The sequence below is a fragment of the Myzus persicae genome, unplaced genomic scaffold (genome assembly GCF_001856785.1).
Source record: "Myzus persicae strain clone G006 unplaced genomic scaffold, MPER_G0061.0, whole genome shotgun sequence".
Classification (NCBI taxonomy): domain Eukaryota; kingdom Metazoa; phylum Arthropoda; class Insecta; order Hemiptera; family Aphididae; genus Myzus; species Myzus persicae.
Genome location: NW_019104222.1, coordinates 278,213 through 525,378, shown reverse-complemented (window position 1 = coordinate 525,378; position 247,166 = coordinate 278,213). Strand labels below are relative to the sequence as shown.

Genomic DNA, 247,166 nt, shown 5'->3' with positions numbered 1-247,166 from the left:
AAGTACATGTAACCAAGAATTTAGTTCAAAATAAAAAAGTGAAATTCAAAAAACCAAAAATTTAAGATTATTATCTTTTTTATCCTTAAAATTTAAGGAGACACAATAGACTACGATAAGGTGAATAGGTACCTATGTGCAAAGTGTTAGGCCACTGGTCACCTTTGTAACGTTCTCACGACCGGTCCCTGGGGCTGACGAGTGGGCGCTTTTCCTCGGACGCGTGCGACCCCGAAACGGTTGCGGGAGCGAAGGTTGACTTTGATGAGCGGCGTTTATATAGTGATCGATGTCTTGCTCGTTGACGACGGACTGCTGAGCAAGTGAAGCGAGATTTGTTGATGCGGAATCAGCGGTGATCGGACAAGAGACCCGGCCGATGTTGGATTACCGTGAGACGAAGAAGTGAGAGTCAGAGTGACTGAGGAGGTCCTCATCTCTCGATAATTTGGTTAGCACCCCCCTTCCAATGACCGCGAAATCGTGAGTCGCCAGACCCTGAAACGGTCATGTTTCCGCTGGTCCGACGACGATGACTTCCTTGTTCCCAGCCCATATCTCTGCCGCTCACCACGAGCTAAAGTCTCCGCCCCTGTCGTCGTCGTCCCTCGTTCCATGTGACCGTAACTGCAGCTGGCGGTGGTCGGAGAATGTATACACCCTCGTGTTATTTCTCGTATCTTCCCCTCCTTTACACCATTCTGTCCGACCGAGAGGGGTTGAACTATTTGGAGCTGTGGACGGTTTCTCGTCGGCAGCAACACAAGACGTGGAAAATTTGCTCCGACGGGGTTGAACTCATTCTCCGGTTGTTACTAACCATCATAATCTCTTTTCCATATGATAGGTTCTATGTTTCTGTTACACATTTTTTATTGATCGTCGGTTAATTATAATCATCAGACTAAACGAAAAAATAGTTTAAACGAAACAATAGTCACTTTACATAGTGTTCTGAGGTCAAGGTATATAGATGGGTGACCACCCGTGTCGTGACGAATACTCACCGTGAAAAAACATGTGTTCTTCAACCAATCGTACCCCCCACCCCCTATCAGGCTAATGGTCATGGTTGCCAATGCTAAAGATCAATAACAAAAAAAGTAATGCAAATCGTCACCGTCTTATACACTGTTGAAATGGTGTGCGTATGTGTAGATTAAATTATTATGTAGGCAGTGTTTGCGGGATAATCACCCGTCATGTGGAATGTCTGGTCACACTAATATTTAAGTACGCATGCGTATGAATGCACAATATTGTACGATCTTTCATGACATATTGTATTTAATTATTATACTTTACAAAAGACGCAAATAAACATGAATAATAATTTCTGATAGTATAATGTATTGCACCGATAAAGTAGCAACTGATGCGACCACCGCACAATTATGTGACTATTTTCTAGACTTTTTTAGATGTGGAGTTAGTCTCGTGTAAAGCTGGGCCGATAGCACTTTTTCCCGATATCCGATATTCCGATTTATTTTGCCGATACAAAACCGATAGCCGGTCTGATATTTTATTTCCATGAACCGATATAAAAATACTTAAAAACCCGATATATATTTCAAAAACCGATACCCGATATATAAATCGATATTATTGAATCCTTAATGGTACTTTGTATGAGCTGACACGACAGTTTCATTTTTGTACTTTTTACATTGGATATTTTACTCTGGAATAGATCACTCCTTAATTATTCTTTGCCATTATAGTTTAGTCAGTACTACAGTTTATTAATTATAATTTAACAAATACATCGAAACTAAGTGACCTTATTTTGTTATCATCATAAATTCATAAAATATAATTGCCGCAATAATAATATCGTTGTTGACGATTATCTTTGATTACCTATTGATTGGATACAATTATTTAATTATTAAGAATGTGATAGTGTTTTTTATATTAGCGTAAACACTTAGTACACATTTAGTTTATACTTATAAAGTTATAAGATATCCTCATAGCTCATAGGTGAATTTCTACTTGTAATAATATGTTAAGCGGGTTTTTTCATTAAGATATATTTTATTTCGTGCAAATCAATTATTTCATTCATTTTTGTTAGAAATTTACGAATTTGTAATTGAATTAATTCATGAAATAAATTTGTATAAGAAAACTAAAACCACAAAAACTTCTGATTAAACATTAAACATTGTTATAAGATGATTTAACCTTATTTAGTTCCAGAAGAACGTTAGTAAAGTATAATAAACATAATCGTCCTCTGATATTTTATTGTGTACTTAATTAGCTATACATAAATATTTGTCGACAGTTACAAATTAATTGAATGATTTTCGGTTATTTTAAACACATTAGGTCATTGTTGTCGATAAAAATATAATTACTTATAAATAAATGATAAGTTAAAATTTCTCAACTTATTGTTACTTATGTGCTATGGCCAATCCGACATAATTATTTGTAAAAAATAATGAGTCGAGACAGATTTAATACTAATAAAAAAACCTAGAAAACGCGATGAACAATATTATATACTGATCTCTTCAGAAGCGAGGCTCGTGCAAATATTTTATTACGGTATTAATATATTTATGACAGTTTGTTCTCATTCGTCTCACATAAACGGGTTATATCTTGGTATTAGTAGCTATGTATATTTATGATATTCGCACATGTAAGTACGTATATTATTTTGTTTTTCTTCAGAGTTTGCTATGATAAATAATATAATATATTGATTGATAAATAATAATTACACCAGCTTTATTTGAATATTGAAAATTTATATAGTTGTACACATATTTTTCAACTGTGGAGTTTTTGATAGGCATTGATGACGTATCACAGTTCACAATAATAATGTCATCTAAGCACGTTTAATAATTAGCATAATTACTGTTATGTATGATATGATTGGGCATATTATTTAGTTATATGATTTTGACTATTACAGTGAAATCTATGATTAATGATTTTTTTTTTTATACGTTTGAGTATTAATAGTATTATACTAGGTACCTAGAATATTATTAAAAATACTACAGCTGTGATTATTTCAATCCTTGCAGATAGGGCTAATATCGACTTTTAGGTCGACAGTACCTTCCTGATCAGTTACTATAACAGGTATCGTTGTTTTTAATTAAGCTATTATTTTTTTAGTAAATTTATGTTTGAACAATTTTAAACATTAAAAGGTAAAGTACAGCATTCTTTACATGATTTATCGTATGGTTGTACCTATGTCTAACAGGTATTGGGACAAAATATCCAAGGAAAAAATATCCTGTACTAAAATATCCAAGTCAAAATATCCAAGGTTAAAATATCCAACGGATAAAATATCCTGTACTAAAATATCCAAGTCAAAATATCCAAGGTTAAAATATCCAACGGATAAAATATCCAGGGATAAAACGAGTAGAAAATTATATAAGTGAAATAACAAGTCGTTATGAATACAATCTAAAACGCACATCCCTTTAACTCTTCTATTAACCTGCTACCAATAACGCATCACCAATCTTCGTTTACATATGTAAACTACCTATTATAGTTTGTACATACATTGTTTATTTACTTCCACTAAAATATCATTCATCGTTTGCTCTTCGACAAATAAATATATTAAATACATTTAAAGTGTCGCATTTCTTAAAACTTTTTTTTTTAATTTTTAGTAAGCAACTTGAACTTTTGGGTACTCCACCATAGTTTATCCACCAGTCATATTTGTTGAAGATGTTCGAGATAATCTGACGTAATAGAAAAATGGTAACTATCTTACAAAAAAAGATAGAACGACAATTATTATAGCGTTACTACGGCTGTCACGACTTTATCGAATGGTTCCTCAGGATCAGATCAGATACGATGACAATATTTTATCAACCATCATACTCGATCCTGTAAATTGTAATGCTACTACATTGTTATTACGAGCTCGTGGTATTATAGAACCCATTATGCAGCGTGTTGGACGATCGTTATGTAAATCATTACGAGCAGTGTGTGATAAAACGGAAAAATAACAACGTAAAACGGTCGACCGGGCGGGGTGACGCGATTTCTCCTCTTCGTCGATCATCTGCGCCATGTGTCCACGTGATCGACCGTGTCGCATACCAACGGCACTATTATGATATACTATCGACATTATTGACCACCGCTGCAGTCGTCCGGCGCTTTTCGATTGACCGTCGGAAAACTCGCTCCGCATAACCGTGGAGGCGGACTTACGTTGAGTACTCCGCAGTGTTTGCAGCCCAAGACATCGTCACTGCGCGGATATAGGTCCTCGGACTGTGGCAGGCGCTTAATCGTCGTCAATCTCCACCACGGTCGCCGCCGATGGATCAAGTCTCCGGTTAATTGTGGTTGCAGTATTTGCCGTTTCACCTAGTAGCCGTACCGGTCAACAACATGGACGGTCGGTTCATTCTTGTTACCGGGGTCGTGGTCTTCGGGCTGTGCGTCCCCTGTCCAGCGTCCACCACCGTCAGCATCCCTAACGAGTCTTCTATCGGAACCTCCACTGTGCATTCCATCGAAGATTTAATGGAATTGGCCACCGAAAACTCGGAGTTGTCCAACAACACTATCGATCTCGTTCCCAACAATTTCACGGATATCGTCATCAACAATAATTTCACAGGTGTCGTTATCGATAACTCCACAACATTTATCATCGGAAACTTTACAAAATTTTTCATCGACAACTCAACGAAATTAATCTTTGACAACTCTACCGGTCCCAAACTCACCGGACCGAATGTATGCACGTATATGAAAAAGTAAGTGACACATCATTCGCAAACCCGATTTCATTGGAATTTATTTGAAAAAATCGAAATCTCTAGTCATACATATATAGGTGGAAAACATCAAAGTAATTGATCCATCAAAGTAAAATACATAAAATCTTTATAAGAATATAGGTAATCGGATTTAAAAAAGTATCCTGTATCGTTTATAAAACCTCTGTTTTTCGTTAAATCTCTTATTAAGTAATTTAATAAATGGCTTATTATTTTGATCATTGTAGCTTATTATAACTTTTCATTGTCCAAGGAAAGCAAAAAAATCGCTTAATCACCTAGTCACCAACAGTACGCCAACCCTCTCATTCCCAAAAAATATTGAACTTGGTTTCGACGGCCCCACACACAAAACATCAGTGCATTGAGTACATTTTGCTTTTGTTCCAAATTTATTGAACAATTAGCGTATACAATATACATTTTACGAATTGTTTGATTTTTAATGTACAACAACTTTCGTTAATTAGTTACAATTTGGACACCATATTATATTTTACAATAAAATTTTAGATTCTAGATTTCATTAATTAAAATAATTGGAGGTTAAATAATTTAAAATTTATAATTTTTAGTTACGAATCAAAAAAAAAAATCACTAAGTATGAAATCCATTCGTTCAAAACTCCATATTTCTGTTTCAATAATTGGAAATTTGTATGTTATTTTGTAACTGAAACTGCAGTTCCAATTCATACCGAAATCGTAAGTCTTATGTTTTATATTTTTGAACAAACCAAAATAGTTTTAAATCTAAGGAACGTAAATTAGGAATAAACTAACTTAACGTATACTTATAAAATTGATTATGCGATTGGTAAGTACATAGTATAACGAAAAAGAATTTAACTCTTAGTCTTAGAAATCACATTTAAAAAAAAATAACTCGTTATGTAGGTAATTTTTTAAACGTATTTTACGGTATATTATACATGATAGCTATAATGATATCAAATCATGATTGATATGGCCGACAAAACATATAACGTCATAATAATGTAGTTTAATCTGTTTGAGCAAATTATAGAATAATGTCAGCATACGAGTTACTTAATTTAAGAACGTTAACCATGTATTGTTATCACTTATCATACTGACATTAATGGAAATTGCATTTAACACTTTTTAGTACATTATTATTGTTAAGAATAATAAACTAACCAGTATGCAAGTGATTTTAACTTCATTATCATGAATTCACTTTCAAATCATAGACTCAAATAAATATAATGTAGTGATATATTTGGTTTTGGACGTAACTTAAAAAATCAATGGTACGACAAATCAAGTAGAATAATAAAATATTATTACTAGGTAGTTGATATAATTACACAGTTTAAGTACAAAAATAAATGACCAGTGAAAGTGTTTAGTATTGTTATGACATTGTATAATACAGTTTTGAGTACATTTAAGTAACCATATTTTTTTAGGTTTATACAATAATTGTATGAAAACTCTACACTGAAAATTAAAAAAAATAATTGTTCACATTAAATTTCCAATCAAATGAAATTACATTTTTATAGCATACCCACGACCCCAAATTATGATCTAATTAATCCATTGTTTAGTCAGAAAACAACATTCAAATCATCAATACATGCTGCAATGGTTACGAAAAAACACCAAATGGGACAAAATGCCGTCCTGTCTGTAAAGACCCTTGTGTGTGGGGCAAATGTATTTCACCTAATGTGTGCAGCTGTGACGAATATTACGACGGACCTACCTGCCGCATAAGGATAGGTGCATTGGAAGTTTAACAATCAAACATTTTAATTAAATTTAGTTTAAAGAAAAAACAGTTTTTTTTATATAATTCACTTTTATACGTTTTAAGGTTGTCCATTGGGAAAGTTTGGATTTGATTGTTCGCAAACGTGTCAATGTCAAAATAATGCAACTTGCAATTATTTAAATGGTAGGTATAAAATGTATTATAATTCAATGCAACCAACACAATTACCTTTTTTGTTTTTCAGAGTTCAAAATGTCATTAAATATTCATGACATAATTTTTTTATTTAAAGTAATGTTAAATAAACGCTAGGATAAGAAAAAAAATCCTCAATTACGTTTAAATAATATATAGGTAATGCATAAAAAAAATAAATAAAAAAACAGGAGAACTTGTTCAAATAGGTGTGTACGGTACTTCTGTGTCATTGAGTAGGTAACTGTCACGATGTTGATAGTACATTTCTCCATTTCGGTGCCCGATAAAATTTTGATAAGTTATTGTATACGTAAAATCGATTCTGGTCAAAGGAAAACGGAGATTCAAATAAAAAAGACACAAAATATTTTTAAAAGTATAAAATGTATATAATATCACTTCATCACTTTATACACTATAGTAGGGATCAACCCTTTTGGGAAAGCTTGGTCACATTAAGCGAGTAGAAGTTATCATGGTCGATTTGCAAGGTTAGGTTATATTCTTACAATGTTGCACTTAATTTATAATAACGAGTGAAAAAAATATATTTATAATCAAAAGAAGATTTTTTTGTAAGGTACCAATAAAACTATAGTAAAATTTGAAATAGTTTTTTTAATGTGATGAATCAATATTTGGTCTGATTGAAGTTATAGAGTTTTAATCCGAATTTAATCGTCGATTACCCATAGCCGTAGGTGAATACCAACAGGCTATACTTTTTAATACTTTATCAAACAATAAAAAAAATTAATACGAAATATGATAATAATACATAATATTATTATTATTTCTACAATACAACTATTAACTATTTGTTTATTATATTTTAGATTCTGAGTGAAGCGATGAATGAATTGCTTTTACAATGAGGTAAAAATGCTTTAATTGTCAGCAACAGCATATTTTGTGATATGAAAATGAATCTAGTTGATATTTTGGGGGGGTCAAAAGTAAAAAATTCTCAATAGTTTTCAAAACTGTCAGGAAAAACAAACAAAAAATGAAGGAAAAATTTATATTTTTATGCAAAATCAGTTTCCAAAAAACTCTATTTCGTTTTTTAGTGCAACTAAAAAAATTACCGTAGGTATATGACATTTTCACTGAATGTTATAGACTGTTTATATGTTTTTATGCATAATACAATATTCGAAATATTGCCACTCTATTTAGCTTATATGGGCATAAGAAAATGTCAAGTTTCATTGGTTTTTTTAAAATTATTGTATATAAAAAATTGTTTGATAATTCCTGTTTAATGCTGTTTTTAGTTAGTTTTTAAACTTATTACTAAGAAAAGTACAGGGAAATGGGAATTATCTTATTTTTACTATATCAAACTTGATCAAAATCTTTTCTAGAAATAAACACTGCAATGTTGAAGATTGAAACATGTTCTCTACTCTAAAAAGTGATATCTCAGAAAAAAACACATCCCTACTTATTGTAAAATCAATACATTCACCTCACACTGCTCCGAACCTAAATCCCAATACTAATATTACTATAATTTTTATAACATTTTACCGTCGGAACACATTTCTTAGGTAATTGTTCTTGTCAGCAAGGATATTGGGGCGAATATTGTGAAGATCTATGTCCATCTGGATATTATGGTCATAAATGCCAAAATGTATGTAAATGTCAAACTGGTGCAAAATGTGATCCATTAAATGGTATTATATGATCTACTTATGTACTATTGATAAATCATTTTTTTTAAAAATAATTATCTCATTATATATTTGATTAAATAAAATGAGTAATATTACCTATAGGTACTTATATACAGATATTTTTCAGGTGCTTGTAACTGCTCACCAGGATACACAGGAACAAATTGTGAATTAAAATGTCCCCCAGGATTTTATGGTTATAATTGCCAAAATCAATGCAAATATCAGAATGGTACAACATGCGATATCGTTAATGGTACAATGTCTTCTATTGGAATCTAAATTGATAAATTATATGTTGTATTTGAAATACTTTATTCAAACTAACAAATGGAATAGTATATCTAACTAATTTTATAAATATTAATATATTATGCTAATATTTTTCAGTTAATTGTACTTGTCTACCAGGATATGAAGAACACAATGCTCAATTGATTGAATGTGATTGTCAAAATGGTACATTATGCAGTTCACTAAATGGTATAAATAATTTAAATTCGAATTCAAAATTAATAATATTGTAACTTAGAGGCATTGGTGGAATTTAGTACAATATTAATTGTTCGAAAGGTTCTAATTTTTAAATTACGAATATTTAACTACTATATTATTAAATAGTATAATATATTGGCACTTTATTTTTCACCTGAAAGTGTTTGGCTACTTATATTTTGAAAATGTTTTGTAGAATTTTTTGATAATAGTATTAAGAAAATCAAAATAATCGTAGGTATAATATTTTCTAGAAACTTGCTCTTGCCAACCAGGACATGAAGGAAACAATTGCAAATTTACTTGTCCCCCGGGCTATTATGGTAAAACTTGTCAGAATCCGTGTAAATGTCAAAACGATGCAAAATGTGACGCAGTGAATGGTACAATATTAATCATTAGAACAATTTTTTTTTAAAATACTTAACTCAATATAAATTATAAACAGGAAGAAAACTACTGAATTACAGTAATTAATGTCACTAAGTTATTTTCCAGGACATTGTTATTGTACTCCAGGATTTACTGGAGAATATTGCTCGTTGACTTGTCCACCGGGACTCTATGGCTATCAATGTCAATACGAATGCAAATGTCAAAACGGTGCCCTATGCGATCCAATTATTGGTACGGTGTATTATATTATTAAAGTGCGAATACTCAAATATTATGCTTAACGTGAAATGTAAAATTATTTGAATTGAGGTTAACTATTACCTATTATTATTACAATATAAATCTTAACATGCAGACATAAAAGTTTTAAATACAATTAATACAAAATCAAATTTTTCCGGTATTTTGATACGTTATCATACAATATTCACTCACATTTACACGATAGCGTATTGTTATTTATTTATTTGTTTAAAGGATCTTGTGCATGTCCACCGGGTCTGTCGGGAAAGAACTGTCTTATTGGGAATAAGTCCAGAATCGACGGGGAAAATAATATGACGGTGTGTGATTGTAATTGGCTCAAATTTGACTACTGCGAACCATTAACCAGCATATGCAAATGCAAACAACCTGTCGACGGTTGTAGTGATATATTATGCATTAATCTAATACGTATTATAGTTTGTGATTCCATGGTGTGACAGGTTGAATACTGTGGTGTGCGGAAATATGGGGGTTTTACTTTATAGTGAATAAAACTGGTGTAGCGGCCTACTCTTAAAATAATAGTAGTATAGCCATAGTAGGCATTTTGGAAAAATAATATTAATGTGTGACGAGATAAAATCCAAGTACAGAGTACGTTCGGAACGAAATAATTTAATTTTAAATGTTGTCATTATGGGACGGAAAAAACATTAACACTTGTACGATATATAGATACATCAATACATTATTATACTTTATGGATCTAGACGTAGGTATGAAATATTTTTTTTTTACATAACCTACTGAATAAGGGATAAAAAAATAAACTATATTAAAATGAGAACGTCTTGGGTGTTTGGGATGGTTATAAAAGTCAATAGATATTAGATACCATAATATAGAATAAAGATTAAAATAATATTCAACGATTAAAATTAAACATAATAGTGTAAATATTTTTCATTTATTGACAACCATACTGTTATGTTTTTACGAAATAGGTGTTTGTGTCTGTGAACCCGGTTCGACCGGAAAAGATTGCGAGAAAGTTTGTCCACCCGGTACATACGGTGTAGATTGCAAATCAACTTGTAGATGTCAAAACGAATCAAAATGTCGTGGGGCCGACGGAATTTGTTTGTGTGAGCCCGGATTTTCCGGACCTACGTGCTCAGAAGGTGAGCTAAATATTTTTATTATTAATTTGCACTAAGAGACATATTCACAGAGGACTTATTAATTAAATATATCACTAAGTTAGGTACTTAGGTACCTTATTACAGTTCACATACTTGTGGTCTCATAATGTGACATCATAATATTCTTAATACGCCATCTATACGAACAAAAACGTAGAGACTTTACTTGCAGGGAGTTTTTTTTAGATTAATAGATAGCGTACTCGTTTAGGTAAAATAAACATATTTTAATCCAAATTGTATTAAACATTATAATATTACAATTTATACTTAAATATACGCAATTCATTATAATATTTAAAATACATAATATATCCTCCTGTCTATAATCTGTATTTTGGTAATTTAATTGGCTATTATTGCAATAATACAGCATAATATTGTTTAAAACGATTTGCATAAACAAAAAAACATACTTAGAACATTGATTTGTTAAGTTATAATTTAAAATGTTGTATTGGAAAATTAGAGAGCCTGAGGAAAGTTAGTACAAGCTAAATTACACTGATGATGGATAGATGCACAGGGAAAGATTAATTTTATTGAGAAATACGACAGGTGTGGATTTATAGGTAAGGTATGATGAATGAAGAAGTGAATAAAATTGGTAATACATACTTTACACCTATAATATTATATTATGTTATGATATAATCTCTGCTATTTTCGTTTTATTACAAAAACAATTTAATACATATTTAATGAATAAAAAGTGAGGCAATGGTCTTTTGAACATGATTTAATAGCCCATGATTGGTCTATTACATTTAAGCCATTTAATGATTTAATTTATTTTGTAACTCGATACTTATATTATATTCTAAATTAGTTAATCTGTTTACAGTAACATAGTCAGATGTTGAGAAACATTTATGAATATATTTTTAAATTCTAAACAGCGCATTACAGTATATTTATTAAATTTTACAATGATGAATGATGTGCATTTTTTTTAAATTAAAAAATTTGTTGTCTGTTTTTATCTTTTGAAGCAGTACATATTTACAACATTCAGAGGTTTATGGTAGTAAATTGGATTTAATTGGTACTTTCTCCCTTTTTTAAATTTATTCTTGTACTTAAAAATTCCGTTTTATAATTTTTAAATTTATCAAAAATTAAAGGTGCATAATATTTAATAAGTACAATAATTACAATTTGTTTTAGAACAAAGATAAACATCATGAGTACTCTTGAGCCTTCATTGATTACTATTTTCCATGCCAATTAAATCTGTTGAATGCATAATATTCTTTAATCTTACAGCAACTAAGATTGAAATTAGGTTGTTGATGATCTATAAAGGTTAACTACAACACGAATCTTTCAAAATGTTGTTATATAATATAACAGTATTTTTCATTATGAAATTCATGAGATCATTGAGCAAGCATACAAATATTAAAGAAGTCATATTAAAAATTATCATCACATTGACTATTTTATGGTTAAAATAATTGTTCGTATTATTTTCATAAAGTTATAAGAATAACAAATAACTAAAAAGTATATTGCCACGCGAGTATAAATACAATCAAGCATAACAGTTTTAATATTGATTTAAAAATAACAATTCTAAAATTAAATTAAATTAAATAAATCACGAAAGAAGAAAATTGAACCTTTTATATTTTTTAACAATATGACTTACTTTTGATTAAATATTCTTATTTCTTAGGATTTAATATTTTAAAGCTGTCTTTTTAATATTTATAAAAGTACCTAGGTACACCTACTCATTTATTAATTATTTATATAATAGTAGGTACAAATACAATATTTATTTCTCAAAACAAAAACTGAAATATACTTTACTTTATTTTGTATTAGAATATTCATAATAGATGGATTATTAATTAATATTTATTGGTATGTATGTATGTATGTATGTATGTATGTATACACTATTGTATGTTTAAAGTTTAAAGTTTTTATTTGTTATTAAAATACAAGATTACGACTTATTAAACTAGATTGGAGTTGGTTGCATTTCTTGCGTTCATATATTTAGTTAGGTACACACACTTTATACCCTATGGTACAGAAATATTTTTTTGAACGAAACTATTATAGGATTAAAAATAAAAACATATGGTTTTTATAGTTTTATTTTTTTGTTTGAATTCATACATTAAGTTTATAAAGTAATATTGTTGTAACTTGGCATATGTCAAAACCGAGCTTACTGCTTTCACTCGAGTCACAGGAAAAAAAAGTTTAAGAGAATAGAAAATCAGAGGAAAAATACAGTACAACTTTGATAATGAATTTGGTTGACATTTCATCCTGATTTTTGGTTCAAACTTTTTTTTTCTAATGTAGGTATAGTTTTAATTATTAAATTATGGCACTTTCGCTTTCGTTTGTATTATTCATTTTAAATATTTAATTACAGCTACAGATAATATTATTTTAATAGCTAGTCTCAAGTCTAAATACTTTGTGTATTACACAAATTAAATTAAAATTAATTGTAGTATGGTTTTTAGTTTTTATCGTACAAATAAACAAGAACATCACCATAACTTAACGATGTAATACTCACAATCGCATCAGAATGAAATATTAGCAAGATATCTTTCGTAGTTGATTTGACATTAAACGCATATTATATGGGATTCCATGGGAAACATTATCAAAGTGTAGTGTGGGTAGAAAAAAAATCTTAATTGGTGCTTACGTCCGGGCTCATAAAAAATATTTCCGACATAAATCACGAGAGTGGGGCTTACATATTATTATTTTCATCGCGCTCGGCAAAAATAATAACCACACAAATCATTTTCGCAGTATAATAATACATATACTTACTAGAATATCGCGGTCGATGGCTCGTCATTAAAACAGTTTTATTTTTGTAATAACTTTCGCGTCCTACTTGAGCAAATTACTAACATTTTCCAGAAAAAAAATAATAGCGAGCAGAGGGCACAACATTTTAAAATTTACCAGCTACTAGCTCACACAATTCGGGTGTACTTACACGGTACTAGTGGCGGTGACTTGGTATTTAATAATAAATAATAATATGATGAGTATATAAATTATTGTATTTTTTTATTATTTCATTGACTTATGCGTTGTGAAAAAAAATTGTCAACCCGATACGTCAAGGAGAACGTGCTGACTAGTATTGCGGGGAAAATTAAGGTTAACCATTTATGCCAGGTAATGTCCGGTAAATGGTCGTCACCGGTTTAGCAGGCAACCGGAAGTTTGCATTGTATAATATTAATAATTCCGGCTTAGACCAAACACTCATACAATTTGTTTCCAGACTGTGTGACAATCGACCGAGTGAAACGCACGTACACCGGTCGAAATTCGGTGGCAATTGCAATATTTTTCTGGATTTTTTTTTACTCCCGAAAATTTATCACAGAACATTAGCTCAATTTCTGATTTTCAATATCGCGGCAAACTTTTCACATTCGTTGTTTCCCCTTTTTTTTCTCCCTCGCCGAAGCGAAAAATAAACAATATGCTATTTCGGTCGATCGCAAAACAAAATCGCCTTATTGGATAATATTATAGGCACTTCGTATAGTTTGCACCAATAACTAGGCTATTATTTCTATCAAGTTAAGTAGGTTTTGTACAAACTTTTTAACTCATTCTAATTAAATTCGTAATTTAATACTAGGCAAATAGTTTATTCTGATTTTTTATTCTGAATATTCATTTACATTATGATTAAGACTCTTAGCAATTATTCTAACTGTTTGTCCGAAAAAGTAAAGATAATTTTAAAAACTTAAATTATGTAAACAATGTTGTAGATTTTTGGAGAGCATAATATTTTAAAACATTATAAAGGATGTGTGTGTGAAATGCGAATACTGATCTAATATTTTAATAACTGCTGTTTTTATGAGATTGTAGAAATTTTAGGAAATCAATATAAGAGAGTGTGGTCCATCTTAAAAAGTGTATTCGTTAAGACACATGGAATTATGCCCAAATTTTCAAGCAAAATAAAATATGTTCTCCTAGAATTTAAATACGTCTTGTATAAACATTCAAGAAAACGTTTTTCATGATTTTATTGTAAAACCATTAGTATAGTTTAAAAAAATTTTTTTTCCTTCGCTTTTTTACAAAAATGCATGGTGTGCACACTGTATAGCCGAGTATATCTATTTCTGTGGTTTTGAGTTTAATTTGTCGATTTATTTATTTCCATTGTAGCTTGTCCCAAAAATTATTATGGAGAAATGTGTTTGCGTAAGTGTATGTGCGATGCAACCACGGAAATTTGTAATCATATTAAAGGATGTGTAGCATGCAACAGCAGTTTTTCAAGTAAATATGAAAATTTACATATACCTATAACTGTATAAAGGAATGCGATAAAAATATATAGGAACGATAGGTATCATAACCTCAGGTGATTTTTATTCTATTTCATATATGTTATGTCTTTATCGATACTAGGGGAGAGTACAGACGAACAATAATTGTTGATATAATAGTACCTATGATTCTTTTGAATTACGTTATTTCTATGACATATATTTAAACACCAAATATTAAAAAATTAGCACAAAAAAATTTACAAAAAAAAAAAATAGTTGTAAAATATTATCTGCAATATAAATTTTTTTTTTCAATTATTTGATATAGGTTTAAGCATTAAAAAAAATCAAGAATAAAAGCTAAGAATTCAATCAACTCTGTCGACCAATGTCTATGATAGTTAAATATCGATGAATCTGAGTATAGGAACACTCAACAATTAAAAATACTGTTGAAAATTACTTTTATGTATCCAATTTAATATTATATTAAACTATATCATACTTATTCGATATTATATTATTAAGTACGTGTATAATGTAGTATGTGTGCAGCAGGTACATATTATACATACTTACACTTTAGCCACAATAACAATTTATTAATTATTGTTTAACAAATTATTTTTTTCCAAAATAATATATTCACTGTAATAATACCTATTACATTATTGTAAATGATATTATTTGAAATTTAAATTAACAGATGACAGTGAATGCTTCAATGCTCTTCAGTTAGAGCCAATAAATGATGAAGAGGTTTGGATTTTTGACATTTTGGTTATTTTGAGCTTTTTGATAATATCAACAATATGCATGGCGGTGCTGATGTGCTGCTATTACTACTGTAACCAACGTAAAATTAAAAGTAAGTTTTATATTAATGGCAGTTGTAAGTGTTTGTTGAAAAAAAGGACATTTAATCGAAAATCGTAGTACGACAACAGAATATCCGGAATGTTTGGCAATATAGTTATTACAACTTATCACTGCGATAGTGTCCTTTTACCAAAATCGATAATAATGAATTGCATAATGTTTAATATGTATGTTCTTTAAATTTCATAAGCCTGGTTAGTTTTAAGTTTTTAACGTACAATTTTTTTCCAATTTCCGTTTGTTATAAGACGTTAAAAATAAATCAATTAGTAATTGAAATTACATTTACATGACTTCAAAATAGAGGTTCTCGAATTGTGGCAAGCGTACCAACGGTAGTATATATATTTTTGATCAATTATGCTCAACAGATAAGGCGTTTGTAATTTACACATTGAAAATATCTATAATATTTTACAGATTTATAAATGTGAATACTGCTGGTATGAGACGTTAGTGATAACTGATAAGTGATAATTAATACGCTCACAATGTGGCACGCGGGAAAACATTTGAGAATCTCTAATCTATAACAATTTATTATAAACATTGTTATGTGTAGAATGTAATCTAGGGCAAGTAAACAATTTTGAACTTCGAAAGTCTACCGGCATAGAATCAAACCCTAACATTGAAGTGATTTGCACTACCAGCAATTGTGGAATGAACATTGGAAAGGATAAGTTCGATTCGAAAAAAACAATGACCAGCTATACGAACGAAACGTTTTACAACAATAATTATTCACGTGACAACAGTGTCGATGATTCCACCGGTGAAAACTTGTACTTGGAAATTGACGAAAGTACTTTCAACCGTGCAGGTACATAAATGATGTATATTAAGTGTGTACGTTTTGACAAATATTTGCTTTCCAAAGTAGTTAATCATTGTGTTTATTAAGGACCTGTTAATTTATTTAAGAGCTAATAATTAATGTCGAGAACGAAACTTAAAAAGAAAATGAAATTCAAACAATGTCTATTTTCGATTACCGACATAATAATATTATGTTTATTTTAAAGGTTTAAATTAAAGTAGGCGTTATAGCGGTAGGGCGATAGGGGAGGCTTAATAAACAATATCCATAGTCACTCAATGTGACGATTTTTGTGAACTTTTGTTGTTTGTGCCTATATTAATATTCATATCCAATTAATAAACATTTGGAAAGTGGTTAATCCGTCACATGGACAATTTGCTTGTGTATAATAATTCTGCTTGGAAAAACTTCGACGGTAAAACATTATATTGACGATTATACCATGTTTTTTTTTACAGAAGATTTGTACGATCATCTTGATTTCCTACGTCCAACGGTATCGTGGAAGCCACATTATCAAAGAACATTGGTGTTTCAAGATCAAGTAGTAGGCAATAGTTCGAAAAAAGAAGACACAACTTGATGCATTTTATTATTTTATATAATAACGTTTGTTTTATTGTTACATTTATATTTATATTATTATTATTATTAATTATTATAGACACCATAAGACTATTTTAAATACTATTAATATACACTGAAACAAATACGTAAACATTATAAACAATAACAAATAATATATTTTTCATATTATATTTAAATAAAATATTATTACGTAAAATTAGTATGGTTAATGGGTATATATATATACATATATATATGATATTAAAATGTAACCATAATTTTATATATTAAATTTTCGAGTCCTCAAAAATAATTCAAAACGATGGTATTTATTTTTAATGAATGATGGGCGCAAGCCGCAATGACGGAAATTATTGAATAATGAATGGAACATCATTGTTAAATAATTTCCGGTTCTAATAGTTCCGAAACCCATTTGTTGCCTCGTGTCAGTGCGAGATTACATTTTTACGTGCAATGATAAATATTATTTTAATTTATAATACAGTTTGTATGGTTTATTCGTGGTTTTTATTCACTCGTGTTCATAGTATATTATCTGGTTCCTTGTTCATTCTAATAAATCTTTTCGGTTTCTTTTTCTTGGTCACTTCTGGTTTTTTCTCATCGTTCGTCTCCTCATTGGGGTTGTTGACTTCGGACCCACCAACGACCGGTTGGGGTGTTTCTTGAAGTTTTTCGTCTTCGGTAGTTACGGGCTTACCAGCTTCAGGCTTATTAATTTTATTAACATCAATTTTCTTCTCTTCAGCGGCTACAGGTTTGGTGTCTAAGGCATCAGTTTTCTTTTCTTCAGCGGCTGGTTTGATTTCTAAGGCAGCCGTTTTCTTTTCTTCGGCGGTGGGTGTGATTTCACCGACGGCTGTTTTCTTCTCTTCGGCAGCTGGTTTGGTTTCTGAGATATCCGTTTTATTTTCTTCGGCGGCGGGTTTCAGGTCATCGGTGGTGGGTTCGATTTGTTCCACGGCAGGTGTTGTATTTTCTCGAACTACTGCAGTTGCGGCAGGTGGTGCGTTTTTGTCGGTGGCGATCGCAGCTGTTGGTTCGGGTTTTTCACCAGTGTCCACGGCAGGAGTTTGGTTTTTGGTTTCCTCGACTACCACGGGTTGGTTTACTTGGGGAGCGTCCGTTTTGAGAGGAGTCATATTTTCTTGATTGGTCTCTTCGGTTTTTACATCGCCCACCGACTGTTTTTCTTCACCTGGCTTTATCTCGACGTTGTTTTCTGGTTTGTTCTCTCCGGTCTTAACCTGCCCATCGCCGATCTTGTAAAACCTAAGATCGCTCTTAGCTGCTTTTGGTGTTATCCAGCTAGATATCACGCTCTCGTATTTTTCCTTCCATATGATCTTCTGTCTGAGTATCTCTTCTTCAAAATGCAAGACTTCCAATAATGTTGGGTTCCGGTTTTCGACGGTGTTACCGAAATATTTTTCACTGAAGCTCTGTAATATTTCGAGATCAGCTAGGCTATTTAAAGCTCGGATTCCTGCATGTAACATCGTACTCAATAACCCAACATTAGTATCTGCATATCTAATTCATACATTACATAAATGATCACTTGTTTTTTAAATGTAACATTAAACTTACTCTTGAATTAACGTTTCCCAGTTGTTTCTCAAGTAATTGAATGGGAATTGCCCCGCCGTTGGATTATCTAAAATTGATTGCCAAATGTCATTCAAGTCGTCGAATTTCACTTCTTCCGCTTCCAATATCCTGTAACGTTTCAAAATATAGAATTTATATAATTTTATCTGTTCGTTGTTATACTGTATTCGAATGTACTTTTGTAAAAATTGTGGATTTCGCGAACATGAAAAGCTTTTAGCTATGGATTTTCTGTCTGGAGTCCATTTAGAACTTGCGTATTTGCTCAACATAAATCTATGATCGTACTTGGTGGCATATTGCATGGCAGTACAGTAAACGGGTTTACGATCGTTCGGTGCGATACTGTAAAGGAAATTAACAATAAGTTAGTACGGTACCTACATATGAATCATTTAATAACACAAAAGTTTCTTAAAGAAAATTAAGTTATCAGTTAATTTATTTATACATATATTATATATTATATAATATGTGTATGTGTCGAGGGTGTGCTATGTATGTATAATGCTTTACACGTCATGTAAACTTTTAAATTACAACACATCCGAACTAAGATAATCATATAAACTTAGCATTAATAACTCAGATTTCAAGTGATTCGCGCATGGACGTGTGTGTGTATGTGTGACTGGGTTTTAATTCATCAAAAACTACTTTTGATAGTCTGTACTTTGTAGAAACTTTATTGGTTATTCTCGTTATCTATAACTTATTTAATAAACTTGAATCATTTTAAAATCGAGTTTAATTCTTAAGGGGTGCCTTTTTTAATCGTTATATAGGTAATTTTAGTTAGGATATATAGTAAGTAATTACATGATTTAAAGTTTAATACAAATAATATATATTGACAATATATGGATATTAGACTGGTATAAAAAATGCAATTATGGACTCTAATGGATATCTATTATGTTACAGAGATAATACAAATAAAAGTATAAATTATTGAGGATAAACACTAATCATTATACATTTATACATCATATAGGTAGTTAAAAAAAATAAATTTTAAATGAACTTCTCATTTTATGTTATTACTAAGCACCAATAAAAATTAAAAGAGTTATTTGTATTATTTGAGTTTTTTTTTGTTAATTAATTTTATTTAAAACGTTTTAAAAATGAGTAATATGCTCTTTATTCTACCTTCAACATTATTTTATATGTATTACTCTGTTTTTTTGAACATTTTTAAAGTGTAGACTTTTCAGTTAATTAATTTTTATTTATGTAACATTTTGTTAAATTTGAAAAAATTAAAATTTATGATACACAATTTTTTTATATTTGAAGCCGTAATAATCAACTCCCAAGGTACTTTTGTGAAATTAAAAACGAGGTTACTTTTTAATTTATCATATTAAGTAAAACTGCATTTAAAACATATTTTTCAAATATTAATAATAATTAAATAGTGTTTATCAAGTGTTTGTAATTTCTTCCAATGTAGAATTCCAATGTAGAATTGATCTTCTTTTATGATTTGTTATACTTTTATTTTAGTTATTTATATAATCATGTTATTTTATTGGTATGTTGTAGCTTAGAATTAATATAAAAAATAAAAATGATATGAATCACAAATAGGTATTATTTTGCTGATCTATAAGCTGTCGATTACTCACAGACGGTTGAGCGTCGATGGGGAAATTGGAGAAAACAAGATGCAAAAGGCACTCTGTCGGTAGTGAATGAGTGATCATTGGTCTATTATATTCGACAGCTAAGTTAAAGTGTTCCATAAAAGTTGTGTGTTTAATGGTACAGAACTGCTGGAATATTTCATGAAAAATTCGGGGAAATCTCGGAAAAGCTGTTTGTACAGAGTTTAGGAAAATATGGAAAAATTGGACAGTGTAAAAATAAAAATTTTCCGGAGAAAAACTACTTTTTAGAAAATTAAAATAAAACAGAATTTTTGAAAAATTCATAAATTGTATTTACGCTTAAAATAGTATAACAAAGTATGAGTAAAATTATATGTATATAGGTACCTACAAGTATGAAATAAACCCGGTTAAAAATATAGATAAAGAAACCTGTCATTGTCATTTCACATTTGGAGTGCATATGGTATTGACTATTAATACATGTATTTCAAAATTTGTTCTAAATATAACGTTATACCTATATATTAAATGTAAGAGAGTGTATTTCCCAGTAACCTTTAATGTATTATGATTATCAAGTATGATTATTTTTTAGATTGCTTCCATTTTACATAAATTTGAATTCTTTAGGATTAAACATTTTTTATTTTTTTATAAACATTTTTTTCGTCGAAACCACGTTTTTTTGTAATTTTTAATGAAACTAAATTGTCATCATTTTTTGGAAGAAACAGAATAAACCCTGGTTTTATTTGCAAACCATTTTATTTTTTGGAAATTATGATCCCTTAATATATTATTTAAAATTTAAATAAATATTCAATTTCAGACAATTAAAAATAATAAGTATTAATTAATTTTAAAGTAAATATGTTTTTTTACTGGATACAGTTTATCGTTGCAATCCATGTTTCAGACCAAGTTTTCTTAAGGTTTTGGTTATCACGGTTACATACTCGTATTAGTGCTATTAACAAAACAAATTTATGATTCATAGATATTTTCTCTGTAGTGGTAAAATATTGATATGATTTTTACTGATAGATAATTCGGAATTTATTATTCTTATATAATTCGTTCAATCGATGATGGTAATAAGTGCTATTGAGCAGGAATTCATTTGCAAAATTAAAAAAAAATTGATTGCACGTGAAAATTTAAATATTTATATGATATATAAATTTAATTTGATTTCTTATAATAAATATAACTACAGTGTATGTATTAATATCTACAGACAAAATTGAAAAATCGTATTGGACGATAAATAGCCGTATGCTATAGCCATTTGTTTATAATATGTACCTCTTATCATAGTTTAATCTCCCTTTCTCTCTCGAAAAAAATGTAATTTGGGCACGTCGAGTCAAAATAATTTTCCATCCTTGCTATTGATTAATGATAATAATAATTAATATTTAATTACGAATTAATTTCACTTGTAGTCTGCTTCCAATCATTAAACTGTTCTCTAGCCCACAAGACACATTTTTTCAATTCAACACGTCCAGCAAAATTTAACGTATCCATTTTGCCTAATATTAGGTCCGGTGAATCAATTGTACTTTCATGAAACATATCATATGCTTTCTGAACCACCATTTCCATATAAACCTTCAATTATAAATATTACATTCCAATTAATATGCAAATTAAAATAGCTTACAAAAATAGTATTTCATTCGAGATAATATGACTAAAATACAAATTTAATTTATTTTCATTTACTGGTTAGCACGTGGTAAAAAAAATGTTTGTTATTTATACTTAAATGAGATTTTTTCTTTGTAGGTAAATATTGACTCTTTGAAAATAATTTGTAATGTATTATAATATGGTTTATTAATTTATATAGAATTATACATATGCATATATATTTATATTTTTTTTTTAAGCTTCGACAACTAAGGCTATTAGCTGTAGAGGTTGCGGTACTGTGGAGTTACGGAACACGTGTGTGATATATATATTTATATCGGGCACAAAGAATAAATCACATTAATAAAATAATAAAAAAAGGAATTCAAGTTTCCGAATAACATAGGTACAGAGTTATAAGTGATGACTAAATTAATCTGAGATTTTAATAAGAAAAAACCAATACACATTTAGTTTGAATATTGTATTAAATGACAATATTAATGATTAATAAATGGATTAAATAAAATTGTATATGATAAATTAAGAATTTGACGCTCTATCTTGATATTTATTATATGTTATTTTACCATCATAACGTCTGGTTTCAGTCCGTCAAAACATATGTTAAGGGGCGGATAATTTATTTTTAAAATGAAGTATTTTAGTATTCTAGATTTATTTTTTTATGTATAAAGCTCCAGGTATTGTTGATGATTCAAATGTTCGTAAAATAGATAATTGGGTTTCTTGTAACTTTTGAGAGTGAAAAATAAGTAATTCATGATCGCTAAGGTAAAACGCATTGATTTTTTGCAATATATTCAACCCCAAAAAACAGTGTCAATTGTTTTCCCGTGTGGAGTGGTGTTGGAAGTAAACTTCAACACAAATTTGTCTTATCAATCTTCAGCCAATGTCTGAGCTTCAGAATTGTTAACATTTTTGTTGAAATCGCCGCTGATAGTCATAGGTAAGTGGTGATAGAAATTTTCTCCAAGAAACACTGAACCTGCTGAAGTATAACACGGAAGAAGTGCAAAATGTATGCACTTTATGAACTCGTTGATTTGGCGAGATATAAACCACAAGCACGGACCGTCCATTCTGCATCATTGGGCGGCCTTGTTGACACGTTCGTACAATATGAGTGTAGAAAGGGACGGGATAAATATGGCTGAGCAGTAGTTGCATTTCGAGAGAACAAGGTTTCCATCTTTGAAAATATTCGAGTACCTACCTACGTACGACATGGTATGTACCTACGAGATCATACTGGGCATGCGTGCCAAACCGACTGTTGCTAACCAAGCAGTCATACCAATTCCCTCAAGCCTGTGAGCTTGTAATTTTATATTTCCGTTCCCTTCGTTTATTATGACTATTACAGACATCTCATCGTTGTACGAATATAATATCATCGCATACGTACCGAAAGCGAATCGTAATGTTTAGTGTTATGCAACATCATCTCTATTTTGTTGAATGCATTAAAAATGGCGTGCCAGTATCCGGGGTAGGGACCTGCTTTTTGAATAACCCTTTCCAGGAATCCTAGGGCGTCGCTGAATCCGATAACACCTGAAAAGGCTCCTTCGAAAATGTCACCGACCAACTGGGCCACGGTATACTCGTCAAACGATTTTCCATTACTTATCTCGTAAGATATTCTATCCAAGAGAACATCTTCGTATGCCACCCTGTAGTAACCTGAAATGCAAACATTAATTAAATTCGAATACGTTCATATTTTTGAAGATAATAACTGACTGGGTTTATAATGTATCAGTTTTTGCGATTATTGCGGAACGGAGTTTCCCTTTTGAATCGGTGTTATTGTGGCCCCAGAAACTTTTTAATGATTTTGAATCTTATAATTAACCTTATCAATTACTTATCTTAATATTATCGTTCTGTCGTTGTAATTGTTTTCAACTAATTGTTCTTAATTTTTTTTTTTATTAAACAATAATAAATTACAATCTCACAATTGAGTTTTTATTACCTACTAAATACACTCATATACAATTTTTATCTAGCTATTTAAATCATTGAGATATAGGAGTTCTTGGATATATATTTTATTGCATTGTGCTGTTATAGTTAATTATACTTACATATTATACCTAACTTCCCTAACCTAATCTAACCTAAACATCCAGCTTAATTCAACTGATTATGGCCCTTATTTTTCTTCTATCACTGACCTAACCTGTTTGGTGTTGGTTGGCCAATATCCACGTGCCATTCGATGCCGAAATATATCCCGGCACTCTGGTTTCTGGATTGTTTTCCAGCCATACTGTTGTGCTGTATGCAGCGCCACAAGTCAAAGTTATTGGAATCACCCAATCGTTGGTAGGTTTAGGTTCATCGTAATCGAATCGAAACTTGGTTTATAAAAATAAAACATTGATATTATAGTTAAAAATATACAAATACTGAAATACAATAATAAGTATACTATCATGTTCATATTATAGGTAAAAAGGTACGAAACAAAAACAAACTCAATTTATTACTTGTTTCACAACCAAATCGTCGCCGTCGATTTGTAATTTTATCAAAGGATAGTTTTTGTTTTTTATCCACGTATTTACAATCTGCAAGACAGCAGAGCTTTCTGGTAATTTCACAGATTTGTTTCTGGCATTATCGTCCAACAATGTCCAAAAACTTATTGTATCTTTATATTTGTAAATTCTAAAAAAGTATGTACGTACACAATATAATATAAACATAAAATAATATTATAGTTATTTAAATTTTACTAGTTAAATGTGCTTAATATTGTTCGATGTACGTATTATTATTAGGTAACTATAAAAGTAGTTGAATGATATACAAAAAACTTTAAGAAAGGTTATGTTATACTAAAAAAAAAATATTGGATATCCCTCGAATCAAGACTCCGGTCACTCATGTCTAAAAATTAAATCATGCTTAAAAGGAACCAGAGATTTTACCAACACTTCTATATCCAGAAATGAAAATTCCTTGCTTTAGTCCTTAATAACAGTTATAGGCACTATAACTTTAACAGTCCTAAATTAATTTCTTCCTAAATAACATATTTGTTCAGCCTTGATTATAAGTCATAAGATATCACTTATTCAGTTGTTTATTATTAATTAATTATTATCATTTATTATCTTAATATTATTAATATCTATTTCTACCATTCATATATTTAGTTTTGTAATATATTATGTACTCTAATACTTAATATCATAATATTTTTATGTTATTATTTATTTATCTGTATATTTATATATTATTTATTTATATCGTTCACTTAAAATAATATTATTTCTTAGATTATGTTTTATTATTCTTATGGTTAATATTTTAATTGATTATGTATAATTCTTTATTAAGTCATATTACGTGAAATCTCAATAAAAAAAAAATATATATTTATATGTACAACCATAGTAGATTCTCGATAATTCCAAGTCAGAAGGATTTATAAAAAACTTCAAGTGATCGAGTGCTCATATTGCTAAGATTCTTAGCTTAAAGAGGTTAAAAATATGAGATATATTTGTTAGATTCTTAGACTCAAATGAAAATTCAAATTATTGAGTGTTATGAAAAACAATTATGAAAAGTACTATAGGATTATTTTATTTTTTATTCTCTTAAGTTACCAACTAGAATCACTTTCTCACCAGAAAAGATATTGAAGTAGAAAATATAAGCATTTCTACCACACTAAAGGGCGCGACAGATATAAAACTTGAAAAATAAACGAAACTGTAAAATAAATACTTTCATCGCTCTGCTTAAAATCTAAAACCAATAATGTTCCAAATACTAAACATTTTGCATGAAATTAAATTAATTTTATTCTAAAATAAATATTGGTTTTTGACAAAAAAGTAAAAACATAATATAATCGTTATGTAGTATCACCACATTTCTATCACTGAATATGTTTGAAAATTCATTTTTTTAAAATTATTTATGGATAATATTATTATAAGTTTTAGGACATTTAAAAGTGCTATTTTTATATTGATTTTTTTTTACTGCTTATAATATTATTGTGGTTTATCTAACTGTAATTTTTATCACTAACTAATAAACGCAGTTCAATATGTATTAAAATATTACGTTGTTATGATATTTTTAACATAATCATTGTTTTAAAAATTGATTAAAATTAAAATTATTGATCATAATATATTTTATTAACTTAACTTACTCTGTGTGTACAAATTCTCTAAGGGTTTGTTTAAAAATGTCTTCGGTAAATGTATTGTTCAACATTCGCAATATTGATGTACCTAGAAATACATTGTTGAATATTATGATATTTTCAAAACATTCGGCTATAATTGCATAATATACCTTTCACAGAATGTATGTATTTATATATTTCTGTATGGTGTTCATAGTTAGCCAGTGGCTCTGAATTTGTCCAACTATCGTAAAACATGACAGGTTGAATCGTGTCCATTGGAAATCTAGCTCCAAAATTCCAGGCAGGTTTGATCTTAACATCATGATGACAGTACATTAAATACAATAAATTACGTTGTTGCATATTCTATAACTGTTTAGCCTTACGTGATCGATGTTTACTATTTTAAGATAATTCACAATAGCTTCGTTCAACCATTTGTCCTCATTACTTCCTCGGTCAAGCCCTCGCAATGGCATAAGCCATTGTCGGATGACGTGCGCGACCATCAACTCTACAGATTTTTGGTACTCGATGATCGATGATGTATGTGTGGTACCTAAAATTGAATCTCTAAAAATATACAACAATACACAATATGCAATTATTTAGTCATTTAATACGATTATAGCATGATCAATTTTAATTCAACAAACTTAATCATGATTAAGCCTGGGCTTTCGGCTGTAGTCATGACCGCACTAGGGACGATGACTATATCAAGTTTGTTGGTCGGAAAATTGGTCGCTAAATAAGACGTCATGAAATCCAACGTTTTCGGCACTACATCTGTGATCATTTCAATTGAATCAGTAGAATCGGGGCTCCATACTGTCAGTTCTAATGGACTGTCGGTTGGTATAGGATTGGACTTGAAGTTTGACATAAACAATCCTAAAGAGTCTGGTCTGATAAGTCCGGTTTTCTCGAAATGATCTACGAATAGATTGTCATTGCTGTAACACGATTTATACAATTTGTTTTATCTATTTTTTTTTAAACAGATTTAGACAGTTTTTGTTATATATTTTTCTACTATTTCTACTTAAAAAAAACACCTACTGAATATATGTTTTAGTCTATTAATTTATGAACATTAAATAACATCAAAACTTTTATTTTAACTTTTACCTAGATATAGGTATATAATGGAATATTTATATCATCATACCCACTCAAAATAAATATTAATACCTAGGTACGCATTAGTTTGATTTTATTTAGGACAGTTAAAAAATATATTTTAACTATGAGTAAGAATATATAGATATCTAATAATATCTTATTTAGTTAAGCTGCGGTTAAAATTATTTTATTGCAATTTACACTACTCTGACTTTGTGGAAATTAAACTATAGTGAGAATAATAATTAATGATCAAATTTATTGAAAAACACTCTTTGTTTATAAATAATGTTGATAAATCATTGTATACAATATTTGGATTGCACTTACTATGGTTCCGTTGCTCTAACTTTTGTGTTAAAAATAACTCTAGTTTCCTTGCTTCTGACCACGCTCATTTCAAAAATGGCTTTGTGCTTAGGATTATCCACGCAGGGCATCAAATGTCTTGCCTTGCGAGGAGCTAACTTCGTGGCCACATACCATTGGTCCTTGACGACTTCTTTGTTGTCGAAAACGACCTTGAAAAATCCGCCGTTGGGATTCTGACCTATGGTGCCCGTGAAGTTCACGAACAAACTGTAGTAATGTCCAGATTTGAGAGGTTCGCCGACGGTCACCGTCAGTGTCTCCTGGCTTTCGTCTACCTCAGCGTTGAGCTCGTACTTGGAATCATCCTGAAACGTCGTAGTAGTCAACGGTCAAAAATCTATCTTACATATTATTTACATTCAAATCGATTCGCAGTGGACTTACTTTGAGTACTAATTCGGTTGGCGTGTCCATGCTCAGTCTGCGTTTTAACATCGTGTCGCCGTCGATTTTCAAAAGTCCGATGTGCAAGCTAATGACGGATGTATCGGTTTTGGGCCGGAAAATGACTTCCACCCGGCCGCTGTAATCGACGTCGTGTTTGGAGACCTTCCCATCGGCGGCATACAGCTTCGGGTCCAGAAAAACCTTGTAACTTTCCGGCTCGACGGCCAAAAATGGTATTTGACTGTCCGGGACGCCCGAGTCAGCCTTCTTTACGAACGAATCACGATATATGTACTAAATAATGACAATATTAACCCTATCAATGTACGTGTTTTGTTTTGTGTACGCCACATGGGACTTTACAACTTATCATCATTATTCTTACGTGTTTTATTTTAAAATCAAGAACTGTATTATTATTATTTTTTGTCATTTATGATCTTCCGAAAGTTTCTGAGCGTAAATAAAAAATATATTATTCAACAAAACGTACAAATTAATAGATTTCTCGAGTTGTTACTATAAATAGTTTTTTTTTATAAGGATTAAGATGAGAGTTCTAGATATCAAATCATTTACCATACGAATTAAAATATAAAATAATGGTTTTCATATCTAATGTTCAATAAAACATTACTATTATTCGGTAGGTATTATAATTATACTGACATTACTAATTTATGGGTTTTTAAAACTATTTATAATATTAGTAACTCATTTAAAAATCCATTCAGTTATTGCATAAAATATAAAATTAAAATTAAATTATAAATTAAAAATTATAAAATATTAAAATGTTCCATAAATTTAACAATTGCTATTTAATTTGTCACATCTCAAATCATAAATTATTTATTATGTGAGTATTAATAAACGATTAATAGTACGAAAGACGACTTGTATAATTTTGTAATTTATTAAGATTTTTCTTCATTGATTTATAGTTTAATAGTGATAGTTAGTAAGTAAATTATTAACTAAGTACTCGTCAAGTATGTACTGAAACGGATTATAAATAAGATAAAAATATAAAATTGATGATTAAGACATCTACAGAAGAATATATCAAATGCACAATTACCGATTAGTAAGTGTACTTTATAATTATTTATTATACTGACAGGTGTTCAATTGATGTCTTAATGAATGTACAAAATGAAAAATATGAACGATTAGTATGCCCAAGGAATAATGTTATGTTTTGTAGAACAGCTTCTAACTTTTACTCATCAAATTCGATTTAATATTAATACTATTAGATAAAATCAGTGCCCATCAGATTTGTTGAGGGAGTACTCAGTAAAATGTTATCGATTTCATTGAAAAAGTTTAAGGTGCTAAAAAAACCTGGGTAAAATATGTACTTACGTTATTCCTTGTAAGTTGTATTAAGTTCCAGACTAATGTCATTGATTCGATAAGGGAAGAGTGTTAATGAATAATGATAACAGATACATTTTTATTTTCATTATTTCAAAAAATATAAGTACCCGTAAATAAGTATATTTACTCAAATATATTTTTATATTTGTATACAATAAAGACATGAATCGATCATTACAAAGACAAAAACAATTTTTTTCGTAAACACATTCAGACTTGAAAGTATGCGGCATAATATAATATAGAATACGCACTACAATATAAGAACACCTCTAATTATCATTTTGATAAGTTTTATTATTATTTATTTGTTTATTTAATATGTTGAAAATAACATTGGTGTTTTAACTGCATTTTATAACGATCATATCAATGTCGTTTAAATATCGTATTTAAGTTTTGTTTTCAATCGACTAACGTTTTTCAAATTATTAGGTACATTAAGTAGGTCATAGATGTATAGATGTATGTGTAGAAAAATATGTTGTAAAATGTATTCTACTGAGGTAGGTAGGTAGCATAAAAAAAAGAAACTGTTCAGTCTAATATCACAAAAAAATATGTGACTGTATAATTATGTACTTGCACACAAACTGTTGAATAATGTAGGTTAGGTAAATTTTAGTAAACAATATAAATATACAGGAAAAGTATCAATTATTAATTAATAGGGTTAATTGAGTCAATTTACTTGTAAATTTTAATTTTCATTAACAAAGTAAGCTATAACTAATTTCCAATTTGTTATTAAATCATTTAATGTAGGAGTTTTTACAGCTTAGAAATGAAAGTGTAGGTAAAAATATAAATTAACATTATTCAATTATTGTAATTTTACAGCTTTTTAATACGTTTATATTCTGATACAGAAAAAAATGATTTGTGACCATTATAATAATGGCTTGATTATAATTTCCTAATATTTATAACAATATGATAATAGACTTTCATACCGACATATACCATCTACCCAACTACTACCTATTAAATAATCTTTGAATTGTTATTAATATACTAAAGTTTGATCTTGGAAATGCATGGAAATTTTCTTTAATATTACATTTGTTTAATTCTCTTTTCCATCATCCTTACCTTTAATATAGTTAACCTAAGTTTATATTAAATTTATTAAATTTAATGTAATAACGTTCAGGAATTATAACCAAATACCATAATGGTTTGCTATAAAAAATAAATATTATCTATGTATTGAAAAATGTTTTTTTAATATTTGTATTTTTAAGAAAGTTATTAACTTTAATAATAGTTTCAAACAAATACAAAACTAGATACCTACTAATAACTTTTTCTAAAATGAAAATATTGAAAGAAGCTCCTAACAAATCAGATAATATTATTCTTTTTAATTTTTATGATGGGTTATGATAATTCAATTTTGATAATGTCATTTTAATGTGTGAATTACAGATAGGTTTTTACTTTGTTCTACGTGTAGGTTTAAGAAAAGGATGAAATATCATACCGGTACACTCTCTTCGGAATATCATATTATTAATTGTATCCAAACTAAGATCCATCAAACACACCTTTGATATTATAATAAAAAAAAAGAGTACACTAACTATAACCTGCAGACTGCAGTGCCCGTATCCATTAAGTGCATATATATGCGGGATGAGGAAAATAATAATGATATTTATAAAAAAAAAAACTATGACTCATATAGGACTGTTTACTGTTTGTTTTTAGCACATCAACTAATTAATTATTTTCGAAGTTAAACGGATTTTAGTAGCAACGATAGTTTTAGCATAAAAATGACAAAGTAATTAATATTATATACGATGGAAAAAAGAAAGGTGAAAGTCGAAATCCTTACTACAATTTACCTTTTTATGTGTAAATATAGACGGAGATCGGCTTGAACAATTTTCCCTCGGTAATTTCCCAGCCTCCAACCTAAAATCGTTCCACGTTTGACAAGTATGATTTTATAACATTTTATTGAAACGGTTTGTTAGTATTTTAAAATTATTTACGAATTTGATTCTGTTTTGTCTTATTCGCTTATCCACTCTCGTGTCTTGTCGATATAGACGGAACACACCTCAGACTAGAACATTGACGAGTGGGGGGGGGGGAGGTCATGCCGATCATACTATTCGTTTAACGAATAAACCCGTCGTACTTATATAGGCGCCTAGTCGAATGTGAGCGGTTTTTGAGTAGTTTCGATTCGTTTCCGATTTACCTGTCTCAGTTGCCGTTCGGCCGTGTACCGTCCGAGAAACGCCGAAAACGCGGTCAACAGGAAGACGATGATGACCAGCAACACGAGCTTGGTCCGGTTGAGGAACACTCCGCCCTCGCGGTCATACTCGATCTCATTGAACGTGGTCACGCCGTCGGGTATGTTGTGGCCCCGGTGCCGGGCCTGTAGCGTGGACATCCTGAGCGTTTCGCTGTTCCGCCGTCACCGGAAACAATAATATTATGTATTTATGAACACGACGATATTACTATTCACGGCGATAATCACTCCTGTGTTCATCGAACATAATCCAAAATATTTTGCTGCCGTCGTCGTCGTCGTCGTCGTCGTTTTGTTTAAAAATCAGATAAAATAATATAAATATATTATGTATATATATGTTGTAATCATCCGGCACGACGACAGAAAAGAAAAATATTTTTAAAACACAATACCTACTATTATATATAATATAGGCACGGGGGTCGTACTTACGCGTTGTTGGGATCGTGTCTGCGAGACGCCATGTACGGTATATGTATTGTTGTTGACGTTGCCTATTATTATTATTATTTTCCCTTTTTTTTTTCGTATAGGTATATTATTGTTATTTTTTTTTTTTTTTACAAGTCTGATGACTAAACACCGGCGGTCTGTGCTCGCGTGCGTTCGCGAGAGGTGGGGGGCAGCTTTTTGGGTTATCTCCACACACGACCGCCGCCGACCCTATATTGTGCGAAACACATTTGTTAAACACCGGCTGTATTTAAACAGCGCAATACCTATATAACCATACGATATTATACGGAAAATATTATTATAATAGTAATAGTATATATATGTATGTACATATAGTGTAGGCCGCATGCATACCCACATTTTTTCGCATGTACATATTATACCTTTTAACAGTTGGATTCGTAATTATAATTATTATCACTTGCCGACTAAAGCTCGGTGGCTTACGTCTTTCGTCTTATTGTTACGCTCCACATTATCACAATACTTTAGTATACCGAATGACTCACCAACGATGCTCACCTCCCCTCCATTTTTGTCCTTTCATTATGATAATAACATGCATTAATCATACAAATTATTCAGGAAATCAGAACTTGTAAGTATACTCAACGATTATATTTTCAAAATATATAGGATTTTTTTATACCATTTGAACAGTGTCTTATTGTGAATGCTAGGTGTATAGGAATTATTTTTTCCAAACCAGAATATAGTAGTAGAATCGCTTTTTTTACTGTTAACTGTAAAGCAGGTAATTGTTATGAAAAAATGTTGATATATTTAAATCAATATTTGAACGAGTACACTGTGGGTTATCATATTTTATGCACAGAGGATAATATATTATAGTCGACGATAATAGTTTTGAATGATACCATATATGATGATTTATAACTTACAATAATTAATTTTATAATGGTATTCTATAATTTGTAAAAACCGTACGAGTATATTAAATACACTAGATTAATCAAAATTGCATCAATTGTAAATTGTACGTATAAAATATATTTTTATAAAACTATTATTCGGGAAAAATGATTTGTTGTACCTATATTTAAAGCTTAATAATTCAAATACTACCTATTCGTTGAAATTTTGATTCAAATGAATTGACATTTTTTAGTATAAACACAGAACACTATTATTAAATGGAATAAAACATGTACTTTCGAAATTTATTTGAAACTATGATCTTAGTATAGTGAAAGTGTCTAAATTCAAATTTCGAATAAAAACAAAATCAAGATTAAAATCAAGATTTCGGGCGAATGGTTGAGCATGATTAGTGAATAACAACTTGTAGGTATATCGTTGGTATACATATTGTCAACTGAGCGAGTATTTCATATCATTACAATACAGTGGAAATATCACTCTCATGTTATTATAATATATGTGTAATAGAACATAATCGGTATTTGAGCGTATTGTAATTACACACTGCCTTCTGAAAGAAACTCAATTTTATTATATAAACTAATTTAACGAGTGGCGTGTGCAGTGTTTCCTTTGTAACCACACATGGATACGATAGCGTGTAAATGGTAATTAAAGGTAATAGCCCGGAAAAACGTTTCACTGCAGTTATTGTCCACGACTGCAATAAATGCACTCTGCAGACACTGTCTAGTTCGTTTGATAATCGATTATGTTAATCATTCGAGAGTTTTCTCAGTTTTTCGTCAGGATCATGGTGTCTAATAATAATAATTTAACTGTCTGCCTAACATTTATCTGTTATTTTATTTAGGCACTGACTTGGACTGAATTCACTCAAACATACTTTATAATAATTAATGTAAAATATATATTTTGGACTGACTGATGTAGATTATAAATCCAGGATAGTATACTGAATATTTTATAATGTACATTCAATGAGCAACGTTCAACTGTTCTTATGTTGTTTAAAGTTGCTCTGTTATGTGTTCCATTTATACTTAAATAAACATAAAAGAGACAATACCTAATAAGATATGTGATAAACTTATGTAGGTACTATATTTTATAATTGATGTATATTTTGTGTATATTAATGTATACCTGTAGTAATAATATCTTATTTTTTAACAAAATATATCTGAAAAGGCAGTGTTATTGCCTGCATTACCTTTCATATCACATGGGTATACTATATATATGCATATATACATATTTTTTTTTTAATTCAATAAATTACATTATATTACTTTGAATTTTTGGTTTTGTACTCGGTAGTCACGAGGTTATCCTATAAAATAGCTACTCGGTCTCTCCATAGGTTGCTCATGTTGGTAGTTAGATTTTATGCGATTGCAGAATAGAAGTGAAGTTAAACGTTTGTCGACGTCGTTCCAGTCGGTCTGCATTTACAGTCACAGATAATATACTATCAAAATAAACACCCAATTACACGTTAATGTATATAAGGTGAAGTATAATAATGTCACGTACATTTATTTGAATATCGAATTAATAAATAGAAATTGACATACAAATCTATTTTTTTTTTTTTACCAAATTGTTTATTTTCATTCTCATTTAATAAGTTATACTTACGTTGGCACTAATATTACATTGCTTGGCGTACACGTAGTTAAGTTGTAATCCATTATCCAGACAGTTGTTAAATCAGAATTAACCAGTATCGTTAAGTCAACACCTACCCAAGGAGGTTTTGCATTGTGAATCGATTGTTGTTTTGAATTTTAATTGTCCGTAACAGTGCAGCGAGCGAGTGTCCGCACGGGCTGATGTATTACGTCATTGTATAAGCTTTTGGAAATTCTCACTTACAGCTGCCCACCGCCGTGTCCACATACCTTACATGCGGTCCCAGATTGAATGTATAGATGACTAAGTTGAACGTCAATCGATTTTCACTGGACGTGACTGACTTGCTAGACACTCAAATACGGCTCTCATATATACACTCTTGGGTTTCGACATTCGTAAAGAGCACAAGACTGGACCGTATCGACTATCAATCCCGTTCAATCACAGATTTCTAGATTTTCAAACTTCACACCTTTTAAACGACATTTCCAAAGCCCCTTATCACAAATCCTTATTACCTTCTCTGACTTTTGAGGTTCAACCCACCTACGGACGCGACTTTAAAAATTGCATCGACTCAGTTTCCGTGGACCGAAATTCACTTTTAGCCCACTCGGGGGGTCTGGGGGTCTCCCCCATCAACGCTCGGAGAGCTAGTTAAGCATAATAAAACCATTAAATCATAATTTCAAATATTTATTTGGAAGTCCGTTTTTAAAAATGTAGAAACCGGTTTACAAAATCGAAACCGAAACCTAAATTTGTAAATACCGGTATTGCTAAGTTGTAACCGGAATCGTGAAATTTCAGAACCGGTATACAAAATTGAAACCGAAACCGAAATTATTTCAATCGGTTTCAAGCCCTGAAAAAAATCACAGGGCTTGTCTGGGCACTCCCGGCCTTGTGCTCACGTCTGTTATTGTTGTATGCAATTCAATAAATAGTAATTACTAATGAAACCAAATGCAAATAAACCCCGATCCAGTGGTGATAAAGTGATGTAAAATGTATTGTGGTTACCTTATAGGTAGAAGGTATCTAACTAGATAAAATTATAGTTTCTTCAAAACTAATGGAAATTGATTTTATTGTTTACGTAACGATGTACAAGTATCTATATCGTTTTTAAAAATATTTGAATAAAGCATAGGAACTAGGAAGTGCTTCTTATGTTTTAAATTTTTACTTTGGTCATAAATGATAAATTAGTACATAATGCAGAGCAGGCTTACGTAACATACCTGCGGGCTGCCGGCACACTAAACACCCAGAAATGTATATTATGTGTTATGAATGTGTAATACTTAATATGTAATGATTTTTAAGATAATTATTATACAATTTATATCATGGTTTATTATATTGCCTATCCATACATTTGGAAAAGTAGTTTTTTGTAAAATTAAATGAGTTTAAAATTCATTATGAAATTTATATTTAAATTTAAAATATTAAAAAAATAAATCTCACTCGAATACATTTTTAATTATTTAAAGTGCTTCTTAGATTTTGTTTTAAAAATAATAATAATGGTATGAAACCATCATAAAACATGATCTGTAATTTTACTTTTGGTTGCCTTTACATGAGATAAAGCATTACAGAGCACCATGGAAAAGAGAAAGCCCTTAAAATGATTAAAACAAAGGTCTACGTGTACCTACATTGTAAAATCGTTGTACAAAAAAGTTTGGGTGCACACTGCACAGTAAACTGAGTATTCGTATATACTCAATTTCATTGTATAATCTCGTGATGTTATGTTTAATAATTAATATTGAACTATATTAAAAAAAAACAATAAATACACTTAAAGCATAAAATGTATTACAACTCGTCTTGTTTGAAAATATGAACATTATATTAAATTTCAAGTGATTGAAAACATAAAAATACGTGTTGATCCATCACTGTCAACGTTCTACATATTTTCAACGTATACAATCAATGATTTAATTGCATTATTATACTGGGTATAATAGTGAGTTTCGTTTTAATTTTTTTCGATATACAAAAAATAAACGGTTTCTTCTCAATTCTTATTAATATTTATTGCAAAATATTTGTTAAAAATATTCAACCGTCCAAATAATATTAAAACAGTTGAATAAAATGTTCCATAATATACATTCAGTTGTTCAAGCATCAAGCAACATGCTAATAGGCGTTGATAATTTCTTGTAATAATATATTTTATGCATTACAAAACTATTATAAAAACTGTCATGCGCAAAAGTAGTTAAGTTAATGAACAAAATTAATTTGACTTAATATACAGTCACAATGGTAAGTAATAAGTTAATAGTTAAGGAATAGTATATTTAACTCTTTTAGTTTAATTAATGTTATTTGGTTAAAAATTCCAGCCCGGGTATTTCATGCCCATACACGAGTCAAAAAGTTAAAAATTAGTTAATTTTCTTATTGAAAGTCTTATTTAACTTAACTTTTTTAAACTTAATTTTCATTAACTTAGCCGATTTTTATTGATATAAACTTAAAAAACAACGAGTTACTTTATTTTGATCAAATCCGTGTTACGTTCTAAATTTATAAATAACTAGCTGTCCCGTCACGGCGTTGCCCGTGTATTATATAGCTATTTAAAAAACCTACCTTTTACCCTCTTAGAGGTCAAATTTTGAAAAGTCCTTTCAAAAAAAAAAAAATAATAATATTTATAAATGATTCTAATGATTCTATACACATATTATTATTAAAAAAATGATTCTATAGTTATAATTATAATTTGTTTAGTTAACACGTTTATCGCATATCGATAAATAAAGTATTATTATTTTCGATAACGCAATTTGTATGATTGAGCTATTCGGTGTTTACCATACAACTCTTGACTTAATAAAAATATTATGTTAGTCGTATTAAAATGTCGGCAAGTATTCCTACGTCATAAATTTAGCGGTTGCAGCCATTGCTATACATACGATCGTCAGTAGACAAATTAACTATCGTAGTTTCGTGTCGAAACAAAGATCTATTACATCAATATTATACCTTTTCTAGCTGATCCTAGACTCCATATAAGGCTCGCTTGTGATAATGTGAGCTGTATATTATCAGGCAGGCTATTAATCTGCACTCTGCAGTGATTTGGGGACCCCGCTAGGTGCACACTCTATATGAATAATATGTTTAATTTTAATTTTATTGACTATTTTGAATGTATGCATGCCGATGAGCGGCCGTATCTCAGCCGACAGCCACATTTTAACGATTAATTATGTCATATAGAGAACTTTATAAGCTAAAGCTTGCTGTAGCTTTTTCAATTCTAAAAAAAACATTCCGGAACTCAAAAAATAAATCATCAGAAAAATTTTTATAAAAAAAATTTAAAAAAAAAAGGTTTTTCAAAATTGTTTTTCGTAAAGACCTTCTCACGGCAATTAGGAACAATTAAAAAAAAATTTGAGCCAAATCGACCCAAGCCGTTCTCAATCGATGAATTGTTATACATTTTTGGCTCCATTTTTATGTATATAGATTAAACAATAAATATATTACAATTATTATTGACGATGCATATTGTATAGTGTATACACATTTAATTTTTATTATTTCAAGTCATATATAACTGGCTATCAGAGTATTTGAAAAAAATATAATAATTTAACATAAGTTAACGATTAAATGTTAATAAGAACAACAAGTTGTAAGTTTCCGTAAAACTTTTAAGTTTTAACTTAACTAAGTTAGTTCACATAGATATGAGTATATTATGTATGTGATCATATGAGTATACACGGTACATAAACATGATTTTACCTTGGCGTATTATTTTTCATTTTAACTGGAAAAAGCAAAATTATTGAAATGGATACTTTTAATCAAAGCGCACTTTGGTCATGTGTTCCGCTTTTTTCACATATTATTGTGCGACAATAACATTTTTATTGGGAGACTGAATGGAAAACGTTGACCAAAAAAAAGATGAGAAGATAGGGTGAATCCTACAGCGGAATTCCATGGAATATCACAAGGAACAAGAATTTAAAACAGCGAAGACGGCAGAGATAGGCAGCGAAAGTCCTATATTGTAAAAGCTGGGATTGAATATATTGCTGTGTGTACAGTATTTATATTTATCGATCGGATAATTGAAGGATTTTCAAAACACAGTAAGCATGTTTTATGTACATTTTTTGTTTTAAGAAAGTCACTGAAAGTAGTTTTGAAAAAAGGACATCTGAAAAATTGGATGCCGTGTGGTCGTATGAGTAAACGCCATGCGTAGAATATAAATGTGATGATTTTCACGTTCAAGTTTTAGATAATATAAATATGTTTAATTTAAAATTTATATGTAGGTACATCATTATAAAGTTTAACTTATGAAAGCTTAACGTCTCGCACATAAAAATGTCTTCTAGAAACAAATCGTAATTGGTCCGGACGGAATTAATAATGTATGATGGGATAATACAGTATGATATCCACTGTTTTATTTTATAAAATTGTTCGTACCTTTAATTCGTGTGCTTTAATGCCATTATAACGTTTGCGAAATACACTTAGATTTAATTATAATAGACAGTATAAGGACATTACGGCATCGCGGTGAATATTTGTCGCAGGTACTTTTTACAGGACGCTCATCCGTGAAACGCACGCCATAACGATATATTATCATTATTGCGTTATCATTATTGTAATGTGGTCGGTGATCGGTTTACTTTGAACTGCCGTGTTGTCTTGGCCGCCGTCGTCGGGACGTGGGTAGGCAATACAAGCGACTCACACTCGATCACGTGTCACACGTTAACGCCAAAGCACACAATAACGATCAGTCACGCGACAATAATAACATTATGTCGTTATGACAATATGTCTTTAAAGCCGACGTAAATTTACTAATAAAATAGAGAATGCACAACCACTCGGTCGTGATGATTTTATGACGTTGTGTAATATTATATGGTACCATACGCGTTATCGGTGCCGACGCCGTAATAACATAATAATAGGTAGGTGGTTGTTGTAATATTATTATGAAAAGCTCGATAACGATACGTTTTGAATATGCGTCGAACAACTTTAAAGTGTATTATACGCCATTGACAATAATAATACGATTATGTCGTTACGCACACACACGCGCGATGTACTATTATTATTCAAAAGTTACGACTACGCATCGAAGAATCCGTACTCAGGGAGGGTGAGGGGGGTACAATAATAATAATATGGGAACGGAGAGCACGTGCAGTGTCGGGCGCGTGTGAAATAAAAAGGATAAAGGACCGTGGCGCGATGTGTGTCAGACGTGAAAGTTTTTGGAAAGCTCGGCTATGACGTTATATCGTTGGACGAACTCATTGGTTGATTGCAGCACTGGCTGATCCTCTGAACAGTAAACACATTCGTTGGGTAAATGTATGTACCTATACCGCATCGGAAATGATGCGGCGTTTTTGAAGATATTATTTATTTTTGTCTCGCAAAGTTTGAACTCATCACAAAACCAAAAACAAGAGAAGGCAAACTATTGTTTTCAATATAATATAATGTTGACACGTCTATGAAAATCGAATTTCTAGTTTCAAAAACAAATAGTTTGAAGTATCTTAAGTTTTTACGAGCAAAATAATTATTGGACTCTCAGGTATTGCGGGATACTACCATACTAGTATTATTATAGATTACTTCAACTACCACGAAGAAGTGCAATATAACTAATATATTATCTTAAAAAAAAAGAGTTTCTGTATTTTCTTTTATTTCAAGTAACGAACATGACGGTTATGTGCCATACGTTACAATTTAATTATTTTTTCTTGAAACTGGTCTTGTTAAGGAATGTTAAAATGTTACGAGTGTCATATTTTTTGTTGATAAATACTTAATTTTTATCTATTGTATCAACTTAAAGGGAATATTGAGATTTTATTTAAAATGGTTTAATTATCCAACAAATATATTTGCTCAATATATTATTATAAGCTTAGCAAATTGCAGTATCTCCATTGTTTCGAACTGATGATTAAATAACAATATTGAGTTACCAACACCATCAAAAACCCATATAATATTCATAAATTATTGCAATACCTACAGTATACCTTCAATTATAAGTTCATTATGTTACCAACTATAAAACAGTACTTATTATCAATGTGATATCATGAACTATCATTGAGATACTGCTCTAAGCCTTTTTTATTGGTCTTAAATTCATGGGCAACTGATCCATCAGTATATTATTATATAAATTACCTACATTTTTAGAGAGGTCATAGGTACATGTTTTTATGTTAAAATGTATAATTCAGATTTATTTGGGATACCTATAATAGTCATACACATCTTAATTGTTGGGTCCTAAGGTCCAACCTCATTTGACGGGAAATTGAAATTGATTGATGTAAATTTCAAACTTTTGACATTTAGTGAATATGTGTTTCGTGGTCAGAAGGACACGACATGCATCATATATTTTTGTTCCCATATTATAGTAATCTATAATATTTTGGTGGATACTACATTTTAAAAGCCACCTCTAATGGTTTTCTAGTAGTTAATAGTTAATAGTGTTAATACTGTATTTTACCTTCGTAAGATTAAAATTGAAATCGTTTAATAATTAAAACATGAAATACCCATTTTTTGTTTTCTCCATTTCTTCATAAGAATGTGTTCACTACACCCCTCACATAAAAACTTTTAATATGTACCTGCTACTTAAAGATATATTTTTTAATTTGATTTTACACCAAAAGTCTCAAGAAAAATTATTATGAATTGGAATATGAAATTAAAAGCCTGGGTATGTGATGTAATTAAAAATGAAAAACGTATTTACCTGAAAAAAAAAATTCCCAATATTAAATTGTTTTCAAAAATACTGTCTCGCAGTGAATTCAAATTATGTCAAAAATATAATATTTTCATAAACATCACCCCTAATTTTTTTTCTCGATATAATGCGTATTAATGAGTATTTTCTGCAGTTAAAAGAACCACCCTCCGCATTATTATGTTTTTATTGTTGGAAAATGGTATTATTTCTATCGACCACGCTGTCTTTTGTTCGATAGTGGCCGCTGTAGTAGTCGAATAATAATAATAATAAACGCTCTACAACGACTACGTCCGGCACACGGGTTTCGATAATATCACAACAATAGACGGTTATTCACGCAATATAATGCATTGGCTGTGGTGGCGTTATCTTCAGCCGACGGATTAAATTTATGCGGCCCAATGCGTGACGATAGTCATAATAATAATCATAATAATCATAATATTATTGCCTTATATACGATCCGAACGACCGCTGTGATAACTTTCGATGGATCTTAGCGTTGTTTTCGCATAAAGTACACCCCTACGACATCTCGCCGCGATGGTTTGGTCATCGGCCAAGTCCGCGGCGAACGCCAACGTCTCTGATTATTAGAATAATAATATATAATATACAGGCTGGAAAAACTTCGAGCAACCCCATTATGCCGTGGGCGAAATCGAGCACGTGATTAATATGGTGAGCACCAAAATCTGTCCGAGTGATATATTGAGAAAATACGTTCGTGGAGGTATATAGTACCCATATATTATAATGGTACATATATTTTAATACTGCAGTGAGTTGTGCTAAACGTGATCACTGACTCATAGAATAGACCGTTAATTGGAATCAAAAGGGATAAACACAAATCAAATAATATTATGTTACGAACGTAGTACCGCTGTACGTATGTACCTGTACCGGATAATTAAATGACTTTTTTTAGACATTTTATCGATTATATCACTTTTCAAACCGATTACGTTCGGAAACCAACTGGTTAATAGAAACGAAATGAAATACACCAATGTTATCACACTAAACGACACTCACTATGTAATAAAATAATATAGAAGTTGAATTTTTCAATACCAGATAGAAGTAGACATGCATTACAGCATTTATTAAGTCTGCTAGAAAATTCAACGGCAGGAGGAATATGCCATCAGCACGCAATAGAGTCTAAGATAATAATATTCTTCTCTGCGGATCGAAATCCAAAATATTATGAAAGACGAAAATCCTGGTACCTATATGTATAAATTAAAATCATCATGATAAAATAACAAGATTTTATGGGGGTTTAATAAAACGCATTATTATTATACTCATTACCCAGCCGACTATGTATTTAGTTTGCCGTTTTCATTGGTTGTATCATGATTAATATATAATAATATATTACACATATATATATACATATATAAATCATTTTATATTTAACGAGTATTTAGAATAGTTCACTTTATGATGGTCAGAGATAAAAAAAATTGTCCTTAGATTTTAATATGTTTTCATTGGCAGCTGATATTGCAAGCTGTCCCCTGTCTGCCATTATTTGAAATATTAATGTATTATATAATATACACGTAATAACTCCAAAGGTGGTGATTATATGACTGGACTGGAAAAGACTTGCGGAAGGAAGTATGAGGAATGTTGAGCATGCCGGTATGGATGAAAACGCATTGGCGGAAAGTGGCGATGGTTATAGAAGGCATGATGAATATAACAAAAACCAATATAGCTGGTAACTCATTTGAGAGACATTCCAACGTTTATTTCTCCGTCTGGGTCATTATTACACACGACAAATGGTCAAGTTGTCCATTAAATTGTAATCATATTGTTTATTTTGTAAAAGTTTCTAGAAAAAAAATAACAATATTCGTTTATCCTTCGTTAATGTTTCCATGGTGGTAGATTTAAAGTGTTATTATTTTCTTGGAATATTTGAATAGGCTTGAACGCAATAGCCAAACTCAGTTTAAGTAATATTTTCGTAATACACAATTTGCGTAAGCCAAATTTCTTAACAGTTTTACAGTTAATACGTATTGTATTAATGTTTATGGTTTGGTGACATTTTCGGAGAAATACATTTTTATATTTTTTAAACGTCGTATTTACATACATTTAACATATTATACCATCATAAAACGCCGTAATTACATTTTATGGAAATATTTCAAGTATAACATTTAAATTTTTTACCACAGCAATTCGTCATGAAAAGTTTTACGCTCCTATATGTAGGCATAGTCGAATTATTGTTTGATTCGTATATATTATTATTATTTTGATCACAAAATGTCAATATAAAGTTGGAAAAAGTTATTTTATAAGAATTTAAACTTCAAAGTTATAACAGTGATTAATGATAAGTGATAATCACATTGTCGATTGGTTATGAAGTTTAGGTTAACAGTTATAAGTTTATTACGTACAAAGTTATGCATTTATAGAAAATTTGCGGAATGATTTTATACTTTAAAAATGTAAAAGTGTGTATGAAAAAAAAGTAATAATATTTCAGAAAATTGGTAAGATTCGGACTTCACGTCTTACAGTATTATATTTCGATTGATCAAAAAAATTTCGTAGAGGCTTAAACAATAAATTGTTTCTACATAGTTTTAAGCTGAATACAAGGAACATATACAGTAAAATCGTGCAAGGATCATATTGATATGACTAGGTAGTTAGAACAGAGCTCATTTCAGCCATGAATTTACTGAGTTTTGTATTGAATTTCATATTATTAATAAAAGACGTAAGTGGAATAGTACTTTGAATACGTTTTTAGAGATAAATAAAAAAAAAATGTATTTTATTACAAGTTGTTTAAGACTAGTGAAATATTCTAGTACTTATATAAATATTAGTTGACGAATATCTGCAATTCTATTCGAATTGGGGACGCTACAGAACTCAAATAAAAACTATTAAACTTCTAAATCAATCGTTATCCGTTTTATAAATTGAAATATGTCAAATCGAACTCTCACAGTTTTGTAGTATTTGACATGGTACAATCGCACGATCATGTGAAGGTGCACTAGAAAGGATTCACCGAAATTCACATTTTGTAGAGGTACACTCATACAAATATTTTGAGATTTAACATAGAAATTGAACATTCTTTTTCCGTTTATAAATGGTAGCCAATGACTCGAGTTATAAGCATCGAATTGTAGCGTTACCTATGTATTAAATAAAATGTATGTTTGTAGGCTTGTAGCTTATGTACATGTGAAGTCAGATTATACAACTAATATTCATAATATTAGTGTATGGTTCAATCACAAAATACAAATGTATATTTTTGAATTAGCATCAGGATCTTACCAGAAGCACATCGTGAGCAATTTGTATTCTCAATAGTGATGGTCATTGGAAATCCAAACGAATAATTATTGTATGGAAATATCACCAAATCCATTCCGAAAATATTTACTTTACTCGGAAGGTACTATAATAAATTCATAAACAAGCTATTATTATAGCGACCCTTTGTCATTATAACGTGTTATGACATAATCTTGTCTATTGTAACTGACAACCGTAATATAGATAAGTAATATTATAATATAGAGTCCGACTTATTTTTGTTACATTTGTCTTGAATGTTATGAATAAATAGGTAATGAAAACGATTTGGTTTTTATTAATAACTTAAACTAATTGTTGCAATTTCAACCACGAACATTTGTAATAATATTAATTATCGAACATTAAACATCGATATTTGAATAGTTGCTTTAGGATTATTCCAAGAAAAATATCATAATGACCATTTTTAACATGTTTGTATTTGCAGCAATATTATTTGTGCACACTACCCGTCACCATAATGCAGATTATGCCGTACTGCACGTACTGTGTTGCTCTCGAGTATAATTTCAACGAGTGTGTTACGCATTGTCCTAGCCAACAGATGTTACCCAATGGTAGAATAAAGTACAGATATTGTTATTTAACTGATGGGGAGTATCAACAATAAATTGTTATTCGTGATCGTTATTACAACCGAGCCTAGAAGTCCTATTTAAAATGAATTACGTTGAAAAAACATTGACTTTAATAGTGTCCATTACCTACTATTTATTAGCATTGTTATTTAAATTGGCTGCAGCATAAAGTTATAGCATTTATATCAGTAAAAAATATTACCACAGCGTCATAGTGACTCTTTCGCATAACTTATCATTCCAGCGAGTTGTTATGAATTATTCCTAAAATGATTATCACGAATTATAGACACACATAAAATATTTAATCTTTTGCACATAGGATTCCTTGCTACAATCGTACAGGCGGCGAGGTTTGTAGTTTCCTGAACTATTTCACTCGAGGGCTATATCGAATCGTTATAACGGTTTGCGGGACGAAACGCATAACATATACCTAATCACTTTTACAGTTTTTAATTGCATAGGAAATATAAACACAACGAACGTATAAACATTATAAATAAGTGCAAGTTTTTGGCATGCAGTTGTGTAGAGAAGTGAATATAAGTGTAAAGAGTATAATAATTTAAATAAAGTGTATTGCTTTTTTTCCCGCGAACTCGAAAAAAAATGTAGTGTTGTTCAGTATAATATTTAATGTACAACTATAGCATTGTGTACTTCATGAAAAATAAACATGATAATATCATGCATAATTTATTTTATTGACTATTCGCTGCAGTTAGACCTCAGAAGACATCATAATAAGTACTAAATAGATAGATAGTATAAGTATTATTTTTTTTTTTTTGGTACAGTTATGTTCATGTGCAAAAACTAGTACCTACCTAAGCGTTCTGTTGGTATTTCTTCGTTGAATAAAGATGACACCACGTTCTGTTCTTTGCCGTAAAATTATCTTCTTCAACAGTACCGAAACGGAGAATAACCATTTGCTAGGGTCGAAATAAATATACAAAATTACACAATATATTATATATTTTTATTTTGTTATTTATGTATTATGTGTCTATATAATGTATTTAGATTTTTTTTATATTCATTAAGTTCCTTCTATATGCATTTATTGTTGCAAACAGTCATAAACAGATATTATTCTAATAACGTTATTATTATAATACATCACAGTCTATTGTAACCCACCCCCCTCGCAGAAAAAAAAATAACACGGGTATATTTAATATTTTTCAATTCGACTTTGCCTACACACGCATTACATTTATAATATTATTAACGTACATGTTTTCGAATATTTCGTTTTATGTATTTATCTATTTCATAATATTAAGCACACGAGCAAGAACAACACGAGTGTTAGTCACGCGACTTCTATATATTTAAAACAATGTTATATATTATACTATAGTTCTATCAAACTATAGTTTCACTTAATATAGATATTTAACTTCATGGCATTACACTTTAAATCTAAACGTTAACATTATTCAATCCGTAGAATCTACGATTTTCGTTCGAATAACAGTTGATAATTTATAACTTCTAATTAATATCCTTCGACATGATATAATTATTTCTTAAAATTTAGGAAAACAAACGAAATTAAAGCCATTGAGCAATAATGTTCTAATTTTTAAATTTCGGTTGATTTTCTGCACCTGCAGTTAACAAGACTACGTATAATGCTAATTTTGGTTCCCCCGTTAATTCGATCGCAGCTGATTAACATAAAACTCTAAATTCACAATATTTGCAAGTTGCAACATCTGGATAATGGTTGCGCTTACATGATTTCTGAATTTTCATTCACTTGAAGCTTTCAGTTAGACGTATAAATAATTATTATCGTGGGCATGAAATATTTGACCGATATACTTATTTGAGTAGGACAAAGATTTTTGGTTTTTAATATGAATATTTTAATTTCGCTAGGCAAATTTCGGTTCATTGAGCGATAAGAGTTGAACAATGCTAATCAATAAACGCCTCCGCAGTTCAATGTACAAAAGGTTGAATCAATTCTTCTAGACTGATCATTTGGATCATATTAAAATTAATGGTTAGAGATTCAGTTGTTGAGAATATTGAGTAAAATTTTTGTTTTACCATTCGACAATATTAAAAAAGTAGAAAATTGTTTAACTTTTATCAGCTTAATAAAATAACATTAATATTAAACATCTTCATGAATCTTATTTGTTGAACCATTAGTAAATGTCATAAGAATAATTTTAATAACAATAACAATTCACAGAGAATACATTTAACCCGGTTTAGGTGCATACAAATTATCCGTGTAACAAAATGTTGAAGATTGTTGTTGATATTCTTAACTATAACATTAACATAAAATATATCGATTATTTTCCGTTACACAAATTTTGGCAGTTTTTCCATACACATAAAATTGTTCAAACGAAACAACACGTATAGGCATACAAACACTCATAACTTTAAATCTGACCTTTCAAAAAGAGCAAAACGATGAGTTATACGACTAAAATGTAAGTACGATAGGCTACGGAATATATAAATATTATGTTTAAGGCACTCTACGCATGACCCTATCTAAATATATATATATATATATAAATATACATATAATATATATTTCTGCATTTAAACTCAAATAACAACGCAGTAGAACTATAAATAAATAAAAAAAAAAACATTCATATAAACACTTACAAAATATTATGGTTAATAAATGGCATTTTTCGTAATCAATAATAATCATAATAGTAGATACTCGATAATATTATCCACTGTAATAATAATTCAACGTGTATAATAATAATATACATTATAATCATAGTCACTATAATATATATGTATAAATGTAATATTATACTCGTTAAGACAATTAATTAATAATAATAATTATACAAATACATTTTGTTTTTATATATATAATAATAATAATAATAATAATAATAATACAATATTACGGTGTCTGTGAATTATCATTATTATTATTGCGTAGTAAATTACTCTGTTACTGGGCATCATTGAAATAATCGTTATCAGTATTATAACAAAACTTAATGTACAACAAAATTTAAACGTACAAAAACGTTTTTTTTTTTTTTCCTTTTTTTGTTATTTTTTGGCTAACTTAATATTATTATTACTATTATCATGTATTCGTGTAAAACTGCTGCAACTGAAACTGCAACTACAAAAATGACGTCATCGGAGCTGGAATTTGATTTTTTCGTTGTTTTTAGGTGCCCTCGCGTTGCGTCAGACTGTACGATGTATATCTGAAACAATAGCCGTATGCAACAATGTACCGTGGTCAAATAATGAATGCAGAATATTATCGCTAAAAGTAATTATGATTATCTAGTATCTACATAGTGTGTAATATTTAAAATACGTGCGAAACACAAACGCGTTAAAATCGACAAGAATATTACAGCAATTTTTAGCAACTTTCCTCTTGCTCGTACACAATAACAAACTGAACGGTAAAATATTAAATTTTATAATCTCGTCGTTTTGTTATAATGTAAAACAAAAACAATGATATCGAAACGGAACCATAATTATTGACTACAGCAGTCCAATATGTAAAATCGTCTACTCGTAAATAAATTGTGGTGGTACAAAGAGGGTGATATAGGAAGTACGCACACATATATATATATAATATATACTATAAGAATTCTTACCAAACAAATAAAAATCATAATATATTAAGTGAAAGTTAATCAAATGTACACAATACACAATTATTAATTTTAATTTAAAAAAATAATATAATTATACTTTTGTAGTTCTTATTTCAGTGTCTAAACTCTCAACTCTTAAATATCCAATGTTTTTTTAATTTACTTTTTTTATAGTGAATTTGTGTACTTTTGATTTAATATGAAAATAACCATAAGATAACGACAATTCTGTAGGTACGTGAATTTTGTCTCTTCAATCCTATCCCATCCTATAGCCTTCTATAGTTACTTCATCTGAAAGTGTGTCCACAGACTTACATCACTAATTTTATATACTTCTTGTGATTCAGTTTCTCTCAATGATTCTTATTTGGATCTCCAAAACGCACTAACTTCTGCTCCTGAAGGTCTTACGTTATTAAAACCAGTAACAATTGCTCCAAACTTCCTTGCAGGCCACACATCTATTGTGTTATACTCCAAGCTCATGTATTACTAGTTAGGGAACGTATTTATATGTAATAAAAATACAAAAATATGTACATATATATGGAAGTATAATTTATAAAATATGTGCTAAAAAGTAAAAACATCCAAATATGTGGGAAAAAAATTAATTTAATTTAATTTAAAAAAAAATACAATTAAAATTAAAATTATTGAAATTATTAAAATTATTAAATTATTAAAATGATTTGTTGCATTGAATTATCACAATTTCTTTTAAATTTTCGAATGTTAAGTGTCGCCTATTAGGTCTCAAAATATTTTTAAAACGTTTAAATGATTGTTCCACATCAACCGATGTAATTGGAGCATATTTGAAGCGCATAATATCAGAAGGCGATAATTCCAAATTTTAGAAGTGTGTCTGCCACTCATTATTTCATTGATTGTTTTACAATCAATATAGCCTGGATTTTTTTCTGTAACTGCATGAATTTTCTTTTTTACAACATCTCATCTCCTATTGCTCCACTTACGAGTTTTAATTTTTCAATCACTGATTCAACAATTTGCATACTATCATTTAAGGACATATTTTTTGTTTCTAATTTTGTAATTGTATGTGCAATAAAACTAAAATTCACTGAGATGAAAATTAAAAAAATGTTTAATGTTTCATTTTGCATAATATTTTGGGCTTTTTCAATAGCGATAGAAGTTTCTGGATCTAATTTTGAAATAATTTCTTGTATTTTCGAAAAGTTTTCACAATAATATTGAGCAGCTAGCAACCATGTGCCCCACCTGGTAATTATGGGCTCGGGTGGTAGAGAAAGATGAGGGTATAATTCTTTAAAAATTGTGGTACGACTAGGAGCTTTCAAAAAAAATTTTTTACATTAGCTATGAGAGAATCGACGATAGGGTATTCTGCTCTGATTATCTCTGCCACACGATGAAAACCATGCGCTAAACATGTAAGATGTATTAGTTTAGGATAAAAAATATTTAATGCTTTTTCTGCCTTCACTATATAAGGTGCTGCATCACTAACGAACAAAAGTACATTTTCGTGTTTTACTCCACTTGGCCAAAGTCAACTCATAGAGTCATTAAACAGTTTTGCTATGGTCTGATGATTAGATTTTTCAAGTTTTTCACAGTTAAGTAGTATTGAATTAGTAGGCTCATCGCATAATTTGCCTATAACTACATTCCCAATGTACCTCCCCTCTAAGTCTGTCGTTTCATCGATGGACACCCAAAAGGGCACATCTCGAATCTCACCTCGAATTGAAGAAAGTTTTTCAAGATAAATATCTCGAATATAGTTTTTTTCGCAATGTGCTTTCATCTGGAATATTTTGACCGGTATATTTTTCCAAAAACATTTTAAATCAGGATTTTGTAATTTAAATAATGGTATATCTGAACGAATTAGTGCAAGACAAAGGTCAGTATAAAAAACGGACTTACTATTACTAGATATAGCTGGTATTGACGAGTAAAAGCTTTGTTAAAATTTTTCTTTATGTTGTTTGCTTTCTTTATGTTTTCGTGTTGCAATGCGTTATGTAACTAAAGACCACTGAGCTGTTGATACTGGTTTTTCACATGCGACACACAAAAGAACTTGACCATCGCTTTTAAATGTCTCGTTTGGAAATTTATTAACGTACTGTCAAACTTTGGACGGAATAGTTTTACTAATTTTTGGCATTTTTGAAATTTGTGTTGGTACGTACGATTACGATTACAGCCAAACACTAACTATAAAAATCTACTGCTATCGCCTGTCAACCTGTCTGCTATCGATTTTCAATAGTATATAAATCTATACTATATTAAGATATTTATTATATCCATATGAAAATTATGAGGTAACGACTATAAAAAACTACTAAATATTTGCTCCACGTGGATCGTCACAGTTCATAATGGCTGTTTGTAATGGCTTGAAAACGTATGAACGATGAAATGATAAAATATGTTTAAAAATATTTACAAATTACTGAAATATGTAAAAATATGTAATTATACCAAAATATGTAAAAGTATGTAAAATAAAAGTAGCATCATTTTAATAGAAATGATTTAAATCATGAACATTTCTTATCGATTCTTAAATATCTTGTTTTAATAAAAATATGCATTTACATATAAATCGGTTCCCTATTTATAGTCAATATATTCACGACCGATGATAACCATTCTTAAGAACCCTTATTAGTTGTTTTCGCACGTGGTTCTATTTTACCATCGGAAACATTGGACAGGTTACCCCTATTTTCTTCCAGAACTTCTGATTCAATCTGAATTTATCACATTCAATTTAACCTTTTCCCTCCTTTTTCGTCTTTAATTGCAGAATGTAATCAGTCATTAGCTCCTTCAATCACGGTAATAATCTTATAATTTCTGACTTTCAAATGGAGTATAGATATGACTCATAGACCATAGTTATTGCTGGCAATACCTTCCACTTTCAGTGTTCTTAATTTATCATAGAAATATGTAATTGTTTCTCTATTGTATCTTCATATAGGTTTCAAAATGTAATAAATTTGTGCTTTATACTCATATACATGATATGTTTGTAATTTATTATTTATATTCACACTAATCTATTATGGTTAAAAAGTAATAATTATTTGCGAAGTAATATTTAATTTGGAAAAAAAAGTTATGTAAATATCTTTTTTACTGTAGATCACATATTGGACTGCTCCCAATAGTTCAGGTATTAAAATGCTAAGGGTGATACCTACATCAACAATTTAATGTTTCAATTATGGATTTATGGATACTGAATTGGCAAAAATAATCATCAAAACTATGTCAACATTTAAATGAAATTTAAAAAAAATTTTAATTTCCTAAAACAAAGATAATATCATTACTATACAACGTGTGAATAGTACCGTTTCACACATGTGAAGTATGTCTTGTTCAACTTACCATCAAATCTAAAACAATATTATTTTGATTTTATAAATAGTTGCATGAATTTGAAATGTTTACCACTCTTGCAGTTGTTTTAGATTTACACTAATTATATTAAAATTTGATTTTTTTATATTATATTGTAAGCTGTATACAATATTCTATTTATTAATTCATATGTATCAGATTCAAGTTCAGATATATACTGAGTTATCATATAACACCTGCATACATTTGGAAATCTGGCTCCCGGAAATGATTATCATATTTATATAATTTTTTTTTTTATCGATCTAAAGCTCGGCCTAAAACTATGGCCATTACCTGTTTGTAAGGGAAAACAGTTGATTTGAAACACTTATTTGTATGTGCAGCAAAGATGTGTTGCTACAAAACAGGGGTGGTCACCCATCTCAGTGCTATCAACAACGGACGGTACTTACACTCAGAGCGTTGCCGCAGATTGAGCGTGCGACCGCACCTCACCAAGCGTCTTATAAATTATCTAAGACTTAAAATATAAAATGGCTGAAAACCAGAAATATTATGTGGGGAGGATCAGTGTCTCCAATGACGTTTAAAAGTTTAAGTGTGTCCCAAAATGATTTGCGAAAAGTTGCTGATAGCTTCGGCTATGTGTAGGAAACAATTAGGAAATAAAAAATGGAGGCTGGACATCCACATGACGTCTGTGTTAATCATTATTAGTTTAAATTAAATATTTTATACATTAACATATTTTGTTACATTTTAATGATCCAATTGACATTATATACTTATATAACAATGTTATTAATGAACTGCTTTTGAAATCCAATCTTATATTATTAGACCACGTACCTTTCCGAGTAAAAGGCGTCCTCCAATCGGATTTTTCTTTTCATTCATAAAAAACTCGTTTTCTTTATGAGCTAATAAAAAAAAATACAAAAAATATTGTACAGAAAATGTCATAATTTCTGCAGACAATGGAAAAATATAGAATTTATACAAGTAAAATTAATTAAATAAATATTTACACGAATAAATCGAAAAATGTTACCTAGTTAAAAGGTATTATTAATATTGAACTGGCAATACAATGATATAGTCAAACGCATTATAAAGGAACATTATTAATATTTCTAACCAAACGTGATTAAATCCAAGTCTATACAATGTTGCAATATATGCTGTTTAATTGTGTCGTATATGGGCTGTATTAAACTGATTTCAGGGCAAAGCAAATTCAATAGATTTCCGTATATTATTATACTAGGTACCTATAGACTTTCTACTGCTATGTGTGTTTAGGTGTGGGTCGCATATAACCTACCTACGTTATTTATTTTTATATTTCGTATTTTTATAACGTTTTGTCCGTCCGGCTCTATACATAATATAATAATATTACAATGTAAATATAGTGAAAAAATGACGTATTAGCCCGACGGGGCTACTTCAATTTCGTTTTGGCCGTTTTTATAAAAACGTAATATCGTATAATATGGCTGATCGTTGCAGGCGTAATGCATGTGATGAGAAAATTAGATGGGACCGTTCATCATATACCTACGCCGATTGAGCGGTATAATATTTTTGACCAGTCTGTCCACGTGAGCTGTGTACCTCGTTATGGAACTTAAACTTTTTGAAATAAAATCATTTGAGTATATTTTGTGCTGACAAACGATATAAATTTAAAAAATAATATGCGTTATAGAGTAAGTATTGCGGTTGAAGGCACGTCGAATCTCCCATGCGCCCATAATGTGCTCTAAAGTGCTAACACATAATAATGCTTCCCCATTAATCTACATACTGGATAAATATTATATAATATACAGGATGGTTTCCCAACCATGCTCACCCCATTTTGTCATTGTACAATAATGCGTTTATTCAAATTATTTTGATTTTGCGAATTTTTTTAGATTTGAAGTCAACTTAATCACAGCATTTTTATTACATCATATACGAAGTGGCCTGTGATGATCCAAATTTATTCCATATACATACCTCCCTTTTTACATTATTTTTATTTTGATGCCTCTAAATATAAATTATAAAGGGTAGTTTCTGAGTTATTAAACTTTAAGTTATGGATAATACTTCTTAATAATGGTTTCACATAAAATAAATGTAATATTATGTTGTCTTGTACTTATCTATAAAACTCGAACAATTTTCATAAATTACAAAATTATAATATATTTATGTTAAAATTACTATAATTTTTAAACGGTTATAGTATCTAGATCATCCATCAATAATTTAAATCTATGGATAATTAACCGCCACTGTACTTTAAGACGTAAAGTTTAATAACTCAAAAACTAATAGTTTGGTGTTCGATTTGAATGCATCATACATCAAAAGTTAGAAACCAAAAATAGGGTCTTAATTGAAAAAAAGAAATTTGTATCACCACAGAATACTTCTCGAATGACATAAGATTTCAAACTATTTAGGTATTTGAAAATATAGTCTCTGGGTAACGGTACTTAAAAATTCCAAAAATCAGTATTTGAATCGATGCAATATTAAATTAAACAATGGGGGAGGGATGTTCATGCTTGGCGATTCACGAAACTATATGTATATAATGCTTTATATTTTGTGCGATAAGTGTATTGTTATAATTCGGATAAAATGTGAAAGTTCGATTAAAATGACATATATCATACAGCCCGAAGGCTTGTGTAGGCATGTGATTGTGTGTAAGTGAGATTTAAAAAAACATTGCAATCCAGAAAAACGCTAGGTATCGTTTTATAATAATTTTAATTGTAGGTACTTTATTTCAATAACGGCCTATCTTCAGTTTCTTCCTTATGCTAGGTGACCTGTAATATTATTAAACTTTTTAAACATTCTGATCAATTGGTTATTGCATGAGTAAAAGGGAATAAGTCGATTTAGCTGTTTTTTGATTTTGTTTATAGCTTGCAGAAAACAAATCATCATGTGAAACGTAGTTTTCATCATTAAAATATTTTTTCTTATCTTAAATCATATGTGAAAAACAAAATAAAACATTAAATACAGAATTCAACGTTTTCGTTTACTGAAAATTATTGGTTTTGACTTATCTCCTTTTGTCCACGCAAATTTTGTCCAATTCATAAGTTTGTTTCTATTATAATATTATAAACACCAGTGTGGTGGACTAATATTGTGTCTGTATAATTTATTTTTTTATATTGATTTATTTTAAATATAACGAAAATAATTTTTTTATTTATTTTTGTCAAATCACACTTATCAGCTATCGGTTTTAACACAACATTAAACAAATTCGGATACTATCATAAGGTACGTGTAATAGATTTTAACTATGGATTTTTTTTAAACTAAATTATTGAAATGTAACTTGACTACCCACAAAAAAATAATATTATTAAAACGAGTAGGTACTATCATTTAACATATAAAAATATTACCATGAGAAAAACTAGCTTGATATCAAAATTGTTCAGAATGTCATAATATTTTAACTTGTTAAAGAATTTTATTTAATATCAAATAATTTATAAAGTGCTAATAAAAACCATTCCTTAAAATTGGCTCACCGTGAAATTTGAATAAAAAATATATTTAAAAGCTATATAAAATATGCACCACAATATACATTTTAAGAATGAGCAAAAATACTACCCGTCCTATTTCTTTACTCATGTTATATTATTTTGAAGTTTGCAAAGTATACAAGTTTGTACTTATATGATCCTATATATTTTATGGGTTTTTATACAGAAACAATATCGTCCTAAGCAACTGTACATGTGTATTATAAATTATAATATTATATTATCATTTTCTTTAAATGTAGTCATAACACAATAATACGGCAATAACAATTCATAGATAATCATAATAATATTATGATGCGTATTTCATTAGTATTACTCGTATAAAGGTTGCTTTCCGACAAACACCTGCAATAATTATGATTGACATCCAGTGGCGTATAATAAGTCTCATGCGTGATTTCCCCACCCTGGGTCGTATTTCTTTCAATACATATATTTAAAATTGCATTATTGTTGAATTTTCGTCAGATAGAATACAGATTTAATAGATTACCTATTACTGTTGAAAAAAAATAAAATGAATAAAATTAAAAAAATTTGATTAATGCCATGTCGTAAGAGAAGCCGTGGGTTTCAGGAGCTACTTTGTTTATCACCCCTCCCCACCACCATCCCCATCACTTGGCTGAGCTTCAGATACGCCACTGTTGAAGGTCGGCACGTTGTATAAAGACATATTTAATTTAACGATACACATTATAATAATATTGTTGTTATGAGTTATGACTTTCATACTTACGTTTGGTATTCGCTGAATTTTTTGTCTATCGGTATCCGGTCGTCGTAAAGCGTGGGCGCTTGTAGGATGATGCCCGCCGTGCCAGCGAACACGGCCAGTGTGAATATCCACAAGAATAGTCTGTCCAAGACCATCGCGACGTACTTCCAATCTTCTTTCACCTGCACAAAGAACGCAGAGGATAATCGTACGGAAATAATATTGTTGTCTACATATACTCGGCAAATCAGAGTTTAGATTGATTGTTTGATTGATTGATTGTACCTATAAGGCGCAAAGTTTTCGTTCGAGGTCGGCCAAGTAAGCCGGAAAAGAGTTGCGTCATAGTCGTATACGTGATAATACAGTAAGTTTTATAGGTCGTATAATAATATATTATAATGCGTTGCAGGATTACCGCCGTCGAACGTTCAGAAACACGCTAGTCGACTTTGAAGTTGGTCCGGGAGAGCTAAGGTGAGTGGAGCGCGATATTTTGTTTTCGGTCTCATTCCCAACAATATAAACTTATCATACATGGGTATTGTGGGTACGACTATATAGTGTAACAACGCGTTTTGACTGGGGTACTCTTCAGAGCAATACACAACATGTTATGTTTGATAATCCAATTTTTAAATTCGAGTGAAAATTAGTAAAAAAAAAACTGTTAGAATGACCGGTATTTTATTAAAACCTATTCCCATGTCTGATCATATCAATGTCCTATTTAAAGTTTCCTAATCATTGGAACCTCAATAAGCAAATTTAAAAAAAAATGAAAATATTTTATAGTTTAAATTTGGTTTGATTTTTACAATATGTTTTATTTTGTATGAATAAATAATAAGTAGTCGAAATAATACTTTGATTTTCAATTTTGATTATGGTTTCTGATAGGAAATTGGATCTAGTTTGTGCATTAGAGAGGTCAAACTTAAAAATCAATTTTAAAAGACATAACTTTAGTAATACTATATATTTTTTTTTACTAATAGAAGGGAATGAATGAATAAAAAATTGTCAATGTCTGTAGTTGAATTTGAAACGCTCTTTGAATAACGGCCGGGTTAATGTGCTAACCCACGAATGTGCAATGGAAGAGAGATTTGAGTACAAGCTATTTTCTGTTGCAAAAATAGAACTGCGAGCTATAATTTGAAAGTCGAAAAAGTCTGAAGTCTGAGAGTAGTAAATGCGTTATTATTGGGCACACAAATATAAGAAAACAGTTTTGAAAAGATTGAACACCTACAACCTCTATTATTTCATACAGCAAACATTTATATGATCACTCGTCTCGATTCGCTAGCGTGGGTAATATATTATTTATTATTGTAATACACTTGAAAAACGATTCTGTATTATAACGGGAATATAAAATGTATATATTTGCATGCAATAAGTGCCCATTATTTTCAAAATTACAATGCAAAATCATTATATTTGTATCGATTTTGTTAAGACCACATAATACGATCGAATGATTATACGTCTTCTTCGACGTTTTTTGGTCGTTTTGCCTTATGCACAGTCAAACGCTCGATGTAATTGAAAAACTACCTCTTCAAAATACCGTCTAGACAAGATTTTTCACGAATGAATGCGCTACTAAGACCCTTTGGAGCTTTCATCCAACTCAAAAAAAGAAAACCATATAAAAAAAACATCTTTGCTTTTCTAGAAATCATGTAAAACAACGCGAATTGTCGTATAGATTGTCTGCGAACGGGGAACAGTTTAAATTATATTTTACGACACATCTTTAATATACAATATGATGATTGGGGTTGTGGTTTATCAATGTTTATAAATACATACTTTGGTCGCGTCGTCCGTTATTTTCGTGTGTTCCGCGATGAATCGGATGCAGAAACACGACTTGTGCATGGCCGGAGGACAGGACGAATGTAGAAATCCGGGGCTCCTGAGCAGGATCGAGCTCTTGCTGCAGTCAGTTGTCATTTCGGTGACTGATATCTCGTCGGAAATCAGACTCTGCGCTACCCCGTGTATCTGACAGCTACCCCCTTCGCCGTCACTGGAGTTTATCAATAAAATAATGAAAGAAATATTTTTATTACAAATTTATTTGGTTAATTAAGAACAGAATAAGATATTAATGCAATGTATTAAGATAACGACTTATAATAGGAGCAACTAAAACCAACAAAATAAATTGTTTTACGGTTCTACTTATGAGATACGTCATAAAGGTATTAAAAAGTATTCTAGTTTCAAAATAGCTACAAAGAGAATCGTCGACGGTGAATTAAGAGTCAACAGACATTTCGTATAGAAAATACACATAATAAAAGTTTCTCGGGCTTTTATTTTTCAAAAAGCAATAAAGTTCCACGCTTTAACGTACCGGTAATCAAAATTATATAATATGAAACATCCCCATATTTATGTAATTTTGTTTATATTATTAAATAACACCAAAGTATAATAAAAATATTTTGCTTTTAAATAATTTAAATAGCTTATTTAGCTATATATATTAATATAGTTATATCGAACGCAGCCATTATTATTATCATCATAATGTATTGTTATAATTAAATTATCAGGTATAGATGAGCGTAAAGCACTCAAAGTATGAATATTGTTTGTGAATAATTTAAGATGAATTGCAAACAAAAATGTAATTTTGCTGTTGATAAGTAGAAAGAAAAACAAATGCGGTTAATTATTTTGGAGAGTGGTGCAATTTCTATTCCAAAAACTCGTAGTTATGACTTATAGGAACAGTTCTAAAAAAATTCAAACATTCGTAAAATACTTCGGACACACAAAACAAGATACGGAATAACTCAAATACTCGAATGGCTATCTCCTCAGGGATATTACTCCCTCATATAAGTGATAAAACAATATTATATTTCGCTTCATCGTGCTTCAGAATTATGTGGGATGTTTAAGTTTTGATGTGAAAATGTTTTTGGTAATATTAAAAATTAATAGAGATTGAAATATTAGAGCACATTATCTATACATATATACAAACATATATGTTACATCCCAGACGTGGAATTGCCAAATTCATGAGACGGGAACTTTTGGCCCATTTCACGAAACGAGCTATCGACCTGCACAATTTATGAACTGGTGATATCCAGAACTGGACTACGACAAATGACTCCCAATTTATAAGCTGTTAAAGTTCTAGTCTTCTAGAACACTTGTGATAAGGGCCTAATAAATTACACCTAACTCTAACTGTTATGTATTATTTAGTATTTCATATAAAATGGCTTAATGTAGTACAAGTTTTATTTTCTGCATATGAAATTATTGTCAGCTTAAATTTACCGTATGCTCATCTTATACCAGTACAATTAATGCTTTATAAATAACACAATTATTTTTTTTGAACTTTGATTATAAGTAATATTACTAGAGGTCCAATGTCTGTACTATTCTTGGTTGTTGTGTATTTATGAAATTTTTTAGAAGAAATAGATAAAAAAATTCTCATTCAGATCAATTAAATATCATTCTGGAGTATAAGACAAAAACAATTATTCAAAAAATTGGAGATAAATAGTAGGTACTATCTGAGACTATTAGCAGTTTAGCACTTGACATATTAGTTTTTAGTTTTAACTTCCCAGACAGTAGATAATTGTAAATATAGATAATATTGCTTTTTTGTGTATAAACATATTAAAGAAATGCATTTTTAAAAATTGGATACTTCGCAGAAACAATATGCAAAGCCTTAAATAAATCTCTTGTCTTTCATTTTAAATAATATACAATTTTATGTTAAATCGTACTCATTTTGTATTAAAACGATTTTTTGACATTAAGTTTCGATGTACAAAATGCGTGCGTTGACATCGTTTTAACTATATCTACGCTTTTTTTTTTAATGATATTAAATATTATGTTGTACGTTTTTCATCATGTCGTGTTTGTTCACTCGATGTGCAATAGTAAGGAATTTCTTTATGAAGAAACACCGAAACCCATATTTTACGAAATAATTAAATGTGCATATTTAACGAAATGTTCAAAATATATAGGGAATGTTTCACGCATCAAGTTGGACGTTTACGTATAGGGGTGCAACGTAGATAGTATATATTATTATATATTATTGTACAGCACTTCTGACCTGGATAAGTCTTCTTTGGAAGTTTCTCTGGTGCCTTTCGACACGCTGCTGTCGTCTGTTTGTCGACGACCTTTATCTCTTCCGGGCTCTGTGCTGTCGTAGCCGCAGCCGGCCTGGAAGAAACACGGGTGTATGTCTCTGCCCTTCAGCATTATCGAACCGGCGTTGAATCTATTCACAACACATTTCGTAATCGCAAAATCATTAAACAGTGTTTAAGACGCGTGTCGAGAACAACGTGTTAAGAAATTAGTTTTATTTTCATCTACTTATGTGTGATAATATAATACTTATTGAAACATTTATTGTAACATCCATTTAACCAGAATATTGTTTTATATGAGTATGACCGATTTAGTAAATTGTATTTTAGATTTAAAAAATAATAACTTATCATATTAACATAAAAATATTGAAATATTCTTCTGTTGACGTTGAATTATGAACATTGTGTTTAGGTGATTTGACAATTTAATATAACTGTTTTTTTAAATTATTTTTACCATTCGATTGTTTTATAAGATACCTACAGATACTGACCACGTTTTATAAAAAAAATATAATATTTTGCCCAAAGAGTGAACGTTGATAAAAGATAATTTAGAAATGTTGTTCTACACAATAATATTACCCTTATGTCAATAATAATATAATATATACTCGGCGTCGGATGGTAATATATTGTAATTACTGATTAATCTAACTATTAGTTGTTGTACAAAAATTTATCATTTTTATAAAATTATGATCACGAAATCTTAGATTTAATAGGTTATAGTTTTATGAATATATATTAAATGCATATATTTTCTACAATAAAAAAACTAAAATGCAATTAATTTGAGTGCATTAGCGATGAACAATATATTATGTGAAGACTGTACAGTAGGTTTCTAGATATTATAGACTTTGTTAAAATTAAAAAATATTTTATTTAATTTTAAATAAAATGTTTGAAATAGTAAATGATAGTAATAATAAAATCATCGTGTAGGTATAACTATAAGATTTATGTTATTGTAGTGAATGGAACCAAATCTGAATGATTAAAAATGATCAATCAAATAATTATAATTTATAATTCACAATGTTTATTTTTTCTAAACACATTATTATTATTATTATTATTATTATTTAATGATACCTTATCTTTACTGAAATACATATGAATAAAATATGCTATAAAAACAACCATAAAAATAAATTTAATGTGTGCACTATAATATGTAGTGTGTACTATCGTCATGTATGTTTAGATGATTATCAAACATTTTAAGACACTTGTAATAAAATAATATTACAATGCGAGTAAACTGCAAACATATGACATTACACTTTGTAAGACCTGTGTTATTATTAATAAGTACAAATACAAATGTATTTTTAATTTGATTGTACATTTTGAGGAAATAATAAATTCTTCATGATTTTCAAAACTTGAAAGAGTAAGAATGAAAATAAACTATGATACAAATTTTGTTTTAATTTATCCTGTCGACAGTAAATATTTTACTACAATTAGAAGTATTTAAGCTGTCCTTAGCTTCAGTATAAGATTTACTTCGGGCTACCAATAGACTATGGTTGATATTTTGAAAAAAAAAATATAAAACAGTGTACTAATATCAATCACTTTCTTTAGATTGTTTAAACTCTATTCAGCTAATAAACTCCAATAAAGCACAAAACAACAAACAATTTATAATTTAGTATACTTTATTATCTCGATAGTTAAATATAATTATCGTCTAAATTATGCCCACCATAAAACAACAACTATATTTATTGACAGCTGTACAATGGTTAACTGTAAAATTTTTTGTTTGAAAAAAATGTACTATCTTAAATATTGCTAAATATGAGTTTAAATAAAAGTGATTTTTTGTAATACCATTATTAAAGCTGGTTGACTTTATAAAAATATGTAATTAATTCAAAACATGCTATTGGTCTTGTAGGTTATCCCTTATTTATTGTAGTAACATAATTTTTGGGAAATGAACTCTTATATTAATTTAAAAGTGAAAATAAATTAATTGTTAGTCATGAACAATTTTTTTTAAATATAAAATAGCAGACTTAATATTATATAAGTATTCATATTGTGCCTATTTACTTGTTTGGTTCAAACTGGTACTGAGGTCTCCGCATGACTAAAAGTCTTGGCAGTATATGGATGAACACTCTTTTCACCCAAGGTGCCATTTTGTGCGTCTGAGGTGATCGGAAATGAACGTTCAATACGACTACTGTAACACATATGCTGGAAAAAAAAACGTTCTTAAATATTTATTTACACTTAAACAATATTATTTTTCAACAGAACAGAAATTCAAAGGAAATATCTCTCATGAAAATATTTTGTTTTTGAACTGATAAAAAAATCATACAAAAGCTCTCCAAAATCAAATCAAAGCGTAACAAAAGTCTGTTTTATATTATATATTATAGAACATTGGACATTTGTAAGAAATATATTCTGTATTTAATAATAATAAGATTTGATTGTTGATGCTTAAAAGTTCGAAGAATGAACTTTGATTTATAAAAATTGAATAACTTTTGGTTAATTTAAAATTTTTTTTTTTTGTTGAAATAATTAGATATTTATAGATAAAGATATTGATTTTCTGTTGCCATAATATGTGCCGATACGAAGTATTGTTTATTGATTAACACCAATTGAAACGTTGATATTTAAATGTATAAAACATCGTGTTATTTTTAGTGTTTTTATTATTTACATTAAATTAGACAATATCGAAACAACGGGTTGTAATTAGTGCAAATTTAGACTGCATAATGCATATGTATATTTGTTATATATGTATACATAGATAAAAATATAGTTTACCTAAATTATATAAATATAATCACCTACATAAGCGTAAAAAGGAAGCATACTTTTGAATGGTTTATTAGTGTACTACTATTTATGTGTGTATTCCATGATAATTTCCACGTTATGATTTCAAATAATAATTTATTAAGTGGTAAATTAAATATTTCAAGGGGTCTTAGAGACAAATATACATATTATACAATAATATTTTAATGGGATTACAAATTTACGGTTCAATCATCAAATGTATTACCTATACTTCACATGGGTCCATAACAGAGAAGTTTAGTGTTTATTTTATTGTTTTACTTTATAATATTATCATTCAATCCATTTTTTTTTCTATTTATGTAAACATGAGTTTTAATAATGTACTAGATACTCATACAACGAGTACATTTAATAAATTTAAAATTCAATCAATATAATATTATATAAAACTATTTAAAATACATTTATTATTTCCAATAGTTCTTCACTTTGTCAAAGGTTTTCAAATATATATTTTGTTCACGCTCTATATTCCGTTATATGTATCTACAAGGTTTGTACAATTATCATGAATAAAACCATAATTCTTTAACTACTCCATAATATAACGACGGTTTAATTTCAATGATGCATATAAAAAGGTCCAAGCACAATCACATAATTGTAACTTAAAAAAAAAAAATCGAGTTTGGCTATTTATATTCATACATAGGTAATATATAATATACACAGAACAAAAATAAACTTAGCAATAGATAGTATGATTAAATGAATATTGAGGTTAAGAATACGAGTAATGATTGTTATTATACATAAAGTATAACAAATAAAACACTTCGCTTGGTCAGTACACACATAATAACACAATATTATAATATATATATATATATATATACTATTATGTATTATTCTACGAAAAATTAAAAAATTGATTGATTTAAGTAAAATTTGTAATGCCCATAATTTACAATCATTCATGTTTTATAATGATAATACGAACCTAACAGATAAATATTCCGGAACCTCAAACTAAAATTAATTAATTAACCAATAATTTACATAAAAATCAATTCACAAATCAAACGCGATCAAATTAGTTATGTTTCATTCCTAAAGTTTTATTATTTTCTTTCAATGATAATTTATCAATAACCATTTTTTTGAAAATAAACAGTGTACTTAATATTTTTATTATTATTTTTTGGGTGTTTTTTGAAATAAATGTAAAATGTCTACAGTCTACTATTATAGTGATGTTGAGTACATTTACGTACAATAACTATATAAAAATTAATTTCAGACACAAAACACAAACTGATTTTATTAATTAAATGTACACACATTATGTAAGGTGTTTTTGAAAATGTTACTTTGATGTTCATTTAAGCTATTACTTAGTTGATCAAGTGCTTCTACACATGTTGTGTGCATTATAACAAAACTATTTGTTACAGCGTGTTGTTACTGTATGTACAGTAACATAAAATAGGTACATACGCAAACATGTAAGCTTCAGAAGGCGCATTAAGTATATTGTGCTTATTTTTGATACATATTGAATTGAATAAGATACTGTTAAATATAATTACAAATCATATTCAAAACGAAGGGTATATATTATAGTTTATAAATCATAATACACAGTGTACACTGTACACCTATTGTGCACACCTATTCAGTACATTTTCGAACGACAAACCGTGAAGACCTAAAAGGGTATGCTAAAATAAAATATAAACCAGACACAACAACTAAAAGGGATTTCATAGGTATCTGAGTATAACTTCCTGAAACAAATGATGTGTCTACTAGAGTGTGTTTAATATTTATATCCATTGATTTTTATGTGTATTTGACCTTAAATAGCTTTTACTTTATATTTTTTGAAGTAAATCAAAAATATTAAAATTGGTTACGTATGTTTATAAATTGGGTTATATTCACTTTAGTACCTAACCACATAATATTAAATATATAACTTAAAAATGAAAATAAAAATATTTATTTAAAATGTTCAGTTATCGTCGTAGTTTTTCTCGAGTTTAGGTTGATTATATAAAATAAATAAACAAGTAGGTATAAAGTTATTTTAATTATTATGAACTGTAAATTTACATTTAACTTATAACAATTAATAAATAATAATATAAGTAAGTAAGTACTTTATTAAATATGATTTAAACTCAGTGTTCTAAAATTTTAAATATGGCCAAAATAAAATCTTATCTAAAAATCACCTACATAATAGTAAAAGTTATTTTACCATCTTCTAGTATAAAAGTCACTACCAATTAGAAATAAAAAATATTTTTATAAATATCTTCCTGTAAATTTAGATAAAATTATTGAGAAAATAAAAAAAGGTTGACGAACAATTAATATCTGATGATAAATTATTCAAGATTATAATAAACTAACTAAGGTAGTAAGGTCCATTATTATAATTTATAACCAATACTTGTTTTTGACAAATCTTATCCGAAGACAATTTATTGAAGTACTATTATTCAAAAAAATAGAAAAATATATTCATCAATAATTTTGTTAAGTCGATAACCAATTGAAATAATGTTTTTTAAGTTTCCGTGGACTTATTTACACTTTTTTATCCTTAATACCTTCACTAGGAAAATTAATAGCGTATTTGAGTATTACGTAAATTACATTTTGATTAAAATAAATATCCACACATCAGCTCAATGTCAATGGGAACTATATAAGTAATGAATTCGATTAAGTTCCAGTTGACTTCATTTCTCCAAGTAATTGTAGAATAAATTTCAAAACCATTAATCTGGAATTAGTTATTTGATAAACTGTAGGTAAACATTATTTAAATATATGCGTGTTTAATAAACATAAATATAACTAAAAATAACAATTCAAATTTTTTCTACTGAATTAAGTCATCAAATTTTGGTAAGAATTAAAACCATACAAGTAAATTGATGTACGAATTGCTTGTATATAGACTATTTTCTAATAGACTAAAGGTAAATCTTATTGTGATTGCAAAAAATTAAAACTATTTGCATTCAAGTCTTAAGAGTCTGTCCAAAAATGAATTGTAATACATACATTTACAGTCGATAATTTTGGAGATGACATTAGAATCTATAAAAGATCTTTTAACAGAAGATAATGTGGTCTGCAATACTTTCCTTCAGTTAATATTAGCTGAACCATTTGTGAACAAATTTTAAATTGGCCCGAAGATGACAATTGATGTGTATTAGACACGAAGCACCAACTAATATGTTTTCAAAATGTTTATAGTATTTTATATTAAAAAAGACTACATTATAAGACGAAAAGTCAGCAGTATTGAAAAATCGGGACTATTTCAACCATTTTTTTTTCACGACATTCAGCCAATATAATAATATATTGACAATGAATGGTCGGAAAGGTCCCATGAAAGATTGAAATACATATTATGCAAAAATAAGTGTTGAAACAAAATAAGTGTTTATATGTGCCAAAAAAAAAGTCAAATGAAATATATTGTATTGAAAATTGTCGTTAAAGTTGGTTTTGTTGCAATGAATAAAATTTTATATCTTTCTTTGTCTAAACTGAAAAATACTCTTTTCCACGGATGTTGTTAATAAAATACAATGATAAGAAATCTGTAATACAATTTGTGCCATAAAATCGTATTTTTACACCTAGACAGAAGTTATTGAATTGAAAATTGTGAGCGGTGAAATATTTTTTTAAAAGTATTATATGACAAAATTGATTTTTATACAGATAGACAAATGTCGTCTGATAAATAAATACATTTAAATATCTAATAGTAAATTTCGAATAAAGTATTTTAAATTTAATAGTTCATAATTTCTGAACATTTTATTTACATTACAAATTAAATTCCGATTAGTTGATCGCTTGTTGAAATTATATTAGTCCAAGACCAACAGTCGAGTGTTTTTTTATATATTTCATCAAGTTAAAAAAATAATGATAATATTGTTTTAATTAATATATGGTATAGTGCTGATTTTTAATTCGTTGAAAATACGTTCCACATTTTCCTAAAATAATAAAATAAGCAGCACGCACAGTTTAAAATTGTTCTGTAATTTGTATTAAACTTTTAAAGTGTCGTCATCACAATATTGACAATTTACTTGAATACAAAAACACTCCGGGATATTCAACTAAACAATAATGTAGTTGTAGGTTCGTTTATTACGTTAATATGTTAAAAATGTTTATTGTTCACTTTAGCCTACAGATATTTTCTGGAATAATTTCCCAGCCACTTTAAAATAGATTTATTTTTTGCAACATATTATTGACCGGTCATTAGGTACAGACGTCTGGGTAAAGAATATTTTTTATTTCCTACCATTTTGGAATAGTTTATTATTTAGGAAACGACCAGAAGACAACCACTATTCGAAATGAAACCTTTTTAAATATTACAAAACTGAAACTTCACCTGGAGACTTGTTTGATTTATTTATTTTTAAATCACTGTCAAAACCTTGGTCTGAAACCAATATTTTGAGGTTAAGGGTTTTTTTGGTTCTTATAGAGATTCTGTTTAGTTTAAATGAATGCTGATCTAGTGTAAAACTGTTGGAATGCCGTATAATATAATATTAAAATGTTCTTATTTATATATGAATATATTGTTTTGAAGAAATTTAAAACTCCAGTGTGTTATGACTTATGATTAACTGAATTCGCGTAGCTTGACTTGATTAACGGACGAAAAATATTTCTATTGAATATTCGAGCAAAAAGAATTGGTACGATAAAGCCAAAAAAATAGTTTTTGTAACTGGTCGACGTTTCAAAGTTTTCGTGACGAGCTAAAAAGTAATAATAAATAAAGAAAAATAATAATGTCTGATTATGTTATATATATTGTATACGTGACCTTTACTTCAATCTGAAATGAAATACGTGAGAGCATTATCGTGTCTCTTCACATTTATGTCCACTAAATGGAAGGATTCCGAATACGTTTTCAGTGCCCCCTTTTTTCAGCCATACATAGTATAGCTAGACTACCGTTTGGCCGATATCACGAATACGAGTCTCCGTCACCGATAAAGAGAGAATATTTTTATTATTAATGGTTATGGGTCCAAATGTAAGAAATATTGTCCTTAAAGCTGAACAATATTTCAATATTGTATTACTGTCTAATATAATCCTATATAATGCAGCTCAACTTAGCACGACTTAAGAAAAAATAATAATATACAACGAAAACAATATAATTTGTCATTTTGAATAAGTTCATTGTATATAAACTACATGAGTAAAATTCCCTATCAGACAAAAATATTATTTAATGCTTGTCACTTATATAATTAAAAGTCGTATTAATTTATACAAAATAATTTACTAATATTTTCTAAATTTTATATTAAATTCAAAATGTTAAATTATAAAACAATTAATATTGTATTAAAATTAAATGAAAAAAAAAACTGAAAGAACAGTGAAATAATAAATAATAGTAAGTCCCTACCTGCTATTACTAGAACTTTAATTATTCAGCACCGTTTTAGTTAATGCTTACGTTATCACTTTACACGATACACAAATTGGACAGTTTGTTTTAATTAAAATTACTATTTAAAAACTATGTAGCTCTGACTCGAGAGTTTACTACCATTCATTTAATTTATTAGAAAAACTTTTGTTTTTGTTTTTTTTCCTAACAATAATATAAGCTATAAATTAAACTGATCAAAAGGATACAAAAAATAATAATAATCCATGTGTTTATATAATCCTTTTCGCCGAATGAAATGTTATTTTATAGAAAAATAAAAAATAAATAAAATCTAATATAAACCATGAACAACGGTTTTCCAAATAAACGTATTCACAAAAAGCTTCAAATGAAACCAAAATAATAAGCCATTTATTATCACATTAAAAACAAAAAAAAAGTTCAAACTCGTTCATATATTTTTTCGATTTATATTCTATTTACTTTCGATTTTAAGTATTTCATCAGGTAGATTCGTTGCAACAAATTTATCGAAATATTTTGAATTCATAAAAAAAGCATGCAATATATTAATCGAAAGTAGAATTTTTTAATATGACAATATCACCAATGACTTTAATCGTTCCGCATTGCAGGTGTTATTTTATATTTTTTATTACTTATTAGATATAGCTTTCGGTATCGGGTTGCTGTTTAGTGTTTCTATCAATCACGAACATTTCAAAACTTCGAAAATATCATGGAAGCATTAAATGTTTCAATGTTTGTCATTATGACGTGTGACGCCTACTCATAATGTTAAATTATTATTGTCATTAAGTATAACGAAGCTATTGCGATTTGCGTGTTAAACTATAATGAACGAAATTAGTTTGTGTGTGTGTGTGTGTGTGTGTGTGTGTGTGTGTGTGTGTGTGAGTGTGTTCAATTGTATGTTATTAATCGTGAATGTGTTAAATGTTTACAAAACTTAATTTTCAAACCGTTTTGTGTTGAAGGATCTATTAGAATTTTTTGAAAAATAATAGTGCAAAATACAGTACCTACTCAGAGGACCGGATTAATTAATTAATTAAGCATTAACCGATATTATGGTTTGTTTTACTATAAATTAACGCTACAATTGATTGAATGCATTTGCTCACTATATTGCACACGGATTCATCAGTTAAATCATGTGGTTTAATTGATCATCGTTTTCATAAATCGATTAACCGTCGTCATTGTAGCGTTCATAATCCAAAGGTACAAATAGATGATTTTAATCGGAACTACTGCAGTATTGTATACAGGAACAGGAGTGTTATAATTGTGGTTTTAATATGATAATAAATATCATAAATATTATTATAAAATGTACAAAAATTTGTAACAATTATGAAGACAATAAATATTATTCGTCTGTGAATCAGGATTAACATTGAAAGACCACAGCGTTATATAGTCAATAGATATTAGAACCAACAGCATCAACAGTTAAGATAGTAAAAATTGAGATCGAGTGTGGTTAGGTTAGGTACAGCGACCACTGTGACTTAAGAAGGCTGTGTAATTGTATCTCAATTTGGGCACTTAAACCATGCATTGTACGAGATGTATGTGCAAATCGAAGAATGTAGATGGATGTAATAGCTAGGATGAGCTTGCATAACTGGGTACGTTGACAGGTTGTAAGGGAAAGTTGCAACCATCGAAGACAGTAGAGTTAGGGCTGCCGGTATTTCGGTGCTTTGAAATTACTGTGACATACCGTATAACTACTCTGAAAAATCGTTTTCTCCTAACTAAATTAAATTATTATTATTTTAATGTGCCATACATGATTTTGATCACATGCAATGATCAATAATCAGATATTTGTTATTAATAGTTTTTGACAGTTATGTTATTATTTGTATTATATTTGTTTTACTTATTTACGAATTTGTTGTACATATCTCATAATTATATGGGCATTTTCGTATGAAAGTAAAATACATTTATCGATTTCATTTTTACTGTACCTATTTATTATTTCGTTATTTTGGTATACTATAATGTATTTTGTTGGTATTGAATTCAACACTATAATACCTGGAGTTATTTTCAATACCGTCAACTCTAGAAAACATTAGAAGAAGAGCATTTATAAAGAAAATTCATTATACTTCGCTGTGTATTTGTTATAGGTTTTTCGGGTACGTAATGGTGATTTGCGGTTACCGTTTCTCACTAGTCGATCGTTAAAAAGTGGCATTTTTTTATTAAGTGAAAAAAACTACTGACACTGCGCTAGTTGTGAAATCACTAGGTATATTGCATGCATCTTGAGTCCTCAATTTAAAATGCGGAAAAAAATTAGGTTAGGTTAGGTTAGATGTTCACTGTCACACCGTCAGAAGTGTAACAAAGAGCTTCCGAAAGAATCGATACGGTTTCGATTTGTTGCCACGTATATAAATGCGCGCACAGCATTATTGAATGACCGTTGAGGTACGAACGAAATGATATAATCGACAAAACTATTCAGATGGAATTTCCGTTTCCCGACGATTCCGAGGAAATGATATCGACGCAAAAGGCGACGAGGGTGGAGGTGATGAAAAACAAATGATTAACTCGTTTACATTTTTTTTTAGTGCTCTCAAAAGTAAAGACATCGTTTTCAAAATCGAGAGGACTGGAAAGAAATCTGTTCGATGAGATTTTTTTTTGTCGTTTCTACTTTCGTATAATATACCTAATATATATATATATGGGAAATAATCCGATTCAGTGGAGTCTTTGTATTAAAAATAAATCGAATCCAAACAAAGGTGTGGAGATAAAATAAAGGGGAAAACGACGAACAAAACATTCAACAAAGTGTCAGGAAAATGGTGACGCCTTAGCCAGGTCGGCTGTAGAATGATTAATAAACCAGTATATTTGTGACTAGGGCTTCGGAAATGTCCGAAATAAAATTTGTTAAACGTCTATCGATTTGTAAGTTTGGTTATTAAAATCATTTACACTCTCTCTATTATAACTATGAATAAGTATGACATCTGCAGCACGTGCATACCCTTCAAATCTTTCTTTTCTGTAATGCTTATTGTATGCGTACAGAAACTTATTAATAATAATAACTATAAGCCGCAGTATTATTAGCCGACCATAATGTGATATCATACTTGACCAATATACTATTATGAAATTGATGATTTTCTGCAACCACAGTACATTTGTAGCAATAAGATTTCGATGAAATAACGCGATTGAAAAACGGAAACATTTTAAGCGGATTTCATAGAATACATTTTTTGAGCTCGATTCTATAATGTTTTATTGATACAAAATTATGTAGTGTGTTAAGTGCGGCACGTGCATGCAACAAAATCTCCAAGCTAATATTTAATACAATATTTTGTGTATTTAGTATTTACTGTATAACATTTTAATATGGTAAATACGAATGCATACTTGAATTATTTTTATCTTGATTAACAAAATGTAAGTACAAATTTCAATCCCTATCCATTATTACCATGAGTGCTGCGAAAAGAACCAACAGTGTCTATAAGACAATCACGTAATTGATATAATTGATATTATGTATATTATATATATAAATATATGTTATTCATAAACGCTTCAGAAAAATTCCTAATATTAAATTATACTTCAACCATTAAAACGTTAAGTATCTATGTATACTGTATAATGTATATTGTATACATGTATCGGGAAATGTGGGTCGAGCAGGAACGATAATAGTTTGTTTGAGCCGATTGATCTGTTATTCGACTTAAATATAAGAAATTACCAGCGTTATTATTTTTTTCTGATATTTCAAATTTTAACCGATTTTACACCTACTCGTGAATTATTTGAAGATTAAAATATTTTAAAAACCTTATCGTACAAATACAAATAATACACTTTCCTTTAACTTTGATGGTATTTAATATGTTAATTTGTTTTTATAGTAAAGTTATAACGCAAAATGGGTTCTGTAATCTGCTGAACACATTTTTTCTATGTTACCCATTTAAGGAGTGTTCCATAGGACGTGGTTGATACAAATATTTTTTGTTGTATATTATTAAGTAGATGGTTTTTTTTATATGTAGGTACCTGTGTTCTATGTAATATGTAATATGTATATTGTATATATTTGCAATACATTTAATTTCGAAACAACAGTTTCTAAACTATTAAGCTTTATGTTCTAATAGGATACTAATCCTAGTACTAATAGTAATTATGATGATAATTTACACACAAATAAACTATATTGATTTTGATTTTGGTATTTGGTCTATGATAATTTGATACTACTTTACTAAGTAATAATAATATAGCCAGTAGCATTTTATAATGTGAAAGTACAAATGTACGATTATAATAACTAAACAGTGTACTTTATAAACTCGAGTACTTGCGACTTACGTGGTTATATTTTATATTTGACTAACAATCAGAATCAAAGATTAATAACCTTAGTACGTACATACAATTTAATAACTCAGTAATTGCTAGTCTGAATTTCGAATTGTTCAAAAAATAATCTGCTTAATTTAGTTTAAAGAAAAAAGGGTGGTTTTTCTTTGACGAAAAGAAGTTTGTGTCACCATAGGGTACTTGTTAAATGTTATAAACAGCATCTGAAACTATGGTCTTTATTTGTGTACCAAATAGTTTTAAAAAACAGAATTTGAATAACTCCTTTATTAAATAATAAAAGGGGTGTGGCATGATGGTGAATCGCAGGGTATATATTTTACAATTTATTATTACAAACTTCGCATTTGTATAACGCTCATCGTGTATCCATAATAGTTATTCGTGTTATTTGTAATTTGTATCTTAACAAAAATGCGTCCCAATGTTCGTATTGTACTATCGTGATTCGGAAATAATGAAACGCATTTCATCTCAACAATGTACTCGGGCCCGATTGTGGATAAGGAATGAACATTTTCAATATTTAATGTATACCATAGCTATCTCATAATATTAATACAATGTGTTGGATTATTCTCGGGAAAAATGTGTTTCCCACTCAATCAAAAAAAAAAAAACCAATGGATCATTTTCTGCAATCGTACTCATTGGTTTATCAAAAATCTTTCGTTTCGATGGACATTACAAACGCCGTACAACAACACAACGTTTTTATCCGATTTCAAGAAGATATGATTATAGTATAGTTTATACGTAGTAATACAATATACTTCTATATGTAATCAATGATATGACATTGTGTGAACCATGTGAACAATTGTTCGATCACGGGTAATAATATATAAAATTTTCTTTTTAGTACTTATTTAATCGAACCAAACAATCCATACATATTTTGTATTATACATTTTAGTGTTATTGTGTTTGTATAGAAGGTTACTGACAGAAAGATTTAGCGGAGAAAAGCCACCCACTGGCGACACTCCTGATGTGGGATTTAGGTGTGTAGTCATAATATAGAGGTGTCATATCATTAGCCTTCACCAAAAACATGACATCAAATAAAAGTGTTATAATTATATTTTGACATAATTCACATGATCGTCACATGTTAGTGTTATATAAATATATTTAACAAACGGTTTTAGGCTCTAGATGTTTGTCCACCCATAGTGGTACACTGGTACGGTTCTTAAGGCTGCGAACCTTGGTCATAATTCGTTACCGAAATATGCTTCAACTTTTGGTTCAATTGTAGTCCTTCGTGTATCGTGTACCCTCTCAACTCTCGTGAATACGAATTTTGTGATATTTATAAATCAATTGTTCTCTTTCCTTAAACAGAATTGTTTTGAATAAAAAAATCTTTTACTCTTTCCGTCAATTCCTCCCATCTACCGGTTCTCTATCATCTGGCTACCACTAATTAATGTAGTTCTACATTGGATTCACAAACAGGTTTAACATATTGTGCAACTTACCATAGACCTTGTATTTATATTCACACCTAATTTTTGTCGTAAATAATCTCTATAATTTTAATAGGTAGGTATAGGTGGTAAAGCTGTTGGTAATAATATTATTTTTTACACTTAATCAAAACAACTAAAAACTTTATTATATTCGACATAGTATGCAAATGACATACCACATACAAATAGTGATTCACAAAGTATGCACACCCACATTTTTATCTTTGATAATAATATATTTCTTGAAAATGTGTAAAAAAATCGAAATTTAAAATATGTATTGTTGAGGGAAAACAATGGGAGGTGAGCATGCTTATTGGCTCACCCTGTATATACGCACGCAGTCAATTACTTATCGGATATTCGAAACCAATTAAATTGCGGCGTGGAAGTGTTAACAAAATATAGTAGGGTGGGATTAATTAAGCGTCCGCCACAACGTATGTGTGTATGATATTTAAGCAGTGTGCAGCAAACAGCGGCTGCTATATTATACCTACACGGGGCCACGGTACTACAGAATATTTGAAGTACGGGACTTGACATTATTTCACGTAAAATTTTCGAAAGCCCTCGACCACGGCGCACGGCTTAAAATATACGCGTTTAATACCATGGCTATAATATTATATGTATATGCGTGTACGTACAACACGAACACGTACGCCAAAGTTAATATCAAAACTATGAATAAATTGCATTAGTAGCGCACTCGCGATGCGAACGGTTATGAAGAGGAAAACGTATAAGAAATATTATACCGGCATATAATAATGTAATACGATGGCAACGCCATGTACACACGCGGGGTAGTTTAACGCGATCGTAGGAAATTAGTTTTCTTATTTCTAGGGGAAACCGACCGTTTGTTACGCGTGCTCGATTCGAATTCTGAGTCTCTAACCCGATTTGTGTAGGTATACCTACCTACGTATACCACGTGGCGATTCGACCGTACTGCTGGTGCAGCTTTGATACTGCTGCAGTTATAATAGTAGGTAGGCACTACTACTCGCCCCGATATTAAATTACTATTGTCTGTCGCGTTCAATTTGTTGCGTTTGTATTGTAAGCGAGAACAATATGTTTCGATTTGACGATTGGGACGGCTACAATGAAAGTAATAATATTAGTGAAGTCTATGTCGGTAACGTTGTTTTTATTTGGCACCTCCCACCTATTTCACGATTTCCAGCCAAATGACAAATCCTGTACAGTAGTATGCATATGATGAAAAACAGAGTTGCAAACTCGGGTACATAAATAAAAAAACATTCATAGATACGTTAATACTAAAAGATATGATGGATATGTATAACAAAATATGATATTATACTCAGCTATAATAGTATGGTAAATATTAAATAAGGTTCACTCGAATGGTATGATATAACCTCTCAGATTGAATAAAATCGTTCAATCGAATTGCCTGACCAGTGATACATAAATATTATAACATTGATTGATATAATACAGACTGCAGAAAGTTTAGGTTTACTCGCAATATCACTGAAAAAAATACATAACCTATATTATATGAATACTACTATATGTTAGTAATTTCGACGAATTCTATCAACATAATATGGATGTTAAACGCATATAAGAATAATTATGAACAAATTGGACTTTTGTTTTTTTTTTCAATAGTAGTAAGAATAACTAATGTTGGTTTTTGTATTCAATATTCAAGTCAACATAGCTTAAAAGAGTTAATTAAAAAAGTCAAAATAATATTGTTGTATCTTGGAAATACTAATATAATGTTTGGCAAAAAGTATAAGTGTTTATGGACTTACGGTTATTTATTTAAAAATTATAACATAAAACAAATCATTCAAACATTGATGATGTTGCGTTACACCGTTGTATATTATTATACTACTGTTTTCCCACTGTTTTTTTTTTTTTTTTTTGAAGTATTTCCAATTATTAATATATAATAAATATTATATTAGGAATTTCATTGTTTTCTTTTGATCACATTTTTTACTAGAAACCCCCCTCAACGTTGATAATTGAAGCATTGCTGTGCTGCAAAAAGTTGAAAGGACTTATTGCAAAATATGAAGTGTGCTGATATTGATTGAAGTATATTTTATTTATCATATTTTATAAAAAAAAAAAACAGTAGCTGGTGTATTAATACTTTTTACGTATTATTCGTATTTAGACTGAATATATAATTACTAATGAGTCTATATTGATTGCAGTTTGTAATATTATAAGCAAATAGGTAGTGAAAATAGTTTAAAAAAAAAAAACCTATTGTTTACAATTTCAAAAGAAAAAAATCTAAAAATAGTAACACAACATTATATAGTTTGTCTTTTCTTTTTGTATTGATTGAAATGTCGATGATGGCTGATAAACATTTATTTTACGATGCATATTAATAATATTATAATATAACTTCTCCATTGGTGTTTTTTGCACTACCAAATGTTAATAATATACAATTTTAAAATGACAAAATATGTTAAGAAATAGTTTAAAATCATTCATAATACTTCTCAAATCGTATTAACTTATGTAACGTTATAAAATTTAAAATAATAATTTATACTTCCGGGTTATATGAAATTATAAAATAATACGTCATGACGTACCATGTAACATTAAAAAATTTTTTAACTTAGAAATTGTTAAAGCACGTGCAATTGTAATTGATGTGCTTAATTTTGCATAAGTTATGAAACAGTGACAAACAGCATGCCATATATTTTATAATTTTTTTCAGAAAATGGTTAAAAAACAATATTTGTATAGAAATTGTTATTATTATTTTTATACTGACTATTGTTTATTTCAATCTATTTCTGTCTCTGTATGGCTACAAAATCAGTTTATTTTATGAATTCAAGATATTTTCCTTCATAGCTAAGCAGTTCTGTAATCCTGATTCCAATCAAAATGTTCATAATATCTCGTTAAATTTAATAATGATAACCTTACCTTATTGAAACCAGTATCATAGCGAATATCAAATATTTTCCCAGTAATGGAACTACTAATGACGTCGGAGGTATAATTTCGACAACCAGCAAGAAAAAAACGTGAAGACTAATCAAAATTGATATAGACAACGTCACCTGAAACGAAAAAATACAGTTATTACTGAAAAGGACTTTTATATAAAGTAACTATAATATTTTTATTAACTACATCATATATTGTATTTTCATTTACTTTAAAAAAATCAGTAATTCTAGAGAATCTTTACAATATATTTAAAGACAAATCTGCAGTGTTATTTGTCAAAATAATATTATCATCTAGACAAAGTTTCAAATTATATCAAAAACAAATATTACTATACATATATATATTAATACATAATATTATTTTAAAAACTTATATTAATAGCATACACAATGGGCGTCCCTAGACATTTTTCTAGAAGGAAATGTAATTTGAAATAGACAATGGACATCTAGATAATATATTTGCGCAAAAAGTAAACAGATTGAAAATTCCAGGTGGAGGAAGTGCCCAGTGTTGCGCTCGCCTGGGGATGCCCATGACGTACACGGTTAAATAATTACGCATGTTAATGAATTCAAGAATTTTTTAATAATTCACTTATCGTTAGCGATATTATCGGTAAAAAAATATTAGAGATTCCCGTTATTTTAACTGAGTTATACTTTCATGCAAAAATATTTACAATTAAATTGAAACAATGTCTAGCAATGCAAAATGTACTAGACAAATGTAATATCTAAACGAACATCTATGTATATTGTATATCACTGTTAAGCGACAGAGTGAGTGTGTATGTGTGTGGATGTACAATATATACCAATAGAATAAGCGATTGTCATATTGTGTACATGGGAATCGTCACAAAAAATATAATTGGTTAAACTGCAGGTATATATTTTTTCTAAATCTATCTCTGTTACATAGATGTTTTTTTATCTGGTTTTTCACAGATTTCGATATAATAATATTATATCGTATTACCGTCCCGTGTTTGTTTTTCTTTTAAACAACGCCAAAATAGATAAACGTGTATCATGGTAGTGAGCTTAACTTGCAGACACGTGATTGTCTCGATGCCAACAATACTCCGAGATTTCCATCGGACGCCTTTCAATACGTATTAAAATACTATCCATTTGCTGCGCGCTTACCTAATCTATGATAATTTAAAAGCGAGGACAAAAAAATCCGTCAACTCTTGAGGAATTTATTATATTTAAGTCCAGGGAGTCAAAATGTCTTGCACGAAATACGAACATTTTTTTAAACGCTTTTTGTCACGAAACTTGAAACGAATAAAAATATATAAAACACTTATTACAGTTGACAGCGACTGTGAACACATTTATTTCAGACTTGTAAATAGTGAGACTCAGTTATTGTTTACAGATTCAATGCAGATGAATATTTGTTTTTTCCAAATTCTATTTCAGGTCAAGGTTATGCTTTCATAGATTATAATATAGGGCTTGCATAATATTATATTATAAACTAGAAAATCTTAATATTTTTTTTATCAAATCGTTGAACATAGAAAAAGTTTAATCCATTTTCAGGCATTAAAATAATACAAGACTCGAAATACATTTTTTGACTATCTGCAGGGCATAGTATTATTGCAGCTCAAGTCTTATGGGCTTTATACGCATTAGTACAATGAATACGATGCACATGTCCAACTTGAATATCATTACTATAATGAAATTACTTTCGTTTGCTCGTAATTCGTATATATACCTAATATATTGAATAATGTATTATTTTGCGACTTGAGTGTTTGGTTCGAAAACGTACGTCGTTTGGTCTGTGTAGTAATGAATTACAGTATGTCCCCAAGTCCTGTATTATCCTAAGTATCTCTCCGAGAATGGGGAGTATCAATGATCGATAGAAATTTAAATGAAGTTTATTTAACAGTACTTATGAACAAGACAATATTTATATAAAAATTCAAATTTAATAACATACATTTTCTCATAGAAAAGTTTTCAAAAACTCGTGTTTGTAATAATTGATAAGGAGAAGGAGATAATATTATTATGATCTTGAAATACTATAGTTTACAAAATATTACGAAATTCGAGGACGCATATGTTGTCCAGCAGGAGCGATTTCGAAATTGAATTAACCAGAGCGGTAATTAAAACAAACCCCAAATAAATGAAATCCAGATGATCATTGTACCACATCTCAACTGTACTCGAAAATACATGTAAGTAGGTACTTACATGATATTAGAGTGGTCGTTTGAATTTGTATGCAACGACCACTAGCAAACTGACTGAATAAAAATCACTTTCAAATTTCAGTTTGCCACCTCCTATATACAATCTTAACTGACTGAACTCCAATCTGGTTAGTTGTTCAACTTGTGACGACAACGGGTTTCAGGATGTGTTTAATTTTTGCATCAATAATTTATAAAGACCGAAATGTATACGAAATATTTTTTTAATAATAAAATGTAATTTTGCAAAACGCTATTACAGTATTTATATTTTATTATTATACAGTGAAACCTGACTTAACGGACACCTGTCTATAACGGACACCTCTCTTAAAGGTCAAAATGACCAGGTCCCTGCAAAAAGATAGGCATTCTAATGTATTTCGACCTGTCTATTACGGACTCCTTCTTTTACGGACACGGATACTAATATTTAATCCAACAATTTCATAACGGACAAAAAAACATATATACATTCTACTAAACAGCGTCGATAAGGAACGCAATTGGGTCATTCAGTGAAAACATGGATTACGACCAATTAGTAATTACATTATCGCCGATTACGATAACGCTATAATTGTCTATTGAATTTCTACAGTCCAAGATATCCAGATATAAATTGCAATACGTATAAAATATGATAACCATGAGTATCAAACGTTTTTATTCAGTTTCTATCGGTTCGCACTGTTCGCAGTCAGAGTTGTACATCTTTTCCTTAGCAATGCCACCTCCCGTGCCGCGTAAAGCTTTAAATTAAAAACAAAAGGATTTTCATATATGAGCGAATTAATTATCCATCACGAGTTGGAAATGCCCAAATCGAAGTTCAAAAAACAAATATCAATAGAATCATTTTTTTAAAAATAGTTAATAAATGTATACAAATATAATAGTATGTACATATAATACATTTATAATGTGTTATTGTGTGTATATAATATAAAATTAATAATTGTAATTGTAATAAATAATTAAAATTCAATTCATAATGTAGAATGTATGTGTATAAATGTATAATACATATATTTTTACTTATATTAATAAATAAATTATTATGATATATGTATAATATTAATAAAGATTATACCTAATATGTACATATTATAAAATATGAAACAATACGTAAAATGTACTTTAACATTTTAATTTTTAAAACATTGAAACATGTCTACAACGGACACCTGTCTATAACGGACAATTATTTTGGTCCTATGACTGTCCGTTATATACAGGTTTCACTGTAGTTTAAAATGCATAAATATGTTATCCCAGATGCGTGTTACATTTGTTCTACATTATCACGGAGTCCCAACATATATACGAAATATCTATTTTTAATTATATTACAAAATTAATAATTATTTTACTCAGGCCAATCAAAAGCAGGGGTAGTATCGTTTAATCGTTTTCTCCGTGTATTGCTACCAATGTAATTGGTAAAGTTAGATGCATTATGTAAACATTGAATTTCAATTTGCTTTAAACTGTATTTGGTAGAACCAAGTATCTTATCTAACTTTTAACATAAGAATCCCCCCTCCCCACGGTTGGCATTAACATGCCACTAATTCATCGTACCATCGACAACTTTTTATAGTTATTCCACCACTTAACAATTATAGTTATATTACTTTATTCAGATAAACGTCTTTTCTCATCCTATTAAATACCTATCGATAAAAAATATAATATTATTACGTATTTCAAATGGAAAAATGTACTGTACTTAGTTCGTATATGTGTTACTTTAAAGAAATTCTTATTTTAAAGAACATAAAGACAACTAGACCATACATAATGACTAATGACCATCCTAATGTTTATACAGTATTAATACAATATGATGACACGGGGTCCAAGTATAATTAAAACTTTAAGCAAACATTATTATTGTCGTAGTGATCTTCACGTGTTCAGACATACATTATTCATTACGAACGCAAGTCATAATAATAAGACCGAAATAATAATAACAATAATAATAATAATATCTAGACAACTGCCACCACGAATAGAAGAATGTAATCGCTTTTATATTGGAAAATTAATTTCGTTGCAGCTCGGTGATCTTTTCCAAGAGCCGGACGCATTATAAACTGTACTCACGTCGTCCGCTGCAATACACACAAACACACACACAGCAGAACTAACAAGTGGTTCGTCTTCAAAAATCTCAATCTTTCCTTTCAAATATATTATTACTGCTATATTTTAATATTATATTGTTAATTTCGTTACATTCTATGGTGATAAATCGTTCGATTATTTTTACTCAGAATATAGTGCGTGTTGATGTCAACTCATATATTTTTTTTCTGCCATCGTTCGATATTAAAAAAAAAACACAGTATTAATTGCAACGAAAATCATTGCTGACCAGATCTTTGTCGAAGTAAGCCAATTTCATTTTATTTCATTGTTTTTAAATGATTATAGTAATCACATTTTACGGGAAACTAAATTGACACTTTACACAGTATTTTACCTCGCATAATTGCAAAGCTTTTAATTTAATATTCATCTGGTATGTTGCTTAATAAGGTATATTTACTTTGGTAAATTGTTTTTTTTCACGATATATTTCGGCAAATATTTTAATTGTGGTCAATGAAACTTTAGTTGAAACTGAATAACTATTGACCAAATATTAGATCACTCTTTTATGTATAACGGTTATTGTATGATGTAATATTTACTTGTCCATTAAATTACTTTTAAAATTAGTAGAAATATACATCACCCAATAATCGTACCGTAATTATTCAAAAACTTATGGATGATAACAAATAATGAAGTATTTGATTTATAAAACCAAATGCAAGCACACAACGATAATATAAAAGTGATCCGAGTGACACGGTGTATAGGTTCAAGTTGATAGATTTGAACTTCCCGAAAAACCGATCACTTAGTAGTTTAATAACATTGTGAATGTTTACTACTAACCAACGATTGTTCATCTGCAGGTCCAATTTGGAAACAATTGAAACTTCCAGTACGAGAATGGCGGTGACCCTCACATTCATTGAAAATGAGATCACGCTTTTCCTTATCGGTGCCTCTCGTGGTCCGTTAGCAATTTCATTAGGAGAAATGACTTTTTCTCGGTTTGTCACGACTCATAGCTGACGATATATTATACCTTATTCGACTTCGTAGTTCTTGAATTGTTTTCGGAAGTCGTTTCCGTGTTTACTGTTCCATCGTATCTATACCGGTATACTTATAATATGCGTGTATGGTGTATCATGTTTCAAATAATTCGTCCGTCTACATTTTTTAACTGTACGTTTTGATGAAATGACGTTATAACACTACTTACGATTGCGTTTAAGTGCGTATTATACAATATTATTATGCTCACTTTTACTGCTATATGTTTGTCGTTATTGCGGACTTTGGTGTAAATTTAATATAAAATATTCTTCATCATAGTCACTATGCCATTACTCGGTTTGTATATTCTTTGAAAGATCTTTTGAGCTGGAAATTACCACGTTTTAATGACTTTCTTAATAGTACATCGTGCGTGACTTGAATTTAGTTCCATTTATCATATAGTATGTCAACCTTTGAACTTCATCAGAGATAATAATTGTTGAAAGTTTGACTTGTTCACAAACAAAGAGCTTGATCCGATTTTTATACATGGTGTCTTACAATAGAATATTTATGTTTTCATAAATTAAAGCTTGTGGCATGTATTGTTATGTGTTGGATATAGTTTTGGGCTTTAAATAAGTGTTTAAAATATTTCAATTAAACAATAATTATGAATACATTATACATATCATCATGTAACTGCGGGTATATGATGTTTTACTTTCAAAATTATAAAATATAATGTCTACACTCTACAGAGTATTACAGAAATGTATAACAACGAAGAGAAACGTTCCAATAATTTCTCTGTTACAAAAGCTAGAATCCAAAATTGCCGAATGAAAAGTGCTGAGTAGAGGTTGATCTGTGAATAAACCGAAGAAATAATATCTTATACAAATATCATTTTTTTTTAAACGTAATAATGCTTACTTTGTAAGATATGTATTGTATTGAATATACACATATATAATATATATATAGCATGGATATATATATATATATATATATAAATATTATACGATTTATATTTTTCATATAAAAAAATCAGCGACCATTCAATAGTTTTGTTTGAAGTACGTAACGAGTGGACTCTTTTATCTTTAAACTTTATCGAATGCCAAGTTGGTCGTATTTATTAAGACTGTACAGCAATAATAGCAATAAGTCAAACCTCTTGTGAGTTTTAGAGATAAGTAACTGAATATCCATCGATTTTTTTATAGCCTACCAACTTAACTTTCGAATAGATTTTGAAGAGCCGTTACATAAAGTTTAGTTAGAAATGAAAAGAACTCATCTATACATTTTATTATTTAATACTGCAAATATATTTTATTAATCTCCTCCACCACCCAAAAAAAAAAAAAATAATAACAAATAGGTATTAGGTAAAAATGTTTCAAAATCAATTACTTATTAAATTTTTCTAAATACACTGATTCTCACTTTATTTTGTTAAATTTAACATCGTAAAAAAATTAAAAGTTCTCTTTAGTCCATAACTCGAGTAACATTACCAAAATGTTATTTTATAATAATCATGTAGAAGGGGTGAAAAGGGACACTGGTTTTTTGTATTGGTTACATCGTATTTTTGTTATGCAAAGGCTAGCGTAAGATCTTTTACTTCTAACTATTTATATTGATGATTATTCCGACTATCAAAATATCTATGTCATGATGCAAGTTGGAATTATTTTACCACGAACTGCATTATCTGACAGTCAGATGATATATGCAGTGATATATTTGAAACATGCAAACTTTAAAGTAAAAAAACCTCAATTATTGTATTTTATATTATTTTTAATATTTGCATTACACTAATTTGTGCATGATGATACAGATATTGACAATTAGTTTTATACAGAAAGAACATTATGATATGTTCACATTCTTTTTTAACTTTATAGATACTCATTGAAATCAATTGATGCTTCATAGAGTTCACATCGAATCTCTAATAATACTTTTGGTAAATCTACTGCTCTAATAGTACAAATAAAGAGGCTAAACAATTTTCAGTGAGTTTTGAATGAATGATGAATGAACTATGTGAAGTTATATTATTATAACAAGACGACAGTCAGGTTAGAATTCAGACCATATTAAGGTAGTGTTTGTACATATAAGGCTTGTAGGTAGTACCTCCCAAGAACAATAAAAATCCAATTCTAATGAGATTATTAAAAGAAGATTTGTCTCATTAATATTTGTACTTATACACAGGTGTAGGGTAATATTCTCATTTCTTGAAAAAATAGAAACTGACTTATCGATGGGTTTGAATGTCTAAAAAATACATCTCTGCAATATCGTGTGTACAGTCCTAACCAAGTTTCGTATAAAATCTATCTCACTCGGGGATAAGAGGACAGGTCGTTTTTAAATTCCAGAAATATCCGGTCGAATGTCTCCGGAAACGACTACATATCCCGTAGTGGCCGCCAATGGCGTTGGTCGGCCAACAAAGAATCACGTCGACGGCAGCGGTGACGACGTCTGAGACGGTATAATATTATATAGAATCACCATTCCCCTTCAACCCTTATACAGACACACGTCTACGATTACCGGTGAAGAGCGGAAAGCGCGTGTTTATAGTTTGTATTAGTAATTTATCATCGTTGTGAAATGACGGAGACAGGGTCCATTTTCTTTTCCATCAATCAAAACAAAAAAAAAATAGTAATAATAACAATAATATGAAAAAAATACTAACATATCCTACACGGTTAGCACACAGTTCTAATTGTTTTGATTCGCATTACTTGATGGATATAATAATTAGTAAATAGTAGGTAATAAAAGCATATGTGATTTGTATGTGTCACTTATAAACGGCGCAAATGGAGTTCAGTATAAGCAGGCCTATAATATTATATTTCTAGAATTCTTTAACTACCTACCTAGATGATATTTATGTATTTTTTTATTACGCTTTTGTAAAAAAATTCTTTAATATAAAAAAATATTTTCTTACTTATATTATTACGGTACTTTATCGATAGAAATATGTCGGATGTTCTACACCGTTTTAAATGACAACTCACATTTTTAGTTACCTACATATTTTTTTAAAGGATACCTATTTAAAACAAAATGTCTATTTATGTAATTTAAAAATATAATTAGTGGCTTTGTAGGTATTTGAAACTGTAAAATACATTATTTTATTTTATACACACAATGTAAGTTACTTTACCGACATTTTTTAAAAGTAATTTTATATTAGTTTAATAATATTTTATTGTTAGTAATTTATACGGGTTTTAAGTTACTTTTTTTTAGTAAAATTACTAACTACTGGTTTTTTAATAAATACATTTTAAGAACTAATTGATAATAAATGTAATTAATATTTCATATATATATATTATATAAGTATGGTTTTCCGGCATTATATTAAGTAACAATAATACACTTTTGTAATAATAAATACAAATTAATTTTTTTTTAAAGTGAAATTTTAATAAAAGACTTTATTAGGTAGTAAAAAAAAATATTGATTGTTATTAGATAGTCAATAAATTTCAGGCAACATGGTCATTAAGCCCTGGTGTATTATTGAATAAAAAAAGTAATGGGCAAGTCACTTTAATTGCAATTAAGTTACTTTAAAAATTAAGTAACGTAACTTGAGCAAATAAAAAAGTAACCTCAGAATAATAATTTAATTATACCTACAATTTTGACTTGAAATTAGTAGTATCTATTTAATTACCAAAAAAAATAAATTTACCAACACTGAATTAATTTCATTTTACAGTCTAGTAGGTTACGTCTAGTGGGAATATCAATAACCTTATACAAGTTACGTATTGTTTTAGTGTACCCACCTATTTGTGTTTCGATATCTATTACATTGATCCTATTATTATTATTACTATCACATACCCTTGTTGTTATATTATTATACGATTGTTGAAATACTTCCCAGCGTAGGAATTCGTCGACGTCGTGGTTGGAGGAGAATGAAACGTTGTCATTTTAAACACGCGTCCGTCTCATCGAGGCGGGATGGGGCGCCGTGGCCGTTCAAACAGTTGCCATTAGTCATTTTTGACGAGCTCGTTATTTTTCTTTCTTTAACCCGTCGTCGGTGCGGTATTATATTATGGTCGCGGAAGAGAACACACCGTGTGCCCCAACCACCTCTCCGCTGCCCATCTACCACGCAGCACTCACCCCGCGGTCCCGTAACAATAATCACCCGGTAGCTGATATAGCGTGTCAACAGAAGCGAAAAAGAACGAATTTTTCATCCGCTCGCGGGCGCCTCCCGTAATATCGTTTTTATTCTTATTCATATAATATTATTTAGGTGTAGGTACATTTTTTTTACTTTTTACGTAGCCGCTTTAGTGCACACGTGCGATATACCTACTGCGGCGTACGTCTTTTGATGTTAACCTCCGCCGCCACCGCTGCCACAATGTCTACACGCAGTCGTGGCTGGTGCAGGGTCACGAACTCACGACCATTTTATTATGTATATGTGTGTTAGTGTGGTCTTTATTTTTCAACTTGAAAATTTTGTTCGCAGTACCCACTTATAGGTGCCTTTTGTGAGCTCCAAAAGCAATTTAATATTTTTTTTTTTTTAAGACTATATACCTATGCTCATGCCGATTCCAGCCATCCACCACAGTATAATAATACTTTCTCTGTTCCATATTACGTGATACATCTGACTAATTCACTCAATTTGTCTATAGCTCATGAGTTATTTTGTTTCGATATTCTCGATAGATGTTTGGAAGTATATGTCTGAGTTAATAATAAGTTAATGTAAGTTACTTCAGACTTAACAAAATAGCCTCGACATAATAGTTATACACGACATATAGATATAAACATTGAAATAATAAAAAAATAATCACTTTTAAAAAGTGTTTATACGCCTTCATGCTGTTCCAAAGATATTTTATATTATATGCCGATTTATAAATTGTAATATAATATGGTAAATTTTCTCAATCATTGTGTTAAATTATTTATGAAACACTACGTGCGTTAAGTGTGATGGTAGATTGGGGTAGGTTTGGGTATTCCGAAAGATTTGCGTTTGTCTAACAATATTGAATAACTGTATTAGAAGAGTATAGAACAGTATACAACACGTCGTTGTATTATAATATGCTGTTACACTTTCAAATTATTTCTGAATTATTATTCTTAAATAAATACAAATGTATTCTCTGTAGTTATTGTGGTTGATCAGTGTATTAATTGATTTTATGGATGTAATAATTTCTAAAAAAAGAGTAGTTAAATCATTAACTGAATTCGTGAAATTATAAACAATTTTCATAGTACCATTAAATTTAATGAATTTGTTTGTGGTTTTCCGGACTATAAATTTCACCCCAGCTTGATAAACCATAATTCATATTGAGATACATATATATTTTATTTTATTAATTTTACAAGACGTATTCTAGTTGTATTTTAATTTTAGATATCTATCTACTGGTACCATATAGCTACTATACCATATAAGCGAATTAAATTAAAAATATAAATAATTGTATGTAATACAATGATGTAATATAAGATAGCATTATGTATAAGTTTATAACTTTCTAATATTCACCTCTGTGAAACATTTTTAACTTGATAGTAATTTAAACTGCACACTTTATTATATGTACACAACGGAATAGAAATGGAAAAACAATGACAAAGTAACAATATCAGAAACTCAAGAGAGTTCAAAGCCAACCGTCATTTTTTATTGAGAAACTATTAAATGGTAAATTAATATGAGCACTTAATACGATAACCAAATTTAACATCTGTGAATACAGAGTAGATATCAAATTTCTCGATCCAGCTCTTATGTCTTATCTAGTGTAACGTCTTACGTCAGTGGCCACTTTGATTGAATTACTTGTTGTATGTGTGACACAGTTACGGTTTCTACTTTCTTCTCAGTATGCGTCTGCTGGTGGGTTGTCAAGTTGCCACTTATCACTGAACGACTTGTCGCATAAGTCGGATCGGATGGGTACGGTTTCTCTCCTGTATGCGCCTGTCGGTGGGTTTGAAAGATGCCATTTTCATTAAACGACTTGTCACATATGTATGCGACATTTGTGATACGTATTTGAGTGTAAAAGGCATATGACAACCCATCGATGGGTGCACATGCTGGAGACAAACTGTATGTATGCGACAGTAGACACACAATAAGTGGCAGTTTTTACACCATTTTCACTGAGCGACTTGTCGCATAATATATGGCATGGGTAAGATTTGTCCACAGTTTGTGTCTGTCGGTGGGTTGTACAATTGCTTCGTTCACTGAGATACATGGTACATATGTTGCACCGGTGCGTCTGCTGGTGGTTCGTCGATTCCTCTTTCACTTAGAGATTTTCCTTAAGCGTCACATGGGTACTGACTTTTACTCAAGCGCTCCTTCGCGTAAAATCGCGTAATTACTTGACTATTCTGTTTATGGTCGATTAAAATGTATTGTTTTCTCCAGATTTTCAAGCCAGTATATTTTGTAATACACTTTTAAGACATTATAAAATCAAGATTGAATAATATATCAGATAAATGAATGAGATATTATGACCGTGGCTAAGGTATCTAGATAACTATAATCACTTTTAAATAATATATTATTATGTTTAATGGTAGCTCATCAATAAACATTATAAAATTAAGTCGCTTTTTTGTTCGAGATAAACCCCGAAACGGCTTGACCGATATGGCTGTTTTTTTTTTTTGTGTCCTATTAGGACAGGGTTTGTATGGAAGAAAACTACAACACGACAGTCTGTATGACAAAGATACGATGATAGTGGCACCATGATCTATCCAGCAAAAATTATACTAAATAATAATATTTTTTTGTTTATATTAAGGTTGCTAATGGTTACAAAATGAAATAGTTATAATGATTGAACATAAGTTTGGACCTGTACTTTATGTGTGGTCAAAACCATATTATAACTTGGTAAAAATGATATACTTGACGTTATCCCAGGAATATACATATGCACATAATAAACACCGTGGCACTCAACTTGTTAATAAAACATTTTTAATTACGTAGAGGTCTTATCCTTCCTACCTACCGGAAAATATCCTACTCGTATAATCCACGAGCGTGTCCCATTGAAAACAATGGGCGGGATGGCTATAATTTAATATTATCCAAAGTGTCTTGACTGAATCATAGACTGATCAATGTAAAGTCCAAAAAATGATAGCTTGAGGTTGCAATTTCCGTGGTACCTTCGTACCACCTTTTAAGTGTGCACTAAGAAAGTATTCAAGATGTAAAATCCATAACAATTATATTATACGATTCAAACAAATTTTAAAGAATACCTATGCTAGTAGATTATATTAAAAAATCAAACTTCGATAATATTTTGTCTACTGTAATATACCTATTAATGAATTATGTTTATCTATGCAAATTTGTATTGTCTTTATAATTTGTCAAATTTCAGAAATTTTGTTTAAACATTTTACATAACTTCTGTATTTGAACATACTATCCTTCGCCAAACATAAGGTACGTTTATTGGAGGCTTGTCAACTATCAAGTATCTTGTAATCTGCATCTAATTTTATTGTGGAGTACTATACATAGTATGATTATTTTATCTCCGTTTGCTTCAAATAAAATGCAAGTAGTTTAAATTTACATCAGAGTTTAGGTACATTAAGTATTCGAATCGTTGCGAACTGGACCATCTCATTAATATAATCTTATTAAATATCTGAAAGGTAGTAATTTAATATTTTTATTTTTTTAGAATATTTATAGATCCAATATTTACCTATTGTCAAGATAATTTAATTCTTATATTTAATATGCCTTGATAAGAAAAACAAATTAATAGTGAATACTGATAGTTAATTTATCATGAGTATTTTTCTAAAAATATAGTAAAACCAAAAATCCCACCTCGATCTCACTGCAGTAATAAGTAATAATATTAGTTTGTTCAAGTTATAGGGTCAGGGTGAAAGTGCGGATCCTTTAATACAACGAAAATAATCCATGCATGTTATAGAGATTCATTACTTAGTGTATTTTCTAATATCTTTAAACTGCTCAAAAATGATCTTCCGAATTGTATTAAATTATTTTTGATTAAGAAAATCGATTTTAACTACTCTCTGTTTGGATAATTTAAAACTAGGAACACTTCATTTAGTTGTTTAACTTTTTAATCGGCTTACAGAAAAAGCTACGGATTATACCAGTTCTCAACTGTGTATAATATAACACGCTCTGATTTGTTATTCTTTAAACCCAGGTTATCGTTGTATCAACAGTAATAAGTCATCAATAGTGAATATTGGTGTCAAAAATCCACAATAAATAAATAATAAAAACACAAACAATTATTTTTATTTTACGTTAAGCAGATATTTTTATGTCACACAACTCTCCCTGATCAGTTCACAAAAAAATAATTAAAAAGGAGTGTCTCAAGAATTATAATGTAGACTCAACTCGGTTACATTCGTTGTATAAGGTTCAAATATACATTGTATTTGGTTGTGTTGACACTATAATTTAAAACTGATCTCAAACCTCTGTCTCTCGACCTCCCGATGAGCAGTCGCGCCGCCCGAGCATTACTTTAGTAGCTTAGTACAAATTATTATTCTCTCACAAACGCGTAAAAGACAACGAGTACAAGAAAATTAAACTCAACACCGTACCTATTTTGTATTATTACGACGTTGCACACAATAAAAAAAAAAAAAATACAATTTACGGCTGTAATTATTACTTTACGAGAGAAAAAAAAGATTAATAAGTACCCATTCAAAATGGGTCTCTTAAAATAGAGCACATCTACGCAACTTAATGTTTGGTCTTTTTGAAGTATTTAAAAATAAAAAAAAAGTAATGAAAATGTTTGTTTCAAATATTAATGATTTGTCTGAACGAATTTACCTAAACTGAATATTATATTCCAATAATATATGATGAGATGGTAGAAATAATCTAAAAATATGATTAAAAAAACATAATACTTAAAATTATTACTTTGTTCGACCATAATTTCGTTAATTATTTATTTTTATTTTTATTCACATGTCTTAGCTTCAGTGGACTGGAAATGCTAGAAATAATACGTCAACCCATTTTCCGACGTAACATACACACAATATTATAATGTAGTATACGCATGCACAGCTGATTCGGCGTTCAGTTATCGTGGCATGTCTAAGGTCTAGACATTATCATAAATCACACGTCCGATCGATTTCCGCATACAGTACGACCGTCCTAGTCATTATTCTTGCCCACAAACAACAGCTTACTTGGCTGAGTTTAATATGCTCATAACATTTGTACGACGCAAATTAACTGCGAGAGTTATGGTATCTCACGCGAAACGAATAAAATAGGTAATAAATCCGTTAGTCAAAATCTATAATTTACTTAAATTTGTGTTATTGACTTTTGCACTAACTCAATTCGTACGCTTTGCCGATTAAAATGTCAACTGAATGTATGTATGATATTATTCAACTTTTAGAATAAACTTTTCAAATTGTACTACATTTATCATAAGAAAGTAGTAATAATTTAAAACTTACACATTGTAACTTTAAATTTTTTGGCAGTGGCTGAATTCAACCCATCGAAGAAAAGATATGCATTTTTGATAACATTCATAAATTATTAACCTCTATAGCATATAGATTTATTATCATTTACATTCATACTACATAATATCAATCAGCAGGAATAAAATAAAAGTTTAATATATTATTTTAATACGTTTGAGTAGAATCATCCAAGTTATAGCTGTATGATAAATAATATAATATATTACGTTTATTGATCGTAAAACAAATGTGTACATTTATTATTTTGAAACCATAATATTATTATACTATGTACTTTAAAGTATATAATGTCGGTATAATATATTATTAAGCGTGTGAAGGAAAAGTAAATGTTAAAATAGTTTTAAAAATTCAAAATGTATAAGTTTAACACGGATCAATAAACATTATAATATAACGATATAATATTTATGCATGATTATAAAAAAGTTATATTCTGAAGAATAGTAAGTGCTTGAAAGTATATAGTTTAGACGTTATGCACAAAAAAATGCACGGTCGGAAAAAGTACTATGTCCAGAATATTATTTCAAAAGCAAGGGCACTTAAGACGTGTCACTATACAATACGTAGGTGGGTATATGAGAGACTCGTGCGTTAATATCTGTGTGATCGTGTACATAAAAAAAAATTCTGGAAGAGCTCATATTGCTGGAAAACTCACCCCTATGGCGTACAACGACCCTGACCCATATAAGGTATCATATTATAAAAGTACAAAAATATAACTGTTTAGATCTTTTTACTGTGGATTCAAATATACTTAACGCATGTGAGCCACGTATTTTTCATAAAAACCGATAGAAACAGTCTTCAAAGTTGGCTTTTGCTATTGGAAATTATTGTTAACTGTGAAGTTGTGATTCATTGTCAAACAGCCACAATAACAACAAAAAAAAAAAACAGTAAAAAATATCTCGTATTTAGACGGATAAATTATTAATTCCAAACGATTCGACTCGACGCATTCCATTCGATACAATATTTGTATGGTTGATCAATAATGTTCGTCCCGTGGCCGATTGTATGTTAATTGACTGAACAGTAATATTATGCATGACGGCGATAAATAATTGTCGACACATTAGGCGTAATCAATACAAACAGAGTTAAATTCAAAATGAGTTTGAAATAGATGATGACATATCTATCGAAATTGTAACATTTATCTTATAAATTGCATATATAACCGAGGACAAACCATTTAAATACATTCTGATTCACGTTATTCTAATGTAGTGTTTATTTGATTTAAAAAAAACGCGACCAACGGTTATGCATCACTAATTTATTGACATAAGTGATGATTACATTTTTTAAATTTAAAAACTCGTGAACACTTTGGATTAACGACAGAAAACAATTATAGTACAATAATTAAATTACAACAGAAATGTTGTATTATAATTCGTGTGGTCATCAGGCAACATTTGATGACACCAATAAATTTAATCCGAATAAGGTGGGTTCAAAATTATATACTATTTATTTTTATTTATAAATTTAAAAATCAATTATTGGTTCTTAAATTTTCGTTAAATTTCGATTCCTGTTTTGGTCTACAATGGGTGTGTACTGTGTAAGGGTAAAATGGAAACTTGGACATTTTCCGATGGCACGTTATGTGACTATACAATCCCAACTTGTCTAAAAAGTCGTTTTAATAAACATAGGCCGAATACGTAACTACTTTACCCAAGTGATTTCGCTTTTCGGGTCACGTTTCCTATCACAACTTTTAGGGCCGAAGAGAAATTATCCACGTCGTGTCCCGATCGATTATGTGATCGATGTGAAAACACTGAGAGAACCATCACAACGGCGTTTCGAAACCACTAATTTCGTGACGTGTAATTAAAATATGAATTATATTAACGATCGTAATACAAAGCCGATTAAATCGTAGACGAAAATGCTAATTGACATAACTCCTTACCTCAAATGAATAGTAATAATAATATTATTATTATTATTATGCACCCCTATTACCATAGCTCACAGCAAACGCCGAAAACAGACATTAAAGCAGAAACATTGGGGTGTAAAATAATTAACATTATTACTTAAGAATTTCTTATATTTGGTACATTTGATATATTGTCAAAAAAAATGTATATGTATTTTTATTTCACACAATGGTTATCATTGGCGCCTCTAACTCGTTCACTCGTTAAAAATACTTATCTATCTAAAACATTTTTTTTTAAATATAATTATTTTTTGTCTACCATAACTCTCTCCACTGTTCCATACAAATGAGTTATATGTTACGACATTTTTCGATTAGCTACGATAAGCATTTCAAAGAATAATAATTTGTCTCAGGATCGAGTATAATATTAGCTAAGTTCATAAATATATGAGTGGTATGTGGTTGTGGTACAAGTACTTAGATACAACGATTATAAAAACAATTTCTTACTTTTTCACCGCTGTCGGATGGCAAGTAGAACGTCAAAACGGTGAGGAACGAGATGCCCATGCATGGTATGATGATGTTTACCGTGTAGAAAAGCGTTTTCCTTCTCATGGTGATGTTAAACGTTATGTCCAAGTATGGTTCGTCACAACACGGGTAGATCTTTTCGTTCCTATAAAAAGATAATTGGCATTATGCGGCGGTAGTGTTTACAGTACAATGCACATTTAATCGTGTTTGTTTTATATCGCGTTTCGATTATAATATACGATGCCCGGTTTGGAGTGCCACGTCATAATCCAATTAAGAGAACACAAAACGGTTTGTGGATTAGAAGAGCACGGGGGCGACTCAATATTGTTAACGAATAATTATAATATAAGTTATTATTCTGAAAATGATTTTTGGGGACTGAAATACGCTCTTGGATTATATGGAGGAAATGTGAACAATCTTACACTGTATTATGTCAAATCAAAAAATGTACTAAAATAGTTATATTTAATATTTGTTCACAAACGTCGTATTATGAATGAAGTTGGAAAATCGAGATTTTACTCTCATAAAAACAACGTTAAGTGTTCCTATTCGAGAGCAATGAACAATCTTTAGATCTTACCATGATTAAACTTGTGAATAATAACACTTATATGTATATATGTGTGTCCACTACACATGTGTGAGGTTAAGTGGGGTAGGACTCAAGGGGCCTCAGCTTTCCTTCCAATATATATTTTTGAAATCACAAAAATGTAAATGGCATTCACTTGACATTTTTTTTTCTAAAAGAACGCAAGAACGCTTACAAAACTAGAAAAAATAACATATAGTTCCGCTTAAATTATTACCTATTAGTTTTTCAGATTTTAAAACTTTTTTTTTCATGTATATTGTATACTTCAATCAGAGAATAAGTAGAAAGGCTCAAAACTAAAGAACTTATTATAATGGATTGAACTTTTTCTTTCATATCGCACCATAATGAAGTTAATTTTCCATTCTATAGGTACATTCAAAAAATATTTATATTATATGTATAGGCGAGGAAAGGTCTTTTAAATTTATACTTCTCACTTTTCATGAAAATTTTTCCTTTAAGAATCAAGTAAAATTAGAACGACATATTATATAACACATGAAAATCAAAATTGTACAAATATGAAATAATAGGTGCATATTTAATATGTATCACATTGTTTCATTTTACGACATTGTTCTACAATGTTTTTATGCAAGCTAAAATAAAATACATAGATTATTAACTTAAGTTCAAAGTACTAAGAATAACCCTAAAAAACATTTTCTAGTCTCAAAAACTTCCTCAGCGGAAACTACCCACTAACTCCTCATCAATTGCACAAATATAAATGAGTGTTTAGTTTTACACTTTCGGCGCTAACAAACAACGTATCGTTGTTTCAGTATACGTTGTGATGCGTGGCTATTGTAACTGGTAGAATATGGTAGAAGTTGATAATATTATGGTACTTTTTGCTTATTTATAGTTTTTTTCACTGATATTTGAAGATGTATCATCAAGTGGAGACAAATTTTACTTTAGTTGTGCTTATTTTTTACAGCGTTACTCTTAGTCCTACTATTTGCGAAGAAGACATTTAAGTACTTATCAAAACATAAAAATTGAAATTAATTAACCCGAGAATTTTAAAAAATGTAATATTTTTAACGTCACGACACAACATCGACAATATGACACACGAAACAACATCCACAGTATAATATATACGTTAGAATAAAATTAACTGTTCTATTATTTTCACTTCAAACGTCGCACGCGTTGGTGAGTTGTGGACAGAACAACAAATTAATTAATAATTATATTATACAAACGTCCCTCCAAAGCAAAAATATTCGCATACGTGACACTACAGAGAGAAATACAGCGGCGATTCCGAGGTAATTCTTTTAATATAGTATTATATTATAATATTAGATTATATTAATACAGCTCTGTAGTTTTCTGGGAATCATTATTAGTGTATATTAACGATTGTGGAAAACCCAATAATTGGTCGTGTTTGGTAAACATCTGATCCGACGATTGTTATTATAATATAATGATATAACATACGAAAAACAAACTATATCAAAATATGATAGTAAAATATTATGTATTTTAATACGGTACGTGCTGGATTTTGTCCACGGGTAGTTTTTTTAACCCATTATCGGTATATGTTTTTATTTCAGTCGATTACACTCTGTGGAACTATATATTATATATAGAATAAATATATATAGTTATATGCGGAATAAAACCGTCGGCAAGAACACCATTGGTAGGTAGGTGGTACTAGTCAGTAAAAATATGTGTTAGGGTAATTTTATTGTCCAAAATAGGGTCAATAATAAAAAAAAATTAAAATATTAAGAGTTACGTATTTTGATTGCACGCCTAATCATTGTATGATATTCAGTGCTGAGTCCAGATAACTACATTTGTATTATCTATATAAAGATAAAGAAAAACTACGAATATTTTATCTTGATAAAGTAAGATTTTATTTTTATCTAGATAAACATAATTAAGCAATAATATTACCTATGCACAAATAATAAATTGTTTATGAAATTTATGGTGTACCCAATAGCCATATGATTCTACCATTTTACTACCAACTTAAAATGTGATCGAAGTATCTACAAATTTTGTCAGACATGTTTCAGTGTTTTGTAGTAACAGATAAAATTATAAAATTATAACAATCCATGAACAAAAATATTATATAACTCGACGAACATTCGACTAGTGTCATTACACGATATTCGATTTCTGATAGGTGAGGCCATGAAGGGACCTTATGCAGTACCATTGTTTATGTAAAAAAGAGACATACGAAAATAAATAATAATTTACCTACTCCGTATACTCGTGTGTATTTGGCGTTTAATATTTAGAAGTATAACCTACTTAGATAGTAATATTGAAATAAACACAGATACTTCTATGGACATATCGTAATATATTATAATACATACATTATATTATTTAACAAAGACTCAATAACCGATGACAATGTGAATACATTTAAAATACCTATATCAAATAATCTTGTTAAAAGTTAAAACCGAAAAATTTTGATTAGAATAATTTATTTAACCATTTAGATAAGATATGTCCTTATCTTAGATCAATTCTTAAGATCATTTGAAACAGTTTATTAGTATTTATCTAGATAAGATAAAGATAATAAGGTTACTATCTAGATAATCCCAGCATTAACAATATTATTATATTATATTTTCATGGCGTTTACTATGAACAATTTTTAAGTATTTAATTTCGGACAAATTTAAGTTTTCTAGGTTTCATGCATCCATTTAGGAGCAGTGCATAAATCCTAAGAGCCCCTTCCTAAGATACGCATCGGTAGGTTTCGAGCAACGTTCAAAAAGCATTTGAACATTCGATTATTATATATTTAACATGAAACTTAACACGCTGTTCATCGTGATCTGAATTGTAGGAAAATATGGAAACGAGAAACCCACAACAGCCGAAACGGTTATGAAAGTTGACCTGCTGTTCAGAATATTGAGTGCGACAAGTGAGTGAGACATTCGTGTAAGTGTGTAGAAGGTTATCGTCACGTTTGACACAAAAATGAAAATGGCATTTCCAATAACTCGATTGATGTTATCATAGAGTAGATGTCGTCCAAACTTATTATCATCGTGCCGTTATCACAATCAAAACAAAACAAAATATAGATACCAATGGTCATTTAAAAATTCAATTCAAGTATTTGCAACCGTTTAAACGTTTTACAAGTCCGATGCAAGTGGAAATAGTATATTATTGTGTTAACTAAATATACATTTTAATTGACATCTTGACTACGACACATTGTTATAAAGGTAGGTAAGAAAAAGGATAAGCGGCGTTTTAATTTTTAACAAATTAAAATATAAATAATATCGCAGTAGTCTTGAACGGTTATATTATTATGACCACCGAAATGAACAGAATACGAATCACGTAAAATAATGTAATGAAAATTTAATGGAGAATGCTTTTCTCCTTATCTGCGAAAATATCTTCAACGTCGAAATATTACTAAAAGCAAAGAAAGTTTTCATTCGAACCAAAAAAATGAGTTTGAGGGCCAAAATCTAAGCTAACTACGATTCTTGACTTTATAAAGCACATCGTAATGTAAATAAAAAAAAACTTTCCGCCCCATTAAAATATATTCGTTTATTTTTCAGAGTAACGACAAAATAAAAATAAGTAATCGCGAATCTCTGAGCGTGAACAATTTGTTGTTTTTTTAACGTTGTTTATTGTATAAGTAAAAAATAATGATAATATGTTATATTTTACATAATATTTTTATTACGAATGTCAAAATGGATTTTGTAACAATATGCTGCTGACACGTATTCTTATATATCATATGTTACGAATTTCTAACAGTACTGTCGATTTATGAGAGCTCTTTGCGGAATCGTCTTAAAAACAAAAGTGATATTAAATAAAAGAAAAAAAAATAGAATCGTATTAGGGTTTTTTTTTTAACGAGAAACTCGTCTTTATCGCATACGATCGTCGGCCGTTTAATAAAGCTATAGTACGTCGTATAGAGTTTGTGTTTGTGACTCGTAGAAAGTGGCCAAGGTATACATAGTGTACTCTTTATATAATATATATGGATCGCGTAATGTTGAATAATTTATGAGTGCCTTTACAAAAATCGTGCGTCCCGATCTAGGACACACTCGCAAGAGACATACATGTCCGTTGTAGACATATGTGAGTAATTTATTTTTTTCACAATTTATGCATTTGTTTACACATTTTCAATTATTTTTAATATGTTACCTGACCGCAGGTACTTCCAGTATATCCCATTCGACCGACATGTAAAACTCTGAGAGATCCACTCCGACGTCGACAATGTTCGAACCGACCTTTTCGTCCATGTGTCTCAAGTCTACCTGCAAAACGACTCTTATGCATTTTTCATTGGTTCCATTATGATAAAAAAAGGTAATAATAAAAAAAAAAATTTACATTAACTCGGACCGACACACGGCCGGTTGCACTATTATGATAATGTGGGGCGACATAAAAGAAAGCTACGGACCTACAGTTTCTGAATGACCTCTTGTAAGCGCACTAGCTCACTATTTTGAAAAGTATTTTGTTATTTTTTTAATTTGAGCAGTGAGATTAAGATTTTCAATAAAATGTGATTATTTTTTAATCATTCCACTAAAGGAATTTTACTAAGGTTGCATTTACTTTTCTGAGGATTGGATTACGCGTTTAAATTGTAGAATTAATTACAATCATTTCAAACACTGTTTAAAGTGCCAAAATGTGTAGTGCAATATTCGCTGATCCCATTGTTTAAAAAAAAATGTTTCTTATAAAAAAAAAATGTAGTAGAAAGTTGCAAAAGGGAAGTTTAAAAAGTTTGTCGTTGAATTAGAACTTGGTGTTTTAATATTCTCTTACTTTTGTAATATTTTATATTAAACCTAAATTTTTTATAACATGTTTTCACGTTTAAAATATTAGTATAAAACATAAAATAAAATCAATAAATCCAAGGGTTTTTCGTATTTGAATTAATTAAGACTATTCCAAAATTTAAAATAAAATCGTTTTTTTCTTTGAAAAGTAAACAAAATAAAATGATAAATAAGAATGGGATGACTTTTATTGAAGCTTTGATATTATTCTACTAATTAATAATTATAAGTGAATACGAAAATCATATGTTTGGAAATATGGATGAGTCAACCGATTGTTTTAAATTTTTTTCACGAAGTTTTCAAATAAGTCGCGTACAACCATTGTGAAATATTAATACAATTATTTTACAGCATGTACCAAAGCTGCCATCTGAAAACGTTTAACGATTTTCTGACAGTGTCATTATGACCGACTGCGTAGTGTTAAAATAATAACTTCCTTTGTCAAGAGAATAAAAAAAACTAGAATACAATGTGAATGAAAACTGTTGTAATAAAATTGATTAGAAAATCACACACTAAGTAACATAATTTTATTATTATATTATATTGATAATACAATGAGTTAATATCAATAACCAATGTGTGTCGATTCGTGGTGTTCTAGCGTTTTGGGAAAATTAAAGTTATGACTGATAACAATAATATATTAAAATAATATCATGTTTCTCGAATAATTTATAGAAATACATTATTTGTGTACACTTACATTTTAATAGTCATCTACTATTTGATTAGAGAAATGTCATTTTACATGGAAACATGACGTCAATATTATGGATTGCGATTTACTGTGAGTTTCAAGCACATTGTCTAGCCGGGATCAGTTATAACTTATAAAGAGAGACATGTTATGATTTTTTGAAGAAAAAAATGAATACCGACGACAGTAAACTAAGTATCCATAAACAGTAATTCAGTATGGTGTTCAGTAATAGTGTATACAGGCAATACATATACAGGAGGGGGTTGGGGGTTGATTTCTCGAAAATTTCAAGGTATACATTTTTTCGATGTGGTCATGTAAAATTAATTTGAGCTATATTTAGAAACGTTCGTGTGACTCATAAATCATAATATGCCCCCTTCGACCTTTTTTCTGTATTCATGGCTACAACTATCAGTATATTTGATTCGTAAAATATATTGGACATAATTAATAACAAAATACGTAAAACACTTCAAATTAACACTTTTTTACTCGCCATAATAATTATACTACCTGGTATACATATTATATATATTTTTACTAATTACAATATGGCGGTAATCAAAATTGGGAGATATTATAAAATGAATTTTCAGTTTATAGCCGAAAAAAAATTGTATTCATAACTATATTATTAATATCAAGAATGAATTTGTATTCTTTTAAATTTGTTTTATTTGTTTGGGCAATAAATTGATTTTTTTTCAATAGAAAAAATTAGTTTCGTTCCGTAGCTTTCTTTGATAATAAGTACAGAGAAAATAAAAAAAATTGTACATAATATATTGGAGGTTATATTGTGTACAATTTTTAAAATCTTTTATAATTCAAAACCGAAAATCTACTGAAGCATAAAGACTATTAAATAGAGCTAAAAACATAAAGTAAAAATAAATACTAAATAATCAACTAAATACTAATACGAACAAACCATGTTGCTAAAAAAAGCAGTGTACTAAAAGGCAATAATATTTAGCTCTACGGTATCATAAATAGGCGTTAACAAATAATAACCGATTGAAAAAATATTAACTGACCAAACATAAATATTTTTCAGCATATTTAAACGTTGTTTATACAATATTAATGGTTCATGAATATTTTTATATTTATCTGCTTGTATTAATATTATAATACCATAGGTATAATAAGAATAGTAAGATATTTTTTTTAAATACGCTGTTAATTTTTATTGATTAAAAATTATGTAATATAGTGAATGATAATTACGTTTCGGCTAATTACATTTTGTTTCTTAGGTTCTATGCAAATGACCTCGACTCCCTGTCTATTGTACATTTCTAAATTAATTCCAATTATTCATATGAGTAGGATCATACATTAAATTACGTAAGTAAAACTATTATGTACCAACCAATTTTGTGGTTTTAACAATGTGAGCTTGTGGTATTGACAATGAATATTAGGCGAATGTGTGAATATCTCCAGATACATGTTAAACTTGAGAACTTAATCCCTCATCACATTTCCTACCCCGATTATCAGATAGGGCCCCAATGGCGTTTCGTAGTTTTTGGGACGAAAACTAAAATTTCTGACAGTTCTGGATGTTAAGAAATACATTTTATCTAATGATAAATAATCCAATTGGAGAGTGAATGAATCGTCGTAATTTATGTCAAAATTAAGGGTCACGAGGGTACTAACGAGAACGAAATATTTCAAAAACTTTCCCGACCGCAGTTGGAACGGACCCACCAAAAGCGAACACTACCTAATCATTATGTTCCATTTATCAGAATCTTACGCATTATACCAACACTTAAGTAGTATTTCAGAAATGGCAGTGTAATATTTTTGGAAACAATAAAATCCGTACTGCATTACATACTTATATATTATACAGGCACATATTATTAATGTTATTAACACCAATACAAAGTGCGTTCGTAATAGGTACATTTTAAATGCTTTTTTTGTCAAAGTTTTATTTATACGTTGGAGTGTCGGACAACCCTTGTTATCTGTTGGGGCAATTCTGTTTAGTGTGCGGTATTCTAATATAGTCAGCTTTATTTTACGATAAAGGTACGAGAATAGCATAATTTATTTTTTTATTTTTTGAAAGTATACTTTATACCTACTTGACATTCTAATGTTGAAGATTACGGGGGCATAGTACTTTGGGTCTGAAAATGGCGTTAGTGATCGTAAGACGAGAAAACGTCGGCGATAAAATAAAATAAAACATGGATATTATATTATTATACCGGAGGGTTATAAAAAATCTTTACATTTTAAAATGTCTCGTAAATCTTGGAAAATGTTTATTTTGATGGATAATAATATATTTTTCAAAATCAATATTTAGTGGATATCAATCCTGATTTTCTCCATGAGTAAATATTTACAACAAATAATTCGTTGTATTTAAATTTCCTATGTCTATAGTTACTATACGTTGTGGATAATAACTACTATGTACCTATCGTTTATAATAATTTATTTAGTTAGTTACTGGTTCTCAATAAATCATGTTTGAAATTATAAATCAAAAACGATGCATTTAAAAACATATACTAGGTACATATTTCTAATAGTATTCGTTTAATTTTTTTAGAGAAGTGTATTTTCGTGTGATGTGAATAAAACAGTATTATAAGACATTAAAATTATAAAAGCACATAAAAATAAAAAAATATGAAGGCACCCACAGGCTACAAGAATCAGAACATTCTTATTAGTAAAATTTACTATCATGATAATAGTTTTTTATCTATACAAATTGGAACATTGCTTTTAGAAGTAAATTGAAATAAACTGTTGTAGTTATTGAATTAAATAAATTTAGATCTTACGTGTATTTTATGGAAGCAAAATAAGAAAATGCAACGTCTTTTGTTTTGTTGTCTGCGTAAATACAACACACGACGTTTTTGGTAGTGTTCATTCAAAAGTATCGTATTTGGAATTGAAAAAAATACTTATAACATTTTAAATGGAGTGAGTCGAAATAGTTTTATACACAAATTGCTTTGTTTCGCCAAGATGCTTCAGCCTTATCCTATTGCGGGTGGAGAATGAATATCGAAGAGTTTCACGAGTCTAAATTATTGTACAGCCACGGGCTGGTTCTTGCAAACTTTATATCCACAGGCTTACCGTGTTAATAGCATTGGGAATAAGAGGCATGCTATAATACCTAGTACATAACACCATAGAGCACAATGGTGAAATATTATGTCCACGCATCGCGCTGTGTTTTGTTTTTGGAAAAAAACCCACTGCCTTAATATCGAATTTTTTCCGCAAATTGTTGGCATGACAGTTCTGTTCGAATATAAATAATAATAGTCGGCATAGGTGAAAATATTCAAGACCCTAACCCCCAACTATTTAATTTTGGCATAATGCCTTCTAAACTCACTGAAAAGATACATTTTTAAAACCGTCATAGAAGTATATACACTAAATATTTGCGAAATCATTAATTAAAATTTAAATTGTTAACGAGGTGGAAGTGACCGTCAATGGGATGCCTGCGCCTTGCTCTATTTCGCCTGGGTTGTAATATTTTACTATATAAATACATATTATGTAATATATAACATATAATTATAGGTGACAATTTGTTTATGACACCCTCACCAACCCCGAATATTTTTTTGTGTACTTGCCTGATAGATACACGGCGTCGTATTTTGTATTAATTATATGATCATACTTTATCAGCCTTCGTGTTCGCCACACAGTGACCTCGAATCATCAAATTTCGACAACCTTCCATGTATGAAGAAATCGTTCGAGTCGTTAGTCATCATATTATTGTGGTGTGAACAACGACCACCGAGACAGATGTGCGACCGTAGATTTGACCAGTCGGGTGTGTTGGCCATTCGGTGCCTGTTATTGTTGAGTTACGCATCATATAATATTATATGATCAGTGATTGAGTATATAATATAATATTATCGTCGTCGTCGGATATCATAGCACTGCGTCGCCCTCGTGATGCATGGCCTTTGTGTTTCGATTACCGGGACCACGGTATAGGACGCGGTTATGCGTGCACTCGCGAACAGTGCGCCACCCAAAGTCCTTATACTACAACTATAGACAAACAATGAGTAGTGAGTTGAAATTTGCCAAAAATCGAGGAAACTTTTTTGTTGATTCGTTGACTCCGTAAGCACGGTAGAATGGTGCCGTATACATAAGTATACAATTTATTGTCAATACCGAATTGACAGGTTAGGAACGCTTATGTGTTCAGTCTAAAGCTCAACTCCACAATAATTATTGTAAATATGTACACCTGTGGTCCAAGACAGCTTACATCACTGCGAGATGTTTTACCGCCGCTCGTAGTGCTGTTGTTATAGTTGTGCACAGTTGTGCTTGTCTAGTAGTAAAGTCATATTAAGGTCTATGGTGCCGCCGGTCGCCCTAAAGTGCTGCGCGCTTCAGCGAGCGAATCACATATAATTCAGAACGGCGCCTATTCCCCATCAGATGATACTGGGCGACTTTTTTCCATAAACCAGACGAGATACGTCTCAGGCGCGAATCTGAATTTTCAAATTATTATTATCATATGAATTATTCAAACGCTTACCAACATAATTTTTTTATCAGATAGGTACAATGATTTGACATACATTCTTCCATAATTTTTGAGTATACATCACGGTTCCTATGAGAATGCTTGATTCTCAATTTAACGACCACCCTGTAAGCTCTCGGCTAATATCATTTAATATCACATCCGGCCCTTTTAATCCGTTATTTGTCCACTTGGTCGTCGTTGTCGTGTTTTTTTCAGCGAATCCTTTATAATATTATTGCTCACTGCCGGAGCCACACATATGTGGTAAAACTAAGTACGGGACTTTGCCAAAACCAATAACAATATTATGTCGTTTTGGACGGATGAGAGAAGAGGCACAATATAGTGCGTACGTGCGCCTTTGTTCGTTGACACGTTTTCGAGCGCTTAAGGCAAATTTGGTGGAAGTTCACTTTTCAAGACGAAGTTTTTTGGACATCAGCTACATTCGATTTTTTTTCTCTCTATGCCGTGGACAATTCTATTAAACAGTCGTTCGACTTTTATGGACTTTGGAGGTTCTTTTAAATAAATAAAAAAAAAATTTACTTTTTATCTGACACAATTTACAATATAACGGTCATAAATGTGTTAAAGTCGTTCTGGATTTTTTTTATAAACGTGTGAGAACAAGTTCAAAATAGGTCGGGAACGTATATAGACGTAATTTATTCTTAACGATCGAGTTAAATTTATTTTATCGGGTTAACGGGATACACGCATTATCAAAAGCCAGGGTTTAAAATGAAATAAAATATTTTTTTTTTTAAATAAACTTTGTGTGTGTGTATAGGGTCGTATACATTACATTATCATAGAATAATATTATAGCTGTCAGCCTACGGATGAATATTAAAAATAAGCCCGCGGGGTCCACGAGTTACCCTCAGTGTTGTTTATAATATTATGTATTATACTCGATATACCCATCCGTTAAGTTTAATCGGTATTGCCGAAGAAAATATATTGTCAGTAACATGACCGTTATAAGTATGGGTTTTTATATTATTATTATTACTGTTATTCTTATTATAATGGGCGTAGTATAAAATAATGGATCGTATAACTTTTTCCTATGGTGTCACACAATCATCAAGACATATCACAACAGCGAAACAAAACGAACCCACCCAAAATGATTATCACACAAGCCCCGCGTGTACCTGGTTCATCGAGTACAATTAATATTGCCGTAAGTTTGTCTAAAATTTCTAAGGAAACATAATAATATATAATATTACGCTACAATGTAATATTATGTAATATATACGTGCACACAACTATATAATTTTTGTTACTAAGTACCTTTAACTACCGAATATACCATTACGGTGCGTGAAGCAAACTCTCTACCAGTCAAACGCAATCACTTCCCCAAGGTCAAACAATTATAATTGGATTTTTCCACATAGACGTAGCAATTTATTTATTATATTATGGTCCCGCGCGGGACGGAAACAAAAATGTCGGTCGACGGATTTCTCGTCACTTTGAATAATTAACATTAGAATCGTCCACCAGCGAGTGGTAATCAAAACAAAAAAAAAAATAAATAAAATAGAGTTGGGTACTATTCCACCAATTATCATACGTTAATGTGGACGGCCGGCCGGGGTGATAATATTAATATTAAAATGCTGTTATATAGTTCATTACGATTGCGATGAGCGACACGACTACGGCGACGATGACCTTGTAAGACGCGTATCACGGCAATGCACACGAAAAATAATAATTTCTGTATTACGATATTATCGTGTTACTGCAGAGCCGCCGCCACAAACGGCATAATAATATAATATAATATAATATATATTATTAAAACGTTATAATAATAATATGATGTTATTAAATCGATGAACCAGGAAGAAATTTTTTTTTGCCGGCCAAGCGGTACACTATCATTGTCACCTTGAACCCGTCATACGTCCAACTTCCTAGTTTCAGTACGCAAGTTTGGACGTCATAGGGGAAGAACTCGACGTCGATGGAGCACGAGGACTTATAGACGGCGGGTGGCTGCCATAATACAAGCCCCGTACAGTAAACGGTGGCCTTTGTCATAAGGGTCACCTCGTAGTTACCGTCCGCACTGGAACAACACAACATACCACGTCTACTAGGCTACTGACAATACAATAATTGTACGCGGTCCTTGTGCGCTGCGCACGTGCCGGGCGAAATGCTCGAGAATAATGATAATTGCAATAACAATAATAACACATCGTAATAATATTATGTGTTGTACACTAATTGACATGGTTTATAACGATACTAATAATTATTGCATATTTTTTTTTTATTTACGTTTAACTTTAGTGGTCCCTCCACAAAGGCATCGGTGACGACGCGGTCGTAGCTCACCGTGACCTACATGTATTGTTAACGATGTTATGTTTTCGTCGGTTAGTGAGCCATAAATTATCGTTTTTATTTTTTATCTCCATTATAACATTAGGAGTAAATCATAATGGTTGTATAGTTTTCACGACAAAGTATGCGAAAAACCACCTTTATAGACAATCTAATATAGACTTTTGAGAAACTTATTTTCATTTAAAAAAAAATATATATAAATCGTCATAAGATAGATAATTTAAACTTAAACTAAGCTACCTATGTTTTTTTAAGCATCCTGATTATTTGCATACCAAATCTTATTGGAAAGTAAAATATGTAATATTATGTAAACGAAATAACATACTTTATAAAAACAGTTGTTTAATAGAAATTATTTAATGAACACCAAACTTTATTTGTTTAATGTTGTTATAACGGTATTGATTTATTCGTCTTTTTGAATTTGTTTTATCCTTTTCTAACAAATATTACTCTGATTAGAAAAATGTGCAAGAAGACGAAAAACCTTTTTTTTTATGCAATAATCTATTATTTATATATTTTTAATATTCAGTTGTGAATTATTGTGTATTTTAATTCTAATTGTAAACATTGAATAAAGACCAATTATGTACAGTTACTTTATTAACATATTGATTGAGAATATTTTAATTTATAATCAAAATGTAACGGTTGTATAACCAGAATCACTTTTTTTTGAATTTATAAATATATAAAGAGGGAATAGGCGGTAGCGAAGTTTAAATCGTATTATTTTATTACACTATTTAATCATTTAAGAATTGGATCTGAGAATAAATAAAATAATCGTTGAATATGCAAAGCGTATTGGCTCGATACAAATGTTTAGGCTTTAAACAGGATTAGGACGATTCCGTAAAGATTTTATTTTTCCCGTTTAATTACAATCGTGTATTTTTATTTCGAGAGGAATGCCAATTTTCGGAGAGATAATCATAAAGCACAATTATACTAACTGGCTGGTATTCTCGAGCATTTTGCACGGACAGTAACATTAATATATTTTATACACACATATTTACATATTATATTTATTTTATATTCGCGCGCAGCCGGGAAGCGCACACTTATTCGATCGACATAATATACACTAAATATTACGAGGAAATCATATTGTACAAAAATAATAATAATAATGTTTTTTAATTAAAAATATTCAAGCTATTATATTTAGTGCTATGGACGTGTGCCTACAAGCACGTATTTCGGTGCCACGTGTTATTACTTATTACTTATTATCAAACATTCGATAGGCGTAATGTTTTCAAGTAAAGTAGATATTATACATGATACAGTGTACAAGAAAGTTATTTTTATGAAGAAGAAATATAATAGTAAATTATTGTAGGTATAACGAACAATACTAAGGAATAGATAACATAATAATAGAAATACGTGTATAGTAGGTATATAGCTTATATAATATATAGTTTTTTTAAGCGTTTTTAATATATACAGCGCTGATAGATCAGGAGTCAGGACTTTGAGTCCTCGAAGGTCATGTTTTATTATTACAACAGTAAATTTATTATGCATGAACAAAAAAAAAAAATAATAATAATAATAATAGTAAAGTGTTTTGGTTGCAAGTCGGTTTGTTCGTGTGTACGAGTGCAACAACAGCAACAACAACAACATCAAAAACAACATTCAATTACAACATCAACAGCAACCATAAAGGTACAGTGAACATAATGTTATTTAAGTTATATTTCTTTTTCGTGTGTGGGAGACAAAAAAAAAAGAGAGTGAATTTAATAACGGAACAACTAAATCGATCCGTCGCGTCGTAGACAGATATTAGTCATCGCAGTGTTGACGATGCATATTTTTATTTAATAGTATGGCGTAATCAGAGCAGAAAAATATGACTTAAGGTATCATTATTTAATTTTTTTTTTTGTCTGGTTGCACGTTGTAAAATTGAAACGAACCAACTGCCACTGTATTCTTATGGCCACATGGTCGTGTGTGTTTGATGGGCGGGGGGGGAGTAGGGGATGGGGGGTACCTTGAATCCGTCGTACGTCCAGCTACCGAATTTCAACACGCACGTCTGCTCGTCGAACGGGAAAAATTCCACGTCGATCTCGCACGACGATTTGAATATGGCCGGCGGTTTCCATTCTACCAGCCCTACGTGGTATATGGTCGCCTTGGTGGCCAGCGTCACGTCGAAATTGCCATCGGCGCTGCGGATAATACACAAGAATACACACAAATTGCAACATAACCGTCGTCAGCTGGACTATATAATTATACACCTATAGTATATAGTATACCTAAACATAAACCCATATGACGTGCAGTACCGTAGTATACACGACTTGCGTGTGCGAGATGATGAAAAAAAATCATCACCATCATCATCATCATCATTTACCCGGTGATGACGTATATTTTCTAATTGAGAGTAAATTACGATATAAATATTTTTATTAATACGATGCATAATGTGTATTATACCACAGCCAGTTGAACATATGTTGGTAACACTGTGCATTTTGTTTTTTGTTTGATCGTTCTAGATCAATTAGTCATCATTTGATAACAAATCATAAATTATGTAGGGATACTTACATGTAATTTTTGCTTTTACTTTTTTGATGAAAAACATAATGTGTGACTCAAAGAGTCAATAGTTTTTAATTAAACTGGCAATAATACAGTACATAAATATGATTTGAAATAAAATTGTTAGCTTTCTTTTTAAGTTTTGAAATAAAATACAATAATTGAATAGGCTGAAAACGATTGCAATCAACTTTATTTCGATTTATATCGGTCTAATCTAAAACTTTTTTTTCGTAAAATGTACAATACAATATAATGATACCTATACAATAATATTGAAGAATTTAACTTTATGAACTTATTTAACGAAAAAATAAGTTGGTAATTAATAAGTCATCGGATATCGTATCAAACTCATAATATTATGAATAAGACAATAGTTTATTCGGGAATCATCTGTATTATTCTTAGTTTTATATTCTAAGCAAACAGAAAGATGTATCTATTGGTTATTATTAATAAAGTTTAAATGAAAACTTTCATGTGGAGAACACTTATAAAGTTGAACAAGCAATATTAATATTATAGATCCGTTTCGAAATAACATAAACATTGGCTCCAAAGTCCAGATGAAGTGTATAAGTGACTTAAATTATCAAAATTAAAAATATAAAAGACTTTGAACAGGCGTGGATGATAATACGGTAGAATTATATTATTTTAAACTAAAATAGGAATTCACAAACAAAATAAAATGAAATACCTATCATTGCACTTATGGAATATAAAATTGAATATACAAATATTGAACACCTATTTAAAAATGATTTTTGACCATTAGCTCGTAGACACTTGTCTACTAATGACCTGTCGAGCTATAAAATAATAGTCACATATCATAATATATAGTTGAATACATTACTTTACCATCATGTACACAATTAAGTCATGGCTAACAAACCATATCGAACATCGATAATGTCACATAATTATATCCTATAATTATATATGTTACATATAGTTTATATAACAGTCGTACAATTAAAATATTATTTTAATATTTCAACCTTATGTACAACGTGTACACTAAAATAATAAATTACTTTATATTATTACCGTGAACCGAATTAATGACTTATTAACTATTAACGAATTAAAAAGAAAAAAATGTCCACCGACAACATAATATTGTTTAGTTATTTTATAATAATATCGCCATTCATGCATACATGTATTGTATACAATCCACCGCCACCACCACCAGGTTGTAAATCGCGTACTAAGCAGAAACAATAAATGGACGAAACTGTAATGGATCAATACAGTAATAATATAATATACTCGCATTATTATTATGATTGGTGGTCAAGTGGACAATGATAACTGCCACATAGCGATGATTACCCAGGTATTTCCTGACAACTAATGCGAATCGGTATTATTACCCGGTTTTCGTCAAAGCGAGTCGCTATTACCATTATTGTGACTCGCATAAATTAATGTTTACCTTTCCCTGAGTACTCGTTAGGACGTTTCGTGTTTCAAATCATTCCGAATAAATTACATAATAATATAATATGTGATATCAACGCAAAATATGTATCACGCAGTTAATTTGGGTGGTACGAATAAACTTAAAATTTTTGTTAAAGCCGTAACATAATTCTTTGTTTGTTTGAAGTATACTGTGTTTCAGTAATTATTTTTGGACACTATGTAAATAGTATACAGATGAGACTGCAATCTTCTACTATTAAAATAATAAATAAAATGATTCAGCTACACATAAAAATTACTCTGAAAAATATCACTGGAAATGTATATAAAAAAAAATAGCAAAGTTTTTGTTTTAAACTGTAAATAATTTTAAAATATCTAATATGACCAGGTTAATTTTTGTAACAAAGCAGCTATTATAATAAATATAATTATTACGTATAATCAGATTATTCGAGTCCACACCAGTATCATTTTGAATTGTCTATAGTTATAATATATTGACGAAATATATTTTTTAAGTTTAAAGTACAAACTGCTCGAGGCTGAAGACTTACAAACGTAATGGACTAAAAACGATCAGTTAAGAAACAGTTTTTTTGATAACATAGGGTTAGTTGGACCACCGAATATTTTATACAATATATTTTTATGGTTGCCATAACTACCATTGATGTAAGTCTCTATTTAGTCTTAAGAACTGTAATCATATCGTTTTAAATAGGTCATACAAGTACCGATACTTATGGTTATTGCTTAATAAACTAAATTATTTTAGATATTTTTTAAATATTTAGTATCCATTGGTACGTACGTACTACAGTTGAAGAAAATGACAAATAGTTTACTTATTCAACGTTAATTCGAGGTTCGATGTTCTCGTACCACATTTTTTTTAAATTCAAATTTATTGTTTAACATACTATTATTTCAATGTATCAAACAAAAGGAACGTATATTTTTAACTGCAATACACTTTATATAAAAGTAATTCAACGTGGTAATCATGAAAAATATTATAAGTTATGACTCAATCATTACAAATAGTTGACACGGCACTCTGGGTATGCAATATTGATGCGTGTACGCGTATATTTCAATAGTTACGTACCTCGGTAACTTTTATTGGAAAATAAACATCAACATTAATTTTAAATAAAAATATGAGAAGTACAATAATTATAATTTTATTTTTATTCGTTTAGGCTTACTTGATTTTAGTTCATTAAAAATAATCAAATAAATTATTGACACAACAATACACGCTTATAATATAATATGCACATTAATTTATAATACTATTTTAGAGTACACCCATTTTTTTTATAATACAAGTCTACTTATGTTGTGAGATACTGAAATGTTTGTATCAGAAATAATAAATCTCATAAACGCATTAATTTTTTAAAAAAATAATGCAATGAATTGTTTTGTAGGTTACTACCTATTTAGAGTACTGGGTTTTTACATTATTCCAATTTATATTGATACAGAAACGTTTTGTTCAATAAAAATAAATAAAGATGTTGAGACGTTTATACTATTATTATATTACATATGGTTATTCTACGTGAAATTAAATGATTTTGTGCTTTGGTTGCAACACCATAGTAGTTTTCAGTCTGCCTATTATCATTAAAAGTAATTACATCGCCATTATGATTTCAAAAGATAATTACAGCGCTACTGTTAAGAAAAGTATGTCGGGATAGCCTCCAATAGTCACACGTTTATATACATACACGGGTACCTACAACAGAACAAAACCATAAGACAGGGCATTTTTCGTTCAAGTAAAGCTATTGAAATAACCACATATTATTTCGAAACTGGAATTCACTGGATGCTCATTTCATTTAAGAATACCGGGTTTCCATAATTCATGGTTAACCACTACAATAAAACCATTTTACCTACTTTCATTGTGGAAACGGTTAAAAGTTTCATAGAATTTGATTTTTATGAGTCGAAGTCGTCAAGACTCATACACCAGTTGCATATAATAATCTATACTTAAATGGAGCCAAAAATGTATAACAATTCATCAATTGAGAACGGCTTGGCCGATTTGGCTCCAATTTTTTTTTAATTGTTCATAATTGTCAGGAGAAGATTTTTACGAAAAAAAATGTTGGGAACAATTTTTTTGATGATTTATTTTTTGAGTTCCGGAATGTTTTTTCGAATTGAAAAAGCTACAGCAAGCCTTAGTTTATAAAATTGTCCATATGACATAATTAATCGTTAAAATGGGGCCCTTTTCCAACACCAAAAAAATTGATCAACATGGAGAAATATGTCGTGTAATGAATATTAGGTATTAATATTATGTTTCGCTATATAAAGTAAAGTTTAAATTTTATAAAGTGATAATTTTCGTATCGTTTTTACTCCGTTCGATTTTATTTATAGACGTAAATACCCTCTCTTTACATAAAACTCAATGGTAGATAGTAGAGATAATATTTAAGTTTTATCTATATGAAATATTATTATTTGATTATTATTTATGATTATTCATTTTAAATTTTCCGTTGTTGGCTTTACCAGAAAAACTGCGTGTGTACAATTTTATTTTATTTTACTAATTAGCAATCATTTATATAATACCTGAATTTCTTATAACATGAATGTTTAATTAATCTAATCATTATTAGAAAAAGTAAATGCCAATATTGTTTACATTTTTTGTTGTCATAGTAAAAAAACAAATTAAAAATGATCCATCAATGACTAATATTGCTGACATAAAAATAAAAAATAAAAAATAATATTATTATAATTAAAATTTTAACGTGGGCTTACTACATGGGCTTATGACAATCTTATTACGCTCACAAATTCCAACAACAGTGATGGCCGAATGGGTTAAGGTGTCATTTAAGAGCCATTTAAGCAAATTATAAACAATTTAATGCAATAGTCAAAATCAAAGGCCACGTTTAACTCAAAGTGGGATTGAGGGCAACCTAACCGATGCCAAACAAACCACATCCATTTTTACACATTTACTTTATGGGCGGCGAGGACCAGGAAAAAAATGAATATTTGGTTATTGTGTTATTTTTATAGGCCGTCATCGTTCACAGTAACCATTTCTCTTTCAATCATATGCCTGGAAATATACAACATCCCCACACAATCACAATAATTTTGGATTTTTAAGTAGTTTTACAAAAATATTCATTCGAAATAATTTATATGGCAAAACAGCGTTTACCGCAGGTAGATTGCCTAACTAATAATATACTGCTCGTTTTATCACAATCAAGTCTATTTTTTATAGGTGTGGTATTTTTAACGGGCAAAGAAGTGCACGGGATCAGCTGGTACAGTATATAAATGTGTGATGCATCCATAAATTATTTCGAGTATAAACAATCGTCATTTTATTATTACTATACAGGTATTCCCCTCAGTATTATCCATCGACTTAACATAAAATGTATTGTTATAAGTGTTTCAACTTAAGTCTAAATATAATTGTTAATCATCAAGGTGTTTTGTTTTGTATAACAACTTTAAAATGTAAAAAAAAATGTGCTTTTGTAAAAGTTATTATTAAATAATTATTTAATTCACTTACTTACCATACAAATTTAATACGTTATCTATACATAATTAGTACAACATCTTAAGTGCTGAAAGAATAATACAATTACAATATTACATGTTAATTTGATGAAGAAACAATCCAGCGATAGTACTTCACAAATACTACCTATATCTGTTAATTTGAAAAGATGAACATACAATTAATTATTCAGAAATAATTATTTTTACACGGGTACCAAAAAGATTAGTTATTCAACCACAGATTATGCAATTAAATATTCAATCCTCAACATAGAGTATATTTTTTTTTCCTTTTACATGAAATATGAATATAGTTTTAATTAATTTACGACTTACGTGGTATATTAATCTTATTTTATCAACCATTTACGTTAAACAATATTTGACAATTAATATAAAAAGTTTATAAAATAAGTTTAATAATTTAATTTAAAAATTCTGAGATCAAATACTTAGTATATTGTTATTAACGATAGCATTTTGACGAAGCGTGATTTCCTCACAAACTGATCAAAACTTTAAATCTAATATCGTGTTATTATCAATTATATTGTAGTTGGGCATAAACTTCAAGTTTCACAGTAGGTAGCAATATGACAGATTTTTCCCAATATTCTACCTAAAGCTAAATGTATAAATAAAAGAGATTCATTACAAAAATATCTTATGTAATAACAACAATATAGAAAAAAATATCTTCATTAGTTTTGAAATTAATCTATAGCTTTTTAGATATTTATAACTTTAAAATTATTATTACATGTATATGTTAAAGTGTATTTGTACTTATTAATGATGAATTTTAATATTAAAAGTTAGTTAAAACATTTTTTATAAAATACAAGATACATTTTCCATTTATTGTGGTACTATAATTCTATAATTAAAATAAAATTGAGTATTTACATTTTTTTCCAATTTGCTTATAAATGACCAAATTTTCAACAAAAAACTCACAGTTATTTTTTTTAATTACTATATATTTTAGATTATTTTATGGTTAAGGTACGATTAACTACGCCTTTTCGTTGTATAAATTTGTATCTGTTTTACAATATATTTAAAAACTTTACGGCAGCCTCGGGACCAATTATTCCGTTGTTGGATTTCTGGTTACGTAAATAAATTGAACTTATTGTACATTTTTTAAATTTATAACTTTCAAACAATTTGCTACTGTTGACAAAAAACAACACATAATGCATGACAGATGCATGAAAAAATACGATTTTGATTATTATTATGTATCAAATGTTTTTAATGAAAAAAAAACCGAGAAAAGATGAAGACTCATCGTGTTTATGTGAGAGGTAGAAAATTAATATTTTTCTGCAAAACTTCGGGAAACTGCATCGGAGAACACCAAATAATATCTTATAATTTATTTCAAATTATTATTATAATAATTATAATACTATAATTCTCGTAGCTTAATTGTATGTTTCATTAGTCAAGCGCTGAATAATTCTCTCAGGCGTTTTTTATTTGTGTCAATTAGTTACTAAAATACATTTTGGTATTAATGTATTATGTAATCTTTGTTGTTTATGATCACTTTTAAAATAAAAATGTACGAATATTTATCTTTCCATTTCTATATTATCACACGTTATCAAAAATCTAATTACCTACTATTAATATTATTATTATTTCTCTCATTATATAAGTACGTTATAGGATCATGCCAGATGAATACTGTCAACCGATGGTCGATTATATTTTCTGTCGATACACAATTTTTTTAGATTTTATGCTATTACGCATATGATGCATGAATGCTTGAAGCAATAAACCCACACGAGAGTTGTCACTAACTAAAAAAAATACTAAACTGAGAAAATATTTCACCTGGTGACCGACGACGGCTTGAACAGTACACCACACAACCATATCAATAACTGTTTTGGATAACAAAGCCAATACATTTTTTTTCAGTATTTATAAAAACGAGAGACTTGTTATTGTTTTTTTCTATACGAATAATACGATTTATAATGAAACTTGTGGGAAAACATTAAAGAAGTCACGTTTTTCTCAAAAGTGCTTTTCTTATAATTGAATAATTAAATAAATATTCAAATTGTTTGTTATATTAAAATTATATTCGTTTTTAACTTATTATACAACTATCGAGAAAACAGACGCACGTCGTAATAATATGTAATATTCATAATGGATGTATCATTTCCCGGCCATGTTTGGCTGGGAAATATCAAATAATATATTATTCGTCATTTCGAGCCGGCAGCATTGTAAAACCTTATGATACCTAATGCTATTGTGACATTAATATTATATAAAATTCTATTTTGAATATTTTTACATATTTTAGGGTTTAACCATGTATGATTCGAGCATATTTCTCATATTTTAATAGTTTTTGGCAGAAAAATTGACATAAATTATTGCTGACAGAAGTCGTATATACTACGAACCATTTGACTCTCGCGCCAACTATGTATATTATTATAGTCATAAGCCATTATATTTTGGAAAGGTGAACGCGTAGTCGTTTCATATATTTTATGAGCAATGTAAACACCCAAATATCTATATTGTGAATTTGTTGCATATTTATAACTGTGTTAATGAATTTTATGTCTATTGCGCGTTATATGAATATAAAAAAGTGTTATTATATCATTGCATGTTAATACGTCTTGTCTAGGACGATTTTCCATCATATTATTGAGTTTTCCACTTTAAGACCATATTTCGGTCGAGTTTGTATTGGTTTTATTTGTTTCATCGATTTTCATGAATCACAGATTTTTTCATAAACAGTGGGCAATCGACTTGGAGCGATGCAAGTGGTACCAAATCGAATGAATATAAGTCACGATGCGATGTGGCGTGAAAAACGTAAACCAGTATCATTGCTGCAGTATGCTGCAGTAAGCCATGCGTGTTTATAGTACACTCAGGCTCACTTTTGGTGACAGCACAACATCGTTTTAAATAATATTCATGTTCAGTACCCAATCATGTATTTGTAGGTCGTCTACCACAGCAAATGATGTCTTAAGCCGACCGGAAAAATGAACCGATGACGACGACGGTGGTCGTCAGAGCCCTTAGTAGTTTCTGTGATGCTATGCGGTTGTAATTATAATAATATACTAGGTAGTATGCTCTTGACGTCTGTTGGGCTTAAAATAAAAATGTTGTTAAAGCACTTAGGTCTATGTCGCTTTGGAGTGTAGTACCTATATTTGCCCCTCTGCAGCAGAGTAGTCCATTCCCATCACCGTTAGGGCTGTGGACATTTGCCTCAAAAGTCAAAAGATACTATTTAGTATTTACAGTAGAAATGTGCTTAGTCAGTGGGTTACGTTAAAGCTTAAGAATAATTCAAAGAAGTTGATAGATTTTAAAGTATTGAAGTCCTTAAATTAAAAGAATGATAATATAGAACAAATAAAAATATTTAATAGTTAATGGATACATCATATTATATCATAAATATATATAAGTATAAATAATTTATTATTTCAAATTATATAATACTCAGACGTCATGTTAAATTTAATTTTAAAAATGAAGGAATTATTATATTTTTTACTAAAATCAGTAGTTTTAACGTATTCAATAGTTTTCTCAGACAAATGCATCATCTTATATATTTTAGAGTTAGGTGTAAAATTCATTGGTGCTCAAATACAATAAAATAGTGTTTGGTTTATTTTTTAAATGATCACCAGTATCTTTATCGATTGTAGTTTTGCATTTCCGATACAATCATATCAACAATAAAATAGTATTTTATATTTTAATTTACCGATAACCTGCCACGTCACTTCAGTTTTTACTGTACATCGAGAATATATAGGCTATGATTTATGGTGAGAACGGGTTATGATAAACAGTTTCAGGCTCAAATAGGTTGTGCCACTGATGTGAATATTATTTTCATCTTCGGCTACAGTAAGCATACTGGTCTATATTTACACAGTTTATCGCTAAGTCAAACATTGAAACCAAACGAACAAACAACAACTATCGGCAATAACGTTTGGTTTGAATTGTTCAGGGATTAAACAAATTGTGTAAAAATAATAATGATGTTTTAGAACCGATATTTTATTTAAAGACAGTATGGCTAGACCTATGGCGCAATAGATGAGCGAATAGTTTGATTTCACGGAAATCCTATGTGCAAGTGAATTAAATAAGTATTTGAAAAACTATTAACAATACAAAATTATATTTAAATATCATAATCCAATAATTTCTTTAATTGTTCAAAAGAAAAAAAATCTTTCAGACATATTAGGTATATAGGTACTATTACTGTTCTAATACTGTAAACACATTACACATAAATAGCTTCAAATTTTATATTTGTTTTCTAGTAAAACATAAAAATTAGACTTTATATAAAACAATACTGATGCAAAATTAAATTCAAATATTTATTGCATGGACTTTTTAAGGAAGTTTTTAAGGGTGACACTTTATTGTTTTTAAAGAACACTCAACAAAGTCATTCATCTACTGTTGCATTTATTAAAAAAAAAAAATAACAAAAAAGTAATACATACATATACATTTAGGTCTGAAACGATAAAGTAGTCTATACTTAAGGCCATTACTCTTGATCGTTTTTCAACAAATAATTTTCAGATTTTTCGGTCCGAAAAATATAGTTTCTAGAATCCTATATTACATTTATACGTAATATACCGATTACAACTTATCTATATGAAAAATATCAAGATAGAATGTGTTACGCAATAGCCTATTAAAAAAATATATTATAATAATATAATAATTATACGTATTTATGTTCTAGTATATTATCTACACATACCTGCGTGCAATTTTTTTAAGAAATTTAATTTTAAATCAAAAATACAAAGTCTTATGTTCTATTAAATTTAAAAAATAAAACATTAAGAACTCTTAAAAAATAATAAATACATAACAATTAAAATAATAAAACGAAAACTAACAATAACCATTATGTTCCAGAAATTTAATAAAACTATAGTATTTTTGGAAAAATATTTTTTCACTGTAAAAATTGATTGTAAAAGTTTTAAAATAAAATGTACACTGTTGATTGGGATAAATAAATTAGTTTAAAAAAAAGGAAATCTTTGAACAGAACTTTAACAAAGGTTCTATGCGCGTATTTTTGACAGAATCGTCATAAATATCATATTGTTAAATCCAAACACGTTTTACTTGTTTTTTCAAACTTTTCACACAAAATAGTTTTAACACAATGAATTTCACTTTGAGGCCATGCTTAGAATACTTTCGAAAGTTTAGTATAGTAAATCACACATTTAATAACAATATAATACAACACGGTTTTTAACCCAAAAATTCGAAACGATTGAGCAATATATTTTATTATAATACCTACATTGCAAAATTGATAATATAAATCAAAAATTAAAAATGTAATCACGTATTTATAGTGTATATGTCATGTAATAACTTATAATATACCGATTTATAGTTATATATTTTAATCTGCTAGATTATAACTGTAATATGTACTTTAATAGTGATATTTTTAACGTTCCAATTTTGGAAATAGGTTATAATAATATATCGTTAAAATAAAAATAATATAATTGTAGTTTTATATTTATTGGGATGATTATATTAATATAACCTAGGTGGTTAATATCATGTTTTACTCACGTATTCAAGCAGGTATTGGAATAAAGCAACATTTTAATTTGTGTTGATATAAAATATTGATAATAATAAAGTTTTCTTTTATGTATCAGTTACAAACTAAACAGATCATTATTAATTATTATACGTATAATTAATTTCATTTAATTGAATATTTATTATTTTTTCAAATAATGTATACTTTCGTATTACTAATACCTTAATGAATAACATATTTTTTTTTTTTTTCGATTCTAATTAAAGACTTTTTCGACAAATAAAGATTATATTATATGTGAATTTAAGTTTGTTTAGCGTCCATTTACTACTAAAGTATTCCAGCATAACATAAAATATGAAATTTAACCATCCAGGCAACAGAGATTGATATCTACGAAATAACATAGAAGTGGAAAATATAATTTGTTATGTATGAGGGTTGTTCAATAAAGTCAAACAAGATCTTGGTCCGTATTGTTTGTCAAAGTTCACTTACTGACTTCATTTATTTCATATGATTCTTTTTATTTGTAAATATTCTCTATATTATGATATACATACACAAAAATAAAATCATTTATAAGAAATATTAAATAACTATACTAAAAGTAAAGTAAAAGCTAATATTTAGCTAAGTCGTTAATATAGTTAAATGGATAATAAATGTATGCCAGTAGAATGTACCTAACGTTTTTGGATCCTAATAAGTGTTTTTTAGTAGAAATTAATTTCAATAACAAAAAAATGAAAACTACAAAAGTAAAATTTTAATTAAAATGTTAGCACATAAAGAATCTTCTAATTATTTTTGTATTAATATAAAAGAAATAAAAACTTTACCCGAAACTAACTATTTTTAGTTAAAATTTAATGATATATTAAAAATAAAATCTTCATAAATTAATGTCTTGAAAAATATTTAAATTTCATTTTCGGTTTAATATTATATATTATTTATAAACGAACTTACGAAACGATTTGTTTTTTCCTTCTGAATACTAAGTGCTAGATTATTTTTGTACAAATAATAAAATTGGTGTAAAAAACCATTAAAACTCATTAATCACCATGAAATAAAACTAAATCTTGCAAAATATATTTTACATTACTAATGATTTTTGTCAGTATATCTGTGTATAATTGTATAAATACAACAATAAAAGTAAAAATCATAACAATATGCAATTCGAATGCATTTATATGATATAATATTTAATATTAGTTCAATAGTGAACATTGAAGACGTGTTTGCTTACCCTGCATTTGGAAACTGATGCACTTCCGTCTTCAGTACAATATTTAATTGAATTTCAATATCATTTATAAAAAAAGTATTTTTCCTATGTTACGTTTAATGTCTGATAGATAATAAGATTACTATAGTTGCTGTACCTTTAATAGTGAATCGTGTGTATATGCCAAAAAAAAAAACACGTCGACTGCAAAGATGCTGTTATGTATTTTCTCTCTCTCAATATACATAAATATTAATCCCTCACTATATAAAATAATTTAACACATTGAGTGTTTCAGTCTTGACGCTCGTCGATTTGCCGTAATTGACGTGAATCTGATAATACGAGTATGTATACGTTTGGTGCATTGAGTTTATATCACGTAAAGTCGTAATAAGATAGAAAAATCGTCTGCTCGGTGGATACTTGCCATTCGAGAATGGGTAATTGCCATGGAAAAGTTTCAAGTATTGTTAATAAAGAAAACGTAGCATTATCCCCTATCGAACGTATTTCAGAAATCTGATGAAAACTGAAGCCATTTGATTTTTATCGTACACCTTACAGTCTTATTGTTATGAGCGTATCAGCTCACACGCCGCTGCAGTGAACAGTACGAAAGTCATATTATGATAAAAACAAAAGTAATAGTAATAGCTATCTTATAGGTACCAATAACAATAACGGTAGACACGAGATTTAACTTGAAAAATAACGAGAACTTATTTTGTAATTGGATTTATGTATAAAATGAGATGTATATAATGTTTTATTTTACTGCGTTTTATAATATTATTCATAAAAACCATTGTGAAATTTAACAGCTGAAAAAATATTTCAAAATATTTACTGCGCACACCGCAGGGAAACAAATAATTTGACTTATTATAGACGTTATTAATCAATGATATTTATTGATGTCGGTGTTTTTTTTAGAGTACCTAAAATTGCAGTCCCTCTTGTAGTTGGATATTATTAATGTGTTCATCATTTATTCGTAAGTTTTATAAGTGCAAACAATGTTCAGAGCGTTATGTATAATCCTCGAAATATTTGAGAGCTACCTATATCGGCTCTGATAATCAGCAAATGCAATTAGTTTTGTTTTATGTGCATACAACGTTAAAAAGAGAGGAAAAAGTTAATTACAACGTTTAACGAAACAAACCTAACCGCCGCAGGACATTATACAGCGTGATTATTTCTATTTCGAATCCATATACAATGGTAATCATGCATACGTACCAGTACTGCAACTAAGTTAGTTTAGATTACCGTTACTGATAACAATTCTACATACTAGTATATGTTATAATAATATGCACGTTTCAGTTGGTTCTCCCGCCGTTTATAATAACATTAATTACAGGCTGGATAGATGCGGTAGTGGGTTTTACATCGATGAAAACAAAAATGGCAATGTTCCGTTGCCCTTGCATTAACAACCGAGGACAAGTCGGGGCCTAAGTGCAGCCGGTAAATCTTTGGGGAAACATCGCTGTGTGTTTTCCCATAGCATAATTGTTTTAAAAGCTGTCTCGGCAGTAATTGGTTTAAATCCTTGGTGAAATGGCATCATTTATGCAGTTTGGAGATTTACGCTAAAACGACGAAGAAACGGATACGCAAACAAACAGCAATCGGGAACTCTTACCTAATTAAGAAATATATCACATTGTCAGAAGTTTTTGTTTGGCATTATCATCGTTGTGCACTTTGCGCTAAACCATTGTGTTGGGGTGAATCGGAATCGTTTAAAAAAATAAAATAAAAACGTTGCATTAACTCTACCAAGTTCTACATTGTAATTTATCTCGTAGTACATAATATACACCCAATACATTAAAAAAAAAACACACAATAAAATCAAATTCATTGACAAAAATCATCTGTCAAATAAAGTTAATAGAATTATAGTTCACAATTTTAGACATATCATTTTTTTTAGACTTGATTTAATCAATTTAAGTATAATAAATATTTGATTTACCGTATGTTAACTGTAGCTTAGTATTGACATTATTATATAAGTGTTTTAATATTTCATTACACCGCATAAAATAAAACCGAGAAAATCCAATTAATAAAAAAAATAACGTTTTCATTTGTAGTAATTTATAGGTAACACTTTGATAGTTTCAAGAACCGTATCTAGCGTATCTAGCGCTGTACAAAAGATACACATATTTTTATATATTGTATTATTATTGGATCACGACGGTATATTGTCGAGTCATCTAGTATTCTTGTGATATACCGAGTATTATAATGATAGGGAAAACAATATCACTCGAAAAAATGGTACTATTATAATGCGTAGAAGAAACGCGAAACACTATAATACAATATTATTTTGATACTATAATATCACGAGGATGGCAATAGTAGCGGGGCGGCGGAACAATAGTGAGCGCGAAAATGAATTGACGTATAAAGTATGAATATTGTCTCGTTGTTTGCGAAAATTCTAAATTTTCCACCAAAAACATACACGCACGTGTGCGTTGATGTCTTGGTCGGATTTCGGTGGCACAGTGGAGCGTAAATTCTCCCCCCGCCATGTCTGTCGAGTTGTAGGAGCGCGAGGGCGTCTGTATAAAATAATATATAATTTTTCCAAATCAGGCCGTGCAGCGGCGATGAAAGTTCGCCAACTTTTCATGTTGACTTTTATTCGGGTTTATTCGCCATTCCGACCGCGTCCGCCGCCGTCGCCTGCACCGCCACCACCACCGCCGGTGTCTAATGACTTGCGCCCGCCCCTCCCCGCCGCCCAACTTGTACGACAGACTTTCTCAGATTATTTGTCTTCGCCAACCGTGATGTATAATATTATGGTACGTTTTCTCGTCCAACCCTCCGCTGAAGTAAGTATACGCTCCGCGATCGTCGTTATCGCTCCCCCCCCCCCCCCCCGTCAGCATATGCCAGTTCCGCTTTATACGGTATCATGTGTTCTCATGCCGAATGCATAGCCGACGCTGCGTTTAGGTCCGCGGGGCCGGAGGATTGATGATGATTCGTTGAGGGCGTTCCAAAAAAAAAAAAATCGACTCGTCCCGTCGGCCGAATTCGTTCATTAGGTATTCGTTCGACAGTTTGTTTCGTGTTTGTTTGTTTGTTTATTTTTTCTTTCAAATCGGACGTCTTGTGCACGAAGAAATAAAACAGGATTAGCCGTCGTCGTCGAAGTCATATTGCGCATTCGTTTTGTGTGTGTATATTTTATATTTATATATATTATTATATTGTAAAGCAGGAATGGTATTAAAAAAAAAACAAGAAAAAAATAAATCGTTTCAACACAAATTCGTCAAGTGCGGGACAAATTGCTTAACGAGATTCCGCGTGTTTATTAAATAGTAATAATAATAATAAAAATAAAAAAACTATGCTTTAAAGCGTAGCCTACATAATCCACTGTGTTTTTTTTTTATTAATTTCTATCGTCTCACTCGAAATTAAAGTTTAATGAGTTTCAAAACAAATATTTAAAAACACTAAAAAAAAAACACACTGACAATTAAAAAATATACAACCGCGTCATATTATTTTCAGTTATGAAGGCTTAATACTTTTGAAAAATGATAAATTGTACACATTGTCATATAAAATAAAATAGTACTTCAAGTATATTAATAATAATGTCTTTGAAAGTTTAAATAAAGTGTACTGAATACAATTGAGTTTGGAAAGTTTTGTTTGCATATCAAAATATTAAACTGTTTGAATATTATGTAACGATATACATAATAACAAACAGTTAGTTTGTAAATAGCGTCTTATGATACGTTTTTGAAAATAAATTAGGTGCGACTTTTATCAATATTTCCAAATTTAAATGAATTTTTCCTATAAATAATTCTAAATCACTATTTTTGTTAAAATTTAATAATTTAAACATAAATTAAATATAGATACATTTATTTTCATGTAAGTCCACTTTTCTGATAGAATTATTCCAGCTGATCAGTAACTGCAATATCCCTATCTAATTGCTGAATTATGTTTCTACTATAAATAATGATGAATTATCGTTATACCTATCAATATTTTATAATCTAAAAATCGTCATTCAATTCTTTACAAATAAATAAAGGTTAATAATCGTAATAAATAATACAAAAGTGCATCATAATAATATTGTGTCTCTTTTTTTATAGATATTAGTCAGTTTTTTAATTTCACTGCCTAATGATATAACGTTTGCAGAGTATAGACAATTTTATTTTATTGCATCATTTTACTATTAATTTTATTCATTCCTTCTGATATTTCATACTCTATTTTTAGTTCGTTCTTGCTAATGTATGTATTGTCAATGCTCGTTAATCACTTCCTAGTAAAATGTTCCACATTTATACTCAACGTACGAAAAACACAATTTATGATATTGATACACCACACTAGCAATAACGATGATATCCTCTAGAATATTGTCCAATGTGATTCAGGGGGCTCCACTGATTCTTCCAGTTAACGTGCAAATGATCTCTTGATCATGACTGCACTTTTCTCATTATGCTTTGTATTTCCCTTGTGAGCTGTATCATCTGTGTTATAAGCTCTCGTGATTTGATTATTCTTTCCTCATTTGATGAAACGTTATATTTGAAACGTCAGATTGGGCCGACTATGTAGAAGAAAAAAAACATGGTGCACTGCATGGGTTATGCCAAGCCTTAATAAATTTAATTTTTTTGTTAGGTTAGGTTAACAAAAATTTAAGTTTTAGTTTCAGTTTTAGATTCAGTTCAAATTCCAAATTTAGGCATTTGGATGTAAGTACACACATGTATCTAGCGGAAGTTAGAATAAGTCAATCTTAGTATTTTTATTTTGGATTGTTTTTTAAAAAGAAGCATTTTAATTAATCAAAAATTGAAAAATAACATATTGTTTGATGTAATGTTACTTGGTTTTTAACTTTAAAAGTGTGATCATGTGAGTTATTTTAATATAAATATTAAAATAAAGTTGTGTGGTGTTTACATTCAAACTGAAGGTTATATTAAAGTCAGTATATTGAGTTACAAAACATTGATCGGTGATAAATAAAAACCTGTCGTACTAAAAACTGATAATTTCGCTTTTACTTTATTAAACTTAATTTTTTTGTAGTGTTAAATTAGGTTGTAAATGTGTTTAAAATGATTCTGAATATTCGAAGAAAAATTTGTATACTGTATTTACTTAGGCGCTTAGTACAATAAATTCTAAAAAAAATTAAAAGCCAAAACGTGCTTCAAACAGCAGACACTATCCAAATGTGAAAATGACAATTTTAAATTTATAAATGTAAGTAAGTATGTTGTAATAGACTATATTTTGAAATCAAATCAGATATTTGGAAGGTAGTTTATTTATAAACTCACAATTCAACGGAGATCACAATCTAATATAACATATATATTATACATTTATAAAATATGTGAATTTATTCGTCGATATAATTTTGAAATGAGTTACGAAAGTTTACTAAAATGAACTATTATACTACGAGTTTATAAAAATACGTTTACAATTTTTATTTTTACTTTTTTCTATAACGAGTTTACGTATACAATGTACATATACGTTTATAAATGTATATACATTTGAGTAACGCAATGATATGCCCCGAAGTGCAGAACATTATATCGAACAAAGGATATCCGGGTGCGTTTGTGGTGTACCAAAAGATAAATGCGTGTTCTTTTTTCAATTGAAATCACAATATAAATTTAAATAATGTAAATAAAGTAATTTGAAAAAAATAACATTTACAGATCGTTATAAACAATGAGGGTATTAGAATTAACACAGCCAGGCATAGGAGAAGGCAATTATTAAATATTATAGTTTAGCTTATAGTAATAGTAAAACTAATAAAAGTATATATTTTAATTTGAAAATAATACTTTAAACAGTTCAAAGTATACAAAAATAATAATAATGGACATGATAACAAGAGTGATAACACATACCTATATTGTTAAATAGATCACATCGAAACACAATATTGGACCATAAAAAGATTAGTAGTATCATCTACGCACTTTTTTTTACAGAATCAGGCCATTTTAAGTTTATTTTAACGTTATCTAAGGTGTTGTTAAACAGTATTATGTAGGTGACCGTATAATGGATATTCTAGATTTTAATTCAGTGATAAATGTTGTATACCCTGAAAATCTATTCTGAGTAGTGACAGTCTGTATATGTAAAGATAACCTAACCTATAAGAAAAGAACTACTAATACGAGTGATCAAAATTTTGATTTATATCAAATCACGTTTTTTTTTTAAATGCAACAAACAAATTTTTAACTGAAATAAATTATTTCAGAACTAAATAGAATTTTTTTTATGTTTGAAGATAATTTCAAATACTTTTAAAAAGTATTTTTTATTCTGATTACTACTCAAATACTTTATTATAAAAAGTATTTTGATGGATTTTTAAATACTTTATATTAAAAGTATTTGAGTCATTACTTAAATACTTTTTGAAAGTATTTTTTGCAGCACTGGTTTCGCACTATATTGTAGTTTTTCACTATAATAATAATAATAAATACTAACTGATCCAAATGTGCTTTACCTCTATAAAATATATAATGCATATTGTATTGATGAAAATCGAACTTTAACAATACACTTTAATACGGTAACAAAACTTTAAGTTTAGAAACTTTTCAGACCGTAATAATTTCGTGTCTAGGTGTTTACTCACAGTGTTATTATTCGTAGTATATGCATTTTGCCTGTCACGCACACTCGATAAGATTTTCAAAAACTGTTTGAGAAGTTTTGAGAAGCGATAAAGGTAAAGCATATAAAGGGTTTACGTTGTCAAAAAAAAAAAAAAATAAAAAAATGTCAAACTTTATACTTTGTATAATGCTTTGTAATACTCGATGACCAACGCAATGCCTACAACCCCTCGAGGTTTTCTACTCGGAGTATAAATACATTTTTCGGGGAAGACAAGGAAATAGAGGTCGTGTACTCGTGTAAAACAACCTGCAGTATAATAATATATAAGGACGAAAAAGTAATATATATAGTACATTTTTTTTCCGATTTTTGACAGATGGATAGAAAATGATAAATCGGGCCTATCAGGTTTTTTCGAGCGAGATGAGAGGAGGAAAAAACATATAAAATAAAATATAAAACTGTCCATGGGGCTTCGCGGTCGATAAATCATCCATGCGCTTCCGGAAGGGCAAAGGTTATGAGGAAAACACAAATTATTGATAAATTACTACCCGACTAACTCTACTCCACCCCACACACTAAACCCTAACAAACGCACACACGCACAAAAAGGATCAAGTGTGTGAGTACGCACGATATAGCTGCATAAGCTGCGGAATGTGTGTCTGCTTTCTTCGTTATTCTCAGTCGTATCACCTAGTCGCATTCTGCACATCGACGATTGTGATTCTTCTATATTTTTGTTGTTGATGAGTTCATATTATGGGTAATTATAATGATATAATATATGACATAATTATAATGTGTGTGATTATTATTTAAAATATGAAAATAATTACGGTCACTTACTTATTGTATTAATATTATCAAAAAGGTTTACAAAATTATAATATAGAAGAGCTGCTCATATTTAGTACGTACTCAAATATTGTGTATATGAATCTCGGTAAAAAAGCCCCCAAAAAATTAAAAGTAACTGTAAACACATCTATAGGTACTCTACTAATAATTAGTAGTTAGTAATAACCGTGTGGAGTGTACTATGAACAAAATACAATAAATTTAATGAAAATAATGTCATAAATTATTATCATGTGTAATTTTTGTATAAATGTAGTATATATATAACTAATATATTATACTTATACCCCTGATGTTTTTTGACTTATAACTTATAACACTGTGTATTGTATATGTTGGTGAGTTCATATTTACAAGTATTTTTAATTTGTTTTTTTTATTGCAAGTTGTTTTATATATATAATTGATGGTTAAGTATAAACGATATTCAGACATAAAATTATTTATATTTCAAATTTTTCATTGAATCAAGGTAAAAAGAAATGTTTCATATTAATTGAGTATCAGCATATAAAATTGTCTATATTGGCTTTAATAATTTATGAATTATTAATTACTAATTAGGAGGATTACTAATTAAAATGTCGATTACTACATGGAGTAATATAATAATATATATTAATTTCATCAAATGCATAAAATCAGTTTAAATAAATCAATGCAGATTTTAGCCATTTTAATTTCCAATTAGTTTTATATAAAATATATTTCCATTATTTAAATACCACGATAATGTTGAATAAGAACCAATAACATTATTAATAAATATTAAATGAAGAGGAATACACTCCGGAATTATATATGAGACTAACCTGGGATTAAATGAAAACTTCAGACTAGGTATACTTAAGGAATCTTTAGCAGGTAGGTAAATTTCAAATTTTGCTCGATAATTAATAAAAACAAGTTATGAAATTTTAAATTTTAAATTTCTTCAATAAAATTGTATTCAAAACAAACTTAACTAAAAAAATAATGATGTAATATATAGATAACATATAAAATTTGTTTTTTAATATTTTTTAAAACCATTTAACTCTAATTTTTTAAACACTTCAATATCGAATGAACCCACCTACGATGTGATGCGTACACATTATAAACAATTAAATTGCGTTTGAATCGAAAAATAATACGTGTTTCTAATCACCCGTTCAACTATATAATACAGGTTCTACGCGCAAGGGACGGAAAAATTACGACAAGTGTGTTTTGGATATTTCAATACATAAAAAAATTCGATTACTGGTAGGAAGTAATATACCATGTACATGCTCTTTTTTCATTAGTTCGGAGAGCGCACAGACACAAAAATAATAGTAATAATAATATTACATACACACTATATACATGACTGTACCTATATAGCGGCCTATACCTATACTCTATAGTTTACCTGACTCGTTTATTAGGAATCGATTGCATCGGTAGTGTAGATTGTATTACGGCAAAGCGACACATTTTCTAGTCCGGAATAATGTGGCGAACGATAGGCATTCACGCACGTTTGCCTATATATTGTTATTATTATTATTATTATTATTATTATTATTATTATTATTTAACGACCTCCGGTGAACGCGACAGAGCCTGCAGCACTGCAGACGCAGTGGCTAAGTGATTGATCGCGTACAACGGACATGATACTTTGGCATTTCGACAGAGTTTCTAGCTTTTCACACAACATCCGACAGCCCGTATATTATAATATTATAGCGCGTACGAGTGCTCGGTAATATAATACGATCCTATAATACGGCGGTTTTTATCTTTGAAGAATATTTATCGTCCGAACAAAACCTGATATGTATTGGCTAATTATTCCCTTGTTGACAAGCTGTATTGGGTGTTAAAAATATTATAATCAAACGTACACAGTGCGTCAGTGCAAACATACGAGTATCTATTAGATAAATTTTTAATTGTTATCTGCTGAAAAAGCCTAAATCACTTAACGGTTGAAACATGCAGATTCCACCGAAAATGTGCTATAATAATTAATACACTAGTAACTATTCCGTGGTACTAATCGTGTTTAAATATAAAAACATTCGTTTGAACTGTCAAATAGTTTATAAACAATAAGTAAAATACACGTTTGTGTGATTGAACGGCAATAATTAGTTTTAAACTTACGAATGAATTATTAAAAAGACGATATTATTAAAAATAACAAAATAATTTTTGCAATAAACATCCATATACCAACAACATAACAGTAAGCTATTAGCTATTACACACGAATTATTATATTATGAACCATTTGAAAACCTATAGTCGATGTATAATGAACACGTTGATAGACAATTCATATTTTTTTCTACGAAACCGTCTTTAATTAATCACTGCAATAGAAGTAATTTTTTTGATCACTGATATAGGCTATACCAAAAAAAAAATACATTTAAATAAGTGTATGTTATATTTTATTTTTAAATTTTGGTATTTAAAAAGTAGGTAGAAATTAAAAACTGCACGAATTATCATTAACATTTTCGAAAAGTTTTCATTAAATCTACAAGTAAAACAGCAGCTGCTATTTAGTTCATTTATATTTAAATTTGTAACCAACAAGATATTACAAAACAAATAACATAGTAAGAGAATCAAAATGTATTTAGATAAAAATATAAACTTTAATAAGGTTAAAAATACCGTAGTAAATTGATGAAATCATAAAGTTTAAGAATTAAAAGTTAATGAAAAAGCTATTTCTCATCTGTATAAATATAATTTAATACAACTAATTGAATTACTTTTTATATTTTAATTTCAATAAATATATCGTAATTTAAATGAAAAGAAAATGTCAACTTATCAAAATTAAAAAAAAGTGTTTTTATCTGAAATCCAATCGAACTGACATTCATTAATAATAATTATCCACTATACTTATTACGAGAATCATTTCGTCCGTCGGCGGATGAAAATGTTTAAAAGTTTCGGTCAGTAGGTAGGTACATGAATTATAATGGCATTATATTATAATACTTTACACTTTACACTCTTGTATAACCTATAATATTAGTACCCAATTTAGAGTTAAACTCTTCGTTGCCAATCGCCATAGTTTCCGGGGCTTAATTCAAATAATAATAAAAAAAAAATATTAGTAGCAGATACGATGGACGTAGCTACACGTAATAATTACCAAATGCATCAACTGAAAACGGTTTCGTAGTATTTGCTAGGATTTTTCGTAATACGTCAAAAACAATGCATGTGCAATCACGCTGGTCACACTGGTAAATCCTCGAAAACTTTACGCCGCCTTGTGCAGCTTGTCCGAGTTTTTCAGAGTCATAGTTTTCACGTTATTTCATTCGAAAATGTTTACTGAACTTTACAAACACACACGATAATATTGTGGAGTTTTAACCGTGCGGACGGTCGATAAGGGTCTCTCTCCCCACCGTGCGCGCAAATCCTTTTATAACACGTGTGGTGGGACCGGGCGGTGTAGATTTGAAAAGAAGAGATTAGTGACACAAAAATCGGGATGAATGTGACCACCGCATACCGTGGTATTCGCGGTTCAGAAAATATGCATATCGATAACGGGACCAGATGCGTAATAATCGAGTTACCGAAAACAGATCGGCGCACATAATAAAACTACAACACTGATCTTCATCATAAAAAAAATTGTGATTCGATATCAGTATATCACCTTCGACATCTCAGGAAATTCGATGCATTTTTGAATTGTTACTTTTTTACAATGTCTTAAACTATTATTTCTTAACCTGTGCTAACACCACGCGCCTACCAAGAGTACGTTGTACATTTTCATTCTTTCTAAAAAACCAATTGGACGTGTAATATATCATAATATCTTTTAGCCGGTGCAACATCACGCTTTTTTCTTTTTTTTTCAACCAGGTACATCGTACACGCCTATAAGTTTCTGTTTTAATTATTTTCTGAATCCCTCGCAGTTAATGTTCGCGAATTCGACGTCTCTGCGGTTTCCTAACGAACGATAGCGGTTTATGCGACTAACAGTATGTTTTGTTCTAAAAATTAAGAGAAAAAAAATTTGCTTTGCATTTTCAAATTGAATGTACTATTATAATATTATGTCTTGGGGCACGATGAAAAAATCACCCTGTACGTTTTCTTATGTTATCCGCATTGGAGTGTACGGAGAGAAAAATGTCAATTTATATAATATCTGACGTGCGAGTGCATTTTTGAGAGTCACTCGAACGTCCGTTTAATCGAAGCACGCACGTTTTATCACCCCCACCTGCCCGCCGCATCCCTCCCCCCCCCCATCTATTTAATATAATAAAAACGCGCTCGTCGTTTTAATAATGGTGCGATTTTATCGTATATGTTCACACACTACACCTTCGACTACCTAGATGATATTATACGTATAGGTATATTTGTGAACGGTTCGCATTGAAGGACGCGAGAGATAAGAACTGGCGTAACAATTGCACCGGCTAATGATAAATCAATGCAAAAGGGTCTCGAGAACAGTCAAAATCGATACGTTTTTATATATATAGTGCGTTTGTATATTTCTATTACATATTATACAGGGTTGGATGTATTGGCCGCACCATTAACCGTACGTTTTTACCGAGTTTTTAGAAACTTTTATTTAACGTTTACTGTTTTTTGTTCGATTTAATAATAGACCATCATCGTTCTTGTCTGTCACATTATTTATGTCAGCGTATTATAAATATCATCTACACCCCGATTATTAAGCTTTAAATTTGTTAATTCAAGTGTTTATTATTTTTTTTTAACATCACCATTAATTTGTGTGTTGTGCATGTGGGTGTTTGTGCAATTTTCACTAATATTATAATTTCGTAAACCCGTCGATTGAACGAGCCGAGATATTTTAACTTTCGGATAATGCGCATTATTGTAGTCGGAAACTCGCAACGGCGCCTGTAGTTGTATAGCATAGTGAGTATTAACGACGTGCACATAAGGCATTTTTACACCACCGTCGACGGGGTTTCCGGTCGGTTTCACCGTTAACTACGCGCGAACATTGCGAATAATTAAGACGGATGTCCGGCCGTGAATATGCTGCTATAAGTAAAAGTTTCATCAGTCGCTATCCACCACCATTCCATGCCCGAAACCCATCCCGATTGCCGCCGTCGACTAATCAATGCGTAACGGGCGTCCGGAAACCGTGGCGCGTGCGACACATCCTGTACAGTCTCAAAATATTACGCTATGTAAACGAAAATATCTTACCACAACACTCCTTCGCCCCCCAAGACGTTACAATATTGTTACGATTCTTAAACGTGAAGAGCCATGAAGTGTAATATAATTGGATAACAGTAAGTAGAATGCTGTCAAGGAGGTCTGGGTAGGCAGAACTTCTTTCTATAGATTTATTATTATAATAATATGTGTACAGACATTTCTATTAACCAGTTGCACTGGACGCTTATGCACATTTAAAAACATACTTAATTCTACGTATTTTTAACGTCATATTGTGCCAAATCGATATGATTGTTGATACACGCAGGCAGTACGATTTTTATTGTTTTAAATAATTTAAGTGTTAATAAAACCCAATACTTATAGTTAGGAATCTACTTCTCATAAGATTTTAGTTGCAGTTTTGTTTATAAGTTTCCCAACCATAAAATGTCACTACAGTAGAACAAAAGCTTATTGGCACTACTATGAATGAAGTTCTAGGGTGGATTTAACCCCCCACCGAAAAAATTTCCCAACCTCAATTAAAATGTTAACTGCTGAATATTAATTATATGCACTCGTTGTCGTGTAAATATAAGCGCTGACACTCCAATTGACCCAATTGTATTCTACTGATACAAAATACTATAATTATACGTAGGTAGATCGTATATATATAATATATATAACTAATTATATTATTTGTACCGAAAAATGACGAACGCCCTTCTTTTGTTTCGAATCATGTGACAAAAACACTGCGTGAAGCAATCGGTGTCCTCTTCATTACCCGCGAATGCATTGAATTGCGAGCCATTGAAATTGACAACGAGGTCACTGATGATAATTACTTCAATTTAAAAAAATCATTTTTGGTTTGAATATAAAAATATTAAAGGTACTAAAATATATACTGGTGATTTGACTCAGACTTATTACAAGTTTGATGCATAACGAATTTCTTGGTTTGAAATTTCAGTAATTACCCTTTTGGGTCAAAAAAATCTAATAATATTTAATGCAGAGATTTATTCTTTCTAATATGACAACAGATATATTTTTATTAATTTGAATACAATTATATGTAATACGTCGTATACAATCATACTCTTGTTGGAGATATTTGTTTGTCTTATATTTTTAAAAAGAGAGAATGTAATGCAATATAATTAATTGAATCAATCAAAGTAGGCAAAAAAATAATATTGGTATTTTTTGGAATATTTACAGTACATAATATTTTATGGACTTAATTATTGTCAATAGTTTACAATATAAATGTGAAAGTAAGTGTTGAGCCACATGATAAATCATTGAATTTTAAAGGCGATTCGTTTAAAATACAACTAATTTCCAATAAACAGGAAGAACTAAAATTTTGTCTTTCTCGTAATCGTACAAATAAAACGGTTTTGAATAATTAAAAATGTTTACAAGTCAATAGGTTTGTTGATGTTTGACGGCCAAAATTCCTTCTACTCGACCCTTTTTGACTATTTTCAGTGCCACGTAAAAATCTTAAGAATTATAAAGTTGTTTTTCATGAATTTGATTTTTGTGATTCATTAAAATCAACTTAATAACAATGGTTAAACAAAAAATAATAATTGTGCACCAAGTAAAAAACACTTGAGAGAACATTACATATTATGAATGCCACTGAAGAACACTCATTTCTATACCTACTTCTACCACATCGTTTTTTTTTTTGATTATGTTCATTGTTCATAGCACAAACCTGAAACCACTAACATTTTTTTTCACAATTTATTATTGTATTTGTATGATTATGACAATCACTAGGAAATAAAAACAATTGTCATCAAGTGCACTTTAATATGCCAATTCAAGAGACACACTAAACGGCAGACACATTTCGTCGACGGCTTGAGTGACGTTTTGTTTTGTCGAAATAGTTTTATTCGAATATCTATCTGTACTACCTCACCGTGTGCAATGATTGATGTGCATAAAATCCAAGTAGTTTCTTTTCTTCAGGTGGTGTTAGGAGAAAAAAATAACCGGAAGTGTTTGGCTTTTTACCAATGTGTTTCTTTTCCCAAAGTCTAGGTTCTTAGAGAGAAAAAACTTATCAGAAATAATATTTTCTTTTGAGACACATTTCCATGACATAATACACACGCATGAGAACGTTTATGCGATCGGATTTCCCTGTTTTTCCTCCCTTGTGATTGTTTAACGCCACCATAAAAATTCAGTACATAACAACACTTCGGTAAACTTTACGAGACCTCATTTTTTTTTTTTTTTCATACATATATTGTACATATATCTGATCACACATCCGCACACGTCTGTTAGGAGCAAAACTCTGAGGCCGTTTCGTTTCTGCTGCGAATTAATAGCTTCCATTCTTCCTGTTTCTCTGTAGGGTAACTGACGCGCACACTGTTGGCCAATTAATTATGTATGCGGTGAAACTAAAACGCGCGAAGAGGCGTTCGAAAATAGGAAACGGCGGGACAGGGAAAAGGAGGAGTTAAATATCTCATATATGAGAAAATAATAACGGAAAAAAGGACTTTATTAAAATTAAGCTGGTCATTATGCAGTTAAACCAAGTTTAATTATATGCAGATGTAACGCTTATATTTAAATAAATAAAATATAAATGTGTCTTTATTTTTAAATGATACGCATAAATACATTAAAATATAATATATGCAACACTTTGAACACATATTATATTGATATAATATTATGTCATTAAGTCATTATGTAGGTACTCGTTTATTATACTTACTTAACATTATTATACTATTTTCTATTTGTTTACATAACATTTTTTAAACAGTACATTTCATCAACTACATCGTTAATTCTAATGCCTTATTTGATTGTTGCAGACTTAGACTAAATATGTATTGGTTTAGGTTTATTTTACTAATAATTGATTCGAAAGCTAATAATTATTATCATCAACTATAATAATATAAACTCTTGAGAAACTTATAGTAGGTATTGAAGACAACAAAATGAAAAATAATAACTGATCGATACGGTTAATTATTTTTGCAGTAACTGTATAATATTATAAAGGAAAAGAAAACTTAAACAACGATGGATATACCAAGTTTTCCAATATTGGAACTCTACTTAAAACTGTAGCTTGTTATTTTTTAATATATTTTTTGAAATTCGGTAAACCAGTTTTTTTATCTGATGGAGATCATCTAATAGTGTTGAAAAGGGATTTTAATTAAATCATCAAAAATATCTAACAAAAATAAAATATTATTCCATAGTTCAAATTTAAACAATTGAATGATTAATTGATGTTTTGTTATAATTATTACCGATCACCGTCTATACAATTATTTCTATAACATAAACCCTATTGTTTCCATATTTATAAAAATATTTTATAAGTAAACAAATCTTTGACTTGGGTTTTATCCAAATTTATTATTGTTGAAAGAAGAAAAACGAGCATATCTATAAATAAAAAGTTCTAGCCGTTTAATAAATGCTCAATCTAAAAACGATGGTTACTTTTGTTAAAGGAACACAGTTTATACAAAACATAAAAATAGTATTTTTATTGTACAGTCGACCCCAAGTGCCTTAAGAGTTTTAGTAAAACACATATTTTCTACTGATAAGTTGTTATCACAATAAATAATTGCGTAAAACTGATACACTTACATGTACAATATATGAATCATCATATAATCAACTAAGAAACTAAAAAATATACATATTTATAATTAAATGTCAATTAATTCTTGATTTTCAATATAAACAATTAAATCCCGTAACCATCAATTAATGTTTGAGATGCGTGACATAATATTATGATCAATAATTTAATATTTCTTATTTTTTATTGTGAATAAGTAATTCAGTTTCTTTAGTGTTTCAAATATGTACGAATTATGTCTCTATACTCAATATTTCGATTCAAATTCAATATTTGCTATAGTGTTTATGGTTTTTTTTTATGTATACAACAATAAATACTTCTTACATAACTACTATTACGAATGTATCACTCCCCAGTCGAAATATTATTTGGTAAAATTGAATGAATAATAGTGCTCCAAACTTCCACCAGAAAATCTGTACCACAATATTTTCGATATAAGCTGTATCAGGTTATAACGTCTTAGCTTTTGTTTCATAAGCATCGGTTCTCCGAGGACCAATTTCGCAACATGCTCGACAGGGAAAAAAATATATTTGATAAAATCAACCCTTATATAAGTACGCCAGGGACTAATTTCAGCGGCATCGACCGTTTCATATTTTTATATTTCATACCATCCCGGGAAAGCGTTTTTTTACGCGGACGCGACACAGTCACGTAGTCCTCATAGTGTAGAGAACACGGCCCTTACATCCGGGGGGTCATTTTATTATATCCATTATTATTATTATTATTATCATCATTCTGGAATGAGGAGCTAACCGGAGCGAGTAGGGTTGGGTATTGAATTGGTGTTTTTATTTTTATTTTGTCCCAACTTATTTCATTACAAAACTGTCTGTTTGGTTAATGGACGTCACATCCGCAAAGATAATAATAATAATAAAGTGACATAAGATATTTGCGGCAAAAGTGGAGCAATTTATTTTCGTGGCGGCCGAAACAAAACGGAAACTCCGTGGCCAGAAAAACTGCAGCCACGGGACAAGCCGATAGAATTGAATTTTTATCCACCACAATATTTTGTTTATGCTTGCCACCGCCGAAGCGAACTTAATTAATAACAATAAACGACGTGAAACTTTTACTACGATTCTTTCAAACGATATTGTTTTTTTTTTCAACATTATTATTATTATTATTAATAATATGATAAATGTAAAATATTAGGGTTCAATAGATTCATCAGAGGTTAAGTTGTTTCTGTATTTTATGTTATGCTATGATAATATTATCTTATTTTTCGAGTGACGATTTTCAAACTAGTGGTCGGGAGTCATGACACTACTTTATTTATAGCAATTAACATAACGTTAGTACAATAATGAGTAAGTTGTTCAAGCAGTATAACTATGAAATATTATAGCCCACTAAATAATTAGTAATTACGTTTAACGTAGGTAACGTAACTACCTACTTGATGATAGTAAAAATATGTTCTGAGATTAAAATAAACTCCTAAATAATTATAATAAAATTTGAATTTGTGATATTATTTATCGGGCTATGTCTGCAAATGCAAGATAATAAAACACACTTTTTTTAACCTACCGGTTATTTAATTACTTGGCACAGATTATCAAATATTTGATACCAATACGAGGATAACTTACAATTATAATAATTATAAATTGGGTATATCGTTTTGGATTTCACCTGCTTTTAGTAGGTATGATTTCATAGTTAATAACAACACGTTTGGAAACAGTTCAGTCTGTTGCTTCGATAGTCTTAGGCTGGTAAAGAGGTTTTATTGGAAACTCAGGTACGTATCGACTTAAAATCTGTGAAGAAACGAGTTAGATAATTCAAAATGATTGTAAAATCAAATATATTTTACTTAAGTACAGAAACTGACAAGGTTTAATGTTGTCTGTACATTGGAAATTTGAACTCAAATTCTCTGCTTTTTACGTAATGAAATATTACTTAATGAAGTCTCAGTTGTTTATCTTTTGTGTGTTTAACCAGCTATCCGTATTATTAATATTATTATGTAGATAAGGATTTAATAAATATTCTTTTTACCGAATCAGTTTTCCTGTTTGGTGTTTATTTATCATAAAGAAGATTGAGTGAAAACATCTTAAAACTTATTAAGTGTGTAAATAATCCGTCCGCTATATCTGCATAATAGTTTAAACTTCTCTTGTGCTGTAAAGTTTTTGTGGAAACCATAAATCATAATATTTAAATTTCCGTCTTGCCAAAACGTTACGCAATAATTTGTCAACAGCTTCATCGGATTGCCCTAAGTACCTCATATTTTTACCTAGTGTAATTATACTTTAACGGAGTGATCCGTGCGAATAAAATGATTTCGAATCCAAAGCGAAGAAAAGTAAAAGCCGTTGTATCTGAAATATCACGTTACGAGCTATAATAGGCTTAAGTAATTTTTTCTCGAGATTTAAATCACGTCGGATGAAAAATGCCTCTCGTTGAATAAACGCGAAATAATATCAACGTCGGAAAAATTACGTGACTTCCTACATGCGGTTATAAAACGGGAGTTTACTCGTTCCGAATACGGACATAAATTATTTTAAGATCGGATCGTACACAAAAGAATATACGCCGTATAGCGTAATCACGTCCCGTGTATAATAGGAATATCTTATGAATTAAGTATTATATTATAATATAAAAGTGGGCTTTAGTAACCGGCTCGATCATAACACCCGCGATCCCTACGATATTATTATTATTATTACTTTGTTCGAATAATGGTCGGCCGGTATCATTGTATTATTACTATACGACGACATCCAACTTCACTATGTGGCGAGACCGATGATTCGAGTACAATAACGACAATAATAATAATTATAAACATTTTGACACGGTTTGATAATATATTATATTCATAAGTAGGTACGCGCTCACACTACGGGGTTATGAACGCGACGACTTTTAGACTTTTGGTCGACATCTATCAAAATCCAAACAATAATGTTGCGCCGGTAAATATAACGTAATAATAGTAATAATAATAATAATAATATTAATATAATAAAATATAACCTGTGCCTGCGTTAAATTGGCCTAGGACCAAACGGCGCCATCCCTTGACTCATGAAAAGATACTTTATAATGATATATAATACACGAAAGTGTGCATTTATGTATATATATATTTATTTATTTATGCACAAGAGGTACTATGTAACGTAGTATTATACATATGATACACGTAGGTATATAATATGTAGAGGTATACGCATGTATATACGAAAAAGCGGAATTAATATTTACGACCGTACATCCACCGGGGCCAAACCATGTGTAGGCGGTTTTTCGTTATCATCTCGACTTCAACGCGTAGATACTACTTAAAATATAGTATACAGGATGATTCACCGAGAATTCGCAATCTGATTTTCAAAATTTTTAAATATATTTGACTTAAAGATCATATTACATCATATTTTTTCGAGATGTGTTGTAGATGCCGGCTACTTGAGGAGTGTCCCTCGAAGATACAGACATCTGTTTTTCAATCGATAACCTCCTTTTTTACGGTCTATTATATAGTGGATCATTTTATTGGACATTTTAACGTATACAAATTACAATTCAAACGAGTAGTTTTTGAATTATTTAATTTTGTTTGTGTACCAAAGATAATAAGTGATGGTCCTGTGTGAACCCATGAGGGGCCATCATGGTGGTTTGAACATTATTATAGCAATTGACATAATAGTTATAAATATTTTTCATCACTGTTAACATTTGTGTTTTTGGAAATGGTCCAAGTATAAAAAATACTAGATCCAATATTACAACTGTTTTATATTTTTGTAAAACCATTTTTAAGGACTACCATCCTTAATATAAAAATTGGAATATCTGACAAACTACTAGTTCGCATTATTAATTAAGGTGATACATGAACATTTTCAAAAAAGTATAGGTATATCCATTAGTGTACCGGATTAATTAGGAGTATTCATTTGAAAACAAGGGTTTTTTCTACACTGGACAGTAGAACACCAGTTGAGTAGTACAACAAATCTCAATAATTTGAAAATATTATGTTCTAATACGTATATATTTTAAAGTTTTAAAATTCAAATTTTAATCTATTCATTGTTGTATTAAAAATTTGAGGTGAGCATTCTTGTAAATCACCCTGTATGGTACTATAGTGTAAGTAAATATATATATATATATATATATATACCCACACTGTTTTCCCGAATTTTCCTGTGCACTACTCGGCACGCACTATTTGCTGCGCGTCGACGTTATACCACGGTATAAAAGTCCGAAATAAAATACGTGCCGTTGTTTCGAACGGGGGTGGTGGTTGTTGATATCGTAAGATATATATCATTATGTTACTTGTATTAGAATTTATAACAATCCTCGGATCCTCCGTTGTGTCATAACTGAAATATTATGTGCGTATCGTAAATCTTTTCCGGGACCGGCATTTTTGAAACAATAAATTTTCTATAATTCTATCGAAAAATATGTTTTCATTTAGTTTTGTTTTAGAAAATGCTCGGCTCACAAAATCGTGTAGAGTTAATGTATAGTAATGGTCAGTAATATCGATGACGACAAATCATTATCATAATATCAGCTATGCCAAATATTTTTTTTTCTTCTTTGAAGCATTGTCATATTTATTTAATACCTATGACCGAATATTTTTTCGAGAAAAACCTTATTCACATGCCCAATGTCGTATTGTGATCGATAAAAACATTTTGAAATTTTGGAAACTGTACAAAATGGCTTTTTATAGGAATAACAATAACAATTGTCTATTGGAAACATCTAACGTTGCGTGTTCACTACAATAACGTTTTTATCCTAACAATTGTTATTTCTTGGTACGGTCTATTTGAGTGGTCAGTTCGTTTGGTAAATTGTATTGCGTGCGACTTTTCACTGGGTAGTCTTAAAAGTAAAACAAAGTAAGCGTAAACAATAAACTTCATACAAATAAGTGCCTCGACCCTTGAACAATAAATTGAGAAGAATAATATCAGGAGGTTAAATCTAACGAAACATCCACGTTTAAGATTATAACTTATCAGGCTGGTGTTGTGATTAGCAGTCGTAATTTTATTTTTCAGCCTCGACATAGACAGCCATTATTTTTTTTATATTTAACATGCATTAGTTAGCTATTTTTTTATTATACATGTATAAGTGACGTAGGTAGGTATATCGTGGTTTATGCAATAATTTGTCAAGATTTGAGTTCTTAAGGAAGTTGATCAGCTGTTATCTGTGGTGCTCGGGTTCCCGATGGAATACGCACTTCTTATCTCTCTTCCTAGTATGTACAAATTACAACTTTCGGTTGTACAGCGTTTTAACTCAACTAGGTAGGAAAAGGGGTCTCTTCATACTAATTATATTATATAGCGCAATAAATAAAAATACCTATCTCATAGAATGGACTTAAAATTACCCGTCATCAAAATTCTTAATATAATATATTATATAATATTTAAATTTGGTTTTCCTCACATAGTTTCAAAAATTTGCATGATGAAATTAATGGCGGGAAATTTCAGAGAACAGTGATGGGTACTTATCTACGTATAATGTACAAACGAGTAAACAACTATGTATTAAGTGTACGACGATATTGTAGCTTTTAAGATAATAAACCATACGCCTAATGCGTATTGTTTGAATTGATTGCTGCACACAAAACACTATCAAAGCCTTCCATCAAATACATCGAACAATGCGTTTATATACTTAGTAATGATAATAAACAATAATAATAATATATATATATAGCACGTAGTCAGTTATGTTAATGTAAACGTTTCCTAAGAGCGTCTGTGTAAAAGCGTTTATGGAAATCTCAAATCACTAAACAATATTATCTTATAACGTACGCATGATTTTCCTCAACATTTACTTTCACTTACGGGTAGTGGCTGTGCCTATGCATCATATCAAATACTGGCGTTCATCGTAACCGTTTGTATCTTACGGAACCGCTATCATGAACATACTAGAAGTCTAGACATTTTTTATTTCTTTGTCATTTAGACATTTAGCGCAGTGCTCTGCAGTGTGCAGTGTCAGTACCGGTAGTAAATGGCGGATTGTATTTTGATAATAGTAGTTATTTGTGTAAATGTGGGTCAATGGCTTATCGGGTATTAAACCAATACCCATGGGAAATTAATTATTGAAATTTGTCAATGATCCCGAAATCCCGCGTGACTGTGTGTAGCCGCAAAGGTCGTCTACCAACGTCAATTATTGGTTTTAATATTGTAAATAATAAAATAATATTGGTCTAATATAGAAACCGAAAGCGTTGGTCAATTGATCTTTTTTGTACAGTCATTTTTAATTATAATAATAGGTTATTTTACTATAAAATAAATATTTAATACGCGTATACACAATGGCGGATCCAGTGCTTGGTTTGGTTTTTTAGATTATTCTATCATTTACTAGGTAGTTTCTAACTAATTTTTAAATGTATATTGCATGATTATTTTGGATAGTATATAGAATTTATGAAATATTATTAAGATCTACGTTATAAAAATCTGACTTGTATTCCTTTCAAATATAACATGTAAAAACGTGTAATACATGGTTATTACTTATTGGAGGTGGAAATAAAACAAAAGCGACTTCAAAAGAATATTATTCGAGGATCCAACATTTACAGAGCATAACACTTTAGTATTTATATCGTACACGAGTCTATCAATATTTCATTCGACTATATTTGAAGCTATAAAAAAATTAGTTTTCAAACCTATTGAATTTTATCGTCTATTATTCTATACAGTATTTTAATATGTACTAGACACGAACTTGATACACGAAATTTAGTAATATATACATTTAATAAAATAAATAGGTATACAATTATTCATCGTTTCGTTTTTTGTAAATACGATACCTATTATTATTATCGTTGGTTGAGTTTAAATATCCAAACTAGGTACATTAAATAAAATAATACTCTAAAAAATAATATTTCATTATACATATTATATATACATCTTTACTATATATTATTAAATAGTTTCGATCTGCACCGTGCCTTGGTGGTTGTTGTTGGTGGTGGTGGTGGTGGTGTTGGCAGATTCGTACGCTCAATTACGTATAATTATTACACTTTAATACAATACCTACTTATTATATGTCATATTTTTTAATGTGGTATCTACCTATGGTTATTCAATTGCACCTGTAGCAATATTGTACAGAATTGGTATAATAATAAACTGTATGAAAATAACATTAAAATGTATTCTAATGTTTTCATGGAACTCATTCCATTTGTCGTCCACGGAGAGAAATGCGCACACACACGCATTGTGATCATTAGAGTTAGGATGTTGATGACCTAAAAAACACACAAAAATGCCCTAAAAAAAACTGCAAAAAACCCTAAAAAAAGTGCAAAAATGCTCTGAAAATTTCAAAAAATGACCTTAAAAATTATCTAAAATACTAATTAAGTAAGTGAAAAAACTTATTTATAAATAATAATTTGTATTAGAGATATGGGTATAATAATGGGTGTAATAGTAATTTAAAATATGAATTATAAATATATTAAGCATTTAAATAATTCAATATATAACACTCAAAGAGTAAATCTTATCGGAACGCGATAAATGTAATCACAACAAAAACCCCACAATAATAATATTAAAATTATTTTTTACTAATAGTCCAAATCCAAAGTTAGATTTTAAATAAATTAAATTTGTTTCCAAACTTGGGTGTAACATTTGCCCTAAAATCTATAATTTGTAAAAAATGCTGTAAAAGATGAAAAAATGACTTAAAAAACAAAAAAAATGCATTTATAGTTGAAAATGCAAAAAATGCAAAAAATTGCAAAATAAAATTAGAATATTCTGCATCAAGGGAGCATGAAACAAATTTTTAGCTAGGATAGCATTGTATAGAATAAAAGGAAAAAAAATGCAAAAGTCATCAACATCCTAACTCTAGTGATCATCGACAGTGACGGTTGGGTTGGCGAGACCAACAAAACTCCACAAAAAAAAAAAACACAAACACACACTTAAGGGAACATATTTTTTTTCGTTCTTGTATTACACACAAGTCGTAACATATACACCATGTGCAATATAAATATTTATTTCATTTTATTATAAATCATAATATGCTTATTATATTATATACGCACTACGTGGATTGGCAATTTATTGATAACCATAACCATTGTAACCGTATCAGTACCTAGTAGTAGTAGTAGTAGTAGTAGTAGTAGTAGTAGTAGTAGTAGTAGTAGTAGTAGCAATATATATAATATATAATGTACTCATGTAATATTATTAGCAGGAAGTACACAATATATATAAATTATTTTATTGTAGTGTTAGTAAACATAATATTACACATAGTGACATAATTAATTGGAAAATATATTTATTACGCGCAGCAAACAGAGGGCTAGACGGTAGCAATTGGTCGAGTGGGCGTGAGTATTACGCGTACTGCATATTATACGCCATGTGCATTATGTGTGTGGTGTGTGTGGTGTGTGTGGTGTGTGTGTGTGTGTGTGTGTGTGTGTGTGTGTGTGTGTGTGTGTGGGAGCATAAAAAGAAAGGTTCACATAATATTAATAATAGTAATAATAATTTATTATATTATTATTATTATTATTATTATTGTTAAGTTTGAACAGTGAGGAGACAAATTTTTTGGGGTGAACGCGCGCCAATTCGAAATACTGTAAACACGCTCACTTGTTATAGAGCACGATATCCGGCCGCCAAATGTGATCGGAAGGCACGTGGAGCATTTGCACGCCGCCATACTCCTTCGGGTCCCATTGCAATTTGTAATCATTCCAAGCCTGTAACACAACCAAACATGCGAATCGTATATAATCGTAATAAATCAAGAATGAATTATATTGTACTCGACATCATTACAATTGAAGTCCAGGTTTGTATGCACAAAAAAAAACTTATAATCTATACATATAAAATCCAAATACCACTTAGTTACTGATCGCTCTAACTCAAAAACCGCGCAAAGTACAAACTTGAAATTTGGAATAGAAGTTGTTCTCATATTTTCACCGTACAATAAGAAAGGATTTTCAAAATTGTTGCGTTTCAGTGGAGTAATTAACAATTATAATTATTCATGGCCAATAAGTGTGCTGCGCTGCACGGGCTCATGGCGGCCCGCTGGTTTCCAACTACCTGCAACCTATCCTGTTTGTACAATAAGAATTGTTCCGAGAAGTTTATCGATAAAAATAATCTCATGCATCGCGAGTACACTAATATATACTTATGCCGGATTGCATGAACAATCGCTAAACATTTAACGAATCAATAGTTAGCTAATGATCCCTTAAACATGGTTTAGCGGCCCGTGATTGGTCCATTACATTTTTTTGGGCCGTTAAATTAATAACTTTTTCATGCAACCCGGCATTAATAAACCAATATAATATTATACTCCTATTATATTATAATGATCACCGAACGATAAAACGCACACCGATAACATAAACCAATACACATACAAATTCTATTTATGAGTTATCTCTCTATTATTGCCTTGCCACTGTGTCTATACAATATACATTCTTATGTGCACGCGAACAAATATTAATTTCATTTGCTGGCCGTACTACCAGCAGTTCGGACACGCGTGACACATTCCAACATCATAAATATTTACAATTATAATTGTATATATTATTTTATTATAATTGTTGTTGTAATATACGGTGCCCATAAACATGGAGCTCATCTGCTCATCGACGTTTGCGGTGTCATGGTACCTCACAGTGCTCTGCCTGTGGAGGGAGACGGTTCATGTTTTTTATTCGCTGTCCTATCACATGCATAACACTAAATGGTACGGGTATATTTCAGAAGCAGCGTGAATTTCACAAGGTGTGGCATACATGGTATGAAGGGACATGTGAGGATGATATTAGGTAATATTTCTGTAAATATTACCACACGGCATCATACTGTACAGTTGAAACCGTTACCAGTTGTTACAGACGTATTTTACGACATTTGCTCGTAATTGAGGCTCATATATGCTTATATTTTGGCTACATATTAAAAAATGATATCATTTATACTTAAAGAGACTTCGCTTCCACAGTGTTTTACACCTAAAAGTAGTTTTTCCGGGCAAAGCCGAGTAATTCAGCTAGTAATATTATACAACTAAGCATCAAAATATTTTTGAAATATACACTTCCCATAATATTATGCTCTTAAAACGTTAAAGAAATAATCAAAAATATTCTCTTATGTATTATGCATTTAATATATGAAAATTGAATTTTTTTTAAATTGTATCCATATCATGTATTCATGTAATAATATATAAAGCATCGATACCCTTTTGGAGATTTCAAAAATACTGAAAGGCCCGAATTATTATTTACAATAAATACATACAGTTTTTTTTATTATTAAACGATATCTTGTGTTGGTAAACAAACTGATGTTTTCAAATAAAAACCACCTTTAACTTTGTAAAAGGTTAAGGACATGATTCAGATGCAATATGTGATGTTAATCTTAAAATGTTAGTTAAATAATATTAATGTATAGAATAAAAATCATCTGCTTAACAATTCACAGTAAAATGTGGTTAAAGTTTGAAAATATTTTTCCGAATACATTTTCAAATACGTATCTGAATTTTAAAAAATATATAATTTATTGTATAACCTAAGAAAACGTGCTTGGTGAATTTTCATGTATACAATTTGTGTGTCGGTGTATATAATACATTATCAGAAAGTGTTTGCTCCTAAAAATCTATTGTGTTATTAAAAGTCGGTTTGTTCCTATATTATGTACATGTACCTCGTATTTACATAATATACGAGTAGTACCTATAAGTAGATGGATTCGTTCTCTGCGCCAATCGAAATGAGACTATGACGAGCGCAGCTTCGGTAAACGAATTAATTTTCGGATTATTATGATTCTACCGCGGGGCTTATCCTAATTATTGCTGTAGTTATCACGATTATGTATAAACGATCTGGCAAACGGATTAAACACTATACAGGTAATTGAATTACATTCTACTGCTGCCCTTAATAATATCATAACAAGGACATGCTTATGTCACTAAATGGAATATTAGTTTCGACCATGCACGTGTGTATTGATATGCTTATGATGATCTCATTGAATAATAATTAATACTCTCTATTTTAAACGTAAATTAATGTTGACATAAATTATATACACTAATTTTACACGAAGTCACAGTGGGTAATATTATAAACTCTGTACAACACTCGTATTTCCTGATAATAATGCACAAAATCCCACTAAACGACGGACGACACAATATTAAATTTACATTGATATCAAATAAAAATTTCAAAAACACTTGCACGCAATTTTAAACAATGTTATTGCGTTGTTACGTTATTATTATTTTGTTTTCATTATTATGTAGATACAGCCATAAAAATATATATGTATATTGTTGTATTCATAATCGAAAACTGATAATCTAGTTATAAAACTATTTACTACAATATATTTTATACTAAGCTGTTTTGCGTTAATCTATAAATTTATTTTTATAAAATAAATATTATACATAATATATTAATATCGTACCAAAAAAATCCATTTATTGGAAGAAGTTAACAAATATAATTATAATTATTGTTGTTGGACCAATATCTTCGTAGAAACAATTGACAGGAATGAATATAACGTTGCTATTATGAAGTACAAGATTACAAATTAATTTTATGTATTTAAAATAGTGTACAGAGATATTATAAAATGTATTCGTAGGTACTTCATTAAAACACTTAGTTTAGATTAATTGTATGCCATCTATTATTGGGTAAGCACATGATATAACTAAATAACAAAACGTGTCATAATACCGGTAATTAAAAACTTCATTAAAAAAAAGTTTAATTTACGTTTAGAACTAAAATGTATAATATTGTGTGAGTTTATGATATATTGTATTCCCATATTATGATATGTTTCATAAAACAGTACATTATTTTTAAGTATAATTAATATATGATGATGTGCGTTGTCTCGAATATAAGACTATATTATATTTATAAAGGATATGCATAGTTTTTATGTGAGAAATTTTAAAATTGGAGGAAAAAAACAAATGTCTTAATGGTTGGAAAAAAGAACAAGTATAAAAAGTTGTAAAACACATACGAGACTGGTCTCTACTCTCAAGTAATGATGGAGTAAGTGTCATACTTACTCCCTTTGGTTTAATGAACTCCGTTCTGAATGATGTTGTTAGGAAATATAAGACGTATGCTGTAATTGGGTGACTACAACATTAATTATAATCTTATTTGCGTTATAGTGGTATCAAAATAATAAAAAATAATAATTTTTTATCAGTTATGATGGCAAAAAAGATTACATAAATAGTATGTGGATGTAATACTACGTACAGAGTAATATATTAATACATTTGTAATTCAATTGCATTATTCTACTAATGGTAAATGTATACTAAGCCATATTATTAATGTCTTAAATTCCAGAAAGATTAGTATTATACCGTCAAAGTGTGGAATAATTTTAATAGCATACCATTTGTTTATATCTTCAGCTTAGAGATTATATAGGAATATATTATAACATCATTGTACACGATGTTTTAAAACGATTGAATTTTGAAAAATGTGTTAATCAACTTATTACTGTTGCATTATTGTTTATAATATTCCCAAATAAAATGCATAATCTGTTAAAAATATTTAAGACACATTCTTATGGCTGTTATAATTGCCTAAAACGTTTAGTGGTTAAATCATAGACATGAAATCTGACCCATGATTTCAAAAAATGGTAACATAATGATTAATGATATATTATATTAAATATTACGAAATTAGGTTGATATTATGTGGACTACAACAAAACGTCAGAACAAAAATATTATGTCATCCCAGCACTACGCGCCCATGGACATGTACCTGAATTGCCTATACAACACGCCGTCTTACAATTTTTGTTTAAATAAATGTAACCATGATATAGACATAATGCAGCAATGAAAAATATTCTTCTTTTTACGATAAATATAATGACACTGGATAGTAAACAATATTTTTATATTTGTTTCATAGTAAATATTTGATTACAACTGACAGTCCGCGTAAGTTGATGAAAGGAAAATACAAAAACCTTCTTTTATACTACACAATCATAGAAATACTATGTGTTATATTATATAATTAATATCAGATGACTACACAATTGATGGAGCACGAACTACTCAGATTCCTTACGATACAGATGAAAATAATATTGTAAATTATGATAATGTAACAACGGCAACAGCCCCCGCCACAGATACTGCAGAAATCGAGATGACGTATTGTACAACACGCGTATGGCGTCTTCGGGCTGCAGACTTCCAATAATAATAAAAAAAAAATTATAATTTATTAACTTCAATGAAATATTGATGAACGAACTACTACGATGATGTCACATTATTAGATGATATAAAAACCAAACAATAACCGTTTTCGTCTAGTCGGCGACTCGATAGCTTCGCATAATTATCGCGGCCTCGTCGATGGCGATCTATTATCTATGACCGTGATTTCAAGCTTACAACGCGCCATGACATCGCCACAACAATAAATTCGGCAGCGATAGGGTGCGTGTGATGGTGCGGACTCGGCGTGTGAATTGTTGGACACCACACACGCACCAGCCGCGGTCGTATTTGAGATCGTTCGATAGCGTTACAGCAATCGTTGTATCATAGTATACATGCGGAGGGGGTGCAGAGGGTCATAGGGAAATGGTGGTGGAGACCAAAGATGGACTTTGTGGTTTTCGTGGCACCGTGACTCGTAAACGACTAATTAGTCGACACACTCGTGTACATCCGACGGCCGACAAGACACCTCTCGACTTCTTTACACTTCCGAGGATTTCGAAAAATGATAATATCAGTAATGATCGACGAGGAAATGCCACGAACCCGAATAATGGCGTTGACGGTTTACCGCATAATAATAATACATATAGCACACGACTATACGTACTGCACGCTGCACGCGACAGCGATTTCGTCGTTTATAAAATGCGACCACCCGTTAATATAACGATAAAAAATTCGACGTAATCCACGAGACAGAATTTTCTTTTTGAACTCCACCATCTGATGTTTTGGTTTTTTTTTTACTCTTGTTTGATATTTTTTAAATGCACAAAAACAAGCAAAATTTATCTGCGTTCTATGGTCCGATACTTAAAATATCATCAGAAGCAGAACCTGGTAACTTTGCAAATTGCATTCTGTTACGTCCCTAACGCACCAATAAAATTATTAATTGGTAAAATTAATAAAAAAAAAAAAAATGAAATAACATAATAATATTTTTTAATAAAACAATGTGTTAATTAGTGTTTAACTTTACTTTGAAAAAATGTATTACAAAGGTCATTTTATTTTAACAGCATTTTTTATTTAAAATAACAGACAACATAGAATGTTTTTCACGATATCAGTGATTTTTTAAATTTTTAATTGCAGGTTTATTTTATTTTTAAGTTTTGTATTGTTTTATAGGTGAATAATTGAAATAAAGTTGTTACATATTAATATGATAATAGGTATAAATATATGGTTAGCACCTTACGCGACGTGTGTCGTGTTTTTCTCACTCTTTCCATACAGTATTTCATTGTTTCATAATAAACCCAAAATTGATGACAAGGAAAATGTTTTAATCAAGTTTGTTTCAATATATATTTAAAATGGCTGTAAGTAAAACAATGTCTTAAACAAGTACCACTCAATTTTATCCAAACAATTTATTAACCGGTGACATTTTAATCGAGTTTAAGTGAGTACACAGTATCGCCACTTTCTTTAGACGGATCAAATGTTAAAATTAAAAAGAAGAGGGACCCAATCATCTCAAACGTTTTAGTACACACTAAAATAACCGGTACAATGACTATCCATTAATTTTTGAATTTTTATCTTGAAATATATATAAAATAGAAATAACATCTGAAAAAGATTGTTTATTTAAGGGGTTTTTTCGTTATTATACCAAACGAATATCGAAAATCAGTTTAAACTTAACTACATTCTTGTCATATTATCAGCATGTTATTATGTCAAGTATGAAAGACTTAGTATTTTCGTATTCAGTGGCTGAATACAGATAAGACAATTTAGGGTAATATGACCCTAAACTGCTATATAATTTCAATACCCAATCCTCTCAAGTTCGTTTTAACTATTAACTTCCAGGACATGTCCATAAATTCAATAGGACCAATAAATCATAAATGCACTGTGATTTCTCTTGTCCTTAAAAGTGAGCAATTCAAAACACTGAAAAATAACTGTTATCAAGTTTTCCGGTCACAGTAACCATGAAATAGATGCCTTCATACAGACAATGGTTGATGTCAGTAATTACATTAATCGATGACACAGAAAATACATTATAAAAATGAAAATGAAATAACATTTATAATCCAGAGTCAAAACGTAGAGTTGTGGAGTTGAAAATTAGGGACTGGTACTGGCGAGTTGATCCAGACGCTATCATATTTGTTTTTTTTCCGGAGGAGTCTCGTAATACTTGAGCACATTAAAAAAAATATTATTAGAACCATTTGGAAAATAATAAAAAAAAACTTAATAATTTATTTATATTATGCGTAGAGCGTCTTGGGTAATTAAACTACTGCAAACGGTGAAATATATTTTTTTGGTATTTTAGTATTTTAATTTTAAATAATTCATCCTCGCAGACTTAACAAATTGATATTTTTGAATAGTCTGCAATACTGTTTGCTATCCTGTTATTAGACATTTAAGTCCGTAGCATATTATGGTGTTATAATATTAATATAATATATACGCACACGGAGGCAAACAAAAAATACGATTCAAAGTCGTTTTTAAAATGTTTCATAAAAAAAAAAATCAAATGGGAACAAAACGATCGTAACATCCAAATTGATTGCCAACCGTGACTGAACGATATCGAACGTAGGTATAATGATGATAATACGACGTGAATAGTTTTTCTCTTTTTCCGCCCGTCGTCTGATTCCACCTATACGGAACCCGAAATAAATTCAACTATTGCCACGTGCACGTAGGTATGTCTAACAAGCAAGCAAACAAACATGCATGCCATATAAATTGTGGTCGGATTGTGGGTGGGGTTGGGTGATGGGGTTTGACGCGAGGACGGAAACCCTCGGCCGCAAACGCGGTAACAATTTTTTACACGAGCACAAACAACATTACATCGTCGTTGCCGGGACCGTCGGTAAATATTAAGTGGTCGAATCTATCATTCGGGCAACGGCGAGAATCCGATGACAGTGATGTACGATTGGCGAGGCCAATGTATGTGTATAATGTTATGGATCAATTTTTGTGCGAGTATGAACTCGCATGTAGCTATAATACGGCTTCACGCGTGTCCCGCCCACCCGCCCGACAGCCCACAACAACAATAATGATATGCGGCCGCCTCTCCTTTCAATAATAATACAATGTTCTCTTCTTCGACGGACGTCGATAATATTAATACGTTTCTATTCGGTTATTGTGAACCGTGCAACGACCGTATTATGATGTTACCGAAACATTTCACATCGTTGACTCCGGATGAGTAATGTCATCATTGTTTAACCGAAAACGAAACATTATCCCTATTTATTATAATTAAGTGAAAAACGTCTGCATAATATCATTGGTTGGTGAATAATTTGACCACGTCGAAGTATAGGCAAACTTCCGGCTACTAAAAAAAATATGTTTAAGCTGAGTATTATAATTTTATTACTGTAGTATTGTTTAATATTATGATGATAAATTATAGATTAACACAGAGGTTGATAACCGAATATTGAGTTGTTTTATTTAAAGAATTGTTCTCGTGAACCCTTTTAAGTTTATTGCATGCTCGTTGGCCGTTGCTCACATAATGTATTATACAATTAAAACTTTTCCTTTATTTGTGATTGTGAGTCACAAATATTCTTCACTTAAAAAATTGTACATCACGATTCACAAATCTGTTTCAATTTATCACGTATGTAAAGATTTCAAGACATCTGGCTGATTGTTCAGTACGATCTATTATATACTACGTTAGACAAACAATAATACACTTATTTGATTCAAAACCTACGTTAAGCTAAATACGTTTTAGAAACAAGTTGTTTAATACCTATGTACAAAAAGAATTTCGATAAAAATCATTTAATAACATTATTGTTTTGATATAGTATTAAATTTAGACAATTTTTTTTTAACAATGCAAATATTTTCAAAATTATAACACAATAATACCTCATATCTTAATAATAGATTTCGTGCGCGTATAATAAATTATTTGAAGTTTCCTTTTAACGTATTATATTAATTATCCAGAATTTTTTACAGATGCATATTTATTACGTTTAGTATTTTAAAGTTTCTTTTAAATGTTGGTTTACGTAATTAAAAATCCTATTAGTTGAGAGAACAGAAGTTGTGAAGGAGGCGCAACATTTATAAACACAAATGACTTTACCCGTATTGTTTTATTTGATTGCGAAATAATTATCAATGATCAATACATGTTGGTAATGAATATTCATGTAATACGCAAATACCATATATTAAACTATTGTAATGGTTTGAATTTCAAGGATAGTTTTGATAGTTTTAGTGTAAAGAAGTACCGTGGAAATCGCAGTTTAAACTACAGTGTGATAATATTCCATATAAGTTGGTTTTGGAAATCGAAGGGGACGAGCTGAACTGTGATAAAGTTAAGGCAAGCAACGCTAATGGCAAACTTATGGGTGACCCATATTCGATATTCGATGGTATTGGTAAGAGATCACATTTTAGAGTAGCAAGAACTTTTCAGAAAACTTCTTAGCTCACAGCAACATAATTTTAATATTAAAATGTCACATAGCTTTTTATTTATGACAAACTCAATTACTTATTGAATTATAGAATGTTTCAATTGTTATTTTAATTTCGATTTATCTGAACGGTCCGAACGGATTCATTTAGTATAGAAAACACTGTGCTCGGTGTTATTTCCACAAAAATTGTTTCAGTATGAATCGTATTTAATGTTTTTTAATATAAATCGAACTGGCCCCAATAAAAAAAAAATCTTAGGAATCAAAAGAATATTATTTCGCTATTGTGATCATAATAAAATAAGATGATGGAAATAAATATGATAATTATTTATGAAAAAACGAAAATTGAATATTTCTTCTGTGTGTTTTCTAAGAAAAAAAATGTTTAAATGTGAGACGGTCTTTCCGATTCAGACAGTAAAGGATTATCAACTTACTATTTCCGTGCACCTACACGTAGTTCGTCAAACCTTAACATGCATAGTGTTAAAGTCATAACTGTAATACATTATTTAACATGTAAACATACGTGCGGTGCTTGAGTGTGCACATCTGTTCTGAGTGGGCCTTACACTTGTCATAATACACTTTCACCATTTAGTATTCATGGCTCATGCAGTTACATTTTTGGAAGTCGCCTCAGAATAATACTCTGAGTATTAAATATTATCACGTTCGTTATTGACTATTCACCAGATTCAAACCCTACATAATATAATGGTATTTTTGTTCAATAATAAATTGCGACCAGTCTTATCTTTCGGCTATAATTAACGATAAATTTCAGTTCATTAATTTCTCCATGGACATGATATTTAAGTTCGGTACCTAAATGATACGCTGTGGAACAATATCGTCTTCGTGTAATGAAAATATTTTACCCGATCTATTATATTTTAATAACGATACAAAGGTATCATAATATAGACCATTATAATTTTATAATGACGTGATATTGATAATATGTTTTCAAATTATTTTAGGAGATAATTAGTTCAGCACCCCAATTTCGTTTAATATGTTCATATATTTTGTTGTGCGTATATGCGATTTTCATTACAAACGATATTGTATTACACCAAATCAAAATGTTAAAAAAGAAAACGTATACAGTTGGTCGGTTTAAATGTTATTACCTACTGTTGTTTGTCTGCAATTTTATGTAATATCAATGATATTATAATATATTGTGAAATGTTATACCTATTTGATAAGTTATTGTATTTTCTATGAATGTCGAAATGTTCTTTGTGTTTGGTTCACACAAATAAATATTAATATTATTATTTTTGAAAAAAAATATTCAAGTATGTAATCGTACAATAATACGCACTAGATTTGAAGTTTAATACCTATTTTAAAATGACAATAGGATTTTTTAAAAACTGCTTACACATCACAAATCGATATTGCAACATCAATAATACCAAAATATATTACGTACATCACAACTTGATTTGTATTCTATGTTATTGTGTTATGCATACAATAATACACGTCATGATAGTTTCGAATAAATTATGAGGTTTTCATCAAAATCCAAAAATGTTTGATTCAAGATGATTCGATGATTTTTATTCGTTAATGCGAGCAGTTTTTTTTCTTTTTGCTTGAATTCTTTTGAAAACGTTAAAAATAAAAATACAAAAACATAATACCCACCCTTTAATACATACATATATATATATATATATATGTGTAATGTGTGTGTGTATAAGAATATATCCATATATAAATAATAATATATACGTATATATTATATACAATGGGGTGTATTGATTGCCGACACAGTGAAGTAAAGGATGGACGGCAGAGGGCTCGATAGCCCTATATAGGAATATCACAGCATGCTCCAATACAATGACATGAGCACTTAAGGGACAAAAAAAAATTCTCATCAAGTAGTGATTTATTTGCAGATATAAAATGGCCGTATAATACTTCGATTTTCCCGACAAGTTATAGATAATAGTCATGGAAATACAAACATTACCTGCTCTACCCACAAATTGGTGGTCATAATCTGATTTTTCAAGTTCTGAAACAAATGAAACGAATAATTATTATAAATACAATTTAGTAAAAATAATTGCATATTATGTTTATAATATGTATAATATAAAATATTTTGATACGTTTAAAATGTAAATAAATAGACAAAAATATAGTAAACTACAAGACGTCCTCAACACCGCATATATAGAACAACACACAAATACATAACAGACATTCCATTCGTATTTACGATCAACCGCTCTGTTTTGACGCTTCCCAAGCTTTTATACTACTAGAAACGCCCCCAAACCTTGTTCTAAAATACACACACATATCATATGCACTAAACGTTTCGTACGACCGATGCACACTATTAATGTAAAGTGGATCCCTACTGTTTCCATACAAAGATTCATATACCTAATCAAACACAAAAGCAACACAGTGTTTTATCGTCAAAACATCATATTACATATCGTCCACACTACCATTCCTGGAATCGGTTGTGAAACATGACATTTTCCCGTTTGAATAAATATCGGCTGTGTGTTCATATTCCCATTCACCGGGTTATTTAGACATTTGGCAATGATCGTTGGACTGTCTATTTGGGATGATTAACCTTATTAGTTATTTTCTTATTAAACTATCCATCACTATCCACACTTGATTCCAGACTATAAAGTCTACGTATTCTCTAGCTTAATAATGTAATTTAAGTATTGCATTTATTGCTTATCTTAAGTATAACAACATAGTTATTTTGTTATATTATTGTTCAGACTATATTTAATTTGTATTTATTATTTGGTTAGTATTATATAATTATTATTTAGCATATGCAATATGCATATTAAATTAATTTAACTTAGTATCCTAAATAATTTAGAAAAACAAGTCACAGCAATTAATACTATTATAATTTTACTACAAACTCTGCATACAAATCAATTAAATTGCTCATAATATTACTGTAGTTGAATACCGAGAATCGAACCCGACCCCATTAAGATATATCTCTGCAATCACGATAATATGGCACACAACATTAGTATAAGCGCATTAAGAAAATATTGTATACAATATTACACATCTTATAAAATAACAGTAGTAGAATAATAATAAGCACGCACGCCAACCATAAAGAATCGAAACTACTAGACATTTTAAATGACCTCAAACATAAGTGGATACCCATAGTCAATGTACCTTAGCGTTTGGTTGTATATATATTATACATACCATTCCATCGTAATTTGTCATCGATACGATTGAGTGTAACCAGCATTGACACTCCACGACATTCAAACAAAAGGATCACAACGAATAAATACACGTTAACCCTTCATTAATAATTTGTGACAGTCCATCAAACCGCCGAATCGAAGCAGTTTTAAATTATTCCATTATCATATATATCTATAATCCTTATACACCACTAATTACTGCTACTATAGTGTCTACTATCAACCTACCATCATATTTCCCGGCTAACCATTTTTCAATTTCATTACTGTGTCTTTTTTTACTACAACAACGTATCAATCATTTATTATGTATATATGTGTAAACTTAATGTTAGGTTAATTTTTAAAGACTAGCATAAAATACACGTGTTATCTTATCAATTACATACTATTATCTTTATAGGACTGTACCTTAAAATACATAGATATTATTTCAAGAGTAGGATTATATGTATTATTTTACACGTTGTACTCAATGCGTACTTTCGCATAAGACATCAAACATGACGTCACAAACACAATAACAGAACACAGACTGGTATAATTAGAGGCAGTTTATTATTTTTTTTTTTAAGTCACTTAATGTAATACCTAACCTAACCTAAATATTTAACTGATTTCTATTACGATATTCAATATTCATATCTATTTTTACGATATTTAAATTTAAGATGTAAGTATTTCAGTTTGGTCTCGTGGATTTTAAAATAATTGAGAGTTTCGCGTCTTATATATAACATAATATTATATACGTGCGCTAAATATATTTTTCATTATTTCAAGTTATCAAATTAATTCTAATAATAACTATGAACCTATGAATATATAACTGTACATACTAATATATATCTAGGAAATAATACGCATACTATTTTTGACTGAAATATGATTTAAATAATTAGTTGCGAAATGATTTTGCAATTTGAAAACCATGATAATTCTTATTCGTATTAATGAAAATATATTGTTTTGATACATCGATATGTATTACATAACCGAGTAGCGAAAAAAATACAACATATATAAATAAAACTAAACTACATAGGTAATACAATTTGGTTGATTAAACACTAAATAGGTAGCCATAACTCATAATATTGAAATATAATACTGTTTGATTTTTAGAAAAAGGTAAAATGTTCAAAGAACCGAACAAAGAGGAATAACCATGAATGAGTAGTCATCGTTCATATTTATGAAATCACATAAAAATTATATCATTTATATTAAACACGGTATTTATAGGGTTCAAATTTTAGAAAATTAAGTACTAGCTAGATGACTCTTTTTTTTACAAAAATGCACCACGCATGCCATGGCCACTCTGGAGATACTTTTTAAGTATTTATACGAAAAGCGTATTATAATATCGCAACTACCGTGATTGGTTGTGTCTTACAAACCATAACTACACATTTGACCAGGTATTCAATATATTATATTCAACTTTTTAAAAAACTGAATAACATAATATAATTAATTTAATAAAGTATTAGTATGAAAAAATGTGATCAACCAACCATTTATGTATATTCTTTGGTTAGTGAATTGTCAAACTGTATGCTAAATGCTAATGTAACATATTGAATATTGATAATGTTGCATTAAGTACCTACAAGCGTTCGGTAATAAGCAATAGATATACCATGAATATTATGATATACTGCATGCCTAATCGGATCATGCTTTTGTCGGAAATACATTTAAATTTTAAACCACAGAGGAGGATATACGACTCGAATAAATAGAGCAATTATTATGGCCACGTTGTGAATAAACGAGGACAAGTTATTTGGAAATTGAATAATCAAACACCTTTAATGCGATTGTGTGGGGTGTTGATATTCTGATAGTTAATAGGATTGATTTAATTGCTGTGCAGTATGCCTAATGACAATACAATAGTATTCAGTAAGTAGCTGCAGTGCAATATCGTTATTATCTATGTCTCCCAGCCTTCGGGGTAAGTCAAAATCTGCCTCAGCAGTGACGATAGCTATAATTAACTGTAATCGAAGTGTGTATCTAACTATCAGCGAGATAACACAATGGTCGTGTGCCAAAAAAAAAAAAATATCAATAAAAAAAAATCGAACCTACTTCCGATACTGCACCCCGACGATTTTCAGTTGGACACGAAAGGTATTGTTCAGTGCCAAACATTTAGAGACCTGCCACAAAGAAACGTTGAATTCTACACATAAATCGAAATATCAATACGTCGTATCGATTTCATAATGTTTTAACGTAACTTTATGGGTTAATTCAATATGCATCACCGATTCATTTCATCGACATTACATGGCACTCAATCCAGATCATATATTGGGCTTTGATCAAGGCGATCAACCTGAGAAAATAGCATTATTTCGATTTTAAATATTAATATCATGGGATATGTTATAGTAGGATGAAAGTGAGGCCAAAATGAGATCAACATGTAAAAATAGTGACACATTAAATCAGGTTTTTTTTTTAAACTTGTTCAAAATTGGATCATTCAATTGAGTTTTGACTATAGTATTTGCACTAAAATAACATTAGTTACCACGAGATGAAATAAAGGTACCTATTCAAAAAATAAGAAACTTTTCTGACCACAAATAAACTAGTATATCAACTAGAAGTATTAATATTGGTATATATTAACTCTATCAGTGTTGTGTGTACAGTGAATAAAATAGTGTAATCTGCTACTTAAAAAATAGTTCTTCCGTGTAATGGACTACAAAAAATATTGACAGTTAAAATTTTCAACACATTATATGAAATTAATTATAAAATATATTTTGTCGTTCGAAAATAATGTCATATATTATTCTTAAAATTCTCCAAATGTAAGTGCTCGATTGAAGATTTTTGATATCGTTACGTTACACCAAATATTGGTTTTTTCAAGCATAACAATATGAATTTCGCACGAGCGTCTTTTAGCATATGGAAAATCGTTCGTCGCTTATAAAACTCCTTTTGATGGAAACTCGAAATCACCGACATTATTTTATTTTTATTTGCACTAAACCACATTTTTTGCTCGTTGCCACAAGATTTTATGTGGCAGTAATACTGGACGGAGGTGAATGTTACATTACGAAGCCAAAGGTCCTAGTCGTTTGACGGGGTTTACATGAGAAAAAATACATCCATTAAGTTCTGCGTTTTTATCGCTTTCTGTTTCGAAAACCGAGTTCTTTAAATATAGCCGGACAGTAGACACACACACAATCCTAGACAAATTTTAAAAACGCTACATATATTTACTTCAAATGGTACTCCTAAAACAATATGGTTGAAAGTTTATAAATAAAATAAATATTAAATACACATTTCACGAATCCCGTAGTTTTATAATTATTCGTGGTTTTAGTATCCTGTAAGTAGATGTAAAGCTATACATCAAAATTATTATATTTTTGAAAAGGCGTTGAACGAAAAAATGTTATAAAATATATATTAGTTGTTGTAACATAAAAATAAAGAGCTATTTTAGTTAACATAATATATTCTGTATAATACTTATAGTTATAAGTATAGTAATACATAATTACTCGTAATACTGATTGACATCGTACTTATTTTTTTATTTATAATAAAAATTTATATTATCTTATATATTAATTAGCGTTTAGGTACTCATAGTTACTATAAGAAATGATTTCTATTACTTATAAATATTTTTTTTAAATAATAGTATTTATTTTTCGAGCTGTTTGTATTATTTATTATTTTTAAGGAGTAAATGTCAATGGATCATCGACTCGTGTAACCGCGGTTTCATAATAGAACGATATTTGTACAAATCGGTTTTTTTCAATTCGAATAATACTCGGGGTTTTGTAAACTATCGTCGATTTATTCCCAGCTTTCTTGAAAGGTTTACGCTCCTCCCTCTCACCCCCCGACACCCCACACACATCCGTATTACTATTGATAAACTTAAGTTGCTGAGCTTAGTTCGGGAATCCCAGTAGTTTATGTACCGGGGAAAAGTACTGACTATGTTTCACAAAAAATAATGGGACGTTTTACAAATGTTTCGATTTCTGTGTACCTATACTGAATATATAGGTATTTAACATGGCATAAGATTATTGTGCCGGTAGTCCAGCAGTGATCAGTTCTATTTTTATAATACTCAAAAACCTATTAAGCTACTCGTGCATTAAGTCATCATTTTATAATTTATTATATTATGATAAGTAATGAGATTGAAGTTGATTGCTTTTTTATATATACGTATTATATACATAAAAGGTATATAAATAATAAAAAAAATAATACAATTATTATAAAATGCTCATTTTAAAATTTGATTGCTTATTAGATGAAGTTTCACTAAAATTAATTCAGATTCTTGTATTAAAAATTCAAAACGTACATCTGCAATGAAAATAACAATTATTGTGGTATTTGAGGTTTCTAACTTCAAACATAATTATTATTTATTCCTTCCAAGGATTAAATTCTGAAAAAATTCAGCGTAATGGTTTTTTTATGTATTAAATCATTGTTAACTTTAAAAATAATGTAGTATTCTAAAGGTGGAAAACGATACTTTTAGGAAATGCGATCGAAGTTGTGATATCTATCTTAAGTTGTATAGTATTTAGGGCTGGAATTTGTATGAAATGTCATTTTTTTCTAGTGTTTTAAAACGGATCTTCGTAAATAGAAAATGTGTTTTGGGAAAATATTTTAATGATATTCATATTTTGCATACATTTGTTGACAAATTCGATTTTTTAAATGCATTTTTCGAAATTCATTTTTGAAGCGAAAGTTAATATTGTAATAAAAAATATACTATACTATGACAAGCAAATTGGAGGAGGTGCATTGTTGTTCATTGTGTCAAACGTGTAATAGGTAAGCAATACCACTCGGTACACAACAGTTTTCATATAATTAAAGAGACGATAACAAAAAATAATACTTTTTTTAGTGACTTAATTATTTCAAAGTCTCTTTTTAAATAAAATCTCCAATTGCAAGCACGTTTCCGTTATGAGATAGTTTACACTGGAGGAAATACATTTTTAAACGCATTTTTTGATAGCATAGTAATATTACTAGCTTTAAGGGATTTTCAATTTTTTTTTTAGGACATCAAAATCCAAGCTCTAATAACAATCAATTATGGGGGGAGGGAGCGTTAGTAATTATGTCAATTTTTTTAAAAATTAATTATCCCAAGGCAACATATACTATAAGGAGTCGCGATAGGGTTGTTACGGTTGTTGGAAACTCGTGTATGAGGTGCTAGGTTTTGGCACTAGGAAACAAGGTGGTCACCCATCTGGTAGCTTGTAGCAGTGGACGGTTGTTTACTCTAAGTCACATTGGTGTGTTGTACTTATTGCAACAACCACGCCACACCAAGCCACAATTATGTATATTTTAAAATGTGTTCAAAGGTTTTTTTTTTGTTCAATTGTTTTTTCAAGCCCTTCCGGAAATAAACAATACCCAAATGTCATGGTTTGGATTCTGGCAAACATTAACGTCAACAAAATATTTAATTATAAATATATTGTGTTGAATATACGAGCAAGGTTCAAATAATTGCTATACATATTTGACTTGTGTAACAAATATAGTCGTGTACAACAAACGATTAAACTAAGCCTAACACTAGGTAAAAATAAATACTTTTTTATCAATATTTAAACAAATATTGTAATATCAATATATTAAAAAATAAAAATCCATTTTTAACTATCGGTTTCAATAAAATCGCTTTTAATAATTCATTTCCGGATAATAATATTACCGTCGTTCGTCGATCGATTTATACAATATGATTTTTATAAGCCATATAGTTTTGACCCTTATGTTTAACACTTATAAATATATATTAAATTTGATTCTCATATATCTCATATTGTACACAGCTATAATACTTGTTTAAAAATTGTAATTTAATTAAATTTGTTATACCTTGACGTTTTCAACGTTAAAATAACACGTGCGTATACACTGTTCACATAACACACATAAACGACTTGTGCATAATAATATTATAACAACTTAATCACGTAAAGGGACGTTCCTGCTATTATATATAGCGACGTTAATTAACCACTCTCCATATCACCTATGATGCGCATTTCTACGATGTTGTGTGTCGTTTAGACGTTTATAGTTATCCTAATATTATGGTACCAACCAATTGTTTCTAGAAATTTAATTTAAGCATGCACCACGTGGATACGTATCACACATGTCCCTCTCTCGTTAAATAAATAATCATCGCAGTCGAGAAAACTTTTTCTGAAGTATCATATGTGCTGCGGTTATGTGTAGGTACCTAATAATAAGTGTAGGTAATGGCTATTTTTCTCCCGCACAACCGTCGTATGAAAGCATTGCCAAAAATAACTTTATGTATTAAGCGTCGAGATATAATAATTTCAATGTTAAAATCACAATAAAGATAAATAAAACTACCTATAAATGCATATAATATGTATTACGGTACCCTACTGCATGCCCAGTGACATAACTCAAGATATATCCTTTTTCAACGTTTAGTTCACATAAAGTCCACATGCGGCCACATGTTGGCTCATTTTTCTATGGGCGCAAATATCAATATTAATAAACAATTAATTGAAAAAAAAGCGATATCATTTTCCTTTTGTTTCACAACTTTACGTTAGTGAGGGATATACATTTTGTTACTATTCTGTCTTATCTTCTGATGATCTTTAATTGAATAAGTATTTTATAGTATGGCAAGTAATGAATACAATTAAAAAATGTGTATAAAATGTTTTTTTTTCGACACGTATTTATGTGCGGCCCTCGTAATAAACTATTCAATATATTATATTGCCCAGTTAATATTATGGGTTTGGTTTGCCTAATATACATAATAAAAGAATAAAAATAACAAGACTTAATCCATTTTTTTTCTCGTTAAAAGCCTCTATCATTAAATCCGTAAACTGACAATTATTAAAATAATCATTTAAATAAAATGGTCGAGTATTTTGTATTTAGAATTAAAGCTGCGTTGGAAAGTTCAAATTACTCCTAACCCTTTAATTTGAGATAAGAGAGTCGCTTATCAAACAATATAATGAAAAATAAATAACATGAAGAGTTGCAGGAAAAGGAATAATACCTGTTATTAATGTTAGGTTTTTTTAATTTTTTGAAACACGAAAGCACAAAAATAAATAAATATTAAAGTATTGACGATTTAGATTTCGAAATAAATTTGATGTCATAATATAGTATGTATTATTATAAATTTTATTAATTAATCATAAAAAATTATCCCTGTTCAATGAAGACGTTATAACGATAAGGGAAATCGGGAATTGACTTGACTTGTATAACAGTGTAGGTAAGTAATTACCATAGGTATATATGTTTAAATAGATGCCAGTTTGCCAACTTGGCACAGTATACCTCGTGCATCGCCGTTATTGTGATAATGCTATAAGCCCATAATTAATCATAATAATTTTAAAATATAAAAATTAGGGCAGATAATTATAATTCTTATAAGTTATAAAATTATTCCCATAAAATAAGAACTGAAAAATTATACATTCTAATATTTTTGAAAACTTTGTCATAATAATATTAAGACTAATATTTGTATTTAAACATGTTCACATTTTTTGTTGGTCTTAAAGCTCATTCATACTTATGAGCTTCTTAACATTGTTTTTAAACAAATCAATAAGTCTTAGTGCTCTAAAAATATTATTGTTTTGTGTTTGAAACATTTGGCATTTGGACATTTTTGCTTGAATTTGTTCTTCCATCTTACACACACGGTTGACACAAACTATCAGCTTACCCACTATCAACAATTATTTTTAATTTTTCAATTTGCCGAACTATAAAAAGAGCACTTTAGTATGATGTATTTAAAACAATCTAAAATATGCTCTAAAGGCTTAAAATCCTAAAATATGAAAAATATAACTGTATGTACAAAATAATTTTGGTAATGAGCATTTTATTTTGAATAACTGGCTATTTTTTGGAAAAAAAGTATAAATTCTCAAGAATATAAATTTAATCATCAATATTATTGATTGAATTTAGTAGTTAGTATTCAATTAAAACACGCAAGAGATATATTAAAATCAAAGTGGATTCCAATCCTAACTCAAATAATAGGTAGGTAATCTTTTGAGATGGATTCATCTTAAAAGATTCAGTGATAATTAATAATTATTATTTATTTATAATAATCCGCATCATTTACAATTCGCCTTAGAGCAAATATATATTTTGTGTACCTATTGGTACCATGGTATATTTTGGTTATTGTTATTTATATTGTCGTTCCTTGTACATGTTTTTTTCATGTGACTTAGTTATTTCATTTGATGTAGACGAAGTCATTGGTCAATATAAATCTTTAGTTCCGTGTTAAAGACTGAAGATTGTATGATATTATTAAATATTAACTCAGTATAAAATATAAATACATCTTAATGTTGTGAAATATTTTTATTTATTATAAACACCCAAACCGTTCTTTAAAATAAATCTCCTATATTATAGTTTAAATCTCACTGTCCGCATCATAGTCGCAAAGATAACGCACACCACTGCCCTCCCGCCCACCTTAAATTACTCTATCGCAATATTGTTATTATAATTATTATTGTCTAGTCCTTTTCTTAATTATATAATTGTTATTTATGCGTCTATCGGCGATTGCACTTTTGCGGTTTCGGGTTTCTGTCACAGAACACGGCACCGGTAATTTACCAGTCTGTCACAGAACACGAGACCCGCTGAAATGATCGTCGATAAACCGCATATAAAAGGCCGCACGACCGCCGACCAGCTACCATTCTTTTACCTGATCTGTAGCAAGACCCACCCGGGCAGACTTGTGCATTTCAGGTAGAAGCCTCAACACCCAAAACCTATCGGACGGTATTTATATTGGCCAATAGTGCAATAGTCAGTTTATCCGGCATTGCACTGATCGATATCTCTGTCGGAGTTCATGGGGCAATAGTCGGGTATTCTGGCATTGCACCGACTGTCATACCGTTCGGTAGGTTTCATCTCCCAGTAGTGAGCACTTTTTCTATCGTACCCCTATCATAGTGAAACACAGTGTCATTTTTTTTCTGATTAAAATAAATAATTCGTCAGCGAGACACAATAAAACTCTTTGTTTCTTTTTTTGCGAAGCTCATATTATTAATACAATAATTCTAATTCACTACACTCGCATCAATTCAATATATTTGTGTGTGTTAAGTCAATGTATGCATGTGAGAGTCTTGTCATTTTGTTTTTAACAAAAAGGTTTACGACCATATTTAATTATTTTTTAAAGGTATTTTTTTTGCTTGGTACGAAACAATATGGTTCTTTTTTTTACGAATTTCGTACATTATCTGTCTTTGGAACCAGTTACCTAACCATCATCAATAATGTAGGTATTATGTATAAGAAAAATTAAATCCACCATCACATTGTAACCATAAATATTTTTGGTAGCATTATTTAGGCGCATACTACCAAAACGAAAAAAACACCGTCGTACGTTGTAGTCGAACTCAAAATCGAATTCCGACCAGTATATCATATTATACGAACACGAACGGGTAGTCGGGGACGGAGGAGGATTTTGGCAGGCTAAGCCTCAGCAGAATATGTTAACAACCTAGAAATGAAGAAGCATCATCCGTGGTTATATATAGGTATTGCATTATACATTTCAAGTCCACCCCATTCCTACATATAATATTGTGCGATAAAATGTATCCGCCCACACGTATGTGGATAAAGACACCACTTTCCCAATTTATATCATGAGATAATCAACGCGCCTGAGTGTCTGATGGTGGCATAATATCATTTATATACGCACCTATATTAATATTATGTGTATCATCATCTGATGCACGCTAACCATCACATTTTATTATTGCATCGATGACTGCATACGTATTGTTATATTATAACATTATATGAGCGTGGGTACTCAAGAGGGCGGTGCCACCCAGTCGTAATTTTTAATAAAAAATAAAATAAAATAAACGATTTAGCGGGGTAAAGAATCCTGAAGGTTGAAAACGACATATTTTTATACTCGAGATAGATGACGATATTATCCGTGCATCATTTTTTTTTTATCTTCGTATTTAATAACTGTAAAAAGTTATTGATTTTAGTTTTTTTTAAGCTTTATTTTAAATTTTCATACGAATGATAAAATGTTTGGTGCACGACAGTGGGCAAAATGTAAAAGCTACCGGAAAATCGCACAGAAATGTAGTCACGTTTCAAGAGTGGAAATTTGTTTCATACACGATAATATTTATATATAATATATATTTTAACGGTCAACGTGTACAATCTTTGCATATCAAATATATTATCCTAGTATATTTGGATAATGTGCAATATAATTCTTTTATAGTTTTATAAATTTCTCACAAGATTTAATATATTTGAAATGAGGTTTGTAAAATTACTGATTTATAGCAGATATGTGCATTTAAAAAATATATATATTCATGTAGCTAATAGGTATTTAAGGGAATAACTATTTCATAATAGCAACCGATTATAATAATTCTCACATACCAACCTATATTATTTTGATCTAGATTCTGCCAAATTTAAAATATACAAATTATTTGTTTTGTTACTGTAGTTTTGGTTACATATGTACCGAGATATGACCTATATAATAATTATCTATATTAAAATCGTGTACAAAAATTGTTCACAGGACATGTCATCGGTCCACCTGCCGATAACCCTGTGCACCGGCTTATAATCATAACTGATTAGGTACCACGATCTTTAATAGTAAGTGCATAACAATTAAGAGCTGTTTAACATTATAAACGAATTTCAAAGACTACGGTCGACTTTGTATTTCAAAATAACATGGAAGTAATCCCTTGTCGTAACAGATAATATTTTGCTATAAAATCATTATTTCATTTTCATTTTTAATAATTACATTTCAATACAATAAATCGTTTTTTAATTGGTTTGCAGTTATATTTAAATAGAACTCGAAATAAATTTCGCAATTTCTTGAACTTTAACATTCCCCGTTAGATCTTGGCCTTAGTATACAATTCCAGAGCCATAGGTAGGTGCTACATTGCTCACTTACAGCATTAGAAACTTTATATATTACCAGGAAATTCTAAGAAATTCACTTTTTTACTTTATCCATAACATTATTAATACATTCATTAAACCTAAATAATATTGGTATTAGAATGTTTTGGACATACTGATAAAAAAAAAAAAAAATGGGTACAAAGGTATCTTTGTATTAAAACTCCTATTTAACTGTTTATTTGATTTAGTTCCAGTTATCTGTTTAAACTAACTGTCTCCAATCCATTTTCATAGAGAGAATTTGAATCATCATATATTTTACAATGTGATTCAATAAGCAGCACATTTAACATATTTCTCTCTAACTATGAATATAAATTATTTTTGGAATTTTCGGAATTTTCAAATACACAGAAAAATGTTTATTTTTTCAAGTTCTTAGATTATTTCTTGTCACCATTTGAGAAATACCATGTATATAATATGGTACTACCTTTTAGCAAAAATGCTGTGTAATTCTGGTTGCAATAATTCTCAGCCACGTGCAAATAAATAATATAACCTACAGATAAATATTTGTTTTATAATAATACTATAATGATTTATTGATTTTGTTATACTATATTATATTTATCAATATTCAATATTTTTTTAAATATTTATTTCATATTTATTTGCAACAAGGCTAATAAATGTTTAACATCATGACGTGCTTAACCACTGAACTATTTGTTTGTAATTTAATAATAGCAAAACTTGTTCAACACTTGAGTTTAAAAATTCTAAACTCATTTTAGTCATTTATTACACATTTACACTGTAAGGACGAAATTTAATTTGATTTATTTCACGATAATATCGAAAAACTATCTATATTGTGTAATAAAATTTCATTTTCACAAAATTGATACATTTTATGAAGAGGTTGTCCACTTCATGAAAAGAGCGATTTCACTAAGTGGATACGACATATTATATATTATAATATATTTCGAATAGGTATATCAAGTACCAACGCTCATTCATATTCCGTCATAATAGTATACGGTTTACTATTGTGCGTTTCCACATGTTATGGCGTATAGGTACATATTCGTATGCTATTATATCAATATATTGTGTAGTATTAAACTGCACAATAGTTCGTCGTCACGACACTACCCACCATCACCCTTACCACCCACCCTACCAAAGTAACTAGTATTATAAGCAGGGCTTGCAAACGTTATAATAACGTTATGATTATAACGTTATATTTGATAAAAAAACGATTGAAATTTGTAAACGTAATTATAACGGAAAACGATAAACGTAAATAAATAAATAAATAACACAAAACAAAACGTAACGTTTAACAAAATATATGATGTATCATTAAACAAAACATAACGCAAAACGGTATATATTGTATTCCATTAAACGAAATAATTAATTCCCAATTATTTAATAATACTTAGTAGTATTCAATTATTTATTCAATCCAAGAATTAATTTTATTCCGTATCCGGCCTATCCGGGAGATCCCGTATTAGATATTATTTTAAAACTTAATAAGAAGTTATTAATAGAATAATTTAATTACCAATAGCTAATAATAGTGATGCTCTGATAATATTGTACTGTACTATCTGTACTACGGTCGAAATTTATACCACTCAGTTATTCAACTATTGTGTTCGGTGTTCAGTTTGCTCAGATTTATTCACTCGTCAGTGTTTGTCTAATTGTTGTCAAATGTTTAATATTTATATTTTTACTATTATACTTATAGTTTTAACGTGCATACGTTTTCTTTATATTAGTTTAACGGATTTAATTAAATAAATAAAATTAAACAATACCTACTTAAAACTCAGAACAGGGAAATTATGTCCCTTAAAAAATGTCATAGTCGTATACTTTTAAATTTTAAATAACGATAAACGCAAAAATTGTATAACGTTTTAATTTTGAATAACGATAAACACAAAAGTTGAATAACGTTTAACTTTTGAATGACGATAAACTCAAAATTTGTATAACGTTTTGATTGTAAATAACGTAAAACAAAATTTATTTTTCAAATGCAAGCCCTGATTATAAGCGATGACACGTTTCGGTTCCGATTGGACCAACTTATGGAGTTGTGGACTCAGTGTTCATTTCCCCAATTTTTTTCTGAATATATATATTTTATTCGTGTTTTTAAGCTTATTAATAATTTCAATACTGTACGATAGTAAAGTTATGAATTGTTTACACAATGATTTATAAGATATGTGCATAGTAGGTACCTATGGTTAATAATTTCGTAACAAAACCTTAAAAAATCTTTCACAATTTTCTGAAAACCACGATATATCAATAATTTCGGGACTGCGTTCATGGTCAGATTAGTTTAAACGCACATTTTATTGTTAATCTACCAAATTTTTGTAGGTACCAGTAAAATGTAAAATATCTCTAATACAGATTACGCACATGCATTGTTCGTACCGAAATCTCAGACGGGTGTTCATTCCAATCGCGTCATACTTAATATTATAGTATACCATGACCATGATAATATTTTGTGAAATAAGTCCTTGCGATTACATTATTATTGTTATGAACATGATTGCGACAAAAGGTAAATTAAAAATAATCAAATCGTATAATGGTCTCGCGTGCGTTATAACTCTCGGAGGAGGAGGCAAAAAAAAATCATCGCGACAATACTGCTCGCCGCGTGACACCACGGGCCGTTGATCACAAATTTCCACTGTAAATAACCAACAGGGAATATATAATAATATTATTATTATTATCGTTGCACGTTCCATTGCACCCAACGGCTCAATATATTACTATGACCCTAAACGTAAAAACAAAAAATATAGGAACCCCGTAAAATACAACATATTACACGCTATTTTAACGCATCACGCGCATGAATTGTTAAATTCGTTTCAATGGATTTACGTTTTTTAATAATAATAATAATAATATAGCATTATAATTTTATCGGGACACATGCTTATAATGTTCGTTTAAAAGGGCTAACCCAATGTTCGGTTTTGTTGTGGTGCAGATAATGAGACTGTGCTATATATAGTGACGATATAGCGTGCACTGGGCGATTCTATTATAACAGTTAACACACACATTGTCTCGAAAGTCGAAATTATTATGAAAGTTTTTGAGTATAATTTGAAGTCATTATGAAATAACAATATTTTTGAATACAAATTAATAAATTATAACTCTTTACTATTTTTCTTTTTATTCTTTTTTTAAGTTCTCTACTTCTTTAATGAAAACAAACATTTTAAATTCTAATCGGAGTGATTAATATATTTAATTTACAACGATGATTATTCTTTTGTGCATCATCACTTTTTTGAGAAGTAAAAATATTCTTGTATTTTCAACATCCATATTATTTCTCGTAGAAAAGTTTATCTAGTTGGTCTTTGTGGAGTCAAAAGTAAAACAAATCCAAGTAGGTACAATTATTCTTAACAAATCAGAAAAAAATTGGGAAATAACAAATATTTTCACTCAATACCTATTTTATTTGGTTTTAATTTATTATTGTAAACCAAGATTTCCAATAAAACGGTTTTGGTCTTTTTGTTATTATTCAAAAAATATTTATTGTAGGAACTTGAAAAATATATTTGTTACACACGTTATCATTTTCTATTATTTTCTTTTATGAATTGTTGTGTAATCTACATGTCAGCTATTTATAGGCATTTGACACTTTCCTTTTTTTCTTTAAATAAATATGTATGCCTTGCAAAAAAAAACTAAAATGTAATATAAGATTTTTATAAGTATAGTTCTTACTAAAATCCAAAAAATCAAAAAATATATTATAATTTATTATACATAGGTAACTATTATTTATATTTTAATATCCTTACTCGATGACATTTTCAAAATATTTAGATACATTTTAAACTATTGCCTATTTGGTATCAATATCATACACCTAACTCCTGCCGTATTACTTATAAAAATATTATAAATTACTATGACAGCGATATATAAATTTAAAAAAAAATATACCTAGTTATGTTGGCTGACAGACCGTTTTTCCTGTGAAATGATATATCGTTGAATTAAATTAATACATGTAATACATACCTAACAGTGACCTACCCAATGACGAAGAACAGTATAGCAGAACAGTTACCTACTTGCCCGATAAATTTCAAATTACGAAGTAAAATGTTTTTGAAAGAATGTTTATTGTTTATGCATAATAATATAATTTCGGACAATCAGTTGATGAGTTTTATGTAGGTATTTATAGTTTAGCTCTGTGTAATCTCATATTTTTATTTGATATTTCATTATTTTATTTATGCTGGAGTTAAATTATTATTTTCCCTAACCATAACATTTTCAAAATATTAAAAAGAGAAAAAGCTGTATTGACTGGGCCAAATTCAGTGAAACAACCTTTGTAATAATACCGCGTTTATATTATACAGCATATTATTAAATAATTGGTAAGCCTGTAACCCTAGTTCAGGATGTAATGTAAATATTTTAGTGGCATTTTTCAAATGATGGAACAGTATATTATTATGATTAGTCCATTTTACCATGATATATTTATTCCACATTAAAATTATTGGATTATAAAAAAACTGCAACAAAATGTCAAAATACTCATACTACATCATTAACTATTAATACTGACTTCCCAATTAATTAGCATAATGTTTATTTATAATATATATATTAAAATAGGTATATTACATATTTTTTTTTATATATATTTTTTATACCATCTTCCCTGGTAATTCCTTGATATAACGCGATGTGTTTATGTGAATTACAATATTTAAAAATTATACACCGACATAATAATTATAAACTGGATGATGAAAATTGTACGGACAGATGCTGCACACTACAATGACATTAATACCTATGATTTTAACAAGTCGTAATAATAATAATAAACCAGAAAAATGTACCTTTAAATTTGGTGTAGCTGAATTGCCTACTCAAGACGCCTTTGACAAACATATAGTGTTTGGTAAGCATTTTATGTTAACGATCGATGGTTAAAGATAAATTTAAATTATATAAAGAGCTACATAATGGGAATTATAGTAATATTATGTAAGCAACAATACCTAAATACAATTTCATTTATCCATGATAAATTTTGGAAATAATTAACTAGTATTGTTAAATATATCCATTAAGGTAAATTATTTTATAAATAAAATAATATTACATAGTGCAGCTACGTCGTGGTTTTATAGTGTTATAGACAGTTCAACTTTTTATATTAATCATTTTTGAAAATTTTCAACAGAATGTTTCAAACTAATAGGATGTATTATGTTTTAATTGTTTTATCAGAGTAAAACTTTTGAATCAGCATTGCATAATATCAACATATACAATAATCATTTTTCATATGTATGCAATTTATACATTTAAGAATTAGTTAAAATTAAAAAATTGAAATAATACATATTTCACATACCATCAAAAATACAGTATATAACAATAATAATATAATATAATATTTTATAATAAATTATGAAAATATATTTATTTTAATTAATGGGTAAATTATTTTACATTTTTTCGATAGGGACCTATTCAAAATGGATGTTTATATACAAAATCTAGTTTTATAATAAATTAACATTTTTCTAAGATTATTTTATAGTATTTTGTTTATACTGATTTAGAATTCATTTGGTCACTTACTATGATGACATGTGTATATATTATCAGCTTAAAAATTGTCAACGTAAGTTAACATTTAAAACCCATTAGATATAATATATTATCTTATCAAGCATGTTTTGTAGAATTATTTGCATTAATAAGGTGAAATAGGTAATTTGAAATATGCACTAAATCTGTACAAGTCATTTATAGATTAAAAATAATCTATATAAGTGACATGAAGTTGAACTAAATAACCACGGAAATGAATACATAAATGTCTAATAATAGTGAATACGAAAAAGATAAGTTAACACCATACTTGACAATGACGTACAACGCCAAAGTGATTTAAAAAATACAGATAATAATATATCATTTTTATCTATGTCTAATAACCCAACGGACAAAATAGAATAAAATATTTTTTAATTAAATAAAAGAATATTGTACACAAAATAAATTTCAATAAAAAACAAAAAAATATTTGATTAAATTTCTGAAGAAAAGCTGTGATGACAAAAAAAAAATGTTGAAAGAAATCTATAAATAAATATAAGAAACTCCATTTAATTATTTTTCAAATCTATGACATTGGCTATTGAACGGTTTTCGTAAATTTTTTTAATCAAATCCAAAAAAGAAGTTTTAAATGTTATAACAGAATATTATAAATATTAAATAGTAAAATAAATTACGTTCATTAATATTTAAAAAAAATATAATCTACTAAATAATTTCCAGTACTTAGGGAGGTTCTCTTTGAAAAAAACATGTTTGTAACACCCTGGAACACTTAACGAAAAAATGTCAAGAACTTGAAAATATGATCTTTTAATATATTTAAAAATTTCCAAATATCAGAGTTTGAATCAATTAGTTATTAAAAGAAAAATAGAGGTGAGTATGCTCTGTGAATCACGCTGAATAACGGTTGGCATTCACTTTGGTTGCCACGGCGGATCATGATTCATAATGCGAAAGTAGAAGTTAGAAAAATAGAATTCGTCACTTAGCTATCAACAGTCCAATTTATAAAAAATATACACATATACACACACTGTCCTCAAGGCAATACGTAAGAAGTGTTTAATTTTCTAAGCTTAATACATTACAGTTATATGATAATTAAATAATAATATTGCCTCTTCAACATTCTACTTCACAATAATATCTCACAAAGTAATTGATCTCTGTTGAAAGTGAAAAAGGACAAAAATAAACAATTAATTTAATTAATTAATGATTCAGTGCATGATATTAAATAGCCCTCCAAAAATTAAATCAAATAAAAATTGTTATCAATAAAAGTATAACAAAATCGATTATCATTTTAAATAATGTACCATGTAACTGTGTAATATTATATCAGGTGAAATGTTGAATTGAAAACGTGAATTTCAAAAACATAACTTAATAAAATATCACTATTTCAAACATCGCGTGCGTTAGGAAGATAACTTATAACACTATATCATCAATTCAACTCATTCGATTCTTGAATGAATATGTATATAAATTATTCAAATAAAACGCGTGTATAGTTCAATGATATATAGAGTTTAAAAATGCAATTGTGTATAAGAACATTTAAAATTCAAGTAAAAGATAAATAAACTGACTCTATTAGTCACAATGGTAAATTATATTAATACATAATTAAGTATAATCATACTCTCTTCGATAATGGATAATACTGTAATGTACTGAGATTTTACTAAGATATTACTCAGAAAAAGTCCAATAGCGCATTCATGAGAATCTATTACCACATAGTTTGTATGCGAACATGTTTTGGTTAATGGTAACTCATAAGTCATAATATAAATCATAATATTAACTATGATGTGACTGTATTAAAAGTTGTGTACCAAATTGAATCACCTCAATAATCAATGTCAAGTTCTTAATGTCTTAAACCGTAGCAAATGTTTTAAAACGATTTTATTATTTTATAAATTTACAGCACGTCAACCTACTAATATTTTGAATAAATTCCAAATACATATTATTGAAAAGCATAAAAAACTTCGATGCGTATACGGATTTGACGTGATAATATTAAACAATTTATGTAAAAAAAATGATGTTGAATAATATTATACAGTATTATTATGCCATTTTTTGCTGAACATTGGATGACTAGATAAATTATATGAATACGTATATTGTAATAACTGCAGTAAACAAAGTATTATTATGCATCGCATACTGCGCGTAGTATCCCACGAGGATTTACGAGGATTTAAGTACTATAGCGTGTTAATGCAGATACCATTATAATATTACTCTATAATTATAAACTACCTAGAAAAATATTGGAAGGTTACTCTCTGTCTGTACACTTTAAATTTAAAAACATGCAAAACATGGAAAACGATACAAAATAATTACGAAGACTCGTCGTTTGCCTAACATATGCAAATCGATAAACCGATCAATCAATTGATCAGGTATCGTCCCTTAATGATATGCATTTTTTACCTCAACGCATTATAAAGGGTTTTTTATCTGTTCGAAACATTTAATTAAATTAACTTTGTTGTATTTAAAAAAAAAACAATGAATATCACTAAAATATTGTATGTGCAAATGATGCCGAATAAGCATCGTGCTTATCACCATAATAATATTATAATAATGTACTTGCACTTGATCGATCCATTTCCACATTATTCTTTTTTAATGTTTTCGAAGAATGAACGAATGAAACCGTTATCGAAATTCCGTAATATCTAAACTCGTTAAGTGTCCCAAGTCCGGCTTGTAAAAAACGTCGACTACATTAAGTTGACAGAATAAAATATACAAACGATATATTATTATAAGTTGTAAACAAATAGCGACGCGTATTTATATTAAACGAACAAGGTTCGGTGCTTTTTTAAAAGGATATGTATTACACTGAATCGAATGAATTGAATATTTAAACTTCTCGTTATTCGTTGTTAGTTCAGCAACTACAACAATAAATGGGGGATGTTCCGGTGGGATAAAATAATAGCGAACAAAGAGAAAGAGAATTAGTGCTTGGGGTACAGTTTTATTTTATCTTTTTAAAAGGAATAATGTCCGAGTAAACGCTAAGACACGTGCCACCGTCCATTTTTCCACGCACGGAATGACGGCCTGGAGATCGACAGAAAGGGTTGTCGTTCCTTTATGCGTAAATACGCACGTGGGTTCTTAAAAAATATCCAAAAGGTATCTAAATACTATATTATTAATATATTATATTGGATCAAGTAAAAGGTCTAAAATAAACATTTTCAAATTACTTTATACTATAGTGAGTAATTCCAGGTGAGTTACGTAACACGTGTCTTATACAGGATGACATTAAAAGTCACATCTAGCATAATGCCTTATCAAATTTGGTATTTGGTGTGTTGGTAGACTATGATCGTTGACTTTCGAGAGATTTGCCCTATTTAATTGTATAATTAATAATAGATACCTGTATGGTATAATATTTTTAATTTTATGGATGAAACAGACTAATACAGACTATATACATTATACATTAAATATTATTTATACATTATATGAAATTGCTATGACAAATTTAATAAGCTTAACAAGAAATTAGAGGTTTTTTTGGAAATCCTATGCGTTCATTTTAATTTCAATTTAGGCTGAAATGTTTTGACCCTCAAAATTAATTATCTCCATAACGAATAAACTGCTTTTAACACGAATGAATCACATATATCGCTTTAGGGTTGGCCAAGCGTAATGTTTCAGATGAAAATGAATTTCAGATGAATGGCTATTTTTAATATGAATTTTAATAATACAATTATATGCTCAATGAAAATAATTTTTTTCAATAATTCTTTTGCAATCAACCAACGGGTTTGATATAATAATTGTAATTATAATATTGTATAAAATAATTTCCAAAATACAATGTAGGTTCAAATAAATATAATTGTTATAGTTATAATGTATTATTATTATTTGTTTTTAATCTAATATCACTTTATATATGTATAAATAAGTCGATAATTTTATTGTTGTAAAATAATTGATTTAATACATACCTAGCTATTACATATTAGGCACATGTTGTATTATACGAGATTTTAATTCGTTTTAGATTTGTACTTTTCAATTTATATTTTCTTAATCATACAACCTCGATTTTATGTTTTTTTTTAACTTGGAAAAATTTTCATATTATAATATAAGCTTATTTGTATTATTGTTTATTTAATTCATAAGTATTATAAATCATTAAATTTTGAAAATAACGAAGAAAACTTACATACTAATATTGTACATAAATCGAACACGATTGCTTATTATTGATTTGAAATGCATAATGATATTAATGCACCATGTCATTGTCCTGTGATATTCTGAACGAAGTGGGTCTTTGTTCCGGTTTGATTTTTACTGTCTTTTCTCCTTAGACTAATACATATATTTTAATTTATTTTGTATGTATAGTTTATGTGATACAATATGTAATTTCAATAATTTAAAATATATATATATATATATTATATATATATAATCAATAGTAATATTGTGACGAAATAAAAAATATAATTTATCCTCCAAAGATTTCGTTATGTATTTCTTTTGGTTTTTTTTAATAAAATATTCGTTTAAATTTCGGTCGTCAAACCAAATCACTTAGATATTACAGTGACACGTGTGCATTGATTTACGATTAAGCATGAGCAATCCGGTGCCGTCCGTATGGAAAAAAATCTGTCAGAGCAATCTCGGCTAACAAAGATAGGGTTTTATTTCACCAAGTACATAATGGACAAAACTATTGAAGCGCGAGTATTATTTTCTTGAACATTACGGCATCATTATTAAAATTTAACGCAGAAATAAGATATTAAAGCGTATAATAACAAACATACGGTTAATTCGTCAGTATAGAAGCATTAATCATAATGTTATATATTTTATAACAATACGAAATAAATTATAATACCTATTCGGACCATATCAAATGTATTTTGTTTAGTACTCGTAGAATTATTAGTATGAGTTATTAATAATGTATTAGTCTGTTTAAACTTGAAAACTATGAATTATTATAACTTTGAGAATTCCACGGTTGGACCTATAACTAAAACATAGCTTGTTTGAACTATACACATAAATCAAGTGTATGTTTTAATACTATTGTTATAATGTTCTCGTTGTTTGGATTCTGAGCGAAGAAATTATTTCTGTTCTACAATATCATATAAGGATACAATATATCCGGAAAATACTTCTGTAGTGAAAACCTACTTTCTTTATTTTTAATGAAACGTGAATAATTTCAGTAGAACTTTGGACGTTATAATATACATTGAATGTCACAGACTACAAGATATTTTTAAAAATAAAGACTTTCGGATAAATTCAATATTTTAACCGTATTAATTTTGGAAAAATAATAAGTACCCATAGGTACTATCCTCGAAATGATAATGTCCTGGGTGTATGGATGATTAATTGCGACTGACTTTTGATTCCAATAGCATTTGAAATGTATAGTGTTCGGTTTAATAAATGGCCTTAGAAGCTAATAACAAACTCCACGAACCTAGAACATTGAGTAAATAATATAAGTGTAGCTATACAACAGACTTAAAATAATAATTGTTCAAATCAAAGTTATAATAATTAATTTTGTAAAATGAATAATTCTCATTGGTGTAGTTACAAACTATAAAATAGTATTTAATTGAGCGTACGTAGTCGGATGAGTTTAATAATAGTTAGTGCTCAAATACACTTTCTATTATTGGATGTGCTGTTTGTAATTGCAGACTAAAAATTATATAATTCACCCACCCAATAAAATAAATCATTTGATTTCAAATAAAATCCTTATATTATTATAAATAATCGTATGTGAATCGTGAATGTTTTGTATACGTATAATAACTAATGTTGTATATTTTCATTTTATATTTCTCATACAAACTTCTTATAAAATAAATTCTTTAATATTATACATATAGTCATAGAATATTTACCTTTATGAGTATATTTAAGACTGTGTACTTGTATTGCCGCTGTAGGCATTTACCCATTTTCATATCAATATATATAACATATAATATAGGAAATATAAAATTCAAATAAATCTCAAGAATAAATGTGCATTTTTTATCTGATATTAAAAAAAAATTGTATTTTTACTTCAGCATAAATGTTGAGTGTATAAACGTTTTCCTACATTTATTGATTTTTCCATTTTTGTTATTTATTGTTAGAGTTATTTCCACAACTGACAATTGTATACTTCTACTTTTTATGAGTAGTTATTAGTGATAAGAAATTATATCGTACCTAGTCTTAACACAAGTCGCAACTGTTTATACTTGATAAATACTCGTATGTAGGGTCTTATAATATAGGTATTTTAATTTAAGTTTTATTTTACTATTATTGTTGTTCACTACCACTTAACTTTTTTAATGTTTTAAATATATGTCCTTATTTTAATTCCATTGCAGTACCTATCTATTAAAGTACTATTTGGTATACTATTTGAACTACTATAAAACACTAACTATCAATAGTATTAGATATTCAAATTCCAATAGGTATTTTTAAACGAGTAGATACACTAAATTAATTTTAAGCTGTATTTTTTTTTTTTTTTTTTATAGAATCCAGATTTATGATTTTTAAAGATTTTTTTCCATTACCTTAAACTTTCAAGCAACTAACAGCTCGTATCCGGAAGTGGAAAAGTGCTGTGTGCCACAATACCATTGTCAGGTTTATTCAGCTGTGAATAGAATAGTTTATGATGAATAGATGAAACAAAAGCATGTTCAGGTAATTTGTCTTGCATATTTTACACAAACAAATTCTGATAGAGATAAGATGTAATCATTTTGAATTGTTGAAATGATGAAAAGAAACTAATGAACTTCCTGTTTATAAATTAGTGATCACGATTTCAACTTTGACATCATCTAAATAGGTTTTACATTAATGTTTAATTATAAGCTTTAAATTCTATTGTATTAGTTTGTTATTTACAATAAATGTGAAAGAAAATCGTCAATAATTTAAAACTAAAAGAGTTGAACACAACTACCATTGTTGAATATTCAAGATACTGATATAAATACTATTATACAGGTATTGTACATGAACAAATAGTACAAATTATTTTTTCTAATTTTAAAAGTTGTGTGACATTGTTTTAAAAAATGTTGACTGTAAGGCACACGAGAACATCGAGCTAAATATTTTCACTTACATTAAAAAGTATACAAAAAGGCTGTATTACATCCTTTAAAATATATTTCTTTATAAGTGGTATATTAATTACTGATATTCAAATGAAATAATATAACTAGCTATTTTAGTGTAAAAAATATTTTTAATTACTTTTTATCACTGAATATGATTTTTTTGTTTATAATTTTGAATATTTTAATGAGAAAAAAATACTATAGAAATTATAGTTGCTGATTAAAATTTTATAATATTAATATCATGATACAAAAGTTATTATTATTTTCTTATTACAGTTAATGGAAACATTTTAATTATATTCTTATCAATACTGAAATTCCCCAGTATTTTCTATTGGGCTCATCGTAAATCAATATATAATTACATATCACATTTTTTAAAGCTATACAATCCTCAGTATATTTTAAACATTTAAAAAACAGAAACCACAATAATTATTCAGGAAAAAACATTTGAAACACATTACATAGGAATAAATATAATATTTATTTGGATACTCAGCTACATCAATATAGAAGAAAATTAAAATGCATATCAAAAAGCCAACCAAACGATAGACTCCATAAATGGCGTTATAACTCCTTCCATCAACAAAATGTTTAGAGTTTTCCCTAGAAACCTAACCATGGAACATATAATATACAATTATTATGAGTTTATTTATGCCTACACTATTTACAGCATAGGTAGTTAAAGTTAAAGTGTTGAATATACAATTATGTGTGCACCCAATTTTCACGATAAATTAATCCTCTGATATTAATCTTCTCGACATTTTGGAGATTAAAGTGGGTTACGTTGAACGTAAAAATACATAAATAGTTATTGAGAAGATTAATCTGATATGATTTTATTTAAAAAACATATATTTAACCTGCAGTTGAAGTATGAAAAAAATACAATTTCGATATATTTTTTTTGAAAATAAAATAAAAAATAAACGATTACCGTCCAAATCAGACAGTTTTTAATAGGTATATAAACTAATAAAATTCAAAGATTTTATAGGTACCCGGTATTAATATATACTGCCTCTAACTTGGTTGATTTCAGTGTATAGAATTACGTCGTGTGATGAAGTATAATAATTTATAATACCATTTTTGTTATAAATAAAAGACGATTGCAGTCGAAATTATTCTACTACACCTTAATCCGAAGTAAACGATTTCGGGATTAATTATAATGTATTAAGGAGAATCGATACGTTTTTGAGATTGTACCACCATAACGTGAGCCGGCTGAATTAATGGCACATAAGGCATTTGGGCATACACAATATATGAGCGCTAACGAATAACCAATAAAACATTAACGCAATTTCCATTGCTCTACGGGGAAATCGATCTGTTGGGAAAATTAACATCATTACCAAAAACTTCAAGAAGCAGAATCTTAAGTAAGTGTTTGGAAAATAAAACGAATTTGCTGAACTGCTAGGTAACCTTGTAGTTTTTTTTTTCTTCCAAAGAATGATTTAATATATTTTCGAACCGAGGTTGTGTCCGGAGTGGAAAAGAATACGGTGTGAAAGTCTGAAGTTCTTAAGAAATTTATAAACTTATTATTATAGGTACAACCTGGGTTTATCATTTCAACCCACAAACAAAACAAGTACGCAGTAACCGCAGAACTTTTTACCGAGACAAAAAGTTCATCGCCAGAAATCGACGTTTAAAACTTCTGTTGATTGTGTTCCTCGATTTACGAGGTATGGAATATCAAGTATACGTCAGGTCATCCCGAAATTGCGATAAACGTAGCTGAGAACCATGCATTTGTTATTAAAAATCTCACGACATAATATATTCTGGGTGCTTGTGATCGGCAATTGAAAAGTTTTTAAGTTGAATCTTGTAGAATGATAAAGGCGGAACGCATGTCGAAACTAAAAAAAAAAATACTGAAATATATAGCACGATTTTTTACTCTTTGCTTGTCGTAATAGTTTTATGTTTAGCAGTTGCAAACATAATTCTTATGTAGACAATTAAATCCGTATAATGATTTTATACAACAATCATAGTATTATACAAGACCTTAAAAATCAAATTTTACATCTGCAAATTCCAAAAACTCTAATAACGTTGGGGCGAATAGCTCGTACATAGAATAAAGTATGAAAATACTCAATTAATTAATTACTTTTAGGACACGTTTAAAATTTTATAATTTAGTTTTTTACTATAGAATAATCAACTTTTTTAAGTTTACGCAATTGTATACAAGGTTGTTCACTTCAAATCATGCTCACAACCAGTTAACACTTACATGATGCATTTAATACGTTTATTTAAAGTAATAATTTTGATTTTTAGAATTTTTTAATTTTTAAATATTAAAAATGTTACACCTATATTAAGTAAACACCTATTTAGATTTATATACCGCTTAAGTGAGCGAATTTTGGGTTTGCAAATTTGTTATTTTTTAAAATGACAAAATGTTTTTTACAATTCTACGCATACCTATTTAAATATCTAGGCTAAATTGCATTATCCCCCAATTGCAACCAAAATATACGATTTATTTAAGACGAATTAGGTACACTTTCCTCATTGCACGTTGACCCTCACAACCAAACAGAGTCAATTCGATTTTAAAATTGTATACGCCAAAAATCTCCACTTCTGAGGATCTTTGTTGTTATCATTTTATAATAAAAGTATCAAATACTATAGACTGTTGGGCTTAGTAAATAAAAATTAATTATTCGTGCATTTATCACAGAAGCAAAAACAAAGTTCTAATTTGAGTCTTAGTTTTAGTTTTTAGTCCCTAATTTATACAGATTATAATACAATAGTATTCGCTTTTTACGACATATGATGATATGAGCAGAAAATCTTACTCTGCCTGTGTACCGGTTTTACAGTACATCAATTTATCACGATTTCCGTTGTTAAGGTTTCCCATATAGTGCATTGCTAAATTCATATAAATACTGTTTGCTGATGTGCATAAAACAATAGATTTATTACAACTAACCTGCAACTGCAGTGTCAAATTGCTTTATAATTTATGTGAATAACATTATTTATTTGATTATAATATCATCCTCGGTTAGTGTTTTATTATATTACATTCATTCGCACACAGTACTCTAGGATAATGCATATTATGATAGTAACTGGTAATCGTATAGGTATACACTAAAAATATCGAAAATTTAACTTCTTCGCGCTATAGGATTTAATTACTGTGCTCTTGGATCAGAATCGAAGTGATTTTTTTTTCGTTTAGGGTTTTTTTTTTTTTTTAATCGGGTAGAAGTTTAAGTGAGTGTCATGGTCACAAGGAAAAAAACGAATTTATCGTAGTCGTAACGAATAAAAAAAAAACTCCCTGGAACTCGTACTATTTATCGGCAATAATCGCGAACCACAAAAGAAAATACGAGTCGTGTAAAATAATCAATGTCCCGGAAAGTCGTAAAACCCCGTTTATAACCTCACGTAACAAAGTTTGGAACTGTTGTGTTCAAATGCGCGTGTATTGAGATCACATATATACTACAGGGCACTGTCAAGGGCTTTCTTGAGGGAGGCGACGAAGCCCCCCTGGCTCTTTTTTTACAAGTTAAGTTTTGTTTTATTCGTTCAAATTCAGTTGATATCTAAACTGAACGGGTAGGGTTGAATACTGTAACTTGATAATATATTATTGCATTATAAGAATATACGTACCACTGGCCACTATTGTTTTTATAAAATGTTATTTTTTCATTTGATGTACGTACAATATTTTTTAAATGTAAAAACACGCCATCCCTCTGATATTCTCAATATTGAAATCCAGAAAAAACTCAGTTACAGAATTCAAAATGTCCCACAATACCCTACTGCAGTCTCTAGTAGTTGGATCGCTCATCGTCCAACTTAATTCACTAACGCACACACATTTGTGTGTGTTGTTTAAATAATTATCAAAGACGAACATTGATGTTAATGGAATAAATAGTAAGTCTAAACTCTGAGTAGGTACATAGAAGTTACACATGTGTTTCACTGACTCTAACTTAATGAGTTACTTTTAGATTTTGAGAGGCGCGATGCATTTTTTATTTTACAAAAATGTTTTATTTTACATTTCGTCACCTTTTAGAGCAGTAAAATACTTGAATCTTCAACTTTGAAGTTTGTTTTTGAGATTTAACAAAATGAAGTAAGATTCCCAGTGTCTTTCCCATTTTACCTAGACTAAAACTGACTCCACGCTGCATCGTGATGACTCATAACGTGAACCTCGACTTCCAGAAAAAAATTACTTTTTTGATTTATGGTAGATTTTAAATTTGGTGATTCCAATGTTTGAGCTGATGTAGTTAAATAGGAAGGGGTAATTATTAGCTATCATAACAAATGAGTAAGATTTGATTATACTCTCGGGTACATGAAACAATAATATGATAATATTTTGGTATATGTACTGCTAACTAACCACTAAATTCAACCAATCACAGAGATGGTTCTTGTTTGTAAAATAAAATAAAAAAATACTTTCATTTATAATATTTATACCCATACTCGCCAGTTGTTCAAATCTTGTTGAAATAAAGATTTATATATATTTTAAACAGAAATATTTGAAAATTTAATATTAGAGAGTCAAATTTTAAGTCCAAAGTAAGTGCACAGGTTGCGTTTTATGGTAATCCTTATCGCTTCCAGTTCTATTGTTAATATGCTGATGATAAAATGATGATGCATAACACAAAAATCGAATCATGCGGAAATGTCTAAGAAAAAAGGTCAAAATGAACAATATTGTGATGCCAAACTAAGTATGGTCGAAGGTATGGTATGGTTAACACGTTTTTGCGTCTAATTAATTCGTATAGGTACTACAAGTATATTCTAGGTTTAAAGCTTCAATAAATAACAATCAAATGCAATAACTAATTTTATTTCTCGTGAGAAAATGTCAGTTTTCAATTTTTAATTAAGCCAAGTAAATTGTTTTCAATATATAATTTGAAGAAAAAAAATGAATGATCATTTATTTCAGCCATGTAAATTTATATAATATTTCAATTAAATATGATTACCATGCAATGCCAAATATTATTATTGTAATTCTAGCTAATGTTAGATTATAATATTTAAACCAAATCGGAATACGATTAGAGTATTGTTATTCAAATGAACACATTTGAATGTGTTGATGATCGCATTAATATAGCTATATTCTAAATATTGATTTTCAACATTAATTAAATATATATATTATTATCATGGTACAGTTACCATATTGAGATATTATATAGTGTACAAGCTTCGAGCCGTTATAAACAAGACTTTGCGTCTAATGTTAAGTTTACGATAAAATTTTAAACCATCATAAATCTAAAAATAAATATTAATCGTAATAACGTAGTGAAATTAATACATTCTGTTGTATTTAAAAACTTTTAAGATTTTACACGATTTTTCATGAATATTTTTACACTAATAAATATTTATAATTTCTTTAGATTATTAAAAAAGTTTTGTTAGAATTTTAAATTATAACTTTTATCGCAAATAATGCGACTTTGATAATAATATGTATTTTTATCATAATTAAGCATTTCAGTGTTTTACTAAATGTTGAAAAAATAATTTTTCATTTATGTAAAAACATATAACGCTAAATCGTATTACACCCTATGATATTCAAGATCGATATTTGAAATTTCGAACACATGAATTCCTTAAAAAACGTATTATTAATTGAATTTTCTATGACGATTTATGCATAATATAGTGGAGTTATAATTACTCTAATTTATATCTAAACATTTAATAGTAATATTTATAAAAAAAACCGACGTTCGAAATTCGATATTTTACTTCAACATTAATACAAACGTAATATGTTAATATTATTTAATGTATTCTGTTTCGTTACAAAAACAATTAAAGTTAGTTTTACCAACAAATAAATAAGTAAGAAAGGTCAAATTTTAGAATCACGTACTTGTCCTGTACCTATTTTTTCCTAGTATATTTATAGAATTATCTCATGCTTATTATGCAATATTACCTATTACTGTATTCTCCAAAATATTTCCCTCTCTAAACAAGCTATTGGTATCGTAATTTAAACAATTAACTGCATTTATGTTGTTATGTATAGTATTAATATCCAAGTAAACTTCTAAGAAATAATTCTATGAGTTCTAGGCTGACAGTGGTTTACGATCAACAATATAATATTTTCTAATACCGCCTATATTCACATTTAACCGTTACAAGCATATCATTTTGACTTTAGTAAATTCAATAAGCTTATTGTAATAACCATATAAATTTACTCACCTAAAGTTCCCTAGCATTATATATTACATACTAATTGGTATGTACTTATATTATGTAAATGGAGGTACAACATATAATTGAGTTTATAAAATTCTAATATTAGACAAGAAGAATATTTAAGAGGTACTGAATTACTAATTTATTTTTATACTACCTTATTTTTCAAATAATGACTTATAAGAAAGATAATTAAGTACCTAACAATTTTCTTAATAATGTACTTCATAAACTGCAGAAAACAATTGTAATGTAAATGTTAACAATGAAATTATAGGTTCCAATTAAAAAATAAAATATATATCGTTATATAGGTTAGATACCATTGTATAAGTATATATTATCACGAACTAAAATAAAAATACCGATGGCAATAACTTTTTCGAGACAAATTAAAATAAAACTTAAATATATTATCTTATTTTTTAAATATTTAAATGTTAACTACTTTAAGAGTCGATGAATTATTTTTTTTTTAAATATAACAGTTGTACAGTCTATGGAGTAATTGTTTTACAATGTTTGAATTTATAGAAATACTAGAATGTATATAAAATTAATTAAGTTAATTAAATAAAACAAAATTTATAATATTTCGGACAGGGGGTTTGTGGGAAGTTGCCATCCACCGATGGAACTTCTTAACACGTAAATGTGAATTATTTAAATGGAAAATATTGACTTATTTAATAATGATATTATTGGACAAAACTTTGATTATTTCCAGTTTTAAGAATGTATACAAATTAATACCCAATCGTAATATAATCGTAATCAGATACATTTCTTCTTGTATTAAAGATCTACAATAAAATAGTTTTTACGTTTTATTTGCAAAGAATAATAAATTACTTTTTACACAAGTTGGATTATTGAGTACCTACTCATCATTTCAAACCCAGAGGGGAACGGTGTATGCATTGGTTTTACAATGATGTATTTTTCAATTGTATTATATTATCTATCATCGAAGAATGATCTTTGAAACAAATAGACGACTTGTTTCAGTCTTATAATTCAGAATAACTGTAGGGATTTGTAACGATTGTACAACACATGCGTATTTAGATTGATATTTTCTGGACATTACCTATATAATATTATTTTAAAATTTAAATATTGAAGCACTTTTTGAGGTATTTACGTGGAAGCACTTCAAATATTACAATATTATAACTACTGTTTTTTTAGTATATATTTTTTGATAACATTTTTATAAATATCGGCTATGAACGACAGTAAATGAAATGTAAAAAGACCCAACCTAAGTTCTTACTGAAATTCACGTAGGTACATAGAAATTCAAATACATTTATACATAATTGAAGTTCAAATATCAATTTAACATTTTTCGTGTGATGTAATCGTAGGATCTTGGAGCTTATCGTCATTATGTTTATTATTAATTTGTAGACTCATTGAGGTTTTAAAAAATATTTATACTGATTTTTTAAGGCACTAATATCATGAATCTATGTACACCAAGCTATGATACGTTACGTTGGTATTATAAGTTGAAAATTATATTATGCTACGTTTTCGACAAAAAATAAGTTCAAAAAAATATTCATAATAATTTGAATTAATAACAGTTTATAACACGAACATTGAATTCAAATTTAAATATTAAGCACCTGTCACGTTACAGTAACTATGACAAGGTATATTTAAATTCTACTAAGTACTATACAGCAAAGCTAGTTCCTCGGTTGTAATAAAATGTACTACATTGTATACCTATAATACATAATACTCACATTTAAATTATACAGTTGTGTGATAAAACAATTTTTTTTTTTATTGAAATTTTGTAATTTACAATTAATCTCGACAATTAAGTGTACATACTATTGGTAATTATATAAGAAAAAGCAATTTATTTACATGATGATAGGCTAATAGACAGATAGTTGAATTGTTTTTCGTATGCATTGATTATTGAATTACATTTTGAACTTATCTATTACAGTGGCCCACTCAATAAAGCCTTACGCTGGACTCTTATTGTACAGCAGATCGGTTACATACTTTCCCCCTCTTCGTTTGTTAAATTGTCACTCAAACAATATAATATTTCATAATTCTCTGTGCTCGACGAATGATTGTGATAGGTAAAGGATGGGCCAATGGATGTAGGTACTAACAATAGAAGATGTTTAAAGTTTTCAATTTCCATATACTATATACTATATAGTTCCTGCCGCATATTAAAAGAGGTTTTCATTACTTTGAACCATAAAATATGTCGGGTAGTGCGTTTTACGAGCTCTTCTTTTACGAAAAAAAAAAATGTTACCACCTACCATAAAAAAGAAACAGAAAAAAAATCTATACAGCCCCCTTTTCCTACGTACTTCGTGTCCGATAAAAACCCACTGGAGAATACGCAACTATCCTTTTATTTCCTCCCCCCTAACACCAAATCCTGATCAAATTTGTCTATTTCTTTAGTTTCCAGCATCAACCACACTCGTGGTCCATTATTTATTGATCGTTTGAAAAGCTCCATAGACTTGCAGCATTTCCATTATCACTGAAAGCAATCGCCTGTCGAATTCTTCAAAAGGAGTATCGCACAACATAAGACAAGTAGAGTTTCTCTCATTATGCTCTGAATCGCATAAGCCAATATAACACCACAACCATATCAATGTCTAACAGTTCATTGTCGTAACTGAATCAAATGTGAACAAAATAAACGATCAACATGTGTAGCAATCATATCAAAGTTAAGTAATTCATAATTTTAATAACAATGTTTAATTATTATGATAAAATAAGTACACACATATATTTTTTAAGAAAGTGAAAATAATTCTATATTTTGACAAATATTTAATATTTTTTCATACCGTGGAATTTTATAAATTCGTTTTTTATGTCTCAAAAATTCATATTTTACAATATTTCGTCCGAAATTATTAATTTACTAGACGTCCTGTACTAACACTATATATATTATTATATTACATTTCATGCATAATAACTTACTTAATATAGGTACCAATAAATTGTACGTTATTTCTATTTTTAAATATTTTCATCATTATGAATCATATATTCTTTACATAAATTAAATATCGATACTGATAATAATGACATGAACTAGGCTAGGTACATACATATTAAATACACATTAAATGGTCTTAACTACTCGTTCATAATATTTAATAACCAATCATACAGACATATATTCATCTAGGATATTCTATTTTAAAAATATTATAAATTATTTATATTATTTAATTTGCAGTGATAGTAACAAAATTACGTTCTACTTTTTTAAACACAAATGTATAGTTAGCATGTTCTGATACTCATAATTGCTATAATAATGTATAAGTAACTACTTTTAAGTAAATATTTAAATTACAATTTTTGTATTTTTGTTTTGTCTTTACTTTTTACAAAATATATAAATTTAAGTGTCACATGTAGATGATTTATAGGTTGTTTTTGGTTGTATGCAAACCTTGTAGTTTTTTTTTACAAAAGTTTGGTAAAAAAAATGATTAAGTAATACTTTTTTTTATAGACCATTTTCTATTATTTATTTAATCTTTTTTCCTGCATAATAAATTTAATTTTGAGTTGAAAGATGCCAATAGATATTAAAGTTTGTGTATAATAAAAGGGAAATTTTAATTAATGAAAATAATAATGTTATTAATTACCTTAATAAAGTTGCTTAATTTACTAAAAAAAAAAAATAATAACGATAGTGAGTTTGTCAATCAATATTCACACTGACTTCGCTATAGTAAGAAAGCTGAATTTTCAAACATATAACATTATTTTAGTTACGTACCACATCGATGAGCTGCGACAGTTTTAGCTTTATAGACACACGGAGAACATCACTGGTGTTCACCACTGGTCTGACAAGCTTGTTATAACTCGACAAAAGATCGTCGTACAGCCGTTTTGCATCCGGATTCGCAGACACCATTAACCGGATGATCACAAGTCCGAGAAATGCAAATTTCGGCCACATATCTGTAAAGAAAAATACAATCACATATTTGGTTTACACCGACCGGAAGTTTATAACTTTTCTAGTATGTTATTCGTTGATCGCAGCATGCGAACATTTATTGGACACCATGTGGTGTATATATTATGCGGAAATATTGAATGCAGGTATTGAATAATTAATTACATGTTTCAATTCACAAACAATTTATATAAATTTATGTAAATTACAAACTTCAAACCATATAATTTATATTTTATACCAACACCGATATAGTGTCGCATAATATTATTTAACATTGTGTGGTTTAAATTAAATGTATTTATTTTATGTACATGACAACGTTAGAATATCGAAAAAATTTAATATAATTCGGTTATAAGGGAAAACTCTGGGGAAAACTCAATAAAATTGTGCATTTCATACATTTTTATCGTAGGTTTAAATTGAAAAATAGCGTTGTTTATACAAAAAATATTTATATATATATACGTATAGGTAGTTATACATAAATTGTGATTGTTAAACATCAAATTAAATTATAGTTATTGTTGAAAAATATGTTAATCTATAGAAACTCACACAGGTTTTTTGTTTCGATGTAACATTTTCAGCAACAAAAAAATTACAATACAATTTTAAAAATACAATGTAGGCACTTATCTCAACAACGTTTTACGGTATTTTATTTATTAGAGTAATAAATATTTTTAATTTTATAGTTTATAGTCTATGTAAAAAAAAAGTAAAACGTTTTTATATACATTTTTCTTTTAATTCTAACAGAAAAAAAAATTAATTTTGGTTCACCCAAAATATTTAATTTTAAACAATAAATTACATTGATTTCATAATTAATCAGCAACAATGACAAAATATTTTGAATCTATAGGTAATAGACAAAATTAATACGATGAAATGAATTACTTTATAATCAATTAGGTAGTGGTAATTCCTAGATTCTTGTAGATTTTTGTTGGTTAGGTATTATAAATGTATATCGTACTCTGTAGTATTATGAAAATTAATTAAATCTATTTCAATAATAAATGCATTAAATTAATTGTTATAGTATAATAACACAAAAAAATGATATAGTGAATATATTATAATACAGATAATAATAAATTATAATTTATTTTAAGTAGATTGAATAATTGATTATATTTATTTTTTCAGTATAAACAGTTTTTATCGATTAGACCGAATAATCCACAAATATTAAGATTTTTATAAGGTAGAGATCAAAAAGACTGTAGAGTATATTTTTTGATTTTTCAATAGTTTCACTTTGTGTAATAAAAACCTTAGCCATCGAATTTGTGTAACGTTTTTTATTTTATTTTATTTTATTTGTTGTACTTCATTTGAATTAAGCAATCTATACAAGTTATGTATAAAAAGATTAAGTATTAGAAATTATTATTTCTGCTAGAAGACATGGTGGAGAAGCAGCCGAGGGGGGGGGGGTACTAGGCATTGGATTGGTAAGATTCTTAGCTAGGATATTAGGATGGTCAAGAAGATGGTTGTGATAATAACGAGTGCAGGATTTGATAGCGGTATAATGGTGTTCATTTTTAGGTCTGAGTGAGAGTTTGATTTGACACATATAAAGGAGCTTTTGTTATTAAACGAAACATTTTATTTTGGGTTATTTGAATTTTGCTTATATATGATTTTTTTGCAAAACTCATACTTGAATGCAATCCGTACATTCAAATGGGCTTAAGGAGGGTTTTGTATAAGTTTAGTTTAGTGCGAAGAGTACGTTTTGATTTTGCGTTAAAGACAAATTTAAGGGCACGAAGACGAGATTTAAGTTTAATTTTGATGGTATGAGTATGATGGACCTATTTTAGTTTTTTGTCGAAATATATTCCGAGATATTTTGTGTAACATTCAAATTAAGGAAAATGTATGCACAACACTTAAAATATTATGTTATACAAGACTCATTGTTATGCAGGGTTATTCTCCTAACATGCTCGCCTTTTTTTCTTCAACAATGTCATTCATAATCTGATTTTTGGAATTAAATTGAAGGCAATAATATTTTAATTTTTTTTTGTTTTTTTTTGCCTACTACAAGAAGTGTTCTTTGGAGACATAAACTTATATTTTTCGAATGAGCACACTTCCCTTTCAATTTAAATTTACTTAGCAGATAATTTTTCTGAAATTGTTAACGTTTCAAAATCAAAATTTGAACTAATAGATTTTGACTTATCCAACTTTTTGCACTAAGAATAGTAGATCTACGACAATGGAAGATATTAGATGATAGTGATTAAAATATTTAAGTATATTAATCTATTAAAATTTTAATTTGTAAAAGTATGGTCAAAGTATAATAAACACTCGGTACAATAAAACAACTATTTTTAAGGACTATTATTCTTAGCATAAACATTTTAATAACTGCACAACTAGTCGTTAAGATTTTGAATTAGAAACCTACATCAACATTTTTATAATAGTAAAAAAGGGGTATTTTCATATGAAAAACAGAAATTTGTATCACCACAGGACACTAGGTACTCAAGTAGGTAGTAGGTACAGAAAATCTCAAGTATTTTTAAACCTGATATACCTTAGGTAGGTCTCTGAACTAAATCTCCGCAGCTATATAATTAAGTTGAAATCAATTTTATTCCATATTATGAACATGTTTCTGTATTTGTGTAGAACAGTACCATTAAATTACATATATTAATTTATTTTCTCTCATATTGATAAAATAGCAAAATTTCAGAACAATAATTGACAATATTGCTTTGTGTTTACAATATAAACAATCTTTAAATAACGCTGTGACGCTACATAACAATATGTAGGTACACGTAGAATAACAGAAAACTCTATAAACCAAGGCGGAATTAGTTGCGAGTTTTTTTTTTTTTTAATAATCCAGCAGTTTAAAGTTTTTAAAATGAAACATAAAAAAGTGAAATATTAGAGGACAGCGAGAGAGACAAGCTTTTTGGTTGCATGATGGGCTTTGTCGTTGGGAACAAAAGCTGCGCCGTACTCCTGAAAGCCTATTGTCTCTGTGGCTTCGAACATTTGTTAAAACCTTTTCGTTGACAAAAATGTCCCAGTTTCATCGTCTCCGTAATTAACTTTACTGGAATGCCCCTAGCTCACCGTTATGTAGTATCATTATTTTCTTCTCAGAAACATATAGCGATAGATTGCGACATCTGATGTCGTTTGAATGTTCGTGTTAGTTGGTTATTACTTAGTATCCAAAGTGAAAACTGAAAATTGTCTCGAGACACGATGTGATTTGAATACTTCACCAAAGGGCAAATTTCACAAGAGCTGTTTAAAAATGTATCTCACTGCATTACACTTACACACCTAGGTAAAGAACATTTATTTGAAAAAAGGTGTAACTGTACGAGTGCAATAATATGATAAGACTGGTAAAAACCACAGATAAAATTTAAATTAGTATATTTGGACAATGTTCATTGTTTATGGCGGTTATGTACTAAAATATGCATGACATTTGTTGTTCGTTATTATGAGTATAGTTAATCAAAAAAAGTGTAACATCATGTCATATTATTTTATTTTCAGTACGTAAATTAAAGACATAAACTGAATTACAACTATATACGTAGTATGTGCTTATAGGTATAAATATATAAACCGAAACCATAAATTACGAAATTATTATTGTCATAGGCACACAGTTCGTTATAACAATCGATCATGACTGTATTAGTCTATTTAGTTATAAACTTAAGTTTATACATGCACGTCTTGCGCGTCCATTATAATGACATGAAGCACTTATAATTTTTGTTTACATTTAATATAATTGTATTAACTGTATGTATTTATGGTAAACATAAATTATGCAAACCAAGTAAAATTTAATTGATAAGAAATAGAAAAAGTGTAAAACCTAATTTAGCTTTGACGGGTATAAACTAACTTGCAGAAGTTATCCAAAAGCATAATTCGTTAAGGTTAACTAGGAAAAAAACAGGTCAAGTCATTATATGTTGTACATGTTTACTAAAATTATATAATTAACTTAATATTTTAACTTGCAAAATTTGATATTTTAAAACATTCAAACTGGGTTCCGTTTTCGGACTTATTTTGTAATTTAGTTGTACTTCGTATAACAGGGTTTTAAGGCAAATATATAATATACAAGTTGTTGGCGCATTTTTCGTCGCATTCGTTTTTATATTACCTAGCTATATTCATTAATAATAATGATATAAGTTACCTAATAGATAGATAACTTTTGGCTAAATTTCTAAAAGACACAAAAACTAATGAACTCACGAAGACCTAATTTAAATTTGGTTTTTTTTTTCACAAATTGGTGAAAACTTTCTAGCTCATACATTGTATAACATATTATAATTAACTAAAAAATATCAATCAATCTGTACAAATATTGTCATTTGTATTACATTTAATACACCAAGACATGTTGTTTTTGAATTTAAAATATCGATATTGACTTTCAGAAATTTTTGGTTTGCGTAAGAGTTTTCACTAATTTTCCTTAAAGAAGAAGATAATTTCTTCTTATTATACCTCAAATATTCAACTGTATTATATTTCTAAATTCAAAAAGGTGGTGGCTATGAAACTTTTAGAGTTACAAAACAGCCATGAAGTGATTTCTAAAGAAATATATACATTCTACCTAAACCTTAACCCATACTCCACTCATTTTCTATATGGTACAAAATAAAGCCAAATAATTTGAAATCTTTACCAATTATTTGGTCCACTGAGTTAAGTACTTAGTTCAGAAAAATAAATTATACAAATATTCGTACGAAGATTTGAACATGTATTTTGCTTTCTTTTTGCTGAGTAATGTCGATGTCATACAAATTCACTAATACAATCTTTTAAATAGATATCCATTTTTTTAATAATATTGTTTCTTTACATTTTTCAAGAAAATTGGAGCTTCTGATAAAAGAAAAATAGATTCAATACCATTTAAATTCTATATTATATCCTTTCATATTTTTCTGTAATTTTTGTAGACTGTAAAGTACCTATAAATAAATACAAGTTAACGAGCTCGGCGAAAAACCTTCGTTTTTCATAAAACATTTTTTTGATGACCACATATTATAATAAAAATTATTATTGACGAGCAGTTCTGAAATCCTATATTCAAATTTAAAAAAAAAATTAAATCGGAAAAAATAATTTATTTAAATCTACAAAAGTAATAACAATAACTCATGAATGTGGTTTTACATTTCAGTTCTACTTTGTATTTATATCGATTACACTTTCTTGCATGTAAAATATTTGAAAAAAAAAACAAAACGTGTAAAAAATACAGTAATAAAGTTTGGAACAAAAGTTTTTAAAAAACATAAATAACCAATATGAAAACATATATCTCAATCAATCAAGGTTGTGAATATCCATATAAACATTTCGCATTTTGCACCACAAAAGTTTGCAAAAATGGAAAAATTCAAAGTATAAAATGAAAACAATAGTCAAAAACTAAAGTCAGATAAATTTTACAAAATATGTGTATAAATTAATATATTACGTAGACATGAAACCAAATTTCAAATACATTAGATGATAAGTATAGACACAAATGTAATAGATCTATTTAATTTTCCTCGAAACGAAAAGTTGAGCAAGTTGAATAGGTAGTCTATATATATATATTTACCATATTATTTTAAAGGTGTAATGCGATGTGTATTTGAGGTCCTATTCCGCTTAAAAGCAAATGTATGTAAAACGTAGTTTGTTTCTAAACACAAACATTAAATTTTTAATACCTATTAGTTGTTTACTGGAACTTCGGAAATCGTAAATGATTATTTCTCTTAAAATATGTTACACGAATTTTACTACGAACTAAAGCGTGCTCCAAGTAACGTCGTATTGTATTGGAACAAATACCGTGTACCTATATTATGTAATACCAATATTCAATACAGAGTGTATATAATTTTATTTTGTCACAAATTATTTATACAGAGAACAAAAACGTACAATTGATTTATTCGTCTTGTGTTCTATTAGTTTAATGTACACCTATAATTATTGTGTATTTTTTTCACGGTATTTATAATCGATAATAATAATTATAATATCATTGTTGGACTTTTTGCTGTCGTTAATATTATGCATTTTCGAGTGTACAACGGCTCTCACGCTCGATGCACCTACGACCTCTTTGCAGCCAATCGATACGAATACAGCTAGTTTAGGTTTTGCGTGGTTATCCGGTATGCACCTGGATATATAACGTCTCATTTAATGTAGTATGGTGATTAATTTAAAAAGTCTCGTTGAAAGAGCGCTTCTCTCCGTCGCTTTAATCCGAATCCGACGCTCGCCGAAAATAATGTATAAATAAACCTAGGATTTAAAACGGCGTCTTCCCTAAACGGTTACGCGTCGAGACAATGGCCAAGACCATAAATATTGGCTGGCTGTATATTACACACAATATGTTGCCTATGTATGTATATATATATAATATATATATATCTATAAACATGGATAGGTGCGCCTGCTCGCCGACTTCACGCGAGAAAACGACGACCGGGACCAGGAGCCGAAGGGGAAACTATCGTGGAAAACCCGCACCGGGGCGTACGGAAAGCGTCGTGTGTGGGTTGGGGAGGGGGGGGGGGTGGACGGCGATGGGGTTCAGATTTTCGTCCCGTTATGCGACTTACTTCCGACGTGCCAACGATATAGCGGTGCCGACCCAGACGGTTTCTTTTATATCCTTACAACGCGAGGATATATGCGATGATGTTATTATTATTATTTTTATATACGGCGCGTATAGTGGATGCAACCGACGTCAATTGTTCAAGATTGGTAAATGTTTTTCGAACAAACGACCCGGCGAAGTGACACGATATTATATTATTATTATTATTATTATATGAGTACAGATGGAGTAGCAACCTCGCAAGTCGCAGATATAGGGTGAAGCCAAATTCCCCTGACAGATTATCGCCGCGCGGAATAATACCTACTCGTTTAAACATTTTTTCGCGGTGCTAAGACATTAATCAAGATTCCCCCAAAGCTTATAATATGGTCTTATTTTTTTCGATGAAGTTATGAGTGCCCTGTAACTATTCCGAGAAGGTGGTACGAAGTAGGCATATTTTATGTATCGTTATTCGTTTTAAATAATGCAATTTATAAATTAATATAATAATATAATGACGTGAGACTATTTATTACTTAGAGGACGCACACCTGCCATTTTGTATGTCGTCTAGTGCTTACAAACGTATACCACAGGTAACAAATTTGCGCTCAAAGTGACTAATTTTGTCATGTAAAATTTAATATTAGAGGGAATTGACCTATTATCAAAAAAATATAAGAATACCATCCAAGGTATTTCGTGAGTTTTATTAGTGGGTATTTTAAACTTCAAAGTAATTATAACCATGAAAAATATTAAAATGTGTAAAAGCTTATAACTCACTATTTTTAATAGTGTATTTATTTATCAATTAAAAATTATAATATGCCATAGATAGTATTCTTGTATTTAATTTTTATACTAGTCAATTCACTTTAATAATATATCGAACACCACATAATTGGCTCTACCGAACACAAATGTTCTATGTTCTATACGTTTATAAGACGCAAACCACATATTAAGTATGAAAACAAATGATAACATTTTCATTCTTAACAGACCATAATATTATATAAAAAAAGAGAAAATCGGCAAATATGTAATATATACTCTCCGATTCATTAGAATATTCTTATGACAGATAACTATTATTACAGTAATTTTTCATCATTATAATTGCAGGTAATTTACATGCATCGCAATTAATTGAATTTATATTATTATACCATAATTATAGTGAACAAGTCGTAAACATTGTTATATTTTGTGATTAAACCCGCGTTAAACGCAATTAGTCATAATATCATATGCACGCAACGATATAATGTTATTGTTTTATTAGTGTTCAATTGTACGAAATATTACGGAGAATAAGTATATTTTAATAGAATGAAATGCAGTTGTAGTAGTCAAAACAGCTGAGATTGATATATGTCGAAAACTGTTGAAAATTACAAATAACAACATTAATTTGCTATAATTTATCAGAAACTGGACATGTAATTCGAATTCTATCACACACGTGTATGTATGATTTAAGCTAAGATATATAGTTACCTATCATCATGTTTATTTAATACACAAAATAATAAATAATATCATATATATTTAAGTGTACCTAGGAATGTGATATTATTTTAAATTATTGCTAAAATCTTTCACAATAGAAAAAAAAATGTAACGATTAATGCAACAATGACAATTTAATGGTATTACATTTTAGTATTGTAATGATATTATTTATATTTATTACTCCCAACGTGCAGGTCTGGTAGTCAACACATTTATGTGATATTACCGTTTCTAGAAACATTTTATTGAAAACGATGAAACTGAAGGTCGGGGTGCATTAACTTTATAAGTCATATTGCCGAAAGAGTACACAGATGACAGAGAACTAGTCTCTAAATATTGTCGCCTACTGCAGCGTGACAACTATGATATTATTATTCATAACACAATGATTATAGGTTATCCGATGGCCGAAATTCATAATCAATAAAAAAAAATAACAAAATACTCGTCAAACGATTGACAGGTTTACAGAGAGACCCGACTGAGTCCGTGGGTGACTAAATCGAAATAGAATAATCGACACCAAAAAAGCAATAAGGCAATAAAGCGCCGTGTATTATGAAAATATTTATTTTGATTTTAGTGAAATTATAGAAAATGCAAACGCTTAATTTCAACGTCACACACACACGGTATACCCTCAACCCACCGACTCATCAGAAATTCTCTGGATCATTTAGTGTATTTACTCCTGCACTTGGCAGCCGGTGCCGTTATTAAGTCGACTGATATTATAACAGTATAGTAGGGACGGATTTAAATCGATTTCTGTCGGAATTATTAAATACGAATTGTCGTCGAAGTGATTTTGAGTCAGGCCGATTAGAAAATATATGGGTTCACTCAGACGCTCAAGTCGAGAGAAATAAGGCGAAAATCCCTGTCCCATATCCGTATACATCACAGTAAAATATAATATGAATGAGCACCGGCGGACGGTGGTCGCAATAAGATAAACGTTTAAGTACTATATCGACTTCCGTGTTCGGAGTTCGACTCGCGTCACACTATATCATACCTATATACCTACTCGTAATATATTGTACGTAGTGCAAACATCGTCTCACAATATCCGCTACGGCTATCGGACCTGACCCACCCTCCGACGACGACCTCCCTCCCACCCCTTCGGAGGAGGGTGAGTCCCGTACAGACGTATATGCGGTACCGATAGCCGGTATCAATTTCTCATACGTTGGCATCTGTCCACTATAATATTCTCTGTATATTAACTTTTGTGCGCCCCCCGAATACTTATATAGTTACCTATTTGTATTATATATATATATACGAGTACACAGAGTCCCTTCAATTAGTGTACACAGCGCCCTTATCGGATTACGACCGATCGCTGCAGCCGCCGCCGCCGCAGTCGTCGTCGTCTCCTCGTCGTGCGAAGAGGGTATAAGGAGGGGTTGGAAGTGGACCAACGTACTTTGTCCGCGCCGGTTGAAATTAATGAGCCGGGAAAATTGAAAACGGTCAATCGAGCAGAACGCGTGGCGGACATCTTATAATCCCCACGGCCTATATATATATATATATATATTTGTTATTAAGCGATCGAACCCGATAAAATATTACTATACCGTAGGTAGGTAGCGCGTATCTATATTATGCGTCGGTAGTAGGTACTGCGATTTATTATTTCGATATTATTTTATAGGTGAGGGGTGCTTGTAGATTTTTCTACTATTATGTTTTTTTGTACATTGTAGTTATTTTTCGATGATCGAAGTAGTCTAAATCAGGATATTTCGGTTGTCGCAATTGCATTATTGGTTTGTATGGGTACTTACCTACCCAAATGTTGCGGTTTAGTGAAGATATTGTCGACTGCGATTACTGAACCATATGGGTATATGCAACACATAGTATAAATCATTATACTCGATTATTGCCGGATAACAATGACTATTTACAGTGACGTTCCAAAGTAATAAAGCACTGATATAACAATAAAAAACATTATGTTGAAACCATCGATTATTATGTAACTTTCAAATAATTAAAAGTAATATTCAATTCACCAAATAGTTATTCAATGTATTGACTATTAATATAGTTTAATTTAATTTAATTTATAGTATAATGCAGGTGTACATATATCGTGTTAATATTGTTACGTAGGTATGAAAGTATAAAATATTTTTACTATTTTTAATTACATCTGTGTGCTTTTGCAATTTGTTATTAATCTTCTAAAAATAAATATCTTGATAAACTCAACTTATAAGTCAAACTAGTTACCTCATAAGATATGTATTCAAACAATAATTATTAATCGTAATTTTAACATTATTGTGTTTTTTCCCCATAATATTGTACACGTGTAGTAAATAATTGTTATAAGTACCTGTATAATATTATGCATCTAATAGAAACCTTTAGTCAATTTAGTTAATAATTAATTTAATACCTAGCCATTTACTCTCGTTAGTTAACCCCATCAGTATTTTTTACACTCGTCTGAATATCTACCTTATAATATATCATGTACGTAAAACATTGTAGAAGTGCTCTAAATACAGTGCTCTAAATCGAGGTATTTTCACATTTCGTTTACACCGAAGTTCACATCACAGGCCTGTATAAAGTTTTAAGTCTCGCCCTCCCCGTGCACAACATATACTTGTGCAAATCCTATCAAACAAATAGTATTGTAGAAATTCCAAATGTGATTTTAGGAAAAAAAATCCACTAACTTATGCAAACTAACTGGTTCTCGTACAACAACAAAAGAACGTTGAAAAAGAACTAAACAATTGTTTAAACAATGAGGCTTTAATTTATTATTTTTGGATACACCTATCTGATATTTTTTTTTTTTAGTAGTTGTACCTACCTACTTCTCATATAATTTATATTTTGAATTATAATACTCCGAGGAGAAAAATAAAATCAACTAGAATTAAATTAAGCTCATGTAGTTTACATTTAAATAGTGTTTTCATTTAATTTTCACTTAGTTTTGGTAAGTTTTAATAACAAGATTCGTGAACTTTATACTAATTCTTAATATAACTAAAAAGACATAACATTTTGTTTTTTTTTCATTTAGTTGTGTTTTATAATTTCGTAATTTTTTAAACACTTAAAAGTTTATCATTTGAATGTATGAATGTATGATATGCATATATTTGTGATACCATATTTGTATTTTTAGTCTTAATTTCATTGAAACTATAAATATTTAAACAAAATTAACTATGTATCATTGATAAAATGATAGAATTCAACTTTTAATTTCTACGAATATCAACTATGACACACTAACTAAACTAAAATATTCTCATTCAAATAATTGACATTATTATTATTATTATCATTATTCACAATAGTCATAATAATACATTGCACTGCAAACATTTTTCAGAAAAATCGTAGGATCTACAAATAATAACATTTTTATGCAATCGTGGTGTAGTATATGTTATAATATAGGTACTACGTATTATTTTTTATCACTGGTAGTGTTGTAAATATCAAACCTTAGCCCAACATTTTTAAATAACAATACAAGTATAAAAATAAAATAACATTGAATTTTCAATATCCTATTTAAACAAAAAGGGTTAACATGTTTTGCCGATTTTGATATAGTATATATTACGCACTTATATGTACGCACTTATTCACACAACTACACAATCACACGCGTGCGTGTCCTCACATTCTTAAACTACTAGTACTAGTAAACGAGATGGTGGGATCCCTTCGATACATGTATAAGGAATCCCTGCTGAAATGTCTCCGCAGCATACAGGGCGATTCAATCAGAATGTCCACACTTGTGTTTACTTTTAATAAAACATTTTGGATGAACAGTATTTAAAAAAAAACACAATTTTGGTATTTTAAAATTAGCTCATTGAGCATAGGTTCTTAAAAATTCCGAAAATCAGAATTTCAATACAAATTAAATACATTATTCAAGGATAACAAGGAGAAGGGGTGAGTATGGTTTTTTAATCGCAATGTATAGTTTGTAAGCTTAATACATAGGTAACTATTATACTTTAACTACTAAAAAGTACAATACCCATTTGAAGTTAGTAATTTTGGGCAATATTAATTTGTAGTATATAATTATATTACTAAATAGGCAAATTGTCTTATACCAATAAAATGTGTGACGATTTGACCTAAATATTGGTAGGTACGTCACAATAATATTATCTTTTATTGGAATTGTGGACCGTAGCCAACTATCTGGGTTTTATCAACAATATTAACGTCTGCTCAAACAATACATTTTTTATATATATTAATATATTATATATAAGTGTTTGATTTTAAATAACTTTTGGTTTATGAATTTAAATAAGGAATTTAAAATTATGCAAAACTGTGTACTTTCCTTTCTTGATAATGGATTTTAAAATTTAGGTAAGAAATAATGACATTTCTTTAACGCTACAATACCTACATTATTTACGCGTGTGATGTATATGTATACGATATGTGGCTTTTAAAAAATAAGAAGGAAAAAAGAGGTAGTAGTAAGTAACCACTCTGCTGTACAGAAGACGCCGAGTGTATCTCGTCAGTCGTCATTGAGTAAGTCACTGTAATGGATGTGTTTAATATGTATTCGATGATAAATCATTGCATAAAAGAAACGACTCAAAACAAAGACAATCCGTCAGCCTTATTACTATAAGTTTATATTATTTTCGTTATATATTATATATTGTATATTTTATATTTTTTATACCTAATTTATTTAATTGTAATTTATTTGATTATTAGAAGTAAAAAGGTAAGACGGTATGTTAAATTATTTTTTGCTGAAAATATCACATTTATTACTATATTAATTATTATAATAGTCTATATTTATATCGTATTTTATCGTAATTCACTTTTGATTCGACTCCCGCTTACCGCAGAATGATCTAAAAAGGTTCCTGAATCGACGTATTTTAAAGATATTATTATTGTGTAAAATATATTGATATAGATGCGTAAAAAAGTTTCAGCAAATAATATTATTTTTTAATTAAAATATACGCTTTATAAAATATTATATATTTTCATCAAAAGAATTTTCAAATGTTTTTGAATTTGTCAAATTGTGTAAGATTTGAAATTATCTGCTATAAACACAACAACTACCTATGTCTATGAATTTTTAATACATACTATTAAATGTCTTTCAGAACAACCTATGTAGATTTTCGTATTAAATTATCAAGCTTTTTAATTGAGCTTTAAAATGTTTATTCAAAAATTCAAAAATTTCATAATATACTTTATATAGCTTATATTTAGTCTGAATATTTTTAAAATTTATTTGAAATAAAAGGAAAATGATAATAATAATTTAAGTAATAGTAAAATGTTTCAAATTGTACAATTATTAATTAGTACATTAGAAACAATTTTATTGTACGGCGATAAATCGTTATTTTACGTATAAACATCTAATTCCATCAACATTCAAACGTTAAAAATTTATTATTTTAAAAGAAGTTTGTAAAAAAATGTGTGGAATTACACTTAACTTTGTTTGTACCTGCACATTGTATCTATCGCAACTTTTGTAAAATCTTGTACTCCATTTCATTTTTAAACCTTAGTATAATATACAGAAAAATACAAAAAAAAATTCAAATTTCTATCAATAACTTCCAAAGAGTCAAAATATTTCAAATACAATATTATATTGAAAATTATAATACAAACATTTGAGTAGTAACTATATAGATATTCGTTATAGAATTACTAAAAAATTAGATCAAAAAATTTATTTTTGTACAAATTTCCGTTTTTCCAAAATATTTTTTTTATTTTTCTAAATTATGAAAAGTTTTTCAAATGTTGACTTAATAAAGTACCAACTAAATCCACTTTGCTATCAGAGAATGTATAAAGGTTGAAGATATTATACATTTTCCTTCTCTAAAGAGTGCCTTCAAACATAAAGAATAAAAAAAAATAAAAAATAAAAATACATATCATTATAAAATCAATACTTTCGTCGCTCAGCTTAGAATTTAAATGAAAATTAGCAAAGATATTACATCATACTGCCCTACTATAATTTCGATGCACACAATTAAATTACAACACGCGATTAATATTCGGCTTTTATTATTATCTCTATTCCTGTATGATTATATTTTTTCACATTTGTAAATGTAATATTCAACGATAAAATGTTTCCATAAAAAGTCATACACACAATATATTATTTTGTAGTATATGTACATAACTATGGTGACTTTACTATTATGAACATTTTTGTGGGTACTAAAAAGCCAGGACTAATTTCCAAAGCCTCTTTTGGAATACAACTATTTGAATATCCGTCATAGGATATCATTCCGTGATACGACTCCTATTCACTGACGGTTTTCCAGTTGACTCGGTATTGTTGTTATTTTTACTTCATATCTCTTTCACAGTTTCACCGCACATGGTCTGCTTTTTATGTTATTTTCATTTTCACTTTTTTTTTTTTTCATTTATGTTCGGCTCATGAAAGGATCGGCTTTCATTGTTTTTTGAAGAAACTCGTGGTTCGGTAAACAAGCAAATGACCCGAAAAACATTGTTCGCGTTTTGTACGCGTATATTTGCAGATGAAGATTTGTATTCAATACACAGAACCAATGCCGCTGTTCGCTGCGTGTGTTTGTTGACATGATATTTTTTTTTCAGATTAAACGCATCGACGAAAACTTTTAACATTAGACGTGTCGAAATATTTGATTTATAAGGGTTACATTTTTATTTGCTATTATACTATTACGTATGCGCGTATACGCACGGGCTACAACAATTATATTACTTAATACCTAACCACATAATTATTACACTACGCCTATGCAAATGTCGTTGTAAATTGTGCACACTTTTAAGTGATTTCAGATGGACAGTGTAGTAAAAATTGTTCACGGCTCATTTGATTCATTAAATAACAGTTATATTTGTATGCCTATTTTTATTTTTTTTTTTATATAAACCCTTATAAAACTTTATTCATTTAATATATCTTATTAGGTAGTTAATAATGTATAAATCTAACTACTTTATTTTATAAAGCAGCATTTAACGAATTGCAATTAGTTTTATTCTATATTAGTAATTTTGGTGTGATGGTTAAAAATACCTTTGTTTAATGTGAATATTAAGGATTTACTATCATAAAATAAGTTGAATAATTTCATTATCAATAAATAAAATAAAATACCTACAAGCTTTTTTTTTCTAGTCAAAATCATAGAAATAATTAAAATATAATATACAATCGAACAATTTTACTTGTTTGTAATACTTAGACTATAGTAAAAGTATTGCACCAAACAATATCAAAATCATAAAAATGTTTATATGGTTTTATGTTTTTGTTATTTCAATATTGAGCTAATATTTCATAATTTAGTATTCTCTGTCACTATTATGTTTTAGGTTTATTACAGCATACGTGTATCCTGTATCCTGCATTAAGTAATTAATCAAAGAAAGTAATTAATCTTTTCTCAAATTTAACATCTAATTCATGAACCGTTTCTATAAGAAATAGAATATTCATAATCTAAATACGATTTCTATTTGGTAACTTGGTATACGTAATATAAATATTATAAAAAAAACATGTATATTATTTTTCAAAAAAAAAAAATTGCGAGTGGAGTACTAATATTTTTGTGAAACTAACTTTATAATAATTGATAAATTATACTGTAGCAGTTTCGATTTATTTTCAAATTGAGTATTCATTTGAAATTATAAATACCTACATTGTTTGGTCAATATTATTAATTTAGATTTCTATTATCACATTAATTAAATCACTTATTATCTTATTATCTTCAAGTCAATGATAGGTTATATTTATTAGACCTTGATTTTAAAGGAATTTTTAACTATCACATTATGCTTTATAAATTATTATGTCAACAACACTCAAAATGAAAATCAAATTTTTTAATATTTTTTTTTTTTTTAATTTCTAAAGAAGTTATTAACATTTTCATTATTGTACAACTAAAATTTCTATCAAAAAAATAATTTATTTTATAAATATTATTGTAATGTAAATTGTACTTCACTGAATCTAATCAATAATATGGATATCTAGGTCGATCTAAATGAAAACTGTCTCTATTTTTTCTTGTATAAATTTCATGTTCAATCGTCATTCCTCTGTAAAGAAGACATACAACTGTCGTTCCAAAGTGTAATTTACTAGACATTTTAATGATGTGCTCATTCAAATTACAAATACGTAGGTACTACTTGCGTTATAATTAAATAGCCGTAATTAACTTGTCAATAATTTTAGTGAATCTATGTATTATAACTATATATTTTTGTAAACTTTTCAAATGGCAAAAATAAGAAATGATTATTTATTATATTACGATCATGGATTGTAATTGTTGAAATAAAGGAAACTATTTTAAATCAACATTCACCCATTTTCACATGCAAAATAATTTTGAAGCGTAGTACATATTTTTTTTAATACAAGAAAATATTATATTCTTGCTATGTAATTTACTCTGAGAATTCAGTTTTATTATAACGGTTTAGTACCTAGGTATCATTGCTTACGGCTTCCCTGTGTTATGTTTTATTTTTTTTTAGACACAGAATAATAACGACTTATTATGGTTTATACTAATAATAATAATAATTGAAACTAATAATAATCATTTGAAAATATTAAAAAAAATTGTTCGTTTATTTTTCTCAAACATAAATATTCATAAATTCATAATATATCTAATTAATTAGTAAACATAATTATTATAAGAAAAAAACTCTTGACTTACTACATAAATGACTTATAAAATCTGTTACCATCGTGGCATTATGTATTCAGTGTACAAATATCATGCATATCTAATTTTACATAGTGATTAAAAGGGGGTTTATTGTGAGATATTCTATCCTTATTCCAACCACAAATATATGACATATTTCCACTGGTATATTTTATTTTTCAGTATACTTACTATTCTTCGGAGACACCTACCGTAAATCTATGATTTATTCGTTGCAATCATACTTATATATTTTTTTCCTTATAAAAAAATACTATACCCGAATATCAAAATGTATAACATTACTGAAAAATTTAAAATTTGTACAATGTGTTTGTTGAAATTTTAGAATAAATAATTTTACTTTTAAAAACCCATTTCAATTTGAAATTTAAATTATATATGGTACATTTATTGTCATTAAAACTAGTCAAATAGATCTATAGATCTTATTTCACAGCCGTTTTCTACAATCAATTCTACCAAAAACAGTCGGAAATATTACAGTTTTAGATATAATTGATATAATTTAATGTAGTGACATACACAACTACACAAGGATCGGAGAAATGGAATCTCCCTAACCAAAGAAATTTTTTCTACATTGATTTCACTGTTAAGTGTTTCATGTAAATAGTACATGGTCATATCAATATATTTGTATAACCTAATTAATTATTATTCAAATCAATCTTCAATTAATGAATACTTGTTTGCATAAAAAAAGGTACATATTAATATATTAAAATTATGCAAGATTGCAAATGCTGAGAAATGATATTGTTTCTTTTGTCGATGTCCAGTGTTCAGTTAAGTTTTTAACAAGTCAAATTAATATTAGATTATTTTTTATTTATATTTTTATGAGTAAATTATGATATGGTCTATTAATATGAAATACATTTACCTAAAAAGTAAAAAGATAAAAATAAAATAAGTATTTTCATATTTTATACTACATATTTGAAAAATTTTTCCCCTTCTTTAAAAAAATGTCTACAGACACCTTAGTTAGGTGTAAAACATTCATATTTCATTTATTTGTATTTTAAAATTTTACTTGGTTTTGTGTAAGTACTCAAAATTAGGTAACAAATACAAATATATTGTAACGTACACTATCATGAAGCATGTAGTCCAATATCATAAGATCAATACCCAAATTTTTATTATGTGTATACATTATTATTGCGTTTCGTATAGTCTATGTGAAATACATATATATATATATATATACAATACACTTCCCATATTTTCTTATTTTTATATATAAATAAAATTGTATCTTTATCTATAAATAATTAATCTAATTTTAAGTATCCAATCAATGTATATTGTATATCTATGAAGTGAAAATAAAGGTAACATTCTACTCATTTAATACATAAAAAAAAATTCTAAATGACAAAGCATATAATATGATAACACATTTCTTATCAAAAATTATTAGGGAGGTATTGAAGATTTATTTTGAATAATATAATATAATGAAAACTCTTCAATTTAAAGTTGTAGGGTTTTAGCAATACAAACTATAAAACAACATTATAGATAATACACAATACAAACTTGTATTTAACTTTTGTGTTTTCAAAATTCTATTATGAACTATTACGATAGAATTTATAATTATTATTTTCTAAAATACTCTAAAATAACTAAAAAAATTATGCTTCCCGTTTTTTGGTAGTTTTTTTAAGATCACTGAGAAAATGAAAAACAACTTATTTAAAGTACCAGCTGAGTTCCGTTTCCAATCTATGTGTAGACACTAAGAGCTTTACGAAACATTGACTAGGTACCCAAAAAGTGTTTTCCGAAGGAAAATACGGCACATCGTTGTAAAACCAATTGCTCCTTTACAAGACTAAAATGAAAATGGTGTATTAAACAAGATTTTTCAAAAGCATTTTGTAACCTAAAAACAAGTCTATTTTAAAATGTAAACAACAAAATCTATCAATATAAAGGATTAGTATTATAATACATTACATTTTTAACTGTTTCTTAGTACAACAAAAGTGAATTTATACACAAACATCAATACATTTTTTATTCTCTTATACACATTCAATTTTTTTTTGTATCGTTCATCGTTTGAAATTGAAGTACGAAACCTACTTATAATATTTGTAATATCAACAAAGACGGGGGGCAATGCTATCTTAAGTGTTTTAAATTTTTATTTTTAAGTCGAGTAAAAATATTTCCACCATGTTTAAGTATATTTATATTTCATTATCAATATTTGTATACGTATAACGACACTTTAAAATGTTGTTTATAATATGCAACATAATATATTAAACATTGTTATTTTAATATCAAGAATTTTGGGTTTTGTATTATAAACAGCGATGGATCAAACATTCTACAAATAATATTTTAAAACTAAATATTTCAAGTGAAATGATGAATGTATTGATTTTACATCAATGTGTGTTTTTTTGGTTAAATTTTGGTTGGTCAAATTCATATGATTTTTTAACAGAAGTTTGTATTGGCATTTTCTATGCACCATACAATTTTCAAAATATTTTGAATCTTTTTGAGCTATTTGAAAGCAAAATAAATTTTTGATTTTTATTAGTTTTTTTAAAATTATAGTCAAAGTCAAAAAACTTGAACATTTAGTACAAAGTTCCTTGTAAGTTATTATAAGTGTAATCAAAAAACAAAAAAGTTGAGCATACATTGACAGTAGGTATTTATGAGTGTCTGAAGTTAGAATTGTGTAGATATTTTTTAAAATTCCCAAAATTTGTAAACTATTTTGTAGTTAAAAATGTATAAAATGTTACATTTTCATAACTAAAGATTACAAATTTAAATAAAAGTTTCTCATAACTCAATTAATACTGTTTTTAAATTTTAATTTTCAATTATACTATTTCCAAAAAATCTATCTAAACAATTTATAAATTTAGTCGAAATCAGATATTTAAACAAAGAATAGCAATTTCATTATTTTTTTATAATTTAAAAATATTATCTGTGGGTACTTGAAACTTATTAAGTTGTTGGAGTCTTGAACTGGATAGATGATTTATAGGTACATTGTTTCTTTTTTTATATAGACATTTTAATTTCAAATTTAACTAAGAATAACGATTTTAGTTACTTTGCTGTAATTTAAAAATATTGTTCGTGGGTAGGTACTTGAAACTTTTAAGTATATTATTATATTTTATAATTTATTCACACAATGACATTTTCAAATGCAATGTTGTTTGTGGCAAGAATTAATTCAATCTACTGTATTACTAATAGTAAAATTGATTACTTCAATAGCAACACTATCATAAAATATGTTTAGTTATACAAGCTGTCTGCAGTTTTCGCTCAGAATTGTTTTTCATGTATGATGTTTTTATATTAATGAATTCAAATTTAACACATCCATTACAGTCATCCATAAGAAAACATACAATGCAGTAGCCGCTTGCCTACATTTTTTAAATATATATTTCTACAAATGTCGATTACAAAATATTGATAAAAAGCTTGAAAATTTAATATGAGGTTCCTCATTATAGTTATTCTTATTGCTATTTAAAAATATTGAAGGTAATATAGGCAATTTTTTTTATCATTTGATAAAGTGATATTTTATCTACAATGATAATGAAATCGTTTTTAAATAGCATTTCACTTATCAAAAGCTGAATTATTGTCACAATTCTCATAAGTAGTGTTTTTAACGAAATAAATGAACTATTTTAACGGTAGGTACAAGTATAGTGCTCAAAAAGAAAATGTCCTTATTAGTTTGTATAACGTGTAACATATATATATTATCATGCCTGTATTACATACTATTATCTCTCTATTATATAAGAAGTAAGAACTTTTGCATATTTTATCTTCCACATAATATAATATTGTCATAGCAACCAAAAAATAAATACATTATTATTATTATTATTCATTAAAACTTAAAAACTTTAATACTTAAAACTCTGTATTATTTAAAAAAGTTTAGTTTATTATTTTTATCTTCCACATATTTTATTTTTATATATTTTAAATTGCATATATTATATTTCAAAATGCAAAGGTGATGTTTGGGATCTTTGAATCACGAAAGCGAAGCCCTCGGGGTGGTTGGCATATGCCGACAGGGGGTTGGTGAATAAATCGAGGTGGGGGCAGTGCCCTATTATATAATAATAATATGTATTGTTTTGAACTAATATAAATTATATCATTCGTCTGTTATTATGAAAAGTTGGTTGTTGAGGCCCTGAAATTCATTCTTACAAGCAATACATCAAAGTTGTAATAACTTTAGTACGGAGTTATTATGTCATCCTATAATATTATTTTGTAACGTAGAATAGTACGTATCAAGGATTAATAAATTAAACTCTTTGTAAAGGAAACTAAGTATAATATTTAACATACTCAAAATCGAGTACATGGAAACAACTTATAATTGTTACTATATTCATATATTACATATATATTTGTATTCGTTTATTTAATATGTTGTATATAATTGTTCAGTTCTCAGGATGCAGTAATCGGAAATGAATTGAAAAATAAGAAACATTGAATAAATAGTACACTTTGAAGACACAATAATAGATAAGTTTCCAATTATAATTATAATTTTTACATAGAGATAAATTGTATTATCAACAGTAATTTCGCAGATCGTACAATGTTTATAAAATTGTAATAAGTTATTTTTTTACAGAGTTACATAATGTATTATTTTACGTATTATTATGACATTATGACGTGATACTCCCGTTAATAAGAAATAATTCCTATGTTCTAAAATGAAAATAATATACAAATGAGCGAAATTTAATATAGAAAAAAATATTTAAGCTTTAAGTGTTAAGTATAACTTGTAAATATTGTTAAATTTCGAGTTAAGAGATTACACTGGTTGCAAATTAAATTCCATATTTATAATGTTCACAATCACTATTAACAACTAATCATGGACTAAGTCATATTATTATATGCTTACATGATATATATATATATTTATAAATATATATGTATTTTAAGCATAATAAGTTTTTTGATCGTACAATAGCGTAGCGTCGGTGGTAAATACTTAAAAAGCGTCTTAGACGTCCTAACTAATTACTAAAACGAATTTAACACCTCAAAGGTATTTTTAATTGAATGTGTGAGACTACCATGCCGCATGATCATTCAACGTATTCCATTATCGTTTTAAATCGTTTCTTTTCTAGTCGCATACAACGACTCATGAAGTATGTAAGCTCGAAAACTTAAATATATTTTAGTGCTCGACAGATATGAATAAAATAAAAAATAAAAGCTCTATATAAGTACGCTAAACGTACCGTTTGTTTTACGTTCAAATCCAGTAAAGATTTTCAGAATTCAGACACAGTAAACACATTTCATGGAGGCACCATAGTCGCAAATGGTGGTGTCAAAGGTCCTTATAGCAATATAGCACTCTGATTTTATTCTAGTGCTAATACCATGCAATATGAATATCTCGGTCGTGTAACTTATCGCGATATTGTCTCGAATAAGTAGTTTTAAAATATTTTCAATTTTTCGTTACCTAACAAATGTTTAAAACAGATTAATTCTTTTAACAGTACAAGCACTATCTATTTCAGAAAAGCACGCTAATTTGCTCATAATATTTTTGATGTTTTTGACGATGTCAGCTACAACAATTAAGTACCTACTGTACATTTTTTATTTATTAATTATATTAATCAAAAGATTTCTAAATAATAATTTCAAATGACATTAATTTTAACTTCGTAGTATTATTATAATCTGATGAGCAAAACACTTTTCTGAAAATGTTTATAATTTACAAAACATATAATATTGATGATAAATTGATAACATTGAAAAATAGCGTTTTTATTAATATTAATAATCATTACAATTTTGGACGAGTCAGTACAGGCGGGCAAACTCTCCTAGGTACTATTATAAAGTAGTAATTTATCTAACCTACGTGCGCACGCTGTTATACGCGTTCAACCACATCATTACCTCGTCATCATGTACCTGCTATGATGTTTGGATACCTATAAAAAGCGAACGCAATGCGCAGTATGCGGCTATAAGTGTGATATTTATATTACCTTACAAAAAAAAACATAATGACATTGTATTACATGCGAACAAATGTCTGAAATATTATAGTTTTACCTGAGGACCGATCCGGCTGTTGACGGCGGCGTAGCCGGACCTACGGTTTCGGACGAGACACTTAAATATTATATAATTACGTGATGTATTTTTTAATTATTTTAGTACAATGTAACATAATACAATATGACACGAGTGTGAAAAAAATTAAGACAAACGACGACAATGGTGATAATACGACGGCGGCAAATCAAACAAAAAAATTGTGAATGGAAAATTTTTTTTCTACGAAATCTGTGGCGGCGATCGTTGAGGGTGGTCAGTACGACGATAAACACGAGTTCGAGGGAGCAGCGTAGTTACAGGACATACGCGGCGGACGGGTGTGCGCGACAGAGTACGCCGAGTGTGGGGCCCTACTGAAATGCGCCACACTGCCGAACGGTGCCGGTGGCGGCGCGCCTGGGCTCCACTACCCCCCCGGCGGAGCGGCGGCGACGGTGGCGGCAGCGGCGGCGACGGCGACGGTATAACGGCGATGCGATGCTACTGCACGAATCGACGACGGCGTGGTTTTCCGAGCGCGAGACGATAATACGACAATAATTTCGTGTTTGTCACACACCGTTCGGTAAATACTATACAATATACATTATTATATGTGTTTTGCATGTATATAGGTGCACTGCAGGGCGATTCACCAGCAAAGCACGCACCTTTGTTTCCGCAATGTTTTCATTTGGCCATAACAACAAATTTATTCAAACACTCCGATTGGCGGAATTTTTAAGTATAGGTACCCGATGAGAATCAATTTTTCAAATAATTACATTTTTTACTATTTAAAGAGTATAATATCCTATATATGATGGTACAGACCAATTTTTTTTTTCAAATGAGAACTTCCCTCTTCTACTAAATAATAGATGTATTTTTAAAAAATATGAAGCGTAAAATCTGAACAAGTACTAGTTTTTGAGTTAAAAGTATGAAACGCTAATATCTCGAACATCCCGTGGTAATATAGGTTTAATACTCTAATGAGTATTACTGCGATCATTTTAAAGGTACATTAATCAATAGTAATTTACTAAAAATTCACAAATATTGTAAAAGTTGTACAAGTTATCTGGGTAAATAACAAGGATTTATACTGGATGTACCTATATTGTGTTTTATGGAAAACTTAATAAGGAAATAATAATAAGGACTATATGATCCTAAATACTTGCATGTTAATGAAAACTACTAGTTGAAATTTAGATTTAGATATTATATTAACATTAACATTAAAAAAAATCATCTGCGTAACAATTTATAACATTAGAGAGTGGTACTCATTTTTTAAAATTGTTTCACTATTGTGAAATATCTTCCAACTATCTACTATGAGTCGTGCATCTTTTATTTGATTTGAGATTTTTCTGGCGACATGGTGTTACCAACTAAAGCAAAAATCGAGAGGTATGCCCAAGTATTTAGCTGAATCTTTTTATTAGATTCTCGTGTGTTCCGGTAAGAGGTACTACACAGTAAACACTTTACATGTATTAACTTTACACTATTATGTACCCATAATCTTATTGACAGAAAAGTTAACCAAGCATGCGTTATTGAAATTCTAATGAATTTATTTGAATTACTGAGTGACCGTATTTTCAATTTTGAAATAATTCAATTTTTACCATTTAAGGAGTGTCCTGTAAGGATCTCCACACTAAACTTGGCAAACAAACAACTTTTATAACATGAGGCTACCATCAAATTTAGACTTATGGTGCATGCACAATTATTGTGGTGTTGTGCCGTAAAATCCAATATCGATGACATTCAACGCTGTAAAAGTATTTTTCTTCGTACTGTTTTCGAAGCATTATACGTAATGAAGTCATCGACATTTGAAGACATGACCCATCTAGGACAAAATCAAAAGGTTTATCAATAAACATGCGAAATAATTGAGCTGTATACCATCGCAACAGCCAAACAACTTCTTGACGACTTGAAAGACATAACACACACAACTGACACTCGAAGCGAAGGGTCCAACTCATCAGAGACAGGTATAGCCCCAAACATGTTAGTTAAATCATATTATCTGAAAAACGTGAAAGTATAAGTATAACAACGCTTGTAATAATTGTGCACCATAAAAGAAAATGATATGCGATTCGTGAACTAATATTATACAAACAGCTGGATTTTTTCGAATTTGTTTACCATCAACAGAACAGTTATTTATTATAAGTATTTCAATATATAATAGCAGTACAATGTTCAAATTGTAATACTTGCGCGAATTGCAATAACCATCAATGTGAAACATAATAGATAGGTTGTAAGTTAACCTGCCCATTACATTACATTACATACATTCTCGCGGAAATCAATGTTATTCGCTCCATTGAATAATACGAGAACATTTACATTTACCCGTAATAAGTTGAGTGGAACATTTATCTTATGAATCAATGGTATAAAATGTTTTAAATATATATAATATATACAATTAGTCTCTTAAACTTATATAATTGGAAGACCTTACTCGATGGAACAAGCACGACAAATATAGTGGGCATATTTTAAAAAAGTAACGTATATTATGAAATACATGAATATATAAAATATAAGTACAACCTGGCATTAAAGTTTAGATTTTGAGTGGAGCAATACATTTATTAAATTCTATCTACGTCAATTTTAAATTATTCTTCGGCCAGACAACTTTAAACTATAATACATAAGACATTGTAAGTTGTTTAAACTTTAAAAAGAAAGTTCAGCGTAAATCTACAAAAAAGTTTTCAGATCGTTCACCCAATAATAATACAATATGTATTTATTTATGTGTACGACTATCACTATATTATGACGTATGTAATGTCATGTGTAAAATTAAGAATTTCTTTCATCGTCATGCGTCATGCTGCAACTGAAACATGTCCTATTGAAACGTCATTGAACTACCCAGCACATGTCTATGACTCACGTGCAAACATAATGTATTTCTATGTAGTTTTACAAAATATACGTCTAGGTCGTAGGTGAAAGAAAAGTTCTCTGTGCACTGGAAGCAGCGACAGTCACCGGATACCGGTATTATTGAGGAGATGTGTATTATCTGGGTACAAGTATAATAATATATATTATAAACTGCTTGTATGCCCATACGTTCGTATATGTGTATAAAAAAAATTTATATCAGGAAGAAAACTCATAACAATGCATTTCAATTACGAGAAAACGTAAACAGAAAATGCCCGGCAAGAGGGACGGGGAAGTCTGGAATCGCACTCTCACAACCCAACACTGCATTCGTATATCCATCCCGGTGCAGCAGACTATATTATATTGTACGCTTATGTATAAGGGACGATGAGGGTCGTTCGGTGCAGTGCAACAATACACATAACAATAATAATAATAATACAAATTGTTATTAAGTCTATGCGGTGACCTGTGTATACTGTGACAACGCGCCTTAACGTAATATATTTTATTATTGTTATAGACTGCTTATAGGAGGTAGGCATATACACTCACTCGCCGCCGTCGATATTTTCACTGTTGTCTCTTTCAAACAGTATTATTTGTTTTTTATCTTTCTTGCATTACAATACAGACACTTCAAAATGTTATTGTTTTCTATCAATCCGACAGCGTTAAAACAACCGACGCGAGTTAATCGAAATCCATTCGGCATACCGATTTGAAGTTTCCAGCCACTGCACCTTTATCATAATACTCTTATATCTTAACTTTTAGATCTTAACTTTGCAGTGATTTACAGCGTATCGCACAGTTAAAACACTAAAACATCCCATTTATTATTGCGACGTGTATTGACAAGTACTTTTTTGAGTACGAACTATGTGTAGGTATACCATAAATGTATTTTTGATTGAAACAGATTTTTATTAGGTACCTACATCTAAAATGTGTGATCTATCTGGCAGATGTCTAATGTGGTTGTGTAGAACTTTTCGTTTTAAAAATACTATTTTAAAGTAATAGCCGATATTGCATAATTTTTACTACAAAAAACTACTAAAAACATAAGCTAACAATCATTACTGATGAACTATTTATCTAATAAAGTGGCGCTCTCTGGTGTCGATTTTTATAGCATCCTTGAGAAGTTAAAAAACCAAAGTGCGACGGTCAATCGGAAACCTTCCTCCGTTTTCACTCGAACACTACGACAGTACAACGGCTAATTGAAAATTATCCGCTTGCCTATCCGATTACTGCCGTAGTAGATCGTTTCGATGAACTTATACAATAACGATAGACCTTTTCTATTTATCTTTAAATGTATATATATATATATATCTAGTAAAACTACCTTAAAACGGCCTTCTGCAAATACCCTTACAGTGGAAAAATCCATATCCTTGAGTGCCTTGTAGTTTACAACGACCGCCCAAAATCAAATATTTGGATTATTTTTAACTAATTTTTCAAATTTCAATGTTTTTGTTTGATTACTGCAATTATCATACCTATTATTATTCCAACGAGTCTGTCCCCAAAATTGGTATCCACATGGATTGTGTGTGGGGGAGGGGGGATTTCCCCTATCTACGCTTGAAGAGCTATAGTATTTTATAAAATTAAAATGTTGATAAATAATGTAATCAAAAGATATGTCACCACTCACCATTATATTATGCAAAAATGTTCATAACAAAATTAACTAGGCAAAATTCTATATTATGCAAAATATACACATACCTAGCATAATGAAGCACTTTTATTAGTTACAAATGCAAATTTATATATTCTATTTAGTAATTTATATCATCACGACCGCCACGTCCAGGGTTATATTGATAGTTAAAACTTTTGTCTTCGTTATAACGACCAATTGTGAGCATAACCGATATTATTATAATGCAAACTACCGCAAAAAAAAACATTATATTTTATAATCTTATAAATTGTCGTTTGAATTCGTGATCGGCCATCGTTTGTGTAATTTGTTGCATTTAAATACGATACGGTCATAATAATTGTTCTATATATAACAAACATCGGTGTTCAAAGCACGCACGACGCACCTACATGGTTACACATGTATCTCGATTAAAAAAAAAAAACATTTTGCACACGAGATTAAAATGTTATAAGAAATTGCGAATACTCACTATTACAATCTTTTGATATGCAAATTTTTAAGTTCAAAAATCGACTTTTATGATGCCTTTGATGACGTATTCTTCACGTGTATGCGTGTGTTTTGAACTATACGGGCACGTGGCATACATTTTTTTACTCCAATAGCAAATGCTTGGAAGAGAGTTCGAATGTATATAGATCTCCGTGTATGTGTGTGTGTGTGTGTGTGTGTGTGTGTGTGTGTGTGTGTGTTGAAATAAAACGTAATTGAGAAATGCTGACCAAAATATCCCAAGTGTAGGTGTGTTTTCAAACGAATCCCGTTTCCGGGAAATTAAAAGCACTATACGCGTCCACGACGCATTATTAGAAACGAAGCTGCCAATATTATTAATAAAACTAAAAGTGAAATTAGATCTCAGGAACTATACACATGTAATATAATATATTATATATACATTGTATTATACTAGATGTCTGCCAGTCGGGGTTCATATAATATTATATCAGTTTACATATGAGACATACGGTTCGTTTTACTTAGTAAATTTAGTTAAACTTGTCAAATAATGAACGTGGACGCATTGTGGACGATAGTAGATAGAAATTATATACCTAATTATAGGTTCTCCCCCCCCCCCTCCCACCTTATTACCTTCACATCCGGACAACTTTAAGGTGTGGGAGTTTCTCGCGAAGTATGATGAGATGCATGTTATAACGTGAAATTGTAGCGAGGTGTTGCAATGCTAAAAGAAGATACCCGTGTAGTGATGCAGTACCTACGGTTATGTCTACATAATATTATGTATATATAATATAGGTAGTATTATGTTTGTTTATTCGTTTATATTTGAATACGTGTTTGTATGAGTATAGTATATTATAGTATAGTTATAATGATATACGAGTTATAGAAAAATATAATGTATACACTTAAGACGTTATTATTAAATGTTATCCAGCAGTATTAATATAAATAATTCTTTGTTCATTCGTTAACATTTCTGATTTTCAATATTGAAATAATTTGAATGTGTTGAATATATTTTTATGGAACATATACGGCATATGATCATTGTAGAATACAGCTGTAGCATTTTAGCTAATCAACTTGTACAACTAATTACGGGTTAGGTACGATAAGTTCAATGATGTGCACATAACTCTGTTTGTATTCTTTAACAGTTATCATTAAGTCCATGTTATATAACAATAAAACAATCGTAATAATCGTAAACGCTTAATATATTAAGATAATTTAAACATTCACATATTGATTAGAGTTTATAGAAAAATGAATCGCAAAATAGATTTTACATAAGGTATATCATTTATTTTTAAATATTGATTAAACGTCGTGTTACTGTGTATCAAAAGTGAAATAGAAAATTATTTAAATATGTAACGTTCGAGTGTCCGCCCGGATTTGGCAAACAATAGAAATGTTTACAAAGGGTATTTGGGTTTTAGTTATATGATGACCACGCACGTCAGTGTCGAGCATAATATACTTGCATATATGTACAGAGTACAAGCATATATAATGAAACAACCGAAGTTTCCAACAGTATCAGATTTCACGTTATTTTAGGGTAAATGCTTTTAATAATGCAGTGTACGTAAAAATCATAGTTAGAAAAGAGCCATGTTATCGATAGTGAACTAAAAATTAAAATCACAATAATAATAAATTAATGTTTGAAAATATTTCACACAATAGTTTAATATTCAACTATTATTATTGTTAAAAAGCTCAAAAATGTTTAATATCTTATTACAAATAATACATTTTATTATTAAACAGTTCTGGGACATACGGCATATACGGATATACTTTAATAATTTTTTGATATTAAAATAAAATATAAAACAATTCGGATACAAATAGGTATATTTAATTTTGATACATAATAAACAAGTGATATATTATATTCCTAATATTATAAGTATTACTGTTAACATTTACGTATTAAATAAAAATGTTAGTTAAAAATTAATAAATTTATCTATTAAGTATTGCAGTGCACCAGTATTTATCAAATTATAAACAGATAATCCTACTAATAGTATATGCTAATTAATAATTAATAATTTTGGTAGGTAGTTTATTATATTATGTGTGCCATTATAAAAAATGAATTATTGAAAATATTTAATAAATTATACATAAAAAAGTTTTCAAACATGCTTATAAGTCGGGCAATGTATCAATTAAATTTATATTTTTGATAGACTTTTTAAAATAATAGTTTTGCTGGTTAATATGAATATTATACTAGATACTTCTTTGATAACATATCTACCGAATAATTCTCATAACACTGCGTAACTAATTATCTCAAGAATATTGAGGTTTTTTAGTTTTTTTTAAATATTGAAAAAAAATTGTTGAAGATAAACTATAATTTTTAATATTTTCAATATAATTTATAAATTTTAGATTTTAAATAACAACATACCCACGTCACAGGTTTTTATTTCATATTTCCAAGCAGAATATATTATTGAAAATGTACATGTATACAAATCGAATATTTTACAAGTAGTAGTTATATTTACACATTTTCATTTTATTTTAAGAGTAAAATATACTGTTTAAGAAATATGAAATCCAAAATTTATTTTTGTCACTAAAAAAGGTAAAAACGAAAAAATTATCACGATAAAAATAGTAAAAATGGTAATACGATTAGAAATAACGAGTGTTTTACTTACTATTAAAACAATCACTGTGTATAATAATAATACACGAGAATACTAAGAGTTAGATGGTTAATGCAAGCACTTAATAAAGAGCTTACAAGTATTATATATTATAACTATTATATTTTCGGTACCTAATGGTTTAAAGTTAAGTATTGCGCATATAAGTTCTTACCTTGCACTTATGCACTAGTTGAAACTTCGGAGAGAGATTACTGTTAAATACTCGGTGAACAATCAAAGCTTCTACCATTAAGACGGATTTCAGACGAGTGACCGGCCATTAGTAAGTATCGTACTTAACTGTCACGGAGATAAATAATATAACCCGTGGGTGAAGCCAATTACCGTCATGTTGGCGCTTGTAAGCAGAACAGCGCCAACTCGTCAATAATAAAATAGGTACCTATACATTTTATTTTTGCACCATAGTTGTTATTGTCGAAGGAGTAGTATTATTTTAACCAATAAAATAATAGTTTTCGTTATTTCAAGAAAAAATGTTATTGTTTTTATTGTGATTAGGCCGTAACACATAATCATATCACGTTCTCGACAGCAGTGAAAACAATAGGTAGCAATAAAATAACGCTCTTGTGGTGATTGGTTATTTTGAGTATGGATGAATTTTATTTTATTTTACCGGCACGATTTCACCATCTGTAAACCAATCGATGTGTGATATTCGTGGATAAATGTTGGATAATTATCGTTACATATTCTAAAACTCCGGAAACGCACGTACATTTTGAATAATAAAGTAGGTGTATTCTAGATACAAGCATTGCTTAAATTGGAAAAAATTAAGTAGAGAAGCTCAATCCAACCATTTAAAAACTGCTTTTCAAGTAAAAAATTATGCAACAAAGACCTCTTGGGTCGAAGCTATTACCAAACCTCCAAAGCTCCACCTTGCACATATTTTGAATACTACATTTCAGTTACATATATATAAATTCCAAATATAATATATGTAATTTTGTAAGTGAATTTCGACTTATATTCATCCAATTTGAGCTAAGTTTTTTATAAAGGCTAATAAAAAAAAAAATATATTCACCCAATTTTTGGACATTTTTCACAATTACAGTTCATAAATTTAGTCATTTAAAAAAGCAATTTATTTGTATTATTATGTTTCCCATATCGATATCAATGCCTACCTACATTTTTCAGTAGGAAACAAAAGAAAAAAAGCAATAACTATCTGTGATAGTATTTCAATTCATGTTAACCACATATATTTGATAATACAATAATTTATTATAAATTATATCTGTGGACTACTACACTAGGCAAAGAACAATTGTGATATTAGAATGTGGATCGCAATATCGAATATAAACATATTATTAAGGTATGGCTAGGTAGTCTAACTGTCTACGCCTCAGAAAAGGTTACAAACTAATATCAAAAATTATTTTTATATTAATACTCAAAATTGTGAAATTCATTATATTATTATTATTGCCAACAATTTAAATCCACTTTTTAACAAAAATTATTTTGGGCATTATTTGTGTGACATCCCCCAGTAAATCGTCCCAGTAAAAAAATAGACGGAATACGAAAAATAATGATTTTAATCTATAATAAGACTATAATATACCTTTAATAGATAATACATCATTTATTAAACACAATAATTTACTGTGACGGTATATCACAACAGATTAACTGTATCAGATGAATATGTTAGATTGTGAGTTAGTTATTAATATTGAAATCGAATTCGTTTCATCACAGAATAGTATGCCTGCTGCACATAGGTACCTTATAACCATATTTATTTGCTTACCCACTACTAGTGGTGTTTCCAGAAGTAGGTTTAGAGGGGGAAGTAAAATATAAACCATTTAAATTGAATTATAGTGAGTAGCTGGTATTTAATCCAAATGTTATCCAACAAAAATCATGATTACCTATTTTAAAAGCATAGTATAACATGCATGGTTTATCAATGCCAAAATACAATTATGGCTTGATATTAAATTATTTATAAGCTCTTGGAATACTACTAAAGCATAATACCATGCTCTATAAATATGTACTCATAATATAATAAAAAATAACTAATTTATGTGTATATTGATAATTATTCCTAACATGGTTTTCAATATTCGCATATTCTAATATCTATTAAAAGAACATTATTAAATGTTGTCAAAGTAATAACAATCCTCCGACTGATATATTCTCTGTATGTGAGATGTAACACTGTTACTTTTTAGTTTGACTGTCATAATTACTATCAGGTACTACCAGTTCGTTTATTTTAGCTATCGGCTTTTATCAACCTATTTTTTATAAAAATAATGAAATTCAATCAACTGGCCTTTACAAAATGCTTTGCTTAATGTCTTTGACATTAAATTATAAATTCCTAGACTGCACACTGATTGCTGTACGCATATAGGTACTATACCTTTTTCGTTTAGTTCTTAATTTACTATCGATTTTCGCGTTATTATATTATTATCGCTCATTCAACAGTATTATAAATGCATACAACTACAAAATAGAAATACGAATGATAATTTCAATTCTATATGATTACCATCGTGGATTTAGCCATTGTTCATAAACTAAGTGAATAACGGTAGATCTCATAGCGTAATAAAATAATTAGTTATGTATAATAGGTACTTAGCTGATAAATTTACCTGTCCAACTTATATTTGTTTAAAAATCACATAACTGATATATTATACTACGTATGAGAACAATTAATAATTCATTTTTCTGAAGTATAATCAAGTTATAAATGTGTTAATCGACATATATTTTTTTGATGATCAATTATTTCTCATTTAAATCATATTGTGTGTTAATGTTTAATTAAATAAATTATACACGTAAGTACCTATTATACTGATATACATTACACACACCAATATTATTTTCAATGATTCATCAGTGAAGCTGCTAAGGATTTGCTCACTGTTCCTACCATATACACTATCGACACTTGCAGATTTTACCAATCTCAACGTAATTATTATAATTATTTTCATTATAATATTGGCTCTGTGGTCACGATCTATGTAAAGTGCGGTGTATTACAGTTTCGTTTAATCTATCGCATTATTATTCTTCTACGGTAAAAGCGGTTATCTCGATTGATGCGAAACGTTTTGCATAACTTAATTATCGGCGAGCTTCGTGGGTCGAGCGTGGAATTTTAAACGGTTCCGGAATATACGCCAACGAACAGTAGAGCATTCAATTGTGTTGGTGAAGGGAGAGGGTCTATAACCGCGGTCGCACGAAAGGGCAAAAAAGGAAAAGAGAAAAAGTAAAAGAGGCAGCCGAAAAAGTGAACATTCTTCCGTCCCCGCGCTATCTCAAAATATTCTATAAAGTTGATTCACGCTTATATTAGAATAAATTCACCACAGATACTCGCGAGCACCTACCAAGTCTTGAGTTTAACTAGAATAAAATATCCTGTGTATCGGGTGCTTTAATGTTTTAAGGTAAACACCGGAAAACATCGAATTTCTCGAAAAAAGTTTTAATGTATAGAAATATATTTTGTACCAATGTAGATAGTTTCATTTGTTTTCCAATTACATTCATTCATTTTAATTTCATTATCAAAAGCAAAATACTGTAACGGTTTGTTGAGCATTGTCTAGCAGTGATGCTATTTATAAAAATGTTTGCGTATATTCATACCTACCAAACATTTTTCAAATATAGTCATTTTTATTAATAAACAATTATCATTTAGGTAAATTGTACACACATTTTTGCAAAAATGTAGTATTATAAACACTTTACACTATATTATATTTTTACGTGTTTCGTTTTCTTGATCATAGTTTTGTCATGGTCCAATTTGTATTTTCAACATCGGTCGCTGGCTAATATAGCTTACTCATTTCTTTAAAGCTTGTGAGTGATATAATGTTATTAGTGATCGTCTTCTAAATGTAATACTATTTTCAACAGGCAATAATTTAAATATAAGAATATTAAAGTATTTACTGTTCATGAAAAATGTTGTGCATGTTTAAATTAATATTTAGATGTCGATGTTAATATAGGTTAGATACTTGTTTTTAAAATTTTAAAGTGAAATTAACGCACATAGAAATATTCAATAAAACTAAAATTATCATTATGGGTCGAAAAAATGTGGTTACCTAATGTATTTAGACTATAATTTATTAGTAATTTACTCTACTTTTCATTTCATAAAAATCAATTAGTCAAGAATTGATTTTATTTAAAAACCAAAGTAGGAAGATGGTTTGTTTTTAAAAATAATATTTGTACCTACTAATATTACTATCATAGCTACTAACTATAATAATTAGTAACTACTGAGGTATTACTAACTTTATAATGTAAATGTGTCTTTATTCCTGATACATAAATGTAACATGGCGTGGAACGTGTATGTTTACAAGACAGTACAGAGAGTCAAGACTACAGTGCAATTATATTCCTATCTCGTGATCCTATAAATATATGAACAGTAATGGTAGAGAGTAGAGACACATTGCATCTTATCATGATACTGTGTATACTGTATAGGTAATAGGTATAGTATTGGTTTTAGTATGAATTATTTACGTGGATAAGAAGGGCAACAACTACGCGAATAGGTATAATGTATGTGTACAAACAAAATTATAATATATTATCACACACAACTCCTCGAATCGTATTCAACAAAATGCATAGTAAAATCATAGAAAATTAAAAACTTAAAATCGAATAGAAAATAATATAATGACTAATGAATGATACCTTTTTCATTATACCAACTATTGATATTTCATTAATTATTTTTCTCTTAAATGTTCTATGAAGATTGCCTGTAATAGTGTTAGAGCCAAAACCTTAATATAAAGGGATAGTAATGATTCGACCGTCGAGACTTCGAGGGCAGCAAAAACGATTGTTCCTACAGGATTTTCACAATTTTTCCAATAGTTTCATCCTTCTATGAACTTTTTATTTATGTGGTGCTTATTTACTGATTATCATGGTTTGGAGCGCTTATAGAAATACACAAAAGTAATAGTCATTCCAAGAGTTACCTGTTCGTTTTATTAAAACGCCTCAAATTTAAGAATAAAGTGTAGTAGATATACTATATGAAATTGCAATTTAATAATGTCAACATATGTCAACCCAAATAATTGATATTCAAGTACCAATCAACAAGAAGTTAATTTAAAAAATGAAGATGGTCCTGTTAGAAAAGTCCTAATTCTCGATTATTAAATGTTGGACAACATGCAACTGCAACTGTACGATGTGTCAATTGATTTTTCCAATTTATTCGGAATAATAATAAAACGCCTTTAACATCTATGTGGAGATTGGAAGATAAATTCATTTTTTTAGTGTTCTTAAAATTCTAGAACTGATCATTTATACACACCTTCCAGGAATGTAACATGTTTTATAATTTAAAAAATAATGTTAAATGTGAAATAAAAAATGTTTGATACAGGTAAGGTATAGTGGGTACTACACAATTTATATGGCATGACTGTCATGTAAAAGAAACATTTTCATTTTAACAACTTACTATAGGTCTAAAATATGATTATAGTTACATAATATACTTTATAAAAATGCTATCCAGTCAAATACTTGATTTACTTGATAGGTACTTGTATTTTGCAATCATATGAATTATACTATATTATTATGAAGTATATTTGTATAAAAATTAAGTATAAAATGTTCATCAAGTATTTTGGATGTGAGATCATGTTTTTTACACTGTATATAGTGCACATAATTGAATATTAGTCACCTAAGGTCAAACTACATATTATTTTGTTATTTTATCTAATATAAATTTAACAAGTTTGTATAAAACAATAATTTAGGTATACCTAACCAATCGAATTGTATAACAAATTATTTGATAACACATGGTAATAACATTATATACGTTATTAAAAGTATTTTATTTCATTTTACCATTTCATGTGATGTCAGTGGTAAATAATATTAAATAATTAAACACTGATCAGTGATCACTAGGAGATATAAATATTTAAATAGTATAGTCAACGATCAATAACACTGTTAATGTTTAGCAGATATACCACGTGTGAACAATTTCATAGCAATAGGTATTGTGTTACACGTGACATCGTTACATCCGCCATGAATAGGGTTGGAATATTTTGATGCCTAAAAACTCTCGAAAAATCTCAAAGATATACATTATAAAAATGTAAATCTTTCAACTTGAAAAGGGATACAACGGAAACGTGTTTACAATGGTGAATTTAATTTCAGGGGATCCTTGAAAATACTGAAGACATTAGAATGGAAACATTTTTATCGCCCCTTAAATTATTACCTAGTTGATATGAAGGGTGGTCGACATCTATCTTATAATATCTATTACGTGTTCAACATTATCAGACTATTATGTACCTCTATGGCCCCTAGGGCCCCTAACGTTAACACCAGAAAAAAATTACATCACATCAAAGTACTAGTAGTAACAGTCATAAATAATAATGATTTTAATATTAATTTAAGATGTACACGAGAGGAAAGGTTGACAATATACAAAACACGAGGAAAAATAAAACCGTAATCGTATTTTACTTTTTAGCGGTATGTATTATAACTTATAAGTAATACTATTTAGGTTTAGCCAAACCCCAAACAAATGTGTTTTACTAGCCGTACACATTGTATACACACGTATTATAATATAACGTAAAATATAATATTAGATAGTACGCAAGTATAACAATAATATAGAACTACAACACGATAAGACTAATCGTAGTCACACACATGACATGATACATCAACCTGACACTGTAGCAGAATGGTAAACAGCGGTTCGGCTGAATAATGCAAACCATATATATATATATTGCATTGTATATTATTATATTATGTGTGTACGTTCGCAGGAGACGTCAGTTGTTTGTTGTTGTGCATACGATCAAAGAATCGCTCAAGGTGCGATGCGAAATACCCAAAGACGAGGGGCGAGAGCTATACCTATACGCGTATCCATGTACCTCGCCACGCAAGGGTATAATGTATACAGATGAGGCACCTACACCTGCAGCAAAGCTCACGAATAATCTCGAATCTAATACATTACGGATATTATTGTTATTATTAATATTGTTATAATTCCGTCGTTCTCGCAGCGATCGCTGTTCCGGTGTGCCGTGTTTGAGTATAAAATATTATACGCGCGTTGTGTAGAGGAGCCGGAGCCGAGTTGTTGCAATTGTCTAGACACATACATATATACCTGCAGCAACAATGATAATGGTATACCCTCTACCTGAATAGTCTCCGTATTGTTCGGACGGGACAACATAATATTATCGTGTAATTAGTGTGTGTCTAACAGTCGACAACGTGTGGATATCAAAATGTGCGTATACTGTCCACCGGGACACGCTAATAAAATAACCGACAATGATTTCACTCAGTACTTCAAATCCCTCGGTAACACATTTTTATCCGGAGGTGACTTCAATTCCAAACATAACTTATGGGGATCTAGAGTATCCAATACTAGAGGCCTTTCGCTACACAGATCTCTACTTTCTAACAACCTAAAATACTTATCTCCTCCTGATCCAACATATTGGCCATCACATTCCAACAGAATCCCCGACATTCTTGACTTTTTCATTCATACTCTTCCTAATAACATCAACTATAATATTGCCAATCTCGCAGACCTCTCGTCTGATCACACTCCTATCCTATTAACTTTAAATAATCAATTGGTCTCACTGAAAAAATTCCCCACTCTCACCCCAGGGATAACCGATTGGAAAAAATTCTCCCACATCGTTGAAAACAATATATCTCTAAACATTTCTTTAAAATCTACTGAAGAGATAGACTCTGCTGTCTCGACCTTCACCACGCTGATAAAAAACGCCGCGCTTGACTCTTCAACCTCCTTGCCTACCAACCGCAATAAAAAATTTCTCCCTGAACACCTCTCAAAACTGCTTGTTGAAAAACGCCGAGCTAGAAACCGATGGCACCATACCCACCTCCCCAGTGACAAAAGTCGCTATAACAATCTTGCGTGCTCCCTCAAAAACCTTCTACGCATTCACAACACGGAAACTTACCAACGATATTTACACTCTCTGTCTAACTCAAACAACTCTATTTGGAAAGCTACTAAAAAAATCCTAAATAAAAAAAATGTAATACCACCAATTAGATATCCTGACAGATCCTTCGCTAAGACCAACTTAGAAAAATCAAACCTGTTTGCCTCTCTTCTAGAAAATAATTTCTCTCCTCACCCCGACGTCAACAACATCGATCACACATCCTTCATTGAAAAATCTCTAACCAATTGCCTTCCTATGTCCTTACCCACTAAACATACCTCCCCCAGCGAAATTCAATTTATTATCAGTAAATTATCAAACAAAAAATCCCCAGGTCACGACCTCATAACAAATCGAATTATAAAACACTTGCCCAAAAAAGCCATTCTTCTCTTAACGTTCATCCTCAACTCAATTCTTCGTCTCTCCCACATTCCTCGTTCTTGGAAACACTCCATAATTATTCTAATTCCAAAACCTGATAAACCTCCTGACCTGCCTTCCTCATACCGTCCTATCAGCCTCTTACCTTCATTCTCAAAAATTCTAGAAAAGATTATACTAAAGCGATTAAACCCTATATTAGCAAGCCATAATATAATCCCCCACACTCAATTCGGTTTCAAAAATAAACATTCGTCTATCCATCAAGTTCACAGACTAATCGACATAATTGCACAAACTCTCGAAAACAAACAGTACTCCACTGGCGTCTTTCTCGACGTAGCTCAGGCGTTCGATCGCGTTTGGCACGAAGGTCTACTATTTAAAATACGTTTTCTACCAGCCCCCCTGTTTTTAATTATAAAATCCTTCCTTCATAACCGGTCCTTTGTCGTTCGCTGCGAGGACGAGCTCTCACAAATCCACTACATAAAAGCAGGCGTCCCCCAGGGAAGTATTCTAGCACCTACTCTTTACAATATATTTACCTCCGACATTCCTCACTTCGAGAACACCACTCTTGCTACTTTCGCAGATGACACAGGCATAATATCAACTAATGTTGACCTAACCATAGCATCTGATAATCTTCAATCCCATCTCAACGAACTACAAAACTGGTTCAACTTGTGGAGAATCAAAATAAATCCAAATAAATCTACCCACATAACCTTTACTCTACGTCCAGACCATAGCCCCCCCATGACTATCAACAACGACACGATTCCCAAAGCACAAGCCACCCGTTACCTAGGAGTCCACCTCGACAGTAAACTCACTTGGGCAGTTCACATAAAAGAAAAAAGGAAATCACTCAACTTTAAACTCCACAAAATGAAACACCTTCTTAGATCTAATCTCCCACTCAACACAAAACTCCTAATCTATAAACAAATTCTCCGCCCTTCAATGACTTACGGAATACAGCTATGGGGCACCTCCAAAAAATCCAACATTCAAAAATTCCAATCCTTCCAATCAATTTGTCTTCGTCTCCTCACAAACGCACCCTGGTACGTCAGCAACCTATCACTCCACTCTGACCTTAATATCCCATACATAAGCACCCTAGCCTCCCATTACTATAAATTATTTCACAATAACACAGTAAACCACCCTAATCCACTCATTTCCAATCTCTCATCCGTCACTCTCCCAGATAACCCTCCACGTCGCCTAAAGCGAAATTGGCCCAGGGACCTCCTCAACCAATAAAAAAAATAAAAATAAAAATAAAAACATAAACAAAAGTCTAGAATTGAAGTAGTGTTGCTTGGACACTCCCTTCCATCAAGCCGTCCAGTTTTGTATATATAATAAATCAACCATATTACTCATTGTATAGTTAATACAGATTGTATATATTCTCTTTTAATAAATAAAAAAAAAAAAAAAAAAAAAAATGTGCGTTAAGTGATGCGTCACACCGATGTTGCGCAGTTTGACGGGATACCCGTAATATAGTGGCCATACTATTAACATCATAATGAACGTGCTTGTACTCAGGTGTCAATTTAATACTTTTTAGTCGCGATGGTATCGTATAATTATCGTCGAATACCGTTTTCCAGAGCATATCGCGTATACTATTAGCATCTTCGGATTTCAGATAAAATAAGCAACAAAAAAAATAAATAAATAAATAGAACTTAATAAAAAAAAAAGTAGTCCATGTCGACAGATGGTATTTCCAGCTAAATTGATATAGTAAACTGTTACGATATCACAACATAATAAATTATTTCCTATTAATATAATATTATTAAATGTTTGAATGTGATGCTCACATTACGAAATGAGTTATTAATTCTGGAATAAAAAAATTAATAATAAAGGCTATAAATTTGTAAATATATCTTAATATTCGGAAATAATCCATACATAAGTTTAAAATAAAATAATAATTGTAACTCTATAATGACATTGTAAAAGTAATATTTAGGTGCGGCCGGCGGCATGGTAGAAACCGGGTGTAGAACACTCGTTCTGCTCGGAATCCAGAACACAGAGTTAAGAACAACTTGTTTAATAGTATAATATTAATTTATTTTTACCTTAATGGAATTTTTTTTTAAAATATTGTTAGATTGAATCCCTTTTTTCGTATAACATAAAAAACATAGAACTGAATTGTCGTATATCACGCTATCGATGAGAAATAAGAATCTAGAGGTCTAATAAATTACTACGATATCTATCAAGATAATCAGTGGTTAGTTTTTTTTTTAACTGAAACTTTCAATAAGTTACTTATTTATAATTAGTGTTATCACTTATCAGTTTATAGTAAATTGTTCTCGAGTTTTTCAACTATAGCTAATGAGATTATTTACGTATACATCCGTGGAAACAGGCGACACGTATCGTCGATTTAAAAATAGCCGGTCCTAAAAAATACCCTTGTCGGTGTACATATATGACCATATATGTCTTTTTAAACGGCCCGACATCCGTCTGAATCTCTGCAGACAATAGCAGACGACTGTGATCGAGATATCCGGGGAACACGGTGCAGATTATAAATAATTTAATTGTGAATCCTAGTTATGAATATTGTACTCACAATGCTTCTTGCTTTATTCAATAGGTAGTATAAAATGTACAATTATATAAATTAATATTCAAGTTTTTGTTTATGGAAAAATGTAAAACGGTAAACGACGACGATGATTGAACGGGGTGGAATGTGTGACCAGTGCATTTTGCCCGTTGCTAAAACACCATTAATATAATAGTTGATGGCCTATTAATGACGGCATGACGCTGCAGATGGTATTTTAGTATGCAAATTCTGATATAATATTGTGTAATAAATATTAAACTGTCGTGAAAATTCATCCCGTCCATTCGTTGAAGATCGTGTGTATATATACACACATATGGGATACTGTATGATTCTTTCAAAAGTTGTAAAAACTGTTCATCTTAAAGTTTCTCTCAAGTTTTTGAAAAAATTCCATAATTCAAAGTCTACTGAAATAATTATACTGTTGAAATAAACTATATTTTTTTCTAGTTTTTAAGGTTAACTTTGTTTTAACTTTTCGAGTGATGACACACATTTTAAATTTCATTTTCTACTTCGGAATATGAGAAGTAAAAATTAAAAACTTAATGTTTTCAATAAAAAAAAATGAAGATTTGTAACGACTCCAAATTGGTTGAAAAAAAATGTTTCAATGACGTTTAATGTTTTTCGAGACAAATTATGGCTGTGTTGACTGTTAAAAGGGTCACCCTGTACCCACATAAATAGATATCGTATTGTCGTAATATTGTTTTCACAATAAATGTTGGACACGTGCGGCGTCCGCATGTTTGTGGGAGCGGTGCCGCGGACCGTGAACCGGTCCCTTTGAGCCAGTGCCGCGGACAAACGGCCCGAGACCGATGGCGGCGGCGCTCCGTTTCCGAACTCTTCGCTTAAATATCCCTGGTGCTCCCTGAAACCGTGACAGTGCGATATCTGAACCGAACGCTGCGACATGGACGACAACGAAAACTACTTCTATTGTTACGATTACTACTACGACGACGGCGACGACGACGGAAGGGATTTTCGTTCGGATTTTCCGGGAGGACGCTGCTGGGAACCGGTCGCGGACCCGGTCGTCCTGCAGGATGCGGCCGGACAGGTTGCCGGCGTCGGACTTGCAGCAGTCGCACAACGCAGAGGTACGGTACACTACCTATATTATTATTGTATTGTGGTCAACGCGAGTCTCGAGGTGATGGGTATCCGTCCCGAATGGCGATTAACAATCATCTGACTTAATGGACAATGGCTAATGTACGGTTTATTTTTAACAGCAATCAAGAAGAATAAATTATGAAATTTGACATTAGCACTCATCGCGTGTAAGCAAATATGTGAAAAAAAAAATTCTTCTCTTTTTTATTTTCGAAATTATGTGAATCACTATTTTGGCCTAGAATTAAGTGAAGATGTGGCACTCACAGTAAGACTCCGGAGTGCAAGCTGAGTGTTCACCTTATTAAAACAAAAATAGGGCAATCATAAAATGCTGAAAAGAAATGCTTTGAACGTTCTTTCATTGTTAATGTGTTTAGAGATTTATAAATGTTATTTTATTTACCTAACAAAGTATTTGTTGGTATATTGAATGCAATGAAGATGAACTCGATCTTAAAGTGGGTCACGGCGTCGTTTGTTTTTTAAGCACCATAAAGGTAGGTACACTAGGAATGTTGGGAGTTAATAAGTCCCGAATGGATTGCGTTAATTTTGTAGAAGGGAATGAGATCTTTTACACATAGTGTTGACAACTTTTTGAACGAGGTGAATAGAGAGATCATTATAAAGTGTGTGGTTAGATACAGAGTATTAAGTAGTTGTGGGGCTTTAATGATTTATAGGAGATATTTGAAATGGAAGGTTTGGCTGAGCCTTTGAAGATAAATTGTATTATAAAAAAAAAAAAACATATTTACATTACGAGTGTTATTGAACTAATAAAAATACTTGATCAAATAATTTTATTGCAATGTATTAAATAATAAAAAATTAAACATTCGTGACATTTTTCCAAATATTAATTTAAACATTTTATACTACCTTTCCCAAATGAAATTTTTTTTTACCATTTATACATTTTTTTAAATATAACTTTTTTGTAAAATATTCAATAACCCTTTGATTATACAAAATATATTTTTATTATGTGCATCGTAGTATTGTACATTTGAATTACTGACAATATTGATACATTGTAGGCACTCATTGTTTAAATATTTAGATCATTTAACCTTTATAATTTATAATTGTCATTATACTCGTAATTTAATGTATTCATATGAATAATACTACTACCTAATATTATGTACTACAATTCATAATTTATGCTACAATATGTGAGTTACATGTCGGACGCTCATTTATTTTAATTTACTGTAAATCAATTATCCAATACAAAGGATTAGTATCAACAATTATTACTATTATACTATACCATACTATACTATAGGTAAGTATCATAGGGTTTATTGACGCAGAGATTAACGAAATAGCCTTATAATGAACTGTTTATGATAGAATCGTTAATTTGCCTTCTCTGTATCTATTAGACTAACCATTAGGGTCCTAATGGATTGATGATAACACATTTAGGGAAAAATTAGGATTGCATCATAGAAATGTCACTCGCGAAATGCATAGGATAATTTATTCATAAACTATATTATAGAGGTAAATATGTTAATAATATTCATATTTTATTCAACCAATTTCAATACTACCACGATAAAATAAATACTTATTTTTATACTTTGTGAAAACACATTAGTATAGTATATTTCACGACAACTTTAGAATGATAAATTCATAAATGTTTTCAAAGCTAAATCTTTTATAACTGCATAAATCTAAAAAAAAATCTAGTATATTTAAATAGAGTGTGTTTATAGGATGATTTTTAAACGGTATACTTTTTTGACATATGTCAGGAAAATTTGTGTTCGTGTACAAAAATAAAGTTTGTCTAACTAGAAACTAAAAGTTTCTTCCGCATGAGTTAGAAATTTTTAATGTACAATAGTTTTATTTTAAACGGTTTAAACGCTCCAATATAGAAATCTATTTATTAACTATATTGTTCGGCCCTCACACGAACATGTATAATGGGGCCCATAATCTTCTTAAAGAATAAATAAAATAAATGAAAAAATATATTATTTTATGTTCTTTAATTTTGATTACCAAATATTTATACCCGAAAGTTCTATATAGTACCTATTAATACGTTCACAATTGCATGAAAAGAAGACTTATTCGATGTAACTTGGTTTGTTTATAGATGCTATAACTGGTTGATATCCATTTCTGAAGTATCGAAATATAACTAATATAATTTTATAATTTAAACTATCAATCAATTTATTATTTCGTCTACATTATTAATTAGTATTTTTTAAATGTTTCATGGTTAAATAATTATATTCATACAATTTATAAACGACTTTATTTTCAATTTTTGATTTTTTCAATAATTTAACGAAAACTGTTGAAATGTTACAGAAATTCAAGCAAATATGGTGATATGGTTTAATCGAGATATTTCGTTTCAAATATTTTTAAAACATTGCAATGACTTAACACTGATTAGCTTTCAAGTATGTAACACCTCTAAATCAAATACGTATTTAGTAATTTGGGGAACGGGTGCTAATGTACCCACCCCCCACACACACACAAAAATGATTTGACTTTTTCCACCCAACAAGCACGTTGCTGATCTTACCTGACGTTGACCACCCTTAATAACGACGTGTATAATATGTTTTCGTTATCTTTTCTGGCACATTATGTAATCGTTATAAATTAGTCACACATTTTAAGTAGGTTTATTTATCATCTACTAATTACAAAACGATAAATATTAACAGTTCAACAACAGTATTTGTTTTGTGAGCTTAAGAGGTTAGGTACTCATTTATTATCATTATAATTGTCTATAAATCTTGTCTATAGCCTCGTGTTACAATGCTAATATTATAATCTTAGAATATTATTGAAAAAAAATATATATAATTGTTCACTGACAGAAGATGGTCAGTATAAAAATCTGATGCCACCCCTAAAAGAATGCCACCCACTCCTAAATAAGTCACTGCTCTAAATATTCTATACCAACGTGAGTAAATAAAGATGAACGCTCAAATATACATTTCTGTAAACTCATAAAAATAAAAATGTCTTACTTTTTCTTTTTTATATATTTCAAAATATTTATTCACCTACTCTATTATAAATTATTCAAAATACTACGGTACCTTCTGCAGCCGCAAATTGAGTGAAATAACTAATAAATGTTACTGCGTTCAAAGGATCCTTGGAATTAAGAAAAGAAAAAAGATTTTCGTTTGAAACGAAATAATTTCAATAGGTAAATTTAAAAACAAAATAATATGTGAAAATAAAAATTTAAAAAAAAATCTTAAGAATATAATAATAGTATTGGTTTAAAAAAATAAGAAACAACATGTCTAAATAAATTTAATTCTTTGTTTTTATTGAAAGTATTTGAAACATCTGCTTTATGAACACCACAATGAATTATATTATACACCCCGAGATTCAGTTGAAAATAAAATTAAGATATATGACTATGGTATAAACTATCTGTTCGTTATTAATTATTCAACCGTTTGCATATTTTTTTTTTACTTTTACTTTTACGAAGATCTGAGTGTAATTAATTATTGGGCTGCACACTAATGCATCTCCACCCTTTATTGTGAAATCAAGGGGGATCACAAGAAATATTTAGTGAAAGCAAAAAACTACAACATTATATTTAAATATTGTATTCGTTTTGTTTATTTAGACTTATAGTTTAGTGAACAATGTTCTATACCCAACACGGAAAAAAATATGTTAAAAATTACGGTACTCGTAAATGCGGCCGGGCTCATTAAAACAGACCATTTATAAACTTGCTAAGCCTTGATAATTAAAGTCGAACAATTGTCATTCGAACACCTCAAATTGTTGTATAAACTATATTTTAATATCAACTGTTTTATGATATCAACATTCATATGAAAAATAAACCAAACAAAAACTTACTGCACTTCTCAAATGTATTATCAAATTCTGTGAATACAAGTTGACTAACAAAAGTTTTTTGTAAAATTACTTCTATTAATTGCAAGTGTTTACCTTTGTTACACTTATACTATATGGCTATAATTGGAAACTGTAGATATATATATATATATACATAGTAGAAAACAGTGAAAGCTGGAAAACACCATAACAAAGAAAACGTAATCCTTTGGGATTCCTGAAAATGAGAAACCTCAATGACTCGATCACGTAAAAGTTGTGATATATTTTTAATCAAACTAATTAAAAATAATAACAATATTATTATTAAACTTACCAACAAGATTTTAAAAAACTGGATGGTTATAAAAAGTATTATATAAGCTATAACTAGGTAACAAAAATGTTTTTGTGTAAGAATGAACTGATAATTACGATTCATTACAAACGAATAATACATAGTATTTGAATTCTGGTTAGAAGTAAACAATAAAAATACTATTCTTGTAGATTAAATTAACGTTTTCGTCGAGAAAACAATTATTGTCGTATTTTGTATCAGTTCAAAAATTATTTATTAATTATTAACAACAATCTTTATGAAAACTTAATCGTTTACATTTTTTTCTCGCCTTAAAATATAAATGATGATGTTTTTGGACAACCAGCATGTAATATATTGCATAGATATATGATGGGTAAACTTGAAACTGCTACAAACGAGGAACGAAATTTATTTATTTAAGATTTCCCATCAGCGATGCAAAGTCGTAGTTTTTGTGAATTAATTGAAAACTGAACATGAGTAAATAATAATATTGGAAGTTTACGATGTGCTTTAATATCCCATCTATACGAAGAGTATTTAACTTAAACATCCATAATAGCTTACAATAATTTATTATAACTAGGTATGTCTTTTTCCTTAGATCATTGTTCATAGATCTTTGCCTAGATATTGATGTAATGAACCCCTTACAATTTAACTGTAGTGAGAACTTATGGCATTTCACACGTATCAGGTATAATAATGTGTTTTTGAATAAGGCGTATTCGAAATTGCTTGTTACATTTTATTTTAAAATTGACTCTAAAAATAAACTAAATAACAAAGATTCAATTGCAATTCTGTATTTATAATCAATATTCTGATATGAACATAAATATTTCCTTTTATTTATAATTTAAATATATTTTTCATAACATTAACATAAGTCACTTTTATACTTTATGGATAAAATACATTAAAGCTAATTTAAATATATGTCATATGTACTTGAATTTATAAAAGCTTAAAAGTAAATGTAAACTTATGACTAATGATAAAAATTGTTCAAATCCTATTTTTTAATTTGATTATTTGAATCTTCTGTAAATCTATTACATGAACATTGTCAAAGTTCAAAATATGTGTTGATAACTTTCTATATGTAAAATATTTTTATTGCAACTTTACCCTTTACTGTAAATCTAAATATTTTAGGAGTTTAAAATGAAAAGTTCATAAAGCTCAAATATGAAGAATATTTGATAACTGTTCATTAAAATTATTTAGGTTAGTAAATATATCAAACGCAAATATCATATATAATAAGTTTTTATAATGAAATATTTTCGTAGAGAACTTAAAAAAAATATTACCTACCTGATATCAGTTACATTAATGATTTAATTACATGCACACATTTTTTGTATCAGTTGTTCAGTATAACGATCAGCATAAGCTGCTATGGAATATAATATAATACAAAAATCATCATGTGAATATTACATAAAAAATAGTCTAAAAATTATGACAAAAATTTAGAGAATTATTATTAATGGATACTATAGATTCTACTCGTATAATAAATAACCTTTCTACTATAAGAACGCACACATTATAAATAATAAGTAATCACCTAAATATATTATATTTTAATAAAGTATTTGGTCTGACATTGAGAAGTGTAAAGTGTAAACCCTAACATTATAGTTAAGTAGGTACTAAGTATTGAGGGCAAATGTTTTACATGTACTTGTTCGCCCTTTTTTTAATTGCGCATACCTACCTTCATATTATTTCGACAAATTTAACTGTAATAAGTCCCACGTCCTAAAATAAATTCTCATAGACAACGTGTAATATTATAAGGGAGAAGATGAACTGGGATTTTATCATATGGGTAGGTATAGTCTATTATTATAGTCTATAGTCTATTATATTTATAATACGCATTTTATCACTGTTGGTCATAAACTCACGTCGCTGTCAATGCATCACTCAATAAACAGAACTACTGTTTTAAATGAACTTAGTAATATAATTGTTCTCCCGCTATTTCTAAAACATTTCCATTGTAAAAAAAGCTCACAACAATGTTGTAAGTGCATACACACACTCACTACACATGCAATTAATCAATGATTTTTTCTTTTTTACTATTATTTTAGAAAACGAGCATAGCATAAAAAGTCGAAAATCTAGAACAGCATTTACGAAATATCAATTGGGATGGCTCGAGGGAGAGTTTGAGAAGTGCAAATACTTGACTCGGCTAAGGCGGTACGAAGTGGCTTTAATACTTGGTCTCACAGAACGACAAGTAATTATAAAATTTTATAAAATATTCTGCTGTCACACATGTCTTTGTTTGGGTTTTTTTTTTATAAATCGTTAATTTTTTTTTTTTTTGTGTCTTGTTGGTAAAACATATTATGTAGGCTCAATAATAGGTTTTAATTTAACGTTGAAAGTAGATTTCGAAAGACTTTTGAGAGTTAATCTGTGAAATTGATTCATTGATATTTATAGGATTTAAGTTCAATTAATTTATTATGTTTTATGCTCTGACAGCGACTTTAATCAATATTTATTAATTAATTTAATATACGAATTACGAATTACATAAGTAAATTACATTTGTCATGAACTTAACCTAGATAAAACATTTACTTGCATCTAAACATTAATCGCATGTATATAATACGGTGTAAATTAAAATTTGAGAATTGAAAAAAATATAAGTAAAATGCAATAATTCTTTAAAATTAGTTTTGTTAAAAAATAAAAATTCAAAGTAAACTAATATAATTATAAGTTATACATAGCACATAATGACCTAAAAACTCCCAATTTAATGACACGTCAAAATAATACTTATATTTCTATAATATTGTATAATGCGATTTGTAAATAATATATATTTATTGTCATAGGTGAAAGTGTGGTTCCAAAATAGACGAATGAAGAAAAAAAGGCTGAACGAAGAATCCATTTACGGATAACAGGATAACGAATAAAGATTGTATTATTTGCATTTTAATCGTCAAGAGAGATCACTGAATCGTGTTTGTACATCGTGGCATTATTTTATAATATGTGCACTAGTTTTTTTTATTCACTGTTTAATCCTTAATGGAAATTTGATTGTATAAATGGATTATTCCACCTGCCACGGGGATTAAGAGTATTAAAAATTTAAAAAAAAACCTTTTTATTTGTTCGCAACAATAACCAACAATCTTTTTTAGAACTGCCACCAAACAAGATGTTTTAGACTTTTAAACCTGATTATATTTTGATTGTTAACAAATGTCATGATTTGGCATTAATTGAACTCATAAAAAATAATAACAATAATAATAATAATACGCTAGTTAGTAGATAAAAACGTGAGTCCATTTTTTTTCAAGTTATCATTGGATCATATAATTTCCAACTACTAAGAACAATTCAATAGTTTTTTTATTTATATACATAGTTTATTCATTCTTCGTCGTTGATTGATCCATTTTGTAAGTGTACATTTTATAATTTATAATATTAAAGATTTAAATGAAAATAACAACATTTATCTTTTAATTAATGTTGCTCCAAATCAGATAAACGTAATATAACTTTGAAAAACAATTTTGTATTATTCCTTATCGGTTTCTATTTGAATCTTTACGATCGAAGTTTATAATTAAAATTAAAATGTCTTTCTAACTAAACACGTTTAAAAGTCAATATCAGAACCAAAAAACACATCTGTTATTAATCTGATTTCTATCATTTTAAATGTTTCGATGGAGTTCGTATACAATCAGTAATCTAAAAGAGTTTTTTTATGAGCTAATCACTGATCAGCTAATGATTGAAAATCAAATAAGTATTTTAGTTAAATCATTTTTGTGAGTTTCTAGACTATTGCAGAATATTTACCGCCTAAAAGCCACAGACAAAAAAGAAAATTTTACTACGAAACCAATTTTAATAAAGTCATATTAAATAATGCTTTTGTTGTATTCATACAATTATTGTTACCAGTTATTTGTGTAACTACCTACACGATAGAAATATGGAACTATACAAATGTTTTGTTTTTTGTGTTTTCATCCAAAACAAGAAAATGGTACTATTTAATTTTCCCTGCACAAAATTTTGTTACATCTTAGTTATTTTTAATGACAAATTTTGTACTATCACTATAATTTAATTACTTTTTTACGGAAAATTAACTTTTAAAATCACATAGTTTAGAGCCACATATCAGGTTTCACATAGGTATCGCTGAACACGAATTAATAATAATAGCAACTGATGGGGTAGAGATAGACTATAGGTACACAATCGGTAATTTATAGTTCATGCAGCTAAGTCTTTATACCTCTACATAGTTAAAGAACTAAGGTACATAATGCAAGTTGGGGCTTATTGCCCACCCGTGGCATCATTATTGCATAATTTACAGATAAACTATCCAGTCTTCACTAACTAAAAACCATAATTACACTTGATAATGTTTATAAACTTTCAAGACAAGAATACAAAATAAAAACAAGTCGGCCTGTAAGCTGTATATTGTATATTTTATAAAAACTATCTTAAGTAACCAATTGAAAAAATCAATAATATTATAAGTTGATGGAATAGAGAAAACGAAGTAACACTATTAAAACATTTATATTTTAGTATAAAACATATAAACAAAAAAATAAAATATCAATGATTTTTGTTGTTCTTTAAATTTGATTTATGTACAGTAATATCAAAAATATAATTCATTGTACCTAGTC

At 29.3% G+C, this 247,166-nt stretch overlaps 4 protein-coding genes across 14 annotated transcripts; 2 read left to right on the top strand and 2 right to left on the bottom strand.

Annotated features, from left to right (window-relative positions):
• The first annotated feature begins 4,132 nt into the window (after positions 1-4,132).
• On the top strand, positions 4,133-17,400 carry LOC111040177 (protein draper-like). 6 transcript variants are annotated; one of them, XM_022323961.1, is made up of 15 exons: positions 4,135-4,775; positions 5,375-5,504; positions 6,374-6,548; positions 6,643-6,723; positions 8,292-8,420; positions 8,548-8,676; positions 8,811-8,903; positions 9,170-9,298; positions 9,414-9,542; positions 9,789-9,953; positions 10,523-10,699; positions 14,909-15,022; positions 15,722-15,883; positions 16,469-16,717; positions 17,176-17,400. In XM_022323961.1, the coding sequence occupies exons 1-15, from the start codon at positions 4,405-4,407 to the stop codon at positions 17,298-17,300; spliced, it is 2,358 nt and encodes a 785-aa protein (XP_022179653.1). In that variant the 5' UTR covers positions 4,135-4,404; the 3' UTR covers positions 17,301-17,400. The 6 variants fall into 6 exon arrangements, with proteins under 6 accessions (XP_022179656.1, XP_022179655.1, XP_022179653.1 ...); XM_022323960.1 differs by having other exon boundaries at positions 16,457-16,717; XM_022323964.1 differs by lacking the exon at positions 8,292-8,420 and having other exon boundaries at positions 4,133-4,775; positions 16,457-16,717.
• A 210-nt stretch (positions 17,401-17,610) lies between these two features.
• On the bottom strand, positions 17,611-32,365 carry LOC111040175 (aminopeptidase Ey-like). The gene is given in 16 exon segments (XM_022323958.1): positions 17,611-17,891; positions 17,893-18,841; positions 18,899-19,027; positions 19,097-19,264; positions 21,962-22,149; positions 23,606-23,883; positions 24,386-24,563; positions 24,696-24,876; positions 26,381-26,462; positions 26,527-26,671; positions 26,746-26,932; positions 27,016-27,315; positions 27,815-28,161; positions 28,241-28,537; positions 31,839-32,049; positions 32,334-32,365. Coding segments are annotated over 16 exon segments (3,708 nt in total). The 3' UTR covers positions 17,611-17,855.
• A 16,177-nt stretch (positions 32,366-48,542) lies between these two features.
• Positions 48,543-226,348, bottom strand: LOC111040164 (acetylcholine receptor subunit alpha-like). Of its 6 annotated transcripts, none has more exons than XM_022323934.1 (15): positions 226,201-226,348; positions 194,940-195,127; positions 159,617-159,661; positions 148,447-148,556; positions 110,859-111,039; positions 100,531-100,646; positions 95,691-95,859; positions 78,280-78,416; positions 63,232-63,378; positions 61,116-61,286; positions 58,814-59,033; positions 57,014-57,174; positions 55,479-55,527; positions 53,543-53,613; positions 48,543-48,901 (listed from the first exon to the last, which is right to left on the bottom strand). In XM_022323934.1, exons 2-13 carry the CDS (start codon positions 195,123-195,125, stop codon positions 55,485-55,487), a joined length of 1,686 nt encoding a protein of 561 aa, XP_022179626.1. In that variant the 5' UTR covers positions 195,126-195,127; positions 226,201-226,348; the 3' UTR covers positions 48,543-48,901; positions 53,543-53,613; positions 55,479-55,484. The 6 variants fall into 6 exon arrangements, with proteins under 6 accessions (XP_022179626.1, XP_022179625.1, XP_022179628.1 ...); XM_022323933.1 differs by lacking the exon at positions 226,201-226,348 and adding an exon at positions 218,262-218,633; XM_022323936.1 differs by lacking the exons at positions 110,859-111,039; positions 226,201-226,348 and adding exons at positions 108,377-108,557; positions 218,262-218,633.
• An 11,686-nt stretch (positions 226,349-238,034) lies between these two features.
• Positions 238,035-245,759, top strand: LOC111040181 (homeobox protein MOX-1-like). Its single transcript, XM_022323972.1, has 3 exons — positions 238,035-238,237; positions 244,560-244,711; positions 245,325-245,759. Exons 1-3 carry the CDS (start codon positions 238,048-238,050, stop codon positions 245,391-245,393), a joined length of 411 nt encoding a protein of 136 aa, XP_022179664.1. The 5' UTR covers positions 238,035-238,047; the 3' UTR covers positions 245,394-245,759.
• Positions 245,760-247,166: the final 1,407 nt, after the last annotated feature.

Coding starts and splice junctions, on each gene's coding strand:
- LOC111040181 (XM_022323972.1), top strand. CDS start 238,048: ATGGACGACAACGAAAACTACTTCTATTGTTACGATTACTACTACGAC. Junction 238,238..244,559: donor AGCAGTCGCACAACGCAGAG/GTACGGTACACT, acceptor CTATTATTTTAG/AAAACGAGCATAGCATAAAA. Junction 244,712..245,324: donor TTGGTCTCACAGAACGACAA/GTAATTATAAAA, acceptor TTATTGTCATAG/GTGAAAGTGTGGTTCCAAAA.
- LOC111040164 (XM_022323934.1), bottom strand. CDS start 195,125: ATGTGGCCGAAATTTGCATTTCTCGGACTTGTGATCATCCGGTTAATG. Junction 63,379..78,279: donor ATGATACTGGTTTCAATAAG/GTAAGGTTATCA, acceptor TTTTTTTTCCAG/CATATGTGTTACAGTAGTCG. Junction 59,034..61,115: donor TCCAAAGAAGACTTATCCAG/GTCAGAAGTGCT, acceptor GATAAACTCCAG/TGACGGCGAAGGGGGTAGCT.
- LOC111040177 (XM_022323960.1), top strand. CDS start 4,405: ATGGACGGTCGGTTCATTCTTGTTACCGGGGTCGTGGTCTTCGGGCTG. Junction 6,549..6,642: donor TACCTGCCGCATAAGGATAG/GTGCATTGGAAG, acceptor ATACGTTTTAAG/GTTGTCCATTGGGAAAGTTT. Junction 9,299..9,413: donor AAAATGTGACGCAGTGAATG/GTACAATATTAA, acceptor GTTATTTTCCAG/GACATTGTTATTGTACTCCA.